Here is a 288,358-nt window from a genome sequence, read left to right on the forward strand (position 1 = left end):
CTATTCAGCAATATCAAGGATTACTATCAAACTTCTCATAGCTGATTGTCAGTTGGCTCAGTGGTAACGCAGTAGGTTTTACAACACCGAGGTCCCGGGTTCGATTCCCACCTCTGCCTATTTTTTTGCAAGGCTGAGAAAAAAATGAAATTTCTGGACTGCAAACTTATTTGGCGCGCGATCTGAGCTGGTCCTTTTCTGGTGGCTGTGTCTGTTACAGGCACACTCCCTCTGCATCCAAACCAGGGTCACGCTCATTACACCTCCCTTAAGGTATCGCCAGAAGGAACCAAAATAATGGGTTTAGTTGAAATTCTTAAACTTCGTATTTTGTTTAAACAAATTATTGTACGTTGCCACTAAACAGATTATATTGACCCCTTTTCTAGAAATACTTTTGACTGTTTATAATCTTAATTTAGTGTGTCAATTGTAAGAGCTTGCCAACTCATTTTCATATCAAAAACCATTAATCAAAAATCCCAATCCCGTTTTTAATTATGAATATTTTTTTTAACATTTTATCCAAATTGACTTAAATTCTCAATTCTCAATCCCATTTTTGGATAATTATAAAATTTCGGCTTTTGCAAAATGTTGACAAAACTATTATAACTTCTAATTATTTTTGGTCTCAAATATACATTATAGACTCATACGAGGAATTTTCTGGCCAGGAGACACAAACAAACGAGCGTAAGTATTTAAAGTCTGCTTAAATGATATCACTGATCATTCTATTCTGTTCATTTTTGAAACCATTTTCATTTTTAGCAATCTATAAGAGGAATGTGAGGTTCTATGGAATTTAAAAGCATTGGTATTATTAGTATCAATAATTATTGTTTATCACACCCGAGTTTGTAACATGTTCGTTTAATTAGACCTAATAATAACTAGCAAGATGTAATGCTTTTCAAATGAGTACACTTGAGGAACACGAGCTTTGTTTAGCATGGGAGCAGAAGGGAGCACACCACTAATTCAGCGTCCCATTGAAACACACGGGAAAACACTCCTTTTCTTTGCGCGATTTTAGGCCTTTTCGGCAACAAATTGACTATAAAATACTACCAATCGATTGCAAATCGATGAAAATTTAATATATGTTTCAATGTACGGGTAGTCTTCCCATTAAATTTCGAGATATGGGCGTTTAAACAGCACCATGACCATTTTCGACCCGTTTTTACCCTGAAACCCCGTTTCTGGCCATTTTCTCAATCCGAGGGCCTACTTTTTTCAAAAATTGGGTAATGCAACTTTTTTGGGATCAAAGTTCATGTATAGGTCTCAAACTTTTATATAAGCTATAACATGCTTTTCTTTTTGATTACAAGTCCACAGAAAGGCCCAGAATACCTCAAAAAATAATTAGGTTTTACCGGAACTCATTAGGGTTACACAAATGGCGCATTGATTTGGAGGTGTGCGCCCAGAACACCGAATCCTTCCGCATTTGGTGTTACCCTTGAGGGCGCACACATCCAAAGCACTCCGCGCGCGATGTAATGTGGACGAGTTCCGGTAAAACCAAAATATTTTTTGAGGTATTTTGGGCCTTTCTGTGGACTTGTAAATAAAACGAAAATCATGTTATAGCCTACATAAAAGCTCGAGACCTACACATGAATTTAGATCCCCCAAAAACGTTGCATAACCCAATTTTTGAAAAAAGTATAGGCCCTCGGATTGAAATAATTGCCAAGAACGGGGTTTCAAAAGCCCATATCTCAAAATTTAATCAGAAGACTACCCGTACATTGAAACATATATTAAATTCTCCTTTCATCAATCGATTGGTGGTATTTTTATATTCAATTTGTTGCCGAAAAGGTGTAAATTCGCGCAAAGAATCGCGTTTTCACGTGTGTTTCAATGGGACATTCTATTGGTAGTGGGTCTCCTTTGGGAGCAAAATTATTGTTTGTTATGATGAAATTAAATGATATGTAATTGATCAATGTTCGGAATATCACACTAGGATCACACTAAAATGCCTCCTAGTGTCACATGGTACATCTTGACCACGTCAAAAAGTAATCCGCGAACGAAATGGTCAGGCGGCATTCGTGCATGCTAAAAAGAAAGATAACGGCCAAAGGGAGGCCAGCGGTTTTTGACAGACCATTTAAAAATTCACCACCCCGGGCGGGGTACTCATAATTATTGCACTACTGTCTATTAAATTAGCTTAGATTCTTGTATTTTTAAGATATTGGAAAAAACAAACATTGTGGTCAAAGTCATCAAAGAAAAGTGTTAGCACAGCCTTAGACCCAACGTGATTTATACTTTTCAAATTCCAAAGTTCAATTTAAAACCCCGTTCCTTTTCAATTTTGCCTCATTTTAGGCAGTTACTTGGATCCACCAAAAGGGTTCGCGACCTTTTCACAAATCGAGTAGGACGGTCCATTCCAAACTTAGGGCATAGACCCTATCCAACTTAGCAAAAATATCTGTCCACCAATCAGTCCTGCTATTTCAATTGATATACCGTTCCGGTTATTGGATAGGGTATGGTCCACTGGTTTTTGTTGCACGAAATTAGGTAAAGCTCCTTGAGGTATGCGCGATTACGTTTTATGCATAACATTATTCTGAGCATTATTTTTTCCTAAACAATGACATTAAAATTACGGATTTCGTTTTTATTTCAACTGGTTTTATCGATATAATGTAAATAGAATTTTGTTTAATACCATCATTCCTTCCCAAGAATATCAGCATTCACTTGAAATTTTCAGATACAGTGACTTTACCAGAATTGTGTTCTGTGTAAACCCAAGTCATTGTTTTAAATAATATTTTCTTGAACAAAAGTTCTTGTTTCCACATGTCCTTCTCATAGAATTGAACAGACAGTAGTCCCTAATCACTTTACAGATGTAAGGATATTAAAAGATCAATTCATTTACGTAATTAAAAGTTCAAAATTTATACCTCCTGTTCTTAGCTTTGCATGTTAATTGTCAAAATTCCGATTGTTCTGATTTCTTACAGATCCATCACCTGGCTGCCCGCCTAGCAGTGGCCTGCACTCCGACGGAGGGAATTATTAAACAAATTAGTAGGGTTACTTTACCATGCGTTATATTCATTTAAACCAATTAAAAGGGTACTTATATTAAGCCAGTAATGTCGCTTTATATCTAGAAAAATCATAACTTAGCTCGTGTAAACGTATTCCTTCAATTAAAATATGGCTTTATTTTTATTATAAAGAGTGTAAGAGCAGATAACCTTTTCTGACTTCATTATCTCTAAAGTTAACGTCCAAAGTATATAAAACTATTATTTGAACAGGAAATAAATTCTATAGTAAATATAAGATTTTTTTAAATTACAGTTTTGGAACAAATCCCTGAAATACACTTTAGATATGGCACGGTTTAGGGGAAAAACCACGGACATGTTTTCAAAAGAAACTCTCAAACCATATAATTATTTCTTAAACACGTAAGAAAGTTCATGCAATCTTATTGGTCCTTAGCCGTGTGGTATGACACGAAAAAACATACTTTAGCGAGTGCGTGTAGACACAATGCTCGTATGCACTATTTGAACCAATCGGAGGTGCATAGCAACAAAGGGACTAATCGATTCTAAGCCCTAGGTAATTCCTTGTAAAATGTAGGATTTAATTTGATTAAAATTTGGTGTAGTTATGATTAATATATTTATTTGAATTGCAGTGCTTAAGAATGAGAATAAAGGTATTGTTTTAGCCGATGTCGAACATTTATCGTCTCACAACCATCATTATTTTTGGCGTAAAACATACTAAAATCATGATGTCGCACGACGTGCCAAAGATATTTGCTCTTCCTTCGTCACGAAGGAAAACAAGGCGGCTGGAACAAAGACTAACATCTCATCTGGTCAAAAGAGGGCGAAACGCTTGAAATGTAGTGGTCTCCGGTTCTCATGTCTATTTCAATACAGCATTGGTGTCAGACCTATTATAATGTTCATTTTAACCGTTATTTGTTAAACTGCAATTTTACTTTTGAAAGTAAATATGGTATGAACTTCGTATTTGCTGTGGAGAATACATGTCACATGTGTATTCAATATTTGTTAACAAAAAATTGTGTCTGTATATCTTGATGCAATATTTTAGGTGAAATGCATTTTTTGATGATTTTGTTCAATTTTGACCAAAAATTTTTTTATTTTACATGGTAAAAAATGGAATTTGTAAAAATATTTGAAATAAAAAGTATACCAATGCATTTGAATAAGCATATCAAAAAAGGCAATCATGACAACTTCCTGAAACCAGAGGTTTTTGACCTATGACCTCTTGAAAATCGAAGGTCAACATAAAATTAACGTTTTTAGCAGTTTTGCCATCAAAATGGACTGAAAATGGCGGGAAATGTGGTTGTTATGTTAACTGATCAACATGTGACTCCTGCAACAATCCTAAAATTGTGATACTAGTTCATATAAATAATATTAATTGTAATAAAAACTTCTGTATAGCAAGCAACCAATAAATATTTTGAAAAAAATGACCATTTTTAGCTAAAAATTGCCATTTTTAGCCAAAAACAAGCATTTTATGATGACCTTTGATTTTCAAGAGGTCATAGGTCAAAAACCTTTGTTTTTAGGAAGTTGCCATGATTCACTTTTTTGATGTACACATTCTTATCAATACATTGGTATACTTTTTATTTCAAATATCTTAAATTTTAATTTTTTTCCATGCTTTACCATGGAAAATTCACCTTTTTTTGGTCAAAATTAAACAAAATCACCGAAAATTCAAATTTTTGGTCTAAATATAAAGATGAAATTTTTTTGTTAACAAATATTGAATATACATGTGACATGTATTCTCTACAGCAAATATGATGTTCATACTTTATTTACTTTCAATGTTATAGCTGTTTTAATAAGTGACATTTTTGGTGGAAAAAAAGGTAAATAGAATCACAAAAACTGAATTTTTCAATTCCAATATCTCAGCCCACGTCACTTTTCAGAAATGCCAGCCGGGTAAAATGAAAAGATCATAGTGTGTAGATACATTTTAACACCATAAGAAGCTTTGTCCAAAAATGTTGGAATAAAAATCACTATGTAAATCTTAAATCATAGGACTTGTTATTGCGGCCTTCCTGCTATTGGCCTATGTATTTAAAAGTATAAAAGTGGAAAAATCCAAAAAATATGTATTTCATGTTGAAATGGCATATGCTTTTCTGGAAGGCATAAGTCCAAAACTATGGGTCACAGAAATAAGTCACTGCCTCATTTCAAATATATAGTTTTAGTTTTGGTTTTGGTTTTGGTCACGTGGTTTCCTATTGTCCTGCCTAACCACTTGAATCATAAGATATCGAACTCATTGTTTCTACCTTTTGTTTAAAACCGAACATTTGTGTCAGTCAGTTTCGGTTTTGGTTTCAGTTTCTTATAAGTGGTGTGGATCGTAAAATTATTTGATTTGAAGTTACCTACTCTAAGTATACAAAAGAAATGTTTAAATTTCGCAGTTTCACGAATTTGCCTAAGCTGATTTCACTGTGAAAATATATAGACCATCGAAATATTTCCACAGACATTACAATAGGCACTTGACAGATTATGACTTCAGTGTTATAAACACTATTATACACAACTCTATTTATGTGCATGTCGCATGACGGAAGATCAATATCATAGAAAGCTGGTTTAAACTAACTTTTATTCAATTTATTTATTGGAGAATAGAGAGAGAGAGATAGAAGAGATCGCCAGGGAAAGAGGGTATGTGTGTGTGAGGGGGAGGGGGTAAGGGTAAGGGAGAAAGAGAAACAGAGGGGAGAGAGCATTGGAACTGGATAGGGAAGGAGGGGGAGAGGGGGGGCTCAAGAGTGGAGTGGAATAATAGGGAAGAGTCGATATCGAGTGTGGGGAGGGGAGGGAGGAGGTTATATATAGGTGGCGGAGGGAACATAGGTAAGAGGTATGGGTTGTGCTTTCCGGGGAATAATCTAATTCATAATCAAATCATCTACATCATCATGCATCGTTTATATTTCAGACAAATAAACAAAACACCCCCACCCCCACCCCCACCCCTCAATATATGCACATGATGTCTATGCATAACTTATCAAACGAATCTCGGAACTCGGGTGTAATTTTATGGTGTCTTGGAAGTGTGCCACATACGGCAGAGAGCATCAAAAGTCGTCCGCGTTGATAGATATCGATAATGAAAATGTTAGCACAATAGGCTATTATATACGTATGGTTATAGGCCATTATACTTTTGATTATATATACCCTCTTGTGTCCTCCCAGCACAATAGTGTTATGAGTGCATACCAGTTCATCTCCACATTTTAATCCCTTGATTTTTGGTTTCTGAACAATAGAGAAACCAAAACTATATATTTGAAATTGTCCACTGTGAACTTTTTCAATTCAAAGATCCAGCTCAATACATTAATATACATTTCTTGTCAAATAAATATATTTTCTCTCCAAAAATAAATAGCGTAACAATGGGCATTTTTCACAGATATAAAATATTCATATGCCCTCATTACTCAGAAATTAAGGTTACAGTTAATTTTCTTTTGAAGTTATGGCTACTTTTAGATTTGACATTTTTGGGTAAAACTTGAAAAGAAAGTCACAAAAAACACATTTTAAACCAAAATATCTCAGTTCACGTCACTTTTCAGAAATGCCAGCCGGGTTAATCAGAAAGATGAGACTCTTCTGCTTAATTTTAACCCGGCTGGCACTTTTGTCCACAAAATGTTGCACGGGACCTTATGTAGCCAGAAAATGGCCTCTCTACTGACAGAAAATCGATAAAAATTGAGGGCGCTGGTCGCTGTGAGCAAATCACCATGGCTTTAAGGGCAGATGTCAGTTTACATTGATGTGCCAATATAATACGGACACAGATTATGTAGACTTTTTCGTAGCCTAAGATCAGTGAAGGTCACAAACTATCAAAAACAAACCGTTTCCTTTATATGGGTACACCATCCTGTTATGCATGGTGACCCACACACACACACACACACCCCAACCAACTTCCTTTTTCAATACATATACAGCACATTTTATTGATGGAAACATGTATCTGACTGAAATTCGCGATCAAGTTCATGATCAGTTCCAGGTAGCGTTTCTGTAATAATTGAACTGATTTAAAGTGATTGCAGTCAGCAGGAAAATACAGGTAGGTAATATGTCTCAATATGAGTAGAAAATATCATAAAAAGCTAATTTTCATAGATGTTCCGATTTCAGTTTAGACACGGAAGTTTAGACGTTGTAAACGAGTGAAAATACACGTGACCCAATATGTTTGAAAACGAATTACAAAAGCTACAGTTGACCGATTTTTGAGTTCCATTTTGCTATAGAGCATACATTTGATACGAAAGGTGCTGGCATGGAAGTTATATAAGAGCAGGCTAACTCCATGAGGCAACTATATGCTTATTGGTAGGCCTATGTAGTTGAATGCAGTGGCGTAGCGTCATAGGGGCACGTGGTCCCCAATCGATTGCAAATTGTAGAAAATTGTAGGAAAATTGCACACAAAAACCGGCTAGTGCCCCCCCAATCTGACCTGCCCCCCCATCATGGTCGGTGCCCCACCCCCACCCCCAATATTATGACCCACGCCACGCCACCGTTATTTGTGTCTCCTAAAGATGCATTAAAATTATGTCCACCTATGTCCCTATATCATAGACGTCATTCAGAGTTTACTCCAAATGTTCGTAAACACAGATGTTGTATACTAAGTTGATTTAAATCAATTGTATTTGACATACAGGGACATTATACACTACAGATATTATTAGGCATTCTGAAATACGACCAAAGATATGGCATCGACCACTACATTGCTTGAAGTTCAAAAAACGGTCTTACTTCTAAACAAAGCTACTGACTATACACCGAAAGAGGTCCGTGAAGCTTTGAGTTTCTTGTACCATGTCTTTTGGACCGACCAAAGCCGAACTGCAAAAGAAGCTACAAAACATGGATTGGGAAACTTATTTGTTAAAATGTCGAAGTTTATGCTTACGCAAAAAAGTGAAGACTTTAGCATGGTGGTAGCCGTCTTTTGGAACTACACCGATGATTGTCCAGAGCTTGGATGCGATCTTGGTAGAAATAGAGCAATTGATTACATCATAAGCTTGTTGGATGGCTCAGCTCCGGAAAAATTTGAAAAGAAATCAACACAAGATTTGTTTGGATTGCTCTCTATTCTCCATAACTCAATCCGACACGACGAGTGCTCAGAGAACCGTCGTATCTATCGTCAAGCAGGAGCTGTGGAGCTGTTGAAGAAATGGGTTCACTCATCGGAAATGGTGTTAAAAGTGGAATCGTTGCTAGTTCTTGCTTATATCACTAACGAGGCAGAAAGCGAGCTTCTCGGGAAAGACGACCAGGCTGTAACGTTCTTGGTGGATATGTTGAAAAAGGCAGTACAATCAAGCGATCACAATGTAGATGTTAAATCTTCGGGCTTCTCGGCAGCAGAAATTCTGAAAGGTCTAAGTCATCTTGTCATAAATGACTCCAACAAGAAGGTTGTGTTTAAGAGTGGAGGTGTGTCGACGATCAACCGGATGCTGAAGTCGGATTTTACGGCGGAGGAGCAATGTTTGGCAGCTGGTACACTATGGAAGTTAGCATTTGACGATACCGTGAAACAAAGTGATGATATCAAAGAAAGCTTGAGAGGTAAGATTGTTATCATAGTCTACGTTTTCTATAGCAAAATGCATTTCAAGAATAACTCTTCAAAAATATTTCTTGAACCTGTGTAAAAATATTATGAGAGTGTAATTATATCGTGCACAAGGTCAAACGAAACAGACCGCAAAAATCTTAAGATCCCAGTTATTTTTAACCCTGTATATCCTCAACAAAGACAGATATGCCATGATAGCTACATCTTTTAGCTTGATTTAAGATCTCATTTGTCAAAAGTTGCAGTTTGCTCCATTGGATGCTCTATTGATTTGAACACAAAGCGTTCTTGAAAAAGAAAACTAGCGCCGTGCTTTCCATCGATTAGAACATTAAAATGCAACTCCTTATTTCGTTCCTTCTTTGGGTTTTAGATCAATGTTTCTTTAATTCACAAACGATTTCAACAAATTAGGTCTTAAATCAGAGCTAAAGGGTACATATATTGGCTGTTGGTGTTAATTTTGACATTATTTGGGGAGGGGAGGAAAAGAGTTTTGATTGATAAATTGTGGAATTATTTTTGACCACCCTGTATGTTAACGCAAGAGAGTAACATAGGGAAAACTGTCTTAATTAGCATTTAATTAGGTCGTTTATTAGTTAAATCTTTTAAAGTTAAAAAGTGAGCTGTTGTAAACTGCTTATCCACAAAAATAGCCTGTTAAGTAAAATTTCTAAGTTTTTTAGGGGCCTGAGCTTTCGATCCTAGCAGGATGATCACTTTGCCTTTGATAAAGATCCTGCTAGGATCGAAAGCTCAGGCCCCTAAAAAACATTGAAAAGTTACATCTTTTGTTACAGTTGATCTACTATAAAGTAGATCATCTATAATCCAGGATGATAATGCAATTTAAGGTCCATGCTAGTTGTACTTTTTAAGATACAAAGGTTTGAAGTTTGCCATATTTTCACAATTTTGTGTACAACCCTATGGGGCTAACCGACCCGGCTGCTCCATTGACACATCTTACAAGTTATAAGTTGTTGTCCAATTGATTTGGGAGTTTTTGTATTTGAAAAAGAACATAATTATCTATTATTGATTCAAATTGCTATTGTATTGTAAGTTTATTGAGCTTGCTTGCTACATGTTTGTAATGTTTTTTAGTAAATATGTTTTGGCTTTGTTTTTTGGTTGTATTTTTTTAAGGTAGTATTTTTCTCAGTTTTGTATAGGGTGTCAACATTTTGTAGGCTTATTGCATTTCGTTGTACCTCCTCCATCTTATTGTATTTTGTTATTTTCTATTTTTGATGGAAATAAAATAACTATGAACTATGAACTATCTACAAAATGACACCAAACTTTCTACAATAGGTATTATACTTTTAGAATAAACCTAATTTGAAGTGTGAAGAAAGCGTTTTCATGTTATACGGCTGCTCTATTTTTGAGTGACCTATTTGTGACATGCGACCTTTTGCTTTTTCCGATGTTTATTTTGTGTATTATAGAAGATGACATTTTGGAGGCAATGGCCAAACATATATTGGCTGTTGGAGTTAATTTTGACATATTTGTCAACTCATATACAGGGGTGAACATAACTGGTGTCTTATATTTTTTGCGGTCTATATTTTAGGAACAATAACAACAGCAAAAACAACAACAAGAACAACAACACAAACTTTATAAAACAATTCCATCATTTACACATGCTAGGTCTGATGCAAACCTAAACAAATAATAATGCATTATTTACTCAAACCCTTCCCATTGTTTGGGGGCATTTTATTAATATCCTTGTATTTGCATTCCTATGAGCGTATAACACGTTGTGATGAATTTTTGGGTTACTACTCGTATTTCTATCTTTGTTATTCCTTAGCATTGAAGCCTTTGACTACTTCTGATAACCACGATCTACGGACAACGAGCAGAAGCGCCATATGGCAAATAACAGCGCAACCATCGGAAGACAAACATACAGGAAAGAAGCAAGAGGGACAGCACATCATGATCAGTTACAACTGGACACATCAGAAGTTAGCCCTAGCACTACGTGATGAACTGGAAAGAGCTGATTACCGAATTTGGATTGATGTAGACAAAATGCGTATGTTTGCTTTCCGATATGTGACCTGCTCCCACGGAATGAGCGTAAAGTCGCAAGTTGGTAGCTTCGAGACCTTTTGGTCGCTGAGTTAATGATCTTTGTTTGACGCACACCTGTACATGTCAGTAGTATGTCTCTGTGAATGGGACAGTTAGCAATGCCCTTTGTGAATGGGGCACAATGGGTATTCAAACGGACATACTACTGGCTTGTACAGGTGCGGATCAAACAACGAACATCATTAATTCAGCGGCCAGAAGGTTTCGAACCTACCAACTTGTACTTTACACTGATTCCGTGGGAGCATTTTCAATATTTAAGGAATGAATTCGAAGAATGTGGCTTTTCGAGGTTATTGTTTTTCATTACTGTTTTTCCGATGTTTATTTTGTTTATTTCAGAAGATTCTGCAGCAGTTCTGATTTGTATGTCACAACAGTATTACGAGAGCCAAAGCTGTCGTTCAGGTAATTGCAGTGAATCTCTCAGACTTGTTCTTCAGAATGAAAGAAATGGAGTGGAGTTGTAGAGAGATGGAGAGGAGAGGAGGGAAAGTGGGGGAGAGAGAGGAGGAGAGAGAGAGATGAGGAGGAGAAGTAGAGAACAGTATTACGACAGCCAAAACTGTCGTTCAGGTAATTTCATTGACTCTCTGGAACATGTTCTTCAGAATGAGGGAGAGAGAGAGGAGGAGGAGGAAGAGGAGGAGAGCAGTTAAGGGACGGGGGAGAGGGGATGCAGACAGACTGGCACAGTGCCGCCGAGAGCCATTACGGGCCCGGGGGCAATGTGAACGCACGGGCCCCTTTGATCAGTGATGACGGTGCAGGACTTCATAAGTGTGTGGGTGTGTGTGGCAGTGGCATAAATTTCTTTGTAACATGGGGGAGGGAGGTTGGTGTAAAATCCTTGAACATATGTTGCAGCGGAGCGAAAGTAGCATGTTTAGCTGCCAATAATCAAATATGAACATTGACGGAGACAAATGCGCGCGAAGCGCGCACAAATTTGCAATTTGAACGGCATTTTGCTCCCAGATTAAGTTTCTCTGAACAACTTCCACGCAAAGTGCAAAAAATTTGCCAATTTAAAGCCAATTTGAAGCTAAAATGATCCAAGTATATGAACCGGTGAATTGGACAAATGCGCCCGAAGCGCGCCAAAATTTGTAATTCGAATTAGCAACTTTTGCTCCCAGATTGGACGTATTGAAACAAACTCCGTGCAAAGCGCGAAAAAATTGCCAATGTTAAGGTAAATGATCAAATAATAAAGTGAAGGGCACAATGCGCGCGAAGCGCGCGAAAATTTGCAATTTGTGTTCCCACGATTAAGGTGCACTCCCCTGATTTCTCGAAAATTCATTATATCGAGGATGATCATTTTGGCAAAAGCAAAGAGTAAATTCAAGTGAAATATTTATTAGAGTGTGTGCTTCAAAGGCTATCTTGTATTTTTTTAAAATGCATGTCTCTTTTCTTTGTTTTTAACGGGCCCGTTACTCTTGTTTGGTTTTTATGGGCCGCAAAAGAGCAAAGAAAACAGACCTTATAATGGACCCGTAAAGGCAAAGAAAAGAGACCGTAGTGGGCCCGTAAAAAGCAAAGAAAAGATACCATAGGCCCGTGTTGAACTAAAGAAAAGAGACCTTAGTGAGTATGTAAAAAAAGCTTAATAAGCAAAGAAAAGATATATACCTTAATGGACCCATAAAAAAGAAAAAAAAGAGACCTCGGAGGGCCCGTAAAAAGCAAAGAAGAGATAGGCCTACCTTAGGGCTAAGAAAAGAGACCTTTGTCGGCCCGTATAGTAAAGCAAAGAAAATAAGCCTTAATTGCAAGGTATCTATTCTGAATTTTTTACGGGCCCCTGAGGGCTGTTTTCTTTGCTTTTACTGCCGCATAGTAAAGTATCTTTTCTTCATTTTTACGGGCCCCTAGGACCCCGGGCCCCGGGGTAATGCCCCGGTTACCCCCCCCTCCCCCCCCCTTGTCGGCGGCACTGGACTCACTGGCAATGTTAAAATAGTGTCGTAGCTTATACATTTTGATAAGTAGAGATCCTTTCGGGGTATAAAGACTACTCCGGAACATGCGGAGTACATTATTCCCCGTAGATTACTGTCCATTTTAATAGCGTTTTACAAACAAGTCAATTAATAACGTTGATTATATTTTGCTACTTTTAGAAGCAACATACGCGTACAAGAAACAGAAGCACGTGATACCATTGCTTATGGAAGATAACTATAAAGCTGAAGGCTGGCTTGATATCCTCATCGGCACAAAGTTGTACTATACTGTATCTTCTGAGTCAAAGATACGGAAAAACATCACTGAGATTAAGAAAGCAATAGGAGGTAGAGGGAAAAGCACTGATGACGTTGATGGTAAGACTGGTTGAACTTTCTGCAACCACTTCTTCTCGTATTCAAGAGGACCCATGATATATGAGAGGGGCAAATGCCGGGGCCAATTGATATGATTGGTAACAAATATAGCCAGTAACAATTTACGAAGGGTAAGAAATTGCTCACTAAAATTAAACCCATAACAGCTGAGTAAACCAAAATAATGCCATTGATCTGGCTTTATGGAGTTGCTTCGTTAAATATATATATAAGCATAGCACAATCGAGGATAAGCAAGCTCGATTAACACAACGGGTTATAAACTGTGTTCTGCTTGCGGTCATGTGTCCTGAACTCGCCACCCTTAGCGTTACATCACAAATATTATGAATTTTTACACCAATCGAGTTTCTAATTAGATCATCTCCACAATTATCAATCCTAAACTAGCAAAAGTATACATTTTTGAAAAGCTGCAGGCATAAGCAATTCAAATATACACATTTCAACTCATTATACAGGGTGACCTTCAAGTTATACAGGGTGGAATAAAAACGATTTTGATACAAAATGGGTTACTTAATGCATTGCTTATTACCAACTTGCAGTAATAAACTGGAAGTAAACAACATTCAATAGGTTAGAGGATAGGGGAGCCCACCGACTTTGGAAGAAACCAAAATCACAGCTGTTTGGTAATCTCGGAATACAGGATGTCCCAAAGTATGTTGGACTTTTTTACAATTCAACATGTTTTGAACTGAAACATTTTGCCCCTAACCCATACAGAAAAAGTAAGTCCAAATATAGATTCCTCATCAAATTTCCCTTCAGAAAATCTATACTTTGACTATGTAATAAGGATAAGTAATTACAATTTTACAGTAACTTTTAGATTTTGAAGCCATCCGCATTACTTACTACAGTGTTTAATATGAAAACGGATAGTTTTGTATGGAAAAGTTTGTATTTTCTAGACTAAACCAATCGTAAATTATTAAAAATTAGTAGAATTGTCTAGCTGTAAGGTCATGAGTCTTTAAGATGCTAACTAGAGTCAAAATCCAATTTACAGCCTTTACAGAAGCAGATTATGCACTAAAGATATCAATCCCATAGAGTTTGTGTGTACCACCCCCCCCCCCCACCTCCACATCCCCCATATCCGCCACCCTGCCCATTCTGAATTCTATGAAGCACAGTGACAGTTTTAAAATGGCTAATGGAATTCTTTTTACATGGTTAAAAGTGCATTTTATTTTGCAATAAAATGAGACCACAAGCATGACAATAACTTCTTGCTTGGCAGAGATAACATCATTTAATTTGAGTCGAATTTGGGAAAATGTAACATCGCGACACCTTTTTTTGGTGGCGAGTTCAAGACGCACGACCTTGCAACCGTCATATAACGATGAGGCTCACGTTTAGAATCTTGCAAAGTTGTCTCATTTGACAGGAAAAGAAGTAAGATATATCGTTATGAATTCGGCAGACGGCCGAATCCAGATTCGGCTTTTGGTCAATTCATTTTACGCATGCATTATTTTTGAATTAGAGAACAAGATATCTATGCTTTACCTATAGAGGGCAGCATATCGATTTTTTAACGGTTATCGTCGTTGACCGCACTGCGATGCACCGTTAGCTAACCCTGTATGTCGCCCTCTTTTGATTACTTATTATGCTGTTATCATCTGATCTCCGTTAACAAATTGATATGCTGCCCTCTATTATGTACATCATTGATCCTTTGTTCTCTAATTCAAATGTTATGCATGCGTAAAATTAATTTACCAAAAGCCGAATCCGGATTCGGCCGTCTGCCGAATTCATAACGAATAATGCACGCGCAATAATTATTGCACCTGCAGAAGTGTGCAAGACTTCACCTTCACATTTTTAAAATCAACCCTTAAAAATAAGTTGTTGTATTTCTTTTCTTCTTTTAGTTTGTTAAATAATTGATTTGTGGTTCTTACTCTATCATAGGGCCGGTGAGTGCACAGAATGCCGAGACCACTGGAGCTGCTGCTCCATCAGCTACAGAGAGTAGTGTAAGTTCTTGGTCTACAGAACGCGTTCAGGTATGGTTTGAAGAAGTCAAGCTCCCTCAGCTCAAGTCCTCATTGGATTTCTTTGAAGGCAAAGATGTTGAATCCCTGTACAGAGATTCATGCAATGACAAGTCCAGCACATATCGTAAAACATGTGAAGAATGCGGTCTGAAAGAAATCGAAATTAGGCGACTGACGGCAGCCCTGAGAAAATTATTCGTGTGAAAAGAAAGTATAGAAAGTAACAATTCTTTACACCAATTTACAAAGTCAAGGTTTTCTTCACATTCTTCTTCCTCAAATGTAAAAATGTATCAAATAAACCAAAATCTGAAGTAAAGATATGTTCACCAGGGATATGCAAGCAAAAGCGAAAGTGTATAAATTAGTGTAAACTGTAAAAGATACATAATTATTAGGAGTTGGGTTCTCTGCCATTGTTGTAACTAGTTCTTTGTATATGTTATTGAAACAAAACAACGGTGGAAAACGGCTTTGCATCCGCCATGCAAAACTGCATTATATATACTTTGATACAATAGATCTTTAATACAGGAAATGAGTCAAAGAAGCCAATAATCGCATTTATATTTCCATAGGTCTGGCGGTTTATGAGTTATAGGCATTATATGAAAACGAAAGTTTTGATACCCCTTATATCTAGCCTTGTGATTTATTTTATAGAACCCATGCCATTCCTCTTGTGTGTCAGGTTTATTTGTCTCAATATTTGTGAATATAGGTCATGCTCTCCTCCGACCCGCCTTAATTCGAAAAAATTAGTTTATCTAATATTTACGACAGACGTTTACTATTTCAGAAAAACTACATTTACAGTTGTTGAACCTAGGTTTATCCGAGATATTTAGTTTTTAACTGATAAAGTTAGTTCAACGGAAAAACTATATCAATCTGAGAAAAACCAAGTTCATCTGAGAGAAGTTTGTCCAATTACTGACCACCTGGTGTTTATCTGCGAATAAACCAGTTTACCTGTATTTAGATGATTTGATTTGAGTTTGATTTGTTAATAAGTTATGTTTGAAAAACTAAGTTTGTCGAATTACCAGAGTGTTTTATATATGAGGAAGACATCTTTATCGACTTCGGGCGTAAATGTTGAAGTACTTTCCACTTTTATTGTACATTTTAAATGTGACGTGTAAATGTATGGTAACAGAGGTCCAATGATGGTAAAATAAAATGTGAATAAAGTAATATTATATAAATAAACAGGACATTTCCCTTAAAAATAAACATCTTGTTTTGATCAAAATAATATCTGAATAACAATGGATGTTTGAAAATATGTTTTTATCCTTGATTTATGACAACAAATTATTAGAACATTGAAAAAAAATCACTTATTTTGGGTATGAAACACCCGGTGAAATGAAACGAGAATATTTGTTTATTATCAAACAATGATTACCAGTAGGATTGGTGTAAATTTTTTGAATTGATGAGTATTTAAAATATTTGAACAATAGAACTAAAGTACTTTAATGTTGCGTGTTAATATAGTATTGCGGAGCATCTCTTTGGTCTTCTTTATCAGTCGTTTATTTTTAAAACTTGCTGCTGACTCATACAGTTATCACTATCATGCTATATTTTAAACTACAGCATCTGCAGGTCCTGTAGTGGTAATAATAATACTTTTAAAAGGTTTTGTAATTGCTTATAGATGTAAGTTTGAAGCAAAATAAAGTATCCACCTTTGGAATAACAAAAAGATATTTCTAGTTGAAAAATATTTATAATGGTGATGCCATAAACATGATAAAGAAGAAAATGGACTTTTTGGAGTCCATGTTGAAAACAATTGTGTTAATTCACTGCAATGGTAAAAGGTTTAGCTGCAAAATATTTATCTGAGGGGAAAAACGAAAGTAAAAGTATCTATGGAAAAACTGTATAAAAAAATTAATCAAAAAAGAAAAACGTAGCTATGGAGTTGTATTAATATTGTATACGATGATTTGTTTTGTATTCCAATGACTGCGCGGGCAGCGCATCAATCATAATTTGGTTTTCAGCGGAATAAAAAAAGGGCACAACAATTCCCGCACACCGACATCGCCTGGCTAATAATTACTTGGTACAGCTGAGATACTAAAATAAATACCCGGGATCGATACACGTGAATGTGCTATGCACGATTTGATATTAGACGATAAATCTTTGGATACCGGGATAGAAAATTATAAATATCTCCCGTAATTTTTTTGTTTTAAAGAAGCCATATTTAGATCCTTGCACTTGAACATGTGTGTTGAAAGGATATCATAGTCATTAGCTTGAGAATTGAGAAAGAAGCGTGCGTCTTGAACTCAAAAACTGGCCTAAATTCTGATTTTATATTGCGTTGGTCCTGTATGGACTATACAGCGTAGCTGCACTCACTCCCGTGGAGGCAAGCTTACTCACACACAAAGAAATCAATTACCGGGCTATTGTCAGTAGCCTTAGTCATGTCCCTCCGGCTCATTATGCGTCTCAAAGGTCGGAACAAAATGGCCATGCGTGGCTGCGGATTCAACCTACCATGGCGATTTCTGCCATGAAGATATCGGGGCGATGACACTGTGTCCCGTGAGAGACACCAGATGCCATGGTGGACCCATCATACCCAGCTCTGGATCGTCGAAATTAAAATTAATTGATCTGCAACCCGCGGACCACGCCGCGAACATGCTTAATACTCAAGATAGTTTTACGAATGTAGTTGATAGTTTTCTTTTGCTGTGGAAGTTATGCAGAGTGTGCAGAGATCACGAATTAGCCTAATTAGAGTTCAACAACTCAAGTTGAAATACAATCATTAATACATATACTCTGTAGTAGACCTACTTCATTCTATATGTATGTACCTTTCTATACCAACATGGTAAATGTTACACTCTTAAATGCACAGTGTCCTCTTATGTGGACGGGAGGGCGCTATAGTATGACACCTCAACTTATTTTTTCACTATTTTCAAGTATTCTCAAATATTTGTCACAATATAGTTGTTTCAATTATGTTCTATAACATCTATAAATACTAATTAAAAAAATGTAGTCACATAACTACGCCCTAAAACAGGTTAGAAATTAGGCTGAATGCAGTGATCATAAATATCCCAATTTTAGAAATGTGTTTGGGAGTCAACAGAACCTGTATACATTTATAAAAGCTCAGAGTGCATGCCGGCCTCTTTTGACATTGTACTGCTACATTGCATATTGATGAGGGAGTGATATTACATTTTTCATGGTGCATTTTATATCTATCCTCATATGAGGACACGGTGAGTGAACCCAGGTAACTGTTGAGGGGAAGCCATGACTTACCCCATATCACACCCCTTAAGCTAAAATCTTATGAACAATATTATCCATTCAGCTGACCTTGGCAGGCTAGGGCAGAGTTTGACCATTATTCCAAAACGATTTATTGTGTGCCAAATTGATATGCATTCGAAGCATAATTGGTTCCTACGCATTATGACACCGCATTTGTTGCAATGGTCCCAATATTTATGTCGCATGCGTACAATTAAATGAACGTAACCATGGTAACCCAAAATTTGAAAGTTGCAGCAAATTCATATTGCATTGTACATGTTGTATTTAGTATCAATTGAAAGAAATATGTTCCTTATGTTTCAGAGCAACAAATGAGGTTTCAAAATTCGCAGTATGAAATGTTGCATTTATCATTTTTATCATTTGAGGTGTAAGGATTTAAAATAAAACATTGGTTTCGCTAGTGTAGCAAACAAAGAAAGAGGCTTACGCATCACACATTGGAACATGGAAACATTCGAACATTGCAAACTAGCGCACGAGATCAAATTAATGATGCTTAATCGTTATTCTTAATATATCAATATACAGGGGAAAGAAGAATTACGCATCGCACACTAACACATTTATATACGAATTTACAAATGGAAACATAACATGCATAGGCAGATATACCAGAGTAAAAACTCCGGACATACCTGCCTGTGCGGGGACTTGAACCCCAGAACTCTCGCTTGTCGGGCCATATCAATTTGTAAGCGCCCTTTTTTAAAAGTTATAGTTCATTGAATTTACAACCGTATGACAAAACAGGCGAAAATAGTTACTTATTGCACAAGATTTGCAATTTAAAGAGAATTGACCATTGCTCATTCTAGTGAGGCTAGTATATGTACAATATGTGTGTGCTTTTTCATTTAATGACATAAACTTTGAAAAATATTATAAGGAACACTTGAGGTTTTGACTTTTAAAACCTACATTTTGGTCAAAAAATGTGCTTGGATAGGTAGTTTTCAACAGATTTTCCACATTCGCCAGGCTATAACATTGAATTGCGTTATCTGTTGACTTAGTGACGAAAAGTGCTTTTAGGGTGAAGTGTTAGTTTTCGTTTGATATAAAACAAATATTATTGGATGAAGGGAACATTTAAGGTTTTGACAAAAACCAATCAAAGAGGCCCATTTTTCAGCTAGAAGCTCCACATCTCTTACATTGCTATGCACTCAACCGTGTAGTGTAATCAAAGACAGTGGTGGAGACATTCACTGCTTGTTGTTCTCTGCTTGGAAGCTCTTGGACGACAATGTGTGATAATGTGTATCGAGGTGGAAACAGTGCCCATGATGGTTTATAAGAGAATCGTTTTTGTATAGAAACCTTTCCATACGGAGCGCTCTACCACGGACCTACACAGACTGTCCATGATAAACATGACTCAAGTCTGGTACTTATGGATATGAGCAGTCAAGGGTAAACAATACAAACAACACATTACATACCAGTGTACGAGATCAGGGTTTTCACAGGCTATTTTACATCATTTGGTATTACAATTTCGAAAACAATTTAGGGTATCCCTATGAGCAAATTGTACATTATAGCGTTAAGGGCTTATGTCAGTTTACATTGATTTCCCCATATAGACACAGATTATGTAGACTGTTTCGTAGTCTATGATCATCACTGAAAAAAAAAACCGTTTCATTTATATGGGTACGCCATCCTGTGGCAACTGTGCAATTGAACTTGTCTATGAACTTATTAGTTATGCATTGTGAGATAACACCCCACGCGCGCACACAAACAAATATTTTATTTAAAACAGTTCTATCAACCAACCCCGGCAACCAACTTTCACTTTCAACTTTCATATTACACCATCTTTGTTCAATATATAGCAGCACATTTTATTGCAGACCCACTTGACGAAAACATAATCTCTAACTGACATTCACAATCAAGTTCATTAGCAGTTCCAGGTACGGGTTCTGGTATATAGCAGTCAGCAGGAAAATTTAGGTAGGTAATATGCCTCAATATGAGTAGACAATTATCATAAAAAGCCGAAAAGGTCGTTTGATAAAAGTGTCCATATTTTTTATTTTGTGAAAAATTATGAACTAGACGTTCCGATTTCAGTTTAGACACGGAAGTTTAGACGCAAATTTGTATACGACGGAAAATACACTATTATGTCCTAACATGTTAGATATCGAATTTTATTTCGCTTTGACGCTTTCGTTAGGGATACTACGAGGGGGTATCAAAAAGTTTTAGAAATCGCCCAGAAGTGAAAGAGCTATATCAATGAAATTTTGTCAGTGCAATCACTGGTCCTTATGTACACTATGGTGCAAAAATGGTCTCATAAGTATGTTTACTTTTTTTACAGGCATTAGATGTCAGTACCTGCCTTTGTAACCACATAACCAGCAAAATGGAGAAAATTGAGGCATGCAGCCTTGATTAAGTTCCATTTTAAGGGTTACAGTGCCCAAAAAATCTGTGATAAAATAAAAATTCCTTTTCCAAAAAGCAACAGTGACATATCACAATCACCACCGAAGATAACTTTCATTTCATCATTGATTTTCTAGGCACAGCAACCCTTCAAAAGCAGGCTCTTAATAACGCTGCTTGCCTCAATTGTCTCAATCTTGCAGTTTATGCGCAGTAACTGGGGCAGCAGGTTATTGGCATCTAGCGCCGCCTGTAAAAAAGTAAACATACTTATGGGACCATATTTGCACCATAGTGTACATAAGGACCAGTGATTGCACTGACAAAATTTCATTTATATAGCTCTTTCACTTCTGGGCGATTTCTAAAACTTTTTGATACCCCCTCGTACATTTGATACGAAGGGTGTTTTCACTAAAGTTAAGGGTAGGGTAAAATTGTAATTTGAATGAAATTAAAATTACGTTAAGTATACCCCGACGGTATATACCTTTTCCGGAAAGGATCGTTGAGAAAAAAATACCATCAATAATTGTTTGGTACGATTGTAATGCTAATTCCGTGATGCATCCCTATCAATATTAGCAAAACTCTGCTTGTTGAATACGACCTACAGTTGAATGTACATGTCGAACGCTTAGGAATGTATAAATGAAACTAACATGTAATTTTTGTCCACATTTGAGTTACGTCCATAATAGACGCCATTTGAGTTTAATACTCTAAATGTTCGTAAACACGGACTTTGTATGCTAAGTTGCTTGAATGCAAGTTCATACGTGCTGGTGATAAACAAAAAACTCTAAAACTTGACTGACAAGTATACATAAGTATAATCAATTGTATTTGACATACAGGGACACAGTATTGGTACTACTGACTTTGTAGGCATTCTGGAATCCACCCAAAGATATGGCGTCGACCTCTACATTGCTTAATGTTCAGAAAACGGTGTTACTTCTAAACAAGACTACTGACTATACAACAGAAGAGGCCAGTGAAGCTTTGAGTTTCTTGTACTCTATCTTTTGGACCGATCATAACCGGATTGCAAAAGAAGCTACAAAACATGGAATAGGAAAATTATTTGTTAAAATTTCGAGGTCCATGCTTACGCGAAAAAGCGAAGACTTCCGCACGCTAGTATCCATCTTTTGGAACTATACTGATGGGTGTCCTGAGCTTGGATGCGATCTTGGTAGGAATGGAGCAATCGGTTACATCATAAGCTTGTTGGATGGATCAGCTCCGGAAAAATTAAAGAACAAATCAACGCGAGTTTTGTTTGGATTGCTCTCTATCCTCCATAACTCAATCCGACACGACGCGTGCGCCGAGAACCGCTCCATTTATCGCCAGGCAGGAGCTGTAGAGCTGTTGAAGAAATGGGTTCACTCATCGGAAATGGTGTTAAAAGTGGAATCGTTGCTAGTTCTTGCGTACATAACCAACGAGGCACAAAGCGAGCTCCTCGGAAAAGACAACGATGCTGTTAAGTTCTTAGTGGACATGTTGCAGAAGGCTGTGAAATCTCGCGATCACAATGTTAGTGTTAGATCATCGACCTTCTCAGCATCAGAAATATTGAAAGGTCTAAGTCACCTTGTTCTAAACGACTCTAACAAGAAGGTTGTGTTTAAGAGTGGAGGTGTAACGACGATCAACCGGATGCTGAAGTCGGATTTTACAGCGGAGGAGCAATGTTTGGCAGCTGGTACACTATGGAAACTAGCATTTGACGATACCGTGAAACAAAGTGATGAAATCAAAGAAAGCTTGAGAGGTAAGATTGTTATCATAATCTACTTTTTCTACATGTACAGACTTAACATTAATATGGAATATTTTTTCGCTAAATTGCAAGACTGTTGGTCTGAAGGGGGTCTGCATAAACCACACGGGCTAAATATTGATTGGTGGGTGTCAGTGGATGGTGCAAAAGAAGAAGAAGAAGAAGAAGAAGAAGAAGAAGAAGAAGAAGAAGAAGAAGAAGAAGAAGAAGAAGAAGAAGAAGAAGAAGAAGAAGAAGAAGAAGAAGAAGAAGAAGAAGAAGAAGAAGAAGAAGAAGAAGAAGAAGAAGAAGAAGAAGAAGAAGAAGAAGAAGAAGAAGAAGAAGAAGAAGAAGAAGAAGAAGAAGAAGAAGAAGAAGAAGAAGAAGAAGAAGAAGAAGAAGAAGAAGAAGAAGAAGAAGAAGAAGAAGAAGAAGAAGAAGAAGTAGTTTGGGTTTGCAATCCTATAAGCCTACAGCATGCTGTAATTTGGGTTGTTATTTATATATTTGTTATACGGTTACTTTAGGACTGAAGCCTTTGACTACTTCAGATAACCACGATCTACGGACAACGAGCAGAAGCGCAATATGGCAAATAACAGCGCAACCCTCGGAAGACAAACATACAGGAAAGAAGCAAGAGGGACAGCACATCATGATCAGTTACAACTGGACACATCAGAAGTTAGCCCTAGCACTACGTGATGAACTGGAAAGAGCTGATTACCGAATTTGGATTGATGTAGACAAAATGCGTATGTTTGCTTTCCGATATGTGACCTGCTCCCACGGAATGAGCGTAAAGTCGCAAGTTGGTAGGTTTGAGACCTTCTGGTCGCTAAGTTGATGATCTTTGTTTGACGCACACCTGTACATACCAGTAGTATGTCTCTGTGAATGAGACAGTATGCCTTTGCGAATGGGGCACAATGGGCATTCAAAAAGGACATACTACTGGCTTATGCAGGTGCGGGGCAAACAAAGAACATCAACTTGATCAGCGACCAGAAGGTCTCGCACCAACCAACTTGCGACTTTATACTCATTTCGTGGTAGTAGGTCACATATGTATTTGTATATGAGATTCAAAGGAATTAATTCGAAGAATACGGTTTTTCGAGGTTATTGTTTTTCATTGTTGTTTTTCCGATGTTTGTTTATAATTGCAGAAGATGACATTTTGGAGGCAATGGCCAAAGCAGTAAACAATTCTGCAGCAGTTCTGATTTGTATGTCACAACAGTATTATGAGAGTCAAAGCTGTCGCTCAGGTAAATGCATTGAATCTCTGAATTTTGTTCTTCAGAATGAAACAACTGGAGAGGAGGGGAGGGAAAAGGGAGAGGGAGAGAGAGAAGGGAGGAGCAGAGGAGGATGAGAGGTAGAGAATAGTTAAGGGACGGATAGAGAGGGGTGCAGACAGACAGACAGACAATTGTAAAATAGTGTCGTAGCTGTTATATTTTGATCCTTAGAGATCCTTTCGCGGAATAAAGACCACTCTGGAACACGTGGAGTACATTATTCCCCGTAGATTACTGTGCATTTTAATATTAATGATTAATTATTGATTAATAATGTTGATTATATTTTGCTACTTTTAGAAGCGACATACGCGTACAAGAAACAAAAGCACGTGATACCATTGCTTATGGAAGACAACTATAAAGCTGAAGGTTGGCTTGACTTTCTCATCGGAACAAAGTTGTATTATAAAATGTGTTCCGAGTCGCAGATACGGAAAAACATCACCGATGTTATAAAAGCAATAGGAGGTAGAGGAAAAGGCACTGATGACGTTGATGGTAAGACTGGTTGAAATTACTGCAACCACTAATAAAGGACCCATGAAATATGCTTGGTATCAAATATAGCCAGTAAACGATTTATATCCCTTACGGCCACAACAAAACACAAAACCCAGCTGAATAAGCCAAAATAATACCATTAATCTGGACTACAGAGTTGCTTCGTTAAATAAAAGCAGAGGACAATCGAATGATAAACAAGCTCGAATTAGGGAACAACATGCAACACAAATGGTATAAACTGTGTTCTGCTTGCAACTCTCTTATAAAATGAGACTCGAGTTCTGTATCTTGTGGTGTTGTCGCGATTGACATGAAGGCAACACGTAACCTTCAAATTTTTGGTGTCTTTTTTTTCTTCTTATTTTGTTAAAATTGATTTGTGGTTCTTTATAGGCCCGGTGAGCGCACAGCATGCCGAGACCACTGAAGCTGCTCCACCAGCTACAGAGAGTAGTGTAAGTTCTTGGTCTACAGAACGCGTTCAGGTATGGTTTGAAGAAATCAAGCTCCCTCAGCTCAAGGCATCATTGGATTTCTTTGAAGGCAAAGATGTTGAATCCCTGTACAAAGATTCATGTAATGACAAGTCCAACGCATATCGTAAAATGTGTGAAGAATGCGGTCTGAAAGAAATCGAAACCAGACGACTGACGACAGCTCTGAGAAAATTATTCGTGTGAAAAGAAAGTATAGAAAGTAACAATTCTTTACACCAATTTACAATGTCAAGGTTTTTCTTTACATTCCTCAAATGTAAAAATGTATCAAATAAACCAAAATCTGAAGTAAAGATATGTTTACCAGGGATATGATATAATCAAGCAAAAGCGAACGTGTATAAATTAGTGTAAACTGTAAAAGATACATATTAGGAGTTGGGTTCTCTGCCATTCTTGTAACTAATTATGTTATTGAAACAAAACAACGGTGAAAAACGACTTTTAACCCGTCATGCTTGCGGTGAGTGGGAGTGATATTTTTCCAGTTTTAACCATCTATATACAAAACTGCATTATACTTTGATCTTTAATACAGGAAATGAGTCAAAGAAGCCAATAATCGCATTTATATTTCCATAGGTCTGGCGGTTTATGAGTTATAGGCATTATATCAATACGATAATTTTGATACCCCTTATATCAAGCCTTGTGATTTCCTTTATAGAACCCATATCATTCCTCTTGTGTGTCAGCTTTATTTGTCTAAATATTTGAGAATATAGGTCCTTTATCCTCTGACCCACCTCGATTCGAAAAAATTAGTTTATCTAATATTTACGACAGACGTTTACTATTTCAGAAAAACTACATTTACAGTTGTTAAACCTAGCTTTATCCGAGATATTTAGTTTTTCTCTGATAAATCTGATTTGTCAACGGAAAAACTATATCAATCTGAGAAAAAACTAAGTTTGTCGAATTACCAGAGTGTTTTATATGAAGACATCTTTATCGACTTTGGGGCGAAAATGTTGAAGTAGTTTCCACTTATATTGTAAATTTTAAATGTAGAGTAACAGAGGTCCAATGATGGTGAAATAAAATGTGAATGAAGTAATATTATATAAATAAACAGGACAATTCCCTGAAAATTAAACATTTTGTTGTGATCAAAATAATATCAGAATAACAATGGATGTTTGAAATTATATTTTTATCCTTGATTTATGACAACAAATTATTAGAACATTGAAAAAAATCACAAATTTTTTGGGTATGAAATACCCGGTGAAATGAAACGAGAATGTTTGTTTATTATCAAACAATAATTGCCAGCCAATAGTATTGGTGTCACTTTTTTGAATTGATGAGTATTTAAAATATTAAACAGTAATTAAGGCAGTAATTAACATTTAGCATGGTTATAGATATATTTTGTACCCAGAGAAAAATAGCATTGAACAATAGAACTCAAGTACTTTAATGTTGCGTGTTAATATAGTCTTGCAGAGCATCTCTTTAGTCTTCTTTATCAGTCGTTTATTTTTAAAACTTGCTGGTGATTCATACAGTTATCACTATCATGCTATATTTTAAACTACAGCATCTGCAGGTTCTGTAGTGGTAATAATAATACTTTTTTTAAAGGTTTTGTAATTGCTTATAGATGTAAGTTTGAAGCAAAATAAAGTATCCACTTTTTTGAATAACAAAAAGATGTTTCTAGTTGAAAACTATTTATAATAGTGATGCCATAAACATGATAAAGAAGAAAAATGGACTTTTTAGAGTCCATGTTGAAAATAATTGTGTCAATTCACTGCAATGGTAAAAGGTTTAGCTGCAAAATATTTATCTGAGGGGAAAAGCGAAAGTAAAAGCATCTATGGAAAAACTGTAAAAAAAATAATTAATCAAAAAAGAAAAACGTAGCTATGGAGTTGTATTAATATTGTATACGATGATTTGTTTTGTATTCCAATGACTGCGTGGGCAGCGCACCAATCATAATTTGGTTTTCAGCGGAATAAAAAAAAGGGCACAACAATTCCCGCACACCGACATCGCCTGGCTAATAATTACTTGGTACAGCTGAAATACCCGGGATCGATACACGTGAATGTGCTATGCATGAGTTTGATATGAGACAAAAATCTTTGGATACCGGGGTAGAAAATGATGAATATCTCCAGTAAATGATTTCGTATAAAGAAACCAGATATGATTCCTTGCACTTGAATATATATTTTGAACAGATATGATAGTCGTTAGCTTGCTTCTTGAGAAAGAAGCTTGCGTCTTGAGTCACAAACTGACAACAATTCTGATTTATATGTGACGAATTATATAGCGCAGTGTATAGGCCAATCGTGGAGGTAGTCTAAAAGCATATGACCTATGGCGTACCATGCTCGACTCACACACAGCGAGGTCAGTCACCGGCCTAATCGGGGCTATTGTCAGTAGCCTTAGTCAGATGTCCTTCGGCTAATTATGCGACTCAAAACTATTTACAGGTCGATACAAAATGGCCATGCGTGGCGGTGGATTCAACCTACCATGGCGATTTCTGCCATGACGATATCGGGGCGATGACACTGTGCACCAGATGCCATGGTGGACCCATCATACCCAGCTCTGGATCGTCGAAATTAAAATGTATTGATCTGCAACCCGCGGACCACGCCGCGAACATGCTTAATACTCAAGATAGTTTTACGAATGTAGTTGATAGTTTTCTGTTGCTGTGGAAGTTACTTTATTTTTTATCCAGTCGCTGGTATATGCTCGAGACCCTAATGTTTAGGGGAGTAATTTGGGACCAGTTTCGATGCAATCGGACCATTTTTAAATTTGACCTCTATGTATGATATTAATTTTTGATGACCCATTCGGCGTTATAATCCCTATATGTCAATTGTATGATTGAAAAGAACAATATTTCAATTGAAAAAAAAGAGAGCAAGGTATACCAACTTGATGTGGGGAAACAAAATACAGACTAGACGGTATGCAGAGGGGGACAAAAACAACAAATGTAGGCATATAAGTAAGTAAAGTTCGATAGCCAAAAATTACCAAATTGCCCATAGAAGTGATAAACCTGCAAAAACAACAGGGATCAATTGGAATACAAAAATGCACTGGAACAAGTGATGAAAATCACTGTGCACATAAGCAGCATGGAGAACCAAACAACCAATGTTATTACAGGCAAAGTTCGATTGCCAAAAATTGTCAATTAGCCCACAGAAGTGTCAGGAAAACAGTACATAAGTGTAAAAGTGATGAAAATCACTGTGCACATATAAGCAGACCAAACAAACAACAATAGTGTATGTAATTGGTGTAAAAATTGCTCAGAATGTGGTAAAAGCATGAAACTTGGCACAAGTACTCGTAACAACATTACAAACATTTTCAGGGGTAGTGCCAATTTGAATTCTGTGTTCCTTAGCAACGGTTGCTAGGCAACATATTTTGCATAGAAACCAACATATACGGTGGTCAGAGACCATATTATATGGCAGATACTCCTGTATTCTTATGCCTAACATATCAATCTGCATGTTTACATGCATTTGGAGCACTTTTAATAGGTTTTTACAGTTACTAGACACTATTTTCCCTAGCAACCATTACAAATTAACATATTTCCCTAGCAACCAGTGCAACAGTATGGTCTCCGATTGTTTTTAATATGTATATTATGTATCTCCATTTATATTGTGATACTAGCATCTGTAGCCATCATATTACACCTCAGAAGGGCAGAGAAAGGTGAAGGACTTGCCTCTTTCTTATAGTGAAATAAAGCCTGCAGGTCTACCTTCAAGAGATGTCTATACGTTCCTCTTACTGCTGATAACATGACCTCATCCTGCGAGAATCTAAGTAATATCCACTGAGTCCAACATATCTTAGGCAGCATATCATGCCAGCCATCTACTAGAACCAAATATCTTGCCTTCTATAAATGCAATGCTGCCCTCTTTGCTGAAGAAGTAAGTTCTCCTTCAATGTTGCGTTACTGCTTTGACATAATTTACGCCGCTGTGCAATATACCAACCCTGGTCAGACTCCAGTGATAACAGTTGACCAATCTCTCTTTGCCAAAATGAAGCAGCTACAATGGTCCATGGACAATCTGTATGGCGAAGACAAGTTTGTACTGCTTTTTGGGGGCTGCATACAGAGATGACCGCCAACAAAGTCTTTGGCCACTGGTTGGAAGGTAGTGGTTGGGTGGAAGCTCTTCAAGAGGCAGAAATTGCAACTCCAGGAATTGCTGAATCGTTCCTGAAAGCCTCCCATGTCACCCGTGCCCGACATGCCCATCAAGTTTAATACTGCTTGTGCATTACATATCCTCATGAGGAAAGCATACGATGTGTTTTTGGATGACCTCCCTAAGGTCCCCCGACAGTTTCAGCTGCTGGTGTGCACGACGGAGGGATAAGCATCCTCAGTTCCTATACTGGTACACAGCACTTGAGTTGATCTGTACGTACACACACTAACCAAGCGGACACCTTGGTTCTTCAGTCTAAACCACACACGCTATGCCCGATGGATGTCTTTTCATGTAAGAGATATGTGTATCCTCGATGCAATCCATCCTGATTTTATTCCGGAATGGCAAGTTCGTTCTGGCCAAGTCTCAGAGAAAATTCTCCTTGACCATGGCCATCAGCAAAATAATGGAGTGATGAAAGATGAAGGTGGAATAATAAAGGATGGAGACGCTCTTTTGCGATGGGCTGTAGCTGGGCCAGAACTCATTCGCATCATTTCTGAGTTTGAAGCATCCATTGTAGCAAAGAGAGAGAATGCCAGTCAAACAAACCACCATGAGCTAACATCTTACTTCACTGGTGGATGTAATCGATGACATGGGAAAGCCATTTGAGGAGGAGAGTTCAGACATTCTCAGACTACACTAAAGGGACATAATGGATAAGGAATCAATTGAGTGACTCACATCCATACAAGAGCAGTATGCAAGCTATGTGGAGGAGCGTTTGAGACAAATAACAAGCCAATAACAGCTCCCATCACCAGATACAAGGTGATATAAGCAAGCACAACGCTCTAATAAGGCAGGTTCAAAGGTCAACCTTCTCCAAAGTGAATCTTCTCTCTTCTCAAGGCAGTATATTGCATGCCAGACAAGAGATGGTGACCTGGACAACTTTTCGGCCACGAGAACCACCCATTTCCATCATCTCTATCTTCTTATGGGCAGCATCGTTTGCCGTTGCAGAAGTCTCACCTTATGCATTGTCTTGAGCAATACGTGGAAACTACATATAATGCAAGGCCAAGAACTGATGTGAGCATAATGGACGGTGCGGTACTCGTCAGCATTCTGAAACCTGTCTGATGCAAGGTATTTGGTGACTACACTGCTAAGGTGTTTGTTCCTTACATCCAGAGGGAACAAAATCAGGCTCAAAGAGTAGACATTGTGTGGAAGCAGTACTTCGGCAACAGTCTAAAATCACAAACCAGAGAAAAGCGTAGAACAGGACCAACTCAAGGAAGATTTTTGGAGTTGTCTAGTCCCGTACCAAGGAACTGGAAACCGTTCATCCACTTGAACGAGAACAAGACAGAGTTGTTCAAACTCTTTAACAGTGAACTTATCACAAGTGCAACTGCAGAAAAGTCTCTCGTTGTTACCAATGGCGACACTGCACTCTGCTCGACCCCTTTCTCGAGACATGACTAACTTAGCTCCTTGCAACCATGAGGAAGCAGATTCCAGAATCATGGTACACGTTGCAGATGCCATCATGCTGGGCTTTCAAAGGACCCTCGTTCGAACAGTAGATACTTACATAGTTGTGCTTGCAGTAGCTGCTCTGCCACAGCTAGGAAGAGCAGAACTTTGCATTGAGCAAATATCTGAAGAGACAGGAGCTTCATTGTAGTATTTCACTATACTTCACTATGACAGGACAGCAATATGCACCTCTATCAATGAAAGTTCGAAAGCTTCTCTTTCCTGTTCACACACAAAGGCCATCAGATGTCATCTCTTCCTCCCACCAGGGCTGCTATACAGCAACATATCAGAAGAGCAGTCTTGCAAGGTGGACATATCTGGGCTAGTATTACGGTACCATATCGTCAAATGCCATCGCCTGCTGACCGGGGTTGTAGTGGACACATTTGCCAGATACTGGAGTGTCTTGACCAGAGTTGCTGAAGTGTGCATGTAGGAGCAGATGTAGAGACTGTAAATGTGTAAGGGCACTCTTAAAATGCACTGTATATTGCACATGCAAGGGATTGTGACAATGCCTAACTGTGGCAAGGTCCGCAAACAGTCTTAAGGTCATATGAACTTGAAAATGACTGGATACTAACTTTGAATGTGCTGATGCCTTCAAGTATCAGCAGAATATGTAATATGAATATAGTAAATTTCACACTATTATTCCAACTAACCAGCTAACTGGCTGAAAGTTATATTATTTTGCTCAATAGTATATATAGTTCCTAGCCAGTTACATAGATTTGCCTTATAATGTAGACTAATATAACTTTAAACAATTGTTGCTAGGTAATTTGTTGCCTAGCAACTGTTGCTAGGGCTTCTTTAGATTTTTAATGACCTTAGAATAGTCTGCTGATAGTTCTGATGTCCTGAAACATTATTATCAACCGATCGAATTCGTTTAAAAGGGACTAAAAAGGTCCAATTAGCTGGTTACTAAGGTAATTCCCTACCCTAGCAACGGTTGCTAAGTGACACTTTGCTATTTTTGGCACTACCCCTAGAAATGATCAGTAGAGCCCAAAGAACAACTGTGCCAAGTTTGGTGCTTTTACCACATTCTGAGCAATTATGGCAATATATTGCACCAATTACATACACTAATACCTTACTCTCTTTCTTTTCAGTTGTTCATATTCAAGGTATCCTCTTGTATCATTTATTGATCCGTGATGTGTTTTGGGTCCTCGTCCGTTGGATTCACCATTACCCACTTTATTTTAATATGTTATAAATAATAATAAATAAATAAATTTCGGAATTTATATAGCGCTTTTTCCAGAGGATTCAAAGCGCTGTAATTTCGCTGCGTGGTGAATCATCACAATCAGATCGCATCAACTAGGCTAGTTGCAGCCGAACCCGGCGTAAACCTATCCACACTTAGATTGTAACATCCACCCATTTTCTGCAGCTCCCCAAATTCCATTGGGTGAAGGAAGTTTTTGATAACGAAACAACTAATCACCGATTTTGAAAGCAGGAGGAAACCGGAGATCCCGGAGAAAACCTGCGAGAGCGAGCATGGATCGGGATAAACCAAGTGCACATGAGTCCTTGGGCCGCGCCGGGGCTTGAACCCGGGACCTCAGTGGTACATTTATTCCACTATGTAGCAAAATAAAACCCCAAACCCGCAACGCCATAAATAGATGATCATGAACCAGTCCAGCAAGGAGAGCCTTGGGAAGTGGAGCTGTACTGTTATGTGCCACGGTTCACGGTTTTTAAACAATAACTGTTTACGTATAAATGCATGATTGTTTGTGTTGAATCACAGTTCGCAGACAGTAATTTATTTCATATATTGAGATTTACTGTGCCACCAAAAAATACGTAACAAAAGCGATCTTAACAAGTGGTGGTCATAAAAATACGGGAAATGTGGTAAATAGCCTATCTAAAAGCTTCTTTGATTTTTTGTTTATGTTACTTCAATACTATATGTAGCCTAATACGATTTTCTTACTCTTGGAATTCTTGTATTGTTGTCCAATTATAACTTATCATATATTTTGTTTACAACCAAAATAAGTTTTCAAAATGCATCCCCGGCCTGTCGGAAGGGCCCCGGCCCTCGGCCTGCCAAATTATTAGTCAGGGGAACTATGTAATCCCGTGTGACGTTAATATTAGAACATACCACCTATATATCTAAATATGAAAATTAGGTACCAAAGTACATGAAAAACCATGTTGGCAATTCTTAAAGTGCTGCATATATAGGACAGCCATCTTGGATTTCAAAATGGCCGCCATTAAAATATTAACTTTGCTATATCTCTGGTTATGAATGTCATATCCCCTCTCCTTTGCACATACCAAATTGTTGATAATACCAAAAAGACTAAAGCAGACCAATCAGTTTTTAACATATCAGAAACCATGTGCCAATTCATTTGTAATCATAAATCAAACGACACCTACCACTAATCACTGTAGTTGATCGTAGCTGGCCTAAACTGGGTTTATATTAGAATACCCTCTATCACTTGTTACTGTAAACTGTACTCTACATGGTACACCTGAGTACACGCCATGGCCATCCCCTAAATCAGGGAAGTACATATTTTATACTTAAACTTTAGCAACGGGCTCATAATGTTTAAAAACCAGAGAAATAAAACCATAGATATAAATTGATGAAATGTTATAGGATATTTTATAGATGGATCTCCTGAATAGATCATAGCACATCTTCTCTGTTCATAGTTATTAAATGGAAATTAGCAAACGGTTCATGGAGGAGGAAGCTTTTTGACCGTATTTAAAAGGTACCACATGAATGGGTACCAACACTCACTTGTCCTCCCCCTTTTGACTTTTCCAAAAAAATCGATTATGAATAGTTGGGACGAATACACAAATACATTTTTTTAATTATCTTTAACATCGATTTTCCTTTCCTTATGCAATATCTTTATCTGTTCTTCTGCCTTTTCTGGCCCTCTACCGTATATTATTTCATGTATAACTTCCTCTCTTTAATTAGACCGTTTCATCTGTGCCCTTCTGTGATAAATGACGCTCTATATTGAACACGTATATCTTAGTCCAATTGATTGGCGTTAGACCCTTTCATTTGTGTACTGCCATTTCTGGCGTTCTAGATTATACACGTATAGCTTCCTCCATTTAATTAGAGTTAGACCGTTGTATTTGAACTTTTCTGCCCTTTCTGGCGCTTTATGCATATAGCTGCCTCCATTTAATTAGACCGTTTCTTTGGTGTTCTTCTCCCACTTCTGACGTTCTAAATACACATAGCTTCCTTTGTTTAGGCCCTTCATTTTCAGATATCCCTGCAAAGGAACAGTAAAAAACTGCTGTCAACCTACATTAAAGTTGTTATGAAGGAAAAAAGACACGGTCAGTGGTGATTATTGTATACTGGCGAAAACAGACAACAGATTTTGTATTACTTGTCAGCTATAGTGTTAGGCCAGCGCTTGGGCAATGTACCTTAATGACCTGGCCCACGTCGTTTTTTCCGGGCTAACCATCAATAGCCAAATGCGGGCCATACACGATCAATTTGATTGATCAATATTGGGTACCCTATAATGCTGGATTGGATACAAAATAATATTTCTCTTCAACTATTATTGAAGAGATCTAATCTAGTTTGATTTTATTGACGGTTGGGCAATAAAATAACTATTGACGTGTACCACTCTTGTATCTAGGGTCTATCAATCAAATTGAACGTGTATAAGCCGCATAACACTGCTTCACTCTGTGATGATGAACCAATGTTGGTTAACTAATCATTTTTATTTTCATTTGGCCCAACGTTGGCTTGCTGATGCCGACAGCTGCCGATGGTGCCGAACATTACCAACGTTGGCCCAACATTGTATTACTGACTGTATAGGACTACAAACCGCAAAGGAATTACGATACCCGTAATCCTTATTGTTCACCACTCTATATCCTAAACAAAGACGATGTCAGTACCCTTTAGCTCTGATTTATGACCTCAATTGTTGTAATTGGTTGATAATTATAGACACGTTGATCTAAAAGAAAGTAACGGAATCAAAAGTTGCATATTTATGTTCTAATCAATGGAAAGCACGGCACTGGTTATCTTGTTCGAGGCCGCTTTGTGTACAAATTGCAATGGAGCAAACTTCAACTTTACATCTTCCTTTGGCTTTTGGGTCATCGAGTCTTTATTTCGTGAACGATCTTAAATCTGGGGTCTTAAATCCGAGCTAAAATATGCAGTTATTGGCTGTGTTTTCTAATTATTATCTGTTTTTGTTTAGGATATGCATGGCAAAAATCACTGGTGTTTTTTTTAGCTGTCTGATTAATTACATACAAACAGAGAGACAAACAGAACGAAGAAAAGATAAACATACGTTAGCATCAGCCTTCATGATTTCAAGCTGTGTCCGTATATCGTGGAAATCGGGCCTTCTCTTGGGATTATCATTCCAGCACTTCAGCATAAAATTGTATCTGAAAGATAAGACCAATAGAAAACTCGTTATTCAAAAAATCGGAATAAAAAACAGGTAATGTACGAAAAAGCTTGACTGCAAATATTAACATCCAAGCACAATGTTTTTACTATTGTATCCCTTTATTGTCGTAAAGTAAGGTAATCCCATTGGTTTGTCAATAAAATGGTAGAAGCTTTGTCTCGCTCTTCCTCCCATTCCCTGGTATCTCTCCCCCTCTTTTCCATGGTTCTCTTTCTCCCGTTCTCTGCCACAAATGGCGTCATATGTAAGACATGTCTTGGCAATAGACGTGTCTTGAACAATAGAAATAAAAGAAAATAGAACCAATAAAAACATAATCTAAGACACAAAGACACGTCTTCCTGCCGGACATGTCTCCCAATTGATGACAAAAGACACGTCTCAGAAACCCGAAGTGTCTTGTGTTTTGCAAAGAGACGTTACATTTGAACATATCTTGTACAGAGACATGACTTTGTGTCTAAATAGATACATGTCTCCGAATTGATGACACATAAAGTGTCTTTTGCCAAGATACCATTTTTACAGTGTATCCTTGTCTCCCACTCTACTGTAGCGTGTGATCTAGATTCCCTCAAACAAGGGGATATACCATATAGTTGAATTCATAGTCACACGCAAATACATGAAATTGAACCGGAGTAGCTTTTGGCGGGAAAAGGTCATCAAACTTTACATTATGATCAAATTTATACAAACTTGCTCAAATTATGATTAAAACCATATTAATGTATTCAAGGATTCATAACATGTATGGTAATATAGCAGTCCCCTCCCCTGAACTCCTAACCCTATGTAGCTCAAATTCTATATACTCACATAGCATCGTTGCAGTGGTCCGGTTTATCCAGACGTTCTCCATCGCATACCATCTTTACCACCTGTTTAGCATTCATTCCTGCGTAAGGATGAGCACCTGTTATGTTGTCAAATGAATAGATAAAGATTGTTGGCTATAGACCAATCCAATTTCACGCATTCCTACACCTCATTGGCAGCAATAGTTGGGTCCCCCTTAGGTCTATCCCACCTAAACTATGAAATGATGTGGCCTTGGCGGGGATATTAAACTGCATTCTATCACCCGTGTTACACGTAGACAAAAGAATGATGAAAGTTTACAATACAATACAATTTAACAACATCAGTTTGGTGCAGACGGGACCCAGTAATGGACGACTGAATTCTGACCATCACTTGGCTCGTCGGATTCGTCTAAAGATCAATCCAAAGTGCCAAGTGATGGTCGGAATTCATTTGGGTGGGATTGGTACCAATGTGTGGAATGCGCGAAATTGAATTCGTCTATAATAGGTGACAAATATTGCACTGCAAAAAATGTGTTTGTAAATATGTTTACAATTTAACAAAATTTCAAACATCATGTGTGTGTTTAATTCCAAAATAAACTTTGCTTATATGTTTTGTGCTACTCCCCCATTGGATGTTGTGTCATATTTTCCCTGTTTTTAATTTTGAAAAAAGGCCATCAATTTTCTAAGCATTATTTGACATAAAATCAATTTAAAAAAATAAAGTGTTTGCAAACTCACCCATAGTTACTATTTCCCATAGAACTATACCGAAGGACCATGACATTGGGTCTTCGATTAAGATGTTTGCAAACTCACCCATAGTAACTAGTTCCCATAGAACTATACCGAAGGACCAGACGTCCGTCTTAATTGAATACTTGTTGTCTTTGATGGATTCAGGAGCTAGCCAACGGACAGGTACTCGACTCTGAAACGAAATTGACCATAACAAAATATCAATGAGTACCTTATCAATATGACCTTACGTGTATGGCAAGCCAAAAGCCCCATTACGTATTGCGACAACGCGTTGCTTTCGAAAGCAACGCGTTGCTAAGCCAGCCAATAGAAATAGAGCTTTTAGCAACGCGTTGCTTTCACAAGCAACGCGTTGCTTTCCCAAAGCAACGCGTTGCTTACATACTCAACTCAGGGGCGCCCAAGCCGAGTTTTTGATTAGCCAATCATATCGGCGCTTTGAAGAGCTGTTGGTTATGTCCTTCCCGCCTTAGTGGTACTAGTTGTTACATGTTTTGTGTTTTGCGTGTATCACACTATAATTGGACACTCAATTGTATGTAGACCTAAATACTCAGTCTGAGAAATTCCTTGAGCAACAATATTAATTTGTTCATATCATAAAACGAAATCCATTTCAGGCGTAAAATTTCACAGATATTATGAGAACAATATATAAGCTTATAAAGAGTTTCTTGCATGCTTGTGTGTATCCTGTAAGAGTCGCTGTGATTGGTTGTCGCCACAAGACGTAAAGAATGACAACAACGTGTTGTTTGCGAAAGCAACGCGTTGCTTTCAGAAGGCGAAAGCAACGCGTTGCTTTGGGGAAAGCAACGTGTTGCTAAAAGCTCTATATCTATTGGCTGGCTTAGCAACGCGTTGCTTTCGAAAGCAACGCGTTGTCGCAATACGTAATGGGCCTTTTAGCTTGCCATACACGTGTACGCTATGATTAAGCTCATCACACATCTTGTATACCCTGATTTGAACAAAATAAGAAGTCGTTTTGAAAATGATCCACCTTTCAAGCTTCATCGGGCATAATGTTGTGATTGCCGGAGACTTTCTTTAAATAACCAATTTCACTTTCAAGTTGGGTTGATTGGATTTAATAACGAGATAATCTGCATCCTAAAGAAGATCGTCTTCATGATGTAGTTGAGGTTTAATATGAGTATTTTGGAATTTACATGTATTTTCTGTTTGAATATATTTTGGAAAGTAATTGTCATTCACACCTCTTTAACTTACATCTACATCCTAAAGAAGATATTTTGGAAAGACTTTGTCATTCACAAATACATCTTTAAACTTACATCGGATTTCATCTCATATTGGTGCTTTGTTTCCATGTCTCTCGCTAACCCAAAATCGCTGAGTTTACACACATTTTCCTTACCAAGTAAAATATTTCTTGTCGCCAAGTCTCGATGAACGCACTTTATGAGCAACAAAAACAAAAGGATATTATTTCAATGTCACATTTTGACATAACTAGGTTACGTTTACATTCGCTATTTCTACAGATTTATTAAGAAATGCATGAAACAACCTTAGGTTTAATTTTAAATTTAATTTCGTCACCTAAAATACTATAACATATAGATGATAATTATCTTGAGAGATAATATATCAAAAGACAATGTAGTATTAAGATTTAAAGTTGTATGCCCTCTGAGCCTTTCGGAAATGGCGCAAATGCCCTTTGTATTGTATTGTATTGTATTGTATTGTATTGTATTGTATTGTATTGTATTGTATCGTCGATGATTAGAAAAATCATAAAATAAAATACTGAATAATGTGTATGGACATTCTTAGCAATAGCTTACATTTTTGGAAGATATATATTCCATTCCTTTAGAAACATCGAAAGCAAATCCTATTATTTCCTTCGGTTGTAGCACCTGTTCCCCCGGTTCCTTTCTTATGGAATGTAGATATTCACGTAAGTTTCCGTTTGGTGCGTACTCTAGCACAAGGTAGTAAGGTTCTGAAAAGAAGAGTGTTGGAGTTCGAAACACGACCTTGGTTGAAGCTCTTTCTTAAACTAAAATTACTTAAACTTATTAGTTGCAAAAGCTGAATAACATTGATAAAACGTTTTTGTAGTTGTGATTTGTTTTAGTTTATGTTGTTACCCTTTATGCTGCATAATGTTTGTCATAATGTTATTCTTGTCACCAACCCAATAAACACACAACTTTTTACAGAAAACGTTTTATTGGCGTTTTAATAACGTTCCAAAAACATTTTTGAAACTTAATGCAAAACATTCTAACATGATATTTAAGACGTTCATGAAAGTTCATCTGTGTTGGTATAAATCATGATTTCGATTTAAACGTTTGATCCAAACACGAAGAAATAATTCCTCACTCGCTGATGAAAGATGGAGTACCATCTGAAAATTCCGAGGTAGAAATTATTTCTTTGTGTTTGGATCAAAAGTTTAAATCAAAATCATGTTATTTAAGAGTTGACAAAATATTTTGCAAAAAATGTTTGCAAAATATAATTACAAAAATATTTAGACAACAATTTTAAATGTTGTTTTATGTTTTTTCATACAAAAACCTTTTAAGAACGTTTTCACGACCTTTATATAACTGTTATTAAAACGATGATTGACTTCTTATTTCAATGATAGGTTGATAACATCTTTGAGAAATATTATTATGAATAAGAGAATAAAGGTAGAATTTACTCCTATTTTTTCTATCACCGGTACTTTGAATAGATCAGTCATGTTATCAATATGTGACCTGCTCTCCCACGAAATGAGTGTAAAATCGTAAGTTGGTAGGTTCAAGACCTTCTGGCCGCTGGGTTGTTCTTTGTTTGACCCGCACCTGTGCAATCCAGTAGTATGTCCTTTTTGTTAATCCCATTTACAAAGGACATACTACTGGTTTGAAGACTGTCCAATTCACAGAGGCACACTACTAGCATGTACAGTTAAGTGTCAAACAAAGATCATCAACTCAGCAGCCAGGAAGTCTCAGAGCTATCAACTTGCGAATTTACGCTCATTCCGTGGGAGCAGGTCACATAATGCAATCCGTTCGAGCAGGAACCAATCAAGTTGCATGAAACCTTGAATACTTACCTTTGTCCGTGCAGCAGCCAATGAAGCCAATGATGTTTGGATGCGGATCTAAGGATTGCAAAAACTTCAATTCTTTCATGAAATCACTGGACTGTTCTTTTGAATCTGAAACAAAACGGTACGCGAAGGTTGAATGCTGAGGTAAATGTGTCAGCAGAATAACTTTTTTCTGTTTTATATTACTATATATTCATTCTTACAAAGCAGATAAATCCAGATTAGACAGTTGTTGGTACCCACAACAAAACATAGTAGCTGTGTGTTATCATAAGGGAACTAGCAACAAACTCTTTGTCGCTGCTAAATATATACACGTTTCATATTAACAGATAATTATGTTAAATTTACATTCGCACAAAATCTTGTGCAAAAGTAGATGTCTGTCTAATCTAGCAATATGATACCAAGTTTACTCTGTATGCCACTAGGGTGTTTTTTTTTCAGCTATCATTATTTATTAGTTTCAGTCACTTAGGCCCTTCGCACTTGATTATTAGTTCCTGTTTACCGCCCGCGTCCAAAATTGAAAATCTCAAAATAATTATTTTATTTTTATTTCTAATTTTCTCCTTTAAAATAACTTTCAACTACTTCTACTTGCCATTTTCTGACTTTAATAATATCAACAATAATGATGAATGAACAAAGAGTACAACTCCACCTTCACTTATTTATAAAAGCAAATATTGTTGTGACATAATTAAATGCCCGCTCTAGTCAAAACGAGTCAATAGTTGCTTGTAATAATTCAAACTAAATAAAGAAATAATTAATAATTAATAATTAAAAGTCACCTCGTCCCTTTTTCAAAATCTTCAACAGGAAACTAATAATCAAGTGCAAAGGGCCTTATCCTATTCAATGAAGACGTATTCTTTACCTTTCAATACTTTGACAGCCACGTGACTCAGTTCCCTATCCCGTCCAATATTACGTGCCGTTGCTAGGTACACCTCACCGAATGCTCCACTACCAATGACTTCGTGTAATCGTATCCGAGACCGTTGAATCTCACACTGTCGGCTTTCTGAGTCCAGTGTTGGTACCTCCTGATGGTACAAGATTATAACACATTGTAATTAATAATTATTATCGATTTTTCAATATCTAAATCAAAATATTATTATTATATTCATTCTACAAATCATACACTTTGAAAACTTGCTTAAAGTCATAATGTACGATCTTATAATATGAATTTGGTTAATTGTTTTCAAACCTGATTTTGTTGCATATTTGTAATGTTTACACATGTCACAACTTGCACCTAAATGGAATCAGCCAAATTTGTGGTGTTTGTAGGTAAACAGAGCAAAGTTCGACATAAAGTCATAATTCAAGAAATTATGACTTTATGTCCGCCCATAGAACTGCGTGTTAAACGGCCAAAATAAGAAGCAGTGTTTCTTTCACGTTACCTCGTTATTTCAGCTCAAAATGGACAGAAACCATTCCCGATCATTATTACTAGTTTTATTTCAGCATTTTGAGTATATAATGACAAATTCAAAATTTGAAGGAAATCGTACATTAAGCCTTTAATTTATTGTTGTTAATAAGTTATGTACGTTTTACAAAAGTGTTGTTGTTTCAGCCCTCTTTGCAACATAACTCAAGAACCACTGGATCTAGAAAGGTATATCTGTGATATTTGAATTCTTCTTCACACTCACTATAAAATGATCAATGCAATTTTTGCTCAAGCTCACTACCATTCGCAAGATGCTGTGAACTACCTAATTGCAACAGTTTAAAATAGTTGCTACTCTTAAACATTGGGCTACTCCAGTTGAAATCCATACACTCCCTATGGAAGACATGACCTTGATCTTCCACGCAGGGAGTGTAGATTTCAAATGGAGTCACCCATTCAGGTAACTCCTTTTGAAATTCACACTCCCTGTGTGGGAGGTTAAGGTCATGTCCTAGATAGGGGTGTATGGATTTCAACTGGAATAGCTCATTGTTACAGAACAAAGCACAACTTTCCTCAAGAAATAGCATCTTCCAATTAGCTTGTGTTTTATGTTTAGCGACGGTTTAAAAACTCGACCGCCGATTGCCTGCCGTGTCCACCCAGTTCCGTCCGGTTGGAGCCGGTTTCTATTGTTCTAAACAATGGAATGATTCAACCGCCATCAACCGTAGGTCAACCGGCGGTCGAGTTTTGAAGCCGCCCCTTACAGGATTCTGTCGCGTTTTGTGCTTGACTTTCTCTCTAAATCCAATCTTCGAATTGTTTTGGAAGTAACAGGCATACCAAGAAACATCCAATAATTGTACTGATTACCGCATCTGACAAGCCCTCGAAAACTATAAAACGCCCCATTGTGTTATATTGACTACAGTACAGAGGGGAGGTTTTAGATTTTGTTTACAGTGCAGAGCCGTTTGCCCTTGATCGGTCGCTACCAGCGCTCGGCGAATCGCACAAGACCACGGGTTATGTGGGCACAGTTTATAGTAGGATGGAATTCAACCGTAAGCAGAGCTCACTACGAATAAGATCCTGACGTGCTTCCTGTTTTCACAATTTTGGTCTAGATTTCTCGAAATTGTTTGCAGGCAACAAAAAGTCGTGAAAACAGCAATCATTATGTGTTTTCATATTTTAAATCAGAGAACCATTACAAGTTTGACGTCCTTCACTTTTTACTCCAAACAGGCACATTACATCACGTCAAGTAGCCTGACAGCTGTTTATCCGAACCTATGTATTAATAATATTAGATTCTACTAGATTCACTTACCCAGAGTTCGAATTGCGGATTACTTTGCCCCATTGGTGTAAGATAATCATTAGTAACTATCCCTTGTTGAGAGATGGTTCGACTTCTTTTGACTGACGCCTTCCTCTTCTTGTAACAACAGAATGCAGCTAAGATGAGGATGACTATGATGACGATACCAACACCGGCGATGATGAGGATATTAGTAGTGCTGAACCAGGTTGCTGTTGTTTGCTCTGAAAGGAATTTGAAATAAAAAGCAATGCCTTAAACAAATAGAGGAACAGAGCTAAAACACACCTACGTGCGCGGACATTCGAAGTGAGGACTTGTGATACACACGTGTGTATTGTGTGTCTGTCCCGGAATTCAAAGCGAGGACAATCTTGAGTTTCGCACCTTCAAAGTGAGGACATTTTATCATCTATCTCTAAGAAAGCCTAGCACATACAAAGAGATGAAATCGCCCATACCTCCCCTACAAAAAGACTGTCATCCAGTGCACCTATTTACAAAGCGATTTTGTGCTCGCTATGCCAAAAAGTCCTCACTTTGAATGTGGAAAATTATATCTTAAAACATTGAAACAGCAATAGTCACTTATAATGTGTGTCTTTAATCCCAAAGAAATTGGTCCCATACAATATTCTAGTCACCAATCAATATCATACCAAATCAAAAACACAACAAAGACACAAAACAAAATTAAATAGAAACCTATTTTTGAATGTTACCTGAGCAATCATCTCCTTGATATCCCTGTGTGCATTCACACACGTATCGTCCATTGTTGTTGCCACATGAAGCCCCATTTTTACACTGAAGCTGCTGGCAAGATCCTATTATCATGGGTTCAGCTGTAATGAAAGATATGCAATTAATGATTCGTTCGTTGCACATTATCATAGATTATCTTGATAATATAATTCAGCAGGAACGATTTATTTGCAAAACCACAGATTCTTTCCAGGATTTTTGGCAAAACAGAAACACAGATTTTTTGTTCTGTAACCCGCCCTTCACGGTGTTTACGATTTTCCATACACCTCAAGAGGCTGTACGTGTTTCCATACGTGACCTGCTACAACGAAATGAGAATAAAGTCGGAAGTTGGTAGTTTCAAGACGCCCTGGCTGCTGCGTTGGTGTTCTTTTTCACATGGCTCAAGGCAATAGTGTATGTCCTTTTTTGAATGGGGGCACAATAGGCCATTCACAAAAGGACATACTACTGGCTTGTACAGGTGCATGACAAACAAAGAACATCATTACAGCAGCCAGGATGTCTCGAAACTACCAACTTCCGACTTTATTCTCATTTCGTTGTAGCAGGTCACATATCTGCAGTCAAAAATCTTACCTGTAGATGTACCTAGAGGTTTTCCTAATGTGCCAAGTTATGAAGTAAGGAATCCTAAGAAGCTGATGAGCTTGCGATTATGTGATATGTTTTAGATAGCATCTTCCAATAAATAGCAGCCTCTCTTGAGCAAAGTGGGGCTGTTGCAAATTGACAAAATTTTCTGATTTATATGCAATGCCTTGTCGAATATTATGAAGCAGTAAAGTGATTTATTTTGATAGAACAAAGAAAATATTTGTGTCAATCATTGCTAATACTAAATAATTCAATATAATAATTTGTTTAATCTATCTCAAATCAAAACGAAAGTAATAAAATGATGAAATTGAAACTCAGCCCCGATACGGAGAGATTGTTCCCATCTTGTCAGAAGGTCGGTCTATCTTCTTTTGTTTAATTACACGAAAGGGCTCACAAATGATAGGCAAATAATATAACGTACTTGTTGGAGGTGGAGATTCGTCGTCAATTATAGTCACAGTAACTGTATTTCTATTTTCATCAATGATTCCATGCCCTCTTGTCAGCTCCAAATTAAGAGAGAACATCTCTGCTCCCTCCGTTATGTTATCATCGTACACTGTTATAATGACTGATAATTTCTCAATATTAGGGAGGAACGTAAATTCTTGGATCGAATTGTCAAAATCAATCATTCCTTGGGCTGTTCCGGTTTGCAATGTTACACCTGTAGACAGAAAAATATGTTAAATGAGATTAGTCATGGATTTGATAATTAAGCAAGCTCAGTATGGTAATCATTAAGACTTGACCACTTAGGGTGATACAAGTAACAAAGGTATTCCACGTCGAAAATGTTTTTTGGAAAATGTTGAAACTTTGTTGGTTTCGTTGGTTAGGTGTGGAGTGGGTGGGTTGTGAATAAATCCAAGATGTGAACAATAGCCACTTCGATTGATATCCTATAAAATGGGCATCTAAAAAAAACTGCAGTGGTTTATAGAGCGATACACACAGACATAAACCCACAAGTTTCAGCACATAATTCGCTGATCACTGTGGCCTAAGACACACCAAATAAACCATTTAGCAACAATCAGAGACTTGCAGCTAATAAGTGCATACCCTATACACACCAAAATTAACAGTCGCAGCCGCGATCAGCTCCCCGATTGAGCTAACGTATACTTATATATAATTTACAACCATACATGTTTTAAAGCCTTAATGTACGATTTCCGTCAAAGTTTAATTTTGTTATTCTTTATTCAAAATGTTGAAATAATATATTAGTAATAACTGCCGGAAAAGGTTGCTGTCCATTTTAAGCTGAAATAACAAGGTAAAGTGAAAGAAACCCCACTGGTTATTTTGGCCATTTAATATGCAGTTCTTTTGGAGGACATAAAGTCATAATTTTTTTATATCGAAATTTTCTCTGTTGACCTACAAATACAACAAATTTGGCCAACTCCATTTAGGTGCAAGTTGGGACATGTGTAAACATTACAAATATGCAGGTTTGAAAAAAATTTAACCAATTTCATATTGTATGATTGTACATTATGTCTTTAATGGCAATTACTTACGCCCAGATACAGTGTCAGCGAGTTCTCCTTGTCTGGTGATGATAATATCTTGAGAGCCATTTGCTTCATCAATAACATATTGTGTAGTTTCAAACCCGAACAAATCTGAGGGGGAAAGCCAGATACAAAGTACTTTTCAAACTTAACACATGTGTATAATGTGTACTATATATTATGTGCTAAATATAGGTTGGTACTTATTTTTAAATTCAAGGATAATCTATCCTACTCATTATTTACGTTATTTAACTCTAACGCCCAGAGGGCTTTTTGTCGACTGGAAGGGAAAGAAGGAAGGAATAAAGAGAGAAAAATAAAATAAAGAAGTTGTTTGTTCTTGGTGGGATTCGAACCCGAAACCCCTCGGATGCCAAACACTAGGTCGGCGACACTTAGCCACGGGTCTTTCGCTGGCCGGGCCAACGAAAGCGTGCCTATATATTACTTAGGGTGATTGCGTCATCGCATCCCGTGGGATGCACGCACGCGCAGAAAAGTTGTATGTAGTATTTTGTAGTACTCAGGGCTGTTAGGATCAATAATTAACTTGTTCGTAAATTTGGTTGTTCCTTGTCGCCAAGCCCAATTGCACGTATTGGGCTGTGATCACCTTTGTTAGAAGACGGTGCAACATTTTACCAAACCAGCCCAATATGTACAACAAATACAACCAAATCTGTTGAGTCTCTGTTATCTAATTAACCTTGTATGTTAATTTCTTTATCAAAGGTTGGTATTCGCCGTAGAAGTAGTGATGTAACATGATTAATTTCCATAGCAATGTCGTCTAGTGCAGAGCAATACATTCAAATTCCATCGCTATGGTAATTAATACTGTTATATCACTACTTCTATGGCCAATTGGCATCAAACACAGCTCGACCCATATCCTGAGCTTTCTGTGAAGTCATGCCCATCCCATTAACATTAAGATGCAACTCCTTCAGTTTATGTTGCAAAACATATCGCTGTAGAAGAAGTTACGCAATTGCCATAACAATGGGTTTGCAATATCTTTGAATGTATCGCCCAGCACTATAAGCAGGATACACTCATCAGATATGTATCTGCTCAATGATAAATTGACGACGATACCACTCTTTTCAAAGGCACTTATCTTACAGGGCTGGTGCGGGTGATCAGCATGATGTGAAAATTCTATAAAATTACGATCAAGGTCTTTATCATGTACGGCGTCGCGTCTAGTGCAGAGCAATACATTCAAAAGTAGAGTAAAACCATTGCTATGGTAATTAATCCTGTTACATCACTACTTTTACGACAAATAAGGTCATCTAAACACAAAAAAGACACATCATCTTTCTACTACCTTACCATCGTCATCCAATAGCGTCACGGTCACCTCTCCATCTACAACTGTCGCTCCTACTGAATTGTACAACTGTAAAGTTATTCGCTCACGTGGCTCGTGCAGGTTATCGTCTGTGAGAATTAAGTTGACGTATTGTAAATACTGTCCTGGGTTGAAATTCAGTTTAGCGTATGGCAAGGAGAAGTCGACGTTGTCTGTCGCTGTGCTTAAATCAGTGTTGATATCTATCAAATAAAGTAAATTTAAGTTCTGCTTTTTAGTTGCTTTCACTTTTAACATTGCACCAATAAGTCTTTTTGAAGTATGGCGGGCACAAAGAAGAGGGCGTACTTTGATTTGGGTAATCTTTTGTCAGTTGGGAAGGCAAAACAAGATTTGGATTAACTAAATAAAAGTACGCCCTCTCCTTCTGTGCCCGCCATACTTATTGGTTTCTACTTCGAAAGCATTTGGAATTGCATTATAGGATTGTCAGATCAGAGATAGTCACAGTCAATTACAAAACGAGTAAGATCCCAAAATATATTATGTACACTGTTCTCTCGAAGCTCAGTATCGAAGCTAGGATGTTGCCGGATTCCACTGGTTTTTTTTTGTTTGTTTGTTTGTTTGTTTTTTGTTTTTGTTTTTGACATGACGTGACGTGATATTTCAATATAACTTACCGGCTGAGCAACAGGATCGAGTATCTCCGTTTCGACTGATTATAACTGATACAACACCTCCTTCCGTTTGTGCCTCATCTGTTTCTGATGATAACGTAGCCTTTAGAGATGGTGTCATTGTATCTACAACTATAAACATGGTCATGTAAAAACGCCCTTAATATGCATAGTGCTACGAGACATTCATCTGAGCTCTGTTGAACCAGACGAGTTTCTTTTGTACATATAGATATATATTTTCAAAGTCCTGAGACCTCATAGTATAATGCACACTCCCTCGATTCCCTGTAACCAGTTGCGTAGACACCGGGCCTAGCCAGGTGGGAGGGGGCAGCGCCCCCAAGTGAGAAGTCTTGCCTCCCCTGTGTGATGCTGGTCGACCTGATATTTTAGGTTTGAATGCTTTTTTTGTACTTTTTAAAACATTTTTTACAATCATTCGTCAACTTTTTCCTTCTTGAAAGTTGTCTCCAATTAGAAAAAGTCCTGACTACGCCATTTCTCGTAACAAGGTGATTTGTATGTCAAAGCCATTTCTTCATGGAGATAACTACATCAAGATACTCATCTAAACTAATGTGTAATGAAGGCTCCGAAGTAAGTAGTGTCATCTTTTACTTTTGAATCTTATCAAATATTTACTGACTTATTTTTTTTTTTTTTTTACCAATAAACTAATAATTGGCATTGAAATTTGCAATGCATTATGGGACAGTTTTTGCAGTTTTGGGACACTTTGCCTTCTGATCTATCGGGAAAAGTGTTTTTGTGCGTACAAAATATTATCTGAAATGTTTTATTAAAATAAAAATTGTTTTTAAAAATATGAATAATTACGTTAATCAATTTTTTAAAATATTGTTAATGACAACATTTTTATAATGATAAATGACTTAATAAAAATTAGAGCAATTATTTCTTTGATATGTCAAAGGTCCAAGTGTCCCAAAACTGCTCTCAACTTAAAACCAGAAGTTACGATGACGATTGGGCTTATAGAACTGCGAGAATAAGACTGGCCCTACCTTCTCTTCCATACACTATGACTTCACACACCACAATTTCTTTCATATTCCCTGCGATACTGATGTAGACATATTGTCCAAACGAGTTTATTGGACACTTTCGTAGCACAGGTTTATTAATAATTGGTTCCTTCTTCGTCACAGCTAGCCCACATTGGTGATTTAGCGCAGTAAAGTCACTGCTACAGGATCCTACGTGTACAATGGCCCCTTCGAACTTATTCGCTGGGGAATATAACAAAAGGAAATTTCTTCAAGCCTTATAACCTTACAAAGCAACTACTGTAAAGTCTATCAAATAAGCCGCCCGACGAATAAGACTCTAAAAAAATCACTTTAATAAGGTGCAGACGTGTATGTAAACTTACGGTTTATATTCCAGACATTACTTTATTAATTTGGCTTCAAATAGACAGAAACCTTTCTTGACCTCCTGACGGTTGTTACTAATATTATTAATTCAGCATTTTGAGAATTAAGAAGAACAAAATTACAATTTGATGGAAATCGTATATTATGGCTTTAATTTTAGTACAACCTTAATGTTACGTATTCAATTATGTTTAGATAATTGTAATTCACTTATACAAGTTGTAATAAATACCTTCAATGGCCAGATACGTCGCCGATGGGACGACTACCTCCACCAAACCAACATCATACACTTTTCTAAGATCAATCCTTAACCACGGGTCGGTCGTCACCCCTGGAAATATGATACAAATTGCATTTAGAGCTGGGTGCATGTCCACAACTGGACTTCCTCTAGTATTTTGAATAATGGCTGCCATTGAGGAGTAGGAATGCGTGAAATTAGATTCGTCTATAGTATTTTGAATTGGATTTACAAACACCGTGAGGAGCAATTAATGATTACTGAATCTGAATATCTATATCTCAGTGTAGCGCTGCTTCATTTCAATTTTGGCAATTTTCAGAAAAGTTTAATGAAGAAGGAATCGGCCTATATCCTTCAACCTAGCAGGGCGTTAGACAATGCGAGACACAAATTAATATATTTAAGGATCGGAAAGAAAAAAAGCGCAGTGATTTATATTGCACTACGCACAGGCACAACGCTTAGACGGTGATCTACAAGCCTCAGCACACTTTACATGTTATCGCTGACCACTACAGCCCCACATCATTCCATAAACCATTTAACAACAATTCAGGGACTTTGCTGCGCACACCCTAGCCATTCCACAACCTTAGCAACCAGGATCAGCTCCCCGAGTTTCTTACGGGATACAACAAGACAATTAGCAGTAAGTTCCTTGTACAGGAGAATTTCAAGCTAACTAACGAGAGCGTACTAGGAACCACTAGGGTTCGAACCCGCAACCTCTCGCACCGTAGTCGAACGCTTTATCGATTGAGCTAACTTGACTGCTATAAACCGATGGAAGTCCGAGAAAATTAAGTTTACAGAATTCTGAACCTTCGATATAATCATAGAATTGTCACAAAAGAAATTAGCAAGTGCCTGCTCAAATCAGGAATCGAACCAGCGACATCCAAACCATTAGACTCACCTGTAAGTAAACAATAATCAAGCTGTGTGTTGTCGGTATTCTCGTCGACAATTATCGATCCATCGGAATTTGGTGCATTACTCACAACAACTTCTCTGTCGACCGATAACTCTTGGAGCGTTTGGTCTGTTACAGGCATACAAAACATAATATTATCAAATATGGATTTGCAATTCAGTGTTTTTACTCTGCACATTATAATGAGAATTCATTTGACGATATCAGATCGACATAAAATAGACAGTGTATTAGTTAACCAAACAACTGTGTCTCACTTCTAGAGAATGTGCTGTCTTTCTTTTAACATGAAACAACCTAATACTGTACCAAGCTTCGTCACTGAGCAAGGCATATCTTTTTACACAGTATTTTCAGTAATAATGTTATCATAATAATGTTGTTACATTTTTTTTTCATATTTATCCCTTGGATTATTCACTGTATTAGTGTTTTAGTCATATCATGGTGTAAAGTGCCTACAGGCATTTGTCATACGCGATTGTTGTTATTATAATTATTATTTCTTGAAGGTTTCGATGGGCAGTGCAATAACTTTGAATATGTAGTTGGCTGCGTTACCAGGCAAATTTCACAAGCCAGATCTGAGGTTTTCCCAGCGTAAGAGGTTCGGATGTGCGTTAATAATTGAAGACCGAATTATAAAGACTTATTTGCGTATGACGTCCTGACAACCAGACCAAAAATGCCGTACTGCGCAGGTCAGTAACCAATCACGTCGCGCCTTTACACTGACGTCAGACGAAAACTAGTGTTTTTAATTCGGTCTTCAAATATACCTACCGTCATTGTTACAGAAGTCCCAAGTGCCAGTGTTCCCTTCTGTTCTTATTCCTACGTATTGTGTATTCTGAAACGCACTAGGAGCAAAAGCTGTTATGAAGGAAAATGGTTCATCATCCAGTCCAACTAATAATTGTCCCGCGGAAAATATTTGAATGTAAAATGGACGGAATTGAGATAAAGACAAGATGTTTGTTTGATGAGCGACGTCTATGATTGTGTTCTCGATTGCACCAAAAGTTGACCAGGTTTTCCTTTTCAGACGAGATCGTTGTCCTGTAATTGTGACATACCCTATCTCTACGAAATAAAATCAGGATACACACAAATCAATTACGGACCGAATTTACAATTGTCAACGCCAATCACAATTCTCTTTGTTACCCTAACCTTAAACCCAATGTTGATAACAACATCGAAATGACTTAATGGTTAATTTTCCTTTAAAATGCAAATCTCGTTAAGGTTTATCATGTTTATGTTTCGAAAATCTCTGGTCGTGCATGCGTAGACTATGAAACTTCAGTCCCCCTCTTAGATTTTGACATTGTTATCCGGCTCTTGCCGAATGACTGAGGGCGCTTTACGGATTATATAGAGGTTGGTTTATACATATACGTTATTCGTCTGTATGCGGTGATGACGTTTGAATTGTTATTCTTACCAACAATGTAAACTTCCCCAGTGTTGTTGACGTCCACGGTATCATAGGCTTCAGACGACACCATAAGATATGCGCTAGATTGGGCTCGAACCCGAAATGAAAACTTGTCGTGGAATGACGGTACGAAGGGTCTTACAAATGTATAACCTGGATCTGATGCAGGAGTTGTCTCAAAGCAACTTTGACAAAGTGCCTCTGTTAGAGTGTTGAAAAAAAATTGATTAAGTGTTTTAAAATCAATATTATCTTTAAAGAGAAGCCCTGCCAGAGCAGTCCTTTTGGGCGAACCAAACCTGCCTGGTTATCAAATTAATCAGTGACAGTGTTATCTCTGAATTAACAGGTGCTAATTGATGCAATAACATTAAAACATCAATTAGCACCGGTCAAATTCAGAGATAACCTTGTCACTGATTAATTTAACAACCAGACAGGTTTGGTTCAGAGCAGAAGAACTGTTCTGGCGGTGCTTCATGCTTAAGACGTGTGCTCGATAATTTAAGCTCTACAGTCAGTATATTCATTTGCCTGTCTCTTTCTCATTCGTACTCTCCACCTCTTAATCTCCCTTCTTTACTGTTCTCCTCAGTGGCGTAGCCAGGGGGCAAGGGGGTGCAGCTGCCCCCTGTGAAAAGTCTTGTTCCCCTCTTGCCCCCCTGTGGGATGGTGGCCGCCCCGACATTTAAGACTTTTTTGTGTTTCTGACCAAATTGACATTATATTTTGCCATTTTAACATAAAAAGTGCCAAACACTTTAATACATTGTGAAAATAAGTTATAACTTTAATTTTAAAAACTGGTACATACATGTAGGCTTATACATGATAAACCAGGTTGCACTATGATTCAAATTTATTATACATGTTGTTACTTGAGTCAAGTTCACGAATGTATATCAATTTCCTTTTTGCCCAGCAGCGTGGCTATATATTATTAATCGTCATTTCAATGCAAAAGGTAAAAATAGTGCAATTTACATTACTTACCATCAGAAATCAGAAGAATTATTGCACATAAAATATAGTGTTTTGATATATTATCCATGTTGCAACGTCTTTAACATTATTTTCTTACTTCCTCATGTATTAGACATAAGGAAGCTTATTACATCATCCCAATGGCATAGTCCAATAACCTCAATTAAACAATCATAGTGCAAAATTTAACCTCAAGTTGCAGAGGATGAGTTTTGTACCCAAATTTTCATAGGTCATTCAATTAATGTACAAATGTATTAGGGTTAAAGAATTGTGTCCTGATAGATGCGCATACTGTGGACCCTGTGTTAGTTGCTCGATTACGAAGCTTTGTCCGATTCAGTTATTGAATGGTTCATTGAGTCTTGTACAAAGAGATTGATTTGTTTTGACTACTTAGTGTAAAGAATGAACTTGACTTGAAGGTTATTTTCAGTACTAAAGAATGAACTTGGTTGAAAGGTTATTTTTAGAACTACTCCTGATTCCAGAAAAATACAGCACTGTTGTTGTTGGGGTTTTTTGGGGTGGTTCTTTGTTTTTATTTTGTTTTTGTTTTGTTTTTTTGTTTTGTTTTGGGGTTTTTTTGGCGTTGTTGTTTTGTTCATTTATTTTTTTTTTTTTTCCTTTTTGTTTTGTTTGTTGTTGTTTTTTGTTTTGTTTTTGTTTTCCTTTTTTGTTTTGTTTGTTGTTGTTTTTTATTGTTTTTTGGTTTTGTTTTCTTTTGTTGTTGTTGTTTGTTTGTTTGTTGTTTTATTACAACAAAAATATTATCTTGTTTTGCCAAATGAAACATAGCTAGATCCTTAGCTAACTGAGAATTAAAGTCGTAATTTTTTTTGGAAATAATGGCCAAAAACATGACGCTGTGACAATCAAGCCTGAAGACTTATACAGTTGTACTTAAACTAATTTCAGGTTATATACTAATTTAATTTGTTTAAAGTACAGTGTTTATTATCTTTTCTAACCAATTAGTTTAATGAAACATAAAATATTAGAATTATGAGCAAACTCATTAGCCTATAGGTACCATTTTGAATGCTTAGACTTATGCTAAGTCGTTGAATTTTGTGATTGCAATTGTTGGAAAACATGCACAATTGAGTGTGTGATTTTAGCAAATTTTCTTTCAAATTGCCAAATTATTAACATTTTAATTGCCTGTTAAGACTAAATAAACACTTTGATTGCCACTTAGAACTAAATAAAGGATTAAAATTTAGCTGTTTCATTGTAAACACGGGATAATTACATTGTTAATCAAGAAGATATCACTGTGTTTTTCTGGAATCGGGAGTAGTGTTCCAGGTCAGTAATAAACCTTCTCTCTTATGGCATGATAAATTATTATCTACAGCCTGTCTCAAAAAAAGTTGTGCAAGTGAAAAGCGCCCTCTGTGGCAATTAGACAATACCTTTGTGACATGATGCTTACATTAACGTCAAGGGAACAATCTTAGCTCTCAAATACCGTTTGTTCTGTTCAATTTGCTTTTTAAATCTTGAGACATATTTAGTTAACGAAAGGGTAAAATCACAATTGTGCCACTTTTACTAGGGAATAGGGCTGTACATGTAAATCAATGATAGCGGATGTTGAAGCGTCTAAAGCACTCCCCCTTCGGGGCTCGTGCATTAGAAGCATCGACATCAGCTCGCGTACATTTCATTAATTTGTCATATTTCATGAACTTGTCTAAGTTCATTAATCTGTAAGTGTGCAATATTTGTTTGTCTTTTAACATGTCTTGAGTGACAAAGAAAACAGTTTTTACTATGATAAAATTATTGACATGCACATGTATTTAACTTTACAGCAGAATGTGAAATACTTTATTTGCGACAGCACACCCGGTCCCCATACCATGCACTCTCTCACCCCCAACACCACCTTTTTAGGGTAGGGCATGAACGATTGGACAGTAATTTCTGCGGGACATATGAACACATCATACATATCGAAGTGCACTCTGAATACGAAGAATGTCCTTCTGATATCAAATAATTTAGATTTTTTGGAGTTTTATGGCAAATGATTAAAAATTTATGTTTTTGATATTTATGCTCGAAGTAAACTTTATGAATCTGATGATATGTACTTAAAGTGTATGTAGCTGGGATGAAAAGCCGACGATCAATTGAAAATTTTGACCTTTCGTATTGAAGATATCGATTTCTTTTTCTAGAACACCATAACAAATTATCTTCAATATGAAAAGTCAAAATGTCGGCTTCCAAAAATCAGATTTTGACCATATAACTTTTATTTTGTAGCCAAGATTTAAGAGTATAATCACGGGTGATTTCAATTTCCTGGCACGTAAGAAAACAGAGAGATTATGATGGAGGTAGAACTTTTTGAATGACCCTCATACAAAACAGGACATTGTAGCACTCATACAAATTTAGAAAACGCCTCGTTTACGATGTTGGTGACGAGCTTTTCATATCCTCGGTACGCAGCCAACAATATCTTACAAGTATAAGTAGTCGTGGGTGTGACAAATCTCAGAACATCTTTACATAATATTGGTCGAAGTTTGCTACTCGTGAGATGATTGGTTGTTTGTGATCTTTTACTCGGCGATTCGTCAATTTAAGAATCCCGCTTCATCTTACACGAATAAGATTCAATCTTACGCCAATAAGATGCAATCTTACACGTGTACAACACCGGCAGGTAGTAGTGCATTGACTACTTAAATTAATTCTGGTTAGCAATTTCCTTTCTTTGAAGGAATTGGACTGTAAGCTTATTAGCTAGCTAGCCCAGATCTATGAATGGCCAAGTGGACCAAAAAACGTGTAAGATTATACGTGTAACCTTACACGTGTAAGATGGCATCTTACACGTGTAAGATTGCATCTTATACGTGTAAGATCGCATCTTATACGTCTTAGAAACTAGCGGGTTGCTTAAATTGACGAATCATAATAAAGAACCCATATTTAAACCCCAAACAACCAATCATCTTACGCGTATTCATCTTTGACCAATGAAATCTCGACATAGCTTTTCTTACACGCGTAAGAATTGCATATTAGGGATGGACAGTATTCAAGTTTGACTAAAACATACGACGAGCGTCAAATAATCTCAGCCACGATATCGATATGTACCACGGTAGAACGTGACCATTTTACTTTGACCTCTTGAAATTAATTGATATTGAGTACAAATTGACTCCAGATATCTGAGAAAAAGTAACCAGAAAGTGAGATAAATTGGGCTGTGACCATGACGGTCCAACAATCGGAACAATTCCCGACAGAGTTTCGGCATACAATAATACAGGACATTGTAGCACTCATACAAACTAAGAAAATGCCTTGTTTACGATGTTCGTGACGAGCTCTATACTTATCCTCGGTACGCCGCCAATAATATCTGATAATATCGCGTATCGTCCATCACTAAATTCAAAATCTTACACGTATAAGAAGTCGTGGTGTTACAAATCTAAAACGTCTTTACATATTATTGGTCGATGTTTGCAACGCGTAAGATGATTGGTAGGTTGTGATCTCTTACTCTGTGATTCGTCAACTTAAAAATCCCGATTCATTCTTACACGTGTAAGATGCAACCTTACACGTATAAGATGCATTCTTACGCGTATAAGATGCAATCTTACACGTGTAACCTTACACGTTTGTCTTACACGTTTTCATACAGATCAACACTATAAACTGTGACAATAATTGTGTTTACATTTTCTTATATATCAAGCAATGGAAAATCCCAAGAATTAATAGCCAAATGTGATCTTGGGAATTCCCAAGCCTTCATTATAACATTAACCTTTCTCATTACATCACTTCCTTAGGGGAATTCCATTACATCATTTTCACTTTACAACCTCAGGGTTTTTTCAAATATTCCAAATTAGATATGATTCAACTAGTTTTGCTCAATTTGAGAGGGGAATTCCCCAAAAATTTCATCACTCATGTAACTTTGTAAACAAAGATAAATCTTCAAATTAAATTACTGAGGGCACATCACAATATATATTAAAATAAAGAAATATTAAAAGGTAAATATATGCTTATACCAATTGTGCTCACATTGCTATTTTTAGACTTTGTCAATTTATTTCGTTCCAATGACCGGTCAGAATGGGAAACTTTGAAAATTCATAATTCGAAAAGTTTTTGACCGATTTTGACCATTTAACCACCAAAATACTTCTGTTGATGAGTTCTTTCCAGACAATAATCTTTTGTAGCAATAGGTGCAACATGAAATTATGATGGTCATCCCTAGTATAACATTGGTTTAGTGTCAGTTATTTGTCAAATTCATGTAATGAATTGACAAAAATACACAATTTATATATCTTTATATTATACAATGCTAAATCGTGGGACAATATAATGTTAGAGCACTTTGATTATCGTCATGTCACTTAACGTAGCGAGGAGATATGACACCGAAAAGGAATGACATTTATTTGTCTTTATACTGTGATAACTTTACATTGTAGAAAGTTGAACTGTTATTGTTCCTACTAATATGCATATATGATTAGCCTTTGAGTTGGAGTAGACTTTTGTCTAACGGAGAAGTTATTCATCATCAACGGGAACAAAGGAAGACTACTCAACAGGAGATCGGAATTAGTATCAAAGTGTCACCATCAAAATAAGTTCAAACTCGCAAATTTCATCAAGGATATTATGTAAGTATTTCTCTCACGTCCGCTATACCCGTCTTATTCCGCCCTCTATGATAGACCAAATTTCCCTCTCACGTCCGCATTAACAGGATAAGCCCTTTGGCAGTGGCGGATTTAAGCTGTCAGCAAGTCAGCAAGTGCTGACAAGGCCCTCTGTTATTTTGGCAAAGCCCCCCCCCCTTGCTTTTTATTGCTTTAATTGTTTTCTGCAAAGTTCAAAGGTCCGGTGGGTAGAATAGTACTGAAATGGTTATACCCGTGCATGCAAGAGGACATTCTATTTATGCCTGCATCTTGAAAAGTTTCATGCGCACGTATCTCATAACATTGGGCCGAACTAATGATCACTATCAAATTTTGTTCTTACTCTCCTCCCGACAAAAATTCAGGTACCTTCCTGATTTCAACTCTTTACCATTGGGCCCCAGGATATTTTGCTGACAAGGCCCTTTTCCTTAAACCCGCCTCTGCCCTTTGGTAAGTTGCTAATAGTCCGCAGTTGTCTGATGATCGCATTAGCGTGAAACAACTTTCGTTCCGCAAGTTCTTCTCGTATTTATTTATTTGTTTATTTTATTGTTTCCATAATCAATTTTGAGGTGGTGGGTTTTGGTAGCTGACGGGTAGAAGGGTGTCTTTTGGAGCTACAAACAGTCAAAATCAATGGTCTTTTTTTGGCCTTCTGGTTGAAATGAGCAATTTAGGGGTCTTTCAGAGCTGAGATTTTCAAAAGTGTCTTTCAGCGCTCTGCTTTGGAAACATTCAGGTGTCTTTCGTAGCTGTACGGTCCAAAAGCAGGGGTCTTTGGGGGGAGCATATCTGTATGGTCATTTATGTTGCATGTAGTTCAAATTTGCAAAAGTATATAAAAAGTCCAAAAATTTAAGAATTTGTTAACGTGACCAGAATTCGGGTACTCAACTGCTATGTCGTCCCTGTATTAATGTATGGAAGTGAAGCATGGTCAATAACAACAGACATTAAAAGGAGATTGGAGAGCTGCGAGATGTGGTTCCTTAGAAGAATGATGAAGATCCCGTGGACTGATAAAGTGTCTAATGACGATGTCCTAAGTAGAGCAAATGTGAACAGGAAGCTGTTACGTGAAATCAGAATTAAGCAGCTCAAATTCCTTTGTCATATCCTCAGAAAGGATGGTTTCGAGAACCTAGTATTGACAGGAAGAATAGAAGGAACAAGGAGCAGAGGCAGGAAGAGAGTGATGTGGTTATCAAATCTGAAAGACTGGCTAAAAGAAAGGGGAGCTGAACATAAAGCGATAGAGCTTCTGGAGATGGCTTATAACAGAGAATTGTGGCATAACATGATCACCAACGTCTTAGGATATGGCACCTAGAGAGAGAGAGATAAAAAGTCCAAAAATTTAAGAATTTGTTAACGTAGCGGTCAAAAAAGGTCTAAATTTGGGAAAGAAAGTCCACTTTTCACAGAATTGCCCCCCCTTTGAAAAGAGACCACTTTTTCAAAATCAGCACCCCCCCCACACACACACACATACCCACACAAATCCTGGCTACGAGCCTGAGGTACCCATTTGAAATGCACACTCCATGTGTAAAAGAATAAAGTCACGTCTTTCAGAGGTTAGAGGTTGTATGGATTTCAGCTGGAATAGCCGAATTTATTGTTGCGACTTATTCAGCGGTGAAAAATCATTTCAAGTAATATTTTGTATAGAAATTTGTATCCATATTAGGTTACGTGATATCACGTCTTGTCATTGCCAAGTTAAGTTATTGTTATTTAGATTAAATGACTTCAATTCTGGTCCTATACATAATATATCTAGGTGCGCATTCAGTGTGAATCGATTCATACCAGTAGGAAATATACCGGATCGACACAACCAGGATTTGGACAAGAAGAACAAACTTGTGGAATCACAGGTATGTGCTTTGATTAGGGATATAATTATACCAAACGGTGTTACAGTTTGTGATTGAAGGCGCAGTGTACTTGAATAGCTAATATTTTTAGTTCATAAGACTTTTAAAATGAATTTTGTTTTTAAACCTGGCATTATTTGTGATGATAACAATTGTCCCAACTTAACCTATTTGGAATCAGCCAGGTTCGTTGTGCTTGTAGGGCAACGGAGGAATTTTGAACTCACTACGTTAAACGGCCAAAATAGTCAGACGGGTTTTTTTATTTATTAATACTTCATTATTTCGGTTTATATGGACAGAAACCTTCCCGACAGTAGTTCATTTGTAGTACTAATATTTTTTCATCATTTTTGGATAACAAATATTTACAGAAATCATGCATTGTGGCTTTGAATTGTACACAATTTGTTGTCAGCCAAGCCCGTAGCCAAGATTTATTGGGGTGGTGCGGTTACGGCTCTGATTCAGGCGAGTATGATGATAGGATCCATATTGTCCAGTTTTAGCCAAATAACTAAAACAATAATTATGCAGTACTTAATACTTACCGGGTACATATATTAATCTTATGAGTCAGGGAAGCCAATAATCGCATTTTTATTTCACAGGTCTTGCATTTCTTGAGTTAAGGTCAATAATATAACAAAACACAAGTTTTGGGCGTTTTCCTCCTCCCATGAAAATTCATGCATATATGGTAGAAATGACACACCTTATATCAAGCCAAGGGATGCCTTGATATCACATTCCTTTTGTGTGTCACCTTTATTTGTCTCAATATTTTAGTGTAAACACCGATAGGTTATGCTACCCTCTGATCCGCCTTGAAACTCCTATTTACTTGAGGGCCGATATAGCAGGTGTCAGGTCGAAATGAAACTAACTAATATTTGGACATTTCCGTGCCGTTTTCCAGTGGTGTAGATTTCTTTTTACCATTGGCTGGATGGTGTGGGAAACTTGTCTTGAAGTGTAGTAAATCCAGCACCCTTTGGCAATAAAATATGTTTATCATAGTGCAGTTATGCTGCACAACAAACATGATTCGACATTTGCAGTACTGAAACCAGGTTAACAGGAAATTACTCCAGCAAAATCAATCGATAAAGTCTAGCCCATCCTCGACATTGAATGGTGGACTGCACTTATGCCCAAATATGGCACTTGCCAATCAATGATCACCCACTTGAAATCCCCTAACTCGCTACACTGACCAAAGTTATGGACAGATATGGGAGATGTGTTTCCTGTTATCTGTCATTTACATATCAGGGAGGTACGAACATTTGCAGATGCCCCACCAACTCAGTTTTTAGCCTACATGTAATGTATACATTATGCTTGATGAACAGCAAGTCCAAAATATCTGTAAAGTGGTTTAGTTTTAATGCCCTTCGGAAGAGAGCGGTCCACAAGTGATTGATAATCGTTAAAAGTTCCATTTGATTTACACAGGGAATTTTGCAGGCCATGCCGTGCCCTTCCTTACTAAAACACCAAAGTGCGAATATTTTCAAACATCTAAATTATTTAAATATTTAGGACATGTTACAAATCTATATTTTCGAGTACAAAAATATTGTCCGGTTATTTTTCACACAGTAACGTTAACTAGGCAATGCCCTAAACCTATAACATACACTGTTTGCAGGGGTCATACGTCAATGGTGAGAGAACTGTGTATTGTGTGTAGACAAATGAACAGTAACTGCAGTATGTGGTATAAATGCGAGCGAAATATGGTACAAAAGTGGAATTAATTCTCGCGAAGTGCGCAAAATTGGCACTTTTTAGGTTGAAATGGTCAAATATGAGGTTAATTTGGTCAGAAACCCACATTAAGACGTCAACATTTTTGGGGGGATGACTGCAATGACCACCACCCCCTATCAGAATGTTGCCCCCCCTACGAGATCTATGCCTATGCTCTCTTCTGTAGTAATCTAGAGCGTTTTTATTTAAAAGGTGCACTAAATGCCCACCTACCAAAAATCTTCCCCCTTTTGGCTTGCCAAAAATCTCTTGTTTCCCCTCCTTTTGATCTGCCGAAAATTCCCCACCTTTTTACTCTGAAAAATATTGCTTGCCCTTTCCCTCTTTATGCCCACCCAGGAAGAACAAATAATTATTGCACAGTCCCTTATAGAACAAACTTAAAGGCCCATTCAGTGATCCCAGCGCAAGTGAATAAAAATTGGTCATTCAAATTGTTATTAATTTTGGTATTTTTGAAATGAAAAAATTGGCAAAAAACGAAGAAAACAGCAGTATTGACGAAGTTGACGCCCCATTCAAATACATGTAGGCCTAGCTAATTTATACACTGTCAGAATATGAATTACAGATTCATGTAAATGTCTTACTTTGTCTTAAATACATGACATTCGGCTGAACCACTAGCAGGCTATGTTAGCACATTATGACAAAGACAAAGGTACCAATCCTTTGAATTTGGATAATTTTTACGATCGTCCGAATGAGCAAATCACTAATAGGCCTTTAAATATCAAGGTCTAGAATATAGGCCTAGATGGAATTTCTATTCAGTCTCATTTAATAATATTTTATTCCATAGAAATTGGAATAGATTCCCGACACAGACGATATAACAATACGCTTGCCTTAGGCATGTTAGGATGAATGTAAACATGATAAATGGCAGCATGGAATACGAAATAAATAGTGAGTTGTGATACCAAGTGGAACCATTGCAGTTCTACCATTATTATTACAAGGCGTCGGAAGCATTACATACTATTCTGTATATTAATGACAACACGTATTTGGAGTAAATCGTGTTTGAAAATCTTTGTGCCGGATTTTGCGTCAAAAATACCCAGTGATACCAGTTTTCAATAGAAAGAAGACAAATGGGAGATCTGTGTATATGTACTCCCAGATGACCAAACTAGTTTGCAGTGAGCAGATGGGATCTTAATAATAATAATAATAATAATAATAATAATAATAATAATAATAATGATAATAATAACTAGGCGGCTACCCGTATTTGACCTCAGATGACCCCTGGTGACCCCGACATGACTTTCCAAAAATTTGGCTCTAAATGTTGACTGTACCCACCTAGTTTCTTGCCTATACAACAGTTTTTAGTAATTTGACCTCAGATAACCCCGGATGTCCCCAAAATGACCTTCAAAAACATTTGTTTTAAATGTTGACTGTACCCACCAAGTTTCATGACCATACGACAGTTTAAGTTATTTGACCTCAGATGAACCCTGGGTGACCCTGGATGACCCCAAAACGACCTTCAAAAAATTTGGTTCTAAATGTTGACTGTACCCACCAAGTTTCATGTCCATACGACAGTTTTAAGTTATTTGACCTCAGATGACCCCAGATGACCCCAAAATGATCTTCAAAAATTTGCCTCTAACTATTGACTGTATTTTAAAACCATACGACAGTTTTTGCTAATTTGACCTCAGATGACCCCTAGATGACCTTGGGTGACCTTGACCCACTAACCAATACAAACTTGTTTTGTATGGGGTCAAGCTGCACCCACCCACCAAGTTTGAGGAACGTGCCACCCCTAGTCTCCGAGAAAATAGGAGGACAGACACACACAGAGACAGATAGACACACAGATAATAATAATAATAGGCACATTCTCCGATAAAGTGTTCAAAATGCCAAATATGTGTCGCCCATAGTTTCAAGTCGTATTCAGACTTGTTTCTTCAGAAAGAAATAACTTTTATTAATCATGTTAATATAACTTATACTTAGGAGTTGCTTTTTAAAATGTGTGAGGCTAGAGGTTGTAACATGCCTAGAAAGTATAAAACAATAAAGCTGATTATGCATGTCCATTGTGTTCCTCCATGTCGCCAGCCAAGGTGTGTTCAGTATAACGTGTCCCTGCTCTCTAAACATGCGCGCACATAATGGATTATAGGTACTTTTCATTAGCTGGTATCATGCCCTAATTATAAAGTATAAATCATCACAACACAGATTATTAAATTTTTCCAACAGGTCTTTCAGACTATGTCGCCAATATTGTTCACAGATACGTTACCATATTTCTAATGGATAACAATCTGTGAAAATAATTGGCTAGATGAATGTTCTCATATATGATGGATCAAGCAGGCTCCATAGTTATATTATATATATGGAACAAAACACAATGGTTTCAAAGTAAAAAAAATCAGGGCTATTAATGGCAAAAAGTCCTGACGTTACGTTCATGCCTTCACAGATACGTTACCTACATTCTACTCTCCTCGGAAAAAACGCTGTTATAAATGAAGCCAAATACCATACCAGACTTTAGTACATTGGGTGATGACTGATCAAGTATTGGTATTAAGTCGGTCAGTTTTTACACTTGCACGATTAAGACAAAGATGGGAAAGGGTTTCACAGATACGTTACCACTGATACGTTACCCCCAATACGTACAAGTAATATTGCTCAAAAATGAAATATTGTTGAAAAATCACCCATGCATTGTTTTGTGTTCTTAAACTATTAAAGTTTACGATTCTGAATGAATTTTATGAATTCTTTGTGGTTGGCATTTTGTCATTCCTGAGACCAAACTTGGACGCTTTAACGAAGAATGGGCCAATAGCACTAATAATAATAATAATAATAATAATAATAATAACAATAATAATAATAATAATAATAATAATAATAATAATAATAATAATAATAATAATAATAATAATAATAATAATAGCACTAAAAATAATAATAATAATAATAATAATAATAATAACAATAACAATAATAATAATAATAATAATAATAATAACAATGCTAATAATAATAATAACAACAACAACAACAACAACAACAACAACAACAACAACAACAACAACAACAACAACAATAATAATAATAATAATAATAATAATAATAATAATAATAGCATTAAGGGGGTACTATCCCCCTGCCCAATTTTGTGCCTATTTTTGCATCTTTCTCAAAAATTATAGCGCATTGGTGACAAATAATAATAATAATAATAATAATAATATTACTCTTTTTTTCTTATGTCTTTCCTATTTTACAGAAAATTCATAGTCGGAATTCTTCGAGACGCCTTTTTATACCCACAATCCTTCACCAATAGCAGAGCGTAGTAAGGATACAAACTAAATAAATAATGGCCACCACGACGACAACGGTAATAACACAGCAACCTGGAGCAGGGCAGACACAGGTGGTTCAGGTATGGCTTAATTACATATCCGTCAGAGAGCCCACGTGATACCAAAAACCCAATAATCTATTAATAGACCATTCTGTCACATTCACTTATTTAAGAAATGGGGAATTTCCAAAACATTAAGGGGGTACTACACCCCTGTGGTAAATTTGTGACTATTTTTGTATTTTTCTCAAAAACTAAAAACACACTGGTTACAAAAGTTCTGTATATTGTTGGGGCAAGGAATTCAATTACTATACTGAAATTTCAGTGACTCAAGACAAGCGGTTCAGTATATATGATAGGAAATGAGGTACATCCTAGCGATACCTCATTTCTTATCATAAATAACGAACTGCTTGTCTTGGGTCACTGAAATTCCAGTGTAGTAATTGGATTCCTTGCCCTATAATATACATAACTTTTGTTACCAGTGTGTTATTAGTTTTGAGAAAAGTGCAAAAATAATCACAAATTTATCGAAGGGTGTAGTACCCCCTGAAGCAATTCATTATCATTTAGCAATATAGGCATTCCCCTATGATATTAATAACTCTGATTGAGTTTGTTTACTGTACCCGAAGGGGTTTTCCCTAAAACATGTCAACACACAAACTCTTGGTTTCCCCCTTTCTCTTATCTCTCATGAAATAGCTTCTACTTGTAAACTAAAATAAATAATTAAATTAAATTACTTAGGGCACATCACAATAATAACTATAAATAAATCAATTAATTTATAATAAATGTATTGTTGTTGATTTTGATAAGTTGTTTTTGACAAGTTCCTTATTTTTACACCATGGCTCAATAAGAAATTTAGAAAAATAAATACATAACGAGGGCTTAGAGGCCAGAAGCAGCTATGTCCATTTGTTTTCTCAATTACATGTTATAAATTACTCCTTTCGGTAACAAATGGACGGGTAATTCTGCCCTCCATAAGAAAATGTAAGTGACTTTGGGGTATACTAACTGTTCAAGTGACCATGCATATACCCCAAAGTCACTTGCATTTATTATGGAGGGCATAATTAACCGTACATTTGTTGCCGAAATGAGTAACATGTAATTGAGAAAACAAATGGACATTGCTTCTGGCCTGTAAGCCCTCGTTATGTATTTATAGCCCTCGATAGTAATTCAGCCCATTTCCTTTTTTTGTAAGACCAATTTCGGTGTCGTGAAAACGAAAAGCATTCTTGTAATGAACAAATTTGCATGTGACTTTGGGGTATTAGACATGGTCGCTTAAACAGTTAATTAGACGCAAGTGACCACACGTAGACCCCAAATTCACTTACATTTATTATGGAGGGCAGAATGAACCGTCCATATGTTGCCAACATGAGTAGCATGTAATTTGCACTTACCCACTTCTGGCACTGAGCAGTCGAAATACGACTTAATCGACGACTGTCACAAAATGTGTTGCCTTGTTTGTTTCATATACGACAGATTACGCAAAATATGAGAGATTGGAATAGCGACTTATGCGGATGCTTTGAAGACATTCCCAGTTGTAAGTAAAACGTTTTTAAAAGGAAGTTGAACATCTACTACTACACCGTCATTGCATTCTTTCAAGTTATGAATTTTAGGATTGATTTTGATCACGTGGTTTCCTATACTGTCCTTTTAGCCAGTGGTGGCACCAGGAATATTTTTCGGGGGGGTATGGGGGCAAAGTGAATTTCAGGAGGGGCAAAATCAACTAAATTTGCCCAAAATTGCCACAAAATTTGTGTAATTTCGGGGTGTTTGACTTGAAAGCGGGGGTGTTTGACTTGATATACTACCAAACAAAAACTGACAAAAAAATCGAATTTTCTTGGGTTAGTAACGTTAAAGAGGGGGTAAAGAGCATGCGCAGATCATGATTTCAGCAGCGGAGCATGCGTATATATGCGTAGTGGAAAAGAAACGGAAATGTATCTATCGTAAGGTGGTGTTCGTACAGGTACAGGTGGTGTGTTTTACTTTGCCCGGAGTGCTCGGCCTTTATTTCGAAACTATTAAATCACAGCGGAACAAAATCGCCATGCCGTGCTGTTGAAAAACTAGTGGATTCGCCCTCCTGTCATGGAAATTTCTGACACGAAGATATAGGGATAATGACGCTGTGTGGCGGAGTCGGTACACTTGTCTTTATTTCTAACTCATTATATACTAGCTATATTCATTTGGTTGACCAAATAAGACAATTATTGTTTATACTAAACGTGCTGAATACTAATTTTCAGTTTCAAGAGTTCAAGTAATAGTGTGTTAGTTGGCAACAGCTGTCCCACAGGGCTATTGTAATTGAAACCCTTACACCTGCACCCCCTATGGAAGACGTGAACTTAATTTCACACACAGGGTGTGTACATTTAAAATGGAGTCACACTTTCAGGTAACCGCATTTGCAATTCACACTCCATGTGTAGAAGACTAAGTTATGTATTCCTTAGGGGTGTATGGAATTCAACTGGATTAGCCCATTAGATAGTGAGTCATTGTTGCAGTAAAGTTAGCTCAATCGACAAAGCGTTCGACTATGGTGCGAAAGGTTGCGGTTTCAAACCCTGACGATGGTTAGTACGCTCTCGTGGAAAAATTTAATTATCTTTGAATTGCCCTGGACAATGACCTGCTAATTGCCTCGTTGTAACACGTACGAAACTCGGGGAGCTGATCCTGGTTGCGAAGGTTATTTGTGGAATGTCTAGGGTGTGCGCTCTTGAAGCAGCAAAGTCCCTGATGTGTTGTTGTTAAATGGTTTATGGAATGATGTGGGCCGTAGTGGTCAGCGACAACCTGTAAAGTGTGCCGAGGCTTTACGTCTAGACGTTGTGCCTGTGCGTAGCGCACTATAAATCACTGCGCTTTTTTGCTTTTCTTTTTTGGAATTGTGTTTATTTCATTGTAATATATATTCCTCTAACATTCTATAAATAATTTCTGTTTCAGGTCTTTTGTCGTTCTTGTGTGGACCTTACTACCAGTGTTATTTGGCGTCAAAGATGGGTGAATTCTGCTGTCTTCCATACTGTGTTCAGGGTGGTCTCATAGCCATGCGAACCAAAATAAGAGCCGACAACCATATCCAAGTAAGTAATGAAGGTCTAAGAGAAGAGTTATATAGTCCCCGTTATTGACTATTATTTTTGTTGTGAAAAGCACATGTTCTGCTGTTGCTGAAGAATCTTTTTGTAGCAGCCAATTTAGCTCAATCGATAAGGCGTTCGACTATGGTTCGAGAGGTTGCCGGTTCGAACCCTGACGATGGTTATTACGCTCTCATCTACTGGATTACATAAACTGGATGGTTAGTACGCTTTCGTGTACAAGATAACATAAAATCTGAGGAAAGACATGGTTATTATTTCAACAGAGACTCCAACCTTTCGACACATTGTGAATCCCTTCGCGGATGATTTCAACTTGGCGACAGGTAGATGCGATAGCCGCCAACGCATTCTAAACAACATCAATTCAACTGTGGACATAATGGACCTTACTTTGAAACCATCGAAGTGCAGATCATTTGTCCATCGTCAGTGGTAGTTTTAAACAGCTTCAATTTAAGATCGGTAATTCGAACATTGCGATGGTGATGGACAGAGATCATAAGTATTCAGGCGGAATAATTACCAAAGATGGAAAACCTGCTGACATCTATAATCGTACCCGTGATCTGTGATCTATGTTGACCTCCCAGATCATCCTTGGCAAACAGTCACGAACATTCCTCAATAAATTCTGCCTTCCCCTCAGCGTCCAGATCTGGTGATGTTTTGGCCAAACATTAGGAAATTCTTATCGCGCTTACGGTTTCTTTTGAGCCCAACATTATTAGCGCCCACATGAGGAAGGTAAACAAGTATGCCGATCTTGTGTCCGACCTGAAAGACAAAGGGCTCACTGTTGATTTCCTTGCTCTGGAAGTTGGAAGTAGATGATATATTTCACCTGAGAATTTGAAGGCGTTGAAACAGCTGGAAATGTCTCATGTAAATGTCTCCTTGCAAAATTGCTCTATGTACTTCTTTTAGCATAATTATTCTGTTCTAAATTTGAGCCCACCTGGCAGGAACCAACTATTTTAAAACTATAATCATGTTTTTGTCTTTTAGATGCTTTTCCACAGCTTCACATTGTATTTTAATCGAGTGCCTGGAGCCCGTGGGCATCGGGTGCGTTTGTGGTTGCGGCACGGAGGGGTGGGGTGCGTTTGTTCCATCTTTACTACTTTCAAGTCTTCCGTGCTCTATCCTCTCAGTCCCAGACGTCTGTGGGCTCCATGTACTAAATATTTGTCTTGCCAAGGATTCGCTGGTCGAGTATCCTTGTGTCTAGGTTATTAACTGCGAGCGTTTATTTTTAATGTTTTAAACTATATTGTGTTTTGTATGTAACATACTTGTTTAGTGTATAGTAAAGCTTGCTGATGAAATTAAAGTAACATACCGTATATCATAAATATCTAACTTATCTCTGTCTTTTCTACATTTTTCTTGTTAAAATTCCAGGGAAGTATCTGCGGTGATTGCTGTATACTAACGTACTGCACGCCGTGTGCTGTGGCACAAATGGCCCGAGAGCTAGACCATGTCCAGGGATAAAGTCTTAAGGGATCTGGAATGAGCGTTTATGGCGTTTCGACAGTATTTTTTGTGGAACATGAGAGCACATCAGACATATCGAATTGCATTCTGAATACGAAGAATGTCTCTCTGATATCAAATAATTTTCATTTTTTGAAAATCACGAAATAATACAAATTTTATGACAAATTTTATAAATTTTGTAAATTTTATAAATTTATGATATATTCTTAAAGTGTATGCAGCTAGGAGGAAAAGCCGACGATCAATGGAAAATTTTGACCTTTCATATTGAAGATATCGATTTTTTCCCAAAAAGACCTAATTTTTTTTGGGTGTTTGGGAAAAAAATCCATATCTTCATCAGATTTATAAAGTTTACTTCGAGTACTGTGAAATATCAAAAATATCAATTTTTAATCATTTGCCATAAAATGTGTATTACATTGCGAATTTCAAAAAATCAAAATTATTTGATATCAGAAGGACATTCTTCGTATTCTGAATGCAATTCGATATGTCTCATGCGCTCTAATGTCCCACAATTAATACTGTCCACACGTTCATACCCCTTCCCTTAAGAAGAATATTACCAGGCCAGAAAGTTATCGCGAATTAAATCTGCGAATTTAATATTAAATGTGTGAATTAAATATTAAATTTGTGAATTCAATATTAAATTTGTGAATTCAATATTAAATTCGCGAATTCAATAGCAAATCTTTGATTTCAATATTAAATTCGTGAATTTGATATAAATCTACGAATTTAACATTTTAATTTGTCACTTTATTATAAGATGCTTGTGGGTAGGGTGTATGTATACAAGGGGTGTATGTGATTTCTTGAGTTGTTTATACCAGAATGAAGAGCGCCTTATGTATTTGGGTTGTGTTATAGCTTGGTTTTTTTAATGTAAATATGTGATACATCGTTAGCTCTGGTTACGGTTATTATAGCTTATAAATCAATATAAATTAGTATAATATAATTTTCTGCACATTATTAAATTAATAAGAATAACTCCGATTGATATTTGTATTTACAAGTTTGTGTAATTCACCCAGGTATAATTTTTTTAATTAATTGGAAATCATATAACAAATCAAACTATTCAACTGGACTCATGAATACATTGTATTGGATAATACGAATTTGGTAAGAGTTAAAAAAAATTCTTGGAGTAACAATTGACGAGAACCTGACATGGAAAAATCATATCGATAACATTGCAAAAAACATGTCTAAGGGTATAGGAATCATTAACAAAATTAAACATTTCGTACCTGAGCATATTCTATATTCATTATATTGTACACTGATACTTCCTTATGTTAATTACGGTATTATAGCATGGGGCAGCACTTGTAAAATATACTTAGATAAACTTTTCAAGCTGCAAAAGAGGGCACTTCGAATTGTATCAAATAGTCATTACCTAAGTCATTCAGCTCCTCTCTTTCAGAACTACAAAGTACTTAATTCAACATTAAGTACTTTTATGTATAAACATTTTACCAATCAACTTCCAGAAGCATTTCAAAAGTATTTTGTAACGCAGAGTGCTCTGCACAAGTACCACACGAGAAACAATGAAGATTACCAAGTTCCTAATCTAAAACGAATTTCGCACATAAAACCTTAAAAACAGCGGGCCCAATTAAGTGGAATTCACTTGAGAAACATATAAAGACTATAAAGACGATCAAGCATTTCAAAACCAAAGTGAAAGATAATATTATTCTTAATTACATTTAGTATTTTATCTAATTTCCTTGTACGGCTTAAAGTAATTTAATTGTGTATCGTATTATCTGTAATAGTTAATGTAGTATTGAATATTTTAAAACTCATAGCTCGACCAATAAATATTGGGCGTAAAGCATCCAATTTTATCATTATTATGTGTTGGATCCAATATTTTCACACACTTGGATTCATCAAAACATAATAATAATAAAAAGTGTGTCCCAGCTGGAATCATAGCAATATGTGACAAGTAATTTCAGAGCACGAACATATGTCACTTCCCTGGTAAAAGAAACCAAACAGAACACAGTTATGGTTGAAAAACGTTAATAAATAATATGAATCTACTAACATGTACGTATTAAAATACAACTAGACATACCAGTTGGGCATATTTTCATTTTTTTATATGATTGTATAAAGCATTTACAAAGCTACATTTTGCAGAAAACCCCATTGAAATTGAACATTTAGTTCAAAAGATATGAACAGTTAAAGTCTTCCCAAAGCAATATACAACCAAATTATATCTGAAATTCAATATATCCGACTTCCGACTGATTTTGCATCACATCACACTTGGTATAACAATGGGTACGTGGACATTTGGTACAGTGAAGGTCCACTTTCAGGTTATCATCGGCAACAGCGGCGCAACACCCAACCACCGGCATTCTAAAATATAGCGGAACTTCATTACGACAACACATGCAGTTTTTAAAGTAAGTATTATGAACATTTGTGGCCGTACACTACGAATGAGCCGTAAAGTTGGCAAATTGTATTCTGAGTTACAGTGTAAAATGTGTCTTATTCATAGGTACCTCAATCTGTTGCGACATGTTTCTCATTTGATAGTGCGAGTCAAACACCGTTTAAACCAATCAATAATCCTATTGCTGAAGAGAATAATAATCTTCTACCTATTTCTATAGAATCCTTAAATAGCTCTAGTCTTTGTTTGCTTTGGCTAAATCCTGTTCAAGTGGTGGGTTACAAAGCATTGTATTTTGTCTAGGTATGTATATATAAAACCAATAATTAACAATGAGAGGACATTCCTGAACCTTGTTGACTTGGGGATGATTTGAAATGACCGCATATTATGACTGTTTAGCTGTTTGATATTTATTATTATATCACTCTTACATAAATTCTAGACAGTTCATTGGTTGATTACCATTTGCCATTTTTACTATCACCCTCTCCGTGTGATAGTCTTTACCATCACAGTGTCTGCCGTAGTGCGCCTGCGCCAAGCCGTGCGCGGACTCTTAGACTCGCCGATTTAGTTATGGGGTGGATCCCAAAATGTGAAGTATATCACGGCAAAACATGGTGTTATGTTGATGAACAAATGTATTTCCTACCTTAAATAGTATTTTAGTAATAGAATTTATGTATGCGTGATATAAAACAAATATTAACTGTCTTAAATTCGTGTAATGGTCGAAATATAATCACTCGGTGAAAGATGTATTGTTCCATTCCACTCGCCGTTCCGGCTCGTGGAATGGAACAATCCATCTTTCACCTCGTGATTATATTTCGACCATCACACTCATAGACAGTTAATATTTGTATACCAGCAATGTGGAAAAGAGACACGTAGAACCGAAAAAGGTTCCATTTTGTTAAAGGAGCAGAGTTCAACAAACCATAACCCCGCTTCTGGATATCGTTTGAAGTCAAATGATATACCATTTTAAAGCTTATGACTTTACGGCTGATTCGTAGTGTAGGCCTACGGTCTAATTTTTGTTTAATCAAGTTGTCAATGTTCTGGTTCCTTCGTTGTCTGTTTCTGCGTTCAGCCTCGATATACGCTTGTATTATTAGTGGGCCTGCTCTTGTGATTTGTTCTTCGGCTTTGGTTTTGGTCGTGGTCCTTTCTTCTTTCTTTGGTTGATTTTCAATGAGTCCTTGGTGTCCTGGGCCCATGCCTGTCGTTGGTTGATTTGCAATGTATCCATGGTGCTCTTGGCCCATGCTTTTCGCTCCAAATACACGTAATTCTCATTGTGGAAATCGCCCATTCTGACATACCCCTGTGCATTAAGAAAAACGTAATATTAAGGTGAGTGAGGTGCAGATATTTAACTAACAAAACTTAATTACATATGGATACATATAGGAAATCAGTCAAGGAAGCCAATAATCGGATATATTTCCATAGGTCTTGTGGTTCTTCACTGTTAGACAAAACGGTTCTAAGTATAACCTAAAATGGTTCTTGAGTTTTCCTGTATGTGGAACAATAAATGGTTCTACAAAGAAGAGAAAAGGGTTCTGGAAAGGTTACAAAGAACCATTTTAGACCTGAAAAGGTTTCTGGAAAGGGCAGAAACAACAATTGTGGGGTTATTTAAATTTTCAAGAATCCTTTTCTCTTGAGGGTTCTACATACAGGACAGCCAAGAACCCTTTTTCTAAAGAGTGTTGAGTTGAGGCCAATAATATTATCGAGACGGAAAGTTTGAGGAAAAAGTTCCAAAGGCTTTTATGTCACGTATATAAAGTAGAACATTTAATAGTTCTACAAAGAACTGAAAATGGTTCTGCAATAACCTGTTAAGCTGTGTGTTTCCAATCGTTAATTCGTTATAGAATTTAATAGGATATTTAGATACTTACGGTATAGACTAGGTATTCTTTACTTTAACAATGGCGGTGGGAAACATTCAAATTTAATTGGGGTCGGGCGAGTATATGTTGTTCTGGTTTTACTGGTACTTTTTGCGCGCAAAAAGGAAGATGCAGGGGGTAAAACTAATTATTGCTTTATGTTTTCTTCTATTATGATTTTAGGTGAGTCGAACCTCACATAAACAATTTTTTTGGGGGGTGTCTAACGCCGCCTATATTCTTTACAATAATCTCTCACCTTAGCATCTGCTAACATGATTTCAAGTTGCTTGCATACGTCATCAAAGTCTGGCCTGTTCTTCGGGTTGTCATCCCAGCATTTCAACATGAATTGGTACCTATATAATGTTAATAAATAAAATCGTTCCAAAAAAAGCTTTAGTTTTCTCTCAACTCTTGCACATTTGTATCATTGTGTGCATTACTAATTCTGTTGAGCAGCTTGACCTGACATGCCACGTCATACTCATGTAAACAGTCGTGATCTTTGCCCGGCAGTATGCATGCTTGGTATCAGGCCCGTACACAGGATTTTATTTGAGGGGTGCTAATTTTGAAAAAGTGGACCTTTTTACAGGGGGGGGGGGGGGCTATTTTGTGAAAGGTGGACAAAAATGTGGACCTTTTTTGTCCAAAAAAGCGTAAAAAACCTACGCTCGCAAATTCCCAGATCTTGGGACTTTTTGTATACTTTTCCAAATGGGGGGGGTGTGCATCATTATGTCACCAGAATCAGCAAGACAGACTCAATACTAACTTTATCATCAATCTATCGTATTACCTGTTCGCTACCTTGAAATCAACGGGGCAGCTAACAGCAAATGCTGCCTCATGCCACAATTCAATCCAACTTAAAAGACAGTGTCATTTAAACAATGGATTGCTACAGGCCATGTTTAAACTGAATGTATACGAAACAACAATAATTATGCTCCTGGTATTGTTCTAACGCGTATGCACCGATTGATTCTCACAATCTAAGAGTGTATGCAGCCATTTCCTTACATGTCATCACTGCAATGCCGAGGTTTCTCCAGGCGTTCTCCATTCTGAAGCATCTTTCTCACCTCTACTCCATTAAGTCCAGCATAAGGGTGGGCACCTGTTTATATTGCGTACAATAATAACAAGAGAAAATGTCGTATAATCATTAATTGCATTCATTAAGCTGTAGTAATTTCTCGTGAATCCTGAAATCGAGTCCTGAACGTTCTCATGACTTGGGCTGTTCCAGTTGAAATCCGCCTTTGGAAAACATAACCTTAACCGTTGACATCGGGAGTGGGACTTTCAGATGGGTTTTCCTGAATGGGTGAATCCATTTACAATTTATATTATACTCCCTGTGTGGAAGATTATGGTCATGTCTTCCATATAGAGGATGTATGGAATTCAACTGAAAGAGTCCATTCTGCCCAACAACAATAACTAATTAAGGTACAACTAATCATATGATGGATACGGACAAACCCTGATTTTGCTAGCCTGCCTATGATTCGATCGGGCATGTACCGTGTGTAAAGGTAATAAATAATACTAAGGTGTTGCATTTAGGTTTGTGGTCTTAATTTATGATGCTTCAGAATATTATATTATGAAAATACCGCGACATGGAGTCATCTAATGTGAAATATATACATTTTTGGTGCGGTATGAATTGTATTTGTCTTTTTGGGCCGGTTTCTCGAATCATGGATATAGTGTTCAGGCTTCCTAAGCCATCAGGATGAAATCCAATTGGTTCTATATACACGTGCTTACAAAGATAAATTAGTAAAATGGATCCATTCATATTGATAGTGAGAGGCTGCTGGCTTAGGAAGCCCCAGCAACACAAAACGTTTTCGACATCTTTCGCAAAAGGTTATAAAAGGTTGTCAGAAAACGTTTAAATGTCGGGTATATTAAAGGGTATATTAAGATTATAAAACGTTTTCATAACCTTAAAAAACATTTTTTGATAATCTACTGCTCAGCAAACCAAACAGAAAACGTTTAAATGTCGGGTTATATAAGGGGTATAAAAACGTTTTAATAACATTCCAAAAACATTCTTGAAAACTTGATACAAAACATTCTAAACAAAATGTTATTTTGGGGTTGAAAAAATATTTTGCGAAAAATGTTTGCCCAAAATATTTTCAATCACGTTTTAAAAACGTTTTAATGACCTTTATATAACCCGACATTTAAATGTTATTGAAAAAAACATTTCAAGAACATTTCTGTGTTTACTGGGTTGAAATATTTTAACATAATGTTATTTAAGTATTGACACAATATAATGTTTGCAAAAACAGTTTACAATAATATTTTTTGAAAACATTTAAAAATATTGTTGTATTCATACAAAACGTTTTAAAACGTTATCATAGCCTTTATATAACCCGACATTTTAATGTTATTAAAACATTTTTACCTAAACCAAAAGCCAAAATATAACTTACTTAAAACGTTTTTAAAACGTTTTTGTGTTTGCTGGGAAGCCTGACCATTAGCCAAGCTTTGAGAAATCGGACCTTATGTCTTAAACACTGTTAGAACACTGGTGTAAAAAATTTAAGGACATTATTTCCCGTAGCATTTTAAATTCTAAACTCACCCATAGTTACTAGTTCCCATAGAACTATTCCAAAGGACCAGACATCTGTCTTGATAGTAAACATATTGTATTCTATCGCCTCCGGAGCCATCCATCGTACTGGGAGCTTAGACTAGAAACAAAATAATTCCAATTTCAAAAGATACATTTACTTACAATTACTAACCCCAAATCACTCGGTTTACTTCACTTGATTTAGAGAAGTATTGGTGGTATTGTTCCATGTCTCTTGCTAACTCAAAATAACTCAGTTTACTAGTCTTGCACTTGATTTTGAGAAGTGTTGGTGATAATTTGTTTCATGTCTCTTACTAACCCAAAATCACTCAGTTTACTTATATGTGACACGATCTGGCCCATGGGGGCCAAAGGCGGCAAATTTGAAACTGAGATAAAGGTCAAAATATGGAGCAAAAACAATCAAATACATAAGGAAATAGACATCAAAAAACTTCATAATTTTAGAACCAAGTAAGCTAGACCTTTGGTGTTTTCAGTAAATGATAGCGCATTGTATGTACATGTATAATGTAATAATTACAGTAACTAAATTTTTAAAAATGCCTCCTTTGGCCCCCATGGATCAGATCATGTCACATATATACTTGATTAAGAGAAGTATTGGTGGTATTGTTCCATGTCTCTTGCTAACCCAAAATCACTTATACTTGATTGAGAAAAATGTGTGGTATTGTTCCATGCCTCTTGCTAACCCGAAATCACTTAGTTATCTTACACTTGATTTAGATAAGTATTGTTGCATGTCTCTTGCTAACCTAAAATATTATATTTTACTTACACTTGATTGAGAGAAGTATTGGTGGTATTGTTCCATGTCTCTTGCTAACCCAAAATCACTCAGTTTACATAATTTGCCTTCCCCGAGCAAGACATTTCTTATCGCTAAGTCTCGATGAACGCACTGTGAAAAAAGAGATACGGTACGCTATTAACATGATCAAAGGCCTCATAGATTAAGAATATGATCGGCGCCATTGCCCTCGTCTTACTATAATATTACGTGTTTAAGGAAAGGGTCCTAACTGCTGGCTTTTAGTTGCATGACTCAAAAAAAATATTTTTCCACGTATCAGTCCAGGCTGGAACATTGATTACCTTTAACTTCCTCGCGGGGCTTGGCGCGGCGTTGCCATAACTCGCCATTGGAACTTGAAGGCTTTATCATTAATCGTCGGTGGGACAATTGTTATGCTATTTTCTTGCCCCAGGTAATATTCTGCCGAGTAGGTTGAGCTGGACAGCCCGATAATACACAAAATATCCAACAACACTGTGAAATCGTACTGATGTCCGACTTCTAATTACTTTACTGGAACACATTTGCTCGAAGCGCGTAATAATATCCAGGTTTAATGCTAAAATGGATAGATATATACTCGAACCTACTGGATATCCAGTTTTTAGTGCTAAAATGGACAGAAATACTCGGACCAACTGGACTGAAGCTTGTCTCATCAGTCGGACAAGGTGGAGTTGACCGGAAAACTATGATACTGAAAAGATATTACCCCCCTCCCCCCATATTTGGACTGTTCAAAAAAGAGACACTATCTCTGGCGCAATCTTGAACAACTTACATTCTTGGATGAGATGAATTCCATTCCTTTCGAAACATCCAGGGCAAATTTGACAAGCTGTGCCGGTTTCAATACCTTGTCATCTCCCTCCTGTCTAACCAAGTGAAGGTATTCTCGCAGGTTTCCTTCTGGTGCGTATTCAAACACTAAATAGAATGGCTCTATAAAACGATAGAAACAAGCTACAACTATGAGTATTTACTGGGGCTAGTCCCCCTCCACCCACCATTTGGGTTTGTGTAGGGTGGCTCTAATATCCTTCAGCCCCCAAATAATTCAGGTAAATAAACTCTGATCATATACCGAGCAAAACTTATGACCGCTTTTACCTATTTTTTGCTAAATATTTTCAGGTTTGCTAAAGTTTTTAGCAAACCTGAAATCTCCCAAAGCCACTGTATGATCATGATTTTGATTAATTTGGTAAGATCATTATGAGCATCGATCCTAGGGGTCAGAGGGGACATGTCTACCCATATTATGGCAAAATAACCCATATTTTATTCTTTTCAGTCACTTTTTTACAATTCATGCCGAATGCTCCCTCCCTGCTGATCAAGACGGATAGCCCCCGGCTACGCTACTGCTCTTACCTTCCAACGTACAGCATCCTATGAATCTGATTATATTCGGGTGTGGATCTAAAGCTTGTAGGAAGCTCAGCTCTTTCATGAACTCAACCGTTTTGACTTCGAAATCTGAAACAAGATATTTGAATATAATGAAAGATTATACATGTATACAAATGGCACGGGCAGGTATAGCGACAAGCAAATGCACGGTTGTTTGATGTGATCATTCATTGATTTTTTAACAAAACATATAATTTTCAATTCTAGACCTGAATAATACCAAAAGCTAATACCAACATCTATTTTGCAGCAACTTTTATCATATATTTTAGTTTCTATATCAGATTATTCATCTTTTTCTCCTTTTTTGTGGTAATTTTTATTCTGTAAATTGTACTTTTGTGTGGAAACTGAGGGCGCTATTTACATACATTTTATATTTAAATTAGCCAAATGATATGAGTTATACGGTACCTTACATTTCATGATAAAAAGTTTTTGAAAATTCTCTTGTCATTTGTTAGTCTATTTGCTGATGTTCTACTACCCTCTTACAAGTGTGTACCCCTTGAAAATATGCAAACAAGATTTAAGATAAATAGCGCCATCATTGCTCAACTTTTCTTTAAAATGACTCAGTTTTATATGCAATCAAACAACCGTTAATGTAATGTATTGTTCATGAAACGACATTAAGAGTTTCAAATGTGTATGGTATACAGTATGAACTATCTGTCGTCTTCATTGCAACTCAAAATTTGCAACCTAAGTCAGACATTATTGGACACTGCTCTCTAGTTTTGTTAACATGTATCCGTCCATCGCATTAAATTGGGATGACTTTTTAAATAGCATTATTTTACATCTCGAAACTATGTCTGAGAGGAAATAATATATATAAATATTGTCGTGACTCCGCAAAGGCTCTAATGATGAATACCGGTAACAGATTACAACAAATCATACCTGCGCTTAATCGGGCTTAACATGGCTTTGAACCAGGGTTAACATGGCTTACACCATGGTTAACATGGCTCAAACCGGGGTTAACATGGATGGCTCAAACTTGCTACGTCGTCGGAACTTCCGCATACTGATGAATATCATAATGCTGATAAACCGTACTTATGTGAATTGCTTGCCCTGCGCTATTCGTTGACCGCTGATGACAGCGACAATGGCAAAAAATAATTCAATTCTGAACCGCAAAGAAGTAGAAATTTATTATATATAGATGGTGTACCTTTCAGAACTTTGACAGCCACTTCAACAGATTGTTGACCTGCTTCAATACCAGTAGCTGTGGCCAAATAGACCTGAGAGAACGCCCCTCTGCCAATTACGTCATGCAAGGTGATACTAGATCTATCTAACTCACACAATGACTTCTCTTCTATCGATACTAACATTGACGGCCTTGGTGGTTCCTAAAAAGAACAGAAAACAAACCATTTGATAGTTGGAGAATAAAGATTTTGTTTTTAGCCGCTGTCGTGCATCGATCGTCTCATATAACAGGGTGACATCATTTCTGAGTAAAACAACGAGACGAAGCCGAGTTGCTTTATGCCAAAATAATGATGCCATGTGTTATATTAGACGATAGATGCACGACAGCGGCTAAAAACAAAACCTTTATTCTCATTCTGAGACACTTCTATTCAAATATATATATTAATCATAAGTATACCAAATGTTAATCAAATTAAATACCACATTTTACAAGGAATTACCTAGGACTTAGAATCGCTATTTTTATTAGGAAAATCTGCTCAGGCGCATGCAACGCATTTTTTTTAAATTTTACTATTATCAAAGGATTTATTAAATTTGTCTACGATCCAGTAAAAGATCATACTTGCCTGTAGTTCTAGGTCTTGGTTTTCTATGTCACCCGTTTGGTGATAGTCATTGTTATTTACGATGTAAGCAGCAGATGACGATCGGTGGTTTTGTTTAATCTTGCGTCTCTTATAAATACAACCAATAAGAACTATGAGAATGATGACACCGGCTACACTAGCACTAACGATGATGATGATGGTGGTGGTCATATCCAGACTTTCATGATATTCATTATCTGCTATCAAAAATAAATAAAACAACGTTAAATGAGTCTATATAAAAATATAGAAATACTTAAGGAAGAGGTTCCGCCATGAACAGAGATGAAGGACAGTATCAACTTTCTCACTTTCTGCTTTACGATGAGTTTCTGCAACAGTATCAAGAAAATTACAAGAAGAAAAACCCAAATGGCAAATCTAGATGTATGTATTAGTGGCAGTTGCCAGTGTCAAATTGCACTAGGTAACTGCAAGTACTGGTACAAATAAAAACATAAATATTGTTTACTGAGTTTACTGTACCGATCTTGATGCGTTTATTCAACCAAAAATAACACTGAAGTATTTAAGCATTATAAGAATGTAAACACCTACCAAGTAATTACCCCCTTCAGGAATTACCATCATTCCAAAACGGTTAATCGTATACCAAATTTGGGATATGCATTCGAAGCAGAATTATTATATACCTCGTTTGCTGCAATGTTCCCGATATTGATGCCGCAGCATACATTTGAATGAACGTAACCCAAGATTTGAAGGTTGCAGTAAAATCATATTGCCTTGTATTCAGTATCCATTGAAGGAAATCAGTTCAGCTCTAATTGCATGTATCCTTTTTTGTGTCATAATGCGCAGAAATAATTCTGCTTCGAATGCATGTCCCAAATTTGGCATACAATCAACTGTTTTCGAATAATGGTCTTTTATAATGGGGTGGGGGTTGATTACTTATTGGTAGGTGTTTATTTTAAGATATGTACATACCATGGCAGTTGTCATCGTCTCCATTGCAAATCGTAGCATTTGTGGACTCAGATGTGGTAGCTATGGTAACAGTTGTCGGAAATTGTGCTATCACAAAAGAAATGTAATTATTTAAAACGAAATGGTCTGTCTGAAATTTGCCGGTCAAACAATTGTATTATGACATAGTATAGTTACAATAATATTTTTTCAAACAAGAGCCATGAGTTCTTTTCCTTCTCTTCCTCTCTTTTTGCCTATAGAGAGGTCTCCAATCCTTTATTAGGGGCATGCACGGTGGAGCAGTTGGACGGGCTCCGACTCATAATCGGCGGATTGCGAGTTCGAACCCCGGCGGTGCCATCGTGGTGGGCACTTGAGCAAGGCGCTTTACATCATTTGCCTCCACGTCACCCAGGTGTAATGGGAAGCTGCTAAGGGATTATTACAATCAACGTGCTGAGAGGTGCTGCACTCCAATTGTGCCCTTGTAGAAACAAAATTATTCTGGTATATGTTTCAGTGGCAGCATAATAAATTGTTGTAAAGTGCTTGGAACAAGTTGGAAAGGTGCTATACAGCCTGTCTCAAAAAAAAATTGTGCAAGTAAAATGCGCCCTCTATGGCAATTAGAAAATACCGTTGTGAAATGATCCTTACATCAACGTCAAGGGCGTAGTCTTAGCTATCAAATACCGTTTGTTTGATTCAATTTACTTGTTTTAATCTCGAGATATGTTTAGTTAACAACGAAAGGGTAAAATCACAATTGTGCCACTTTTACTAGGCATACTGTACATGTAAATCAACGATAGCATCAAGTTGATCAAGAGTTAGTTACTTCGTGAAATCAAAAGAACGCATCAATTATACAACAATAAAATAGTTTTTACTGTTTTTACTGTTTTATCATCATATCATGATACAGATATTATATGATTATCCTTTTCCACTTAAAACAGATTAAAAGAGAAATAGATATTTCACATTCTGCTGTAAAGTTAAATGCATGTGCATGCCAATGATTTTATCATGGTAAATACTATATTCTTTGTCACTCAAGACATGTTAAACGACAAACAAATGTTGCAATCTTATATAGGTTAATGAACGCGTGTTATTTGTTGGGAGTGACATTAGACAAAATAATGCATGCGGGTTGATGTTGATGCGTCTTATGCACTAGCCACGAAGGTTGAGTGCATTAGACGCATCAACATCAGCTATCATTGATTTACATGTGCAGCCCTCATCCCTAGTAAAAGTGGCACAAATGTCATTTTACCCTTTCGTGGTTAACTAAACATATCTCGAGATTAAAACAAGCAAATTGAACAGGACAAACGGCATTAGAGAACTAAGACTGCGCCCTTGACGTTGATTTAAGCATCATGTCACAACGGCATTTGCTAATTGCAATAGAGGGCGCTTTTTACTTGCACAATTTTTTTTGAGACAGGCTGTAAAATGCCGACAAATTATTATTATTTACTTGTGCTACAAAATGGAATCTGTACATACTTATGTATTCGTCATCTCTAACTCTAACAGTTGCGTATCTCCTGCCATCATCAATGGTTCCAGTATCTGTTGGCGCAGTTAGGGTTAGTTTAAAGGTCTCCGTCCCTTCTGCTATACCATCATCAATAAGGGCAAACATCACAGAAGCGCGCCCACTTAGCGGTTGGAAATTATACTCTGGGAATGTATTTGTGTATTGAAAATCTGAGCCACCTTTCGCTGTTTCATCTTCCACAATTAAAACTGAAATGATTATGAATGCTTAGAAATTAATCATTATTACACTCTTAGAAAAAATGGTCCTTGAGCTCTTCTGTATGTGGAACCTTAAATACTTACAAAGAACTGAAAAGGGTTCTGGAAAGAAAGAAATCTTCAGACCTGGAAAAGTTTCTGGAAATGCCATTTTGGGGTTCTTTCATTTTTCAAGAACATTTTCTCATTTGCGGGGTTTACATACAGGACAGCCAAGAACCCGTTTTTCTAAGAGTTTACACTTAATAATAACGTGGTAAAAATTGACCACTTAGAAGTTAACTATGCATCTTACCCATAAATTGTGGTCAAATGTTGACCCTTTTTGTGGTTAAAATTGGGCAACAATTTAAGGGTAAGGTGCAAAGTTGACTACTACGTGTGTTTTAAGAGTGTATGATGATGACGACGACGATGGCAACAATGACGACGATGACGTAAATTTAAATTTTAGACAGTGGGAAGGGGATAGGGCTTACAAATTTGACGAAAAGGACATTTTAAATATCACAGCGGCCAGTCTTCCTCAGGGGCAAGATGTATATATAGTACTTACGACCTTTAGCACTCTTCGTCAGTTCTCCTTCTCTCGTAATGAACACTTCACCAACGCCAGACTTCTCGTTGAACTCATATTCAGTTTTCTCAAAACCGTATAACTCTGTAACCAATAAGAAAACAACAACTTTGTGACGTAAAGTTTTAAAATAGGAACTTAACTTCGGGAATAAGCATATTTTAATTATGAAAGTCCGCTCATTTATGCGTCCCTAGATCGAGAATATGCATACAATTTGTGCATCATGAAAAAAGACAAATCTCTGAATCTGTATGTTCACCTTTGATGTCAATAAAGTATTAATTTTTTTTTCAGACCTTATGGTCCTAAACAACACAAGAAAACTTCTGCGAAGTTTATTTCTATTGAGGGTCTTTATGAAATGCTGCCGATGTCGCTTCCATCAGCATTTTCATCTTACCTACATTAGCATTTCAGCACTAAATTGTGATTTCCAATCACTCCTGGGACAAATTGGGACATGTAATGTACATGTGTGGTTCTCTGTACAAGGGACCGACAGCTTAACGTCCTCTCCGAAGGACGGAGAACTTTTATGGTTCAAGGGGGGGGGGGCATTTATCCAATTCTAAATGTTCAACGGGGACAGTGGTGAATTCGGAGTTTAATCTATAGACATATAATGCTATAAATTAAATTTAAACTCAGATTTTTCCCACAATCGGTCAATACCTCATGGCGCAAGCGGGTCTTACCAGGAATTGAACCGGGGCCCTCATGTACCAGAGTCGAGTAGGACTACCCTAACCACTTTGCCACGCTCTCCACTAATTAATTTGGCGTTATTAAAATGCTTCCACTGTAGCAATGCACTCTAAGAAATAAAGGTTCTAAATAGAACCTTTTTGTCCTCTCAGGAGAACCCTCCCTCTTGAACCTCTAAAAAAGCTAAGGTTCTTTAATTTTGGAGAACCCCTTAAAGGTTCTCTTAAAGGTTCTCTAAAGAACCGAAAACGTTGCTGTCACATTTTGGGCCATTTTCGATGGTTTGGGACCATTTTTGGTTCTAGAGAACCTCCAAGGGTTCTCCTGAGAGGACAACTTTACAACCTTTTTAGAACCTTTATTTCGTAGTGAGGGGTGCATACCATCATTATCTTTAATCGTCACCATAGCGGTACCACTTGTTATAGTGGCTCCAATCGGATTAACTAGCTGAATAGTAAACTCCTCCCTCTGCTCATGACGGTTATCATCCAATAACCTCACAACTACTTGTGTACCAGTACTTGAACCTGACGCAAAACTGATTTGATTCGATGAAATAGTAAAGTCCTCGAATTCCACAGCCGTGTTTTCGACAGTTTGAATTTCTGTAAAATGAAGATAATATTGTGATTTATGATATACGGTATATTTTCTTCTTCAAGTCCGCACTTACTGGAATGATTATGATGTTAACACAATTAATAAAAAAAAAAGTCAATACAAATTATATGAACGTTGGGGGCCTACGCCCTGGAGGGGGAGGGAACATCAATTTCTTGGTGGTTAGGGCTATGGTCCGCCGGAAATGCTACGTTGAAATATGCTGATTTTACCTCATGTCGAAGTTCATGCAACGCGCCCAATTTTCAGGACGATAAAGTCTCATTTTGAAAGTAAAGTCATGATGTATGGATGTAATGATCCTTAATCTACCAAAATATATGTTTTTGGGCAACTATAGTATTTGGGGAGCACAAAAATACTATTAAGTTTAAGCAGCATGTTAACCTTGGTTTTTAGTCAAAATCAAAAGCGTGCTGTTTGAATTAGGCAGAGGCTCGGTAGCCTGAGCTCACCATTATTTTATCAATCACTATGCCCTCTATTGACCTAGATCAGATATTATAGTAGCTATAGTCTTTGTTCCAGGCGCCGTGTTCTCCTTCGTGACGAATGAGCACAATCAAGTTTGGAACCGAGACTAGCAATATTTAATACCGTATTAACGTACGTAAAAACGGTCCACGTGCTGCGTATGGAACATCGCAATCTCTCTAATAACAATTATTATTACGCTAGTATATCGTGTTATAGCCGCCGCTTCCTTTTTCTGAACCTCAACACGCACAAAAAGTATTTTAAAATAGAAGTTGCATTAGGCTATAGAGCCTACATTGGATATTATACAAAAAATATTAAATGTTTTTGCCTAATCATCGTAATATCTCGGCCCACAAATCATGGTAATATCTCGACCAATAATACGTACCAACACTGCTGGTAAATTGCACATCACCGGTACGTGCAATATCTAGTACAAGTTGGCCACCTTCAACTCCTGTTATCTGTGTTGACGAAAATCCCAGCATTGGCACTGCTGCTGCAACTTTATGCAAGAAAAATTACTTGATAAACAAAAATAGAAGAGTGGCAACAAAGTTATAGGCCTATGCAGTGGACTTGTATAACATCTTGGCTAACAGAAAACCAAACTGCAGTTACTGTCCGTTTTCCTATACACAATACACAGTGCTCTCACCATTGACGCGTGACCTCTACAAATGATGTATGTTGGAAGAATGGGCACTTGACTAGTTAACATCACTGTGTGAAAAATAACCAGCCAATATTTTAACTATTCTCCAAACTTCTAGCAAATATATTTCTCTAACATGACCTAAAATTACAGCTAGGTTAGATGTTCAGAAGGGGTCGCACTTTCGTAGAATATGAGTGAGGGCAAAGCTCATAGCTAGCCAACTCCCCGTGTTTATTGAATGGAGATTTGACCGAAAATATTGAGCTATATTGGTAACGGACCGCTCCGTTCTGAAGGATGCCACAAAAACGGTACAAGCTACATTTAAACTATTCTATGAAATTCTAGAAAATATAGTTTTGTAACATGTCCTAAATTTTAGCTAATTTAGGTGCTTGGAGAGGGTCGCACTTTTGTGTTTTAGGAAGGATATGTAAACGACAGATAACACCAAAAATATGAAGAAATTATTTCCAAACCGTGTTAAGTCAACAATCATTATGTTGCTCATTTTCAAGAATGCTGGTTAACAAAAAGCAGGTCATTGTCTCATTTCGTGAACAAAGCTCCACATACCATTGTTTCCTTCCGTTTCCTTTATAATCGGCTACCCAACTGAAGCTATAATACCAGCTTTATTGCGATGTCGCACATGTAAAACAGACACTTGTGCACAACCAGAGAAGATCCGATTTAATCAGTTGAGCTGTTTCAATGAGTGTTATCTTGGTTTAATAGCTTTCAATGGGGTTTAAGTCCTGCAAAGGTCGAGATGAATTCTACTGTAGACATGACTGCATCATGCCTTTACTTGGTTTCTTTACTAGTTTGGGCTCAAACGCCATAAAACGTCCAGAAAACATTTATTATAAATTAGCTTGCATTGCGTAAAATTGATGCAGTAGAATCAGAAGGCTTTAACTTGGTTTATTTCCATGTAGAGGTTCAAACGCTATGCCCTATTTTAATTAATCACCCGAGTTGGGTCACTTTTTGACATGTTCGCACGTATCAAACGAATTTTCATGTTTACCGTCAGATATTTCAAAACAAAAGCAAAGGTTTTTATGTTTTTCTTTCACTTAATTGACATTAGTAAATAAATAATACGATATTTATTTCAAATTTGTAAATTAAAATACCATTTCAAATGTTCCATTGTTGAAAATTAACCATCTTAAGAGCACCGACCAGATGGTTCATAATTCAACTCAACATTCAGTTCTCAATTCAGTCACAAAGACACGAAAGTGACCCATCTGTTTTAGGACCACTTTACGCAATTGGCCATGTCATCGCTGGCGCTCGTAGACCACCGATTTTATTGAAACAAAGTAGCTTGAAAACTTACATTGACGATCTGTGCGTTAGGTGCGCTTCAGACTCCTTATTGTACGTGCAATATTGTATGTACAATATTTTTCGTGACGTCAAAAAGTATTGCACGTCCAATAAATATACGTGCCACGACGAGTTGAATCAGATTAAATAACGCGCTATAACCCTGACGGTTCATTGTTTGCTAAATCCAAGCGAGGTCACCCGAAAATCTATGCAAGAGAAATTTCTACTGCTGCTGATGAAAAATCCTAGAGTGCGTTTGGGTTTTTTCTGCACTTTACCAGTAGGCCTAATAAATTCATTAACAAATAAACATAAAATAAACATTTAGAGGGAATGTTTTTACTCACTGCTCATCTGATCCACTTTCTCAGGAAACTAAATACCGATACTCCTTAGTTTTATCCCTGACTTTCCAGACATAATTATGAGTAAACATCAAATTTAATGTTTACAAAACAATCAAATATATATACATTCGTTTGCATTTTGTACATTAATATTAATATTAATAATGTACAAACATTAAAAAAGGGGCCTAAGAGTATGTCTATTTTTAATCATATACTAATTCCGCCATGCCCAAACATATTTTATATATGAAATCGTGTAAAAACAGACCACTTGTAAATCTATGGAACCCCAAATTCCAATCAAAAATAAAAACAACTTTGTTATCAAATACACTAGGCCTATATGATTACAGGATTTTAATAAATAAATAGATTAACACGGATAACGGACGAGAAATATTTGGCAATACCATGAATACCGCCGGATTTACCACAGAGCCAGTGGATAAAGAAATTAATTAAAATTAAAACAAATTAAATGAGAAAATGAAAGCAAGGACATTTGGTGAAGTATTGTTTTAGAATGCGAAGGAGTCCTAAATGTTACCCAGGCCCAGGACATTGATTAATGTAAATTCGACCCATAGTTATTTTGTCTACTTTTGCCAGCATTCAACCTGTTCAATGTAATTTATGCCTATTTTCAATAAAATTCCGAAATCTGACATACGGTAGGCCTATCAACGTTGTATCGTGCACAAATTATGATTCGAGACTATTTCATTTGACACGCTTGTATGGATTTCAAAAGATCGGTCCTATAATAGATATCGAATAGAGAATAACAGCAGGAGGCTTTGAGGATGCCGTAATCCTCTTGACAATCAACCAATCAGAGAGACATTTTCAGAAATATGTTCGTATAGCTGAAACTCTTTCAACTCTGAAATATATATTTCAAGTAATCTCGTTTCACATTAGCAGCAATTTGGCTTGCAATAAAGCCACGAAGGGACGGTAATGCTAATATACGATTTCAGTCAAATATTGGTACAAATATACGATTTCGGTCAACTATTTGGCTATTCTTTGCCCAAAATTATGAAATATTTATTAGTAACAACTCTTAGGAGGGTTTTCGAGTACTTTTAACGAAATAATGAGGTAAAATAAAAGAAAACCCACTTACAATTCGGACGCTTAACTGTGGTGTTCTAGGGAATTAAGATATCACAATTAACATGTTTAATTCAAAATCGTTGTCCTACAAGCACATGTTAAATGGCTCGATTCACATTATGTATAAGTTGGGACATTGTCAGATTGTGTGAACATTACAAATACAAACAATAAGGTTGAAAAAAAAGCCATTTAAAAATGATTTTAAAAGATCGTCTATTTTGTAGCTTACACTGATTAGACCAAATATCTGCCTCTGACGAAAAAAAATGTTTTCCATGCTGATTTGTTTTTTGTAACGAGTATATCATTTCAAAAAGAAGGAAATAAAGGCGGATATTACTTTTTAAGATCTCACGCATTACTATTAATAGGCCTATAATTAATGAAAAAGTATAGAAGGCGTTGCATCCGGGTCTGATGAGGGGGGGGGGAAACAAGCCGTTTTTGGCAGTTTTCCTATGGATTTTATGAGATTCAGAGCAAGTGGGGGGGCTCCCGTGCCCCTATAAAGCTACGGTTACTGCATTAACACGTTTATGGATGTATTGTGATGATCATAGGTAGGCCTATAACATACACCATCATAACATGCCTCACCGATATCAACATGTAAAAAGGTGTTGCAAACTCATAACACAACGTGTTATAATGTAACAAATGCTATGCCAAAACTTAAAAAAATAATAAAAATATCAATATCAATAAAATCAAAACCAGAATAAATACATAGGTCTACAAATAATACTTAAGAAACTGACTAAATCAATATATGACTAAATATATATGAATCTCTAAATCAATTAATCAATCAGTAATCAATCAATCAATCAATAAATAAATACATAAACAAATAGGCCTAAATAAATAAATCTATAAATAAATAAATAAATGAATAAGAACTGAATGTGCCATTTATATTATCATTGCAATTTTAATATTTTTTTAAATATTAATATCAGTATTAATATTATTAACTTTAAAGGTGCCCATTGATTATGTAATAATTCAAGTACAGTTGAATACAAGAAGACATAAAAAAACTGTTCATCATTCCGTGCACGAACACTGCACTAAATTTACCACTCTTAGAAATTTGGCAACTCCGTATCAATTAAGCAACCAATGATTGTGGCAAAATATATATTTTCCCGGTACATACTTTTTATTGTACGTGCAATACTTTCTGACGTCACGAAAAATATTGTACATACAATATTGCACGTACAATACGGAGTCTGAAGCGCACCTTATACCGACCTGTGCGTTATAACCACCAAGTACCGGCGGTGTTTGCACAGTATAAAGCAGAAGCAGAAACACAATCAATAAGTGATATAGAATTGCAGATTCATACGTAGTGGTAATAATAATGAAAAGTATTAATTTAAACTTCAAAACTTCAATAAGTGACATGTTTGTCTACTACTATTTTCTATTTATCAAGCATTTTCTCAAATATATCAAGTCCCGGGATCAAGTCAACCCCTCAGTCTCCCATCGCAGTGTTAAATCTTGTTTATTTGAAACTATACCAATGCATTATGTTTATCAAGGTCTGTTCATTCCAAAGTTGACAAATTTCTTCCTTTTGCTTAAGTATAAGCGGTACTGGTAAACGCATAATTTTGCGCAACAAAAATAATTATTTAGACACAAGTACCCAGATATTAAGGTACATACTTAACATGGAAAACCTCTTTGCTATATTTGATTTGATTTTATTCGGTATCTCCATATTGCACATATAACAATACAAGGTAAATAAATTTAGATATAAAATGCATTAAGGTAAATAACATATAATACATATAAAAAAAACAATGCAAGGAGATATCACAGGATAGCCCTTTAAGCCCAAAGGCTTATTTCCGAAGGGGTCCTTTATACATAGAAGAGCAAAAGGAATGTTTACCGAAATGTTTACTGCACAGAATTGTATGTTGCGAGCATATCAAAGTGCTATTCTACAATGATCTCAAGATATCTTTTATTGAAGACATGAAACTGAGCCAATAAATAATAATTAAATTGAACTATACTTACTTTTAAGAGTAAAAACTGCAAATATAAAAATAAGAGCCGGCACACTGGAACAGGTCTTAGTTGCGGCAGCCATTATTGATGTCACCTCCGTGTGTTACCCACGGCTCAATAAGCACGCATACTTCCTTGTGTATTTTGCACAGGGCAGCCATTACGAAGTAAACAAAACAACAAGTATTATAAGATTAAATTTAGGCCTATGTCATAAAAATGCAAATTGATAACTAGGTCCAAAATATCCATTTTCTGCTACCCTCCCCTCCCTCAATCAAAAATGGTAGAAAATGAAAATGGCAAAAGGTCCTCTTTTGGTGATATTAGTGATCAAAACGTCCGAAAAGGGGCACTTTAGGGGTGGGGTATTCCACTTTTTACAAAAACGAAGCTGCACAAGCGCACTTTTTATTTCAAATGTCCACATTTTGAAAGTCCTGCACCCGGGGTATGGCTTATATTAGCTTGTCAGATGAACTGAAAATATATGTCTTTGATCGCTGTAGAATCTTGAAATTACGAAAGGGAGAAAATACTGTGAATATGTTTTAAACAGTGGAATCTAGTAGGGTAAGGAACACTGGTCAACTTACCTTTTTTTTTCAAAGCAGACAATATCACTAAGTCAAAAAAAGCTGCCACGAATAATTATTTTGTTTGTCCGCCCCAATGATTGCAATTACGACAAATGTAAAGTAGGCCTAATATATACGATTTACTGTACAATGAGTAAACTTGCGAGGTGACAGTGATATGGGTCACCAGTCATAACATTGAACATGAACAACTTAACTTACCACTAGGCAAACACAAAATACAGAAAATACTTGAATGTATATAATATGTAAAAGTATACATTTTTGGAAATGAAATGAATCAAGGAATCTAACTATAAACACGAATTTGGTGTAAACACACTAATTTTGGGGGAAAATCAATAAAAAACATTTTGTGATTTAATTTTTTGTAAACAAGAAAAAGGACAAATTTAAAATTTGATTTTGTGTGGTGTTTGTAATATGGACACGGCATTCCTGGAAGGCTTTTTGAAATTCTGGGATATTACTAATATTATTTCAGCATTATCATGATTATGGAATAAGAATAACCAAATCAAAATTTGACGGAAATTAATGCACATGATACGAATATACCAAAAGGGAAGTTCACTAAGTTATTTGTCACCCGAAGTAACCTGTCATTGTAGTATTATTCAATTTGTTATTGTCGTCGATTTGTTACCAGTTATGTAAATACAGAAATTGAATGGGATAGAGAGCGGAATGTCCTTTATTCTGATTCCACATCACAAATTAGGAAAAAGAATCACTACAACTGTCAAAGATTTGTCGGCTGTCTAGTTTTAATACTCATATTCAGCAATAATTGTTTCATAATTGATTTACATATTTTGCAATTATATGATTTTACCCCTCTTTCACCATTATACAATGTTATAACATACTCTCTTAGTAATATGCGTATTTAAACCCAGCGAAATGCCATGCAACTTCAGTCGCAATGCCCTTGCTTTGGTATTTATAAAAAATAATGTACATTTTATACACCTACACATTACTTTTAAATCAGGAAATTATTGTAAAACTCTTAATTAGCGGCATTTTACTTCGATAAATTTGGTAAGATGATTTAAGTTTGTCAAAAAATAGACGAGTTGGGGTCTATATTTAAAAAAATAAAGATATCGTTGCATTTTGTATATACATGTATAATACACTATAGAATATATATAACATATGATTACATTACAAAGTGCTGACTGAATACATGAATAATTTCAATTTAGGTGATCATATAAATACATTATACCTGAATATTTCAGTGATTTAGGAAGATTGTCAACATGGGGGTGACAAAATGAACATTTGTTGATGACCCATTCTAGAGGGTGGATGAGGGGTGGGTTCTCAATTTGGAGTTAGAAAATCCGGCAAAAACATATGTCACAAATACCCATTTTTCCTGGTTAATGACTAATATTCTTTCACTTTTCCTGGAATTATGGGAGGGGGGTTGAAAGGTATTCGAGCCCACGCACCAAAATTATTGAGGGGACTGAGACCCCAGCCCACGGTTCCCAAGCCTATGTGTTTCTTTAACATTAACACAATCATTGAGCTTCACATTCAGTTATTCCCGTTGAAATCCAAACACACATAAGACATTATAATCTCCCACACAGGGAGTGTATATTTCAAATGGAATAACCTATACAGGTAGCCCTATTTGACATTCACACTCCCTGTGCAAAGTTCAAAGAGTAAGGACTTGCCTTCCATAGGGGGTCCATGGATATCGGATTTAACTATACTATAGCACATTTAAAAAATCGTTTCGCGTCCATCTCCTTCCTCACTTTCTGGCATCAGTCCATCTTTTTCTTCTTCTTCTTTTGAATTTTCAAATTATTTTCAAGTTTTTAATTTTCAAATTATTTTCAAGTTTTTAATTTTCAAATTATTTTCAAATTTTTAATACATAAAACTGTAAAACGTTAATTCTAATAAAAAAAGTTTATTGGTCAGCATTAATCACTTGCAAGTGTTTTTTTTTTGTTATTTTAACGGGTGTAACCCCTCAAAGAGCCTTGTCGTGTTCCTGGCAGATGCTTAAAACAGCCAGCAATGTCAGTTCTATGTGCAAACTGTATGCTGTAGGTCCTATTTGATCAACTATAGCAAAAATCAAAACCAAAACCACCTCCCTCCCTCCTTACTTTTCCAAAAAGATGGGGACGTGAAACGAATTTTTATTTTATGCGCCCTTTATCATTCTATACCTACTGGTTAAAAAATAACTTAATATACCGTATGCATTCTAATAATAGAGAGTTTGCGGAAAGAAGTTACTTTAACTGGAACGGCAACTTCAGAAATATCGATTGGATTTCTTGCTCAAATTTACTCCAACGCGAACGTATGGTTGGTTACTGCAACAACAGCGTCTTGTCGAGCTTTGTCGCTTAAACTCGGGACATGTGTATCAATGTGCGTTCAAAAGAAGAGCATGTGTAAGAGCTTGTAACCGAATACATCCAAATGTCTCTCTTTTGTTTAGTCAAGTGGTTATTAGTCCCACTTCAAGACAAAAGACTCTACCTTAAGAGCTTCGTTTGAGTAAACATGAATGAACTCGCGATACCACTCAACATGGATTATGTCGGGACCCAGCGTTAATCTCCTTATCATATTATTTTGAAACTAGCTAGGCCCTATACGTTTCAATTAATATTCTTACGATAGTTATAGGCCTATATATATACATGTATAATATTATTTAATAAAGGCTCGTCAGCTTTGTCAATTTCATATTCCAATTTACTTCGCAAAGCCTAATGAAATACATATTCTTTATTTCTTTCCCCTCCTGAATCTCTCTCCCCCTTCCCCTCCTGCTTCCCCTTCCCTACATTCTCCTTATTTTCCCCTCCTTCTCCCCTCTATCTGTACTCGCTCTCTCAAACTTGACCCCTATAATTACCCACTGCACTCCTGTTTCCCCTCCACAGTGATTTTGTCAGGGTTTTTCTGTTAGGAGGGCGTGGGCCGATTCTCAAAGGGAAACGTTTTTACAAAAATGGGCTTAAAATGGCAGAAAAGGACCTAAAAGCGTAAAATATCACGGCGGTCAGCATCCAAAAGGGAAGGGTCAAGAAGACAAGACAAGATGTCCCACGGGGGGGCCCCCCCCCCCCAGCAAAGCACTTCCCTGTCCACTTCCAATGCCCTCACTCTCCTCCTCCCTACCCCCTCTCTTACCAGGCACAACCTAGCTCAATCCGAGTAAGTGCAAGGTGATGCAGGTTTGTTTCATGAGGGAACCACCTGTCCCTCCTAGTCTTCACATTGCTGGGATTGAGCTTGAGGTGGTGTCTGAGACTAAGCTCCTGGGACTGACTGTCCGGTCCAATCTTGGCTGGCAGTCTCAGGTTAACAATATGTGACCGTACAGCACGAATGAGCCGTAAATGTCCTCAATTGTATTCTGAGTTACAGTGTAAAATGGGCATGAAGGTCGTATTCATAGGTACCTCAATTGGGTGCTACGTGTACCTCATTTAATGAGATACACGTAGCACCAAATTGAAATACCTATGGATATGACCTTCATGCCCATTTTACACTGTAACTCAGATATGGTATCAAAAAGCAGTCGAAGGTTGTACATGCTCTCACGTCTCAAACGCTTTGGTGTTCCAACTGGTGACCTAGTCTCTGTTTATATTGGTTATGTTCGCCCAACATGTGAATATGCAGCCCCTGTCTGGCATGGTAGTATTACCAACGACCAGGCACATCAATTAGAGCGCATCCAAAAGAGGGCTTGCCGCATTATCCTTGGTGCTAATTACTCATCCTACACAGATTCCCTTGACCAGTTGGAACTCCAAACCTTGAATGATAGAAGACTACATCTCTGTACACAGTTTGCTCAAAAATGTGTCGAATCTGATAGGTACTCAGAATGGTTTCCACACAATATGAGGACCCACAATATGACCCTTAGACAGTGCAATAAGTATCAGGTCCCCAGAACCAAAACAAAAAGATATGGGAACAGCTCAATACCCTATCTCACTCATCTACTTAATTAGTGCATCTCATTATGTTCATATTCAGCTGGTGTGTTTTAATGATTTTATGACAGCATTTTTATCTTGATGTATTCAATTTGTTCCTTATAATTTGGCTGGTCCAGTTTAAATATGTGCAATATTTTGTTATGTTATTTATTAAATACTGCTTTATAAAATTAAATTCTATAGAGCATCTGCGGTGTGTGTGGGTGTGTGTATATGGAGGGCTGATGGGGTGGGTGTGGGTGTATGTAAAGTGTGTGTGGCGATATAGGGGTGTGTGAGCTGTATGGGGGTGTGTGTGAGATTTTGCCTCAACAAGTGCAATTAATTTCTTTGAGTAATTTTTGGTGTTTTTATGTATATTTTATATGTGTTTTTTATGTCTTTTAATGTAAACAATGCAAATGTAATATTTCATGTAATTTGGCCTACGGGCCACGAATTTGAAATAAATTTAATCTGAATCTGAATCTGAATCTGAATCTGAAAATGACATGTTTATATAAAAATGTTATGCACCTGCTTTACTCTTCCAGAAGTATCGTATACTGCTGGCTCAAGTAAAACCAGACCATTTTACGGGAACTTAATCCCCTTGGCGTTGAAGTCAAGCTAAAAACTTGGTTCCGCAAGCTGATTTGGTGTACGCCATGAGCACACACAAAATTATATATCAAGTGTGACGTTTGGAACAAAAATTATTTTGATCTAATTCAATCAATAATTTTCAGCAACATGTCGCATGTTTTTTACCCAACCAAATTAGATTTCCAATAATTGGTCTATTAACTGGATAATACATAAGTGGTAATTATGTAGTCTATGGGGAAATAGACAAACTATTGTTCTAAATTATGACGTATTTCATCATAATTTACGGCACACTATAGATTCTCGCGTTAACTTTAACTTCAAGCGGCTTTAATGGCAGAGTGGTTTTGAATACATAATCCTCTATAATCCTCTAGACGTTAAAGTTAAAGTTAAAGTAACTTCATTCCGCAAGGTCTCTAATAATTTACAAGTATAAACTTAAACCGTATGACTTTGTTTGCTATGGAATGAAGATTTTACTGGTATCAACATAGTAGTCAGGCCTGGGTGGTGGTGGCCGATGATTATGACGATGACGATGACGATGACGACGCTGATGAACCTAAAACAAACACACACACAAACAAAACAAAAGTATCAGGTAATTTTTGGTCATTTTAATCATTATAAAGTAACGTATATCGGTAATTCTGTTCCTTTCGGTTATGGCTTTTCCAGATCACTTGAGGACGAGAAAATAAAGAGTGCAAAAGCAGACAGCGCGAAAAACGAGGCAAGACACAAGGCAGAGTTCACTTTTTCTGTTTAAACTATCCCGAAATTTAACCAATATTATGTCATAGTGGCGATGTGCGTCGCATCGACGATGACGTATTCTCGGTCAAATTGGCAAAGGATTTCGGGAATCACCAAATTGGTATCATGTGCGTTTATGGGGGGACGCGAGGCCACCGGGGTAAAAGCAGAGGTCGGCAAAATGGAAGGGCGGCAGAAGAAGAGACGATAACACCTTTATTCTCATTCTTAAACACTTCAATTCAAACATAAAATGTCCTAAAATACCCATTTTGTATCCAATTAAATCATTTTACAAGGAATTACCAATGGCTTAGAATCGATCAGTCCAGTCATTGTTATGCGCCTCCGATTGGTTCAAACAGCGAGTACGGGAATTACGTTGACGCGCATGTGCTGAAACGTATTAACATACGGCTTAGAACTAATAAGATTGCAGAAACTTTCTGGGAACTTTCTCAAGTGTTTAAGAATCCATTTTTCATGCTGATTCTAAATATGGTATTGGTAATGCAAATTTGCAGTTACGAAATTTGTGAACTTGGAGAAGATTAACTAAATGTCCAAAGACTTACCACTACAACTTGTTCTTGTTGTGGGAAGCAATCGCATCCACTCCGACGCATTGCAAAGATCCAACCACACGTAGCTACGATGATCTCAACACCCGCTATCACTGCAGCGGCTATGTGCATGAATTCAGCAAGCCTCTGAAACAGAGTGAGAAAAAAACAAAATATATATAAAATACATTGCTATAAAGAAATATTAAACAAAACGATTATGAAAAAGACTATCACAAAAGACACAAAAGCTGGCTCCAAGACTTATTAATCGTAAGAGAGATAAGAATGTTATATGATCATTCACGTATCACCGATATTTCTAATGGCACTTTAACATCTGCAAGTAAAAGCCATGTTAAGGCTATGTTAGTAAAAAGTGCGTTATTAATATGTTGAAGATGCTTTAATATTTATTTTCATCTAGTTTAGCCTATTACAGAGATCAGGCCTTCAAGCCCGCCTTCAAGCTGCAGGTTAATAATCTTGACATGAGTACTAAATTTTTGCGCCACAATTAGCTAATGTCTATGTAACGTTTTGACGCAAATAATGTTCATACATCTCAACAAAATTACATTATCCTAATTCTATCACTTTTTCATCACGTACGGTGCTAATATAGGCCTAAGGAAATTGTTCAGCATCAAACTTTAATCTATTTCAATCGGTGTTGTGCCACAAAAAGTAAAAATAGCAAAGGTAATACCAATCTACGAAAAAGAAGATTCTGAAGTATTTTTTAATTACCGCCCGATTTCGGTACTACCTTGTTTTTCGAAGATACTTGAAAGACTAGTGTTTAACTGATGTATTGCGTATATAGATAGTAACAAAATACTTAATGATAAGCAGTTTGGTTTTCGAAACAACTATTCTACATACATGGCAATAACACAACTAGTTGATAAAATTAATTATGCCGTTGAAAGAAATGAAACCACAATCGGAATATTTTTAGACCTCTCCAAAGCCTTTGACACTATTAACCATTATTAACTCATAAATTGGAACACTATGATTTTCGCGGTATCGTACTTGAGTGGTTGTACACCTAATTATACTAGCCGTCGTTTTATCTTTTCAGTTTCTGTTTCCGTATCCGTAATAGTTTTTGTAAGTCATTGTTATTCTGAAGTGGTAGTCTCCCAGGTATGACCAATCTTTTATTCTAGCCTTTTGTTAGTTACTGAAAATTTGAAGCTCGTGAATTTCAGTTTTCGTTTTGGTAAGTTATATTGATTTTTACATAAAACCTTGAGATGTGCGGTTGGGTGCCAATCTAGACAAAAGAAGAGTCTAAATTTTACGGTCCTAAATTCGCGGTAAATTGTACGGCTTCAATTGACTTGTGTTTGGTGTATATGCACTTACGCCTAGACGTAAGTGGCTCGTAAAAAAAGTCTTGCATTGAAATATATACTAACCATGTTGCCAAGTTATAAGCAAAAGTCTTTCATATTGGCGATGAAACGAGCGTCTAAAATCTCCCAATGAGGCGCGTACAAGTGGTGATTTGGTAATCATATTTTATATTGAAATGCAATACAAAAGAATTTGCATTGGAGCAAAGATAATGTATTCTATTCATGGCAAGCTAATCTGATAATTTGTTGGGCCTATATGCAAGACTGGGGTTTATTTTAAATGTTTATTTTTGCAGAGCTTATTTTCAGTCATGGATCATACTGATAAATTTCGAGAGGGGGTGGGAGGGAGGGAGGGAGATACTTAAGTTGAGACTGAACAAGCGAGAGTGGGAGGGGTGAGGAAGAAAGAGAGAGGGAGAGACGGAAAGACTAGTAAGAGAAGAACTCGAGAGGAGAGAGTAGGGACGGGGGACGGGGAGGGAGTGGGGAGACTGATCAGGGGGGGGGGGCAGGAGGAAGCAAAATAGGAGATAGACATTGATACGAGGGAAGGGCGACACTGTGGCCCTGCACAAGTGCATTGGGGTGCGATATGCTCATAAGCGGGCCTTTTGTGATTTTAGAGCTTATTTTCAACGTTTTTACAGAAAAAAGTGGACTTTGTCATTCGGATTGGCATGCATCAAAGACGAGAGGGCGCTAGGCCATTAAAAACAGCGGTGTTATCTCTCCCGCTTTTATTGACATAAGCAACTGCCTCTTTTGAAATAAGCTGATTGGTACTTCAAAGTTAACAATGAACTCATGTTACAGTAAACTTACTAAATCCCTTGCGTTTTCGTATCTGAACAATAGACTTACGGAAACTGAAAAGATACAACGAGCCTAGGTACACTTACATCAAAGCAATCCCACGAGCTTCCATCATAGGGATAGCTACAGGTTTCATACTCATCTTGATGGTAAGACGCTGCTATGCTCTCCCATACGATCTGAACTACTGCTAGTATGCAAGCCAGAATGCACATTATCATGTACGTCGTGATCTGCATGACAAAAGACAAACGGTAACGTAGTAGATAGATTCGTGATATTGCTGTCCAAAGACAACGTTTAATAATATCCATTAAGGTAATATCCAGAGCTATACACATTGGCAATGGATTAGGTGGTAAGACCACATCGGTTGGCAGAGCTATATCCGATGGTATTCCTAGAAGTGGTAAAACTATAATACTAGTAATGTGAGAAGTGGTAAAACTACATTGTTTGGCAGAGTTATATAAAATGGCATTGCATGAAGTGGTAAAACTACATTGTTTGGCAGAGTTATATCAAGTGGTATTGCAAGAAGTGGTAAAACTACATTGTTTGGCAGAGTTATATACGATGGCATTGCAAGAAGTGGTAAAACTACATTGTTTGGCAGAGTTATATATAATGGCATTGCAAGAAGTGGTAAAACTACATTGTTTGGCAGAGTTATATATAATGGCATTGCAAGAAGTGGTAAAACTACATTGTTTGGCAGACTTATTATACAATGGTATTGCAAGAAGTGGTAAAACTACATTGTTTGGCAGAGTTATATCAAGTGGTATTGCACGAAGTTGTAAAACTACATTGTTTGACAGAGTTATATATAATGGCATTGCAAGAAGTGGTAAAACTACATTGTTTGGCAGAGTTATATAATGGTATTTCAGGAAGTGTTAAACTGCATTGTTTGGCAGCGTTATATACAATGGCATTGCAAGAAGTGGTAAAATTACATTGTTTGACAGAGTTATATACAATGGTATTGCAAGAAGTGGTAAAACTAGATTGTTTGGCAGAGTTATATATAATGGCATTGCAAGAAGTGGTAAAACTACATTGTTTGACAGAGTTGTATACAATGGCATTGCAAGAAGTGGTAAAACTACATTGTTTGACAGAGTTATATATATACAATGGCATTGCAGGACGTGGTAAAACTAGATTGTTTGGCAGAGTTATATATAATGGCATTGCAAGAAGTGGTAAAACTACATTGTTTGACAGAGTTGTATACAATGGCATTGCCAGAAGTGGTAAAACTACATTGTTTGACAGAGTTATATATAATGGCATTGCAAGAAGTGGTAAAACTACATTGTTTGGCAGAGTTATATACAATGGCATTGCAGGAAGTGGTAAAACCACATTGTTTGGCAGAATTATATACAATGGCATTGCAAGAAGTGGTAAAACTACATTGTGTGGCAGAGTTATATAAAATGGCATTGCAAGAAGTGGTAAAACTACATTGTTTGACAGAGTTATATACAATGGCATTGCAAGAAGTGGTAAAACTACATTGTTTGACAGAGTTATATAATACAATGGCATTGCAGGAAGTGGTAAAACTACATTGTTTGGCAGAGTTATATACAACAGTATTGCAAGAAGTGGTAAAACGACATTGTTTGGCAGAGTTATATGTAATAATATTGCAAGAAGTGGCAAAACTACATTGTTTGGCAGAGTTATATATAATTGATGTTGTGAAGCGTCATCTGAAGACAGCTGACATGGATGTTGATACATGGGAGGCGAAAGCTAGTGACCGGGTCAATTGGAGGAAGAAGATCCACGATGCTGGGAAAACAGTGGAGCGGAAGCGAAAGGAGAAGTACCTTGAAGGATGGAGAAAGAGACACCCATCAGCTTCGACAACTGTGCCTTCATCGAACTCGATGGGCAGCCGATGATGATGATGATATAATGGCATTGCAAGAAGTGGTAAAACTACATTGTTTGGCAGAGTTATATACAACGGCTTTGCAAGAAGTAGTAAAACTACATTGTTTGACAGAGTTATATATAATGGCATTGCAAGAAGTAATAAAACTACATTGTTTGGCAGAGTTATATACAACGGCTTTGCAAGAAGTAGTAAAACTACATTGTTTGGCAGAGTTATATATAATGGCATTGCAAGAAGTGGTAAAACTACATTGTTTGGCAGAGTTATATACAACGGCTTTGCAAGAAGTAGTAAAACTACATTGTTTGACAGAGTTATATATAATGGCATTACAAGAAGTAATAAAACTACATTGTTTGGCAGAGTTATATATAATGGCATTGCAAGAAGTGGTAAAACTACATTGTTTGGCAGAGTTATATATGGCATTGCAAGAAGTGGCAAAACTACATTGTTTGGCAGAGTTATATACAATGGTATTGCAAGAAGTGGTAAAACTACATTGCTTGACAGAGTTATATACAACGGTATTGCAAAAAAAGTGGTAAAATGACATTGTTTGGCAGAGTTATATATGGCATTGCAAGAAGTGGCAAAACTACATTGTTTGGCAGAGTTATATACAATGGTATTGCAAGAAGTGGTAAAACTACATTGCTTGACAGAGTTATATACAACGGTATTGCAAGAAGTGGTAAAACTACATTGTTTGACAGAGTTATATATAATGGTATTGCAAGAAGTGGTAAAACTACATTGTTTGGCAGAGTGATATACAATGGCATTGCAAGAAGTGGTAAAACTACATTGTTTGACAGAGTTATATAATGGCATTGCAAGAAGTGGTAAAACTACATTGTTTGACAGAGTTATATATAATGGCATTGCAAGAAGTGGTAAAACTACATTGTTTGGCAGAGTTATATACAATGGTATTGCAAGAAGTGGTAAAACTACATAGTTTGGCAGAGTTATATGTAATAATATTGCAAGAAGTGGTAAAACTACATTGTTTGATAGAGTTATATATAATGGTATTGATAAAACTACATTGTTTGGCAGAGTATTATACAATGGTATTGCAAGAAGTGGTAAAACTACATTGTTTGGCAGAGTTGTATGTAATAATATTGCAAGAAGTGGCAAAACTACATTGTTTGACAGAGTTATATTTAATGGTATTGCAAGAAGTGGTAAAACTACATTGTTTGGCAGAGTTATATACAATGGTATTGCAAGAAGTGGTAAAACTACATTGTTTGGCAGAGTTATATATAATGGCATAGCAAGAAGTGGTAAAACTACATTGTTTGGCAGAGTTATATATAATTGATGTTGTGAAGCGTCATCTGAAGACAGCTGACATGGATGTTGATACATGGGAGACGAAAGCTAGTGACCGGGTCAATTGGAGGAAGAAGATCCACGATGCTGGGAAAACAGTGGAGCGGAAGCGAAAGGAGAAGTACCTTGAAGGATGGAGAAAGAGACACCCATCAGCTTCGACAACTGTGCCTTCATCGAACTCGATGGGCAGCCGATGATGATGATGATATAATGGCATTGCAAGAAGTGGTAAAACTATATTGTTTGGCAGAGTTATATACAATGGTATTGCAGGAAGTGGTAAAACTACATAGTTTGGCATATGTAATAATATTGCAAGAAGTGGTAAAACTACATTGTTTGACAGAGTTATATATAATGGTATTGCAAGAAGTGGTAAAACTACATTGTTTGACAGAGTTATATAATGGTATTGCAAGAAGTGGTAAAACTACATTGTTTGGCAGAGTTATATACAATGGTATTGCAAGAAGTGGTAAAACTACATTGTTTGACAGAGTTATATACAATGGTATTGTAAGATGTGGTAAAACTACATTGTTTGACAGAGTTATATACAATGGTATTGCAAGAAGTGGTAAAACTACATTCCCTCATTTCAAATCTTTAGTTTTGGTTTCTCTTTTGTTCAGAAACCAAAAATCAAGGGATTAAAAACTAGAGCAGATCTGGTCTGCAATCATAACACTATTATGCTGGGAAGACACGGTATAGGGTATATAACCAGAAGTTTTAGAAACAATAATGCTACAATACGTACCATTGCTCGTTTTCGGATACATAAGTTTGCTAGTCCTACTAAACCAGTCAACAGGAACTGGAAGACAAAAAACACATGATGACAGGTTAAAAAATGCCTCTTTATTATAAAAAAGAAATAATACGGTTAATTTCTTGAAAAAATCAAATGAACTCGAATAGCCTCTAATTAACTATGCAGATTAAAATTAGCAAAATGCTTAACGTAATATACTTCTATTTTACTTGTACTACATAAAGTACCATGTCTCAGCTACATAGTCCTTATAGATACTTAGCAAATTAACTTTGCATAATTGGGAGTATGTAATTACATCTTTGGCCTCGCTTTCAGTTTTTTGCTCGGCCTAATTGTAGTTAGCAGAGACACGCCGCCAACGGCAACGAAGTGGTCAATTACGAAAAAGGTGTATAGGAGCCAAAATATGACAATTGGGTTTTTGTTTAAAAATCTTTTGCCCCTGCGGTTTTTTTGGGTTTTTTAACTATAATAAAACTCTTCTATATGGTTGCCAAACTGCTCTACAGTATCTTGCTTAAATTGTCAAAAAGTTGCTGAAGAAAAAAATAAAAAATGGGTCATTTAGCCCAAAAGTGTGTGTGCGTGTGAGGAGGCATATCGTGCCCCCTAGGATTGACGCCCGCGCTTATGGGTACACCATCGCTTACTTTTACATTTAAAATGCTTGAGCAGTATACCAAAAATATAGATATGTGTTGCTGTTGTTCTTCTTTTGTTTGTTTGTTGTTGTTTTCTTTGTGTGTTCGGGTTTTTTTTCATTGGGTTATTTGTTGGTTGTTGTTGTTGTTTTTTTGTTTATTTGTTGTTCTTAATGCAACTTACCATAGCACCAGCCCATATGGGCATCCCGATAGGTGACTTATCCGTGCCATACTCCTCTAATACTACAACAGTACCGAATATAATAGACACGATGCCAATGATGACTTGTAATGCACCTGTTGTACCGATAAAGCAATTCCACGTATGACATAAGGGATCCCTCGATGATGAGTGGTATGTCGTCCTTCTGTCTTCGTAATGCATCTTGAAAACGCTTATTAATTGATCTATTGATTATAGATTAGTTCTGAAATGCAATCAAAACAAACATAAATTTGACGTTCAAGATTGTCCCGAAATGCAAAAGATTGCAAAAGAGGGCAAATTTATCCCGTTCATAAAGTGCCTACACGCAGTGGCGTAGCTGCCGGGGGAGGGGGGGCAAAATTTGCCTATTTGGGCCCCCGCCCCCTAGTGCAAGGAAAAAAGAGAAAAAAGGAGGGCGAAAGAGGAAAAAGAGAGAGAGAGAGAGGGAAGAGGGGGAGGAGGGGAGAGATGGGGAATCCATGCGATATGCAATACCACACGATTATTATCAAGAAGCCTGGCAAAAATTGTCTATTTGGGCCCCCGCCCCCTCTCCCCCCCCCCCAAGTGCAGGGAAATTTGGTGGATTTGGGGCCCCGCCCCATACAGACTTGCCCCCCGAAAAAATCCCAGCTACGCCGCTGCCTACACGTTGAGTGTGCAAAATGATAACAACACGCAAGCTATATGAATGCAATTTTTATACTCTAGTTATTCAGGCAAATAAATCTTCTTTTTTTTTGTATGCTTCAATGGGGCAATATTTTTAGAAATGATCGTCTTTGAAATATTAAATATTAGAGGATTAAAGTGTAAATTACTACTGTCCAGACTCCAGTTGCGTACCGAAAAAAAAGTTGTAGGCCTAATAGGCCTACATATGAATGAGCATCCATGAAAAAACCTGAAGAGTTTGAAAAGCCAGAAAAAGCGCGTGAAATTAGGCTAAAAAGGTCAAAACCGGGCTGAAATTAAAACAAAGTGCGGAAATTTGGACCCACTAAAGACCCAGGCTTAAACCTGAAAATTCTCATGCCTTGTATTAATCTTGTTCAGCGCTTTTGGGTGTATTGTGCATTTTTAAACAAATTAAATTGATAAAACGCCTTATTTTAAAAAATAAGGCGTTTTATCAATTTAATTTGTTTATCATTATTAGCCCGGTTCATGTCCTAATTGTCTTAACTTTGACCCATTATAGCATTAAATTTACTCTGAAAACCGCGAAAACGAATAGTACAATTATACAGCATTACATACGTACGTTCAATTGTTTTGATATAGGCCTACTTTGTTTGGAAACACCCTATAAAGTTGAGCGTAGCTAACCAATAAATGTAATGGGTCACTGCTTTATCTATAGTATAGGCCCGTTCTCTACCAACAATATTTGCTTAATCTTGGGTTTTAAGGGAAATCCCAAGTAATTTATACAACTAACTTAAAAAAAAAAGTTTTGTATACAAATCTACAAACACGTAACCCCCAACAAACACCTTACATCAGTTCAGTTCAGTTAAGTTTACGTCGATTATAGTTAATCATATTTATTTTTAAAGATATGTGTTTTAAATACAGTGCAATATAAGCACACACCGTGAAAAAGTAATTTTCTGAATGAACATCTAGCATAATTTTCAAGGGCATGTAAAGAAACCAACAGTGCGTGTTAGTGTGTCAAATTTAATTGCTGTAGCTCATGGCATTAAAGTTAAAGCCAAATTACACACATTTATGAGATAAATATTAATATTAAATATTAATATTGATATATTCTTACCTTGATTGGTGATGAGTTTTATTATTCTTTGAATAAATTATGTGACTGATTCAAGTAGCAATAGTTCAATAATATCCATAATTGAAAATGAGAAGTCCACTGAATTATGAAGCAGTCAGTAAACAGGCGTAGTATTATTATTAAATGGACTATTCCAGTTGAAATTCATACGCCCTATGGAAGACATGACCTTAATCTTCCACAGTGAGGTAGATATCAAATGGAGTCATCATTCAGGTAACCCTATTTGCAATCTATACTCCCTAGTTGTGGGAGATTAAGGTCATGTGTTCCATAGGGCGTATGGATTTCAACTGGAATAGCCCTTGTACCACACAGTCACTGAGGTTATCTCAGCAAATCAAAAAGTTGTCCAAGAACACCATATCTGTAATAGCTGCCAGGTGTCATATGTTTAAATGCATACAAGTATAGAATCCAATAATTGCCAAATGTCTATAGGGCAGCTATTGCCGATATGGTGTATTTCCAGTATTCCTTCAACAAGACAATAGACACCCACTAGGATCCACAACATGTGCATCTATCAGAGCACAGTTCTTTAACCCAAATACATTTGCACATTCATTGAATGACCTTTGACAATTTGGGTACACAAACTCATACTCTGCAACGTGAGGTCAAATTTTGCTCTGTGATTGTTAAATTAAAGTTATTGAACTATGTCATTGGGATGAGGGCATTGTGGTCCATAGACACTAGACAATAGCCATGGTAAGTGATCCAGAAAAATTCACCCAGTATAAATAGTTACAACAAACTTGACCGCACACGAAAGAAGTGTCACAGCACGAATCTGTGGTCTGTACATGCCTTGGTAGTATATGGGTGTTTGTATCTATATAATTCACATGGTACTATTTTCTCAACAGTATATGATACCTCATTATGTCCGTGACTTGTTTCTGAAAGTATGAAATGGACAGATCCAGGATTTTAGAAGAGGGGGTCAGAGCGAGTGTCTACATTGGGAAGGGGGAAGAGTAGCTGATATAATCCCCAAACAGGGTGAATTGGCATGATATAGCTGTCAGGAGGGTATCAGGGCCCCCATCAGCCCCCTCAGGATCCGCCTATAAGAGAGTCGATCAATATAAGACAATAGCCTGTGATTACAACAACTGAGAACTGAATGTATCATATCATTTCAAATATAGCCGATTAAAATGTATTTCAGCATAGGGCAGTGAGCAGAATGACCCTGTTTAAACCCAAAATATTAATTTATTAAACATGCCTTGAAGAGCATTTGGTAGGAGACTGGTTCATTCAGGCCATGCACAAGGCCTTACCCTCAGTGGTGTGCGCAGCACATTGAAAGTGGGGGGGGGGGGGGTTGTTAAGTTCCCCCGAATGGAGTCTGATTAGGGGCAAATTTTGATGTTTTTAACGTTTTTCCCCTGAATCACCAACAAAAGTGGGGGGCCACCCCCCCTTTGCGCACGCCACTGCTTACCCTACTGGTCGAATAGAATCGTGATCGTAACTTACAAACCAAACCATACCTCTAACCCTAACACAAAAACAAACATTTTATTCAGCAAAGAATCTGCTTTTGTTTGTAAACCAGTATAACATGATCAATGACATTCTTCCACATCAGCCATTTCTACTCACACACAGAAAACACAATTTGAGTCAAGATTTTATGTATAAAATATCTTCAATATATTTCAGTTCTTTTCTTTAAATAATACATACAGCAGGTTGTTTTAGTGAGAGGTTTAACTGCAAAAAAAACCTACCCACAATAGCTGCCAGAAATTGTCAAATTTCTATAAGGCAGCTATTGGGCAATTCCAATTAAAATCCACACACCCCCTGTGGAAGATTTCAGTGCCATCATAATTCCAGTTGCACCTTCTGGTCAATCCAGCTGGGAATTTGGGCTAGTTTTAAATGAAATTACAGCTGTAAATTGTTGAAATTTATCAAATTCAGTTGAATTTAGCACAATTTGATATGAAATTTTGCGTGGAATTCCAAGATCTTCCACACCTTGTCCACTTTTTATGGATGAAAATAGTTGAATAATTTAAACCATTGAATTTGGATGGAATTCCAAAATCTTCTACAGTGGGGTGTAGTTTTCAAGTGGAACAGCCCAATTTGCAGATAAGGCTTTCTTGCATCACCCCTCATTATATGACACAATGGGCTATTCCAGTTGAAATCCATACACCCCTTATGGAAAATATGACCTTAATTTACTACACAGGGAGTATGAATTTCAAATGGAGTCACCCATTCAGCTAGGTACCACATTTGAAATTCACACTCCCTATGTGGAAGATTAAGGTCATGTCTTCCATAGGGGGTGTACGGATTTCAAGTGGAATAGCCCAATAATTCAACAAGCTATATTTCTCCATGCTACTTTTAATGTCAAAATGACTTTCATGAAAGAACCACACTAAAAGAAATACTACTTTTAGAAAGTAAACAAAAAATAAACTTTTTCAGACCAAACACAAGTTAAAGAAGCTCTTAAAGGGGCATGTTGTGATCCACAGCCTCATCTCCCACTTTTCTCAAAAAAGTTCAGATTTTTATACCACAGGATAGCTCTGGCTACATTATGTTTATGTACAAAAAAGATAAATTTGTTTAGCAAAAATATCATAATTACCAGAACGAAATTACACACAGTGGCCTGTGGAGCAGTGTAATACACATAATCATGCTTTGCTCGCAAACGCAAAATTTGGAATCAACTGAAAATTTGGAAATAAGTTTCTTTTGTGAATAGCTGGATGGCTAATTGGGCAATTCCAGTTGAAATCCATACACCCCTATGGAAGTCATGACCTATATCACAAACAGGTGGTGTGAATTTCATATGGTGTACCTGAATAGAGGCCTTGCATGTGACGCATCATCCCGTAAATATGGCAGACTACTCAAATGCATTCAACAAAAGCATGATTGCAATCTACCGTGACAGATCGTCTCACACACATAACCCTGCACTACGATCAAATAGGTCGATGACAACATTTGATTGAATGGACTGCACTCCGCCATAACTACGGTGAAGGACACCGGCTCAAATCCTTTGTTTGGAGCCAATCGATAATTTCATGCAGGGCCTCTATAGGTAACACCATTTGAAATCTACACTGTCTGAGTGGGATATTAAGATCATGTCTTCAATAGGGGATGTATGGATTTCAACTAGAGTATCTAAGACCCCTGGGCCTGGAGACAAAGTACTTGTGTTTGGCCAAACTTAAGTACCAACATTTTCTATAATGAAAAAAAAATCAACTTAACCAAAGTTTATGAATACTCTAAAAAGCAACTTATACAACACCACATATTTTATATGTAGAAACCAAAGTGTTCCATTTTCCTAAGTATTTTAATAAAAAATGGAATTCCATGTTCGGGTTTCCAGAAATGTTCATCCTTAAATTAATATGAAGACTTTGGCAAGGTATTTATAGGTAAATTAAGTAATTCTTGGCTAAGTTTGAACATACCTGTTGTGTCCATGTTGCATACCAAGCATGTATGCAATGTAAGGCACATGCATGCTTTCTTCTGTACCGTGCTATGTGCACGTGTTTATCGCGGAGCCATTGGCGTTCCAAGAATTACCTGATTTACCTTCCTTTTTTTGGTCTGATTGGATCAGATCATGTCGCATATCAAACTTATTGACAAGGGTGAAAATATGCAGGTTACAGGTCTTGTTTCAAACCCATTAATTAGTTGCCTATTGTAGCCCACTGAGATCAAAAATCACAACACCAGGCTACACTTTTCGACCTGAACCATCGCCCATCATCGGACTTCTCATGAGGTGACTATAAGACTATTGAACTGTGCCATTGGATGTAAGACCATTTTGACTTAAATTATCTGCCTGTTACTGAAACAAAAGTGAGTCCAGTTTAGACTAAAACTGAGTCCTGGTCCCAACCAAATTCCGGTGAACCAGGACTTAATTTTTTACCAAACTGAGACCTGGTAGAAAAGCTCTTATTTTCACCCTTGCTTATTGATAATGGAATAAAGTACATACACATGTTGCACTGTTACTATAATGAATACATTGTATAACCTGCAATCAATAATGACCTTTACCTCTGATTATGAGGTTCCTTTAGAAAAGTTGACTGGGGAAAGTAATATCGTACTGGACAAATTGTGCCAGCCAATGAAGCTAACAATGCCAAGAGATGTCATGCGCAATCCACCACAACCAAACACCGTTTTAACATGTACATTATAATATTACATGGGACTGTTTGCAATTTAATCCTTGAAATGTCATGCTTTAGGCATGTGCGACGGAAACAAAAAATCCTGTTCAACAGATGACAGAGTTGCCAAGTAGGGTCCGTCAGTTGGGACATTTGTTTAAATTAATCAACTTCGTAGAACAGTTTGTTTTTATTTTGTCGCCTTATATAGACACTTTGATTGATCTATTCTTAAATGCTCCTGCTGTATTACTGTTCAGAGCAGAGCATTTCAGGGTAAAATAAGTGAAAGAAATCTCTAAAACCAATAACTTTAAGGATAATGTAGGTCAGATATTAGCAATATTGCTCAAATTTGTCACATTGCTATAGCTACTGTACATTCTACATGCTATCTAATACAGGATACAGACAAATGCTTTACAGAGAAAAGAACATTATACACTAGGCAGGGCCTTACTAAATATGTTTCTGCCAATGTAATTACCACTCTCTTTCCCCTCCTTTCACCCCTCCCTCAAAACTTACAAACCTATTCAGTGATTTGCTCATTCGGAAGACTAGGCCTACATGTAAAACAGGGACCGCCTTTTGAGGAGAGCCAGAGCAATCACTCTCTACTCTCCTTAAATCTGATGTGGGAGAGTGATTTTAAGCTCTCCTTAGTTGACCATTCTCTCCTTACATTCTATTGTAAATGCTCTAAACAGCTCTCCTTGAAGGATCTAGAAGAGCTTTTTAATGCTCTCCTGCAAATTCCAAGGCAGTCCCTGCTACCAAAATCATAAAAATTCAGATTTTAGCACCTTTGTTAGTGTCATATAAAGCTGTGTATTAAGGACAAAATGAGACATTTTACATGAATCTGTAATTTCGCTATAAGTGTAGAAATTAGCTACATGTATTTCCTCTTTTTTGCCAAATTTTTCATTTCAAAAATACATGATGACAAGTTTAATGACTTATCCTTCACTTTTAGGCAATTTATACTTTGTTTAATTTTTTTTTTACACTTTTATTGGATCACTGAACAGAATTTTAACTGGGTGATTTTTCAAACATCCTTCATGCACAAACACTTTTCATCAAAATTTGTCTTTCATACAAGGTCAGGGACAACATTTTGACAGAAAATCCTTCGATTTGTTATTTTTAACAACCGTTAGGGAGGATATTGTCTCGCTAGGGAGAGCGTGGCGCAATGGTTAGAGTACTTGCCTTTAGTGCATGAGGTCCCGGGTTCGATTCACGGCGGTGGCGATTTGCTGGGATATTGACTTGGAAAAAAAAAAGTCTGAAATTAATTGGCAACATCTGTAGATTAAATTCAGACTTCCGCTCTCCCCATGGTTCATTTAGAATTGGGTAAATGAATCATGAAAGTACTCCGTCCTTTTACGTTAAGCCGTCGGTCCCGTGTGCAGAGAGTCATACCTGTACATGTATCTCGCAGCCAGTTTCAAATGGACCCCAATGGAAATAAGTTTCAATAGAGGCTTTCTTGGGTTATCCAGGGTTGTCAAAACCCAAACAAATCAAATCAAAAAAACAAGCGAACTCGGTAATATTACATCCTCAGTGGCATTACATACTATGATATGAATTGAAATCGAACAGCTATGTCTACGGAACTGAACCCTTTACAGTTTTCATAGAATTCCTTTAAAAAATTAACTTCCTATATCTTTATTTCACTGACATGCTGGCATGTCATGTATTCTCTAATCAGGCATCAGATCAGAAAAAACAGGAACTGACCCAAAAAACCCTGAAACAATGTGTGGAATAAAGTAAAAACACCCCAAAATGGCCTGAACAAAAATAATAAGCATGTGTAAATTTTAGCAAAAAACCTGAATTCAGGTTTAAACCTTAAAATTCTCAAATTGACAAAAGCGGATTATCAGTTTTCACATATGAACTCAATATACACTATAAGTATAGTTGGAGGGTGTGGCTTTTTTCTTTAATATGTTGGTCAGAGCTAGACCCTGTGAAAGCGTATATCAACAAAGCACCTGCAGACTATTCCGCAACCCTTAAATTATAATATTAGCAAGTTAGTACTTTTGTATGTAGACTTAAGTATATAATATAGCTGCTTTTTACTATGTACATAACTTGAAAGAATATCGGTAAGCCAGCATATAAGTATTTGGCTATTCCAGTTGAAATCCATACACCCCCTATGGAAGACATAACCTTAATCTCCCACACAGAGGGTGTGAATTTCAAATGGGATTACCTGAATGGTTTATTCCATTTGAAATCTACACCCCTTTTATGTGAAATTTTATGCTCATATCTTCCATTGGGTGTATGGATTTTAACTGGATTAGCCCATTGTTGGCAACACTAAGAAATACAAGGAATGGTAACATTTAGGAGTTGTATTTTGATGTTTAAGTGTTACTAATCAAAAATATACATAATCTTTTTATTACAAAATCAATTGTACAGTTAGGCCTGGGTGCTCAATCTCGCCGATTAACTCTTCGGCGTGCCCGGAACCTAAGCCGCAGACCCACGCCGATGCACATATGCTGAGAAATAAAATACTGTTGCGATATGCACTAACAAAATGTGTGTCTGCTCGATGAAAAACCATGTTCAGTCACCCGTTCATCAGCTTGATCGGCCCAACTCCTGCATTTCTCGCAACCGGCTTATAACACTTGACAACAATAGCCTTACAAATTAGTGTCCTTGAGTGCGTTGATTCTTTGCCGGATTATATCGACTGATCCGCAAACTGCTTACGTGGAGTAAACTCAAGTAGGTACTACAATAAACATTAATATAAAGGTTTCGAATAATGAATGACAAACCGCAGAACAAGAAGATGGCAAGATGTTGCGAACTCGATGCCCATAACTGCTCGCGATTTCGCAACCAGGGATATAGCTACACTATATTAATTTGTCGGCGTACTGCATCTTGAAACTGCAAGCCGCAGGAGAGCCATCGAAATGCTCTGAGACGACGCAGAGTTAATCGGCGAGATTGAGCACCGGGGCCTTATTATCTTCCACACCACCAGGGCATAATAACCGGTAACGCATCGTATTTGCTACACAATCTAGCCAAATTGCTATGCAATCACACAAACATATGTCATCGGTATACATAATTATTGCTATATAAATAAAACTTTGTCACAATTTTGCTATGCAAAATTCTGACACTAAATTATACCCTGCACACCACTAGTGGGGATTTGCAAAATAAAATTCCTAGATATTAGTCCAGACATAATGACTGCAATACATATGTGACATGATCAAAGGGAATGAGTCACATGTCGGTCCTGGTCGAAAATGAGCTGTACACACGTTTCTAAAGAGGATATTTAGAGCTTTCAGAAACTGAAAACCCCATGTTGATACGACTTTTCTTTGTGAAGTTACGTCAATTTATCAATCGCTGAAAACAATACAAAACAAAAGAATTTTAACACTTTCTTTGCCAATATTTCAAAATCAATATTAGCGACATCCAACTCATTTCCCTTGATCGTGCACATATTAGAATTTGCATGTTCAATTTGCACATATTTTCCTTAGAAAATCACTGAGCACCACAAATAGTATGCATGGCTTGCAGATGAAAACATTCAGAAACACTGAGTGCATTAAAAATGATGCGACGGCACTGGTGGTGTGGAATCATTCTGAAGTTGTGATTGACAATGACACTGCACCTAACGTACACACAAAAGAGATTTACCCAGAATTTAAGACATGCTGTCAAATGATCGAGTTGTATTCATTGTATTCTTTGAAGTCATCAATACAAAACAAACCCAAACAACGCAAGTTGTGGTTTAGAGTGTGGTATGTGCTAATCACATAGGCCTCTACACACTTTATAGATTGTCAATGACTGTGGCCCAAAATCACTCCATAAAAATTGGGTGCAGCACCAAGACTTATTGGGTGACTGGAGTATTGATGCAATGATTGGAACTTCATTGACACACACACTGACAAAAACAATGTTCACCTATATCGGAAGCTGAATTAATATTAAGATAATCTATTGGTGTTTGGGAAGTTTTTGGATCATAATTTTATTCTTTCCTGATGACTGGGGTGGTGAATGGCATAAGATGTCACTCACTGGCAGTTTTTCCATCTTTCAGCAGCTTTCACCCGCTGAGACAAATTCTTTATAAGCAGCCCACAATAAAGAATAATTCTTGATTACTATAAACCACACCTATTTAGGGCCTATACCTAAATACCAATGTACAGCTTTCCTTTACTGCCAATGTACACTACGCAAAAAAAGTTTCTTTATGGTTAGGAAATTTACCCACTATTAAAATCTATCGATTAATTTTGTACGTTTGCTAAATAATCGCATGCGGGTGATTGTCCTACGCATTTTGCACCTCAAACACTACTCTACGACACTCCTGAGAAAAGATATGAATGTTTAAGTAACACGAGGTCGAAAAATGAAAATTGCAAATAGGCCTATTCAAGTTTTCAGCATAAAAGAACACAAAAAAACAACAAACATGCCGATAACATTTTTTGTTTAATTGCTGAGTACATTTCTGGCATCATACTGCCGCTTGCAACTTCACTTGAGATTAATCTCTTTCTTTACCAGTCTTTCAATACTTTGTGTGTCCACCGTTGGCTTCCCTTGCAGCAGCCACGCGGCGTCTCATGCTCCTAATGAGGCGTTGAATGTTACCTTGCTCAACCCCGTTCCACTCGTTGATAACGATGCGATGCAATCCCACCAGAGTTGTATCTGCCTTTATCTTCTTGTTGACTCGTCTCTTGTGCTGATCCCAAAGGTTCTCCAAGGAGTTAAGATCAGAGCTTCTGGAGTGTCTCTATTCCTTCTGCTTCCAGGTATGCAGCTGTAATCATGACCTGTTTTGAATCTCTTTTCCAAATCCATCTCTCAAAACGTAAATGTTTTAGTACCCACTCACCTTTGTCTTTGATCATTCATATGCACAATAAGCAAAGGATTATCCAACATGCATCAATTAAAATGCTTTAAATTGAAATTGAAAAGGCAGGAATAATGTAACCGTCTTGGATCAGTGAATCAGCTCTAAAACCATTGAATAGGCTTCTTTGCAATTTCATTTTTCGACCTCATGTTACTTAAACATTTATATCTTTTCTCAGGAGTGTCGTATGGTAGTGATTGAGGTGTCAAAATGCGCAGGACAATCTCCCGCATGTGATTATTTAGCAAACGTACAAAATTGGTCGCTATATTTTAATAGTGGGTAAATTTCCTAACCATAAAGAAACTTTTTTTGCGTAGTTTATTTGTTTCTAAAAAGACACCCAAAGAATTAGAAATATGTTTTGGCTGTCATGCAATGCATGATGGCCAAAACACATTTCCAAATCATGCAAGACGTTTTTGACGCAGTAAACTTTGCAGAATAAACAAGTTTGCTTTTATTACAGGAGTAAAAAACAACCTTAATTGTTTACAAAAGAAACATCAACCTTAAGGCAGTGTTTTGACTGCAAACTAAACATTGTTCAAAAGCAAAGAAATCCATCAAAATGATGCTGCCCTGATATTCAGTATTATGCTTAGAGCTCTGGAATCCAGGAAACTAATAGACATTTTGGCATTTGAAGGGAAACTTTGTAATTTTAATAGAAATTATGCATAAAGCCCCCAGCATACTTTTCAACCAATGACAAGTCTTTATTGTGTCAGTTTGTCTGCAATGCGCGTGCGCCACGCCGCTCAGCGGCAAGCGGCAGGGTAGTATGAAACCAGAAATTTTGTTTCCCTATGTAAGAAATTATGCATAAGAAATTGTTGGAAGTTTGTTAGCCTTGGCTCATCTGGGGAAATACAAATATTTTGCAGTTCTGTAAATATATTACATTTATTCCAGAATATAAAAATAATAAATCTCTAACCCCATGAGCACTACCAGCCAAATTATTGGCATCTAAGAGCTATATTGATTGGTTACAAAGAGGGCTACATCATGTATTGAGCCAATCAGAGATATGGTAAGAAGGGTTGAAGAGGATTAAGTTAAATTGGTAAGATATGAGCTCTATTTTGATTGGTTACTCAGATGTGTATATCATGTAATTAACCAATCAGAGACATTGTAAGGAAGGCAGTAGTGCCCATGGGGCAAAGAATCCCTTAAATAATAACTATCAACCAATCACCATCAAGGCCCTGGGTATGGCGGTGGCGGCTCATCCACACTCTGTCCACCATCCTGAGGTGCCACTTCTGCATAGGGAGGTGGTGCCCCTGTAGTGATCACTGAAGGCACTGTAGAAGAGTCTGTCGGTAACAATGGAGCTGGCTCTGCAGAGAGCAGCGGTGCATCGTCACGTTCATGTTGGGCTGGTATAGCAATACCTTGATGTACCCGCGGTGCCAGGAACTGGATTGGGTTGCGTGGTAGCCCAGGGAAGCCTCGTAATCTTTGTTGTGGCGGTACTGGAACAAAAAATATGTCAACATGGATAAAATCATGAGATCTTTGGATTTGAATTGGGAGTAGATGTCAGTAGCCCAAAGTCAAGGCAACATTTGGTGTTTACCAAGCTAAAAAGAAGATTCCCAGGGCAATATGGTTGATTTCAGCCTGGTAGAGGGAGCTGGCCAGCCCGGTAAGACCCAGCCCGCCTTATTCGCACATTCTGGTGTACAAAAATGTACCCAAGCTCAATATTGTTCACTACTGATTTGGAGCCAGTGGTCATAATCAATACTTACAGTGGGAAGTCCAATTGAATGAACGCAGCCTTCAATAGCATGACAATTTTGTGCATACATTGCGCGATGTACGCCAGCGTGTGCGACTGTGCGTGAATAACGTGGAAGTGAAGCCAACCATGGCAATGCACTCTTGATTCATTAGCATTGTATCCAAGGTCGTGCGTTTGTGTGGTAGTTTGAAATACGCAATATTATGATCGTGATTGGAGCGAGTACAGCTGTTGAAAGCTGTGTTCATTCAACTGGAATTCCTACTATAAGTGCCTGTAACTAAAAGTGGTATTTTCTTTCATCATTTTCTTTCTCACCAAAAGGCCAACCTCTGTAAATGATAATCCTAGGAACACTTATATACCAATCGCTACAACCAACTACATCCTGCAGCTTATATGCCATGCAGCTTATTCACTAGATATTACAGTATATGCTTACCTTGTACTGTGCGTACCACTACCACACGCCTCCTTCTTCTCTGCTTCACCACATAGAGCAGCATACCAAACATCATACCTAACACTATAATACCAATGGCTACAGACATAGCCACCAACATAGTACAGCTATGCTATGCAGCTTATACTCTACACATTACAGTATATGCTTACCTTGTACTGTGCGTACCACTACCACACGTCTCCTTCTTCTCTGCTTCACCACATAAAGCAGCATACCAAACATCATACCTAACACTATGACACCAATGGCTACAGGCATACCCACCCAAATAGTACAGCTATGCTATGCAGCTTATACTCCAGACATTACAGTATATGCTTACCTTGTACTGTGCGTACCACTACCACACGCCTCCTTCTTCTCTGCTTCACCACATAAAGCAGCATACCAAACATCATACCTAACACTATAATACCAATGGCTACAGACATAGCCAACCACATAGTACAGCTATGCTATGCAGCTTATACTCCACACATTACAGTATATGCTTACCTTGTACTGTGCGTACCACTACCACACGTCTCCTTCTTCTCTGCTTCACCACGTAAAGCAGCATACCAAACATCATACCTAACAGTATGACACCAATGGCTACAGACATAGCCACCCACATAGTACAGCTATGCTATGCAGCTTATACTCCAGACATTACAGTATATGCTTACCTTGTACTGTGCGTACCACTACCACACGTCTCCTTGTTCTCTGCTTCACCACATAAAGCAGCATACCAAACATCATACCTAACACTATGACACCAATGGCTACAGACATTGCCACCCATATAGTACAGCTATGCCATGCAGCTTATACTCCACACATTACAGTATATGCTTACCTTGTACTGTGCGTACCACTACCACACGTCTCCTTCTTCTCTGCTTCACCACATAAAGCAGCATACCAAACATCATACCTAACACTATGACACCAATGGCTACAGACATTGCCACCCACATAGTACAGCTATGCTATGCAGCTTATACTCCAGACATTACAGTATATGCTTACCTTGTACTGTGCGTACCACTACTACACGTCTCCTTCTTCTCTGCTTCACCACATAGAGCAGCATACCAAACATCATACCTAACACTATGACACCAATGGCTACAGACATTGCCACCCACATAGTGCCTGCATCCTCTACAAACTCTTGTGGTCCTACGTTGTCATTGTCAACATCCACCTGCCAGTTGTGGTCATCAAAATTATCAAAGATTGGTGGTAAAGTTGGAATTGGCCATGCATCAAAATTCACTGCAATAAATTCAAAAGTAGTCTTAGGTATGGAAACACAAATAGGCTGCACCAGGCCCGCGACACTCTGGAGCTAGTTTGAGGACATTACACATAACCATAACCAATCACAAAACAGATATATTTGTACAGATGGAAACGAACCAATATATACATCCTGTAGCGAGTCACATGGAAATATAAAAATCAGGCTGGTTTGCACGATAATTTATTAATTTATATAAGAATCACATCCATATTACATATGGTATGTGTACTGTCATAATGGTTCTGCATGACCATCATGTCATGGATAATTTTATTCAAGACTCACATTTTTGCTCAAGCTGTTTTTGCTGTCCTCAACTTTGGTGTATATTGCATGCATGGTACGTATAGGCCGTTTGTACTGAGTGTCTTATCTCATAGTATAAGATCTCTGGCTGCGCTCTCAAGGCCTTAGCCAGCCATACGTCTGCCCGTCTTTAAGACGGGCTTATCTAATTTTAGACTGGTAGATTTAATTTTATAGATATGACAGCTCTAAAACAGATGATTTTAAGGGCATATGAACTTGTAAGGAAGGCAGTAGTGCCCGTGGGTGACATGTAAAGGCCAAATTAGGTCATTATTTGAACCCAGTGACCCTTCCATGGGTATAGACACGCTGTATTATTTTTGAGGTTCAAATTTTGGTACATAGATTGGACAAGTGGTTTCTGATTTCTGGCTAAGACTCTTTTTAATTCTGGGTGCACTGTCTGGCTGTGATATTTCCCCGCTTGGCTACAACATGGGTGGATAAGCCTTTTGTGCCATAGATCAGAGAAGATGTAATGCATTACACCCAATTCACTGGGTCTTGGATATGGATCTCAAGATATGTGGTTACAACACACTATAAAAGCACAGCCAAATGCACATGTAATGAAAGACAGAGATAAAAAAAACTTTATCACCTTGGAGATCATCGGTCAATCAAACTTGATTGATCGGCACCAGATAAGTTGGCCTTCCTTTTATGCGCTATTAACCAATCAAGGATCGTAATCGACAGGGACGTCAGACGCGATAAAGTCTTTTTATCTCTGTCTTTCATTATAGTAGAGCTAACCTTGAGTTGGCCTTGCCTGGCTCCACTCATAAGAGCGCATCCAGAGCTGGGCGGCCCAGCTGGAGTGCACCCAAAAGAGGTAGTCTTTGTGATGTCAACGCCTCCATCTTGTGGGTACGGAGTGCCTTGTTGCTAAGACCACCGTGTTGACTGAAGATGTGTGTCACGCGCTGCTAATTTTGCATAATCGGGGGCGTAATGTCTAACGCATGACATGCAGAACGGCAGTACCCACAAGATGGCAGATCCCGGGGAAAAGGTTGACGGCCTCTATTTGTGCTCTTGCCTCATCAACTTAGATACCTAAAGAATATTGCCTAAATGTAGGCTAGCTACATAGTTCACTGGGTTGGATGGCACGTGCCCACCAATCTATCCCATAGGAAAATTGCCAACAGCTTGTGCCCCACCAATCAATGTGCCCCACCAATCGCATAGATCTGTGGTTTGAAAGACAAAGGTACAGTCTTTATGCGATCTAAAAGAAATTCCATCCAAACATATATGGGGTCAAAGGTCAACTTTCATTACACACTGACCAACCCTCGAATTTTGGAAAATTGAGTTACGATAATTATTACCTACAAACATATCATATACTGAAAACACAAGCATATATTATTTGGTTCCAAAGTTGTGTGATATGTATTCTCTTATTTTAGTGTTTTTTACTGCTGTGTATGTATTTCAGCTGGAATAACATAAAACCTCGTTTACAAGCAAATAGAGTTCTTCTGATGAAAGCTAAATGATTCCAGGCGACATTATGGAGTTTGAGCAAATAAATTACAGATCCAAGCATATACAAACAAGTATTATTGTATGACCAACCTATTGTATAAATTGCACTTGCTTCGTATTAACTACTCCCTATTTCAGAAAAATACAGACAACAAATTTTGTGGAATAAAAAAATATGATCTTGTTTTGCCAAATGAAACATAGCTAAATCCTAATCCTTAAATAGTTAGTCCTAACTGGTGATAAACGAAATATTTCACTTTTTTTACCAATTTCTTGAAAAATGAGCCAAAAACATGCATTTTGGCATGTTTTCTGACAATCAAGTCACAAAAATCACAGACTAGGAACAAGTCTAAGCATTCAAAATCTTGAGTAGATACCGAAATTTTGCTCTAATTTTCACTTTTTTTGTTACTATATAATTAAATGGTTGGTTATATGAATGAAGCATGTCTTTTCCAAAAATTAGAATGCATAAACTGAAATTAGGCTTAGTACAAGTCTTTGGGCTTGATTGTCACAGCATACGAAAAACACCTTAAAAACGCATGTTTTGGCCCTTATTTCCAAAAATTGGCCAAATATTAAAATTTGACTTTTATTGCTAGTTAGGACTAACTAAAGGATTAGGAATCAGCTATGTTTCATTTGGCAAAACAGGATAATATTTTTTTAATCCCAAAAAATTAGTTTCACTATAATGCTTGTTGACGATGTTTTACGGTAGCCCAATAATAACTTACAGTCAGTGTCACACCTGAGGCCTACGTAACCGTTGGTACAAGTACAAAATGGTGTACCTAAAAGATATTCACATGTGGCACCATTATAGCAGTATCCTTCACAGGTCAATTCTGTATGCATGGAAAGAAGATTAAGTAGATTAGTAAACTGACTCACACACTATACACCAGGCCCTCTCAACTGGCGCATGCGCCAAGTCAGTCAAAGTGCATGGCACACGGTAGTTTTAATAATTTTTTCACATAAATCTTGAACCCAGGGATGAAAGTGGCCTGAAGTGACTTGGCAGGAAAAGCCTGAAAAAGCGCGTAAATTTAGGCTATAAAGCCTCAAAACGGGCTGAACATAAATAAAAGTGCGGAAATTTAGAGTAGCAAAAGGCCTGATATCAGGCAAGTGCCTGAAAACTGACATCCCTGTGAACCAAAAAGGAGTGAAAAATACCCAATCTTGGCCTTTAAAAAACCTTAAAATACAGGAGCTTTGTTTGTCTGCTAAACGTTTTGCTTATTACCGAATTTTGGTAACATGCATTTAAGACACATTGAAAATAATAGAGAGGCGTGGTTTTATTATGCAGAGTAAGTTTCTGGTTATTTCTTGGGCAACCTAATTTTTACCTCAATGTTATTTTAGAAACATGTCTTCAGTAACTTTTGGTGATAAAAAAAACACCCTGTTCTACATACTTGCTTGGTGGTTGTCATTTTGTTTTCTGCTACAGGCTAAATGACTTTAAAAATCAGACCAAAATCTGAACATTTTTTTTAAATTGTTTGCAAATACATTTTGAAAACTTTCTGAATTTTTTTCAAAATATTTCCACTTGAGCCAAAAAACAACTGTCTTTAATTTCTTACTGCTTTAAAAAAATCCACAAACCCCAACCAAAAATCTAGGTCAGTTGGGCCCATAAACACAGGTTTTATTCTTTGTGGCCTTATTCATTCATTTTCATTTATTTGTTTTTTGGTGGTTTATTTTTTTCACTTTTCAAATAGCAAAAGACATAGAATACATACAAAATCATAATACAAGCAAGAGTGAAGGAATCACAGGAAAGGCCAAAAAGAGGCCTGATGAAGTCTGTGATCCCTTGATTGGTTTTAACTCTCTGCACGCGGGTGTCGACTGCAGACGACAAGTTTCAAAAAAAATTTAAAAATTCAAAAATTTCAGAAATGTAAATTTTCATGACCATATTTGGAATCAGCATGAAAAATGCATGAAAATGAGTACAAACAAGCCTAGTATTGATTCAGTAGTTCTTAAGATAGCTCTTGATATTTTGAGAAAATATTTCAAAACTTGGAACTTTTTCCATTGAAGGGCATGGCTAGCACACAGAGCATTAAATTCATCATTACGTACCTTTACATTCTCCATAGTATGCAACAGATACAATCTTTTGCAGTTGGCAGCTGAAACTTCTCAGCTCGCATAGATTGATGTGTGTGTTACCCTCTGTGTCACATATAGGGTCCAGGGTAATGGGACACCCTGTGTCACATTCACACCGGGGTCCCCTGAGATAGTCATCTACACATTCTGCTCCATACTGACATTCATGTCCCATTGTGGCACATGTTTCTGTTTGGGGTAAATAACAATGTATGTTTTAGTTAAAGGCATCACTTAGAAAAATAGATGTGAAAGGGAGAGTGTTAGTAACCAGTTGTAGTCCTTGGGAAAATAGCATGATTAGCAATGGGTTCACATCGGGTTCCCCCATTATAGAAAGCTACACATACTTCTCCATGCGGACATTTATCACTCATCCTGTCACATGTAATTATTTCTGTTTGGGGTAAATAACAATGTATGTTTTAGTTAAAGGCATCACTTAGAAAAATAGATGTGGAAGTAAGAGTGTTACTAACCAGTTGCAGTCCTTGGGGAAATGATGAATTTCATGGAAATGTGCATAAAAAGGATCATTTAGGCAGTACAAACAAATTAGTTCGATCTTTCAATCGACCATATATGCTTGGTCAATCCTTATTATTTATGAAATCAATTTTGATCCTTATTATTTATGAAATCAATAAATTTACTATATTGTTAATTGTGATTACATATGAATCTATTTAAAATGTAATTGATCAATTTATCAGTAATTCTGATTAATTAGTTGATAGTTCATTAATTACAAGCATCGTAGCAGCATCGATGGTCGATCCAAAGATCAAACAAATTTGGATCTGTTGCCTTACATTGTGATCATTCATAAAACCCTGATCATGATTGAACAGATAGGTTATTTATTCTTACTCCATACACCCCCAATGGAAGACATGACCATACTCTCTAAAACATAAGGTGAGGACTCCACATGGGGTCACCTATTTAGGTAACTCCGTTTGAAATTCACACTGATGTGTGTGGGAGATTTAAGTGATGTTTTCTATAGGGGGTGTATGAATTTCAAATAGAATAGCCCAATGAGCTATTCCACTTGAAAACCACACCCCCTTTGAGGAATATTTGGAATTCCAACAGTTTTAGCCATTCCAGATCCAATCATTTTTATCCATTAACAGCTTGGTACAGAGATGCAGAGTCGGGTAAAACATCAAGCGTATGGATCAGATTCCAAATGAAACAATCTACAATCTGACCAACACCACCCCAATGGTTGCCAGAGTCAAGATATTCCCACCAACTCAAATTTCTTGTAATATCAGGCATAAGAATGATCATCCATGAAAAAACCTGAAAAGCAGTGCTGTACGGTGCTAAAACTGATTGACAAGCCAATGGCTCCTAACTTTATAAATTTAGGCGCCCAAATTTTGCTCCCAAGTAAGAGGCGCCAACTGCTCGAAGTCATTCTGCCACAATGGTTTAAATCTATGTTCAAGTTACTTCCATTTCCAGTTCCATGACCTTACATAACACCATTAGTACTAATCATTAATAGTATCAATAGCTGTTGGATTCCCTGATTTTATTGTTTCATCCTCCTTCTCCTTGTTCCGAAAAAGTTCATCAAATTCAAAGTTCTTTTTGATTATGACGCCATCTTGAGTACTTTTAAAAAAAACAATCAAAACCTTTGACCGATGATATACTATTTGCTGGCAATTAAAAGCTTAAATATAGTTGGTCGCCATTGGCGCCAGGGATTGAAGGTTTAGTCGCATCAGAAAAAATCTAGTCACCAATGCGACTAAAATGATCGCAGCATACAGCACTGCTGAAAAGATTGAAAAAGCGCATGAAATTAGTGAGAAAAAAAGAAATTTCCTCATGCCTGTATTTCATACATCTTCTAACAGAGCTTGTGAAAAAATGCCCTTTATATTCCACCACCAGTGCTGTACGGTGCAAAAACTGATTGAGGAGCCAATGGCTCCTAACTTTATAAATTTAGGCGCCCAAATTTTGCTCCCAGGTAAAAAATCTGAGGTGCCAATGTAAACTGAACAGCCACGTGTGTTCAATGTTCATAGCTGCTGTACTCTGATCTTCATATTCCCATTGAACGCTACATACTTCATACGCAGCATGTACAGTGTAGGCCTATATGTTTTCCATGAAGTCCCCATTGAGACATGATGATAAATGCATATTCATAGCATACATTCGTACTCTTGAATACTACGATTAAAAGCTTCAGCAGTTGGTCGCCATTGGCGCCAGGGATTAAATATTTAGTCGCCATTAGCAAAAATCTAGTCGCCAATGCGCCTAAAATGGTCGCACCGTACAGCACTGTCCACCACAAGGGAATATGAAACCCATGACCATGCATGCACACTGTACTTGCAGTATGTATAACACCTCCTGCAGCCAAACAAAATTGCTTCCCTAGCCCAAGATTACAGCAGTTGAAAAAAGCTTGTAGTCACCTGCTCCACAGCAAACTGATGGTGATTATCATCACCCATAAACAAGGGGAAATGTGTGGTAGATATCAAATTGAACAGCTTAATTTACCTCTGTGGTGAAGCCAATCTTCAAATGGATTTCTTGTTGTTGTTGCTCCATACGTCAGAGGAATTAAAACTGCAATAAAAATTTGCATCAAAAATGGGTCAAAAATTGCATAATTTTCAGGAAACTTGAAGGCATTGTATCATATCTTGGATCATCATAGGTATCAGAAAACAGCACAGAGCCTGTGCTAACTCGAGGTAGGTATAGACTATAGGCAGTGTTCGAAATAAGTGCTTATATCCTCTTGTCCAAAAATCACTGGGGACAACCATATTGAGCTATATACTTATCCCCTGGACAACCACTATTTGGATTCTTTGCACTCAAAAACATGACATTTATATTTTGGGGGCAACCAAAATATTTTGAGGACAAGCAGAAATGAATTCATGCTTTAGTTTAGTTTAGTTTATCTCTATGTAATCACTCACCTAATATTAGCACTGGTAAACGGCACATGTTATTCATGGTGTCCTGTATAAATAACAACATGCAGAGAAACAGATTTAACATTAATAGCAATGTTAAGGGTAGACGAGGTATTGTTGGTCGAAGCAACCTAAAAATCTATTTTTTTCTAATTTATTACTAACTGCATGCACGCTCTTGCATCGACATTTCTTAATATTTTTAAGTGATGTTTCGTTAGTATACTCCCTAGCATCGAGCCAGGAGTCTACAAATTTATGCCCCTACATATTTAATAGGGCATTATACAAACAGTTCATGTTTGTAAAGAAAGTCATTTTTATCATGACAAAATAATCTCAATTCAAAACATTTTGAAGACAGATTTTCTCTGATCCTCATTTCGCCTAACATGTTCAAGACAAGCACGTATAGGCCTAATTGGTGAGTCATCAGCATGACAATTCAATCTCAATTCAAAACAATTTTGAAAAGAGATGGCTTTAAATACACATAACGCTCAACATGTTTAACACATCCACATATAATAATCATGTTATGCTTTTTCTAAGCGTTATTTATAGGCATAAGGATGAAATATAAATGATACCATTCATAGAGCTTACTCATGATGATATCAGATCTCCTTCTTAACTCCTGGTCAGGGATATTTCTCTTTGATTTAATATTCACCATATGGTAAATATTTTTCATCGTTTTATCTTCTCTGTAAGAGCATTCCTTACAGAACGGGCCATATTTTATTAATATTAATTAGCCCTCCTAAGGGATTTAAAAGTATCCCTCCACTAAACCAATTAGCAGGTTTTTTCAAATTAGTTACTCACATCAGACAAAATGAAGAAGTTTTGCAACTTTTTCCTCTCTTCGCTCCATTATGTGTTGAAAGGACCATACATAGGGCTTTTAGCACTTTTGAAAGAGCGACGTGATATTATACCGTAATACAAGGAATTACATAGGGTTTTACAAAAGGTTGAATTATAGGTATATGAACACCAAAATAATTCTCCCTGTAAACCCCCCTCTTTTTATGAGACACTGAAACTGAATAAAACTATTCCACAAGCATGCTCTTTTTTCAGTCCATATTCGAGAAATCGAAAATAGACTTTTCCCTTTTACAGGGTTTTTATTTTATTATTATATTTTTTATCTTTCCATAAGGCTAGATTAAAGGTGTGAAAATACCACAATCAACCTGTCTACCTGTCGTCCATCTTTTTCTGAGAAAATGAAGAAGGAGATGTAACCTTTGCTTTCTTGCCCTGCGAAGTGGCGCTTTTTATATTGGAACTCACTTGGAGTGTTTAGTCGTCAGATAGAGTCGCTGGCCTCGGCCTGCCGCCCTGCTGGCCTTGCTGGACATCAGAACGTTGTCAACGGTTTTTTAGAAATTGGAGGGTTTTGCTTTTTGCATGCCCTATTTCTGGTCCAAATTTGAGATATCGAAAACGGACCTTTCCCTTTTATAGGAATTTCTTGTTTTTGCAAAAGGTTTATTTTTATTTTTACCTTACCAAAAGGTAGATACAAAGGTATGCAAATACCACAATTAACCCCTACGCCAGGCGCCCCTCTTTTTCTGGGATATTGAAAAAGACAATTGGATAGGCCTATTCACACTTTTACCCATATTCGAGAAATCGAAAAGGGACCTTCCCTTTCACAGGGATCTTTTTAATCTTCCAAAAGGTTAATTTTATCTTTTCACCTTTCCAAAAGGTGAATACAAAGATATTTTAATACCATAATTAACCTACACGCCTACCCCCCTTCTTTTTCTGAGAAATTGAAAAAGAAAACCCGATAGGCCTACCCTCGTGGTATCCAAATTCGAGAAATCGAAAAAGAACTTCCCCTTTTATAGGGAATTTTTTTATCCTTCCAAAGGGTTAATTTCATTTGTATTTTTCCAAAAGATGAATACAAAGGTATGTTCATACCTAAATAAACCTCACTACCAGTCCCCCCTCCTTTTCGGAGAAATTGAAAAAGACATCGTATCCGGCATATCCTACATTTAGTCCAAATTCGAGAAATCTGAAAGGGACTTTTCAAAAAATTCATTTGAATTTTTCCAAAAGGTTTATTCTTTTTTTATATCTATCAAGAGATAGATATAAAGGTATTTTTACACCACAGTAAACCTGAATACCTGCTCCCCCCCTCTTTTTCTGAGAATTTGAAAAAGACTTCTCCATTGGCTCATCTTTTTCCTAGTCCAACTTCGAGAAATTGAAAATGGACCTTTCCCTTTTAAAGGGATTTTTTTCATCTCTTTTTCTGAGAAATTGAAAAAGATAACTCAATAGGCCTTCCCTTCATTTTGTCCAAATTCGAGAAATCGGAAATGGAATTTTCCCTTTTATAGGAACTTTATTCATCTTGTTGAAAATGAACTTCTTTTCCCTCTTTGTAAGGGAAACTCTCTTCACATTTCCTAAGACAGAATAAAGTTTTAAAATGTTTTTATTCCAGGACGGAATAAAACGGATTCCACTGTGGAATAAAGTTGGTACTAAAGGTGGAGTGTACCCTATCTATTTTTCCTACACCAGAATATATTTCACGGAATAAATGCATTTTTATTCCCCATAAGAAAAAGCATTATGTATAAAGGCAGCCGATAGGGCTACCTTTAAAACCCCCTAAGAAGGTATGAAAATACCAAAAGACTTTTCCTCTGGATCTTTTAGCAGGTTCTGTTCATTCCCGTCCTTTCTTTTCAAAAATTAACACCTTGATGTTTTGCAAAAGTTAGTTCTACAAATCGTATACTTTGCAAACTTGCTTTTATTGTTGTTAATGAGTTATGTACGTTTTACAATTTAAAGTGTTGTTGTTTCAGCCCTCTTTACAACGTAACTCAAGAACCGCAGCACCTATAAAAGTATATATCTGTGATATTTTCATTCTTCTACAGGCTCGCTATGAATTTAGCAATGCAGTTTTTGCCAAAGCTCACTACCATTCGTAAGATGAGCACTGTGAACTACTAAATCACAACAGTTAAATAATTAATACCGTAACCTTTAACAAGTACATGTTACAAATTTGTTTGTATGTAGCCCAACAAGGCCCAAGGAAGCAATATTGAGAATTCAAGGGTGCAGTGTGCACACGGGTACCGCTAGTCCGACACCCTTCTAGTACATGACACGCCGCTAGTCCGACACGCCGCTAGTCCAACAACACAAATTCCCTATACCCGGTAGCGGTAAGACAAATTCCAGAAAATGAAAGGCATATACCCAAGACCTTGGTTTAACATTACTTTTGCTTCTAAGTTCTATTGAACTGCTAGCAACCCAATAATGCAATTACTTTACTTACTGTTCAATTAGCTGCCTTAGATTCATAATTTAAGATACCGGTATTTGAGAAAATAAAAAATTGGCGTCAAAGTCATCAAAGAAAATGTGAGTGACAATGCTACGCAGCCAAAACCAAATAGACCAGCTTGAGAAGATCCAAGGAAGGGCTATCCGATTCATATCCGGCAACTATCAAAGGGAGGCTAGCGTTACTGCAATGCAACAAGAACTTGGCATACCTACACTTGAAGAAATAAGGAGAAACGCTCACCTCACCATGTTCTACAAAGTCACAAATCAACTCATATAGCCATACCCATGCCAAACTATTTCAGAACCAGAACTACTCGTAGCTGCAGTCAGCATCATCGCTTCACACGACTCGGCTCATCATCAGACACATACAAGCACAGTTTTTTTCCGAGGACACTACGGGACATGGGATGCGCTTCCGCAAATCACCATTGAACTGCCCACTGTGGAGCAGTTCAAGGAAGCCATCGAAGCCAACTAAATCCATGTTTTTACTTGCACCAAATGAACTTGCACCTGTAGAAGAGGCTGAGCACAGAGCACATTCATCCATTGCTAGAAGCACCACACCGCAGTCCCTCATCCAGTTGCTGAACAGGCTTTTGATGAGAATATGCACAGAAGTAGAAGTAGAAGCCAGCCCTCGAATTAAGGATCTGAAGGGGCACGGCAACTTTTTTAGGGCAAGTTGATAATTGCCTTGGATTTTCACTGAAAAGGCAAGGCAGAGAGGCAGCACAGCCGTTTGTAATATTTCAAGAGGGCATCATGCATGGCAACTGTTAAAAATTTGAGAAGGGCACCAAGGCAATTTTTCAAAAGTGAAGAAAACACATCCAAACATAGATGGATGATTTTATAATGAAGGGGCAGGGCTGGGCACCGACGGCAACTTCATTACAGGGCACAGCAAGTGACTGCCTTCTTCTTCTTCTTCTTCCTTATAAGTGCCTCCCTCATATGTATGAGTATTGTCGCACTGCGCATACAGACAAGCTGTACTTATTTTTACTCTGGAACCTAGAGTAGATGAGTGTATTTTGAAGTACAGTCAACATGACCGGGATGATCCCCTGCTCTTTTCGAATAGCCTGTGGCGTTCTTTAACGCGTGCACTACATTAATGTGAGAAAATATGCATGTACACGGACCGACAGCTTAAAGTGCCCTCCGAAGCACTAAGCAAGTAGAGTGAAGTGTCTTGCTCAAGGACACAAAGTCAGCCGGACCTGGGATTCGAACCCTTGACCCTTGGGTTGGGTAAAGGAAATATTTTGAGGGCATTACGGCAGTGGGGATGGGCACCCACGGCAAAATGCCGCCCATGGGTGTCGTGGGTTAATTCGAGGGCTGGTAGAAGCTATAAATCAAATGAAGTATTTCTTGGCCAAACTGGAACATTGTGAACGCTTGTGGCTCCGCGATAATCACATGCGAATATAGCGCAGTACAGAAGAAAGTATACACGCGCCTTGCACTGCGTACACGCTTAGTACACTACATGGACGCAACACGCATGTTCCACTTTGGCCAAGAAATACTTCATTTGATTTATAGCTCAACCAGCTAATGAGGCGATGCTGATGTGATCATGATGACATGAATTCAATTAGCCAATCAGAACCCCACTTTCGTATGTACGCCATAAACTGCGCCAAATTCTGTGTGTACGCTCGTCTACGCTTGGCGCACAGCTTGGACCACGAAAGTAATAAAAAATAAACTTTATAATGAAGTTAAGCTTATACCACCCACCCTAGTTCACCACGTAAACTTATGGCTCAAAATTCGGACCGCTCGCCAATAAGTTTACTGCTTTCTATGTTTTGAAATTTGTTGACGTTTTAACGATCCCCGATTGCTTATTTTAGCCGTGTCACGTCACATGCATGACGCTGGTGGGTACCAACCAAACTTCAGAAAAAAAAAACCTCGATCGCCGATAACGATGTGATATGGGACTTACATAGGATTACACAGAGATATTTCTTGCCAAAATTTGACCATTTCTAGGCAAGTTGGCCCTACTTTGTCTGCGTTATATGAAAAAGGACAGTCTTAGACTTAAGTAAGTATAAGTGCAACGCTTTTGATGTTTTGATGTTTTGGGAGACTGGGAGGGTTCAAAAAAAAAAAATGATGGAGCCTATTCTTGACTGTGTAATATTCCTTCAACCAGTTGCCGTGCGGTAACAGTCTTATACGATGGACAGATAGTATCAGTTTGTGAATGAGGACATCGTATAAGTTCCTTACCACCCACCCCACATGACATGCATGCATGCCCAACCACGATCATTTTAATTTTTATAAAATTGACTAGTCCGAATAATCAGACCCAGAACAAAATATTAATTTCTGACATGATCGTGTACTGGGTCTGAACTGTTTCCATATGAAATCTTGATGGCAAATTGGACAATAGAAGCACATGGTTCTACGTGACAGCTTTTTAATCCCTATTCAGGTTACGTGAATCACGCTATTGTGGACCGTCCTTCTGATACTTCAGTGTTTGGACACGCGGAACGGTTTTTTGTCTACCTCTCTGTTTGTAAACAAACCAGGAGGTCGAAATCGTCCTCCTCGCCGAATACGAAAGTCAGCGTAATAGTACGGCACTAAAAATTGACCACGATCAGCTCAGTGACGATTGTACCAATAAAGTACTGAATAAAACAGTTAAACTTACCAGAATCACTTCTGATTTTGACACACAACTGTTCTTGAAATATTACTTTATTAGTTGGTTTTGAGTTTCGGACCAAATATTACATATTTTTGCGCTATAAAATAAACAATGTTTAGTAAACTGTATCATCACAAGATCACTTTCATCATGCATTTGTCATGTTTTCTTCTCGTATCCGGAAATCCAGAGGCACGCATGCGTATTGAATATCACAGTCTCTTCCCAAATACTACACAAACGCCTAACAGTTCATAAGTAGCTGGATCGTTAGGTACCGTAACAGAGACTGCCCACGTAAAAAGACTTCCGGGAAAACCCCAATCCATAAAGTTTATTTGTTTTCTACCTCCATGGTTTCCCGGCATTGTTTACAAGCTTTTACACATGGAAATAGGCCTATAATATATAGTATTAAAATAGTAAATCTACTATTTCCATGGTTTTAAATACCTAAACAAATGAAAATGAGTGAGACTTTTCTCATCTTCTCTGGAGAGACATGCTGATCAGATTTGTTTTAATTTTTACAACTCATGATGCAGTTGTCTACAGTAGAATTCACCACGACCTTTGCAGGACTTAAACCCCATTAAAAGCTATTAAACCAAGATAACACTCATTGCAAACAGCTCAACTGATTAAATCAGATCTTCTCTGGTTGTACACATGAGCTCACATGTTTCTGTTATCTGTGCGGTATCGCAATGAGCTGGTATTAGGCCCCCTATACCGGGTAGTTTCAGTTGGGTAACCGATTATAAAGGAAACGCAAGCCTGGTATGTGGGCCTTTGTTCACGAAATGAGACAATACTCTGTTTATTGTTAACCAGCATTCTTGAAAATGAGCAACATAATGATTGTTGACTATAAACACGGTTTGGAAATAATTTCTTCATATTTTTTGGTGTTATCTGTCGTTTCCTAAAACACAAAAGTGCGAATAGGCCTACTTGCACCTAACTTATAGCTAAAAATTTAGGACATGTTGCAAAACTGTATTTTCTAGAATTTCAGAGAATACTTTAAATGTAGCTTGTACCGGTTTTTTTTGTGGCATCCTTCAGAAGTGCGGTCCGTTACCAATATTTTCGGTCAAATCTGCATTCAATTAACACGGGGAGTTGGCTAGCTATGCCTTGCCCTCACTCATATTTTACCGAAGTGTGACTATTTCTGAACATCTAACCTAGCTGTACTGATTTTAGGTCATGTTAGAGAAAACTATTTGCTAGAAGTTTGGAGAATACTTTCATGATGCAGTCATGTCTAGTAGAATTCACCTCGACCTTTGCAGGACTTAAACCCCATTAAAAGCTATTAAACCAAGATAACACTCATTGAAACAGCTCAACTGATTAAATCGGATCTTCTCTGGTTGTGCACATGTGTCTGTTTTATATGTGCGGTATCGCAATGAGCTGGTATAACAGCTTCAGTTGGGTAACCGATTATAAAGGAAACGCAAGGAAACAATGGTATGTGGACCTTTGTTCACGAAATGAGACAATGGTCTGCTTTTTTTGTTAACCCGCATTCTTGAAAATGAGCAACATAATGATTGTTGACTTAAGGATGCACACAGGATCACTGAAGTGTTACATGGCCAAAATTGAGTTTTCATCACTAATGTCATCTTCAAACCGTATTTTATCTTGTCATTAATAGATTTTAAAGAAATCTTAAAATTTGAACCATAAGAAAAGCTATTTTAAAGACCCTTTTTCATTAAAAAATCGTCTAAATGCAAAAGCAAATAAATCATTGTTTTCCCGCAATAGATCGCGTTCTCGTAACGCGTACAGCTAGCAAAGACACGCACACATGGTAAACTGGATGGGCGAGGTGATTACTGATTGAGCCGCTGGAGTCGCCAATCGCGATCACTACCGTATTTTATCGTATTGATCTCTTCCAAGGTAGGTATTTTGCACCATTGCATTGCGAAACTACGGGCCGACAGACCACCACCGTCCCCGTCCCCGTCCAAGAATCAGTAGGCCTACTCGATAAATTTCGCCAAAAAAGTGCTGATATAGGCCTAGTGGTATAAATTATAGGTTTTTTTCTATGAACATAATAGTGAATTTTTTATTTTGTTTTTGTTTTGATTTTGTTTTGTTTTTCAAGTTTCATTCTGAAATTGAAAAGATGAAATTTATCTGTAAGAAGTAGTTACCCGTAAGAAGCCCTGTAATGATGACGCAATCTGGTAGATACGATAGAAAACGTAGGCCCTAAATATTTTGCTAGTAGGCTAGACTTAGCCCGTATAGTACATCATTAGGTTTATTATTTTATGTTAACAAATTTGTTTTATTTCATTCATTCATTCATTCATTCATTCATTTCATTGTTATTATTTGATTTACCAAGTTGGTGTAGTTGGACAAGAATATAGGCCTATTATATTAGCTTATATATTATGCAGTCCCAGCCTTGGTTCGGGAGCCTCTGCGGTCGTTCAGTCTCGTCTTAATTTTGAAGACCATAAAAAATAGGCAAGTAGTTACTACCGGTAGGCCTATATTATATACTTAAGGCCCTGAATAATGCTTCAAAGTGTTATTAAAACACGGATTTAAGATTCGTTTGCAAACGTTCTCTACTTCTGTTTGACCATTAACGCAATGTCAAAAACGTTGACATTTCAATACATCATATCGACCATCTTATAGGCCTACAACTCTATGTCAAAAATGTCGATATTTGAAATCGGCATAGCGAGCACGCGTTTATGAAAGCATTTTCATGAATGTTTTAATGCTAAATAATAATTTCAAACGAGAAATATAATCGAAAACGCAAGTTCGTGCTTTTTAAAACCCATTTTAACTACATTTCTAGGCCTATTAGGTCTACCATAAACTATGATTGCGATAAAAGCTTTTGGTTTTACAACACCTTTTGCGAATGTTTTGGCCGAATGCCTTTTTATTTGCAATGTTTGTCTGGCTTTCAACTTTCACGTTTATGTTTTCTGCATATACTTTAAAAGGTAAAGTGCTTTAAAGCATTTTTTGTGAATGTTTTCAAGCAGTGTTTTAAAACGCTCTTTATAGCATGATGCCTATATACGGTAGGCCTACTGCATAAACCACAATCTAATTTAAAGCCATAAGTGTTCCGTTTTCTACTTTTGAAATTCGGTTTTGTTAGGCTATGTAAATTTCCGTGTTTTTCAGTTTTCATGTGACCTCTCCGTGTTTTGCCCGTTTAACATATCTATAGGCCTACTTTTTGTCCGTTTTACAAGAAGTTTATTCAAGACATATTACAACTTTTACCCCACTTTTTACAAGTTTATTTGAAAACAACAACAAACACACTTTTTTAAATTTTGTTGTTGTATTTTATTCACTTTTTATGCGGTACAAAATATTTTACAACTTAATTGTGACTTTAGGCCTATAATAGGCCTATGACTTTTGTACGTGTTTGATATTCCGTAAAAAGTAAAAAATTAAATATGATAACAAAAAACAATTGCAATAACAAAAACGGAATATTGAGTAATGCGACACATCAGAATCTTTTAAAATTTTACTTGGGATTCCTGTGGTGTAGGCCTAGCTATAACGGGCGTTAAATGCCTATCTTTGGCGCGGACGGGCCGCTGTGGTGCCTCTCAAGCACCAACTAAAAAGAAAAAGCAACGAGTAGTAACAACATCATATTTGCGGTTCAGAAAAGGACAATGAACATTAAAAATGCAATATTTGTCAACACCAAAAAAAAAAAAAAATGAAAAAATCACCAAAAACGATAAATTAAAAACATTGCATTTTTAAAGCAAAATTATGAAAATTAGTACAAAACAGAAATCGCAATTATCATGATTTATGTCTCAATTTATTCTTCATTTCATAAAACTTCCTGATTATCTGCTAAAATAATTGCTTGTCAGTTATTCTATGCTAATTTTAATTTTAATACAGAGCATGATCTTTTTTTTTTACGGAACAGGACAAAATTGTGCTTAAATAATCATGGTTTCGTTCGCGGCAACCTGTCTGTCTGTCCGCGCGCCCTGTCGCTCCTCAAACGCCGACGCGACGTCGCGGCCTTGCCGGAAGCTCTGCTGCACCATGGAAACAAGACTGCAGTAAATAAAATGGCCACACCATGTGGATAAACATCTGCAGAATGTGCACGGATAATTTTGTCATATTGCATATTTTACCTTCTCATTTTCTAACTTGACCAAACGTCACAAGTCACCGGATTATATATTCATGGAGTAATCTTCAAAAATGGACCTAAAATCCGCTGTATTTGTCTAAATCGCGATTTTCGGCAAGTTCACTTTTGTCCGCTTTTAACCATTTTTGGTCCGCCATAGCGTCTAAATGAAGCATCACTGAGGTAAGTTTTTAAGTCAAACGTTTAGATATGGCCAAAATCTAGATAGTGTTTTTCATTTTTTTAAATTAGGGCCTAGAACTTTTTTATCACCCATGATTCAAAAATTTGAACACGGGTCACACGGTTTTACTGATTTTTTGCCTATACTTTAAAAACTAAGCAAAATTTCGAAAAAATAAAAAAAACACTTTCTAGATTTATTTGTCTAAATTAATAAAATTCATGTTTTACAGTTTTTGATTTTGAAATAATTTTTTTATGGCGGACCAAAAATTTTTGGTCAAAAAAGCCGTTTTTTGTGATTTTCTCGAAAATTGTACTTTTTGACCCAAAACTGACATTTTAAATGGATTTATGAGCTCATTTCCGTTCAAAAAATGCATACTTTTATATACTTTACATAAATAGTTTTCGAGTTATGAGGTGAATAATAATGGATTATTAGTGATCCTGTGTGCCTCCTTAACACGGTTTGGAAATAATTTCTTCATATTTTTGGTGTTATCTGTCGTTTACATATCCTTCCTAAAACACCGTAAAGTGCGACTATTTCCAAACACCTAAATGTGACCATCCATCTCAAACCACTCGTAAAGTCGGGAAATTGTATTTCGAGTTACAGTCCAAAATGTTGAGCTTGTACCCAATAACTGTCCTACAAGTTTCTCATTTCAGTCCAGTCCGCACATCAATCTTTAATGCTATTGTTAAAGAGGATAATAAGCTTTATATACTTATAGTAAATAGCTTTAGTCATGACTTTTGTACTTTTTATTGATGTTACATGAACAATGTTGTGGTGGTGTGGCAAACGTCTTCGTATGTATGCATCGGTGTTTTAATATCTACATGTGTCTACAAATCTACACATATTTTATGTGGTGCGCCTGATAAAAGGCGGGATATCCAACCAACCAACCAACCAACCAACCATGGCTAAATCCTGTTCAAGTGGTGGGTTAACCAACAATTAACAATGAGAGGACATTCCCGAACCTCGTTGACTTGGTGATGATTTGAAGTGACCGCCAATTATCACAATTTAATATTTAATACCAGCGATGTAGAAAAAGAGAAATATTGTAGCACCAAAATAATGTACCCTTTTACCGAAGGAACAAAGTTGAACAAGCCATAACTCCGCTTCTGGATATCGTTTGAAGTCAAATGATATATCATTGTAAAGCTTATGATATATATTTTCTAAACACGGAAGAAAACAAAATTGACCAGGGGCCGACTTTACGAGCGTTTCGATGTGGATAGTCACAAATTAGCTAAAAATTTAGGACATGTTGCAAAACTATATTTTCTAGAATTTCATAGAATAGGCCTACTTTAAATGTAGCTTGTACCGGTTTTTTTTGTGGCATCCTTCAGAACTGAGCGGTCCGTTACCAATATAGCTCAATATTTTCGGTCAAATCTCCATTCAATTAATACGGGGAGTTGGCTAGCTATATGCCTTATCTGGGTTTGACTGCGATATGCTATATAGGCCCTACACATGCGAAACTCGCAAACGAATATCGGAATCAACTGAAATTTTCTGAATAAGCTTTTTTCAAGTTCGCGGATAGGGGGGCCTATATACTGAAAAAAGGTCATAACTCCGGGGTCATAACAGGAGGGTGATAGGATCGCGAAATACTCCTTTAATACAACGTTAAATCAAAATACTGCAGCATGTGGTAGGCCATGGGTCAAGTTTCCTTGATCTTGGGTATTGCCGGATCTGCAAGACTCAAGAACTGAAGCTGAGACCATGAAATGAATTTCATCAGAAAGTCAGCCGATCAAGACCGGCATAGCAATAATAAAAATTCCCTTTAAAAGGGAAGGCCAGCCTCAATGCAGAAGAGGTCTTGTAAATAGTTTGGGTCACCGTGAAAGGCATTTTCGCCAGCCCATAGGGCTGGTATCTAATTCTGAGATGGGATTTGTGTACACTAAAGATTAGCTAAGATTATAGCCTTCTTCTATTGGTATGAATTATTTTTTTTTACTTCTTGTGGTGGAAATGTTTTTGATATCTGCTAATTTGATTTGCAAGGAAAAGAAAGTATGTTTTGCCGTTTCAACGAACGAAAACGATTGAGTATTGCCAAAGTTATGTTTGAATTAATTATGACTTTAAAAGTTTAGGTTAGGCCTACACATATAAACATAAACTTGTTCAGCAATCAGCATATCAAAAAAAATGACATGGTCAACAATTAGTAATTAGCAGGTATCAGTGGACTACTGAGCATAGCATGATGTTTGGTTGCCTGTGAGTGCATAATTGATATGTTGATAACAGATCTAATAATGTTGTAGAATCAAAATCTTCATTATATGGACCACATTGAAGTCAAAGTAATTCTGTATCGTTTTATGGATAAAATTGACTCAAAATGTTATTGATGATATTATTGCTATCTTTAACATCAGTTTTGTCTTTTCAACGGGAAAAATCCGATGGAAAATAAAGTTTTTAGGGGCTAGCTATAATATTGAACAATATATCCCATATTTTGACATGCACTTATAGAAAATAAATAAATTATTGTCTTACTTTATAAATTATAAATACTGTAAAATGACACATAACTAGAATTGAAATTTCATAACTTGAATTGAAATTTCATCTTGAGTGTAGACTACCCCGTAGTCCACTTGCCCATTGTGCATTCTCTGGATATTTATTTAAGCTTAAAACTCTGCGGATTTAATTAATGTGTGCACAATTGATAGATTTTCACATCTGACCTGTTCAGTCACCCTACTCCCTCTGTTTGTTAGCTTCCTAAGTGTCTTGAGTGTTGATACTGCAGTTTGTCCGTTTTCATACACAATACACAGTGTTCTCACCATTGACGCGCGACCTTTACAAATAGTATTGTTAGAAGTAGCTAGAAGTATAGGTATTTGCCTAGTTAACATCACTGCGTGAAAAATAACCGGCCAATATTTACAAACTGCAGTTACTGTCCGTTTTCCTATGCACAATACACAGTGCTCTCACCATTGACGCGTGACCTCTACAAATAGTGTATGTTAGAAGTACTATTGCATTTGCCTAGTTAACATCACTGTGTGAAAAATAACCGGCCAATATTTAAAGTGTAACCCACCCTCCAAGTCGGGTTATAATAACTATTTGTGGTCTGAGAACCTGTGTTAGAAACCTTTGCTAATGTTGTCTTTCTTTGTTTAATTAACTATTTGGGATTTAACTTTGTCTTAATTAATGTCGTAGCTCTGTTTATCAATGACTTCTAATTTACATGCTGATCCATCACCAGCCATGTTAATTCCAGCATTAGTCAGGTAAATTGGATTTGAGGATTCAGATGTCTTTTAAGTATATTCAGGTGAAAAAACCACACCCTCTTAAGTAGGCATTGGCTTCCAATTTTAACATGTTTAAAGAGCTACTTAAGATTCATCTATGCATGTAGGTTTAAGATTAGACATGTTTGATACTCAAGTTGAAGTGACATTTCCAAGTAGATTAGTTGTACTTGGAAATCTGTTAAGTTTGGTTTATTGATTCTAAATAATAGGGTTTGATGAGTTTTAAGTGTTTTGTAATTTTGTAGGACTGAATCATGCAATTAGTAAGTCTCGGATAGAGTAATTGATAAGGGGTGGAATTAAATAAGTTTAGGCCTCTGTATCACTTGTGTTTTCCATTAAAGTATATGATTATAATTAACTGTAAAGTGTAAGTTTAAAGTTGGTTAAAGAGATGGTCAGTGATAGCTGATCTGATTATTAAAATATTTTGGGTTCTAAAGCACTTCCATCATAGCTTCCATCAAGGCAACATCTATCGTATCCATCTAGCTGATATCCATCCAAAGGACCAGTATATATAATAATTATCTGCATTTATATCGTGTGTTTACTGTTTTGCGTCATATTTCTTTACTTGGACTTCGCCAGAATAACGCCCCTACGACCAATTGTTGAATTTTATTTTTAAAACTTTAACTTAACCAACCAACCAGTATCACTTAAAGTGATCAGAAGTTAGAGTTTGTTACATTGGCGCCCAACCGGTGGGGCTAAGTGAGTTGTCACTTGGCGAACTGAGATATCAACATTTTGGTCAGGGCACCTACGACCCGTATTTTGGATATCCATCATGCCTGATTTACACGCACGGCTAGGACAGTTGGAGAGAGAAGTTAGATATCTTCGTCAACAGATCAACAGCAACCATTTCAACCGTCCTCGACAGCGGTCATCTATTCCACAGCAACGTGATGTTATTGCCTATCGTGTTACTGGTCACGTAAAGTGGTTTAATGTAAGGCAAGGATATGGTTTCATTACTCGCGATGATACTTGTGAAGATGTTTTTGTGTACAAACGAGGTATCGCAAAGAACAATCCAGCTAAATTGTTTCCCAGTGTTGGAGATGGTGAGGTTGTTGAGTTTGATATAATATTTGTACCTGGACGTACTCCGGAAGCAGACAATGTTACTGGACCTAATGGTGCTTGTGTGTTGGGAAGTGAACACTCCCCCAATATTGTTGCTTATGAAGATAATATCCCATCAGACTCCACTGCATTAAGTAACAGTTGCAGTAATGATGGAGACAAGAACAATGATTGTGAAGAACTGACTGACAATAACACTGGTGAAAACGGTAAGACTACTGCTGATAATCTTCATGATCAGTGTGATCACAAAAGTGTATGCGATGTTGAACCTGAAATTTGCAAGGAGAATCATAGTGAACATGATGAATGTGTAGCACCTCAAGAAAGCAGTGCAGAACTTAATGTGGTATCATGTCAGCAGTTAAACATTCATGTGGATGAACATTTAAAAAGATTAAAACTTGAAGCTGAAAACATCTCTTCAGCGCCTCACCAGTTACTCGAGAAATTTATGTTAGAATTCTTGCAATTTCAGCAAAAATATCTGCAATTTTATAGTACTATGCATGTTCATCTTGATTCTTGTGATATACCAACTTCATCAAATATGTCTAAGTCACCATGTCCACCTGAAGCTGAAGACATCTCTGCAGCGACTCGCCAGTTAGTCCAGAAATTATCAGGCGAATTCATGCAATTTTCAGAAAAATGCCTGCCATTTTATTTTTCTATGAAGGTTCATCTTGATGCATCTGACGCTGATTAGTGGCCCCATTTGAAGGTATTGTTTCAGGTACGATGATGGGAAACTTTGACAACATTGATCACATCAAGAGCTGAAGTGACTGTATGACTTTAAATTGACATGATAATGGACTATGGACTTATTGTGTGAATAAATTAAATGTCTTTAATTCAAGCATGGATTCTGAAATTGTTAAGCTATTATGATGAAGTATATTGTGGCGTTTTCATGAAGACAGTCAGTGTTTAGATTTTTTGTTTCCAATTTAACAAATACATGAGTTGGTAAGTAATTGGCATTGTTTGTTATGAAGTTGACCAAATTTATGCACAATTGGGAAAGAGTTTGATTTCTGATGTTCCTTTGATTATTATGGTAAACGTGTCTCATTATTTGTGTGATATAATCTTTTGGTATTCATTAGCGGTTATCGCATGTTGAAAATTGTAGGCCATAAGATAAAGTGAGTTTCATGTGATGTGGCACACTGTGTTAAGAGTCTTGAAATTTAGTGATTTGTGAGATATTTCACTCAGCCATATTGGTAGACATGCATCATGTTTGTCCATGTAGTGCACGACAGGACAAAACTTAGTAGATTCATGATGTTTGGTTGTGTTTTTCAAATTTTTCCTTTGATGCCATCGGAAAATATGACTGGCAGTGTTTTAGAGTTGAACTTAATTAACTTGAAGCTATTTTGTTAAATCATGTACCTGTGTGTTTAGCTAAAATCACAGTATAGAGCTTGATTTATATACATGTAGTTTGCCACATTTACTGAATGTTGTAGTTGTATAAATTGTACTCTCGAAGGAGTAGTCAATTTCGAAGCACAAAATGAGTTTGGGTTGAAATTAAAACTGTTTACAACTGCACAATTCACATTAATTTGATCAAAATAAGCATGAGTTCTTTTTAGACCGAAGCAGATGATATATGTGCATGAACTAGCTATCAGTTCATGAGATATTGATTCAAACTTTCTGCAGTAGTTGTAAATTTTGTGTGTAGTTAATTGGTGTGTTTAATTGAGAAGATTTGTTTAAAAAAAATCAATCCAGTCAAGTTTGATGTTATGATTTTTTTCTTTAAAAGAGGGGAGAATGTAACCCACCCTCCAAGTCGGGTTATAATAACTATTTGTGGTCTGAGAACCTGTGTTAGAAACCTTTGCTAATGTTGTCTTTCTTTGTTTAATTAACTATTTGGGATTTAACTTTGTCTTAATTAATGTCGTAGCTCTGTTTATCAATGACTTCTAATTTACATGCTGATCCATCACCAGCCATGATTCCAGCATTAGTCAGGTAAATTGGATTTGAGGATTCAGATGTCTTTTAAGTATATTCAGGTGAAAAAACCACACCCTCTTAAGTAGGCATTGGCTTCCAATTTTAACATGTTTAAAGAGCTACTTAAGATTCATCTATGCATGTAGGTTTAAGATTAGACATGTTTGATACTCAAGTTGAAGTGACATTTCCAAGTAGATTAGTTGTACTTGGAAATCTGTTAAGTTTGGTTTATTGATTCTAAATAATAGGGTTTGATGAGTTTTAAGTGTTTTGTAATTTGTAGGACTGAATCATGCAATTAGTAAGTCTCGGATAGAGTAATTGATAAGGGGTGGAATTAAATAAGTTTAGGCCTCTGTATCACTTGTGTTTTCCATTAAAGTATATGATTATAATTAACTGTAAAGTGTAAGTTTAAAGTTGGTTAAAGAGATGGTCAGTGAAAGCTGATCTGATTATTAAAATATTTTGGGTTCTAAAGCACTTCCATCATAGCTTCCATCAAGGCAACATCTATCGTATCCATCTAGCTGATATCCATCATAAATTAAAGGACCAGTATATATAATAATTATCTGCATTTATATCGTGTGTTTACTGTTTTGCGTCATATTTCTTTAGAATAACGCCCCTACGACCAATTGTTGAATTTTATTTTTAAAACTTTAACTTAACCAACAAACCAGTATCACTTAAAGTGATCAGAAGTTAGGCCCTTCACAATTGATTCTTAGTTTCCTGTTTCATGGTTGAAAACAAGGGATGAGGCGACTTTTAATTATTAATTATCTATTATTTTCTTTATTTTTAAGCAAGTGGTCGGAACCTACATCAACCCGTTTTCACAAGGAACATGCATTTAATTATTTTACAACTATGTTTGATTTTATACATAAGCAGGGTTCGAATTCGTTTAAAAATTTGCGTAGCAGTTTTTGGCTAATTCATCATAATCAGGATACTTCTATATATATAAAGCACTATGAAAAGTGCTATACAAATGCAAAATTGGGTAGCAGTTACTTCAAAATGTGGAGCAAACTGCTATGCGATACAGCCGAATTCGAACCCTGTACATAAGTAATGGTACAGTTATGTTCTTTGTTTATCCATCATTATAGTTGATATGATCAATAGAAGTCATTTTTAAAAGTTATTTTAAAAGAGAACATCCAAAATAAAAATAAAATAATTAAATATTTTGTAATTCTCTACTTTGGACGCGGGCGGGAAACAGGAAACTAAGAATTAATTGTAAAGGGCCTTAGAGTTTGTTACAAAAGTATTCTCCAAACTTCTAGCAAATATATTTCTCTAACATGACCTAAAATTACAGCTAGGTTAGATGTTCAGAAAGAGTCGCACTTTCGTAAAATATGAGTGAGGGCAAGGCATAGCTAGCTCATATACCACAGATAATGCGCCGTGAACCCAGATAAAGCAGACTAAACCCCAAATAAGGCGCCTTAAGGGGGGTCGATCTTTTGTGCGTAATTATAGAGGGCCAGGGGATTCACTCTATCATTAAAAAATATATTTGAAGAAGTCAAAGAGCCCTAGGAATAAAAACTGTAGTGTAATTCACGCCAGATACAATTTCTTTATACGACAAAATTAATTTTTGTAATCGATCAAAAAACAAACGTTTTATATCAATTTTAAATTTAGCCTGAATCCGTAAATATGGTACCTCTCGCCCTTTTTTAGGTCAAGGCTATTTTTACCATTATGCGGCGAACCATTGTTGAAGCTATTTCACATACATGTACAGAACATTCTGGAGAAAGAATGAGGACATATAGTATTGAAATATCTTTTGTTGATTTCGAATGATAATGTCATGAATTCGTAAATTTTAAGGTGAAATTCCTAAAACCAAAACAAAACATTGCGACGCAGATAATTCCCGACTTACGCAATTTCATCATCACATCAGTGTCTTTATTATTTGTTTGAAACCTTTCCCAAACGTTCGTGCTATTTATGCATAAAAACGGCTAATCTATCTTTACAAAACGCGTCTTTTTTAGTAAACAAAAGCCTAAAGATGGCATTATGAGATTCATCTTTTATCATTACACTCCTCTGCTCAACTGTCACGGTGGCCGAGGGGTAAAGCGCTAGACGCGTAATCGAAGGAAGTTGAGAATCGCTGGTTCGAATCCCAACGAAGCCTGTGGAAACTTTTTTTTCTTCAAAATTCATGATCGTATTCCGAAATGAGTCACTTGTCGGTAAATCATATCGTATCCTTAACCCTAAATAAGGAACATAAACCCCAAAAAAGGCATTAAACCCCCACCCCAGGTGCCTTAACTCTAGATAAGGGTTGTTAACCCCAGATAAGGGTCGTAAACTTCAGATAAGGCATCGAAACCCAAGATAAGGCGCCTTAACCCCAGATAAGAGACGTAAACTCAGATATGGCAGTCTAAACCCCAGATAAGGCGCCGTCGGGGGTTTACTTCTCTTATTTTAGGTTTATGTTCCTTATTTAGGGTTAAGGCGCCTTATTTGGGGTTGGGACTGGTTTATAGATTGCCATATCTGAGTTTACGTCTCTTATCTGGGGTTAAGGCGCCTTATCTTGGGTTTAGATGTCTTATCTGTTTACGACCCTTATCTGGGGTTAACGACCCTTATCTAGAGTTAAGGCACCTTATGTGGTGTTTAGATGCCTTATATCTTTGGTTTATGTTCCTCATTTAGGGTTAAAGCGCCTTATTTGGGGTTTGGACTGCTTTATCGGTGGTCTACGTCCCTTATCTGGGGTTACGGCGCACTATCTGGGGTTTAGATGCCTTATCTGGGTTTAGACTGCGATATGCTAAGGTTAAGGCATCTTAGCCACAGGTAAGGAACGTAAACCCAGGATAAGGCCTTCTAAACCACAGGTAAGGCGCCTTATCCCTAGATAAGGGATGTAAACTCAAGATAAGGCAGTTTAAACCCCATATATGGGACATGAACCCCAGATAAGGCGGAAATGACACTTATGCTTCTGCTCTCATTCAAAAATCACATTTAGGCCTACGCTCTACCAAATAGGGGCCATCTTGGATTTCTGGGCAAAAATTATGTTATAACGTCAAATTAATGTCAGATTCGGATTTCTTGGGGTCGACTTACCGGAAAAAGTGTCTTTGTACACGATTTTTTAGGTAATCTGGCTCAAAACTTATTTTTTTCAAGATGGCACCGGCAGCCACCATCTTGGATTTCTGGGTAAATATGACTTCGTGTAATGTCAAAGTAATGTCAAATTTGAAATCCTTGTGGTCCTCTTGTTCAAAACTAAATTTTTCAAGAAGGTGCCGGGCCACCATCTTGGATTTCTGGGTGAAAATGATGCCGTAATGTCAAACTAATGTCAGAATCGGAATCCTTGTACTCGACATATCCGAAAAAGTGTCTTTGTACATGATTATAGGTGCTCTGGTTCAAAACTTAAATTTTCAAAATGGTGGCGGCGGCCATTTTCGATTTTGGCCTCTAGCGAAAAATGCCGGGATTTTCGCGAGGGACATGGTGGCTATTTTTTTTCTAAATGGTCCATAGAAGTCGAATCAATCGTCAAACCTTACTAGCCAGAGAACTAATTTCATGGTTTTAGCAAAAATACAGAACAGAAGGAGCTAGAAGGAAAACGGTCGTGGGCAGCGGGGGATGATGGGCGTCAATCCCGGAGGGGGTGCGTCCCCCTGATTTTGGGAGGGGGGGTGCGGACACAATATCAAATGCCCCCCCACACACACACGTTTTGGCAAATACTGATCTTGTCTAAGTAGATTTATTGTAAAAATACAGGCAATATTATTCGCTTTTAATACCTTATACACCCTGCTTCGTCGCGGGGCAGATTTTATAAAACTTGAGTCCCCCACTATTCGGATTGACGCCATTGGTGGGCAGTATACAATAATATTACAAATAGGTCAAAACTGACGACAGGTGGTGTATGACGTGCAGTCCCTAAATTCAGTAAATTTTCATCGTCAACCGTGTAATTGAATGGGATTATTTTGAAATTTTAAAACGCTTGAAATATCACAAAAAAATAGGCCTATGTTGATAAATAATATAATTACAAGCTAAAACCGTTGGGGTTCGATAATAAACCCCACAAAACTACCTAGGCCTACATGGAAAATGCCATACGGCCGGGCGGTTTCACGAGTTGCCGGCTCGATCATGTCATCCGCCGCCTGACTGACGAGTAAGTTTCAAGAGGGTAACCTCCCCCTCTTCAACGCTTTTTGGTATGCTTTGGTGGGCGGCAGGGAGAGGCTTTGCCAGGGCGGCAAAATCTCTACACAGCAAAAACACTGTTTAAAATGTCGCTGTTTAAAACGATGTTGTTCAAACTTTGAACATAACAACATTGTTTAAAAGACAGTCCTTGAATTTTAAACAGTGTGTGTTTAATTCATGAATAATACCAAAAAAGGAACTTTTAAACAACGTTGTTTAAAAAGATCGAATTTTGCAAAAGAGGGGTTTCCTTCCTTGAAATCAGGGTCAGATTCATCATGGCGGATGATTATGTGATTGACTTGCTCCAAAAGTGGGAAATGCCCCCTGACCTAATTGATACATTCAGAGGTAAGTGTTTGGTTTAAATATTGTTTGATGTGATAGAGTATTTTATGAACACACAGTTGTGTGCTGTAGGCCTACATGCTAAATGATGCAAGCTGTGCAGTAGTAGGCCTATGCAGCCGTGACAAGTAGCCTACAGTGTGAGTGTAAGCTTAACCACATCAAACCGTAATATTTAAACCAAACACTTGCCTCTGAATGTATCACATTCACACTGCTCATGCACAGATGCATGGGGCTGATGTGCATGTCTTACAGTCAGTTCTTCTTGCCCATTCTCCCAAGTAAATTGATTTCAACAAACAAAAAATGTTTAAAACTTTTAAACAACAAGTTTAAACAACTAGGCCTATGTATGTTTAAACAATTGTTTTAAACAACAGCCATAAACAGCTTTAAACAACTGTTTGTTTTAAACATTTGTTGTTTAAAATACTTTAAACAATTGTGTAGGCCTACATTTAAACAACTAAAGTTAAACAACCCAGATGTTTAAAAACTGTTGTTTAAAATTTTTTTAAATTTTAAACAATTGGATGTTTAAAGTTTAAACAACCCAAGGTTGTTTAAACTTTAAACAGAAGTTGTTAGAGTTACCGGCGTAAACAGCGTTGTTTAAAATATTTTTTACTGTGTAGAGGAACGGCCCTGCCGATTGGACACAAATTTAACAATTAACCATGTTAACTGTAGTTCATAAAGTAGGGGAGAGCGGGGAGTGTTCGCCCTATTTTTTCTGACCAGCCTAGCGATTTCAATTTTAAGGTTAGGGATGACCTGATTAGCCCATGTGAAAGCCCTATGTCTTAGCTATTTACGACCACAATCCCAGAACTATAGACCTTACAATAGCAACAGGATAGACCAAACAAAAAAGTTTTGCAAAGTGGCGAACATTCGTAGGTTCGCCGATATGGTGGGGTAAGTTCACCCTAATCACAAAAAAGGTTTAAACATTGTATAACAATAACATATTTTAATACGTTTTATACAATGTTTAAATGCAAACATTTAGCAAGAGTACGGTATAGGGGAAGGTGGGGCATAACGGAACACTTAACTTTGAGGATGCTCTGTGACGTCACCATAAGTAATATGACTGTAAAAAGTATATGTTCAGTTGAAGTTTGTATTTACCTTTAATATACCAGTAACCAATATAACTTGAATCTTACAATTTTTTATAAAAATGAAGAAATATTTTCAAAAAAAAAATTCCGTTTTGCCCCACTATCGGGGCAAAACGGAACCCCCCTATGGGGCAAAACGGCACCCTGGGTGCAAACTTATATCAGTTGTTCCATCGGTAGACCCTAGGCCTAGTTATATGTAGGCCTATATTCAGTTACAATATTAAGTGGGCCTACCATCTCTGTGGAGTGAGTGGTTAACTTCTTATAGGCCTAGTAGGCCTATAATATGTATGACCAATATTTGATTAGAAAGAAATATTCAGTAGGCCTACCATCTCTGTGGAGTAAGTTATATGTCTATGTTTCAGCGAAGTGTTTACCATGTTCGAGTAGGCCCCTGATAACGCCTACATTTCCTTGAGTGAAGACAACTTATGTCCCATTGGGGCAAAACGGAACCCATCTGTGGGACAAAACGCCCGGGGCAAAACGGAACCCTGTTCCGTTATGCCCCACACCTAGGGTTCCGTTTTGCCCCATACCCGATTTTTTAGAAATAGGTTGCATGCCTAATACATCGTAGCATATAGGCCATGCACTCATGGCTAGTACCTTCGTGTTTACAATATACACAATTATTTGGGAATCTGATATTAATGAAGTAAAATTTCAGCGCATTAAACATCTACATATCTTACACCAGACGGGTAGTAATTTTTTGACTCGATCTTGCTCGAATGTCAGTGGATTGTTTCAGATAAAATTTTTGTTGTAAATCCTCATAGCCATACTTGTGTTCCTCAATATAATTTGCATAGGCGGCAGTATTGCCAAGGCCTATTTTTCCAGGTGGTTCCGTTTTGCCCCGGGGGTCCGTTATGCCCCACCTTCCCCTACAGGGCATTCATTTTTTTCTGGGGAGTCATGAATTCTTTTTAGTGCCCAGTGTTAGTGACGGTGATTTTTGAAGCAAAACGTCGGTAGATAATACTGTTTCGACAATTCCAAGATTCTGAACAAACTTTTTTTTTTTTTTTTTAGCTTTCTTTCTTTCTTTTTATAGGCCTATGTTGGTTGTATGAATACATTCATGAGCAATCAAGTTCTGTACCTGTCTGGACGCCTGAAAATTTATTGTTAGACTGCCCTCTAGAGATAAAAAGGCAGTTTATTATTCATTATTAATTATCGGAAATATTCGGAAAATCTGCGTGTGTGGTGTATTTCTGCCTTTTTCATGTGATATGTCCGAATTTTTGGGACGGATTGCTTAAGTTACATTTACCAATTTGTTTTGCTGTATGTCTAGCGAAGGTAAGTTGATATGAAAGAGTAAATTTTGTCTTCTAATTAATTCTCGGCAATCTCCGGAGGGTGATAAAACATAGTTGCGTTTGCAAAAATTTTAATATTCAAAATGGCCGACGCAATTGCAAAGGATCTGGAAGAAAAGCAAGGTATGGCTAGTTTTACATATTCATATTTTTAATTTTAGCATAATTTATATTCATTTTATTGGCTAGAAATATAGATTTTATATTTGATGGACGAAGTAAACATTATTCATGATGTATCCCCTTAAAAAACATGGGAAAAACTGCTACATTTTGCGAAATGCTTGGGGGAGTTTATTGTTTGATTTGCTTTGGCGTGGGCAAGCGAATCGAGGGGACCTGCTCGATCGGCTGTATACGGTATTTGCCTGGTCAACAATGACCGCACGTACCTGTAACGCCAAGTGAAGGTGATTTCTGAAGATATTTCACCTGTCCTTTAATATTCTGCATCTAATCAAAACGTGTTTCCAAAAAATCATGATTTGCACCAGCTGCTGAAACGAATTTGCAACAAATTTGTGAACTTTTGTGTCCCATTTCCTATCATGTATCAATCAACATCAGACATGATGAATGTTTTCTTGAGTTGCCGATATCATAATTCATATTGTGCATACAGTGTACTGGACAGTGCAGTGCTGCACTGCCAATGCCATGACTGCAGCGATCATGATGAGTGTCAGTGTGTAAATCTGCTGCTGGTGTGTCACGCCAGTCCTGCTCTTGCATGCTTGTGATCAACTTTAAAGAAGTTATTTTGAAATTAAAAAAAGCTAATTTATGTCATTTTTTTTAAACACCATTACAAGCAGGAGAAAGTTGTTGTTTTTTAATGTGGAATCATGGATTCAATTTTTTTTAACATGTTTAAAGGGGTATTTTGTGATCCACAGGCACAGCCTTTTAAATGCTCTCATACTCGCATGCTCGAGAACTCTAGTCTATGGCTAGACTTCTCGAGCAAGCCCTCATCCACCCACTTTTCTAAAAAGTTGAGATAACTGGCAATGACAGTCTGATCATGGCATTGGTAACCTCAGGCTAATACGGTACTTGTAATGGTAATTAATATAATAACTCGTCAATGACAGTGTACCGGTACTTTTTTTTTGGTTTATTTATGGTACCGTATAAATGTATACATTTTTATGTAGAATTTTAATAATAAAAAAGTAGTAATTTATAAACTCGATGTTTTGAAAGTCTCTGTTATTTAATTGTATCCTGTTGTACTTTACTGTCTTCCATGTGGTTTGTTACAAATATACATACTAACTACTAGGCTCTAAAAACATGTTAAATTTAAATTTTATCTTGCCAATTGATTATTTGAAGACCCCCCAAAAAAAAAAAAACCCAAAAAAAAAACCAACAACACTATATGTGACCCGGCAGCACAAATGAGCCGTTAATTCCCTAAATTGTATTCTGAGTTATGGTGTAAAATGTGTACGAAGGTCGTATTCATCGGTAACTTAAGCTGGCCGGACATCTGAACCATTTTGATAGGCAAAAACTATTATCAATAATCCTATTGTTGAAGTGGATAATAAGCTTCTACATGTACCTTAGTTGGCTATAGAACTTTTAATAGCTCTGGTCTATGTTTGCTTTTGCTAAATCCTGTTCAAGTGGTGGGTTACCAGGCATTGTATTTTGTACAGGTATAACCAACAATTAACAATGAGAGAACTTTCTTAAACCTTGTTGACTTGGGGATGATTTGAAATGACCGCCAATTATGACTGTTTGATATTTATTGCCAGCAATGTGGAAAAAGAGACACATGTAAAAACGTAAAAAGCTATAATTTTGTTGAAGGAGCAAAGTTTAACAAACCATAACCCCGCTTCTGGATATCGTTTGAAGTCAAATGATATACCATTTTTAAGTTTATGATGTTTATTTTTTAAACACGAAATAAAACAAAATTGACCGGGGAGGAATTTACGGCTCATTCGCCGTGGACGGTCACATATGTGATGTTTCATGTCAAAAGGAGACACTTTTGGACAGGTTATCAATTTTGAGGTTTTTACATATCTTAAATATAGAGATATTTTGCTCCACAACGCCTTTTTCCCCAATGAAATTGGACTTGGCGGATTTCTTTTAGAATACCCTACCACTGTAGATTTTCAATGGGGGTCTTTTATGAACGACCCATACACATACACTGTGAATGTCAAAAATGGTAGGGTATTCTAAAAGATAGCCGATATTTAGTTCATATTAAGAGCCAATCTACCCATCTGTGATACAAAAAAAAATAGAATTTTCTCTAAAAAATAATTTTGGTACATATTAGCACCAACAACTCACATGTAAAATATGAGCGTGCACAGCGCCTCGTTCAGCTTAAAAAATTCTTGAAATTTCAGCCTCTCTGAGCCTTAGTTGCAAATGGTAAACTTTGGAGGTGCATAACATCGTATGCGCCATCATCATCCCAACCTGCATTTTGCATTTTTTAAAGTACCAAATGGTTACATTACAAAAACCAAGAAAAAAAAATTGGGATCTTGATGGCGCACAAAATCAGCAAATCCAATGATTTGATGAAAAGCGCCCTCGTGCAAACTTCAAAGCATCATAACGGGCTGCGCCATCAAGATCCCAAGTCCGAACAAGTTTGAAATTAAAGACCTCCATGGCAAGTTTCATTTTTCAGCAAAAATTTTGGGATTTCGTTGGCACCCGAGTTAACAGAGGTCAAAGGTCAAAATTTCCTATTTTCGCACATATTTGCACGCCTGTATTATTGCGCGCCAACGTCACCCGACTCTCCGAATAGCATTTCATCAAAGAAGAAGTAATTCTCTGCAAGAACTGAAAAAAATTAGCTTGGGATCTCTTGATCTTCATATTTTTCTGATTTTTTGAAAATGAACTTAGCCTCATTTTGGAGGTCAATTTGACCTCTTTTTCCCACTCGCTGCACAATGTGGGCTTTTTACTGCATCACAAAAAGATGCGCCAACAAGATCCCAATTTTATTAGTCATCATCTAGCTTCTTTGGCGACCAGTAGATAAAACACAAGCAACAGCTAATTGGGATCATGTGGGCGCACTAATATAAAAGAGGTCAAAGGTCAAGCTTTGTGCCAAAGTGATGCATATTTGCCTATGTGCAGCACGAAAGTGGAACTTTGACCCGCAATAAAAATGTAAGCCAACAAGATCCCATCTTACTTTTTGGATGATTGGATAAAGGGGCTTATGTATAACTGATAACAAGTAAAAAAAAGTGGGATCACGTGGGCGCACTAATTCAATAGAGGTCAAAGTTCATACTTTGTGCCGAATTGGCATTATTTTGCCTATGTGCAGCACAAAAGTGGAACTTTGACCATAATAAAATGTATGCGCTAACAAGATCCCATCTTACTTTTTGGATGATTGGATAAAGGGGCTTATGTATAACTAATAACAAGTAAAAAAAAGTGGGATCATGTGGGCACTAATTCAATAGAGGTCAAAGTTCATACTTTGTGCCAATTTTTTTTTCAATGGGGATCACCAGACATGTCTCATAGAAACTTGTGTGAGTGCATTTCAGATGATGCTGAGTCCATCATGGTAGTTGGTGAGAGTAAAAAAAATTTTTGTCAAAATACTTAGTCATATTTTGCAAAATTTGAGTGAAAGGTTGCTGAATTTGGCAACTTTAGGCTAAAAATCGTTTAATTTTGTATGAAGTATGAACTTTGACCTCTATTGAATTAGTGCGCCCACATGATCCCACTTTTTTTTTACTTGTTTTCAGTTATACATAAACCCCTTTATCCAATCATCCAAAAAGTAAGATGGGATTTTTGCTGAAAAATGAAACTTGCCATGGAGGTCTTTAATTTCAAACTTGTTCGGACTTGGGATCTTGATGGCGCAGCCCGTTATGATGCTTTGAAGTTTGCACGAGGGCGCTTTTCATCAAATCATTGGATTTGCTGATTTTGTGCGCCATCAAGATCCCAATTTTTTTTTCTTGGTTTTTGTAATGTAACCATTTGGTACTTTAAAAAAAATGCAAAATGCAGGTTGGGATGATGATGGCGCACAATGTTATGCACCACCAAAGTTTACCATTTGCAAGTAAGGCTCAGAGAGGCTGAAATTTCAAGAATTTTTTCAAGCTGAATGAGGGCGCTGTGCACGCTCATATTTTACATGTGAGTTGTTGGTGCTAATATGTACCAAAATTATTTTTTAGAGAAAATTCTATTTTTTTTTTTATCACAACCCCCTGATTTGGGTACATAATAAGGGAGACTGGCTCTTAAGTTATGGTATTATAAAATTGGAAATTGATCGGTCTTTAAAAACAATATTGACAATGTTGAGAGTAGGAAATACCTTGAAAAATGTCTCAAAAATACAAGATGCCAATTACATTCTGGTCTGAAACTATCAGACAATATTTGTAACATTAATAACATCACAAATTCGCAACAAAGCCAAATTGTGAAAAAATCACCCGGCAGATTTTTGGCTACATGTATTTCTCCATTTACGATCCTGCCCAAAAGTGTCTCCTTTTGATATGACAGTAATGACGCGTCACATTTTTAAACAATTTTTTTCAAAATGCTCTTCACTTTTTTCAAACCCATAAAAAAAATGGGTCAAACTAACTTTTCTGACTGGTGATGAAGGGGGCGACAAAATTTACCTTTTTTTGGAGCTCCCTACTTAGGGGAGAAGCGGCCACAGCCACAGTACATGACTGTCCGCCCCCAGGGGTAGCGTCAACCCCCGATCGGGGGTGAATGACCCCCTAAATTTAAAATATATTAATTTTTCACCCTCCATATATTGGGAATGTGCAAGCTCGGGGGTGAACTCTGACCCTCTACTTTTGGACCTTACTCCTACCCCTGACTACATTTAATTTTCACCCAATGTATTTCGATTTTCTGCAAGCTCGGAAGTGAAAAACACGGGAAAACAACCCCAACTTTCGGGCCTTAATGCTACCCCTGCCCCCCCCCCTTTGATGAAGGGGTGACAAAATGTATACCTTGTTGCAGCCCCCTACTAGGGGAGAAGCGGCCTCAGTACACCACTGCCCAGTCCCCCCTCCCCTGTGTAGTGTTCAGATGTTTGAAACATTGCTTCTGGGTTACACATCGCCAGAGAAGATGAGAAAAGAGGAGATCGCTCGAACATAATAATCCGATTACCCACAGTTAACCTCCATTCACTTTTCTTTGTTTGGGGTACTTAAAACACCACTTGAAACTTCCTTTGTGGTAATCTGTTCATCCGCCACACGCTCGTCTGATTTGGTAGTTCTCTCTAGTGGAGAAAATATTCCACACACGGAAGTACATCGTTAAAGTCCCAATTTTGCAGTCAAATCATGCTTTTTTCTTTAAAAAAAAATTATACTAACCAGGGTGACCATGATTTTTAAACGAGTGAAAAAGCATTATATATATCATAACTCCCATTAAAAAAATCAAAAAATTGTTAAGTTATGGAAAGTCAAGCATAATTAATTTTCCAATCAAATTAATATAAGGTCAAAGGAAAAGAAATTTAAATGATAACTATTTGAATATTTATGGCAGTTTACGGAAACTTAAAACCAGTGTAATCAGTAATTCAAACTCGTGTCAGTTTCTCCATATACTCCCGTTTTGTGTCCAAACGTGTCCAAAAATGCTATTTGGATCCAAAATGCGGGTCTTTTTCACAGGGATCTCGGGTCAAATTTAGCAGCCAGTCATGCCAAACAATACAGAAATTATATTTCGCGGTCAACTGACGTAACAAATTGATATCCGGGCATGCGCCGTTTAGAGCTAGACAGTCGTGACTCATAAAGCCACTTATCGTATTAGTTGATCAATCGGATTAGATCATTGTTTCCATCAATAGGCGGATGCACACATTATTTATTTGATGTGGGCAGCGAGCGACCTCCTCTTTTATCATCTTCTCTGCACATCGCATACCATTGAAGAAGAGATTTTCTGGTTTTAGGAAAGAATTCTTGTGTACACTAGGAATATTGCAGACAAGCATGAAGGTCTGCACAAATTCTGCAGGTGTTAAACTACAGGACTTGGTCCAAGTCTACAAATCACCTGTAATATAATGATATTCACATCTTGTACTTTTAACAAGACCTTGCTCATGAATGCATGCAATCCTGTATTGTGTGGGCCCAGCCAGGCAAGGGGTCATTTACATAATGGTTTATTCTGGTACAGCAGTATAATAGAGAGAGCCTTATCTTGTTTGTATAGTGTGCATAGGGCTATGGCTATGCATGCATTCCTTGCATGTAATGCATATTGTATTAAGCTGTGCTATGGTTCCCCCTAGAGGCCACCTGTACAGCGCTGCATAGTGGAATTAATGAATATCAGCGGCTGCCAGCCAATGATGAATATCCATGGAGAAAAACCTGAGATGAAATTCATGAGATAACTTTTTGTTTTGTTATTTTATATAAAGTTTAAAAGTTGCTTGTTGGATTTTGAGTTGGGAGACCCAAGAGGTTTTAACTGGTTAAATCCGATGCACATTGATTCCGAGTATTGAGAAAAAATGCGCACAACTTACAGAGAAACTTACCTGTTGTATATAAATTTGTGTTATTGAACTTTTTGACATCTAGAATTCTAGATCGATCATTGAATACTGATGTGTGCATAAAAACTGGACTAAGATTTGTAATTTTAAATTTAATTCTTTCAGTTGGTAAGTTAGTTTCTGTGCACAAACAGTGAAACAAGCTATAAATCTCATCTGCTATTAAGGGAACTGGAATGAGCGTTTTGAGCGTTTCGACAGCATTTTTTGTGGGACATGGGAGCACATCAGACCTATCAAATTGCATTCTGAATACGAAGAATGTCTTTCTGATATCAAATAATTTTCATTTTATGAAATTCACGATATAATACAAATTTTATGACAAAATTTTCAATTGATCGTCGGCTTTTCATCCCACCTACATACACTTTAGGTAGAAATCATCAGATTTATTAAGTTTACTTCGAGTACTGTTAAATATCAAAAATATCAATTTTTAATGATTTGCCATAAAATGTGTATTACATTGCGAATTTCAAAATTTGATATCAGAAGGCCATTCTTCGTATTTAGAATGCAATTCGATATGTCTGATGTGCTCTAATGTCCCATAATAAATACTGTCCAAACGTTCATACCCCTTCCCTTAATATGAGATGAGAAATTCACTTCTGGGTTTAGAGCCCCTAACATTGTTAAATTCAAAACTTGTTGCACTAGTTGTTTGCATTTTGGATTTGAGCAAATCAATATTAAATATGCAAAAGAGTGCACTTTAGAATGATATTCTTTTCTTACCTCCAGAAAAGCTTTGGCGACATTCTTTTCAAGCAGAGTCGCTCAGTCGGGATGGGTTTTTTTTTCTGGAGCCTAAAATCATCCTAAAAATCTGGCAAATTTTGATGAATTTTGCAAGCACTTTTTGAAAATGTTCTCCAATTTTTTTTCAAACTTTACCTGTCCTGTTGTATACAGTACGACGGCAACTTCGTGACCTCTTTTGTTCGATAGAAATTTTTTACGGGTTGGTGAACACGGGTTACGTAACTAAATGTTGAAAATTTGACCGGCAAACATGTTTTAGCGAAAAAGCTCCACAAATGGGAGACACGGGTCGTTTTTTGCTTAAATTTCGTACCGTGATCACGGATAAGATACCAAACATTTGTGCAAAGAACAAAAAACGAGTAAAAGTTGAATAATATTGAAAATAAAGAAGCTTGAACATGTCCAAAGTGGCCGGAAAATGAGAAAAATTGCATGTCACGATCACCAAAATGCTTATATCTACAACAGTGAGTAAACGCCGGTCGTATGCTTTTCTCTAATGATAGATATTAACTAACGTTAGCTTGTATTAAATTTTCAGCGAAAATGATTGGTGGAATAATCGAGTCGTAGGTTGGAAAGTTACTCTCAAAACAGCCCGTGTCGCAATCTTGCGTGACCCGTTAGTGACAAGTGTCACTAGCAAAATAGCAACCGGCCTTGTCATTATATCGAATAATAATCGTCAGAATCGTCCAGTTGACTCCAGTGATATTTATTTATTCAAGCAAAATACTGCATTGACTTACAAAATATTGAAGTCAATATAAAAAGTAGTATCAGGGCCATTCTTCGGTCACGTGTGTGACATAACTAGGGGTATTTCACACTTATGCTCCTGTGCCTGCTTTATAAATAAAACAGATAACACCATATCTTTTGCATGATAGTTACACTAATGTCTATACTTTTCAATAATATTTTAATTTTTTTTTTACGTTGTGTTATTTTCGTGTCAGGGGTCAACAAAGGGTCGGTCACGTGTGTGACATCAGACGGATGCAAGTTTTTGGATTTTAAAATTCATTTCTAAATTTCTGTGAATGTTAAAGGACCTACATATTCATACCCAATGTAGTAAAGCATTGATATCTTGCAATTACAATGACACCAACATTGACAAGAAACATTCATGCCTAGCTGTGTTAATTGAGGGTTTGATACTAAGCGTTTGGTAACGTGTGTGACATTTGGTTTTGTTCGTCTGAATGTCACACACGTTACCAAACTTTTGGATGAACAATTAAAGTATTTTATAAAAGCAAATTTGTATCCAAATTTATTTATTATATGCCCTATAACCAACTAAATGTATTGTTTAAGAAAAACCAGTGGTGTGATGTCAACAATCACATCATACAAACCTTCCATTAAAACTGAAATAACCGGATGGTGACACAGAAATCCATATTCTTAGGGGTAGGGGTAAAACATGGGTCAGTTTTTGCTCTTTTAAGAATATTTCAGGTGATGTTGAGCTAAACCTTTGTGTTTAGGTTCATTTTGTGATTTACTTTTATATGGCAACTACAAATCAGGTAAAAATTACATGTTTAGATTTTTTTTCTTCCATGAAGTCCATTTTTAGCCTATTTCTGTGTACAATCAAGGTTTTATCACATTTGTGAGGACACAACCACAAAATGATACCATAGCAGCAAGGTATCAAGAATGTTGGTACTTATTTTGGTGTCAGTGGATAGATGAGACCCATAGCTATACATTGATACCTAAATTCAACATCATAGGGTGCTCTTAATTTAATTCCATGGCGGAGTTTGTACGTCACACACGTTACCAAACTTGTCACACACGTGACCTCGGTCACGTGTGTGACTTGTTAATTATCATGAATTACGTAAAAACTAAGAAGAAAAATTTCCATTTCGGAAGCTGGAATGGAGGGTATAATCAGTCTACCTTTTGACATAAAATATGAAGTTCAGTTAATAAAATCTTTTCTGATGGTAAAAACAATTGCATGTTTTTGGTCACGTGTGTGACATACAAAACCAATTAATTTGTTTCGTTAATTACGGGATAGTCGTGGTTTGAAAACATTTTCAACAGTTCTGATTTGTTTTAGTGGCGTCATAACAGCATATTTTTCAGGGAATTAAAAAAACACAATTATAAAAAGTTAAAATTGCAGTAAGTGTTAAAATGGCCCAAAAAACCTTACTTTTAGACCCAAAACTAACAATTATGTTAATTTATGCAAATTAGGGTGTTCGGCGATTAATTTTTCATGAAAATTACAGTTCTTAAAACTTTGAACTGTACTTGTCACAAAAAAGTTTAAAAATAAATGATACCTACAATTTGATTTTTTTCAAATTAGTTTCATTTTCTGAAGAATGGCCCATCACCTCATTTGACTGAACTGAAAGCAGTTTTAAAAATATTATTGTTGATCGAGTCCCTGAATGAGAAATAAGATTGTAAAAGATACGAGTATGGTGTAGCAGGTTGTGATGGTCTAGTGGTTGACGCCGTGGTTTGAAGTGCGAGAGGTTGAAGGTTCGAATCCTACAGCATTTCGATTTTTTTCTCTCTTGTTCTGTTAGGCCAATGGTGTATGTGTGTAGGCCCGTCAGTCAGTATTTATATGATCATTTGAAAATATTTCTATGCAACACGTTTGCAATGTTTTTCTTTATGTGTAGGCCTACATATTAAAAAATGAGATAGCGTCAGCCATAATTTACTTAATTTCAAACCTGATTAATATTTTGGCATAATATTATTTGTAATTTTTACACCGTTCTTACACCCTACCCAGACATACACAAAATTGGAATCAGCGTTTAGTTGTCTAGAGTAACTTTAATTATAGAACACCACACGGCGGTCAAGATAAAAAAATGCTTTCTTTCATTTTACCTCATTATTTCTGCTTCAAATGATCAGAAACCATTCCTGAAAGTTGTTTACTAATATCATAAATATTTTTAAAAAATAAAAAAACACGCTATGGTAGGGTTCGAACTTCCAACCTCTCGCACTCCAGGCACGGCCTTAGCCACTAGACCATCACAACCTGCTAACTTATTCACGTACCTTTTGCAATGTTATTTCTAATTCAGTGTCTCGTTCAACAAAAATCTTTTATAAACTGTTTGTAAGTTCAGTCAAATGGCTTGAAATTACGTTTGATATTGACTTCGATATTTTGTAAGACAGGGCAGTATTTTGTATGAATAAATAAATATCACTGTAGTCAACTGGACGATCCTGACAATTATTAATCGATATATGGACAAGGCCGGCTGTTAATTTTCCTGGTGACACTGGTCACTAATGGTCACGCATACGATTATGAGGAGAAGCCCTTTTGAAAGCAACTTTCCAACCTACGACTAGATTATTCCACCAATCATTTTCGCTGAAAATTTAATACAAGCTCAAGTTAGTTAATATCTATCATTACAGAAAAGCATATAACCGGCGTTGGTTCATAGTTGCAGATATAACCATTTTGGTGATCGTGACATGCATTTTTTCTCATTTTTAGGCTACTTGCGCACAATAAACATTCATTTTCTCCACAATAATTGGACTTTTACACGTTACTGTTTGCTTTATACTCATGTTTCATATCTTATCTATGGGCTCAATGTGGAAATGAAGGAGAAAGCGACTTGTGTATTCCATTTTTGGATGTTTTCTGAAAAACTGTATTTGCCACCTGATTTTCAACATTACGTTACGTAACAGCAGAGGTCACGCCGGTAAAAATTACCGGAAGTGAGCTAAGTTGCTGTCGTACTGATAAATTTGTGGTTCATCATTTTGCAAACATAAGCAGTTTGCAGTACCAGTATTTAGAAAACAGAAAAATAAGCCCCAAAAGACCAAAATCCAAATGGTTTCACCTGTACTTGCAGTGGTGAGGTGGGGAAATTTCCCCCTGTCAGATCTCTTGTCACCTGCCCTCCTCAGATACCATTGAAAACTTTGTGTGACAATTTTGCACAAAATATGTTGATTTTTGAAAATCAATTCACTTTTCCCCCTGCCCCCTCCCAAATAAAATGCTACCCACCACTGGGTGATAGTAAAATGAGTAAATGAAGTTTACAAAACTTTATTCCCATTACTTTGAAATTGAATTGTGCATTTTTAATGTACATCAGCAGCAAGTGAAATCTACAAATCTATATCAGATGTACGCATTAATTCCACGCACTGTCTAGCTTTGCATAATGCATTGCATACTGCACTGGATGATGGATAGCTAATAAATATTCAAATTAATTCAAATCAAATTGGCTTGGTGCATCTGTGCCTCTGAAGAAAGATTTTAATATGCGCATGCATAACAAGCATGAATATTGGTTGGCGCAAGATCTCGTTGGAACCCATGGTAGAAAATTTAAAACTTTTGATCATTTGTTATAAAGCAACCGTTTAAAAATGAAAGAAAGCAGGATTTGCAAATGAAAAATACAAATCTGTCAACATATTTTAATGCTGTAGCTTACTTTTAAAGGATGACATTTGGAAATGTAGAAATTTATTTATTAATTCTTGTAGTGATTAAGGTGGTACTACACCCCTTGATAAATTTGTGACTATTTTTGCATTTTTCTCAAACAATAATAACACTGGTACCGTACCGGGTAACAAAAGTTATATAAATATAAGGGCAAGGAATCCAGTTATTAATACTACACTGTAGGCCTACTGGAATTTCAGTGACTCAAGACAAGCGGTACGTTATTTATGATAAGGAAAGAAGTACTGCTAGAATGTACCTCATTTCTTAAAACTTATAATGAACCACTTGTCTTGAATCACTGAAATTTCAGTGAAGTAATTGGATTCGAATTCCTGAAATGTTTCCGACCATAAGAAGTTGTTTTTTTTGTGTCAAAACGGAGCAAACAAAAAAGGTGGGAAAATTGACTGTTTTTGCTGATTATTTGTCAGAAACTCAATGGTTCACTGATTGAAAGTGTCAGCAAAATCAGTTTTTATTTTTTATTTTTTTGCTTGATTTACCCAAATTTATTCAAAATCATACTTTGCATATTTCTGATAAATTTCTCCTGCAAATAATCTATTAGATGCATACAACCAGATAGTGACTGGTCTACTTCATTGTGAATTATCATGGGTTACTTGAATGGGTGAACCCATAAATGTCTTCCAGGGGGTGTATGGATTTCAAATAGAAGCCCTTTTCTTAACCAGGGGTTTCGTTTTCCTTACAAAGAATGAAGTACATAATACAAACATACATTGACCCAAATTAGTGACTGTTGGCCACTAGCTCTGTTACTTTCTTCGAAGTTCAAACATAATTTTGGAGATTTTAAAGAAATTTAAGTCAATTATGCCTTTGATAAAGATCCTGCTTGGATCGAAAGCTCAGTTCATTATCCAAATTTGAAGTACTTTTATCATTAAAATATTTAGTAGTGCATCCCATCGTTATCAGTTGGACCTTATGACAATGCACCTACACAATATGTCACAGATTTACAAACCCAAATATGGCGCAAGGTAATTGTGAAATTGGAACTCTAATGGTTTTGCATTACGTCTCGGACATATGTAGTATAGCAACATGAAAAAACTGAGATAAATGTGCGCTTGCCACTAGCCATGTATAGCATGCATGGCAGTAGAGTTGTCCCTTCCCATGTTGCATAACCCAGCTACAAGATGTCATTTTGCCAAATTATGATACATTTTTTTGACCATGAGGTTTGATGAGTACCGGTAGTTATTTTATGGACAAAAAAATCATATTATTATGTGTAGAATGCCTCTAGACTGATGTTAGACTTTGTACAAGTCTTTACGATTGATTGTCACAATGCAAAAATACCATAAAAATAAAATGATATGTTTTTGGCCCTCATTTCGAATGAATTGCTAAATATTAGAATTTGACTTTTTTGCCAGTGTTGCAACTAAAATAGGATTGGGCTATGTTTCATTTGGCAAAACCGGATTTTTTTTTAATCGCCAAAAAATAAGTGCTGCATTTGATATAAAATTGGATCGGTTGAGCCCATATTTATTTAATTGAGCTATATGAGTTTTAAAATATTGGGCGCGACTACGTCCCGTCCAATATTTTAAAACTCATAGCGAGACCAATAAATATTGGGCGTAAAGCATCCAATGTTATCATTATTATGTTTTGGATCCAATATTATCACAACTTGGATCCATCAAAACATAATAATGTCTGAAATCGGACGTAGCGAGGCATAGCTGTGATCTAGCTGATGAAATTCCCACAATGAAGAAATGCATGATGGGAAGACATGATTATCCAAGTGTTTTACATCAACTCATGCAGCCAGTGAGAGAGAGAGAGAGAGAGAGCGTCTGAGCAAGCAGGAGAATCCGGCCACCTCTACATTTGTCAAGTCCCTTGGCATATATAATGTATGCAATTCGGCCGATGGTTAATGCATAGGAGATCACGGCCGCTGACCGGTGTTGCATGTTGAGTCTTGTCCCGGCCACCGCCGTCGGAAATTAACTTTCGGTTTTGGGGGATGGAGTACGAGTTAGAATAAGAATAAGAATAAAAAAAGTGTATTAGATTGTTTGAAATGTTAGATAGCGGCGGGCTGGCACAGATGATGCTATCTCTATGTTTGTGTTGCTATGGCGCAGGGAACTGGAGAGAGGTAAACCTAATAATGAGTTGCTAGCTCTGTACGGAGATGAGGCTGAAGAGGGGGTTATATGGTCATCATGTTTGGCAATGAGGAAATCAGATCCTTATGGATCATGGATTAGCCTAGATAATGATAGATAGATTGATCAATCGGATTTTATCATACTATAGGCCGGGACTATACTTTAGGTAGGGGGGAGTCCTTTCCAGACAAATTTTGTGAAATAAATAATAAATAAATAAATAAATACTCATTGGGAATTATTTCAATAACTTGGCATATGGTGGATTGCGATGCCCCGATTGCGAGCGTGGCATTGAGCGTGAGACCGTTACGTGTGATGAGCGGTGGAGTTACAAGTTGGATTGTCATCATGGTCTTGAAAATGGTATCGTACTGGTACATCTACATGTCCGGGGGCACTCAACTTTAGAAGTGACAGGTATGTGCCTTTGCCCCCAGGTGCATTGTAATACCAAAGCAAAGTTTAGATCTTTGACAACAGTTCTAATGATCACACATTAATAAAGGAGCAATCACTATTTATGCCAGGGTGGAGGGCAGATGATTTTCATATATTTTCGCACAAACATTTTGCATCCCCCCTCATATTGGAGGAAAAATTTCATGTCCCCCTTGAATCCTCCATTCCTTGTATATAATTTCAGGTCCCCCCTCCAATATTAAATTTCATGTCCCCCAACCATCACCCCTAAAATCCTCCACCTCCCCCCCTGTGGCCCCCATGCCCCCCCCTGTGTAACTCCCTTAGACAAGTTTACTGCCACCACAAGAGATTAAGACTAAGAGTCCAGATTTGAGGTTTAAAGATTATGTACCGGTACCCAAAGAGTAGGCCTACCAACTCCCCCTGTGTGTAATGCTACATATATGGTTTATTCCTCATGGAGGGCAAATAGTGTACTTAGGGCGTTTTCCAGTAAGAGCCCCAAGTCGATTGATAATTTGAATCACAAGCTCAAGTGTTGCACTATTTGCCCTTCAAGAGTGACACACAAACATGGTGGAGTTCGTACTCTTTGGTTCTACCTCATTAGGAGGTGTGTACACTATTTGCCCTTCAAGAGTGACACACAAACATGGTGGAGTTCGTACTCTTTGGTTCTACCTCATTAGGAGGTGTGTACACTATTTGCCCTTCAAGAGTGACACACAAACATGGTGGAGTTGGTACTCTTTGGTTCTACCTCATTAGGAGTTCTACCTCATTAGGAGGTGTGTACACTATTTGCCCTTCAAGAGTGCCACACAAACATGGTGGAGTTGGTACTCTTTGGTTCTAGTACTCATTAGGAGTTCTACCTCATTAGGAGGTGTGTACACTATTTGCCCTTCAAGAGTGACACACAAACATGGTGGAGTTGGTACTCTTTGGTTCTACCTCATTAGGAGTTCTACCTCATTAGGAGGTGTGTACACTATTTGTCCTTCAAGAGTGACACACAGACATGGTGGAGTTGGTACTCTTTGGTTCTACCTCATAAGGAGTTCTACCTCATTAGGAGGTGTGTACACTATTTGTCCTTCAAGAGTGACACACAAACATGGTGGAGTTGGTACTCTTTGGTTCTACCTCATTAGGAGGTGTGTACACTATTTGTCCTTTAAGAGTGACACACAAACATGGTGGTGTTGGTACTCTTTGGTTCTAGTACTCATTAGGAGTTCTACCTCATTAGGAGGTGTGTACACTATTTGCCCTTCAAGAGTGACACACAAACATGGTGGAGTTGGTACTCTTTGGTTCTACCTCATTAGGAGTTCTACCTCATTAGGAGGTGTGTACACTATTTGTCCTTCAAGAGTGACACACAAACATGGTGGTGTTGGTACTCTTTGGTTCTACCTCATTAGGAGTTCTACCTCATTAGGAGGTGTGTACACTATTTGCCCTTCAAGAGTGACACACAAACATGGTGGAGTTGGTACTCTTTGGTTCTACCTCATTGGGAGGTGTGTACACTATTTGTCCTTCAAGAGTGACACACAAACATGGTGGAGTTGGTACTCTTTGGTTCTACCTCATTAGGAGGTGTGTACACTATTTGTCCTTTAAGAGTGACACACAAACATGGTGGTGTTGGTACTCTTTGGTTCTAGTACTCATTAGGAGTTCTACCTCATTAGGAGGTGTGTACACTATTTGCCCTTCAAGAGTGACACACAAACATGGTGGAGTTGGTACTCTTTGGTTCTACCTCATTAGGAGTTCTACCTCATTAGGAGGTGTGTACACTATTTGTCCTTCAAGAGTGACACACAAACATGGTGGTGTTGGTACTCTTTGGTTCTACCTCATTAGGAGTTCTACCTCATTAGGAGGTGTGTACACTATTTGCCCTTCAAGAGTGACACACAAACATGGTGGAGTTGGTACTCTTTGGTTCTACCTCATTACTCTACGTCATTAGGAGGTACACTATTTGCCCTTCAAGAGTGACACACAAACATGGTGGAGTCGGTACTCTTTGGTTCTACCTCATTGGGTTACGATTTGAATAGAGTTAAGATCAAAAGATTATGAGCTTTTAGATTATATTTTTTTTGTGGTGGCGACTGTAAAAGTTGAATTATGCAATGAACATGCGCATGCATGCTTCCATATCATCAACAATTACAAACTGTGCAATTAATTTGAGTCTATTCCCGTTTCTGAGGAGTACATGTACACCACGCATGGGAATGTTTTGCTACCATGCTAGTATTGACTCTATTCTTGCTAGCGAGCTCCATATACACACACTCTACCTCATCCCATGGGCTACCGCTAGCAAATGTGATATTGGCATAAGGTTGAAACGTACTTCCCCCTCCCTCAAGAGAGATGGACACATGTCTGGACAAACACAGTAACAAGGTTTGTAAGACATGAAATATGTGACATAGTAACAGACAAAGATAACAGAATCCACTGAATATCTCCAATCAATTTGGTCTTGACTGTACGGTAAATCTTAAAAAAAAAAAAAAAAAGGAAGGTTTTATTTCAAACTCTAATGGTGACCCGCAGGTCAAATTGCTAAAATTGTACATAAAACACACCTAAACAGACACAATGCAATTTGCAGGCCTGCAGCAGCTTAATCAGTGCCAATATTGCAACATTGAAACAAACAACTATACAAACATCCAATCCAACCCAACCCATCCCCAGTAGGCAATGAATAGAATAGATGTTGAGGGCAATCAGGTGTATAGTATCCATATCAAACTGATACACTTGTCAGCTGCGACATGCGCTCTTTTTACGTAATAGCTTGGAATAAATACCAGACTCTTGGAGGTTCAAATCCTCCCCAAGGGGGGTGGGGAAGTGAATTTCAGGGCGGGGGCAGAATCGACAAATTTTGTGCAAAATTGCTGCAAAAAGTGGAAATTTACATAATGTTGAGTGGTTTGCCTCAAAAAGGGGGGAAAGAAAATATTTGGGGGAAATGCCCCTTGCCCCCCCCCCCCACCCCACCCCCCATAATGTCACCACTGAGTCACATGGTTTATGAATTCATACAGGGAACATTCCTAAAACATGTGTCTGTTTTCCGTATCACAGAAGGGGGGAGCAGAATCGACAAATTTTGTGCAAAATTGCCGCAAAAAGTGGAAATTTACATAATTCCCCTTTGCCCCCCCCATAATGTCACCACTGAGTCACATGGTTTAGGAATTCATACAGAGAACATTCCTAAAACATGTGTCTGTTTTCCGTATCACAGAAAAGTTATGGTGATTTATTGAAAATCTAATAAGTATCAGGTTTTTGTGCATTGTGTAACCATTGAATTTGTTAAGTCTTGACCAGTATACAGTATAAACCACATCAAACATACATGTCTACTGGCCTCAGTCCCCAGCTGAACATGCTAAATTGAAATATCACTAATTAATGAGTGAGTGTGACCATTTCATTCATTCATGCATGGTTTACATACGAGTGCTAATTATAAATTCATAAACTTGGACGAGGACCAGGGTAGTAGAAACCGTTTGTACACTATGATGGATTTCTTACGGTGTGCAACCAGGATCAGTATTTCGGCAAGAATCCAAGAATTGATTCTCACTAAGATTCTCGTTCAAACAGATTTGTGTGAATCCTAGTTGATTCTTGTGAACTTTTGTAGTTTACACAGAAGTTTTGCAAGAATCAAATGATTCCGGCAAATTTATTCTGCAAGAATCAAGATTGATTCTTGCACTGCAAAACAAAATTCAAACCCTGTGCAACCAGATCAACAGCCTCATCAAAACTGAATGCGGTGATCTGAAGGTCCAAGATTGAAATCCTTGATGGTCAGTGAATTTTTTTTATTTCTCCATCTCAAATGTGTGACACGGTCCATGGATGTCAAGGCGACAAATTTGAAATCGAGATATAGGCAAACATATCAAGTAAAAAACAACAAAATGCATAAGAAAATAGACATCACAAAACGTCATTGCTACATGTATGAAGTTTTGTGATGTCTATTTTCTTGCATTTTGTTGGAAATTATTCCGAAGTCATATATCTTCGGAATAATTTCCATAACCTCTTCTAAGCTTCTTGGATGAAAAGATGATAGAGGACGGGTTTTGAACTGAAGGCCTAAATGATAGTCGGATATATAATAAAATCACTGCACTCTTTCCTAAATCTCACTCATTCAGCTCAGTTGGTAGAGCATCGGTCTGGTGAGTGGGAAGTCCCAGGTACAAATCCTGGATGGTCAGTGAATTTTCACTGGCTGGCATTTTAAAAGTACATGTGGAGACTTTAAAAGTGTTGAATTTACCCATACAGCCACAAAAATATTTTGTCACAATAATAATGACAAACTTTGTTCATGTTGGCAGTAAGAACGGTTCAGTACAGTACAGTAATGGTCATTTCTTGAAACAAGTATTTTTATAGGTTTTTATGAAAATCGGGACAATTGCATATTTGTCAAACGAAATGTAAAACGCAATTTGACTTTAAAATGGTCTTTAGAAATTGAAGAGCCATGAGCTCATTCCTAAGAAGTTTTCAGTAAATTTGAAAAAGAGACTCATGCCTTTTTGAGGCCTGGGTGAAGTCAACATTCTTAACAACCTATTCCCCCTTTATATTTGAAAGCAAATACCAGTATTGAGATGATGAAGAGCAGTTCTTGTTTTGTCTCCTTGAATTACCATGCAAATTACTTTTATGTAAATTAACAGCCAGACTGCTAAAGGGTACTTTATCCACGCAGCTTTGTTTTTTATTCCTAATGCATAGCAATTGATTAGATTGGGTGTTCTATTGAAAATACACAATCCCCCTGTGTAAGATTTTGGAAATATTGTTCACAGGGGGAGTATGAATTTCACTTGAAATGAATATTAAGCAGCTCCATTTGAGGTTTATACACCCTCTGAGAAAGATTCAACATGAATCTTCCAAAGAGGGAGGGTGAGTTTCAAATAGAGTTGACTAATGTGCATTCAATGTAAGATTTATACCCCCACTGTGGAAGATATTTCTAAAATCTTCCACAGGGGGAGGGTGGACTTTAATCGGAATAGCCCATTAAGCTTGCTTTTGTCCGGCCAGTCTGCGAGATTTAATTTCTCAACCACTAAATCCCTTTTTTTGTTAAAGATAAATTTTCTAATGTGAATTATTCCTGTTTATATGTTGCCCCCAAATCCACCATGAATCCTGTCTTTGCAATCAAACAATCGGATTAACACTTTATATTTCCGACGCGTGAAATGTTCAAATTTGTAATGATTAATTTTGCAGTCTGGGTTTTTGTAAAAATTATTAAGCATGCGGAGAGAAGTGGCTAACAGTGAGCTTGGACTTGTCTGTGAGTCGTTTTTTTATTGGCTATGTATATGCATGACACCGGTGCATATATGCATGCAATTTATACGGTACAGCCCTGCGGCTAACATGGGCAAGAAAAGGGGGCCATGCTCTGTTCGGTCTACTTTGATAGATGGATGAGGGAAAAACAGGGGAATCACTTTAGAAATCGTTTGATCATTTGAATGTTCTGCCTTGCTCAATGAAGAAATGGGTGCAACGGAGCAGAACAGGAGAGTTTAGATGCTATCTTTTGTTTTTGTAGAGCTTATGCATATGGTTTGATTTTTTTTTTCTATGTTCTTGGAGGAAATCATTACTCAGGCCAAACCAAAAAAAAGCTGTGTCTCAAAGCCGCCACACGCCTTCGTTTTTCTTCTAGCTGAAATGGCAAATTCATTTTTTTCTTCTTTTTTTTGCCATAAAATCATGAAATTCTGAGATGTATTTGGAAGAAAATGTACTTAATTTGATACTAGCAGCATTGTTTAGGTTTTAAAACAATTGATATTTATACTAAAATGCGTAAATCAACCACAATTTTATGCTGTGTACTTTTGAACACTCAAAAATGACATTCAAAATTTAAGTTTAAAAAAAAATCTATAAAAAACTTTAAAAAACGCATTCTGCATTCGCTTGTGAACCTGCCATGGGCTTTGAGACATAAGTTTTTTTGTTTACTTCATGAATGTACCACTGTCCTTTTTCAGGGAACAAATCATAAGATTAATGAAGTCCTCTCAATGTATTAGTAACTATTCATGAGAAACCCGCTCTCAACTAAATTGACATTAAGGGCGTTGGCTCTAAAGTTGGCTCTAAAGCTCTAAAAATGTTAGACCTTGTTATGTAAATAAGACAATTCCACGCTCCATGACTTTCACGCTGGATCTCGGAGCTTGTTCCTTTGTTATGATAAATCCGTATCCTATTTTCTGTGCCCAAGGTCCTTCCTACCTGTAAATGCACATGAAAAGAGTGAATCGGAAGAGTATAACGTGCGATGTAAATATCGCGATAGTTCAGTTTTAAAGAAATGTAATGTTTTGTACAATACATGTACCTAGCCCCCTCCCTCAGGTGTGAGTGGGTCAAAATAAAATTGATATTTTGGAAAAAGGAAATAATCAACAATGCCCTTCCTCCCTTCATAACAAAGCTAGTTTTGTTCACAGTATCAGGTCAATAATTAATGCTTCTGAAGTTCAACATCTTTGTGTAGATAATTTTAGTTTAAAACATGTTATTTTGAAATTAAATTTAATACTGGAACTGAAATGTTGCAAGTTCTCACTTTGTTATGTTGCATCGCAATCCAGCAGACTTCATCAGTTATCGGACTTCATCTGGCATCACACCATAACATTTCCCTAAAAAACTATCATATTAAAATACTTCTGGTATTGATTTTAATATCTAGAACTATTCAAGCAATAACAGTGAATATTGATAACGACCACTGCCCACACAGTCTTGGAGGAGATCTAGAGTAAGGGAGGGAGAAAGTAGAGCAATTTTGCAATATCTAGGACATGCTGCATTTCCATGTATGATGTATTGTGTTTCAAAATGTCAAAGCAATGGTCAAGTGGCTGGAATGAGTGCTCATTTTCCTCTCAAAAAAAAAATTGAGAAAGAGATTTCCATACTGATATTTTGCACAGAATTCAATGCATGTAATTGACATTAGGCCTATAGAAAGGACCGTCTCCAACTGCTTTAATCAGATTTGTTATCATCCTAGGACATTACGCATTCAACAGATGATCAGTCGAATAACGGATGGCACTACATTACCGCGCTACACCCATGTTTTCGATTTTTGCGGACAAATTATTCCACAAGCATAGTGTCCAGCATGCATGGCTATTCAGATGAGAAATAAATGGAACACAGACTTGGGGAGTTGTCATGGCAACAAGTTTTCCCCTCATCCATTATGCATGAGCATGGTATTTTACGCTTGTTGCTTGCATGTAAATGCATAAATAGGAGAAAAGTTTGGCAAGTTGTATCAAGGCACTTCAAGTGGGCAGTGAGGCCAAAAAAAAAAAAGTTGTTTGCTTGCCCTCAACCGACCGACCCTAATTTTTGAAATCAGAAAAAAAGTTTTTTTTTTCTATTTACTGTACAAAAGAATACCGACCCTATTTTTGGAAATTCCTGAAAAAGTTTTTTTTTCTTTTCAAATTTTTGCATTCTGAAGATGTAAAAAAAAATGTATTTTAGAGCTTGTGTTCAACATTTTAGTTGTTTTCTAATATTAGTTGATACATTTTGACACTAAAATTGTCTGATTTTTCATATTTTGAGCCTTAATTAATACAAACATTAGAGTTTCCTAGTAATTAAAAAAAAAAAAAAAGAAAAAAAAAAAAAAAGAAATCCCGACCGACCGACCCAATTGTTAAAATTCAATTGAGGGCAAGCAAACAATTTTTTTTTCTTGGCCTGATCAAGGTTGTACATGTAGGATGAAAAAAAATGTGAAAGTACTTGCACACTAGATGAGGATTTTGAAAAACACAATAAATGGATGGTTTTGAGCGTTTTCATTGTTTGGTACAATTGTTCCATGGTTGAATTTTGGACCTTATAAAAAAATTTGGCAAGTGGACCGTTGTGGATTTTTTTAGGGTGCTGTTTGTTGCTGCCCCCTCCCAACCTCTGCCGCGTACGGGCCTGAAGGTTGTTCTGTGACAAAAGACGAATACACCCTACATTACATTCTGTCGTAGTGGGCAATCTTATCCACTGACAGTTATCATGGTTAGTTAGGCCAATTAACACACAGGCATTTAATTAGCATATTTATTAGTTGAGTAGTGTCCACAAGAAATCCATCTTTATAAATTATACTCAATTGATCTATTCCGTTTGAAATCTTCACTCCCCCTGTGGAAGATGCAGCTTTCTCATAAAGCCTTCAATAGTGGGAGAATGTATACGGTGTGTTTCAAATGGAATCAATTGGCTTGGGTTCATTATTTTGAAACCCATACTCCCCCTGTATAATTTAGCCTTATCTTCCACAACTATTTCGAATCAAAGTTACCCATTGCTAAATTCTACTTGGGAGCGATTGCCGAATAGGGTGCAACTCGACTAGTCTTATTACAAGACTGCCCTACCCCAAACCCTAACCCTAAACTCCGTAAACGAGAACTGGACTCAAGTCTAGCAAGTTGCACCCTATTCGGTAATTGTACCTCTACGGAGCTTGAAACCCATACTCCCTCTGTTTTAAGACTTAGCTAAATCTTCCACAGAGGGAGTATGGACTTTAAATCTAATACCTCGTTATACATGATGGTGGTAGTTAATGAGACCGTTGTTGTATAATTGTATTTGATGGACTTATGAATTATGCAAATAACCAGTAACTTTTTAATGGCACTGCAGCCAAGGCATCAGCTAAGTTTGGCTCATTAAGTATGCATTATACGATGAATATTAATGAGGCTATCCATACAGCAGCTGGTTTATTCAGAGGAGGCTTCAGTCCTATTAGCCATGCATGATAAATATGATTAGAACATTATAATTCATGCATTAATTTCCCACTCTTATGTTATGTAAAAATATTGTGATAAATTGCATGTCCACATAAGTGGTAATTTGGTATACATCTACAGCCAAGCAAAACATAGGTTGATTTTAAGTCTTTTTGCATCAACATTCAACAAATAATTAGCTGTAAATGTTAAAATGCGGATTGGGTTGGGTACTTGGATAGGTTGGCACTTGATCGGTTATTTCAACCATTTGCGCCATTTTCAAATGTACATTATTTATCACTTGTCCCAGGGAGTAAAGGTGGACTCAATTATATTCCTTTGAAGCCCAGTTTTAGATACAGAAGGAAATCAGAGTACCCCGGGGAAACCTGTAAGAAAAAAAATTGTATGGAATGGAAAATGATCAAATGAATACAAAATTGTCTTGAAATGAACTGGGTTCGAACCTAGGACCTCAATGATGTGGACATAAATGCTTGCTGAAGACTAGACATAATAAAATTAAACTAAAATTAGAAATTACTTTACATGCATTATAAGTATGCAAAACAGGGATACTCCTAGTTTTTAATGACTATACTTTGTTTCGGCCGAAAGTTAGGTGTCAAGTTACACATATTTTACTTAATCATGTCTGTAACGTCCAAAAGATTTTTTTGACTTTTGATGGTGTCCTTCACTTCTTTCCCGATTTGTTTATTTGCGACTGGTAAAAAAGACTTGTTGGAAAATGGCAGCCTCCTGCAAAGTTGTGTACACGATAACGTTCTTACAAAATTGCTTATTTTAGCTGATTAAAGATCATTGTTGCAAAAAGAACCTGAAATTCGTGTAACGTAGTGAGTATAGTAATGAGTCGTGAATAAGCTAATGTTATGACATGTTGTGGATACCAGATATGGAGCGTTTTCCAACCCGGCCTTGCCATAAAATTGAACTAAGATCCCTGTGAATCTTACAATGTCAAATGAATATTCATGAATAAGTTGGAGATGTTGAGACAAACAAAAATAAACCACATATTTCAAAACCACAGACATTTTCACATAGAAGCAGTGGCGGTGCCACAGGAGGGGGAGGCAACCCCCCATTCAGAACTCTTGCTCCCTGTTTCCTCCAGTAAAAACCCAAAATTGCGACAAATGTCCACTTTTTGCAGCAATTTTGCACAAAATTGGTTTATTCCCCGAAATTCACTTTGCCTCCCCTGACAAAATTCCTGGCACCACCACTGCATGGAAGAGACATTTTGAAGGTTTTTAAGTGAATGAAGCAGTTTGACACCAAAAGACCCGTGAGCAGAAAATGTCATTTCAGTATGCGATAAATCATCTCATCACCTGCAGTCAGTCACACCAAATACAACAGTCTTCCCTTACCAATTATTATGCATGAAGTAATGAATATTGATAAGCTGGTTTGCATATTGGTTTGGAAATTCAGTATTTCGATCCACTCTGGCGTATGCATGCATAATTCAAGTGCATAATTTGTGTTGTGCTGCATTTATGGCTTGCATAAGATATTTTGCAAATTTTCTTAAGAATTGGATGAGAAGGGAGATTTTTTTGTCAGGATTTTATGAAATTTAGCAGCATACCTCTATACCACTTTGGTAAGCCAAATTTTAAACCTAAAATTGTCTAATAAATCATGTGGTGCGAGCAGAAAATTGTGTTTGAACACTTATAGTGTTGATACAAAAGGTGCCTCAAAAAATCTGTGCCAAAAAAACACTTGGCCCCCTTTTGACTATTAAAATACTTTGCCCCTTTTGAGTCTTGCCAAAAAAGTTTGGTACCCCCCCCTGTAGTTTTACCAGCCCTGGCAGGTACACATAATTGCTGCACCCCTTGGAAAAACTGTTTTTAAAAAAAGCCAATTATTCATCAATTAGATTCAATGACATGGTATGTCAGATTTGTGGTTACTTGAAAGAAAAAAATTATAATACCAACTCATGATACTAATTCAGTCAGATCAGCTAGTAAACAGAATCATTTTACCTACATTTTGACCAGTTGCAAGTAACGCCATATTGACGTCTGATTTACAAATAGCCAACAATTGACACTTGCGAGTGACATATATGCTAACTGTCCCTCTAATACATACATTTGATTCAAGAAATGTGAAATCTTGTCCCAAATAGATCAAGTATTCCACTCCAAGGGATGCATGCCATCCACCCAGCTATCAACATCATCATATTATACAGCTCTCTATCTCTCTCTCTCTACATGGGTGTAAATTTTTTGCTCCAATTATTTCTAATTCCCTGTGAATCTCTATACGGCCACAAGCTCTTAAATATTTAGTTTTCAAGTAGGGAAAGTCGAGTGAGGGATGAGAATGAAGTTAACGAGGGAGGGAGTTGAGTTCATATCCATGGGTACTAAGAAGAAGATAGTGATGCTAATGGGTTACTGTAAAACTACCCAATTGGGCTGCACGCAGTTGACTTGCTCCTTTGTTTAAAGTGTGAGTGATGAGATTGAAATTAACGAGGGAGGGAGATAGAGAGGGGAGTTCATATCCATAGGTGAGGAGAAGACGATGATATTCACCCTTTGCACGGATCCGCCATCTTGCTACCAAAACGAGGTTCTCCTTGCAAACGCATGCGCAAAATGTGCATTTTTGTTTATCGTGCTTTTCTAGCAACGCGCCAGAAGACTTTCGCAACGCACACGTGGTAATCAAAGCGTGCGTTTGACAGGCGAACGGCACGCACACAGAGCATGCACTTTGCGAGTAAAAGCTCATTTTAAGATGACCATGCGATCAGCGAATAATGCTGTACCGTACTCAAGCTACCCAATTGGGGTACTTGAAGATTGCTTGCCACACCCTTGCCTAAAATTGGGTTGCTTTTACAAGTTGAAGGCAAGTGCATTGGTGCATTTTTGTGAAATTTTCACAGTGAAATTCTCTTTTTAAAAGAGTCAAGAATATTTAGCTTGTTTCTTTGTGCGTGGAGCTCCTGATGAATCTAAAAATTACCAGTGTATTTTATGTCCACTTCCTAAAATGGCCAATTATATATGGGACGGACTTGGATTCATGTTGCCATCAACTTGTTTTCGCACACAATCGGGTGATTTCCGTGGTGGTTTCATTGAAAATGGTACATTTTGATAATTTTTGGGTGCTTTGTAGGTGTATTTGCTGCACCATGGTACTAACAAGTTTTGGGAACACTATACAGGAGAATAAAAGCAGTATAGAGGCAAAGGTGTGCTAAAATTCAGCTGATGCATATTTCGAGGGTTTAGTACCAGAAGGCCCTATCTGCAATAGCTGTCATGAATGTATCACATATTTAGATTCATACATAAACTGAGCTCAAAAAGAAACTTATAATTTTTTATAACTTGTGAATCACAAGGTCATATCTTAAAATACTGTCTATCAAAATGAACCAAAATTACACAAAGGATTACTTTAATACTCTACTCAAAACACATGTCAGTAACCAAGCAGTTGTCCAACTGACACAACAGCAAAATGCACTGTCATGGGACAGCTTCCTGGACTTCCTCCACTTTCACAGCCCAACATTTGGCACACAGCACACCAAATCTGTGAGAATGCACACAAGATCCTTGCTCTGATGATAAAACGGTGCTGCATTCTGCTTTTCATACACTTTTTTCATGAAACACGGCTGGGCTGTGAATGTGGTCCAGGAAGCTGTTCCATGTCAGTGCATTTTGCTGTTGTGTCAGTTGGATAACTGTTTGGTTACGGTACTGACATGTGTTAAGAGTAGAGCATTGAAGTAAACCTGTGTGTAATTTTGGTAGAATTTGATAGACCGGATTTAAAGATATGACGTTGTGAAAAATTATAAGTTTCTTTTTAAGCTCAGTTACAATATGTGACAGTACAGCATAATGAGCCGTAAATGTCCTCAATTGTATTCTGAGTTACAGTGTAAAATGGGTATGAAGGTCGTATTCATAGGTACCTCAATTGGGTGCTACGTGTACCTCATTTAATGAGATACACGTAGCACCAAATTGAAATACCTATGTATATGACCTTCATGCCCATTTTACACTGTAACTCAGAATACAATTGAGGACATTTACGGCTCATTCGTGCTGCTACGGTCACATATGGAGTTTGCAGAAATGGCCAAAATGTCTATAGGGTAGCTATTGCAGACAGGTCTTTCTTGCCCGTAAACCTTAGTATTCACTCCATGCATATTTATGAGGTAGCGTAATGAGGAAAACACCAACATCAGGAAAAGTTTATTGATGATAAAGTTGATGTGATGTTCCAAAGCCGAGATGGACTCTATGATGAGAGGGGAGATCCTGTTTCATTTTAAATAGTTTCTCTAGATGAAGTATGGTGCTAGATGCAGTTGTAGAAAAGATTGTGATAAAATAGGGTGGAGAGCTGGGTCTGTACCTCAGGAGACACTATGAGCCAATAGTCTCATCTCCCATTGCAACGTTCAGGTCATGGTTAATGTACTTTACTGACATTGAGGATTTTTGAGATCCTAGAGGATGGGGTTGTGATGAGATGGATGCGCCTATGCATGATTAAATGGGCTATGCCAGTTGAAATCCATACACCCCCTATGGAAGACATGATCTGACTTTAATCTCCCACACAGGGAGTGTGAATTTCAAATGGGGTTACCTGAATGCATGACTCCATTTAAAATCCACACCCCCTGTGTTGGGAAGAATTTGGTCATGTCTTCCATAGAGGGTGTATGTATTTCAGCTGGCATAGCCCAATGAAGGTGTTGGGAGGGAGTCATATTTGGTGTGGTATTGATTTCAAGAGCCTATGCTCAGGAGTGAGTGGGATTATAAGGAGTCTACTCATGGGATAACTATCACTTTTATGATTCATGTGAACAGGTTTTATTGGCAGGTTGTCGTGATCTATTGACTTATTTCCGTACAAAACGAAAAAATGATGCGTTGTTTATTGTTTTCTCATGAATAGTGATTTTATGTATACAGTGTGGATGCAGTATAATATGCTCAGCATTTCACTCATAAATGTTTAGTATTCGACATGTTTTCAAAAACAAATGCATACATATACAAGAGATTAGTGTAAGTATATCACAGGGGGTTAAACTATTTAAATAACCTGTACTTGCAGGGTAAAGTAAGTGTTTTGCTACTTGTGTGACCAGATTGACACCCCTTTCCTGACTTTCTAAGGTGAACATAAACTTGGTAATTTTAAAGTAGTAACCATCACCAGCGGAACTTGAAGTGTTTCTTTTCTATGGGACATTGTTATGTTTTTGTTTGAAGTTCTATATGTTCTCACTTGTAGTAACTTTTACACATGGGTACATAATTATTATTTGACTGGCTCACTGACTCCATCCACACTATACAGGTAGGAAGAGAACAATAAAATTCTTTATTTCGGACAATGGTTGTCTAGGTCCAATGCTCTAATTTTAACATTTTTTCAATGCTCCAATGTAATATGGACTCTTATAATATCAAAACCGCTGGAGCAATATCACTCGATATTTTAATGATCGCCCACCTTTAAGAATTCAGAAGATGATAACTTTAAAATACATGTACAAAGTTGTTATTATAAAAGAGAAAGTATTCTATTTCCAAATTACATTAAATTATTTTGTGCAGGTGGAAAATAACCAAACTACTTTTTTTTTAGGAGAAAGTATTCTTTTTTCAAACATTTACATTAAATTATTTTCTGCAGAAGGTGGAAGATTTAACGAAACAACTTTTCTTTTTGCCTTTATAATTATATTGCTAGCTTGGGAGTAAGGTTTGATTTTGGGTGGGGGAATTTTATCAATTTTGAATTGGTCTGTCAGTAAGATTGAATAAGATCTGAATTGCAGGTGAATTATAACATCCTATGATTTTAAGTCATACCTGCCTAGATAATACATGTTTCTCACTCAGGCTGTAATAGTTTAACATATTGGCCAGCCTTTAAGTGAATTGTCCATCCCTAGCTTGAGAAAGAGAAATCTTATCTTACAGTGTGAATCGGGCTGTTAACAAGTCCAGGCTGTTGCTTCAACAACTCAATTTTCCTCTTTTTTTTCCATATCATTCATCATTCCCTGCCCCATCGCATGCATGCTAGCTTAAGTCCTGCATACATATTTATAGATGCAAGCAGTGTGTATTGGGACCTGCTCTTTCCCTATGCATAGTCAGTTCCCTATGGTGCCAATATTGGCTGCTGAATGCATAATGAATATTCATGAGGCTTGTTTGGCTCGCTTTCAATGCTTCATGCATGTATCAATTGTCCCCTTGGGCCGTGTGGTCAATCCTGCTGCCCGACACTAGACTTGGATAATATCCATCGTATGTAAAGTGGTTTGACAGTTGCCGGCCCGGTAGCCGTCCTCGTCGTCATCACAGAGTTTGTTACTGTATATTTTCTTATTAATGCATCATAATGCTACACGGCGCTGCAGTGCTTCTGTAAATTGAATATATCTTTGTTGCGCGGGATTAAACGAGAGCAGGGGAATATACATGAAGTAGTTTAACTAGTTTGACATGGGAGGACTAGCTATATGAGAGGAGGAAAACTTAGTTGATGCTTTGATTTGAATACATCAGCTGGTAGCCACCAAACATTGCCTGTTTAGCACAGCTTTTAGTGAGTGGCATGCGTGCGGAAATGTGCAACAATCGGTTGTTAGCGCGTCAGTGAATCCCTGGTGAGACTTATCTACGGGGGAATTAAGGCGTGCAATGGAAATTCATGACGAGGGGATCGCGCATTGTTACTAGATCAATTGAATAAAAAGGGGTTGCTTACATTGGTTTGTTTCATCGCAGCAGGATCTATACCATTTACATCTCTCTAACTGCACTTTAATGTTCTTCAGTTGTGCACAGCTTATTGTGACACAGAAAGTGCAACTTTAGATGAAACTTAGTTGGTGGTTCGTATGAAGTGGAGCGGTCCTGTTGCATATTTACAACCTGCACTCAAGTGATAATTAATAATTCTACTTGTTACCAATCAATGACTGATAAACTTGTGCAGCATTACATTGTACAGTGAAACATTGACTGAATTGAATAGAAACTTTGACAGTATTGTTGTGGTGAAGCAATTTGTGTGAACTGAAAGAATTCTTCAAGGATAATTTGATCTTTGGATTGTTTGTTGTTTCTGGATTGTGACAACAAGTCAAAAATGGCCGTAAGTTGGTATTACCGTATTTATAAATGTTGTATCCAAATATGTTTATGATTATTAAATGCAGGAACATAGTTGTAAAAAAAACTTGAAAAATCTATAAATGTTGGTTTTGATGATGTAGAAAAGTTGATTGGTGTTGGTTGGTGTTACTGTAATAAATAATTAGAATCAATTTAGAGGGAAAAAAGAAGTATTGTTGGGTGCTGACTTCCATTAGAAAAGTTGAGTTTTGGTTGGTGTAACTGTGATAAATAATAAACTTTAGAATCAATTTAGAGAAAAAAAAAAGCATTGTTGGGTGCTGACTTCCATGAATTAAAATATTAGAAAAGTTGAGTTTTGGTTGGTGTTACTGTAATAAATAATAAGTAGAATCAATTTAGAGGAAAAAAAGAAGTATTGTTGGGTGCTGACTTCCATTAGAAAAGTTGAGTTTTGGTTGGTGTAACTGTGATAAATAATAAACTTTAGAATCAATTTAGAGAAAAAAAAAAGCATTGTTGGGTGCTGACTTCCATGAATTAAAATATTAGAAAAGTTGAGTTTTGGTTGGTGTTACTGTGATAAATAATAAGTAGAATCAATTTAGAGAAAAAAAAAGTATTGTTGGGTGCTGACTTCCATGAATTATTTTTGGTTTGGTCAAATCTGATTGTAGGACAATTGGAATGACAGTAGCCATATTTGTCCAATTTTAGCCATAAAAGTGAAAACTTAGTAAATTTCTTTTAAAATTAATGATCTCATCAAGGAAGCTAATATTAATAATCACATTATTTTTCCATTGCTCTCGCGGTTCTTGAGGTAAGGTGTTTTCCCCCTCCAAAGAAATGTTGTGCACATGGGGCGGACTGACATTACTTAAATCAAGCCTTTGGATCTCTGTTAAAAAGTTCCTCATATCATATCAGGCTGCAAAATAAGGCAATTTTGAAAGGGCACATCTATTTTACATAAAAATAATAGCAGTAATTAATAGGGAATCAAGGCAACTGGTAGGGGCATCGAAGGCAATTGTATTTTATTTATCTGAATATTTGAGTGCAAAATGCTTTTAGGATCTAAAATGAGCGTTTATTGCGTTTCGACAGTATTTTTGTGGGACATGACTCACATGAGAGCACCTCAGACCTATCGAATTGCATTCTGAATACGGAGCATGTCTTTCTGATATCAAATAATTTTCATTTTTTGAAAATCACAATATAATACAAATTTTATGACAAATTATAAAATTTGATATTTTTCAAATTTTGATATTAGAGTCCTCAAGTAAATTATAAGTCTAATGATATATTCTTAAAGTGTATGTAGCATGGAGGAAAAGCCGACGGTCAACTGAAATTTTGACCTTTCATATTGAAGATATGGATTTTTTCCCAAAAAGACCTAATTTTTTTTGTGTTTTGGGAAAAAAAATCCATATCTTCAATACTGAAAGGTCAAAATTTTCAATTGATCGTCGGCTTTTCATCCCACCTACATACACTTTAAGTATAAATCATCAGATTTATAAAGTTTATTTCAAGTACTGTTAAATATCAAAAATATCAATTTTTAATGATTTGCCATAAAATGTGTATTTTAAAACTGCGAATTTCAAAAATCAAAATTATTTGATATCAGAATGACATTCTTCAGTATTCAGAATGCAATTCGATATGTCTGATGTGCTCTAATGTCCCAAAATAAATACTGTCCAAACGTTCATACCCCATGCCTAATTGAAAACTTGCTTGATTTATTGTTGATAATGAGTTATGTGTGTTTTACAAAGCATTGTTTCTGAAGCCCTCTTTACAACATAACTCAAGAACCACAGGACCTACAATAAGTATATCTGTGATATTTGAATTCTTTTACACACTCGCTATGAAATGATCAATACAAATTTTGCCAAAAGCTCACTACCATTCGCAAGATGCTGTGAACTACCAAATCGCAACAGTTTAAAATAGTTGCTACCTTTAAAAGTAATCTTGTTTCCCTTTTTTTTTGTATTGTTTTATTTATTTATTTATTCAGGAAAGTTGATTTATTTTATTTCATACTTGTTATTTGTCCATTTATTTATTTTGTTCGTTCGTTCGTTCATTTATTTATTTATTCATATTTACTTCTACATGAATTAACTTGACATTATACTGAATAAAAAACAATAATCAAGGGCTATAATTGTTGTCATTTCATACACTCTTAGATACGTATACCGCGAACCAATCAGAGAAATCTTTAGAAAAATCCAAACCATGCATTGATTGTGTATATTGTGCACTCCGCGTACTACGCGCAGTGCTTGCACACGTGTTCGTGTCGTGTAGGTTGATTCATTTTTTGGGCGAGTTGATGCATTTATATTTGGTTCTGTTTTCCAATATTTTTAGTGATAATTTTGTTTTAAAAAAAAAGCAAAAATCATAAGTTTTTTCTTCTCATGTATGAAATAGGTTTTAAAATGAACATGTATTACTAGTTGCTCGAGAAATTAGACAAAGTAATGCACTTGCGCTGATGTTGATCGTCTAATGCACTCCCCCTTCGGGCTCGTAATAAGAAACATCAATATCAGCAAAAGTGCATTATTTTGTCTAATTTATCTCCCAACAAGTAATACGTGTTCATTAAAACCATTAAGTGTGTGGAGTAAGTTTTTGGGTGAAAATCAACTTCATTCTGTGTAGTGCTCACAGCAATCAAATAGTTTGTAATTCATCTTGAAAAGTTTTTGTATCCATAAAGCATGGTTTAATGTTTAATTTCTGTGTATGTGTGTGTGTATGTGACAAATTTGGTTAAAGTTTTGGTTAAAGTTTGCTTTCCGCCTATTTTCTCGGAGACTATGAGTCGCACGTTCCTCAAACTTGGTGGGTGGGTGCATCTTGACCCGAGACAGAACCGGTTTGTATTGGTTAGTGGGTCAAGGTCACTGAGGTCATCTAGGGGTCATCTGAGGTCAAATTAGTAAAAACTGTCATATGTCCATGACACTTGGTGGGTCCATTCAACATTTAAAGCCAAATTTTTGGAAGGTCATTTCGAGGTCACCAGAGGTCATCTGAGGTCAAATTAGTAAAAACTGTCGTATGGGCATGAAACTTGGTGGGTACAGTCAACATTTAAAGCCAAATTTTGGAAGGTCATTTCGAGGTCACCAGGGTCATCTGAGGTCAAATTAGTAAAAAGTGTTGGATGGGCATGAAAATTGGTGGGTACAGTCAACATTTAAAGCCACATTTTTGGAAGGTCATTTCAAGGTCACCAGGGGTCATCTGAGGTCAAATTAGTAAAAACTGTTGGATGGGCATGAAACTTGGTGGGTACAGTCAACATTTAAAGCCAAATTTTGGAAGGTCATTTCGAGGTCACCAGGGGTCATTTGAGGTCAAATTAGTAAAAACAGTCGTATGGGCATGAAACTAGGTGGGTACAGTCAACATTTTAAGCCTAATTTTTGGAAGGTCATTTCGAGGTCACCAGGGGTCATCTGAGGTCAAATTAGTAAAACTGTTGCATGGGCATGACACTTGGTGGGTACAGTCACCATCAGCCAGATAATCGTGCCCAGCCGATAACCGCCAAATTCATTTACCTCTACCAAAAGTAATTGAAAAAGCAGGTGGTCGCAAAAGCAGGCGAGACTCGTGGTTCGAGAACCGCCTTGTTTGCATAATATAATTATGTAAGCATTTAATAAATGATGTGCTTGTTGTTTGTGTTGACAGGAGCCGAGGTGTTTACTATGAGTGTGGAGGGTGGTACGGCACCAGTTCAACAACAAGTGATTATCAATAAAGACGGCACAATGGTTATCAGGCCAAGTAAGTATTTGTGTTGGGGGGTGTACTCATTTTCTCTGTTCAACCAGGGACATGAATGAGACTTATTTTAGGGTAAATGGCCAAGTAAGTATTTGTGTTGGGGGGGGTGTACTCATTTTCTCTGTTCAACCAGGGACATGAATGAGACTTATTTTAGGGTAAATGGCCAAGTAAGTATTTGTGTTGGGGGGGGGTACTCATTTTCTCTGTTCAACCAGGGACATCTATTCGACCAACGATTTGATGCACAATCGGCCAATTAGATTATCGGTCTGTTGAGCTATGATTGTCAGACGATTGATTCAGCCAATCAGAACCCTCTTCCGTGTTTACGCTCTGCACACTCTCAAAAGGTAAACAAGTGCCGTTCTTCTCTAACAAAAACTGTAGGTTAGTAACTATCTAGCTGACATTATTGCGGTCATTTATTCCATTATCTAAATGATGTCTGAAGATGAGCGGTTCCTGTTTTAGTAATTTTGGACAATTTCCTGAAGACAGTAACATGAGATCCAGTGTTGCCTCCCACAACAAATCAATCACTACAGTTCAGGTTAATGTGTCGTCGCGACACGTGCGCATTTACTGACGAGCAAAATGAGTTTCTGTTATCTAGGGCACAATCAATTCCTGAATGTTATATTGTCATGTTGTATAGGAGGGACGAGTTTGCATAGCTTCAACAGGTAGAGGCATAAACACATTAAAATCTATGACATATGTATAGTATTTAAATTGGGAATTTGTTGGTTTTCTAAATGGATGTTCTGTATAGTAACACACTTGCATTCATATAATGTGACCCAACTACAGCCTGTCTCAAAAAAAATTGTGCAAGTGAAAAGCGCCCTCTTTGGCAATTAGAAAATACTGTTGTGACATAGTGCTTACATCAATGTCACGGGCGAGTCTTAGCTCTCAAATGCCGTTTGTTCTGTTCAATTTATGTGTTCCAATTTCGAGATATGTTTATTTAACAACGAAAGGGTAAAATCACAATTGTGCCACTTTTACTAGGGAAGAGAGCTGTACATGTAAATCAATGATAGCTGATGCTGATGCGTCTAATGCACTCCCCCTTTCGGGGCGCACGCATTAGACGCATGAACATCAGCACGCGTGCATTATTTTGTCTAATATCTCTCCCAACAAGTAATATGCGTTCATTAACCTATAACATGTATAAGTGCGCAATATTTGCTTGTCTTTTTTAAGTAACTAAGAGAACAGTATTTACCATGATAAAATAATTGACATGCACATGCAAAACAGCAGAATGTGAAATCCATTTTTACAACAGAATGTGAAATATTTATTTATCTTTCAATCTCTTTTAAGTGGAAAAAGAGAATCATCATTCCTGCATCATAATAAAACAGTAAAAACAGTCAAAAACCTTTTGTATTGTGTATTCTTTTGATTTCATGAAGGAACTCTTGATAAACTTGATGCTATCACTGTTACATGTAAAGCCCTCTTCCATAGTAAAAGTGGCACAATTGTGATTTTACCCTTTCGTCTTTAACTAAACATATCTCGAGATTAAAACAAGCAAATTGAACAGAACAAAAGGCATTTGAGAGCTAAGACTACACCATTGACGTTGATGTAAGCATTATTTCACAACGGTATTTTCTAATTGCCAGAGAGGGCGCTTTTCACTTGCACAATTTTTTTTGAGACAGGCTGTAGACATCTTTATACCCAAGCCAATGTTATAGACTGGCTGACCATCATATTGAAAAAAGAATATTTTAAATTAGAGTTATTATTGTGCAGTCCAAATCGTGTGTGCAGTCTTGAAAATAGTTACCATTTAAATTTTGTTACCAATATCAGATCTGATCGGATATCGGCCGATATTCGGATCGGATCGGATATCGGCTGATATTATATAGATATTGGATGAGTAGACAATCGGTTGAGCCCTATTTTAAAGTTTTATGACTTCAAAATCGTATATTATTTGCCGACTGACGGACTGTCGCCATTTGATGCCCTGGACATATCTGGACACCATTTTTTAAGGGGGCACTAACTAATGTGAGTAACTATAAATAATTATGTGATTGATGACTATTTCACAATGTAAAGAATAAGCGCCCAGCGCCCACCCAAAATGACTTCGTTAAGAAATGAATACGGCACTAGTTATCCATTCAATGATCCATTTGTTGTTATTATTAATTTGATCTCAGTCAGTGCGCTAATAAACAGTAACCCTATAATTTTGTACACTGTTTGATTAAATTCATACTTGGATCATCTGCACATTAAATGAATATTGATGAGTACATTAATGATACATGAATACATACTGAATAGCTGAGTACATGGATGGGTATAAATGAATACAAATGAATATTGATAAGTACATGGATGCGTATAAATGAATACAAATGAATATTGATAAGTACATGAATGGGTATAAATGAATACAAATGAATATTGATAAGTACATGAATGGGTATAAATGAATACAAATGAATATTGATAAGTACATGAATGAGTATAAATGAATACAAATGAATATTGATAAGTACATGAATGAGTATAAATGAATACAAATGAATATTGATAAGTACATGAATGAGTATAAATGAATACAAATGAATATTGATAAGTACATGAATGAGTATAAATGAATACAAATGAATATTGATAAGTACATGAATGAGTATAAATGAATACAAATGAATATTGATAAGTACATGAATGAGTATAAATGAATACAAATGAATATTGATAAGTACATGAATGAGTATAAATTAATACAAATGAATATTGATAAGTACATGAATGCGTATAAATGAATACAAATGAATATTGATAAGTACATGAATGAGTATAAATGAATACAAATGAATATTGATAAGTACATGAATGGGTATAAATGAATACAAATGAATATTGATAAGTACATGAATGAGTATAAATGAATACAAATGAATATTGATAAGTACATGAATGGGTATAAATGAATACAAATGAATATTGATAAGTACATGAATGCGTATAAATGAATACAAATGAATATTGATAAGTACATGAATGGGTATAAATGAATACAAATGAATATTGATAAGTACATGAATGAGTATAAATGAATACAAATGAATATTGATAAGTACATGAATGCGTATAAATGAATACAAATGAATATTGATAAGTACATGAATGCGTATAAATGAATATATTAATTGATGAGTACATTTATGAGTATTAATGAATACACTTAATGAATAGGAGTGCATTTGATGAGCAAATAATCCACAAGTTCAACTTACAACTATTTTAATTCAATGATGAAACTTCTACCCTTTGGGTGGTTACTGATGGCAAGTAGTTAAGGCGACTGGAAAAAAACCCTGTTTTACGGGTGGATCGGGACTTTTCAAGTAGGGTCGTCAGTCGATTTTTGTTTCTGGCGGCTAAAATGACCCTAAAATATCAATGAAAGCTTGAAAATTTGATGATTTTTTTTGGAAACATATTTTGAAAGACGGCTGTGATTTTACATGATTTTAGCAAAAAGTAAAAAACCAATTCTCTCAAAAGCTTGTATTGGTCGGTTAGGCCTGGAAAACTTTTTTTCCCTTCGCTTTAAAAGTGGAAATTTTTGTAAAACATTAAATTTCGCGTTCAACACAGCAGTAGCGAAAAATAAAAAACATATGAAATATGTTCTCTTTTTACAAAATCTCAAAATTACGAATTACAGAACAGACAAAGCAGCTCCAAGTCGGCAAAGCGCGTACAATTACACTCTTGAAAATTACCAAGTTTAGTATAGTGCTGTGTAGTAGCATCAAGCTGCATTCATGAATATTGATGAGGTGATTTGCATACTTTATCTGTAGATGAATAATCCTAGTCTATACCACTCAGTTCAATTCAAATTGCAAGTATGAATGTATTTATGAGGTTTGGGTCTGAACATGAATAAAGAAATCTTCTAAAGAACAGATGAAATTGTCAGATCGATGCGCTTGTACGACGTCCAAGCACTAGGATCCACAACATGCTCATCAGTCAAGGCACAGTTCTGTAACCCCAATACATTTGCACATTCATTGAATGACCTCTGAAAATTTGGGTACAAAAACTCATACTCTGAAACTTGAGGTCAAATTTTGCACTATGACTGTTTACTTGAAGTGATTGAACTATGTCATGGGGATGAGGCCTTAGTGGTGCATAGTGAGGGGCCCATTTCACAAAGCAGTACGATCTGCAAATACAGGTCTTTCAAAAAATATGTGGACATGATGCACAAAGAGTCATACCCAGTGCAGACACAGTGTATTTGATTTATTGTTATTGCAGGAGCACGATTGGTCAGTTCTTCAAAAGTTCCAGCTGCCTTGTACTTGTGTGTGTTGCTGCCAAGAAGGTGCAAGGTGTATGCATACAAGTCTAGAGTTCCATGATGGCACAAATTCAAAGACCTGCAATTAGTTGAAATTTCGGCCCCAGATGACTTTTTATTGGGGTGAATGCAGGCCCTGAATAGTTTACCACCATGACCTTCAATTGCCTTTTGGGTTGGGGCTTTTTACACTTACGGATGGTGGGTTTCTGTTTCTTCGGCAGAGAGCACTTGGGAGATGATGAGGCTACAGGTGGACTAAGAGGCCCAACATCATCTTCAGAAACATTACTCAAACTTGAGAAACTATTTGATGTTTCAAGAGTCCATTGTGAGAAAAGTGAGGTGGAAAAATTGGGGAGGCCACAATTACAACAGGTCCAGGAGATGCTGCAATTTCCTAACACTTCGTAATTGAGTGTGTTCATTCCCATACAACTTGAGTGGTACCAACCCTCGCATTCATCACATTGAATAGCCCTTTGTTCCCAGGTACATGGTAAATTACAAACAACACATGGAAACTTTGAGCAGGAGTCATCAAAGGGCCCTGGGTTTAACTCACAATCTCCTGCTTGCATAAGCAAGAGAATGGCCAAATACATAATGCCTGATCTGCTCAAATTTTCAACAAGAGGTTTACTACGTCTAGTTATGAACAATTGTGTAGGTAGGTGATTAAATTTAAACACTGTGTGCATGTTCGGTTTCAGACCAACTCCTTGAATCCAGTTTAACAGTAAAATACTCCAGTGTGTATGCTTAAGATTCAGATCATTTAACCATATTGATTTACAACTGTATGCCTGTTCAAGCAGGAGAAAGCTCATGTATGTATAATTTACATTACTACTATCTACACAAGGCTCGTGTGAGATAAACACATCCACTGATGAAGTATGGTGTACTGATTGAGTCTTACCCATGCAGGTCGATCCCACTCCATGGAATTCGCTGCTAAATTTACACGCAGATTGAGGCTCAATGATAAATAAAATTATCGCAATACTCACGAAGATCCTTGGTAACATGGTGAATGAATAACAGGGCACGCGGCCATAGGGGAAGACACTCGGGAAATACCAGCGCTAATCCTACTCACAACACGACCCGTGGAGGCAACTTAGCACGCCATATTGGAATCCATTACCATTGCGCAATTACGCTGCAGTCAGTGTGATGACGTGTGAATCAAGATGGCCGACTCACGCTGGACCAGGATGATTTATGAAGTCCAAATTTCACCGTCTAAAGCAATAAATATCGCAAAACTAATGTTCCCAGTATGATCCTGGATGTTAAAAGCTTCAGAATGTCAGTTTTTGGATGGATATGTGACAAAAAGCCTGACTTTGAGCGGTACAATTTCGGAGCGATGTTGAGGTCCGACCGTACCACTTCAAGGGCGCACACCACAGCCCAGGACAACCAGACTTTGATGCCTGGCAACCAGAAAGCAGAAACACTTGACTTGCCCGGTTTTGGCCTGGATAAGAGGAAACATGTTGATGGTGATTGAGTCTTCGTTGCAGAGTTCCTTGTAGTCAAAGTCACAAGTCCACGTCCACAATATTAACAAATGATCTTTCATTTTTGCCACACAGGTGAAGTAACTACAGTTACTACATCGAGCGCAGCTCAACCCAAAGTGGCATCAACACAGGTGCCATCTGCAGTGCAGCCAGGAGCCACTGTACAGACACAGGTAAGTGTCAATCAATTAGTCACTCCTCAACCCAAAGTGGCATCAACACAGGTGCCATCTGCAGTGCAGCCAGGAGCCACTGTACAGACACAGGTAAGTGTCAATCAATTAGTCACTCCTCAACCCAAAGTGGCATCAACACAGGTGCCATCTGCAGTGCAGCCAGGAGCCACTGTACAGACACAGGTAAGTGTCAATCAATTAGTCACTCACTCAAACCAAAGTGGCATCAACACAGGTGCCATCTGCAGTGCAGCCAGGAGCCACTGTACAGACACAGGTAAGTGTCAACCAATTAGTCACTCACTCAACCCAAAGTGGCATCAACACAGGTGCCATCTGCAGTGCAGCCAGGAGCCACTGTACAGACACAGGTAAGTGTCAATCAGTTAGTCACTCACTCAACCCAAAGTGGCATCACTCAGTTCTAGTCAGGACTTCAGGACAGAATCAATATAATCAATCCAGGAGCTAGTACTGTACAGAGTTACATATCATCAAATGATTCAATCAATAAATCAATCAAACAATCAATACATTCAGGAGATCCTATCATGACTATCATCTTGCAGTGCCAGTTTTGAATCGCAAGCGCTAATCTGATCCTGTGGAGCGTTTACACCTGTGTAGAAGGACTACCTGTCTGCATGCTGGCAACGCAACTGAGTAAACGCACTAACAGCACTCTTAACTTGAAACAAGACGCATGCTTATGTGAGGTCAGGTACTGGTATCTGCGAGTGAGTTCATATTTTGTGCACCCATCTCTGTAATTCTATGTTGACTTTATTTCCAGGGCACATCAATTCCACAGACCTTAACCATCCAGTCACCCATGTCAGCATCAGTGGCACAGCAGTTGGGATTCCAGACTTATGCAGGTGCTCAACCAACACAATTATTTGTCAATGTAAGTTTTTTTTTTTGTTATGCTATCATAGTTGCAAATAGTTCATTGTGAAAGTTTGAATGTAGTAGAGTGTGGTGTGGAAATTAAAACATTCTGAAGAGTGGACTCTGTTACTAACTGAATTTTGTTGTGACACAATGCGCTATTCCAGTTGAAATTCATATACTCGCTATGGAGGACGTGACCTTAATCTCCCACGCAGGGAGAGTGACTTTCAAATGGGATTACCTAAATGGGTGACTCCAATTTGAAACCTATACTCCCTGTGTGAGAGATTAAGGTCATGTCTTCCATAGGGGGTGTATGGATTTCAAGTGGATTAGCCCAATCTGATCCAGCCAGACCAAAGGTAGCAATTGTGAAATGGATATCAAACAATTGGCATAATCAGAGTATATAACCAAAGACATGGATGTATCTTGGCCTCTTGGGCACTACTCTCTTTCTTACAGTGCCATCGATTGGTCAATTACATGATATAATCATCTGAATAACCTAAAATAGGGCTTTTGTATATATCTTTAGCAATTTCAAACTTAATTCCTTTCAGCTCAATTTAACTGACTATTCTTACCATATCTTTAATTGGCTTATGTCATGATGTACATGTAGCCCTATTTGTAACCAATCAAGATAGTTCTTAGAGGCCAATCATTTGTCCAGTAGTGCCCATTGGGGTAGGATTTTAGCAGTATGGTTACTGGGCAAGTTGATGATGTAATAGTCAAATTTCAAAGATTACTCATTTGGCTGATTGGATGAGATTATGTCACAATATAACACATATACTCAACCCCATCACCTTAAAAGCCCATTCTTGCAAATTGCCACATATGCATTCTCATCATATTCAGCTGCATCTATCGCTAAAGCTGCAGTTTTGAAATGCACAAGTTGAGATTAAATGCTGTGTCTTTTTACTCATTTTAAACATTATTGCTTTGAAGCAACAGATTGTACAAGTTTGAGCTTCCTTTGTTTGACATTATCAACATATTTAGGCAGCCTGGTGTCTCCTGTATGCCTAGGTTTTGCTCCCCACCCGTGATAAATCAGATGACCACCAACCCTGCCCTGCCCAGTATCATATCTAAGTCCCGCTGAACACACACCTCCATGCGAGTGTGCCCCCATATTTGTGCCAGGTATGTCCAGGCATGGGAGTGAAGCCACTCAACCTCTAATCTCTCATATGTGATGCGATCAAGCAAAATCAGTCGGAACTCGGAAATATTGATTTTGAGATATAGCCAAACAAAGGAAATATTTCCTTTTGATTCCTCTTGTTTTGCAAAGTCTTTAATTGCTCATATCTTTGAATCTGGTTGTTCAATTTCAATGGGGTTTTCTGCAAAATGCAGCTTTGTAAATATTTTTTACTATCCTATAAGAAACTGAAAATTAATTTTTTCCGAGTTCCGACTGATTTTGCTTGATCGCATCACATATTGGCTTGGATAACACAAAACACTACAAGTAGGCTGGGTGCCTCCTGTTCAGCAGGTTTGGCAGGCAATGAGGGTACTCCAATAAAACCCAGATAAAAACAAAGAAAAATTACTCTAGAAGACGAGCCCACTGTAATGAGAACTACCTGTATGTCTTGCTCGCGGAATCGCCGGCCAGCCCAACCCTTGGGGCATTAGGTCGGTGATCGTGTGCATGCCACCTGAGGAGTCCCAGGATCGATTCCTGGGGGTGCCAAGTGAAATCTTTGTTCATCGTCTCTCCTTTTTCCTTCCTTCTCTGCCTCCCGATAGCAAAAAATCAGGGTCTGTGTTAGGTTAATGATTTCGATAACCAACTGTTCACAATTATTTTGACCCTTCTAAATCCAAGACAACACTTAGCATTTTTGCTCAAATTTCAAAATGTCATAATAGTAATTTATCAGATGACATCAGAATCAGAGTTGTCACTACGCTGCTCGGCGTCGGTCAGCAGTATCCACCACTAGCAGTTCCTGACTGGCATAAAATTGAGCAAATATTATATGATTATGTTCAGAATTTAGTAATATCAAATATCTAGGCCAAAATCTACAATTTTTCACATCCGCATGCTTATAAAACTGCAATTTGAAGGAACATACACTGCCGCCGTAACAGTCACTCAATCGTTCATGACGACCGTTTTCATGTTTAAGTAAATTAGCCGGCACTTGGGCTAGTGACAACCCTTATCAGAATGCATGCACTATGGATCACAATGGCCTCATCCCAATGGCATCAACCTCAATTAAACAATTATAGTTCAAAATTTGACCTCAAGTTGCAGAGTATGAGTTTTTGTACTCAGAATTTTCAAAGGTCATTCAATGAATGTGCAGTTGTATTGGGGTTACAGAACTGTGCCTTGATAGATGAGCATGTTGTGGATCCTAGTGATGTCATCTACCTTGCAGGTAAAAGGAGAAAGAAAATGCATGTATACCCCAGAAGATAAACTGAGAGTGGTGAGATACTAATGACCTTGTAAAGTTTTAATGTGTTTTCTTAAATCAATCTACTAGTCATTTTTCTAATGCAATATTTATAAAGTTATATGAAAGAGTGCATAATTAATTTAATGTTTTTTAACATGTTATTGTATCACTCATGTGTCTTTAGATTTCTCATTACTATTCAAGTCTTTAAGTTATCAGAACCGGTTGACAGCCTCTGCAACCCATTTGGTGCATTATTACCCAAACTCAAATGGCTCAGGCCATGATGTCTTGTAGTTCTGCAATTAAAATGGCTTAATATAATGTGGACAATTTCAAATTATGGCTGCCATTTTGGCCGGCAGACTTCTCAAATCAGGAACATGAGAACACGCAGGCGTGTTGGAAAACAAATTAGTAATTTGGGAACTGTGACTATTCAGTATTCATTGCACTACTTTTGAAAACATAACAAAGCTCACTATGATTCACAAGATGCTGTGAACTACCTAATCGTAACAGTTCAAAATAGTTGTTAACCTTAAGGGAGTACTACACCCCTGCCCAATTTTGGGCCTATTTTGGCATTTTTCTCAAAAATTATAGCGCATTGGTAACAAGTAAGATGTGTATATCATAGGGGCAAGGACTACGACTACTACACTGGAAATTTTATTTCAGCACAGACAACAGTTGTGGAGTTACAGTCAAAAATGAGGGAAAACCAATATTTGATCGATCAATAAATCAATAACTACTTGCCTTGAGTTGCTGAATTTTCAGTGCAGTAGTTGTAGTCCTTGCCCCTATACATATCTTACTTGTTACCAATGCACTATAATTTTTGAGAAAAATGTCAAAATAGGCCCAAAATTGGCCAGGGGTGTAGTACCCACTTCAGGTTAGCAACTATTTTGAACTGTTACGATTAGGTAGTTCACAGCATCTTGTGCATCATAGTAAGCTTTGGCAAAAATTGCATTGATCATTTCACAACAAGCGTATATAGAATTCAAATATATACTTTTGTAGGTTCTGTGGTTCTTGAGTTATGTTGTAAATTGGGCTTTAACAACAAACTTTTGTAAAACATACATAACTCATTAACACCAATTAATCAAGTTTTCAAATATGGTCATTTTCACAGTAAAGGGTGTAACTTTTGATTTTTAGGGTCAAAATTTCAAACCACTTAAATATGTTTCTGTTTACTGAAATCATGCATAGAAGCAACTTAAATTCCAGTAAAATAATGTTTCAAGGCTTAAACCTTTTGATTTCTAATAAAAATTTGACATTTTCATAACATTTTGCTTAAAATCTAAGAAAAATGTATTTTACATAAGCTCAGAAAATTATGACATGAAAGCTGGAATACATGTGAAATCCCATTCCAAAGTAAGTCAACAGATATAAGTTACATTTTATACCATGTTTTGCTATGTTTATAATTGCAGTTTTGAAATTTTTTTACATAAAGTGTCATTTACAATGGAAATTTCCCAACCTTAAACATATTTTTTAAGTTTTAATTGGGTTCCTAAAATAATTTGAATGTCTAACTTCATGTACAAATACTACTTGATAAAAGGAACCTCCCAGCCAAGTTTCACAGAAATTGGAGTTATTTTTTAGAATTGGCAATTCAAGCGATTTGTGTTTCGGAGGCTTCAGTTAACAACACAGGTGATCATAAAAGTAAAATATTTGGCTAACTACTGCAAGTTGACATGAAAAAATAGGTAAAAAAGATCACAATTACCAATTTTCATGCTTTGCTTCTAAGTATTGAATTTCAGTTGTGACAAAAATTAAATTATCACAGCAAGTCATTTTTGGTTTCGGAGGCTTCATGTTAACAATGGTTAAACATTGCAGAAGTAGTTTTTTTGAAAACAACACTGTTGGGATCATCTAAGCTGTTATTTTCTTGTGTGTATTGAATCAATGATTCTATGCGGCAGATATTGTAGATTTATAACATGTTAACTTTTTACCCATTTGTTAAGTATGGTGTTTTTTGCATGTGAAGCCTCCGAAACAGGCTTTCTTGGATATCAGTAAATTTGTCAAACATTAACCATAATATCAACACTTTTTTTTTTTTTATGACATTCTGCACATATCAAGTAACAATTACAATGCAGATATCAATATGAAACACCAATTTAGATATGCATATATGATAATTAATCTTATTGTTGTTTCGGAGGCTTCATTTGTTTCGGAGGCTTCAATTGTTAACGGAAAGTTTGTATTGGGTCCCATTTTCAAACGGCGATATATATCTCCACGATTTAAAAACATGTGACTTGAGGATCTACTTTGCTACATTTTGATAAATAGATTGGATGAGCTCTTTTATTTATATTTGCACAAGCTTGCTGAACAGTTTGTTTCGAGGCTTCAAAAAGTTAACGGAAAAACGGCTCTTTGAAGTCAAGATTTTATAAAAATTTTAAAAGCTTGCAAATCGACTAATTTTTGTTACCCATTTCAAGTTAAGATAACAACTGCTATGAATCAAGAAGAAGTGAAGAAATAACCAAGAATTATGAACCAAAGATACACCCACAAAGTTTGTTAACAATTGTTAACGGAAAATGAAGCCTCCGAAACGACAAATATCAAAGTCCGGTTCTCAAAAATACAGGGCTGTTCACAATTAAATCTAATGTGGCAGTGTTTACTGAACATATGACTGTACTTTCAGGATAAGAAACATTATCCATGAACTAACTGAAAAAAACACAGGGTTTTACAAAAATGTTACTGTTTTTTATAGTTTTTCAAAATGGCAATATTAGGTACATTTAAGCCTGCTAAAACTGAACGCAGTAACTCCCAAAGCTGATTATGCTACCCAAGGTAGCTGCTAACTAGATGACTTATGTGGCCAAAAATCATGTAATTCTGTGGCTTTATTAGAATACTACGGATTAAAATGTTAAAAATTCAAAGTTACACCCTTTACCGTGAAAATGACCATATATGATTAGATGAAATTTTGCAAAACGTCAAAGTGTTATTTTTCAATAATATATTGATTTAAATAATGAAAATTGATTTTTTTTGGGCTGCTTCGACCAACAATACCTTGTCTACCCTTAAAACATTTTGAATCAGTCATTTATTTACTTAAAAAATTGTTGCATTATTTCAAAGTGACTGATTTATGTACCCCATGTGAAAACATTTGTAACATTTTCTAACTAGGACAATAACCATTTTCTATTTAACTGCACAGACAGACACCTTTTCCCCTCTGCCCATCCGTCCGTCTCTGGGCAACTTAGGCAATTTTTATTCATGTAATCCTGCACCACGCATACAGAATGAAATTCGCTTCTATCTCATTGGAGAAATAGACGCCTGATTTATCGTATTCAGCACGCCTTAAATGTGATTATTGATGACCACAGTATTCCGGCCGACGGCTGAGCGTCCAGCTCGCCGGCCGGTAGCGTGCATTAGGAAATTACAGAGGACCAAGAGATGTAGAAATATGAGTTGTCACATAGGCTAGTAATGTATTGGGCTATTCCAGGTGAAATCCATACACCCCTGATCTTCCACACAGGTAATGTGAATATCAAATTGGGTTACCTGAATGGGTGGCTCCATTTAAAAGCTACACCCCCTGTGTGGGATATTAAGGTCATGTCTTCCATAGGGGGTGCATTTCAACTGGAATAGCCTAAATATTGAAGCACCTAGGGTTGTAATGTATTGGGCTATTCCAGTTGAAATCTATATACCCCCTATTAAAGACATGACTTTTTATCATCCGTGCACAACAATGGGGTTACCTGAATGGGTGACTCCATCTACACCCTCTGTATGGGATGCTAACATAATATCTTCAAGGGGTGTATGAATTTCAATTCTTAGTCAGTGGGAGTGGTCTAGTTCGTAGACACATTTCTGATTGGACAATCGCATGATTTCGGTGCCGCCTATCAGGTCGTGACGCGACCCCACGCCATCGCATGCGTCTTGATAATGCGTAACACGCATGTAGAGGTGCGCGTATGTATCGCGCTGGTGCGTAGACTAGTGCGGAATACGCGAACGCGCTAGCAATACGCGCAACAGAATACGTGAAGTTGTAAACAAGTTTCTTTCATTTTATAATGAGGGAGTTTTTATGACGGTAGCTTAGTTTTTGCTTAAAAAATTTGTTTACAGTTATTAAAATAATATTTAACTGATAAGAATGAGAATAAGCGATAGGAATTTTTATTTTGCCTATCCTCTACCTATGATGAGCGACAGGCAGGTCCAATATTTTTATCGTAGTGGATACCGCTGCGCCGGCATCCACTACTCAAAATATTGGACCTGCCTGTCGCCTATCACACGGTAGAGGATAGGCAAAATAAAAATTCCTATCGCTTATTCTCTAAGTGGAATAGCCTATTGAAGCACTCATGTTTATTACTGGGCTGTGCCATGTCCATCCGTCCATCTACACCCCGTGTGTGGGATATCTCCAAAGGGTGTATGAATTTTAACTGGAATAGCCTATTGAAGCACTCATGATTATTACTGGGCTGTGCCATGTCCATCCGTCCATCTACACCCCGTGTGTGGGATATCTCCAAAGGGTGTATGAATTTTAACTGGAATAGCCTATTGAAGCACTCATGTTTATTACTGGGCTGTGCCATGTCCGTCCGTCCATCTACACCCCGTGTGTGGGATATCTCCAAAGGGTGTATGAATTTTAACTGGAATAGCCTATTGAAGCACTCATGTTTATTACTGGGCTGTGCCATGTCCGTCCATCCATCTACACCCCGTGTGTGGGATATCTCCAAAGGGTGTATGAATTTTAACTGGAATAGCCTATTGAAGCACTCATGTTTATTACTGGGCTGTGCCATGTCCGTCCGTCCATCTGTCCACTGTGTATTATGTGCATCTAATATTAATGTCTGCACTCGTCTCTATCCAGTATTCCCATTCTCCAATTCCCTTTTATATCCAGCTCAGATGTACTGTGACGTACATCTCGCAGATCTATGCAAAGACTAAATTGTCAAAGAAGATGCGTTTTTATGAACTGCCGGCTGTTCTTGGACAGCACATATTTGTCCACTTATATGCGACCATTAATGTTTGGAATATTGCTATGCAGTATTTGATGGCGCGTAAATTATCCAAGAAAACATAGCTCTCTAGATTATCAGAGCAACTAATTTGTTTTTCACACTTTTTAAAGCAAAATCTTGATTATAGTATCAGATTCATGTTTATAATACTTTGTTTGTTTGTTCCTTTTGTCTACATGTATGTCAATAATTAAGAATGTCTGTACACAATATATTCAGATGTGTTTTCATATGACTTCTTCAGCTACTGTGTTTTGACCTAATTTGCACCCATTTTGGTGTGTGTGTGACTTGTTTTTAAAAACAAAATGAAGTTAAAAATTTGGAATTTCCTCACATGTATAACATAAAAAGACAGCTAACATTTATCTGAAGTCATCCAAAGATGTATGTATATGATATTTATTTAGCTATAGATGATGAATTGTAAACTACATTGAAAAGGGACGCTTTATAACATTTGCTAAGGAGGACACCCTCAATATTTTTTAAAGTTCTGATATTTACATGATTGTAATGTTTTTGAATACACTAGATACCCTGCAAAAATCAAGGCTTTTGGTGTTGTGTTGGAATATCTGACATTTTAAAATAAAACAATGAGTCAAAATATTAGACGAACACGTATGTGATGTTCATAACGCTGTACGTTCATAGTGTACGAGATGGACATAACACATCAAAGGAGACCTTGGTCATGATAGACGGACCGACGCGCATTGGCGATATAGACTTGGGGCGACGATGGTAATGCCCTATCACCACCAGCACATCGTATATATGAGAAGGGTTTCGTTGACAGTAAACATGTACAAACAACAAGGCCTAGACTTTGTGCCAGTTTGTGAGAATCAAAAACCATCCGAGTCGCTTCACTTACTGTATGATTCAATGAAAGAAATTGATTCTGGCAACAAATGTTACGAGAATCAGATACTAGAATCGATTCAGTGATTCTTGTCTTATCTGAGGCCTTGAAACGGCATATTTTTTGACAAAATTGTAACAGCGGCAACTTGGTCCATTTTTGTGGCCAATTTTGTTTCTGCAGCCCTCTGTTGCCCTCTGCCATTCCACTGGGGGCGCTTTTCACCCTGATGTGGCAATGACGTCAGTGCGCATTTCATTGGGAGCAACTTCAAATTGCTAGTGTTCATACGCACATTAGAAATAGCTGCCTCATCGCGTTAACGTCACTACCACATCTTGGCGAAAAATGCAATTACCGTACATGTAGGGTGAATATGGGTCATGCCCATCTCGAAATCATCACAGCTATCAGTGTTTTAGAGTGTTTCTTTAAATGCATGTTAAACATGGAATACAAATTGACTTCTGATATCTCAAGCCACTCATGTTTACACTAAATGACCCATTATAATCGAATTCCCAGAGGCATAGTCTATGATCCTCATTAAACAAGCAATGCTCATATTTTGACCTGGAGTTGTTGAACATGAGATTTTATACCCAACATAATATCCAAAGGTTGTTCTTTGATTGTGAAGCATATTCACTAGGATCCACAACATGCGTATCTATCAGGGCACAGTTTTTAACCCCAATACATTTGTACATTCATTGAATGACCTTTGAAAATTTGGGTACAAAAACTCATACTCTGCAACTTGGGGGTCAAATTTTGCACTATGATTGTTTAATATAGGTTATTGAACTATGCCATTGGGATGAGGCCATTGTGGTCCATAGTGATTGGGATTAAGGAACTGTGTTGTAGAGATTGTCATGTTTGCTATTTCATTCCGTCCATCTGACCACTTTGTATATTATGTGGTACGGTAATAAAAATGGAGTCTTGCACATTCTTTAAATCCATTTACCTCTGAAAATAATAACATAAAAAAAAACCAGAATGAAAAAAAACCTATACTCTTTCTTTTTCAAACTGTTTCATGGGAAATGGAGATGATAGGTTAACCCCATGAGAACTATCTGCCGATAGGCCAAAAAGAATTTGTAATTATCAATTGAACCAATCAGCAACATTGGTAGAATAATTTCACCAAACAAAAATATTGGGGTGAATTTGCAAAGCTCCATTCTGATTGGTGATTAAAGTGAAGATATCATTTAATTGACCAATCAGAGGCAATGTTAGATCGGCAAGTAGTGCTCAGGGAGTTAAAAGGTACATTGTCTGGAGGGAAAAGCTCTTTTTCAATTGCAATTTACAAATGAATCACTGCAGGGAGATGTAATTAATTTGTGCTTGGACATCCTCTCCGTCCCTATCTGGTACTAGTGAAGCTAATGTAATCCACAATTCTGTCAAGTTATCGTCGTTCCCTCAATTTTGATGAAATCTCTCAGTCTTAAAACAAACAAGCAGCTTGTAACAATTGAAACATGAAATAAAGTCACGGCAAGTACAGTTACTTTCAGAGAAGAAATCTTACCCTTCCCAGAATCCTTTGCAAGCAAAGTCTCAAGTATAGTCACTTTCAGAGAAGTAATCTTACCCTTCCCAGAATCATTTGCAAGCAGCTGTAACATAACATAAAGTCACAGCAAGTACAGTCACTAGATGAAATCCTACCCTGCCCAGAATCCTTTGCAACATGATATTGCCTCATTGCATCATACTCCCATAACTTTGTGGAAATGTTTTCTTTTTAAATTCTGTTACTAATTTACATTATCTTGTTGGTGTTATTGCCTCCTTGTCTATTCTATTGACTGACCGTATCCATCCATCCAGCCTGCATCTGCCCAGGCCAGCGCATTGCAGGGTCTACAGGCTGCAGGAAAGCTAGGCACACCAACACAACTATACTTAAATGTGAGTGATGAATATGTATGAATGCATGCATGCATGTGTTATACCGTCTGCTGGTCTGTCAATAGCTTGTATGTGATGTTTGATTTCCTCACAGAAAACAGCCTCATCTGTATTCAAATGATTACATGGGCTATTCCAGTTGAAACCCATACACCCCTGTGGACAACATGACCTCAATCTCCCTCATAGGGAGTGTAGATTTCAAATAGAGACACTCATTCGGGTATCCCCATTTGCAATTCACACTCCCTGTGTGGGAGATTAAGATCATGTCTTCCATAGGAGGTGTGTGGATTACAACTGGAATAGCTAGCCCAATGGTCACACACTGAGTTCTGATTGTACAGGGCTCAACGTTAATGGTACACTCTAAACCTCATGTGACCATCAGAGGGATGTGACCAGATGGATTAGCTCATATTTTCTCATAATTCCAGAGAACATTTAAGCCTGAAATATGATCCGTCTAAATGTTTTGAGTGAAAAAGTGGTAGTGTCATCTTCCATGGTGATTTCTACAGGTCATTGTAAAACATTTTTTTGCTTTTAATATCAAAACTTCTAGTGCAATTGAACTCAAAATCAGATTATTTTGAGACAGGCCTCAAGATCCAATCTGAGGTATAAAACAGTCTGAAAAAATCTGACCACCCACTTTTGATTAAGGAGGTATTTTTGATTTGTGAGGTTCCAAAAATCATGTAAGTTTTTGACGACAGCGGCGATGCACACCCTATGTACATCCTGTAGACCTGCATGACAATGTCCAGACTTCTTTGTCCCTTTTTGTCTTGTGTTTCTGGTGAAATTTACACCATCTCTCATTCTTAGGCCTTGGGGATGATTTTGTGCATTTCTTTCCAGTTTCCCATTTGCGCAAGTTGTACAGGTTTTATGCATCTCAGATTTCCCTACATTTCTTACGAGTTCCTTTTTCCAAAATTTCTTACAAATTAGGTATAATTTTCCTGTCCCTCCAACATATAACTTTTTTTTTTATCAACCTCATTAGCAGCATAGGTTCTCCTGTCGGTTCTTTTTTCCCTCTTTCTATTCTTTCTTTTTAACTATTTCCCACCACTGCTGTCTCTTTTACTCCCCAAGAAAATAAACAAATATTGTCTGTGTTCACATGCCAGCAGTTGTTTTAAGTGTGTCATATATTCCGTTGATTCAATGGGCTATTCCAGTTGAAATCAATACACCCTCTGTGGGAGACATGATCTTAATATCCCACACAGGGAGTGTAGATTTCAAATGGAGTCACCCGTTCTGCACCCTATTTGAAATACACACCCTGTTTGAAAGATTAAGATCATGTCTTCCATAGGGGGTGTAAGGATTTCAACCAGAATATCCCATTCTTTGATTCAATTGATTTGCTGCAGTGATGGCCCCTTATCAACTCTACCCTGTTCTATATACCTGTGTAGCGTTATCTCTATGGCCCCTTATCAACTCTACCCTGTTCTATATACCTGTGTAGCGTTATCTCTATGGCCCCTTATCAACTCTACCCTGTTCTATATACCTGTGTAGCGTTATCTCTATGGCCCCTTATCAACTCTACCCTGTTCTATATACCTGTGTAGCGTTATCTCTATGGCCCCCTATCAACCCTACCCTGTTCTATATACCTGTGTAGCGTTATCTCTATGGCCCCTTATCAACTCTACCCTGTTCTATATACCTGTGTAGCGTTATCTCTACAATATTCCTTCAAGCAGGGACAATCAATGGGGTTATTCAAGTTACACTATGAATTGATGTAAGCATAAAGGACATGATGAAAGGACATGATGATGTAAATGTTTGAAGTTGAGACTGAATATTGAAGAACATCATGATAAGAACAGCATTTGACCCATTGGACAATATGAGGCAAAATGATTGAAATACTTAGAATAGCACTGCTGAATTGCTCTTCTAGATGAGAAGAGTGATGAATTGTTCTCCTAGGTGATAAGCTACATGAACAACAACTCTTCCTCTACCTTTGGCAGGAATTTTACCAGTAGCGATATACGAATGCAAGTAAACGGCAATGCATTACGCGTAAAATTTTGTTATGGCTGGAACTTGTGTGTTTACATGTTGAATTCAGTTGCATGTAGCGGCTAAACATTGCCGCTTAATTCTGTTGTTTTATTGCTGATATCAACAGAGAAATCGCCAATCTTCTTGTAAGGTTGAATGGCATGGCACTCAGACTAAACTGACATTCCTCATATGAATTAGATGATCTTTAGCTTGTTTTTGTTGTTGAAAGGGATTCAATCATGTTTCACTGTTGTTCATCACCATTTAACAAACTCACGTCCAGTGCATCTGCACACAGATGATGTGGTCACATTGTTAAACAGTGATGAACAATGGTGAAACATGATTGAATCCCTAATTACGCTGATAGAAAACAAGAGTGATGAATTGCTCTCATAAAAGAATCTAGTAAAGGGATAAATTGTTCTCCTCTCAACAGGTAGAATGATACGAAATTATAATTTAATCAAATAAACACCGAAACATTAGGAAAACCAGGTTATGTGCATTAGGTGCGTATGCAGTGCAATAAAGCATTTTCGAGCGCTCTTATTAGGTCCGTTCATACTATGCCGCAATTGCTTTGTGATGCGGTACATTGCCGATTTATCGATTACTTTTTGCAGCAACTCGTCGCATTTCCAAGTTAAAATGTATTTAACTTTATTGCGATATCGCAATGCAGTATTTTTCAGTACAATGCAATGCAGCATCGCAACGCAATTTCGGCGTAGTATGAACTCTGACATGCGTAAATTCGCAAACGCAAATAGCGTTATTGACCCGGAATATTATAATAAACTGGGTCATCATTAACAAACAGCAGCTGTCTTTGGAAACTTTGATTAAAAATGTCCTTAATTTCATATATAAGGTTCCATGTATGATTTAGCACAATTTCACAAAATGCATCATGGGAAGACATGCTTTCATGTTGTGCATTGTCACATCAGCTATTGTGATTTGCTTTAGTTTAGCATCTAATAATTGCAAAATGTGGAAACTGCATGCACATAAATTGTTGGGAATGATCATCTCACCCACTTAACACTTGACTTCAAATAACTTAGTAGTATTTGATGAAACAGATATGACATATAGTCCTAGCAAAGTAACAGGTGGCATATTGCTATTAGTCCATAATACAGCGTGTTTATACTGGACACCTCGCATCGCCTTCACCCGCATTTTAAATCCCCTCACCATCATTGGGTCGTTTCTACTGCACTGTAAATGCAGAGTAACAATTCACTTCCCACTCATTTATTGGGGAGAGCGGAAGTCCAGTTTTTGTGACCTTCAAGGTCAGATTTTGAATGTTTGCGCTGTATACATATAGGCCAACTTCTGTGTCACCTGCAAAATCATCACCTGTGCTGTTTCTACTGTGAACATAACCGCGTATTCTGTGCTATTTAAAACAACCTCAAAAGGTGGTTGACAGGTGACAGTGATGTTCATTCGCATCACCGTGCATTCACATTCATCCAATCTTTTTCTACTGGGGCCGTTACCACGTATTCCTCGAATCACCCCCATCACCCCCATTCAGCGTCAACCGTTTGCTCAGTAGAAACACGCTCATAGAAATAATTTTTTGCCACTTCTCAAGATTTATTGGGAACTGTGTTCCCACCTTTTTCTCTTCCATGATTGCTATCCCTAACACCACATTCAACATCAAGCTAAAGTTTTCCTTGTATAGTGCTATACGGAGTAAGGCAGTGACTCAAGCCGGATATTCGGTACCCGCCCGCTTTTTCCCTACCCGGATACAAATTCCATTTACGGATTACCCGAATTAAAAAAAAAAATAAAAAATTGTAAATTTCTTTTTCAAAGTTTTTTTTCGGTTTTGCAGTGTCTCTGGACCTAGACCTAAATGCTAGGATCATGGTTGACCTAAAAAAAAAAAAAAAAAAAAAAATTGAATTTTGCACATTGTTTTGTAATTTTAATATGAAAATTGATACATAGTTTTCATGTCATACTCTATTAATGATATCAAAATGCATTCAAATTCAATTTTTTTTAGGTCAACCATGATCCTAGCATTAGGTTAGGTCTAGGTCCAGAGACACTACAAAACCGAAAAAAACTTTTTTTGTAATTTTGGGTACCCGTTACCCGCCCGAAATTTACCTTGGGTACCCGAATACGTCATTACCCGATAGGTCACAGCCTTAATACGGAGTGCTATTCAAGTCACGGATCACAATGTATTTAGTATAGCGAGATGCGTACTAGACAAAATGACGTTAGAGGTTATCTCTAGCATACGATTGTGCTAGTTTACAGGGCAAACTATCTGAATAGCATTCCTAATAGAAACACAGAAAACTTAACCTCAAGAATAAGTTAATTTGTGCATGATGTGTTTATTCAACCCTAAAATCTCAATTTTCAGTAACCATTCCCATCATTTTTCATATGATTTTTATATTAATTTGATACCATTTTCACCATTTCTTTTTAATTGTTCACTTCCACTATACCATCCTATAGCACCACTTATTATAACCTGTGTTGTAACTATTTAATTTGGTTGGTATCCTCCTTCTTTTAGCCTGCTACTTCTCAGGCTAGCCAAGTGCTCCAAGGAGGACTGTCAACGCAGGGAGTCACTCAGCTCCTCTTCAATGTGAGTTGTTGCCTGCCGTTGCTATGACTACCGACCCATCCCATGATGGTTGAGCCATCTATGATGGTCATTGCTATAAAAAGTATTTCATTTTTAAGGGCATGTATTGTAAAATTGAGCTATACCAGTCAAAAAATGTTAACTTAATGCCAGTAGCGTTGTGAACCAATTGGATGTATCAATTTAAATACCGTATATATGCATTTTAAAATAAACTTTTTACCAAATATTTACAGCAACTTAATTTCATACCTGATGTTGAATTATAAAATTAAACTGCTGAGTACAAAGTTGCAAGAAATTATTTGGATCTCTTCCATGCCACCATAAATTAGTTTTCCCAAGTTTTAAACTTTGAAATCATTGTATGCTTTTGCATAATGATAGCATAATATTAGACTTGGACAATCTTCATTTTGGGTTAATTTGAATGCAATCTTCACATATTTCCCCCATCCTTTTATTATTTTACTATAAATGTTTCTTTAATTTTCCATGTATTGTTCCCAGTTCTTTTAAAGGTGTGTGACCACATTGAAACCCATCACCCAAATATTCCTATCCCAAGTTTTGAATAACATTGCAGTGATTTGATTCTAGAAGTAAATATGTATGGCCCATAGAACAGTAAATGGGTCCCGGGGGGGATTGGGGGGGGGGGGTCTACGCCTTGACATGTTGTTGGTCATACCATCTAAAGTGGGTCCAGGGGGATGAGGCTGTTAATCTGGTCAAGCACCTTCTATTCATTCATCAATTTTCTCAATTATTCTATCATGTAGTCAGTTTTTAGTCTCTTTTACTAACAACAAAATGCACAACAGTTTGATTACCTACTACAAGTTTTTGTTACAAATAAAACCCAATGTAAATGTGGTTCTGACTATACAATGTTTTTCATCTAAAACAGGTTTGTTCATCTAGAATGCACTTAATGCTACTGTCTTTAACGGTTTCATCTTGTTTCATGAAAATTTCTGTTGATTATGATGGTTTTGTTTGCTAAGATGGACCATCATTTGCTAAAATAAATTTTCATTTAAAACAAGCACAGGCAGGATAGGTCAAATTTCATGACTTAAAGATGTACCTACTACCCGATTCCAGAAAAACGCAGCAGTTTTTAAAAAAAGCCCTGTTCGGCTATATGAAAGAAAGCTATAAAATAGTGAAAGCTACATATTTTTGTATACATCCTAATCCTTTTAATCAAATTTAGATATTTTACAAAAATGTTAATAGACATTATTTTTGAGTGCCATATCTTTTTAAAGTTGATCTAATCTAGTATTTTCTATGTTATATTTGCCATCCTTACAGCCAGCTACAAATCAGATCACCCAGGTAGGACTACAGGGTCTCCAGGCAGCTGCTGCACAGAAAATTGCACAACCAACACAGCTATTAGTCAATGTAAGTCGGGAAAGGACAGGGGCAGGCCCGTACACAAGATTTCATTTGGAGGTGCTGATTTTGAAAAAGTGGACTTTTTTTCCGGGGAGGGGGGGTGATTTTGTGAAAAGTGGACCAAATTTGGACCTTTTGGTCCAAAAAAGCGTAAAAAACCTGAAATTTGGGGACTTTTAGTATTAATTTTTTTTAATTGGGGGAGGTGCGTCGCACCCCACCTCCGGCATACAGGCCTAGACTGGGGTATATTAAAGCTTACTGTTAGACAGTGATTTTTGGACAAGAGGATAAGCAAACTGAATCTGATATGACGGTCAAAATCAAAATTCAGTTATCAATCCCTTTACCTGAGCAAATGAGCATTGAGCTTCATAAAAGCAAAGTATCTATGATGTGACAGAGCTCTATGTTTACAAAGGCAAGACACTATTGACAGTGTTCGAAATAAGCATTTATGCTTTTGTCCAAAAATCACTGAGGACAACCATATTGAGATATGTACTTATCCTCTGGACAAGCACTATATTTTACCTCTTAAATATAACACATTTTGGGGAAAAATAAAATGTTTTGAGGACAAGCAGAATTTATGCTTTAGTTGTCCTCGGGACAACCTCCATATTTTCCTTATTTCGGATAATACTTCCAGCTTACGACCAATTCACTTTTCAAATTCAATAGCACTTTGCCCTTTTTCACACAAGTTTTAAAAGCTCAACAATTGTACAGGCAAAGAATAATGACACTACAGTAAGCAACAGAATTAAGGTACCAGTTGTGTTCACCCCTGTATATCCTAAGTAAAGACAAATATTTCAAAATTAAAACAAGCAGCCAATGCCTGTACACTTTAGCTCTGATTTAAGATCTTATTTGTTGAAATTGGTTGAGAATTAAAGAAACGGTGATCTAAAACCTAATGAAGAAACGAAATCAAAAGTTGCACTTTTGAGTTCTAATCGGTGATAAACATGCTAATCAATGGAAGCACAGCGCTAGTTCTCTTGTTCACAAACGCTTTGTGTATGTAACACATCAATAGGGCATGCAATGGAGCAAACTGCAACTTTTAAATTGGCATCTTCCTTGGATTTTTAAATCTTTGTGTCTTTTTTTCTTAAACAATTTCAACAAATGAGGTGTTAAATTCCAGCTAAAAGATCCATCTATTGGCAGCTGGTTCCAATTCTGACATATGTGTTTTTGGTTAGGATATACAAGGGGTGAACATAACTGGTAGCTTAAGTTTTTGGCTTACTGTATATAAATGGCATCACATGTCAGGTCTCAATCAAGGCTACATGTGTGATTCAGTGCAAATTCACCAATGCATCATGGGAATGCATGATTTTGTGCTATTTTTGAGCCCTCAAACCCATTAGCTTATATCAATGTTGTTGTTGTGTTCCCAAGCAGGCAGCTCAACCACAGGTGCTATTACAGGGAGTGCCAATGACGGCTGCAGCTGCTGCGGCTGCTATACAGAAAGCCCAACTACAGCAGGTAGCAGTGTCCAGTGCAGCATCATCAGGACTTACTACAATACAAATAGATGGCAGTAAAGCTACAGATACTACTACAACACAGGTAAGCATGGCGCAATGCATGTATGGTAAGGGTACATGGAGGTCTGCTGCTGGCTGCATGAATACCAGGGGTCCATTTCACTAAACTTTGCGAATCTTTGTAAGTCTTGTCGTAAGTTCCATTTCACTTAACTTACTTACGAACGGTACCCTTAGGAAGTAATTTGCTGTCGTAGTGCACGTTAGAATATGACCATTAGCATTACTAGGTCAACTGGATCACGCTTTCTTTGTTACGAACCACTGATTGAAATCATCACAACACAAAGCCTATGGCATATCAAAATTTGGAACAGGTGTAGGAGCCCAGGCTTAGAGCAGTAACCAATGGTTACTAACGTGCACTACGACAGAGAATAGGGATTTACTACAGGGACCCTTTGTAAAGTTAGTCAAGTAAATTGGGTATTCGAATTCGGAAGTTAACGAACGGTTACGGAGGGTTAGAAGTTTCGTGAAATGGACCCCTGGGTTCAATCACTGTTGGTAGCAACTTGGTGGATGTAATATAATGACATAGGGAGGGGAAGACTGAATTTAATTCATAGCATCTATAGTGCAGAGGTTATGAATATCTCGGGCCAGCTTCAGCATGGTGGTTTTAAAGCTATCTGGAAGAATACTGTCAGCAGTCTATACAAGATGATAGTTGTATGCTTCTTTGTTTTGACTATACTTCATCTTGGGTTGGGTGTAATTTGTCAATCTTTAAAAGAGAAACTAGAAATGCTTCTCATTCATTCACAATGACCAGAAACAAATTGTGTGTTTTGTAAACCATAGATTTCTTCTCTTGTCCTCATCTTCAGGCTACTACAACTACCACCCAAGCAGCCCAAGCCCTGCAGCAGTCTGCCGCAATACAGCAAGCCATGCAGGCCCTACAAGCCCAGGCTCAACAGCAAGCCCAGCTACAGACGGTGACACAAGCCGTGCCACAGCCCCAAGTCCTGACGCAGGCTTTGACACCACAACAATTACAGTTACTTACACAGCAGACAGGTCAACAAATACAGCTGGTAAGTAGAGTGATCAAAGAGGGCGCTTTCCAAGACATGTGATGTGTATGGCAAATGATTACTGGTATTAGCAGCTTTGTGTGTTGCTCTATGATTACAAACTACACACTGTCGGCACATTTTAGTAGTACTTGTCAGGGACTGCCTTTTGAGGAGAGCGAGAGCAGTCCCTTTCTACTGCTCTCCTTAAATCTGAGAGATTATAGGAGAGTGATTTGTAGCTCTCCTTAGTTTACCATTCTCTGCTTACCTTTTATTGTAAATGCTCTAAATAGCTCTCCTTGGAGGCTCCAGAAGAGCTATTTAATGCTCTCCTGCAAATTCCAAAAGACAGTCCCTGACTTGTATTTTCCAGCTCCCGTGACACCTCATGCATTTTGTCCTGAGTAGGATATTTTCATCGGAGGGGCATGTGTTGACATTATGAGTGCATAGGACTACACATGCACAGTAAAATGCTAATACCTATCCATCCATAGGTCCAAGGAAATTACATGAGGTGCCACTGGAGCTGGAATAGATAATAGCTTTCCCTCTTGTTTTTTATGCGTAAATGTCCTGCTGTAGTATATAGTAAGAGCACAAATTCACTTTATTGATGCTTTCTACTGGATGAATTTTATGAGCGTATAGATATGCAAGGATGTGACTATTATTGAAGTTTCAGCAAGTTTTGGAAATACTGATGCTTTCAATGTGAAAAAGAAACCACCTCATTTTAAAGCTCCCCTGAACAATGGCAGATTATCATTGTTATCCTGGCAATACGAGTAGCAAAACAAGGAACAAAACAAGTACTTATTCCACCCAAAGTAGCAAAACAAGGAACAAAACAAGTACTTATTCCACCCAACGTAGCAATACAAGGAACAAACCAAGTACTTATTCCACCCAAAGTAGCAAACAAGGTACAAGACAAGTACTTATTCCACCCAAAGTAGCAAAACAAGGTACAAAACAAGTACTTATTCCACCCAAAGTAGCAAAACAAGGTACAAAATGAATGCTTATTCCACCCAGTGTTAAGTATTTTACCACCTAGTATTTTACAAATCAATAATCAAAGCAATGCTCCATACAAACAGTGACTAAAGATCTTGAATATTAGTACTTGTATTATAGAAAAATTATCAAATTTGTGGACATCGTGGAACATTCAACTACGCTTGTTACTCCGCGACTAATCATGCTAACTACACGCTGCATACAACGCTACTCTGCTGGCGTCCATATTAGCGAGGCTATCTGCGTAAACTGCTTACTACGCACAGCCACGCAAAGAGTATGTTCCACGATGTCCACGAATTTGATAATTTTTCTATAGTACTCGTTTTGAAGTGGAATGTCAAGAGCTGGTCTTGAATTGCTACTGGTCTTGAAGGTGATTGTATAACTAATACAAAGGGGAGACAAAAGATAATTCCTCGTTGTTACAGGGAACTAAAAATGAGGTAGTTTGTCCAATATGAGGTACTTTTTTTTATCACAGTATTTCCTGTATTTGTATATTGGAATGTGCCTTGTGCAATAGCAGGATTATGAGGCATACTCATAACATTCTTATCATTAAACATACCTGCCATGCGCACATCCTGACTGATTGCAACTATTTCAGAATCCTTAAACGTCCTTGGCAAAAGTTTTATAACCCAAATGATTATAACTTAAATCAAGTTATTTATTGTGATTTGAAAAAAGAACAAGGCATTTTTGACTTTTGACCAGTGAGTATCTATGGACATAATACATAACTGCTAATCTCTGGTCCTGAGTATGTAGGGCTATTCCAGTTGAAAATTGGGGGGGGGGGGAGGAGAGAAGCGAGAGCAATGCTTCTCTACAGGACAGCTCATCTCAAGTTGCATTTGCAATCTTGAGTGAAATTATAGCTGTCGCTAATGGAGGGTAGAACCTAAGAGTACCGACTCCACAATGTTTGTCTCGTTCATGGAGGGTAGAACCAAAGAGTACCGACTCCACAATGTTTGTGTGTCACTCATGGAGGGCAAAATAGTGTACCTTCGGATTATTTTGCTATGTAACCTGTAAGCTCCATGTGTGGAAACACACAGGCCATTTATGAGTTGATACTCTTTGGGTATAATCTCTTCATCAGCACATAGATGCTGGTTCCAAAAATGCAACAATTTTGATGACTTAAGGCAAATCACTGCTAATCCTGTAGACAATCTCAATTGAATCTAATGCAATGATAACTCATCCATATGCATCTTGCTTGCTTGCTTGCTTCCCTCTTAATACGGCATGCCGCTGTCAATCCGTCTGTCAATCCGTCTGTCCGTTCGCTTGATTGATCCTTCCACCACCACCAACCCATTCTCACTGTAGCAGCCATATGCAGCTGCAGGCACACAGGCTGTCGTTACCAAGGATAACAAGATGTGGGTGCAGCAGCAACAACAGGCTCAATTGCAACATTACCAGCCGCAGAATCAGGTGTTATATCGCTTTGTGTCACTAGTATTGTCACTTTGTATTTATATTTTGTGCAACTTGTGTGAGCAGCGGCAGCATGGAAGGAATTTTCCTCCCAAACTTGAGATCCCCCCTTCCAAGCCTTGAAATAAGCAGGCACCAGGAAAAAATTTGCCCTCATAAAGCCATCAATTGCTCCTGGTCCTTGAAAAATTCACATGAACCAGGAGCAATTTTCTAAAACAAATTACTCCTGGTTCCACTTTTGAACTTGATGCAGTAGTATTGGTATGCTGTATTGTACATGCAGAAAAGGATTTACTATTTGAAAATTGCTCCTGCTTCTTCAGAAATTGCTCCTTGTTCTTGTTAAATCCCAATGAACCAGGAGCAATATTCAAGAACAAATTGCACCTGGTTCCAGTTTGCTTATTTCAAGGCATGCCCCCTTCCCAATTTGCCCTCCAGTCAGGACAAAGTAAAGGGCAGAAAAGTCCACTATTTTGGCCATATTCAGTTCTTTGCTCCCCTCAAAAGTTTCACTTGGGACCCCCATCTCCCCCTGAAATATTCCATGCTGTCGCTACTGCTTGTGTTCTTTATTATACTGCACTTTAATTACCAGTACCCCTTATATTTATATATGCATTCATTTCATTTGTGTAATTCATATAATTGTAGCATAATGCTGCTAACATGGTGAGTTTGTGGTTGGTTGGTACATTTATCATTGGGCTATTCCAGTTGAAATCCATACACCTCTTGGAAGACATTAACCTTAAATCTCCTACACAGGAGTGTATATTTCAAATGGAATCATCCATTAAGGTAATCCCATTTGAATTCACACTCCCTGTGTGGATATTTAAGTTCATGTCTTCCATAGGGGGTAGGGATTTCAACTGGAATAACACACTTTCTTCACATCTTCATCAAAGCCAAGTCTCTGTGTAGCACTCATTCCTGAACTCACAACTTTCTTAACTAATGATTTAAATCATTTATTTATTTAGTAATGGACCATATTAATGTGCTCATTTAGTAAGCACGTGCAATTCAACCATACTTCACACTGTCCCATTCTCATGCATGCTGTACATAATGTTAACCATAGTAAATTTATGATGGTATCATTTAACCTTAGCTTTGTTCTAACACACATATCCCTAACAATATACTGTCTAATAGACCACTTGACATCATTGTTTATCAACAACGATGAGGGACTGGTCTATCAATATGCTTGAACGAACCGCTACACTGTTCAATGGCTCTCTTGTACTACATGAAATGTGGTGGGCGATTTAACATGCACATGCCCTGAGCAAACTACGATGCGTACGCACACTGCAGGGCAAAGAACAATGGAAATTGCCGTAATTTGCGCGCATACTGCCGGGCAATGACATCACTTGTCAAGTGGTGTATACTCAAATGAAGTATTTCTTGGCCAAACTGGAACACTGTGAACGCTAGTGGCTCCGCGATAAACACACGCAAATATAGTGCGGTACAGAAGAAAGTATACACACGCCTTACACTGCGTACACTTAGTACACTACATGGACGCAACGCGCATGTTCCAGTTTGGCCAAGAAATACTTAATTTGATTATAATTGTATTTTGTGCCTTAAGTGGAATGATAGGAGTCATATTTTTCCAGTTTAAGTCATTAAAACTGAAACATTTTAGTGTACTCATAGGAAATGAGCCAAGAAAGCCAATGATCGCATTGGTATTTCCATGTAGGTCTTGCAGTTTGGCCAATAATATATTAAACTGAAAGTTTTTGGTTTTTCCATCCTCCCGAGAAAAATCATGCACATGGGGTGGAAATTACACCCTTTAAGTCAAAAATTGAACTCTTCTTTAACCCATACCATTCGTCTTGTGTGTCGGCTTTTTATCTCTCAATATTTAAGTACAAACACCGCTAGGTCATGCTCGACTCTGATCCGCTTTAATTGTTTATGTGTGGTATTCATTGTGTGTTTGCACGATGACCTAGAATTCTAGCTTGAGCACTGCACTAATTTTCCTTTACACTTTATAACCTTACTGTTACCTTCACAGGTTGTTGATGTGGTTATTCTATGTCATAGATTTTATATGCACATTCATAATATTATAATTTATATACTTATTTAGTACTCATTTTATCCGAAGTTTACCGCTTTCTAAAATCCATTTTCCGTGTTGTAATCCGTGTTGTAAAATTTGTAAATCTGTGTCATGAATAATGCTTAAAATGTATAAACAATGATATTAAGGTAGTATGAACGGCTAATCAAGCTTGCAGCAAAATAGCCACAATAGCAAATTGGAATTATGTATTAATTTAAAACTTAGAACAAACTAAAGATAAGTCTTCACTCCACCTATTTTTAGAGTTTCATAAAAATTCTACCATTTCTTATGTATTTCTTAATTTTTTGAAAATTACCTAAATTTTTCCACATAATAATTTTTTTTGCCTACATGGAGTATGCTATGGTTTCCAAACTTTCAGGGATGGTGTATAAGCTTAATATCTAAATTCTCTCGCCAGCTTTTTTTGGATAAAGTGTTTAATTTTTTAGAAAATTAATTTTTAAATTTTTGATTTTAGGGAATTTTAGAAACACCTATAACTTAAAATAGAAACACTTAATTAAAAAAAGCTGGCGAGAGAATTTTCTAAATTTGATTTCCTTTCATATGACACCTTGTTTGTTGAAATTGGACCTATAGTTAGCTCTAAAAAAATTCTAGAATTTAGGTAATTTAGTGTTTCTAGAAAAAGTCAAGAAAATTGAAAAAAGTACTAACATTACCATTATCTATGCCCGTGGAACGGTGGCATAGATATTGTATTTGTTGTGTTTAGTCTTCGGCTTCTCCTTCTCCTCCTCCTTCTTCTTAAGACCACTTCTTTGCACTCCTCTAGCTCAAGAACCAAAGAAGCCTCGGGGCCCATACTTGGTACAATGATGGCCCATGACCCCTAGATACATCCTAGGGTACCCCGACCCCAAAGGTCAAAGGTCATGGGCTACAGGGGGCAATATGTGTAAAATTTCAAACAGCTCTAACTCAAAAACTATAGCGCCTCAGGGTTCATACTTGGTACAATGATGGCTTATGACCCTAGAAGTATGCTATGCTAGCCACAACCCCAGAGGTCAAAGTTCATATGCTTTAAAAAGCAAAATAGGTACGACCGGTTAACACAGTGTATCGCAATAGATAGAATTTTGGTAGCTACCTGTATTTGCAATGATGAAGGCTTCAAATATATGTCACGACGTACAATGGTGTTAAGAGCTTAACCGCTTAAAGGGAAAAAAATGTTTTGGGATTAAAGGGGTATTCTCCAGTCTGGTGGTGTTTCAGAGAGAATGAGGGTCTGATGGAGTATAAGAGAGAGTGATGGCTTGGTGGGGTATTAGAGAGAGTATGGGGCCAGCCTGGTGGAGTTTTAGAGCGAGTGAGTGTCTGGTGGAGTATAAGAGAGAGTGGGGGTCTGCTGGGGTATAAGAGAGAGTGAAGGTTTGGTAGGGTATTAGAGAGAGTGTGGGCCAGTCTGGTGGTGTTTTAGAGAGAGTGAGTGTATAGTGGGGTATAAGAGAGAGTGAAGGCTTGGTGGGGTATTAGAGAGAGTGTGGGCCAGTCTGGTGGTGTTTTAGAGAGAGTGAGTGTATAGTGGGGTATAAGAGAGAGTGAAGGCTTGGTGGGGTATTAGAGAGAGTATGGTCCAGTCTGGTGGTGTTTTAGAGAGTGACTGTATAGTGGGGTATAAGAGAGAGTGAAGGCTTGGTGGGGTATTAGAGAGAGTGTGGGCCAGTCTGGTGGTGTTTTAGAGAGAGTGAGTGTATAGTGGTGTATAAGAGAGAGTGAAGGCTTGGTGGGGTATTAGAGAGAGTAGGTCCAGCCTGGTGGTGTTTTAGAGCGAATGAGTGTCTGGTGGAGTATAAGAGAGAATGAGGGTCTGGTGGGGTATTAGAGAGAGTATGGTCCAGTCTGGTGGTGTTTTAGAGCGAGTGAGTGTCTGGTGGATTATAAGAGAGAGTGAGGTTCTGGTGAGGTATTAGAGAGAGTGTGCGCCAGTCTGGTGGTGTTTTAGAGCTAGTGAGTGTCTGGTGGAGTATAAGAGAGAGTGAGGGTCTGGTGGGGTATTAGAGAGAGTGTGGTCCAGTCTGGTGGTGTTTTAGAGCTAGTGAGTGTCTGGTGGAGTATAAGAGAGAGTGATGGCTGGGTGGGGTATTAGAGAGAGTATGGGTCAGCCTGTTGGTGTTTTAGAGCTAGTGAGTGTCTGGTGGAGTATAAGAGAGAGTGAAGGCTTGGTGGGGTATTAGAGAGAGTATGGGGCAGCCTGTTGGTGTTTTAGAGCGAGTGAGTGTCTGGTGGAGTATAAGAGAGAGTGAAGGCTTGGTGGAGTATTAGAGAGAGTATGGGTCAGCCTGTTGGTGTTTTAGAGCGAGTGAGTGTCTGGTGGAGTATAAGAGAGAGTGAAGGCTTGGTGGGGTATTAGAGAGAGTATGGGTCAGCCTGTTGGTGTTTTAGAGCGAGTGAGTGTCTAGTGGAGTATAAGAGAGAGTGAGGGTCTGGTGGGGTATTAGAGAGAGTTTGGATCAGCCTGGTGGTGTTTTAGAGCGAGTGAGTGTCTGGTGGAGTATAAGAGAGAGTGAGGGTCTGGTGGGGTATTAGAGAGAGTGAGGTCCAGTCTGGTGGCGTTTTAGAGAGAGTGATGGTCTGGTGGAGTTTAAGAGAGAGTAAGGGTCGGATGGGGTATTAGAGAGAGTGTGGGCCAGTCTGGTGGTGTTTTAGAGCGAGTGAGTGTCTGGTGGAGTATAAGAGAGCGTGAGGGTCTGGTGGGGTATTAGAGAGAGTGTGGTCCAGTCTGGTGGTGTTTTAGAGAGATTGATGGTCTGATGGGATATAAGAGAGTGAAGGCTTGGTAGGGTATAAGAGAGAGTATGTGCCAGTCTGGTGGTGTTTTAGAGAGAGTGAGTGTATAGTGGAGTATAAGAGAGAGTGAAGGCTTGGTGGGGTATTAGAGAGAGTATGGTCAGCCTGGTGGTGTTTTAGAGCGAGTGAGTTTCTGGTGGAGTATAAGAGAGAGTGAGGGTCTGGTGGGGTATCAGAGAGAGTGTGGTCCAGTCTGGTGGTGTTTTAGAGAGAGTGAGGGTCTGGTGGGGTATAAATGAGAGTGAAGGCTTGGTAGGGTATTAGAGAGAGTATGGGCCAGTCTAGTGTTATGAGCATTACATGTATATCAAAATGAAAGTTTAAAACAAGGGGTTTCACATGGTGCTCACCAAGTTTTTGTTTGTGAATAGGGGAAGGGGGTTAGGTGTGGTCATCACGGGCATAGATATTCGTGTTTGGTCAAACACAACTGTGGTTTCTAGTTTTATATCTCCTTTGTTAAGGCCAATATCTTGGAAAAAATTGCTGTCCTTTATTAAGTAGCATTTTTGCAATAAAATAAATTAAAAAACAGATTTATGCATTGGGTATAAAGGAGAGAAAATCACATTTAAACAAATTACTTGTTTTCAAAAATTAAGCTGATTTGAAGAACTTGGCAACATGCCAAAAACATGCCGTGTGCAAAGTCTATGGAGTTTTCCAATCACAAAAAATTACATAAGTCAAAAACGCTCTTTTGGAAAAAATTACAAATTGGCAGGTGAGTTTTTCTCACCAATCTCCACATTCTGTATCATTTTCAAGCAAATCTGAGCATGACACCGTAGCCGTTCATACTACCTTAATGTCACAATAAAGTGTTCAATACCGCGATCAATATGCGCTGATTGGAATATTCTCACGATAATAGGCCGACTATTTTGATGTTCGGAGGGATATAGGGGGTTCATGCCTTGGTAATATTCCTTTATTTCGTAATTATTAAAACAGTATTTTTATCAAAAAAATTGACATACACAGTTCATGATTGTTTTTGACATTTACTTCTCTTATCTTTTAACAATTTTTGTCACATAAGTTGATTGTTTTTCTTTGATAATATCAATGATATGATCATGCAAAAAGTTCATATAAATTAACTTCAAGATTGGTGGGGATTTTGATTGTGAAATGGCATGAAAAATGGAAAACAAATCAAACAGTCATATAGAAGTCCCATGGTTCAAATTTGTATTGTCAAATAAGTATGGTCTCTAATATTGGACACTCACAACAAATTTTCAAACTTTTGACTGAATGTGGTTAACATGTAAACCGACAACCAGAAGTTAAAATGGGCTATTCCAGTTGAAATCCATACACCCTATGGAAGACAAGACCTTAATCTCCCACACAGGGGGTGTGAATTACAAATGGGGTTACCTGATTCCATTTGAAATCTACACCCCCTTTGTAGGAGATTTTAAAAAAAGCGCAGTGATTTATATATAGTGCGCTACGCACAGGCACAACGCCTAAACGTTGATCCACAAGCCTCATCACACTTTACAGGTTGTCGCTGACCACTACGGCCCCACACCATTCCACAAACCATTAAACAACAAATCAGGGACTTTGCTGCTTCAAGAGCGCACACCCTATATATTCCACAAATAGCCATCGCAACCAGGATCAGCTCCCCGAGTTTCGTACGGGTTACAACGAGACAAATTAGCAGTGAGTTCCTTGTCCAGGGAATTTCAAGCTAACTCAATTTTTTTCACGTGAGCGTACTAGGCACCGCCAGGGTTCGAACCCGCAACCTCTCGTACCACAGTCGAACGCCTTATCGATTGAGCTAACTTGACTGCTAACATAAGACAATATCTTCCATAGGGGTGTGTGGAATATATCCCAATGTAATGTCAACGTCTTCATCAAAGTTTCAATATCGGTCTGCGAAAGCGTTTTTAACCCGCAAGAAAAATGAAAGTGTCCAAAAGCACTGCGCGTTCTACGCGGAGTGCGTGCCAGTGCAATTGTACAACATTTATGCACGCCTCATATTTTAATAAAATTTGCTCGGATTGGTTCTCACTATCTAGGAGTGTACGTATGAATTGATATTAAATCAAATTTTATTATCATAGTTTTTGACTGAATGAGAAAATGAAGGAATAATGATAATAATGGTGAATACTTAAAATTCAATAATATATTATAAATTATGAGCAGATTCAAGTATTCTTCAATGTCAACTAAAACTACTCAAAATTAATAAACATTTTACTTTCTTAATTGATTTATGCAAAACATTAATCTGAGTAGAAATGTAGTAAGTGAAGTTCAAAGTGATTATTCATGGAATCGGCATTTAAAAAAAATTACCATAAAATGTAGACTTGAAGGCCTCTAATGGAGCTATTCCAGTTGAAATCCATACACCCCCAATGGAAGACATGACCTGGACTAGGTATTGTTGGTTGAAGCAACCAAAAAAATTGAGTTTCATTATCTAAATCAATGTATTATTGAAAAATAATACTTTGATGTTTTGCAAAAGTTCATTCTACAAACCGTATACTTTGAAAACTTGCTTGATTTATTGTTGTTAATGAGTTGAGTAAGTTTTACAAAAGTTGTTTCAGCCCGCTTTACAACATAACTCAAGAACCACAGGACCTACAAAAGTATATCTGTGATATTTGAATTCTTCTACACACTCGGTATGAAATGATCAATGCAATTTTTGCCAAAGCTCACTACCATTTGCAAGATGCTGTGAACTACCAAATTGCAACAGTTTAAAATAGTTGCTAACCCTAATGGAAGACATGGCCTTAATTTCTCACACAGAAGTGTACATATATATATACCAAATGCAGTCGCTCAATCAGGTAAACCCATTTGAAATTTACACTCCCGCTGTGGGAGATTAAGATAACCTATTCCGTATGGGATGTATGGATTTTAACTAGAACAGCCCAGGCTTTGCAATGACTATAATTCATTAGCAAGCTGACGATGCTAATTGCCTGTATGTTAAGAAAATGGTAATTTAAACAACTTTTAGATGGTCTATTTTGTCCATATATGAATGTATAAGGAGTAGCATTACCCAAGCACAGCCATCCACAGATAAGAGTTGTTTAAAACTCATATTTTATCATTGTTGAAGTGGTTTGAAAAGAACTAGGTGTTTAATGTGTTTGCATTGGCCATAGTAGAAAGTGGTTTGTCAATAGGCATTGCTGGTTACGCCAGCCACATTGAGTAGTCAGGCTACTTATAGTGTGTTCATTGTAACTTGGATACGGTCTCTCTCTCACACTTGAAGGTTATTCATAGCCTGTGATACTTCACGGTACTTTACAACCAAAATTGAACTTGGTATAATAAGCAGCATCTAAATCAACAGATTATATCCAACTAAATCCTCAATTATTCAACAAAGTTGAGTGCGATCTGGCCCACTCAGGACAAAGTTGGCACCATGAAAAAAGGTAAAATAAAAATGTGAAAAACAGTGGCTTTTTGTGATGGGAATAAGCAAATTATGGTGCAATTTTATCAGTTTCACCGTCGAGTAATGATTAAGGGAGGAAATAGGAAAAGTGATCCCGCCTGGGAATTGAACCCAGGACCTCTGGTTTACAAGACCAGCGGTTTTTGGGTTAAGTGACTGCATATAGGTTGAATTCCCAGTCTGCCTAATCATGAAGCTGCCAAGTCATGAAGCTCCCGTGACCAAGTGGTTGAGGCGCTGGTCTCGTAAACCAGAGGTCCTGGGTTTGATTCTCGGGCGGGATCACTTTTCCTATTTCCTCCTTTAACCGTAGCTCGACGACGAAACTGATAAAATTGCATCATAAAATAAAAATGAATTTGGCCTATCAGTGTAACATTTGTTTATTACAAAAGCAAGCTTTGCGGGTATGTGTTCCACTAATATTTCTATCGTAATAATAAAATGACAGTTCCTGCGTTTTATTCAAAATCTCGGATTTTGACAAAACTACAGTACCATACCATTTTTGCAGGGTATGTTAGTTTAATAAAGTACAATATAATCGTGTAAAAGAAGAATTTTGACAAATATTGAGGGCGTCTGCATCAGGAAATGTTATACAGGGATGTGAGAGTTCCTCTTTTCAGCTGATTTCCTCTTTTTTTGTTGCCAAAATTTACGCGTTTTCTTTTATTTTCAGCCCATATTTGGCGTTTTACCCTGATTTTACGCTGTTTTTAGTGATTTTCCTCGTTTTTGGTCTGTGGCCTCTCACACCCCTGGTTATAATATGGCTTTACCTGGGCTTGCGTGTTGATCAAAGCAGGACAGGTCCATTGTTCTCTGGAAGCTTGTGTGTTTTGAGAGAGAGGTGTGTGTAGAATTTTGTCATACCGTTATATTGTTACAGCAAGTTTGGACTCTGTACTGTGTTTTAAATGGTCTATTATATGAAAGCTGTACATCTCCCTATGGAAGACATCCCACACAGGGGTGTAGATTTCAAATGGAGTCACCCATTCAGAAATTCCCACTGCCTGTATGGGAGGGGGATATATGGATTTTAAATGGATTTTCCCACTGCCTGTATGGGAGGGGATATATGGATTTTAAATGGATTTTCCCACTGCCTGTATGGGAGGGGGATATATGGATTTTAAATGGATTTTCCCACTGCCTGTATGGGAGGGGGATATATGGATTTCATATGGATTTTCCCACTGCCTGTATGGGAGGGGGATATATGGATTTCATATGGATTTTCCCACTGCCTGTATGGGAGGGGGATATATGGATTTCATATGGATTTTCCCACTGCCTGTATGGGAGGGGGATATATGGATTTCATATGGATTTTCCCACTGCCTGTATGGGAGGGGGATATATGGATTTCAAATGGATTTTCCCACTGCCTGTATGGGAGGGGGATATATGGAGTTCATATGGATTTTCCCACTGCCTGTAAAATGGGAGGGGGATATATGGATTTCATATGGATTTTCCCACTGCCTGTAAAATGGGAGGGGGATATATGGATTTCATATGGATTTTCCCACTGCCTGTATGGGAGGGGGATATATGGATTTCAAATGGATTTTCCCACGGCCTGTATGGGAGGGGGATGTATGGATTTTCCCACTGCCTGTATGGGAGGGGGATGTATGGATTTCATATGGATTTTCCCACTGCCTGTATGGGAGGGGGATGTATGGATTTTCCCACTGCCTGTATGGGAGGGGGATGTATGGATTTCATATGGATTTTCCCACTGCCTGTATGGGAGGGGGATATATGGATTTTCCCACTGCCTGTATGGGAGGGGGATATATGGATTTTCCCACTGCCTGTATGGGAGGGGGATATATGGATTTCCCACTGCCTGTATGGGAGGGGGAATAATGAATTGCAACTGAAATACCTTCATACACTCCTATATCAAAGCAGCCAATCAGAAAAGCTGTTAGAAAAGTACGAAACATGCATTGATTGTGTATATTTTGCACTCCGCGTACTACGCGCAGTGTTTCGCACGCATTTGTGTCGCGTTGGATTGATTCATTTTTCGGTGGGTTGATGCATTTATATTTGGTTCTGTTTTCCAACATTTTTAGTGATAATTTGTTATAAAAAGAAATTACAAATCATGTGTTTTTTTCTTCTCGTGTATGAAATAGATTAATAAACTTGTATTACTTATTGGGAGAGAAATTAGACAAAATAATGCACGCGCGCTGATGTTGATGCGTCTAATGCACAAGCCCCAAACTAATTTCTCTCCCAATAAGTAATACGCGTTCATTTTACCTATAAACAATTCACTTTCACTGGCGATTGCACACAAAAAATATCTTGTCTGTTAACCATAAGAACAATGTATATCTATTGACCAAATCTTATGAAACACTACGCTTAATTATTTACTGAGAGTTGATGATACAAATTGTACGCGATTCTTTGTGCACTTGAGTTTGTTTGCATACGCATACTAATGGCGTGATTTCCAATTCAATGAATCACTTGATAAGTTAACTTGCTCAATAATGCATCAACCATGTCAGATTTATGCAAAGTTCACCGGACATAACGAACACTTAAAAATTCACTCAAAAGTTGATTTATTGTATCAATTTAGTTGTCTTTGGACAATAATCACTTATAAATTCACATTTATTGACAGCATGCAGTCATTTGCCTTTCGTATGGCAAAATTAAGTGATTATTATTCAATCACTGTTGACTTATTATTCTCAAGACTTCTTTATTTATTTCTTTAATGGACAAAACAATCACTTCAAATTTACATAAAAGTTTATGTAAATATAGCATTTGTTGGTGGTCAGAATGAAAGGTTGATTAATAAAATTCATATTTACATAATACTCGCATTTTTTTTTAAATATTCCGTCAGTCAACAGAAAAAGTACTTAATTTTCACTGGCAGATTTGAAGTATGCTTTCTGATTACTCCAAAGTTTCAATATTTAACTAATTCAAAGGCTCTAGACTCTATCTCCCCAGTCACAGCATGGAAACCATTATTGGAGTGTTACTTCTGGTAATCAAAAAATTGTACTTAGAGTTTTGGTAAAAACTGAAATTAACTAAACCAAAGACCAGGAAAGCCCGGACTCAATCGCTCTATGCCCTACATGTAGAGTATGGGAACTTAACCATATTGGAGTGTTATGGTGACCAAAAGTATACTCTCAACATTTTTGGCCAAAATGAAGATTTGATGAAAATAGTCATTGTGATGAAATAGAGGTAGTCATTGTGACATCAACACTGCCATCTTGTGGGTATGAAAGTGCCTTGTTGCTAAGATCACCGCGTTAACGCTTGACTGAAGAGGTGCCGCTTAATCGGGGGCGTAATGTCTAACGCATGACATGCAGAACGGCATACCCACAAGATGGCGGATCCCGCGGAAAAGGCTGACAGCCTCTTATTGTGAAACAGACCAGCTTCAAAAAGAAGGTTATCAGCTATCTAGGCACCAACCCATCAGCTTTATCATAATGATAACAGCTGTTAATGCCTTGATTTTTCTTGACATAAAAAAAATCATTTAAATGTATAACTCGCAGCCGGTACTTACATTTTCCAATTATCTCATCCCATCTTCAGATCACAGCAGGTGGTCAGCAATTCCTAGCAGCTGCTCCAAGTGGTCAGCTACAGCAGATTGCAGCTACAGATCAGGCACAGTTACAGCAGCTTATACAGCAGCAGACAGCAGGCAACTTACAGCAGCAGTATGTGTTTCTACAAGCAGGCCAAGTAAGTGTTTGCTGAAACTTAAATTTAGCAGCAAAGGTAGAATCCTTATTGCCTTATTGGTAGCACTGGGGAATCTTAACTTATTGGATTGTCAATTATGGGAGCCAAAATAGTTTACGCTCAGATTGGTTGCAAGCAGGCCTAGTATGCCTGGACCAGGAGCTAAAATGAGCTCCTGGTCCCAAAGATGGCTCCTGGTCCTATAGTTTGTAAGGTGTAAAATATTGGATACACCAGGAGCCAAAACTGAGCAACCATGGGGTAAAAAAGCCTGGGTGTCTGGTTGGTATAAGCCTTGGTTGCAAAATTGTTTGAAATTGAATGAGAATCATAATTTCTTAATTTTATAGAATACTCAGTGTTATTTTCAGTTTGGCCTTTTTGAGTAAATTTAGTACTTTTAAAGAATTTTGTCCTGGTAGGCCTCTGTGTAATGGTCTGTGTTAGAAATGGATAGGAGTCTTTGTTGTCACTGCAGGAAAGCCAATTATTTTCTGAAAAATTTGGCAAAAACTGGAAATACAGTCATGTTGCGGAAAGCTTTCGACATATGTAATACATATTATGTATGCCTGCAGTGAACTTAGTACAGGATTATCATAGCAAAGGGGGAGCTTGGGGTAACATTTTGGTAAATTCAAAGGACTTGTTCAAAAACAGTACTGTACAATGTGCATGCATAATGACATTAATGTGTGTGTTGGATGTTTGAATGCATATCTTTAGTGCATTGTTGTTGCGTACATAAAGGTTGGGTGTGTGCAGTATGCATGCATGTTTGACTGCATGCTTGTCTACTCACTAGTGGAAGCATACTACACCATTTTTCACCATGTGGCAGTGACGTCATTACTTGTGGTGGAGCTTTAAATCACCAGTGTTTGCCCGAAGTACTGGCGTACACAGCAGCTGAAAGGAGTATCCCACCATGCATTGCAGTATATCTGCATGCCCCATAGCAAATGCATACAAAATATAAACAAGAGCCGCTTAGATTTTGAGAGCTATGGATAGTTTCACAATACTTCAGGGATCATATTTTTGCAAACAAAAGTCTAAACTTCCCTGATTTAAGTGAGTTATTGAAAGTTGAAGTGTGGGATTTTGTGTACATTTTCTATGACAAATTCAGTTCTATTATGGTACCGCAAAGCATAATGGGATACTCCCTTCAGCTGCTGTGACTGGCGTATACACACATGTGCATAAAGACACTGCATTGATGTATGCTCAAAGCAGCTGAAACGTGTTGATGTGACTGCCACATCAAGGTGAAAAATAGTATGGTTACTCATATTATAACACACTTCTTTGCATCTTATTGGCTGATATAGGGTTTGTTCACATACCGTAATTGGGAGGCAGGTAAAAAAAATCTGTACACCCCCTATGGAAGACATGACCTTAATGTTCCACACAGGGAGTGTGAATTTCAAATGGGGTTACCTGAGTGGGTGACTCCATTTGAAATCTACACACCCTTTGTGAGAGATTAAGGTGTCTTCCATAGGGAGTGTATATGGATTTCAATTGGAATATCCTTGTTTTTCATGAAAAGCTCAGTTTGACTTCCTAACACAGTTTACAATAAGCACACCATTCAAGTTCCTTACTCTGCATGTGTGTGGCTTATGCAGCAGAGATGCCAACCCTCCCTATTTTAGAGGGGAGGCTCCCTATTTTTGGAAACATTTTTGTCCATTTTGACACCCAAGTTTGGCAACCTCCCTATTTCTGACAAGATGTTCCATTGAAGTTGCATGTAATTTTGAAAACCTCCCTGTTTTGTGTTTGAATCCTCCCTATTTTCTGGATGTTAATGTTGGCATCTCTGATGCAGTCAAATAGTTACTTGGGACATAAATAATGCATTCTCCTTATTTAAACTCCTTGCCAATCTAGAAATACTAATAGACCATATCACGCTTAGTGAGTGATGCTGTATATATTTGCCATAGTATACACCCAGGCAGGAGATACTAGTAACTTGGACAATACATATTTACTTAACCATGCTGTATCATTCATATGACTCTCTCCCATGTAACATGGTCAAGTGTATTGATTTATACTAGTCCATAGTTCACCCCCACTGTTATGATATCATGACTATGGAAGCCTATATGGGACATGTATGCGAGATGTTAACCACCAAGTTGCAGCAACCTGATCTGCACATTTTTTGAGAAAATGGGCTATTCAAGTTGAAATGCATACACCTCATGGAAGACATGACCTTAATCTCCCACATAGGGAGTGTAGATTTCAATGGGGCTACCTGAATGTGTAACCCCATTTGAAATCTACACCCCATGTGTGGGAGATCAAGTCATGTGTTCCATAGGGGTTGTCTGAATTTCAAATGAATTAGTCCAGTTACTGAATACAGTTGAATGCTAGACTGGGCGCAGTGACAATGGCACAAAGACAAAATGATAAAGTTGTTTATAGTTATCCAAGATATGCAATATTTATACCAATTATGTTTCCACACATATTTCATGTAAATGACTGGTCGAGATAATGCTCGTTGTGAATATTAATAACACATAATCATAAATCTGCACAGTATGTGACACCTTAAATGTTTTTTAATAGTACAAATTTAAATTTGTGTGTTTTAGGATTGGCTGCTTGTAAGTGTTCTCGTAAACCTCAATCCTTGTATTTATTTGTACCCATACGGTATCACAATGGGCTCTTCCGGGTGAAAATGATTCACCACTATGGAAGCCATTGCCTTAATCTGTCACAGGGGGTGTGAATTATGAATGGGGTTACCTAAGTGGGTGACTCCATTTGAAATCTACACCCCTTGTGTGGGCGGTTAAGGTCATGTCTTCCATAGGGGGTGTATTGATATCAACTGAAATAGCCCGATGTATGACTTTCAAATTTGCGGTATCAGTGATTCAAATGTTGCATGTCTTAACTGAAAGTTAGTCAAAATAACTCAACCAACTTATGTATACATACCATATTCGTTCCATTTACCGCCCATGACCCTGTGAGTGCCCTCCCAGCGCCTTTACTACCCATGACCCTGTGAGTGCCCTCCCAGCGCCTTTACTACCCATGATCCTCCATCATTCTATGCATGATCCAACTACACAGTGATCTTCCATCATTGTGTGCAGGATCCAATCTACACGGACATGTATCAAACATGGAACCATCTACACATAAAATCTATATTTTAGGACATTTTTACATGTGCAGTGATAAAATGTAAACATTTATCAATATAAGATATAAATGCTCAAGCAAAATGACTTTGTTGAGCACCCTGAGCGCACCTTTGTTTCCAATGGACATTTTATTGTGAAATTTCATTGTACAAGGAATACATAAAAAAACATTCCACATAGCCCCCGAATGAAAAGTATTTAATTATCTTTGTAGTTTGTAATCACTCAAAAAGCATTTTGTGTGAATTTTACATCCTAACTAGAGGCTATTAAATTTTTACGAGCCTTTTATTTTACATGTAAAGCCTATGGGGATGACGATTAGAAATGGACAGCAATATTGAAAAACCCTCATTTTGGGCCATTTTAGACACTAAAATGCCCATAAAAAAGAATAGCCTCTAGTCCGGATGTAAAATTCACACACAATGCTACCTGAGTGAGTACAAACATAATTAAATACATTTCATTCGGGGGGCTATAGCAAAAACAAAAAATGTCCTATACCTTCATGGTTATGAAACAAAGGTGAGCAGTTCATGGAACAAGTATGATACATTTAATACATATACTTGCATGCCTAAATGATATCAGTTAATGTCTTGACCATATTGAAGTAATCCTGTCACTGATTTGCTATGCATTGTGGTATACCGTTCTATAATTTTGCTTGTAACCCATAATTGTGATGTGTTATTGCTCCTAATTTGATGTACAGCAGGTGGCTCCCAACATGCAACAGCAGCTTTTCTTACAGCAACAGCCAACAGCAGCTACCCAACAGAATCCGACCAGCATGTTTCAGCAAGTGCCTCAAAATGTACGCAAACAATTTGAGGGTTATAGTGCAAAAAAGGCCCTGTCTGCAATAGCTGCCAGGTGGTGTGTGTACACCATTGAATACAGAAATTGCACTATTGAATACAGAAATTGTCAAATTTTCTATTGCAGATATTGCAGAAAGGACATTCTTGCACTTATCCCTCAAATTTCGTTGCTGGGCAGGAAAAACCTCCTATGTGCTTTTGGCCCCTGAACATGTTTAAAACAAAACTGCCAACAGGTTACATAGGTTTTGCTTTTTGTTCAGGGGCTAATGATACATAGGAGATTTTTCCTGCCCAACGACGATAAGCACTTTGTTAGTAGGTGCTCTGGCTGGCTCGCTTGCGGGCACCTATTTAATAGATTAACTTTGCATGTTCCCATACCAAGCATTTCAAAGTGTTGCCGTTAAAACAAGACCAAGATAAGTTTTTTTTTGTTTTTGCATGAAAAAAAAAAAATTGAAATGCATCAGGTCTTTTTTTCTGCTGTTTAATTTTTGTGTATGCAAGCTAAATTGCGTATGTTTGGTGCAATTAATTACAGGTTAAATTGTTTATTCCTTTTTGAAAGAGAGTTAATTGAAAGAGAAGGAATATTTCATTTGAAATCCATACACCCCTGATTACAGATAATACTTCACCTTAATCTTCCACACAGGAAGTGTGAATTTCAAATGGGGTTACCTGAATGGGTGACTCCATTTGAAATCTACACTCCTGTGTGGGAGATTAAGGTCATGATGTCTTCCATAGGTGGGTGTATGGATTTCAACTGAATAACCATTTGTGACAGTACAGCACGAATGAGCCGTAAATGTCCTCAATTGTATTCTGAGTTACAGTGTAAAATGGGCATGAAGGTCATATTCATAGGTATTTCAATTTGGTGCTACGTGTATCTCATTAAATGAGGTACACATAGCACCAAATTGAGGTACCTATGAATACGACCTTCATGCCCATTTTACACTGTAACTCAGAATACAATTGAGGACATTTACGGCTCATTCGTGCTGTACGGTCACATTTTCAGATCATGTGTGGGATTTATCAACTTTCCTTGGGGTGGGAGGACTTGACATTGCTTGCATTATTAACATGTAAACTTCATCACTCCACAAATATTGAGGTGGTTATGTATACATTCAGCACACACAAACTTGGAAATGCTTGGTGCGGGTAGCACTAATTTAGTTTGTAAATAGCTTTATTAAGAACACTACTAGGCACATACTAGGTCCATCCATGATAATAGTAATAAAACCCTAGCACATGATTGGAAAAATTACCTATTGTACAAAACTAGTTGCTCACACACCTTCACAATTGTGTATTGACTATAGTATAAGCTACTACCCTTGCTGCACAATATTAACATTAAGTTTTTGCATAATGTTAAACTGTCTGTTAGTTAATGGTAGTATATGGTCATTTTCACAGTAAAGGGTGTAACTTTTGATTTTTAGGGTCAAAATTTCAAACCACTTAAATATGTTTCTGTTTACTGTAATCATGCATAGAAGCAACTTAAATTCCAGTAAAATAATGTTTCAAGGCTTAAACCTTTTGATTTCTGATAAAAAAATTGACATTTCCATAACATTTTGGTTAAAATCTAAGAAAAAATGTATTTTACATAAGCTCAGAAAATTATGACATGAAAGCTGGAATACATGTGAAATCCAAAGTAAGTCAACAGATATAAGTTAAATTTTATACCATGTTTTGCTATGTTTGTAATTGCAATTTTGAAAATTTTTAACATCAAGGGTCATTTGCAATGGAAATTTCCCAACCTTAAACATATTTTTAAAGTTTTAATTGGGTTCCTAAAATAATTTGAATGTCTAACTTCATGTACAAATACTACTTGTTGAAAGGAACCTCCCAGCCAAGTTTCACAGAAATTGGAGTTATTTTTTAGAATTGGCAATTCAAGCGATTTGTGTTTCGGAGGCTTCAGTTAACAACACAGGTGATCATAAAAGTAAAATATTTGGCTAACTACTACAAGTTGACATGAAAAAATAGTTAAAAAATATCACAATTACCAATTTTCATGCTTTGCTTCTAAGTATTGAATTTCAGTTGTGACAAAAATTAAATTATCACAGCAAGTCATTTTTTTTTGTTTCGGAGCTTCATGTTAACAATGGTTAAACATTGCAGAAGTAGTTTTTTTGAAAACAACACTGTTGGGATCATCTAAGCTGGTATTTTCTTGTGTGTATTGAATCAATGATTCTATGCGGCAGATATTGTAGATTTATAACATGGTAATTTTTTCACCCATTTGTTAAGTATGGTGTTATTTGCATATGAAGCCTCCGAAACGGGCTTTCTTAGGTATCAGTATATTTTTCAAACATTAACCATAATATCAAATTTTTTTTTAATTTATGACATTCTGCACATATCATGTAACAATTACAATGCAGATATCAATATGTAACACACCAATTTAGATATGCATAGATGATAATTAACCTATTTGTTGTTTCGGAGGCTTCATTTGTTTCGGAGGCTTCAATTGTTTACGGAAAGTTTGTATTGGGTCCCATTTTCAAACGGTGATATATATCTCCACGATTTAAAAACAAGTGACTTGAGGATCTACTTTGCTACATTTTGATAAATAGATTGGATGAGCTCTTTTATTTATATTTGCCCAAGCTTGCTGAACAGTTTGTTTCGGAGGCTTCAAAAAAGTTAACGGAAAATCGGCTCTTTGAAGTCAAGATTTTATAAAAATTTTAAAAGCTTGCAAATCGACTAATTTTTGTTACCTATTTCAAGTTAAGATATCAACTGTTATGAATCAAGAAGAAATGAAGAAATAACCAAGAATTATGAACCAAAGCTATACCCACAAAGTTTGTTAACAATTGTTAACGGAAAATGAAGCCTCCGAAACGACAAATGTCGAAGTCCGGTTCTCAACAATACAGGGCTGTTCACAATTAATCTAATGTGGTAGTGTTTACTGAACATATGACTGTACTTTCAGGATAAGAAAGATTATCCATGAACTAATTGAAGAAAACACAGGGTTTCACAAAAATGTTACTATTTTTTATAGTTTTTCAAAATGGCAATATTAGGTACATTTAAGCCTGCTAAAACTGAACGCAGTAACTCCGAAGATGATTATGCTACCCAAGGTAGCTGCTAACTAGATGACTTATGTGGCCAAAAATCATGGAATTCTGTGGCTTTATTAGAACACAACGGATCAAAATGTTAAAAATCCAAAGTTACACCCTTTACCGTGAAAATGACCATATACCACTTGCTTCTTTCCGTAACAGAAGGTACAAAGACTTCCCTAGCCGGTGCATTAAATCAGCGCAATTTATATATATTGTAGCAACATTTACTTATAGAAATTCCATTGTGCAGCGCGGTGTTGTATAGAGAATTCTGTGATATTTAATTCAGGGGGTGTATGGATTTCAAATGGAATAGCCCTTATATACATCCAGATGTTTTAGGAATACACCCAAATGTATTAGGAATACACCCAAATGTATGAGGAATACACCCAAATGTATGAGGAATATACCCAAATGTATTAGGAATACACCCAAATGTATTAGGAATACACCCAAATGTATTAGGAATACACCCAAATGTATGAGGAATACACCCAAAGGTAGTAGGTATACACCCAAAAGTATTAAGAACACACCCAAATGTATTAGGAATACACCCAAATGTATTAGGAATACACCCAAATGTATTAGGAATGAAATAGTTTTCTTTCTTTCGCACTCTTTATTTCAAACACTGCCTTTAAAAAATCAATTAATATCGCCATTTATTTTGAATAAGTGGTTGTTGCCCACTCTTGAGACAATATGCAAATGAGACTTAATAGCTTGGTCCTGCATTAATGCATAATTGAATACATAATTGGTTTTTACCTTGATTTAAAAGAGCAAAGCAAATCTCTTAATTTATTGAATTATGCAAAGTAAGGTGTTTAAAATCTCTTTTGAAAGTCACAAGTACCTGGTCAAATAACGGCATATCAATCATCTAATGGCAAAGTTAAACACCTTTCTTTTCTTCTTATCAAAATTAATCATTTAAATACAATATACATCTACCCCATACTGTAACTACTCACTTTTTTTTTATAGATGGGTGACTTGATCGACAGCATCGTTCACCCACTTTTTCCTATCAAAATTGAGATTTTGGCATCGGAAGCAAGCTCATTATTTTTTTTTCATAATCCTGGTGAAATTTTAGGCCTAAAATATATTCCGATTAGATGTTGTTATGAAAGAGTGACAGCCTCATCCCCAATTGTGGTATACCGTTCTATGGGCTGTTGCAAAACACATTTTTTACTTCTAATATCAAACGACTAGTGTAATTTACCTCAAAACTTTCTAACCCATTTTGGTACAGGCCTCAATGTGAGGTACAAAACACAATACGGAACAACCTTTAAGTCCCCATTGTTTGTCAATGCCAATTTTTTTAGGCCTAATAAAACCTCCATTTCTATTCACAGAGCCTTCCCTTACAACAAGCTATCATCAACACAGCAGCAGGACAGCAGCTTCTCTCTCAGGCAGTTGCTGCTGCTAGCGCTACCACCACTCAGACATCTACAACCACTACAACCCCAACACAACAGGCGACCGCGCCCACCCTGGTGGCAGCAAGTCCTAGCATCATCACAGCCCAACAACAGCTGCATCTACAACAGACACATAAGATACCGATTCAGCCTACGGAGGAGCCAACGGATCTAGAGGAGTTGGAGCAGTTTGCAAGAAGCTTTAAGCAGAGGAGAATAAAACTAGGCTTCACACAGGTAACTAATGATGTTATATTATCAGGTCTGGGGCTCCATTTTCACAAACATTTGCAGTTGGACCGGATTTACCTTTTGCTGGCCCCCAGCCTCTGCAACGTATTTAGCCCCTGGCTCTTCGGATGGTATATATGCGCACAAAGTGTGGGAAAGATTTCCCCATATTGAAGCTAAAATGATCAAATTTGGTTCAAAGTTGAACAAATTTGTACCAAGTGTGCACAAATGGGCACTTTTGAAGCTAAAATGGTCAATATGATAATAATTTGGTCAAAATCACACACAAACAGGAGTCAGTTTTTGCCATCTATATCGTGGCCCTGTTTGTAACTTTACTTCGTCTTAACCCTTATTACATGCATGTGTGCCAACCAAATTTTCTTTAGAAATTGAAAATGATCAGAACTGTACATTTTCATCACCATAATTGTGGCCTGCTCCCATAAGATAATTGTAAGTGTGAATGAATGTGCACTAATTTAGATGTTATTTGTTGTTGTTTAATTACAGGGTGATGTTGGTCTAGCTATGGGTAAGCTTTATGGTAATGACTTTAGCCAAACAACGATATCCCGGTTTGAAGCCCTTAATCTCAGTTTTAAGAACATGTGCAAGTTGAAACCGTTGTTACAAAGATGGCTGGATGATGCGGACATCACGGTAACCAATCCCATCATCCTAGGACCAGCTATGAGTCCAGATGGTTTATCGAGGCGGCGGAAGAAACGTACCAGTATTGAGACCAACGTGAGAATAGCCATGGAGAAGGCGTTCTTGGCTAATAGTAAACCTACTTCAGAAGAAATCTCACTTCTTGCAGAGCAAATGGGAATGGAAAAAGAAGTCGTACGGGTTTGGTTCTGTAATAGACGGCAGAAAGAGAAGAGAATCAATCCGCCGTCGTTCAATTACGGCTCTTACCACGGGTCCCTATTGAGTCCTGGTTTATCACCCACTTTGCCCGCTGCATTCCAGTCGCCAGCAGTCAACACACATTCAGGGGTATTAAACTTAGCCACGCAATCACCAGTCAATTCAGGGGTATTAAACTTAGCCACGCAGTCACCCACTTCCAACTCGGGGGCGCTTAATTTGGCCACCGTGGTGACTACACCAAGTGTGGTGACCGCTAGCCCAGGAGTGGTGTCGACCGGCGGTAATCAGATGATTTACACAGCAACGCCTGTCAAAGGTGGCGACAACAACGGAATAGCAGCTAGCTCACCGGCGACAGTTTCGTTGAATTCAGCAATCGTTCAAGCCGTTAATAACATGGCGTACGCCGTGAGCGTCGCTAATAGTAACACTACTACAAGCATACAAAGTGCCAACACAAACGGAATCGCAACGATAACTGTAAATAGCTCGAGTAAATCGGCGGCTAACGCACTCTCTCAAGCGGCGGCGGAAGCAGCTGGAAACATACCTCTTAAATTAACTACTACACCTCACAAGTCAATGGCCGATGATAGGTTATTGGCAATGGCAACACCTCAGAAATCCATGGCAGATGATAGGTTATTGTCAACGGCAACGTCTGTAGGTACACCGGTGCCGGGAGCACCTGTAGGGACACCGGTGACTGACACTGCCGGACCTGTACCAACTGGCATTGTAGTACTTAGTGAACATCTCGCTGATAACAATAATTGATACACATGTTTTGTATAATTAATAGGCTCTTCCAGTTGAAATCTATACAACCCCTATGGGAGACTCTCTGTGTGGAAGATAAGTCATGTCATCCATAGGGGGAGTATGGATTTCAACTGGAATAGCCCAATAAGACGTTGTAGCCTTCTCCACATCCACTTCGCTTCTCACACAAACTGCCTGGCAATATTAAAGTATGAAGCTGTCCCTGACTAGATATACCACGAGTAAGATCCGTCAAGGAATTTGAAGTTCTTTACAGCAAACTACAAAATATCATGTATAGGGAAGGCTCTGTGGTATATAATCACTCCATGTGACATTGGTCACAATTCATGAATATGTGTAGCTAGCCAAATAAGGTATTCGCCATAGAACTAGTGATGTAACAGGATTAATTACCATAGCGATAGGTGACAACTTTTTTTTCAATGTATTGCCCTGCACTAGTTGTATGCTGTAACTCTTCATCGCATTACTGATTATCAAAGAATATCCATAAGACCTGGATTGTAATTCTATGGAATTTTCACATTATGCAGAGTCCATTTACATTTCACTCGCACCTGTATTAGTCTCTTTGTATTCAAAACAATTATTGCACACATACACAGATATGACAGGTGATGAGTGCAGCCTGTTTATAGTGCATGGCAATACACTCAAAAATTGTTTCCACCTATCGCTATGGTAATTAATCCTGTTACATCACTACTTCTATGGCGAATTGAAAGACTATGTTTTAAGTAGTGCTTGATGATGTCGTGGGCTTGTTCGTTATCATTGGTAGACGGTTTGTGTGCAGTAAGCGAACTCAACTGGCGGTGGAGGAGACTAGAAAAGTTGATTGTGAATACCAAATGAAACACTTAATTGTGATGACAAAAAGGCAAATATTTTAGTTTTATTGTAAATTTTGTAGTTTGTAAATATACAAGGTACTATTATGAATAGACTGGGAAACTAACCTATTGGGCTATTCCAGTTGAAATCCATACACCCCTTTTGGAAGACAGGCATGCCCTTAATCTCCCATACAGGGGGGTGTAGATATCAAATGGGTTTGCCAGAATGGGTGACCCCATTTGAAATCTATACACCTGTAAATGGTGTTGAGGCTTGTGGATCAACGTCTAGGCGTTCTGCCTGTATAAATCACTGCACATTTTTTATGTGGGAGATTAAGGTCATGTCTTTCATAGGGAGTGCATGGATTTTAGATAGAATAGCACATTCCAAAAGTTTTGGATGTGTGTGGTGTTCAGGTGTTTATGTTAAATGTACAACTGTGACCATAATACCATTCTTCTTTGTCATTTTCGTTTTTGTTTTTGGTTTTTTTAGTTCTTTTTTTAAAATTTGTTCTTTGTTTTGGAAATTCATAATTATGTGTTGTGACATTTGTATCTAAGCAAACTAGTATGTTCTGTACTATTATTGCTCTTTTTTATTTGAATATGATTTTCTTATTATTAATATTTATTTATGACTTTAGTAAATTCAGACCAATATTGACATGAATAAAGTGTGTTTGGTATTATCAAGTCAAAATGAACGTCAAGTTTGTGTGTTCAATGTCACTTTGGAATTCATTAAAAGATAGTGAGTGGCATGTTAATTTATTTTGAAATTAACTCAATTCAATTTATTGCGCTATTACAGTTGAAATCTATACACCCCCTATGGAACACATGATTTTAATCTTCCATACAAGTGGTGTAGATTTTCAATGGAGTCACCCATTCAGGTAACCCCATTTGAAATCTACACCCCCTGTGTTGGAGGCTAATGCTGGTTTCATACTTCCATGCCGCTTGCTGCTGAGCGGCATGACACATGTGCAGTGCAGCCTATTGGACACAATCAAGGCTTATGATTGGCCGATACATTATGCCACTTGCCACAGCAGCAAGCGGCATGCAAGTATGACAGGGGCATAAGGTCATGTCTTACATAGGGGGTGTATGGATTTCAACTGGAATAGCCCATTGGATGTCTGTAGAATTTGTTAGACACAATTTGATCCCTCACTTTCAGAATTTACTCATTTAATGAAAATTTGTGCAATTTCAACAGTCGCTACGTTTATTAACACATAAAAGGATATGTGACATGATCAAGGGGAATGAGTCACATGTCAGCAATTTCAATTTGAAGTTTTTTACATCATTTTCTGGCAGTTTACAAATGCTACATTTTGATGCAAACCCCATCAATATAAAACAAAAGAATTTGAACACTGTTTTTGCCAATATCTCAGAAACGATATTAGCGACATCCGACTCATTCCCCTTGATCATGTCACATATGCTTTCTAGGTATTGGCTATGCACTCATTTGAAAAGACTTACAGACTGCAATGAGTGTGGATTTTTACCGATCGATGACACACACTTCAGCCTACTGCAACATCCAAGGCTTGGCAATTTTACACCAAATATTCATTTTGCAACTTTTCAAATCGCACCAATTGTCGTAAAATCTTTTGATCTGTCAAAAATTGGTGCAATTTCAATAGTTGCAATGTCTGTTTACTGTGTAAAAGGATACTTTAGAGTTATCGGCAAAACAATGCTGTATAATTTGAAATGAATGCAGTTGGTGTGGAATTTTACAGATCGATGGCACACATCAGAGAAGATTTATAAGCAGTCCCATGATACAACTGAAACATCCGGGTGCTTGAGAACCAGTCTACTAGAAATTTCAATTGAATGAATACAGCTGTCAAAAGCTTGATGATTCTCTGCGTACACTGTGTGATGAACGCCCGTATTTGCGTAACGCGGAAGTGAATCCAACCTTGCCATCTCACTCATGATTGGTTAGTATTTTCATTATTGTATCCATGGTCGTATGCGCTTAGCGTTGTACTTTGAAATACGCGACATACGAAATCGGTCGCATCGCGTACAGCTGTTGGCAGTGTCCATTAAATTGAAATTTTTACTTTTAGTATACCGATTTCTTGTACTTTCAGACTTCTATTCCTCATTCAAATGTGGGTCGATAGTAAAAAAAAAGAGCAAATTTGAACAGGGTATCGATGTTCTTTTCAGGGATCATCTCAAAACGCTTATCGACCCAAGTTTTGGACATATTTTGAGTGTTTGAAAATAGCTTCTTTGGCACGGGAATCAACAGTGAGCAATTGTGTGAAACTCTGTGATTACTAGACTGGTTCTCAAGTACCCGGATGTTTCAGTTGTATCATGGGACTGCTTATAAATCTTCTCTGGGCACACATTATCCTCTGTTTACTTCAGCCTAGCGCAACATCTGGGGCTTGGCAGATTTATACTGCATTTTGCAACTTTACCAATTGTCATGAACTTGAGAAGATTTCAAATTCTTTGCTGAGGTATCAATGTGTAGCTAACAAAATTCTCCACACATTTCTATCAATATTGCAGTGTTTCATGACCCCTCAAAGTAAATTTGTCCGGTGTTTATGATGACACATTTTGCTGATGGTGCGTCTTGATGTGAAGCTGATATAAATCTACACCTTTTTAGGCTATTGCAGTTGAAATCCATACACCCAAATTAAAGACATGACCATAATCTTCCACACTAGGAGTGAATCTCAAATTGGGTCACCCATTCAGGGTTATTCTAGTTGAAAATCCATGTAACCCCATGGAAGGCGAGTTAGCGCAGCGGTAGTTCCCTCGCTTTGCACCACTGAGGTCCCGGGTTCAAGCCCGGCGCGCCCAAGGACTCATGTGCACTTGGTTTATCCCGATTCCATGCTCGCTCTCTCAGGTTTTCTCCGGGATCTCCGGTTTCCCCCTGTATCGCAAAAATTGGTGATTAGTTGTTTGGTTATCAAAAACTTCCTTCACCCAATGGAATTTGGGGAGCTGCACAGATAATTGGTGGATGTTACAATCTAAATGCGGATAGGTGTGCGCCGTTCGGCAGCAACCTAGTTGATGCGATCTGATTGTGATGATTCACCATTGCAGCGAAATTACAGCGCTTTGAGTCCTCTAAGATCTGGAGAAAGGCGCTTTATAAATCCAAATTTTTATTTTTATTTAGTAAGACATGATCTTAATATGTGAAGGCCATGACTTTCGTATATGGATTTCAACTGGAATAGCCTTTGTATCCCTACGTATTGGGTCAATAACTTTTTTACTTTGTTGTCAATGTTTAATTTTGTTATATACATGTAATTGATAAAGTCACATGCCATCTGTGAATCATTTTCAAGCAAGCTTTTTAATCAACAATACATTACCACTTTTTTCAGTCATGTCTTTGAGTCAATTTTGTCTTACAGTTGAGGCAGGGTTGCCAAAAGATTTCAGCCCGAATCGCAGGTCAAATAATCGAAAAGTCGCCCAATTTTTCTCTTTAACATTGGTTTCTATGGGGCATGAAACTATCGGAAATCGCGGGAACCAATGTTGAAAAGTCGCCCAAAATTATTTCTTAACCATTGGTTTCTATGGGATAGGAAATTGTCAAAAATCGTGGGAAAAATCTTTAAAAGTCGCCCAATTGGGCTACCAAATCGCGGGTTTGGCAACCCTGAGTTGAGGTTCTTGTACCAGAAATAACAGGGCTGCTACCAAGTGTCAAAAAGTCAGTCCGAACTTGGGTTGCCAGTTGTGATGGCAGATTAGACTATTTATGAGGTCTACCGACACAGATGAACTCTGCTGCTTGCTAGAAGAAGGTTCATGTAAATTTGTATACAAATATATCTTCATTCAGGTGCTCTGTACATGTATGTGTTTGTAAGAAGGAATTTGTGATTTCCGATTCAAAAAGTAAGATTTTTAGATTAGTGTGATTCAACGTAACATTTTCCCATAGATGTGAAAAGTTGCAAAGGAGATTTGCAATATGTCCCGAGTTGCAGATAGCTGATATATATGGTATATTGCTGATCGAGATCGATGGGCAAACATGATGCATGCTAGGAATGAAAAGGGCTCAAAAGCTATGAAATTTGTCACCTGAAATCACAAATTTGATCCCTTGTCCTTCCCAGCATGCATTACGTTTCAAGGCATTAGCCAGAGGGTGTCCAGGTGTCATTTGGACGCCCTGTTTTCAATTTGGACACCCTGACATTCTTATTTTTATAATGGAGTGAATAGGAAGTGGACACCCTGATTTTGTAGAATAAGGTATTTTGGACACCCTAAAGACACCCCTCTAGCTAATGCCTTGTTACCTTCGCCCATGATCTCAGTCAGCAATATACCTTATCACCATTGCATGGTGGTGCACTTGGTATCACAACATTTTGGATCAAAACAATGAGACACCGTGGACCTAGTTGTGTCAAATTTCCAGCTAAGACGCAACTTGCAGAGGTGTACAGTATATTTTTTTATTTTTCCAAATTATGTGCATATACAGGCGTAAACTCAGAAATGATAAATGGAGACGTTGCCTCTGGTCCGCGTTCGATGATACAACCCTCCTCAGAAGACATTTACCCAAATATGATGGTCTAGAGTCTCAGATGTAACTACTTTGTTTATTTCATGCACATATGTGACCATCCACCACAAAGTGGTAGTAAAGTCAGCTCTAGATCATTTTCTGTTTGTTGCAGATTTTGAAAGAATTTACTTTCAGCTTCAAAATGACACCTCAACCAGCTTCATCGGACATCTGGAAGTGAAGTTATAGTTCATCAAAGGTCAAATTCCTAGTATATTCAACATAGAAATCCAATTTCTGTTTTTGATTGTATCTCCGAAAATGGAAAATGCCGACTTTACGACCAGTTTGTGGTGGATGGGCACATCTTTATTTTTTTGGTTTGTGACTGTATGTACCTGTTGAAGAAGTGTCAAGTGGACTATTCCATTTGAAATTCATACACCCCCTGGAAGACATGACCTTCATCATCCAGACATCCAAACACAGTGTACAGTGTGTAGATTTCAAATGGGGTTACCGGTACCTGAATGGATGACTCCAAATCTACACCCTATGTGGGCAATTAAGCTCCTGTCTTCCATATGGGGTGTATGGATTTCAACTGGAATAGCCTCATATCAATACCAGAGCAGCTGTTACATGCACAAAGAATATTGTTGGTTTGTTTTTGTATAAATGTCCATAATGATATATTATCAAAACTTTATTAGAAACAATGAGTTTGTTTTCTTTGCGTCTACCTTTTATACGTGACCAGTTCCCTTTAGAATGGCTTCTAAGGCCAAAAGAGGCTTGTCTCAAAGTTTGCAAAGAAAAAGAGAAAAATTAAATTGGCCAAATTCTCACCTGTAGACAAATGGGAACTGCAAAACTAAAATTTTTTATTTTTTTTTTAATTTTATTTATTTATTTTTTTACATATCCGGGATTGGATGATGATAATTCGTCATAAAAAGAGCAACCTATTACCCGGACAAGCCCCGTGCACTTCCGGAAATTTGGTGAGGTGCTCGCCTTTGGCTCGCATGTTTTTCAGGGAGTGGATCGTTACCTCGCTTACAGCTCTGATATTTATTTTGGGGCCTTTAATAACATTTGTTTACAAACAGAGGATACCACTAACGCAGCGTTATGAGAGACAAATCTGGTCACATAAAAGTATTTCAACTTGCATACAATAGTGAATCAATGTATACCCTAAACACTTTTATAATTAGGGATTCAATCATGTTTCACCGTTGTTTATCACCGATTAACAACGATGCGTCCGCATCGTCTGAGTGGTTTACTTCGCGAGGGCAGCTTTAGCTGTCCGAGCGAAGTAAACCACTCAGATGACGCGGACGCATCGTTGTTAATCGGTGATGAACAACAGTGAAACATGATTGACTCCCTTTCAACAATGAAACAAGCTAAAGATGTCTAATTGACATGATTCTTTCATTCGGAATATCCGTTTGTCATTGCCACTCAACCTTACAAAAAGATTGCGGTATTTCTCTGTTGATATCAGCAATAAAACTAAAGAATAAAGCGGTAATGTTTAGCTGCTACCTCCAACATAATAAGAGAGAGTTCTTGTTTACGCATATGTTCCAGGCATGACAAATTTTACGCGCTCATGCGTAACACGTAACCTTGCGTTCGCGTATACGCTACTGAACTGTGGATTCATCACAGATTAACAACGGTTGGCTCCTATACAAATGTGCTAACATAGCCTGTTAGAAGTTAAAGCCGAAAGATGTAAAGATGTTTATTGAAGATAAAATAAATTAATGACAGTTTACATGAATATGTAATTTCTCTACTTAAGGGTAGATGCGGTATTGTTGGTCGAAGCAGCCAAAAAAATTGATTTTTAATATTTAAATCAATATATTATTTAAAAATAATACTTAAATAGAAGTTTTGCAAAATCATGTACTTTGAAAACTTATTTAATTTATTGTTGTTAATGAGTTATGTACGTTTTACAAAAGCCCTCTTTACAACAAGAACCACAGGCCTGCAAAAGTACATCTGTGATATTTGAATTCTCCTACACACTCGTTATGAAATGATCAGTGCAATTTTCGCCAAAGTTCACTACCATTCGCAAGATGCTGTGAACTACCAAATCGCAACAGTTTGAAATACTTGCAACAGTTTAAAATAGTTGCTTACTTAAGTTGAGAAATTAGCTTCGTGTATTTGAATGGGGTTTGAACTAGTCAATACTGCTGTTTTCATTGATTTTAGTCAAATTTTCATTTCACCTTCACTGGGATCACTGAATGGGCCTTGAACTTAAGAAGATAGATTTTGCCTCTGTTGTTAGTTTTGTGTATAAAGTGCTGGTTAAAATAAATCTTATAGTTCTAAAACAATTTTTTTAAAGACAGTCCTACCCCCATTAAAAATGTTTAATGTCAAGCACTGACAGCTTGGTCTGGTCACATTATAGAATACAATGAAGTGTGTTGTGTTTTGTGTTTATTGCTATGTATTCATTCATGTACAGAAATATACCTCAAATTTATATGAAATACGGTAGGGAAATGTTGCTGTTACAATAGTAGGCATTTATGCGTCAGTAATTAAGTTGAAAATTTTATAAATTACAAAACTGAAGTGGCAGTATACAAAACTTACTTTTATCGATTCTATGATTTTGGAATTTTGAGGAAATGTTATAAGCTAAGAGCATTGCATCTTGACCATTGTCTGAAATAGGAAACAGAATTATAAATAATTCCTGCACATATAGGTTACCATTTCATGATACTTTTGTTATTTAACCCTAACACCATTGCTGCTTTTTGGAGAGGGGAAAGGAAAGAAGAAGAGAAAACATTTTTTCTCAGGTGCGGATTTGAACCACTGACCCTCGGGTGCCAGATATGTGCACGGGCCTACCGTGCGGGGGGGGTCGAGCTTGCCCCAGCCAAGGTTTCATGACCATATAATCTGTTCACATCACGTATGATACCTGCCTGTGCCTATGTTTTGTGAACTGTGGTTTTGTATTGTTTAGTACGGTTAGGGTTAATTTGTTCTTATTTCAATTATCAATGCCCTTTAACCTTTTCCCAACTCTTCAATATAATATGGAGTCAATGAAGGCTCAATTAAGTTGAGTAGAAGTTTATTATTGAATCTGATGTGAGACCACTAACCAATGAAGCTGCTCTTAACCCCATGAGAACTACCTGCCTATTGGTCAAAAAGAAGTTTTCATTATCAATTAGACCAATTAGCAACATTGTTAAAATAATTTCACCACGCAAAAAAATTAGGGTGAATTATTTGCAAAGCTCCATTCTGATTGGTGATTAAAATGAAGATATCATGTAATTGACCTATCAGTGGCAATGTTAGATCAGCAGGTAATGCTCAGGGGGTTAAAGCTGGAGTGATGTGGTGCGACTTTTCTGGTTGCTGTACTCACGAACACGTCACAATACATTATGATATACTTCCAATATTAAATTCCATAGAGTTGACATTTTGTTTGGAGGACAGCTTCCTTTAATTGCCATAAACATCTAAAAACTTGATAACAGTTTTAAAATGCATAAATGCTTTGCTTGATTTAAGCATGTTTCTCTACCATAATAGCTATGGCTGATCAATATGTACACATAGTGTGAAAGTTACTGGCATATTTATAACGGCCAAGTTACATTGGTGAGATTTACATAGTGCAATGTTTCATCCATTTCTACTAGATTTCGATAGCAAGAACTCCAGCCTTGAATGTGAAGCTATCAGTGAAAAGGCTAGCCAAAGTAACTTTAGATGGAAATATATTTTGCAATATACTTGGTTCATGATACCATGTTGGTATTGATCAGCCATGGGTTTGTACTATATTCTTTTTATAATTGATTTTGTACATAACTGTACATTCAACTTGACTTTGTATCACTAATGACAACAAGGATTTCTCTCGTATAGATGCCATCGGGCTATTCCAGTTGAAATCCATACACCCCTTATGGAACACATGACCTTATCCTTCAATACAAGGAGTTTGAATTTCAAATGCGGTTATCTGAATGGATGACTTCATTTGAAATGTACAGCCCCTGTGTGGGAGATTAAGGTCATGTCTTACATAGGGTTTATGGATTTCATCTGCAATAACCCATTGCAAACACCCACTCCCTTGATAAAAGGACCGTTCACAAGTTCCTCTTCAGACTTTTTGAAATGAATCTGCAAGTTTTTTACAAAATGATAAAATTTATTGGCAGCTTATTTAGTTTTTACATACTCTGTCCAATTTACAATGCCACACATTGTTACATTCGATCATAATGGCTTATTACGTTTGGAAAGTGTCACTTTTGTCTATTCTACTGACTGTTACAAAGCATGCAGAATGTAACCATGAATAGGTCAGGGTTATCAAATACTACCATCTACAATCTGACAGAGACAGCACCACTTCTTGAGAAAGCTAGGACTCGTCAACTAAAATTTCTAGGGCATATACTCCGCTTGCCTGATGATGAACCAGTAAAATTGGAGGTATATATGTCCCAACTCATGGCAAGAGGAAACCTGGATGGACCTTGTTCTGGAAATACATCCAGTGTCTTTTGGGGGATATGGACAGCATGCTGAGTCAAGGTCAACTATCAGCAATGGCTCAAGACCGATGTAGCTGGAGGGAGCTTGTAGTCGCCTGCTCCGCAGCCGAAGGATGATGATGTTTGAGAGTTAGATGGTGCAAAGTGCAACTTTCAAAAATGCATCTTTTCTTACACAATGAGCCATTGTGACCCAGTGACCCAATGCAACGATATGTGACAGTGTAAATTTGACCAGTTGTGTCAAACACAATGTGCTACCAATAATTTTTATAATTTTGTAAAAATCTTTTTGTTTGATTGATTTTGAAAAGTTGTAGGGGGAAAGTTGTGGGTCCTTTATATAGGGATGTTATTATAATACTGAAATGCAATGCAATAGTACTATGACCTGTCAACAAACTTGAAAAGTAATATGATGGTGTTATATTGTATGTAACAGGGTTGTGAATACTGACAGCTGAAGATGGTAAAGTATAACAACCACTGGGCTATTCCAGTTGAAATCCATACACCCCCTATGGAAGACATGACCTTAATCTTCCCCCAAGAGTGAATTTCAAATGGGTTTACCTGAATGGGTGACTCCATTTGAAATCTACACCTGTGTGGGAGATTAAGGGCATGTCTTCCATAGGGGATATGAATTTCAACTGGAATTGCCCATTGTGAGAGTGTCGCATGAGTTTTATATTTCATTGCACTTGCAATGTTCTTGTATTATTCGGAAAATGGAAATGTTTTTTGAAACTTGCGGAAGATTTTGTTACGTCCAACCAACAAAGATTTGAGAGTGCCTAGTATTGGTCTATTCCAGTTGATATCCATACACCCCCTGTAGAAGACACAACCTTATCTCCCACACAGGGGGTGTTAATTTCAAATGCAGTTACCTAAGTGGGTGACTCCATTTGAAAAATACCCATCCCTTGTGTGGAAGATCAAGGTCATGTCTTCCATAGGGGGTGTATGGATTTTAACTTGAATAGCCCATTTATTGGCATCTATTTGAGAGAAAATGTTGTTGTAAACTCGCAGATTTGATGTATATTTGGATATTTTGATACAGTGACGTCTATAATAGACTGTAGTGTGCACACAGTGTAGATTCTGGTTACAGACCATATGTAATGTAGTCTATTGAATGTGTAAATAAAATCATAATAATGTGCTTTATAAGAAAGTTTTGATTTGTAAATGATTCTATATTAAAGATTTATGTATTTCACAGGTCAGTTAACACAAACCTAATGTTGATATGTTTCAAACCCATAATGTCCAAGACTTGCATATTTGACCACCTCCCACCCATTCCCACCCCATCCCACCCCACCCCACCCTTTGAATCACATCATGCCCTAGTATAGTATTTATCATCAAAGCATTGTAACAATCCATGCGTTTTGAATTAACAATTAATAAACCGGGGCAACAAGGGCTTGTCGCGGGCAAGTAAGCTTCACTGCATAGAATAATTGCAACTATGTGATCATTTTGATTTGCAACTTTTGAAAATGCACCAAATTTCATATACCGGTACAGGTATCAATTTTAAGCTTTTGGTGGCAAATGTGATATCAAAATGGAGTTGGCTATGGCACACACTGGTTCAGAGGTCAGTGGTGTGTGCAAATAGGGACATTGGCCACCCCCTGCACCCCCCCCCCCCACTCACACACACACACTTTGGTCTGCAAGTCGGGGGTTTGCTGCACACAGGTGGATTAATATTTGTTTGTTTAAGGACCGTTCAATATTGCTGGTGAGGAGTGGGAGTTTCAAGTGGATACTTTGTATCTGTATTTTTTGGAGGGGTGTGTGTGTGTGTTGGGGGGGGGCAGGGAAGACCTTAAAATTCCTGTGGCAAGCCAGCATCCCATAAGTGAGCAAGATGTTGCTCCCGCATCCCTTCCTCCACGTAGCTACGCTACTGAGTCGAGGTATCAGTCAGTGGATTCTACACCACTTTGACATCCACACATCCTACCAGAGGTCCCTTGTTTTAATCTTGGTCAACAATAATTTTTACCAACGTAAATTATGTCCTTGATAGAAGTGCACATGCCAATCAACTTTGTATTTTGTATGTAACTGTGTACACTGTATGAACTGTATGTCTTGTCTAGACTAAAGCTAATATACCTCAATTACGAGTCGTGTACATATTTTTTTTTCTTTTTTGACAAGATCGGAATAAAAAGAACTTCAAATTACATTTGCATATTTGTAATTTTCTTGATTTGTCTTATCTTAGCGTATAGGATTATAACACAGATGTCAATCCATTCTGAAAAGTGGGGGGGGGAGGCACAATGGCAGATCTAAAGGAGTCAGGGCGAGAGGCAACTTGAGAAAAATGTAAGAAATGGCTGCCATTCAATTGCATCATGTTTTGCGCAACACGGGTTGGGTGTCTGAAAGGGATTTGCCCCCCTCAGAAATGTGAAACTTATGCACAATGAAGGCCCAATTGAAGCCATGTGGTGGACCATTTTGGCATTTCAACTTGTACGATAATGTAGTTTGAAAAGGCCAAAATTGGTCAAATGAAAGCCCAATTGAACTTCGTGGACAGGTCTTCATTATTGTTCTCTCTTAGCAGTTGCACAATTTTGCAAAATGCAGGAAGGCCCAATTGAAGTCATTTGGTGTACTGTTTGACACAAAATAAAGGAAGGCCCAATTGAAGTCATTTGGTGTACGGTTTGACACAAAATGAAGGAAGGCTCAATTGAAGTCATTTGGTGTATGGTTTGACACAAAATGAAGGAAGGCCCAATTGAAGTCATTTGGTGTATGGTTTGATACAAAATGAAGGAAGGCCCAATTGAAGTCATTTGGTGTACGGTTTGACACAAAATAAAGGAAGGCCCTATTGAAATCATTTGGTGTACGGGTTGACACAAAATGAAGGAAGGCCCAATTGAAGTCATTTGGTGTACTATTTGACACAAAATGAAGGAAGGCCCAATTAAAATCATTTGGTGTACGGTTTGACACAAAATGAAGAAAGGCCCAATTAAAATCATTTGGTGTACGGTTTAACAGAAAGGAAGGCCCAATTGAAATCACTTGATACAAAAGGAAGGCCCAATTGAAGTCATTTGGTGTATGGTTCGACATAAAATGAAGGAAGGCCCAACTGAAGTCATTTGGTGTATAGTTTGACACAAAATGAAGGAAGGCCCAATTGAAGTCATTTGGTGTACAGTTTGACACAAAATAAAGGAAGGCCCAACTGAGGTCATTTGGTGTACTGTTTAACACAAAATAAAGGATGGCCCAATTGAAATCATTTGGTGTACGGTTTGACACAAAATAAAGGAAAGCCCAATTGAAGTAATTTGGTGTACAGTTTGACACAAAATAAAGGAAGGCCCAATTGAAGTCATTTGGTGTACTATTTGACACAAAATGAAGGAAGGCCCAATTGAAGTCATTTGGTGTACGGTTTGACACAAAATAAAGGAAGGCCCAAATGAAGTCATTTGGTGTACTATTTGACACAAAATGAAGGAAGGCCCAATTGAAATCATTTGGTGTACGGTTTGACACAAAATGAAGGAAGGCCCAATTGAAATCACTTGAAGTACACAAAATAAAGGAAGGCCCAATTGAAGTAATTTGGTGTACTATTTGACACAAAATGAAGGAAGGCCCAATTAAAATCATTTGGTGTACGGTTTGACACAAAATGAAGAAAGGCCCAATTAAAATCATTTGGTGTACGGTTTGACAGAAAGGAAGGCCCAATTGAAATCACTTGGTGTACGGTTTGACACTAATGAAGGAAGGCCCAATTGAAGTCATTTGGTGTACTATTTGACACAAAATGAAGGAAGACCCAATTAAAGTCATTTGGTGTACTGTTTGACACAAAATGAAGGAAGGCCCAATTGAAATCATTTGGTGTATGGTTGACACAAAATGAAGGAGGGCCCAATTGAAGTCATTTGGTGTACGGTTTGACACAAAATGAAGGAAGGCCCAATTGAAGTCATTTGGTGTATGGTTGACACAAAATGAAGGAGGGCCCAATTGAAGTCATTTGGTGTACGGTTTGACACAAAATGAAGGAAGGCCCAATTGAAGTCATTTGGTGTACTGTTTGACACAAAATAAAGGAAGGCCCAATTGAAGTCATTTGGTGTACTATTTGACACAAAATGAATGAAGACCCAATTAAAGTCATTTGGTGTACTGTTTGACACAAAATGAAGGAAGGCCCAATTGAAATCATTTGGTGTATGGTTGACACAAAATGAAGGAGGGCCCAATTGAAGTCATTTGGTGTACGGTTTGACACAAAATGAAGGAAGGCCCAATTGAAGTCATTTGGTGTACTGTTTGACACAAAATAAAGGAAGGCCCAATTGAAGTCATTTGGTGTACGGTTTGACACAAAATGAAGGAAGGCCCAATTGAAGTCATTTGGTGTACAGTTTGACACAAAATAAAGGAAGGCCCAACTGAGGTCATTTGGTGTACTGTTTAACACAAAATAAAGGATGGCCCAATTGAAATCATTTGGTGTACGGTTTGACACAAAATAAAGGAAAGCCCAAATGAAGTAATTTGGTGTACAGTTTGACACAAAATAAAGGAAGGCCCAATTGAAGTCATTTGGTGTACTATTTGACACAAAATGAAGGAAGGCCCAATTGAAGTCATTTGGTGTACGGTTTGACACAAAATAAAGGAAGGCCCAAATGAAGTCATTTGGTGTACTGTTTGATACAAAATGAAGGAAGGCCCAATTGAAATCATTTGGTGTACGGTTTGACACAAAATGAAGGAAGGCCCAATTGAAATCACTTGGTGTACGGGTTGACACAAAATAAAGGAAGGCCCAATTGAAGTAATTTGGTGTACTATTTGACACAAAATGAAGGAAGGCCCAATTAAAATCATTTGGTGTACGGTTTGACACAAAATGAAGAATGGCCCAATTAAAATCATTTGGTGTACGGTTTGACAGAAAGGAAGGCCCAATTGAAATCACTTGGTGTACGGTTTGACACTAATGAAGGAAGGCCCAATTGAAGTCATTTGGTGTACTATTTGACACAAAATGAATGAAGACCCAATTAAAGTCATTTGGTGTACGGTTTGACACAAAATGAAGGAAGGCCCAATTGAAGTCATTTGGTGTACTGTTTGACACAAAATAAAGGAAGGCCCAATTGAAGTCATTTGGTGTACGGTTTGACACAAAATGAAGGAAGGCCCAATTGAAGTCATTTGGTGTACAGTTTGACACAAAATAAAGGAAGGCCCAACTGAGGTCATTTGGTGTACTGTTTAACACAAAATAAAGGATGGCCCAATTGAAATCATTTGGTGTACGGTTTGACACAAAATAAAGGAAAGCCCAATTGAAGTAATTTGGTGTACAGTTTGACACAAAATAAAGGAAGGCCCAATTGAAGTCATTTGGTGTACTATTTGACACAAAATGAAGGAAGGCCCAATTGAAGTCATTTGGTGTACTGTTTGACACAAAATAAAGGAAGGCCCAATTGAAGTCATTTGGTGTACGGTTTGACACAAAATGAAGGAAGGCCCAATTGAAGTCATTTGGTGTACGGTTTGACAGAAAGGAAGGCCCAATTGAAATCAGTTGATACAAAATGAAGGAAGGCCCAATTGAAGTCATTTGGTGTATGGTTTGACACAAAATGAAGGAAGGTCCAATTGAAGTCATTTGTTGTATGGTTTGATACAAAATGAAGGAAGGCCCAACTGAAGTCATTTGGTGTATAGTTTGACACAAATGAAGGAAGGCCCAATTGAAGTCATTTAGTGTACAGTTGACACAAAATAAAGGAAGGCCCAACTGAAGTCATTTGGTGTACTGTTTAACACAAAATAAAGGATGGCCCAATTGAAATCATTAGGTGCACGGTTTGACACAAAATAAAGGAAGGCCCAATTGAAATCACTTGGCGTACGGTTTGACACTAATGAAGGAAGGCCCAATTGAAGTCATTTGGTGTACTATTTGACACAAAATGAATGAAGACCCAATTAAAGTCATTTGGTGTACTGTTTGACACAAAATGAAGGAAGGCCCAATTGAAATCATTTGGTGTATGGTTGACACAAAATGAAGGAGGGCCCAATTGAAGTCATTTGGTGTACGGTTTGACACAAAATGAAGGAAGGCCCAATTGAAGTCATTTGGTGTACTGTTTGACACAAAATAAAGGAAGGCCCAATTGAAGTCATTTGGTGTACGGTTTGACACAAAATGAAGGAAGGCCCAATTAAAGTCATTTGGTGTATGGTTTGACACAAAATAAAGGAAGGCCCAATTGAAGTCATTTGGTGTACGGTTTGACACAAAATAAAGGAAGGCCTTATTGAAATCATTTGGTGTACGGGTTGACACAAAATAAAGGAAGGCCCTATTGAAATCACTTGGTGTACAGGTTGACACAAAATAAAGGAAGGCCCAATTGAAGTCATTTGGTGTACTATTTGACACAAAATGAAGGAAGGCCCAACTGAAATCATTTGGTGTACGGTTTGACACAAAATGAAGAAAGGCCCAATTAAAATCATTTGGTGTACGGTTTGACAGAAAGGAAGGCCCAATTGAAATCAGTTGGTGTACGGTTTGACACTAATGAAGGAAGGCCCAATTGAAGTCATTTGGTGTACTATTTGACACAAAATGAATGAAGACCCAATTGAAGTCACTTGGTGTAGGGCCTACTGTTTGACACTAATGAAGGAAGGCCCAATTGAAGTCATTTGGTGTACTATTTGACACAAAATGAATGAAGACCCAATTGAAGTCATTTGGTGTACGGTTTGACACAAAATAACGGAAGGCCCAATTGAAGTCATTTGGTGTACTATTTGACACAAAATGAAGGAAGGCCCAATTGAAGTCATTTGGTGTACTATTTGACACAAAATAAAGGAAGGCCCAATTGAAGTCATTTGGTGTACTATTTGACACAAAATAAAGGAAGGCCCAAATGAAGTCATTTGGTGTACAGTTTGATACAAAATGAAGGAAGGCCCAAATGAAGTCATTTGGTGTACTATTTGACACAAAATGAAGGAAGGCCCAATTGAAGTCATTTGGTGTACGGTTTGATACAAAATGAAGGAAGGCCCAATTGAAGTCATTTGGTGTACAGTTTTCGGACACAAAATAAAGGAAGGCCCAAATGAAGTCATTTGGTGTACAGTTTGATACAAAATGAAGGAAGGCCCAAATGAAGTCATTTGGTGTACAGTTTGATACAAAATAAAGGAAGGCCCAAATGAAGTCATTTGGTGTACAGTTTGATACAAAATGAAGAAAGGCCCAAATGAAATCATTTGGTGTACAGTTTGATACAAAATGAAGGAAGGCCCAAATGAAGTCATTTGGTGTACAGTTTGATACAAAATGAAGGAAGGCCCAAATGAAGTCATTTGGTGTACTATTTGACACAAAATGAAGGAAGGCCCAATTGAAGTCATTTGGTGTACGGTTTGATACAAAATGAAGGAAGGCCCAATTGAAGTCATTTGGTGTACGGTTTGACACAAAATGAAGGAAGGCCCAATTGAAATCACTTGGTGTACGGGTTGACACAAAATAAAGGAAGGCCCAAATGAAGTCATTTGGTGTACTATTTGACACAAAATGAAGGAAGGCCCAATTGAAATCATTTGGTGTACGGTTTGACACAAAATGAAGGAAGGCCCAATTGAAATCACTTGCCACAAAATAAAGGAAGGCCCAATTGAAGTAATTTGGTGTACTATTTGACACAAAATGAAGGAAGGCCCAATTAAAATCATTTGGTGTACGGTTTGACACAAAATGAAGAAAGGCCCAATTAAAATCATTTGGTGTACGGTTTGACAGAAAGGAAGGCCCAATTGAAGTCATTTGGTGTACGGTTTGACACTAATGAAGGAAGGCCCAATTGAAGTCATTTGGTGTACTATTTGACACAAAATGAATGAAGATCCAATTAAAGTCATTTGGTGTACTGTTTGACACAAAATGAAGGAAGGCCCAATTGAAATCATTTGGTGTATGGTTGACACAAAATGAAGGAAGGCCCAATTGAAGTCATTTGGTGTACGGTTTGACACAAAATGAAGGAAGGCCCAATTGAAGTCATTTGGTGTACTATTTGACACAAAATGAATGAAGATCCAATTAAAGTCATTTGGTGTACTGTTTGACACAAAATGAAGGAAGGCCCAATTGAAATCATTTGGTGTATGGTTGACACAAAATGAAGGAGGGCCCAATTGAAGTCATTTGGTGTACGGTTTGACACAAAATGAAGGAAGGCCCAATTGAAGTCATTTGGTGTACTGTTTGACACAAAATAAAGGAAGGCCCAATTGAAGTCATTTGGTGTACGGTTTGACACAAAATGAAGGAAGGCCCAATTGAAGTCATTTGGTGTACAGTTTGACACAAAATAAAGGAAGGCCCAACTGAGGTCATTTGGTGTACTGTTTAACACAAAATAAAGGATGGCCCAATTGAAATCATTTGGTGTACGGTTTGACACAAAATAAAGGAAAGCCCAATTGAAGTAATTTGGTGTACAGTTTGACACAAAATAAAGGAAGGCCCAATTGAAGTCATTTGGTGTACTATTTGACACAAAATGAAGGAAGGCCCAATTGAAGTCATTTGGTGTACGGTTTGACACAAAATAAAGGAAGGCCCAAATGAAGTCATTTGGTGTATTGTTTGATACAAAATGAAGGAAGTCCCAATTGAAATCATTTGGTGTACGGTTTGACACAAAATGAAGGAAGGCCCAATTGAAATCACTTGGTGTACAGGTTGACACAAAATAAAGGAAGGCCCAATTGAAGTAATTTGGTGTACTATTTGACACAAAATGAAGGAAGGCCCAATTAAAATCATTTGGTGTACGGTTTGACACAAAATGAAGAAAGGCCCAATTAAAATCACTTGGTGTACGGGTTGACACAAAATAAAGGAAGGCCCAATTGAAGTCATTTGGTGTACTATTTGACACAAAATGAAGGAAGGCCCAATTAAAATCATTTGGTGTACGGTTTGACACAAAATGAAGAAAGGCCCAATTAAAATCATTTGGTGTACGGTTTGACAGAAAGGAAGGCCCAATTGAAATCAGTTGATACAAAATGAAGGAAGGCCCAATTGAAGTCATTTGGTGTATGGTTTGACACAAAATGAAGGAAGGTCCAATTGAAGTCATTTGTTGTATGGTTTGATACAAAATGAAGGAAGGCCCAACTGAAGTCATTTGGTGTATAGTTTGACACAAAATGAAGGAAGGCCCAATTGAAGTCATTTAGTGTACAGTTGACACAAAATAAAGGAAGGCCCAACTGAAGTTATTTGGTGTACTGTTTAACACAAAATAAAGGATGGCCCAATTGAAATCATTAGGTGCACTTTTTGACACAAAATAAAGGAAGGCCCAATTGAAATCACTTGGCGTACGGTTTGACACTAATGAAGGAAGGCCCAATTGAAGTCATTTGGTGTACTATTTGACACAAAATGAATGAAGATCCAATTAAAGTCATTTGGTGTACTGTTTGACACAAAATGAAGGAAGGCCTAATTGAAATCATTTGGTGTATGGTTGACACAAAATGAAGGAGGGCCCAATTGAAGTCATTTGGTGTACGGTTTGACACAAAATGAAGGAAGGCCCAATTGAAGTCATTTGGTGTACTGTTTGACACAAAATAAAGGAAGGCCCAATTGAAATCATTTGGTGTACGGTTTGACACAAAATGAAGGAAGGCCCAATTGAAGTCATTTGGTGTACAGTTTGACACAAAATAAAGGAAGGCCCAACTGAGGTCATTTGGTGTACTGTTTAACACAAAATAAAGGATGGCCCAATTGAAATCATTTGGTGTACGGTTTGACACAAAATAAAGGAAAACCCAATTGAAGTAATTTGGTGTACAGTTTGACACAAAATAAAGGAAGGCCCAATTGAAGTCATTTGGTGTACTATTTGACACAAAATGAAGGAAGGCCCAATTGAAGTCATTTGGTGTACGGTTTGACACAAAATAAAGGAAGGCCCAAATGAAGTCATTTGGTGTATTGTTTGATACAAAATGAAGGAAGTCCCAATTGAAATCATTTGGTGTACGGTTTGACACAAAATGAAGGAAGGCCCAATTGAAATCACTTGGTGTACGGGCTGACACAAAATAAAGGAAGGCCCAATTGAAGTAATTTGGTGTACTATTTGACACAAAATGAAGGAAGGCCCAATTAAAATCATTTGGTGTACGGTTTGACACAAAATGAAGAAAGGCCCAATTAAAATCACTTGGTGTACGGTTTGACACAAAATAAAGGAAGGCCCAATTGAAGTCATTTGGTGTACTATTTGACACAAAATGAAGGAAGGCCCAATTGAAATCATTTGGTGTACGGTTTGACACAAAATAAAGGAAGGCCCTATTGAAATCACTTGGTGTACGGGTTGACATAAAATAAAGGAAGGCCCAATTGAAGTCATTTGGTGTACTATTTGACACAAAATGAAGGAAGGCCCAATTAAAATCATTTGGTGTACGGTTTGACACAAAATGAAGAAAGGCCCAATTAAAATCATTTGGTGTACGGTTTGACAGAAAGGAAGGCCCAATTGAAATCAGTTGATACAAAATGAAGGAAGGCCCAATTGAAGTCATTTGGTGTATGGTTTGACACAAAATGAAGGAAGGTCCAATTGAAGTCATTTGTTGTATGGTTTGATACAAAATGAAGGAAGGCCCAACTGAAGTCATTTGGTGTATAGTTTGACACAAAATGAAGGAAGGCCCAATTGAAGTCATTTAGTGTACAGTTGACACAAAATAAAGGAAGGCCCAACTGAAGTTATTTGGTGTACTGTTTAACACAAAATAAAGGATGGCCCAATTGAAATCATTAGGTGCACGGTTTGACACAAAATAAAGGAAGGCCCAATTGAAATCACTTGGCGTACGGTTTGACACTAATGAAGGAAGGCCCAATTGAAGTCATTTGGTGTACTATTTGACACAAAATGAATGAAGACCCAATTAAAGTCATTTGGTGTACTGTTTGACACAAAATGAAGGAAGGCCCAATTGAAATCATTTGGTGTATGGTTGACACAAAATGAAGGAGGGCCCAATTGAAGTCATTTGGTGTACGGTTTGACACAAAATGAAGGAAGGCCCAATTGAAGTCATTTGGTGTACTGTTTGACACAAAATAAAGGAAGGCCCAATTGAAGTCATTTGGTGTACGGTTTGACACAAAATGAAGGAAGGCCCAATTGAAGTCATTTGGTGTATGGTTTGACACAAAATAAAGGAAGGCCCAATTGAAGTCATTTGGTGTACGGTTTGACACAAAATAAAGGAAGGCCTTATTGAAATCATTTGGTGTACGGGTTGACACAAAATAAAGGAAGGCCCTATTGAAATCAATTGGTGTACGGGTTGACACAAAATAAAGGAAGGCCCAATTGAAGTCATTTGGTGTACTATTTGACACAAAATGAAGGAAGGCCCAACTGAAATCATTTGGTGTACGGTTTGACACAAAATGAAGAAAGGAACAATTAAAATCATTTGGTGTACGGTTTGACAGAAAGGAAGGCCCAATTGAAATCAGTTGATACAAAATAAAGGAAGGCCCAATTGAAGTCATTTGGTGTACGGTTTGACACTAATGAAGGAAGGCCCAATTGAAGTCATTTGGTGTACTATTTGACACAAAATGAATGAAGACCCAATTGAAGTCACTTGGTGTAGGGCCTACTGTTTGACACTAATGAAGGAAGGCCCAATTGAAGTCATTTGGTGTACTATTTGACACAAAATGAATGAAGACCCAATTGAAGTCATTTGGTGTACGGTTTGACACAAAATAAAGGAAGGCCCAATTGAAGTCATTTGGTGTACTATTTGACACAAAATGAAGGAAGGCCCAATTGAAGTCATTTGGTGTACGGTTTGACACAAAATAAAGGAAGGCCCAAATGAAGTCATTTGGTGTACTATTTGACACAAAATGAAGGAAGGCCCAATTGAAGTCATTTGGTGTATGGTTTGACACAAAATGAAGGAAGGCCCAATTAAAATCACTTGGTGTACGGGTTGACACAAAATAAAGGAAGGCCCAATTGAAGTAATTTGGTGTACTATTTGACACAAAATGAAGGAAGGCCCAATTAAAATCATTTGGTGTACGGTTTGACACAAAATGAAGAAAGGCCCAATTAAAATCATTTGGTGTACGGTTTGACAGAAAAGGAAGGCCCAATTGAAATCACTTGGTGTACTATTTGACACAAAATGAATGAAGACCCAATTAAAGTCATTTGGTGTACTGTTTGACACAAAATGAAGGAAGGCCCAATTGAAATCATTTGGTGTATGGTTGACACAAAATGAAGGAGGGCCCAATTGAAGTCATTTGGTGTACGGTTTGACACAAAATGAAGGAAGGCCCAATTGAAGTCATTTGGTGTACAGTTTGACACAAAATAAAGGAAGGCCCAACTGAGGTCATTTGGTGTACTGTTTAACACAAAATAAAGGATGGCCCAATTGAAATCATTTGGTGTACGGTTTGACACAAAATAAAGGAAAGCCCAATTGAAGTAATTTGGTGTACGGTTTGACACAAAATAAAGGAAGGCCCAATTGAAGTCATTTGGTGTACTATTTGACACAAAATGAAGGAAGGCCCAATTGAAGTCATTTGGTGTACGGTTTGACACAAAATAAAGGAAGGCCAAAATGAAGTCATTTGGTGTACTGTTTGATACAAAATGAAGGAAGGCCCAATTGAAATCATTTGGTGTACGGTTTGAAACAAAATGAAGGAAGGCCCAATTGAAGTCATTTGGTGTACGGTTTGACACAAAATAAAGGAAGGCCCAATTGAAGTAATTTGGTGTACTATTTGACACAAAATGAAGGAAGGCCCAATTAAAATCATTTGGTGTACGGTTTGACACAAAATGAAGAAAGTCCCAATTAAAATCACTTGGTGTACGGGTTGACACAAAATAAAGGAAGGCCCAATTGAAGTAATTTGGTGTACTATTTGACACAAAATGAAGGAAGGCCCAATTGAAGTCATTTGGTGTACGGTTTGACACAAAATAAAGGAAGGCCCAATTGAAGTCATTTGGTGTACTATTTGACACAAAATGAAGGAAGGCCCAATTGAAGTCATTTGGTGTACGGTTTGACACAAAATAAAGGAAGGCCAAAATGAAGTCATTTGGTGTACTGTTTGATACAAAATGAAGGAAGGCCCAATTGAAATCATTTGGTGTACGGTTTGAAACAAAATGAAGGAAGGCCCAATTGAAATCACTTGGTGTACGGGTTGACACAAAATAAAGGAAGGCCCAATTGAAGTAATTTGGTGTACTATTTGACACAAAATGAAGGAAGGCCCAATTTAAATCATTTGGTGTACGGTTTGACACAAAATGAAGAAAGGCCCAATTAAAATCATTTGGTGTACGGTTTGACAGAAAGGAAGGCCCAATTGAAATCACTTGGTGTACTATTTGACACAAAATGAAGGAAGGCCCAATTGAAGTCATTTGGTGTACGGTTTGACACAAAATAAAGGAAGGCCAAAATGAAGTCATTTGGTGTACTGTTTGATACAAAATGAAGGAAGGCCCAATTGAAATCATTTGGTGTACGGTTTGACACTAATGAAGGAAGGCCCAATTGAAGTCATTTGGTGTACTATTTGACACAAAATGAATGAAGACCCAATTAAAGTCATTTGGTGTACTGTTTGACACAAAATGAAGGAAGGCCCAATTGAAATCATTTGGTGTATGGTTGACACAAAATGAAGGAGGGCCCAATTGAAGTCATTTGGTGTACGGTTTGACACAAAATGAAGGAAGGCCCAATTGAAGTCATTTGGTGTACTGTTTGACACAAAATAAAGGAAGGCCCAATTGAAGTCATTTGGTGTACTATTTGACACAAAATGAAGGAAGGCCCAATTGAAGTCATTTGGTGTACGGTTTGACACAAAATAAAGGAAGGCCCAAATGAAGTCATTTGGTGTACTGTTTGATACAAAATGAAGGAAGGCCCAATTGAAATCATTTGGTGTACGGTTTGACACAAAATGAAGGAAGGCCCAATTGAAATCACTTGGTGTACGGGTTGACACAAAATAAAGGAAGGCCCAATTGAAGTAATTTGGTGTACTATTTGACACAAAATGAAGGAAGGCCCAATTAAAATCACTTGGTGTACGGTTTGACACAAAATGAAGAAAGGCCCAATTAAAATCACTTGGTGTACGGGTTGACACAAAATAAAGGAAGGCCCAATTGAAGTCATTTGGTGTACTATTTGACACAAAATGAAGGAAGGCCCAATTGAAATCATTTGGTGTACGGTTTGACACAAAATAAAGGAAGGCCCTATTGAAATCACTTGGTGTACAGGTTGACACAAAATAAAGGAAGGCCCAATTGAAGTCATTTGGTGTACTATTTGACACAAAATGAAGGAAGGCCCAATTAAAATCATTTGGTGTACGGTTTGACACAAAATGAAGAAAGGCCCAATTAAAATCATTTGGTGTACGGTTTGACAGAAAGGAAGGCCCAATTGAAATCAGTTGATACAAAATGAAGGAAGGCCCAATTGAAGTCATTTGGTGTATGGTTTGACACAAAATGAAGGAAGGTCCAATTGAAGTCATTTGTTGTATGGTTTGATACAAAATGAAGGAAGGCCCAACTGAAGTCATTTGGTGTATAGTTTGACACAAAATGAAGGAAGGCCCAATTGAAGTCATTTAGTGTACAGTTGACACAAAATAAAGGAAGGCCCAACTGAAGTCATTTGGTGTACTGTTTAACACAAAATAAATGATGGCCCAATTGAAATCATTTGGTGCACGGTTTGACACAAAGTAAAGGAAGGCCCAATTGAAATCACTTGGACACTAATGAAGGAAGGCCCAATTGAAGTCATTTGGTGTACTATTTGACACAAAATGAATGAAGACCCAATTAAAGTCATTTGGTGTACTGTTTGACACAAAATGAAGGAAGGCCCAATTGAAATCATTTGGTGTATGGTTGACACAAAATGAAGGAGGGCCCAATTGATGTCATTTGGTGTACGGTTTGACACAAAATGAAGGAAGGCCCAATTGAAGTCATTTGGTGTACTGTTTGACACAAAATAAAGGAAGGCCCAATTGAAGTCATTTGGTGTACGGTTTGACACAAAATGAAGGAAGGCCCAATTGAAGTCATTTGGTGTATGGTTTGACACAAAATAAAGGAAGGCCCAATTGAAGTCATTTGGTGTACGGTTTGACACAAAATAAAGGAAGGCCTTATTGAAATCATTTGGTGTACGGGTTGACACAAAATAAAGGAAGGCCCAATTGAAATCACTTGGTGTACAGGTTGACACAAAATAAAGGAAGGCCCAATTGAAGTCATTTGGTGTACTATTTGACACAAAATGAAGGAAGGCCCAACTGAAATCATTTGGTGTACGGTTTGACACAAAATGAAGAAAGGCCCAATTAAAATCATTTGGTGTACGGTTTGACAGAAAGGAAGGCCCAATTGAAATCATTTGGTGTACGGTTTGACACTAATGAAGGAAGGCCCAATTGAAGTCATTTGGTGTACTATTTGACACAAAATGAATGAAGACCAATTGAAGTCACTTGGTGTAGGGCCTACTGTTTGACACTAATGAAGGAAGGCCCAATTGAAGTCATTTGGTGTACTATTTGACACAAAATGAATGAAGACCCAATTGAAGTCATTTGGTGTACGGTTTGACACAAAATAAAGGAAGGCCCAATTGAAGTCATTTGGTGTACTATTTGACACAAAATGAAGGAAGGCCCAATTGAAGTCATTTGGTGTACTATTTGACACAAAATGAAGGAAGGCCCAAATGAAGTCATTGGTGTACTATTTGACACAAAATGAAGGAAGGCCCAATTGAAGTCATTTGGTGTACGGTTTGACACAAAATGAAGGAAGGCCCAAATGAAATCATTTGGTGTACAGTTTGACACAAAATAAAGGAAGGCCCAAATGAAGTCATTTGGTGTACTATTTGATACAAAATGAAGGAAGGCCCAATTGAAGTCATTTGGTGTACGGTTTGACACAAAATAAAGGAAGGCCCAATTGAAGTCATTTGGTGTACTATTTGACACAAAATAAAGGAAGGCCCAAATGAAGTCATTTGGTGTACAGTTTGACACAAAATGAAGGAAGGCCCAATTGAAGTCATTTGGTGTACGGTTTGACACAAAATGAAGGAAGGCCCAATTGAAGTCATTTGGTGTACAGTTTGATACAAAATGAAGGAAGGCCCAATTGAAATCATTTGGTGTACGGTTTGATACAAAATGAAGGAAGGCCCAAATGAAGTCATTTGGTGTACGGTTTGACACAAAATAAAGGAAGGCCCAATTGAAGTCATTTGGTGTATGGTTTGATACAAAATGAAGGAAGGCCCAATTGAAGTCATTTGGTGTACTATTTGACACAAAATAAAGGAAGGCCCAATTGAAGTCATTTGGTGTACGGTTTGACACAAAATAAAGGAAGGCCCAATTGAAGTCATTTGGTGTATGGTTTGATACAAAATGAAGGAAGGCCCAATTGAAGTCATTTGGTGTACTATTTGACACAAAATAAAGGAAGGCCCAAATGAAGTCATTTGGTGTACAGTTTGATACAAAATGAAGGAAGGCCCAATTGAAGTCATTTGGTGTACAGTTTGATACAAAATGAAGGAAGGCCCAATTGAAGTCATTTGGTGTACTATTTGACACAAAATGAAGGAAGGCCCAATTGAAATCATTTGGTGTACAGTTTGATACAAAATGAAGGAAGGCCCAAATGAAGTCATTTGGTGTACGTTTGACACAAAATAAAGGAAGGCCCAATTGAAATCATTTGGTGTACGGTTTGATACAAAATGAAGGAAGGCCCAAATGAAGTCATTTGGTGTACAGTTTGATACAAAATGAAGGAAGGCCCAATTGAAATCATTTGGTGTACGGTTTGATACAAAATGAAGGAAGGCCCAATTGAAGTCATTTGGTGTACAGTTTGATACAAAATGAAGGAAGGCCCAATTGAAGTCATTTGGTGTACAGTTTGACACAAAATAAAGGAAGGCCCAAATGAAGTCATTTGGTGTACAGTTTGATACAAAATGAAGGAAGGCCCAATTGAAATCATTTGGTGTACGGTTTGATACAAAATGAAGGAAGGCCCAATTGAAGTCATTTGCTGTACAGTTTGATATAAAATGAAGGAAGGCCCAATTGAAGTCATTTGGTGTACAGTTTGATACAAAATAAAGGAAGGCCCAAATGAAGTCATTTGGTGTACAGTTTGATACAAAATGAAGGAAGGCCCAAATGAAGTCATTTGGTGTACGGTTTGATACAAAATAAAGGAAGGCCCAATTGAAGTCATTTGGTGTACGGTTTGACACAAAATAAAGGAAGGCCCAATTGAAGTCATTTGGTGTACAGTTTGATAAAAAAGGAAGGCCCAAATGAAGTCATTTGGTGTACAGTTTGATACAAAATAAAGGAAGGCCCAAATGAAGTCATTTGGTGTACAGTTTGATACAAAATGAAGGAAGGCCCAATTGAAGTCATTTGGTGTACGGTTTGATACAAAATGAAGGAAGGCCCAAATGAAGTCATTTGGTGTACAGTTTGATACAAAATGAAGGAAGGCCCAATTGAAGTCATTTGGTGTACTGGTTGATACAAAATAAAGGAAGGCCCAAATGAAGTCATTTGGTGTACGGTTTGATACAAATTGAAGGAGGGCCCAAATGAAGTCATTTGGTGTACGGTTTGACACAAAATAAAGGAAGGCCCAATTGAAGTCATTTGGTGTACTATTTGACACAAAATGAAGGAAGGCCCAATTGAAGTCATTTGGTGTACTATTTGACACAAAATGAAGGAAGGCCCAATTGAAATCATTTGGTGTACGGTTTGACACAAAATAAAGGAAGGCCCAATTGAAGTCATTTGGTGTACTGTTTGACACAAAATGAAGGAAGGCCCAAATGAAGTCATTTGGTGTACAGTTTGACACAAAATAAAGGAAGGCCCAATTGAAGTCATTTGGTGTACGGTTTAACACAAAATAAAGGAAGGCCCAAATGAAGTCATTTGGTGTACAGTTTGATACAAAATGAAGGAAGGCCCAAATGAAGTCATTTGGTGTACAGTTTGACACAAAATGAAGGAAGGCCCAATTGAAGTCATTTGGTGTACGGTTTGACACAAAATGAAGGAAGGCCCAATTGAAGTCATTTGGTGTACTATTTGACACAAAATAAAGGAAGGCCCAAATGAAGTCATTTGGTGTACAGTTTGATACAAAATGAAGGAAGGCCCAAATGAAGTCATTTGTTGTACGATTTGACACAAAATAAAGGAAGGCCCAAATGAAGTCATTTGGTGTACGGTTTGACACAAAATGAAGGAAGGCCCAATTGAAGTCATTTGGTGTACGGTTTGACACAAAATGAAGGAAGGCCCAATTGAAGTCATTTGGTGTACGGTTTGACACAAAATGAAGGAAGGCCCAATTGAAGTCATTTGGTGTACTATTTGACACAAAATGAAGGAAGGCCCAATTGAAGTCATTTGGTGTACTATTTGATACAAAATGAAGGAAGGCCCAATTGAAGTCATTTGGTGTACGGTTTGACACAAAATGAAGGAAGGCCCAAATGAAGTCATTTGGTGTACGGTTTGACACAAAATAAAGGAAGGCCCAATTGAAGTCATTTGGTGTACTATTTGACACAAAATGAAGGAAGGCCCAATTAAAATCATTTGGTGTACGGTTTGACACAAAATGAAGAAAGGCCCAATTAAAATCATTTGGTGTACGGTTTGACAGAAAGGAAGGCCCAATTGAAATCAGTTGATACAAAATGAAGGAAGGCCCAATTGAAGTCATTTGGTGTATGGTTTGACACAAAATGAAGGAAGGTCCAATTGAAGTCATTTGTTGTATGGTTTGATACAAAATGAAGGAAGGCCCAACTGAAGTCATTTGGTGTATAGTTTGACACAAAATGAAGGAAGGCCCAATTGAAGTCATTTAGTGTACAGTTGACACAAAATAAAGGAAGGCCCAACTGAAGTTTTTGGTGTACTGTTTAACACAAAATAAAGGATGGCCCAATTGAAATCATTAGGTGCACGGTTTGACACAAAATAAAGGAAGGCCCAATTGAAATCACTTGGTGTACGGTTTGACACAAATGAAGGAAGGCCCAATTGAAGTCATTTGGTGTACTATTTGACACAAAATGAATGAAGATCCAATTAAAGTCATTTGGTGTACTGTTTGACACAAAATGAAGGAAGGCCCAATTGAAATCATTTGGTGTATGGTTGACAAAAAATGAAGGAGGGCCCAATTGAAGTCATTTGGTGTACGGTTTGACACAAAATGAAGGAAGGCCCAATTGAAGTCATTTGGTGTACTGTTTGACACAAAATAAAGGAAGGCCCAATTGAAATCATTTGGTGTACGGTTTGACACAAAATGAAGGAAGGCCCAATTGAAGTCATTTGGTGTACAGTTTGACACAAAATAAAGGAAGGCCCAACTGAGGTCATTTGGTGTACTGTTTAACACAAAATAAAGGATGGCCCAATTGAAATCATTTGGTGTACGGTTTGACACAAAATAAAGGAAGGCCCAATTGAAGTAATTTGGTGTACAGTTTGACACAAAATAAAGGAAGGCCCAATTGAAGTCATTTGGTGTACTATTTGACACAAAATGAAGGAAGGCCCAATTGAAGTCATTTGGTGTACGGTTTGACACAAAATAAAGGAAGGCCCAAATGAAGTCATTTGGTGTATTGTTTGATACAAAATGAAGGAAGTCCCAATTGAAATCATTTGGTGTACGGTTTGACACAAAATGAAGGAAGGCCCAATTGAAATCACTTGGTGTACGGTTTGACACAAAATAAAGGAAGGCCCAATTGAAGTAATTTGGTGTACTATTTGACACAAAATGAAGGAAGGCCCAATTAAAATCATTTGGTGTACGGTTTGACACAAAATGAAGAAAGGCCCAATTAAAATCACTTGGTGTACGGGTTGACACAAAATAAAGGAAGGCCCAATTGAAGTCATTTGGTGTACTATTTGACACAAAATGAAGGAAGGCCCAATTGAAATCATTTGGTGTACGGTTTGACACAAAATAAAGGAAGGCCCTATTGAAATCACTTGGTGTACGGGTTGACACAAAATAAAGGAAGGCCCAATTGAAGTCATTTGGTGTACTATTTGACACAAAATGAAGGAAGGCCCAATTAAAATCATTTGGTGTACGGTTTGACACAAAATGAAGAAAGGCCCAATTAAAATCATTTGGTGTACGGTTTGACAGAAAGGAAGGCCCAATTGAAATCAGTTGATACAAAATGAAGGAAGGCCCAATTGAAGTCATTTGGTGTATGGTTTGACACAAAATGAAGGAAGGTCCAATTGAAGTCATTTGTTGTATGGTTTGATACAAAATGAAGGAAGGCCCAACTGAAGTCATTTGGTGTATAGTTTGACACAAAATGAAGGAAGGCCCAATTGAAGTCATTTAGTGTACAGTTGACACAAAATAAAGGAAGGCCCAACTGAAGTCATTTGGTGTACTGTTTAACACAAAATAAAGGATGGCTAAATTGAAATCATTTGGTGCACGGTTTGACACAAAATAAAGGAAGGCCCAATTGAAATCAGTTGATACACACTAATGAAGGAAGGCCCAATTGAAGTCATTTGGTGTACTATTTGACACAAAATGAATGAAGACCCAATTAAAGTCATTTGGTGTACTGTTTGACACAAAATGAAGGAAGGCCCAATTGAAATCATTTGGTGTATGGTTGACACAAAATGAAGGAAGGCCCAATTGAAGTCATTTGGTGTACGGTTTGACACAAAATGAAGGAAGGCCCAATTGAAGTCATTTGGTGTACTGTTTGACACAAAATAAAGGAAGGCCCAATTGAAGTCATTTGGTGTACGGTTTGACACAAAATAAAGGAAGGCCTTATTGAAATCATTTGGTGTACGGGTTGACACAAAATAAAGGAAGGCCCTATTGAAATCAATTGGTGTACGGGTTGACACAAAATAAAGGAAGGCCCAATTGAAGTCATTTGGTGTACTATTTGACACAAAATGAAGGAAGGCCCAACTGAAATCATTTGGTGTACGGTTTGACACAAAATGAAGAAAGGAACAATTAAAATCATTTGGTGTACGGTTTGACAGAAAGGAAGGCCCAATTGAAATCAGTTGATACAAAATAAAGGAAGGCCCAATTGAAGTCATTTGGTGTACGGTTTGACACTAATGAAGGAAGGCCCAATTGAAGTCATTTGGTGTACTATTTGACACAAAATGAATGAAGACCCAATTGAAGTCACTTGGTGTAGGGCCTACTGTTTGACACTAATGAAGGAAGGCCCAATTGAAGTCATTTGGTGTACTATTTGACACAAAATGAATGAAGACCCAATTGAAGTCATTTGGTGTACGGTTTGACACAAAATAAAGGAAGGCCCAATTGAAGTCATTTGGTGTACTATTTGACACAAAATGAAGGAAGGCCCAATTGAAGTCATTTGGTGTACGGTTTGACACAAAATAAAGGAAGGCCCAAATGAAGTCATTTGGTGTACTATTTGACACAAAATGAAGGAAGGCCCAATTGAAGTCATTTGGTGTACGGTTTGACACAAAATGAAGGAAGGCCCAATTAAAATCACTTGGTGTACGGGTTGACACAAAATAAAGGAAGGCCCAATTGAAGTAATTTGGTGTACTATTTGACACAAAATGAAGGAAGGCCCAATTAAAATCATTTGGTGTACGGTTTGACACAAAATGAAGAAAGGCCCAATTAAAATCATTTGGTGTACGGTTTGACAGAAAGGAAGGCCCAATTGAAATCACTTGGTGTACTATTTGACACAAAATGAATGAAGACCCAATTAAAGTCATTTGGTGTACTGTTTGACACAAAATGAAGGAAGGCCCAATTGAAATCATTTGGTGTATGGTTGACACAAAATGAAGGAGGGCCCAATTGAAGTCATTTGGTGTACGGTTTGACACAAAATGAAGGAAGGCCCAATTGAAGTCATTTGGTGTACAGTTTGACACAAAATAAAGGAAGGCCCAACTGAGGTCATTTGGTGTACTGTTTAACACAAAATAAAGGATGGCCCAATTGAAATCATTTGGTGTACGGTTTGACACAAAATAAAGGAAAGCCCAATTGAAGTAATTTGGTGTACGGTTTGACACAAAATAAAGGAAGGCCCAATTGAAGTCATTTGGTGTACTATTTGACACAAAATGAAGGAAGGCCCAATTGAAGTCATTTGGTGTACGGTTTGACACAAAATAAAGGAAGGCCAAAATGAAGTCATTTGGTGTACTGTTTGATACAAAATGAAGGAAGGCCCAATTGAAATCATTTGGTGTACGGTTTGAAACAAAATGAAGGAAGGCCCAATTGAAATCACTTGGTGTACGGGTTGACACAAAATAAAGGAAGGCCCAATTGAAGTAATTTGGTGTACTATTTGACACAAAATGAAGGAAGGCCCAATTAAAATCATTTGGTGTACGGTTTGACACAAAATGAAGAAAGTCCCAATTAAAATCACTTGGTGTACGGGTTGACACAAAATAAAGGAAGGCCCAATTGAAGTAATTTGGTGTACTATTTGACACAAAATGAAGGAAGGCCCAATTGAAGTCATTTGGTGTACGGTTTGACACAAAATAAAGGAAGGCCCAATTGAAGTCATTTGGTGTACTATTTGACACAAAATGAAGGAAGGCCCAATTGAAGTCATTTGGTGTACGGTTTGACACAAAATAAAGGAAGGCCAAAATGAAGTCATTTGGTGTACTGTTTGATACAAAATGAAGGAAGGCCCAATTGAAATCATTTGGTGTACGGTTTGAAACAAAATGAAGGAAGGCCCAATTGAAGTCATTTGGTGTACGGTTGACACAAAATAAAGGAAGGCCCAATTGAAGTAATTTGGTGTACTATTTGACACAAAATGAAGGAAGGCCCAATTTAAATCATTTGGTGTACGGTTTGACACAAAATGAAGAAAGGCCCAATTAAAATCATTTGGTGTACGGTTTGACAGAAAGGAAGGCCCAATTGAAATCACTTGGTGTACTATTTGACACAAAATGAAGGAAGGCCCAATTGAAGTCATTTGGTGTACGGTTTGACACAAAATAAAGGAAGGCCAAAATGAAGTCATTTGGTGTACTGTTTGATACAAAATGAAGGAAGGCCCAATTGAAATCATTTGGTGTACGGTTTGACACTAATGAAGGAAGGAAGGCCCAATTGAAGTCATTTGGTGTACTATTTGACACAAAATGAATGAAGACCCAATTAAAGTCATTTGGTGTACTGTTTGACACAAAATGAAGGAAGGCCCAATTGAAATCATTTGGTGTATGGTTGACACAAAATGAAGGAGGGCCCAATTGAAGTCATTTGGTGTACGGTTTGACACAAAATGAAGGAAGGCCCAATTGAAGTCATTTGGTGTACTGTTTGACACAAAATAAAGGAAGGCCCAATTGAAGTCATTTGGTGTACTATTTGACACAAAATGAAGGAAGGCCCAATTGAAGTCATTTGGTGTACGGTTTGACACAAAATAAAGGAAGGCCCAAATGAAGTCATTTGGTGTACTGTTTGATACAAAATGAAGGAAGGCCCAATTGAAATCATTTGGTGTACGGTTTGACACAAAATGAAGGAAGGCCCAATTGAAGTCACTTGGTGTACGGGTTGACACAAAATAAAGGAAGGCCCAATTGAAGTAATTTGGTGTACTATTTGACACAAAATGAAGGAAGGCCCAATTAAAATCACTTGGTGTACGGTTTGACACAAAATGAAGAAGGCCCAATTAAAATCACTTGGTGTACGGGTTGACACAAAATAAAGGAAGGCCCAATTGAAGTCATTTGGTGTACTATTTGACACAAAATGAAGGAAGGCCCAATTGAAATCATTTGGTGTACGGTTTGACACAAAATAAAGGAAGGCCCTATTGAAATCACTTGGTGTACAGGTTTGACACAAAATAAAGGAAGGCCCAATTGAAGTCATTTGGTGTACTATTTGACACAAAATGAAGGAAGGCCCAATTAAAATCATTTGGTGTACGGTTTGACACAAAATGAAGAAAGGCCCAATTAAAATCATTTGGTGTACGGTTTGACAGAAAGGAAGGCCCAATTGAAATCAGTTGATACAAAATGAAGGAAGGCCCAATTGAAGTCATTTGGTGTATGGTTTGACACAAAATGAAGGAAGGTCCAATTGAAGTCATTTGTTGTATGGTTTGATACAAAATGAAGGAAGGCCCAACTGAAGTCATTTGGTGTATAGTTTGACACAAAATGAAGGAAGGCCCAATTGAAGTCATTTAGTGTACAGTTGACACAAAATAAAGGAAGGCCCAACTGAAGTCATTTGGTGTACTGTTTAACACAAAATAAATGATGGCCCAATTGAAATCATTTGGTGCACGGTTTGACACAAAGTAAAGGAAGGCCCAATTGAAATCACTTGGCGTACGGTTTGACACTAATGAAGGAAGGCCCAATTGAAGTCATTTGGTGTACTATTTGACACAAAATGAATGAAGACCCAATTAAAGTCATTTGGTGTACTGTTTGACACAAAATGAAGGAAGGCCCAATTGAAATCATTTGGTGTATGGTTGACACAAAATGAAGGAGGGCCCAATTGATGTCATTTGGTGTACGGTTTGACACAAAATGAAGGAAGGCCCAATTGAAGTCATTTGGTGTACTGTTTGACACAAAATAAAGGAAGGCCCAATTGAAGTCATTTGGTGTACGGTTTGACACAAAATGAAGGAAGGCCCAATTGAAGTCATTTGGTGTATGGTTTGACACAAAATAAAGGAAGGCCCAATTGAAGTCATTTGGTGTACGGTTTGACACAAAATAAAGGAAGGCCTTATTGAAATCATTTGGTGTACGGGTTGACACAAAATAAAGGAAGGCCCAATTGAAATCACTTGGTGTACGGGTTGACACAAAATAAAGGAAGGCCCAATTGAAGTCATTTGGTGTACTATTTGACACAAAATGAAGGAAGGCCCAACTGAAATCATTTGGTGTACGGTTTGACACAAAATGAAGAAAGGCCCAATTAAAATCATTTGGTGTACGGTTTGACAGAAAGGAAGGCCCAATTGAAATCATTTGGTGTACGGTTTGACACTAATGAAGGAAGGCCCAATTGAAGTCATTTGGTGTACTATTTGACACAAAATGAATGAAGACCCAATTGAAGTCACTTGGTGTAGGGCCTACTGTTTGACACTAATGAAGGAAGGCCCAATTGAAGTCATTTGGTGTACTATTTGACACAAAATGAATGAAGACCCAATTGAAGTCATTTGGTGTACGGTTTGACACAAAATAAAGGAAGGCCCAATTGAAGTCATTTGGTGTACTATTTGACACAAAATGAAGGAAGGCCCAATTGAAGTCATTTGGTGTACTATTTGACACAAAATGAAGGAAGGCCCAAATGAAGTCATTTGGTGTACTATTTGACACAAAATGAAGGAAGGCCCAATTGAAGTCATTTGGTGTACGGTTTGACACAAAATGAAGGAAGGCCCAAATGAAATCATTTGGTGTACAGTTTGACACAAAATAAAGGAAGGCCCAAATGAAGTCATTTGGTGTACTATTTGATACAAAATGAAGGAAGGCCCAATTGAAGTCATTTGGTGTACGGTTTGACACAAAATAAAGGAAGGCCCAATTGAAGTCATTTGGTGTACTATTTGACACAAAATAAAGGAAGGCCCAAATGAAGTCATTTGGTGTACAGTTTGATACAAAATGAAGGAAGGCCCAAATGAAGTCATTTGGTGTACGGTTTGACACAAAATGAAGGAAGGCCCAATTGAAGTCATTTGCTGTACAGTTTGATACAAAATGAAGGAAGGCCCAATTGAAATCATTTGGTGTACGGTTTGATACAAAATGAAGGAAGGCCCAAATGAAGTCATTTGGTGTACGGTTTGACACAAAATAAAGGAAGGCCCAATTGAAGTCATTTGGTGTATGGTTTGATACAAAATGAAGGAAGGCCCAATTGAAGTCATTTGGTGTACTATTTGACACAAAATAAAGGAAGGCCCAATTGAAGTCATTTGGTGTACGGTTTGACACAAAATAAAGGAAGGCCCAATTGAAGTCATTTGGTGTATGGTTTGATACAAAATGAAGGAAGGCCCAATTGAAGTCATTTGGTGTACTATTTGACACAAAATATAAAGAAGGCCCAAATGAAGTCATTTGGTGTACAGTTTGATACAAAATGAAGGAAGGCCCAAATGAAGTCATTTGGTGTACAGTTTGATACAAAATGAAGGAAGGCCCAATTGAAGTCATTTGGTGTACTATTTGATACAAAATGAAGGAAGGCCCAATTGAAATCATTTGGTGTACAGTTTGATACAAAATGAAGGAAGGCCCAAATGAAGTCATTTGGTGTACGGTTTGACACAAAATAAAGGAAGGCCCAATTGAAATCATTTGGTGTACGGTTTGATACAAAATGAAGGAAGGCCCAAATGAAGTCATTTGGTGTACAGTTTGATACAAAATGAAGGAAGGCCCAATTGAAATCATTTGGTGTACGGTTTGATACAAAATGAAGGAAGGCCCAATTGAAGTCATTTGGTGTACAGTTTGATACAAAATGAAGGAAGGCCCAATTGAAGTCATTTGGTGTACAGTTTGATACAAAATAAAGGAAGGCCCAAATGAAGTCATTTGGTGTACAGTTTGATACAAAATGAAGGAAGGCCCAATTGAAATCATTTGGTGTACAGTTTGATACAAAATGAAGGAAGGCCCAATTGAAGTCATTTGCTGTACAGTTTGATATAAAATGAAGGAAGGCCCAATTGAAGTCATTTGGTGTACAGTTTGATACAAAATAAAGGAAGGCCCAAATGAAGTCATTTGGTGTACAGTTTGATACAAAATGAAGGAAGGCCCAAATGAAGTCATTTGGTGTACAGTTTGATACAAAATAAAGGAAGGCCCAATTGAAGTCATTTGGTGTACGGTTTGACACAAAATAAAGGAAGGCCCAAATGAAGTCATTTGGTGTACAGTTTGATACAAAATGAAGGAAGGCCCAAATGAAGTCATTTGGTGTACAGTTTGATACAAAATAAAGGAAGGCCCAAATGAAGTCATTTGGTGTACAGTTTGATACAAAATGAAGGAAGGCCCAATTGAAGTCATTTGGTGTACGGTTTGATACAAAATGAAGGAAGGCCCAAATGAAGTCATTTGGTGTACAGTTTGATACAAAATGAAGGAAGGCCCAATTGAAGTCATTTGGTGTATAGTTTGATACAAAATAAAGGAAGGCCCAAATGAAGTCATTTGGTGTACGGTTTGATACAAATTGAAGGAGGGCCCAAATGAAGTCATTTGGTGTACGGTTTGACACAAAATAAAGGAAGGCCCAATAGAAGTCATTTGGTGTACTATTTGACACAAAATGAAGGAAGGCCCAATTGAAGTCATTTGGTGTACTATTTGACACAAAATGAAGGAAGGCCCAATTGAAATCATTTGGTGTACGGTTTGACACAAAATAAAGGAAGGCCCAATTGAAGTCATTTGGTGTACTGTTTGACACAAAATGAAGGAGGGCCCAAATGAAGTCATTTGGTGTACAGTTTGACACAAAATAAAGGAAGGCCCAATTGAAGTCATTTGGTGTACGGTTTAACAAAAATAAAGGAAGGCCCAAATGAAGTCATTTGGTGTACAGTTTGATACAAAATGAAGGAAGGCCCAAATGAAGTCATTTGGTGTACGGTTTGAAACAAAATGAAGGAAGGCCCAATTGAAGTCATTTGGTGTACGGTTTGACACAAAATGAAGGAAGGCCCAATTGAAGTCATTTGGTGTACTATTTGACACAAAATAAAGGAAGGCCCAAATGAAGTCATTTGGTGTACAGTTTGATACAAAATGAAGGAAGGCCCAAATGAAGTCATTTGGTGTACTATTTGACACAAAATAAAGGAAGGCCCAAATGAAGTCATTTGGTGTACGGTTTGACACAAAATGAAGGAAGGCCCAATTGAAGTCATTTGGTGTACGGTTTGACACAAAATGAAGGAAGGCCCAATTGAAGTCATTTGGTGTACGGTTTGACACAAAATGAAGGAAGGCCCAATTGAAGTCATTTGGTGTACTATTTGACACAAAATGAAGGAAGGCCCAATTGAAGTCATTTGGTGTACTATTTGATACAAAATGAAGGAAGGCCCAAATGAAGTCATTTGGTGTACGGTTTGATACAAAATGAAGGAAGGCCCAAATGAAGTCATTTGGTGTACGGTTTGACACAAAATAAAGGAAGGCCCAATTGAAGTCATTTGGTGTACTATTTGACACAAAATGAAGGAAGGCCCAAATGAAGTCATTTGGTGTACGGTTTGACACAAAATGAAGGAAGGCCCAATTGAAGTCATTTGGTGTAAGGTTTGATACAAATTGAAGGAAGGCCCAAATGAAGTCATTTGGTGTACGGTTTGACACAAAATAAAGGAAGGCCCAATTGAAGTCATTTGGTGTACGGTTTGACACAAAATGAAGGAAGGCCCAATTGAAGTCATTTGGTGTACGGTTTGACACAAAATAAAGGAAGGCCCAATTGAAGTAATTTGGTGTACGGTTTGACACAAAATGAAGGAAGGCCCAATTGAAGTCATTTGGTGTACGGTTTGACACAAAATGAAGGAAGGCCCAATTGAAGTCATTTGTTGTATGGTTTGATACAAAATGAAGGAAGGCCCAAATGAAGTCATTTGGTGTACTATTTGACACAAAATGAAGGAAGGCCCAAATGAAGTCATTTGGTGTACTATTTGACACAAAATAAAGGAAGGCCCAATTGAAGTCATTTGGTGTACGGTTTGACACAAAATGAAGGAAGGCCCAATTGAAGTCATTTGGTGTACGGTTTGACACAAAATGAAGGAAGGCCCAATTGAAGTCATTTGGTGTACGGTTTGACACAAAATGAAGGAAGGCCCAATTGAAGTCATTTGGTGTACGGTTTGACACAAAATAAAGGAAGGCCCAAATAAAGTCATTTGGTGTACTATTTGACACAAAATGAAGGAAGGCCCAATTGAAGTCATTTGGTGTACTATTTGACACAAAATGAAGGAAGGCCCAATTGAAGTCATTTGGTGTACTATTTGACACAAAATGAAGGAAGGCCCAATTGAAATCATTTGGTGTACGGTTTGACACAAAATGAAGGAAGGCCCAATTGAAGTCATTTGGTGTACTGTTTGACACAAAATCAAGGAAGGCCCAATTGAAATCATTTGGTGTACGGTTTGACACAAAATGAAGGAAGGCCCAATTGAAATCATTTGGTGTACGGGTTGACACAAAATAAAGGAAGGCCCAATTGAAGTCATTTGGTGTACTGTTTGACACAAAATCAAGGAAGGCCCAATTGAAATCATTTGGTGTACGGTTTGACACAAAATGAAGAAAGGCCCAATTGAAATCACTTGGTGTACGGGTTGACACAAAATAAAGGAAGGCCCAATTGAAGTCATTTGGTGTACTATTTGACACAAAATGAAGGAAGGCCCAATTAAAATCATTTGGTGTACGGTTTGACACAAAATGAAGAAAGGTCCAATTAAAATCATTTGGTGTACGGTTTGACAGAAAGGAAGGCCCAATTGAAATCACTTGGTGTACGGTTTGACACTAATGAAGGAAGGCCCAATTGAAGTCATTTGGTGTACTATTTGACACAAAATGAATGAAGACCCAATTGAAGTCACTTGGTGTAGGGCCTACTGTTTGACACTAATGAAGGAAGGCCCAATTGAAGTCATTTGGTGTACTATTTGACACAAAATGAATGAAGACCCAATTGAAGTCATTTGGTGTACTGTTTGACACAAAATGAAGGAAGGCCCAATTGAAATCATTTGGTGTATGGTTGACACAAAATGAAGGAAGGCCCAATTGAAGTCATTTGGTGTACGGTTTGACACAAAATGAAGGAAGGCCCAATTGAAGTCATTTGGTGTACTGTTTGACACAAAATAAAGGAAGGCCCAATTGAAGTCATTTGGTGTACGGTTTGACACAAAATGAAGGAAGGCCCAATGGAAGTCATTTGGTGTACGGTTTGACACAAAATAAAGGAAGGCCCTATTGAAATCATTTGGTGTACGGGTTGACACAAAATAAAGGAAGGCCCTATTGAAATCACTTGGTGTACGGGTTGACACAAAATAAAGGAAGGCCCAATTGAAGTCATTTGGTGTACTATTTGACACAAAATGAAGGAAGGCCCAATTGAAATCATTTGGTGTACGGTTTGACACAAAATAAAGGAAGGCCCAATTGAAATCACTTGGTGTACGGGTTGACACAAAATAAAGGAAGGCCCAATTGAAGTCATTTGGTGTACTATTTGACACAAAATGAAGGAAGGCCCAATTGAAGTCATTTGGTGTACTATTTGACACAAAATGAAGGAAGGCCCAAATGAAGTCATTTGGTGTACTATTTGACACAAAATGAAGGAAGGCCCAATTGAAGTCATTTGGTGTACGGTTTGACACAAAATGAAGGAAGGCCCAATTGAAGTCATTTGGTGTACGGTTTGACACAAAATAAAGAAAGGCCCAATTGAAATCATTTGGTGTACGGTTTGACACAAAATGAAGGAAGGCCCAAATGAAGTCATTTGGTGTACAGTTTGACACAAAATAAAGGAAGGCCCAAATGAAGTCATTTGGTGTACTATTTGATACAAAATGAAGGAAGGCCCAATTGAAGTCATTTGGTGTACGGTTTGACACAAAATAAAGGAAGGCCCAATTGAAGTCATTTGGTGTACTATTTGACACAAAATAAAGGAAGGCCCAAATGAAGTCATTTGGTGTACAGTTTGATACAAAATGAAGGAAGGCCCAAATGAAGTCATTTGGTGTACGGTTTGACACAAAATGAAGGAAGGCCCAATTGAAGTCATTTGCTGTACGGTTTGATACAAAATGAAGGAAGGCCCAATTGAAATCATTTGGTGTACGGTTTGATACAAAATGAAGGAAGGCCCAAATGAAGTCATTTGGTGTACGGTTTGACACAAAATAAAGGAAGGCCCAATTGAAGTCATTTGGTGTATGGTTTGATACAAAATGAAGGAAGGCCCAATTGAAGTCATTTGGTGTACTATTTGACACAAAATAAAGGAAGGCCCAAATGAAGTCATTTGGTGTACAGTTTGATACAAAATGAAGACAGGCCCAAATGAAGTCATTTGGTGTACAGTTTGATACAAAATGAAGGAAGGCCCAATTGAAGTCATTTGGTGTACTATTTGATACAAAATGAAGGAAGGCCCAATTGAAATCATTTGGTGTACAGTTTGATACAAAATGAAGGAAGGCCCAAATGAAGTCATTTGGTGTACGGTTTGACACAAAATAAAGGAAGGCCCAATTGAAATCATTTGGTGTACGGTTTGATACAAAATGAAGGAAGGCCCAAATGAAGTCATTTGGTGTACAGTTTGATACAAAATGAAGGAAGGCCCAATTGAAATCATTTGGTGTACGGTTTGATACAAAATGAAGGAAGGCCCAATTGAAGTCATTTGGTGTACAGTTTGATACAAAATGAAGGAAGGCCCAATTGAAGTCATTTGGTGTACAGTTTGATACAAAATAAAGGAAGGCCCAAATGAAGTCATTTGGTGTACAGTTTGATACAAAATGAAGGAAGGCCCAATTGAAATCATTTGGTGTACGGTTTGATACAAAATGAAGGAAGGCCCAATTGAAGTCATTTGCTGTACAGTTTGATACAAAATGAAGGAAGGCCCAATTGAAGTCATTTGGTGTACAGTTTGATACAAAATAAAGGAAGGCCCAAATGAAGTCATTTGGTGTACAGTTTGATACAAAATGAAGGAAGGCCCAAATGAAGTCATTTGGTGTACAGTTTGATACAAAATAAAGGAAGGCCCAATTGAAGTCATTTGGTGCACGGTTTGACACAAAATAAAGGAAGGCCCAAATGAAGTCATTTGGTGTACGTTTGATACAAAATGAAGGAAGGCCCAAATGAAGTCATTTGGTGTACAGTTTGATACAAAATGAAGGAAGGCCCAAATGAAGTCATTTGGTGTACAGTTTGATACAAAATAAAGGAAGGCCCAAATGAAGTCATTTGGTGTACAGTTTGATACAAAATGAAGGAAGGCCCAATTGAAGTCATTTGGTGTACGGTTTGATACAAAATGAAGGAAGGCCCAAATGAAGTCATTTGGTGTACAGTTTGATACAAAATGAAGGAAGGCCCAATTGAAGTCATTTGGTGTATAGTTTGATACAAAATAAAGGAAGGCCCAAATGAAGTCATTTGGTGTACGGTTTGATACAAATTGAAGGAGGGCCCAAATGAAGTCATTTGGTGTACGGTTTGACACAAAATAAAGGAAGGCCCAATAGAAGTCATTTGGTGTACTATTTGACACAAAATGAAGGAAGGCCCAATTGAAGTCATTTGGTGTACTATTTGACACAAAATGAAGGAAGGCCCAATTGAAATCATTTGGTGTACGGTTTGACACAAAATAAAGGAAGGCCCAATTGAAGTCATTTGGTGTACTGTTTGACACAAAATGAAGGAGGGCCCAAATGAAGTCATTTGGTGTACAGTTTGACACAAAATAAAGGAAGGCCCAATTGAAGTCATTTGGTGTACGGTTTAACACAAAATAAAGGAAGGCCCAAATGAAGTCATTTGGTGTACAGTTTGATACAAAATGAAGGAAGGCCCAAATGAAGTCATTTGGTGTACGGTTTGACACAAAATGAAGGAAGGCCCAATTGAAGTCATTTGGTGTACGGTTTGACACAAAATGAAGGAAGGCCCAAATTGAAGTCATTTGGTGTACTATTTGACACAAAATAAAGGAAGGCCCAAATGAAGTCATTTGGTGTACAGTTTGATACAAAATGAAGGAAGGCCCAAATGAAGTCATTTGGTGTACTATTTGACACAAAATAAAGGAAGGCCCAAATGAAGTCATTTGGTGTACGGTTTGACACAAAATGAAGGAAGGCCCAATTGAAGTCATTTGGTGTACGGTTTGACACAAAATGAAGGAAGGCCCAATTGAAGTCATTTGGTGTACGGTTTGACACAAAATGAAGGAAGGCCCAATTGAAGTCATTTGGTGTACTATTTGACACAAAATGAAGGAAGGCCCAATTGAAGTCATTTGGTGTACTATTTGATACAAAATGAAGGAAGGCCCAAATGAAGTCATTTGGTGTACGGTTTGACACAAAATGAAGGAAGGCCCAATTGAAGTCATTTGGTGTACGGTTTGACACAAAATGAAGGAAGGCCCAATTGAAGTCATTTGGTGTACGGTTTGACACAAAATGAAGGAAGGCCCAATTGAAGTCATTTGGTGTACTATTTGACACAAAATGAAGGAAGGCCCAATTGAAGTCATTTGGTGTACTATTTGATACAAAATGAAGGAAGGCCCAATTGAAGTCATTTGGTGTACGGTTTGACACAAAATGAAGGAAGGCCCAATTGAAGTCATTTGGTGTACGGTTTGACACAAAATGAAGGAAGGCCCAATTGAAGTCATTTGGTGTACTATTTGACACAAAATGAAGGAAGGCCCAATTGAAGTCATTTGGTGTACTATTTGATACAAAATGAAGGAAGGCCCAAATGAAGTCATTTGGTGTACGGTTTGATACAAAATGAAGGAAGGCCCAAATGAAGTTATTTGGTGTACGGTTTGACACAAAATAAAGGAAGGCCCAATTGAAGTCATTTGGTGTACTATTTGACACAAAATGAAGGAAGGCCCAAATGAAGTCATTTGGTGTACGGTTTGACACAAAATGAAGGAAGGCCCAATTGAAGTCATTTGGTGTAAGGTTTGATACAAATTGAAGGAGGGCCCAAATGAAGTCATTTGGTGTACGGTTTGACACAAAATAAAGGAAGGCCCAATTGAAGTCATTTGGTGTACGGTTTGACACAAAATGAAGGAAGGCCCAATTGAAGTCATTTGGTGTACGGTTTGACACAAAATGAAGGAAGGCCCAATTGAAGTCATTTGGTGTACGGTTTGACACAAAATGAAGGAAGGCCCAATTGAAGTCATTTGGTGTACGGTTTGACACAAAATGAAGGAAGGCCCAATTGAAGTCATTTGTTGTATGGTTTGATACAAAATGAAGGAAGGCCCAATTGAAGTCATTTGGTGTACTATTTGACACAAAATGAAGGAAGGCCCAATTGAAGTCATTTGGTGTACTATTTGATACAAAATGAAGGAAGGCCCAATTGAAGTCATTTGGTGTACGGTTTGACACAAAATGAAGGAAGGCCCAATTGAAGTCATTTGGTGTACGGTTTGACACAAAATGAAGGAAGGCCCAATTGAAGTCATTTGGTGTACGGTTTGACACAAAATGAAGGAAGGCCCAATTGAAGTCATTTGGTGTACTATTTGACACAAAATGAAGGAAGGCCCAATTGAAGTCATTTGGTGTACTATTTGATACAAAATGAAGGAAGGCCCAATTGAAGTCATTTGGTGTACGGTTTGACACAAAATGAAGGAAGGCCCAATTGAAGTCATTTGGTGTACGGTTTGACACAAAATGAAGGAAGGCCCAATTGAAGTCATTTGGTGTACTATTTGACACAAAATGAAGGAAGGCCCAATTGAAGTCATTTGGTGTACTATTTGATACAAAATGAAGGAAGGCCCAAATGAAGTCATTTGGTGTACGGTTTGATACAAAATGAAGGAAGGCCCAAATGAAGTTATTTGGTGTACGGTTTGACACAAAATAAAGGAAGGCCCAATTGAAGTCATTTGGTGTACTATTTGACACAAAATGAAGGAAGGCCCAAATGAAGTCATTTGGTGTACGGTTTGACACAAAATGAAGGAAGGCCCAATTGAAGTCATTTGGTGTAAGGTTTGATACAAATTGAAGGAGGGCCCAAATGAAGTCATTTGGTGTACGGTTTGACACAAAATAAAGGAAGGCCCAATTGAAGTCATTTGGTGTACGGTTTGACACAAAATGAAGGAAGGCCCAATTGAAGTCATTTGGTGTACGGTTTGACACAAAATGAAGGAAGGCCCAATTGAAGTCATTTGGTGTACGGTTTGACACAAAATGAAGGAAGGCCCAATTGAAGTCATTTGGTGTACGGTTTGACACAAAATGAAGGAAGGCCCAATTGAAGTCATTTGTTGTATGGTTTGATACAAAATGAAGGAAGGCCCAAATGAAGTCATTTGGTGTACTATTTGACACAAAATGAAGGAAGGCCCAAATGAAGTCATTTGGTGTACTATTTGACACAAAATAAAGGAAGGCCCAATTGAAGTCATTTGGTGTACGGTTTGACACAAAATGAAGGAAGGCCCACTTGAAGTCATTTGGTGTACGGTTTGACACAAAATGAAGGAAGGCCCAATTGAAGTCATTTGGTGTACGGTTTGACACAAAATGAAGGAAGGCCCAATTGAAGTCATTTGGTGTACGGTTTGACACAAAATAAAGGAAGGCCCAAATAAAGTCATTTGGTGTACTATTTGACACAAAATGAAGGAAGGCCCAATTGAAGTCATTTGGTGTACTATTTGACACAAAATGAAGGAAGTGTAGGGGTTTTACCAAAACTTCGCCCTGACGAACGAACTCTTGGCCTATTTGAGACAGATCGATCCCTACTTTGCAGAATGTAACCTGGGATTCGTTGAACATACGCACCAAACACAGTTTTCACTTACAAACCAATTCTTTAATATCTCTTTAATACTCGTTGATAATTCACAATACTGTTAGATATCTATTTAGTCTGATTTTAGTGATTTAGTGCATTCAGTGGTAGAACAAATTGTAATTACCACGGGTAACTTTCCGCCATTTTGTCTGTCTGATTGTTTACACGACTTCTGCGCAAGTCCAGAGATGAGCTAAATTTAGATCGCTTACTTGAATTAAGGGCGCACCTCACATACAAATGCTTAAAAGCCTAAATTGGCACCAACATTCCGGCCCCTAATTGAACGCTGCGCTTTCAATTACTCCTAAATTGACTGACAACAATTGAGTGCCCAATTTATAAACGGACACCTTGTAAATTCACTCCCAAAAAATCAAACAATGTGAAACGAAGTGACCAAAACTATAAATGCGATTTGGCGGATTGCATATATATAACGCAAACATATTTTGACAACACTTCATGTAAATAGCAAACATCTGAATGCAGGTGAATGCTCAATAAAGAAACCTTATCATGAAGATTAACTCTGCTATGTGTCAAGTTGTCCTTCTTTCATAGACTGTTCTGGTTCTTTAAAGACCAGTGAGTAGCATTGCTACTTTGAAAGCTGCATTGTAAGCAGTTATACTATATAGTGTCCTTTCACAGTTCATATGACGATGATGATATCATCCAACTCTATATAACTTGGTCCTTTGAGCAGGTTTAAATTTAAAACTGAACAATTGAAAAATACCTTAAGGCTAAATATAGCCAAACCTCAAAAGCACAATATTTTGTGCAAATTATTGACTTTACTTATTTGTAAACAAAGCACTTCACCATGTGATCTGGTAAATACTCAAAAACAATGACCAAAAATAAGAACAGTGCCAAATGCACTGAGCAATTGGGATGAAACAATTGGCAGGGCAAACAAGAGCCCAGCAAATATACCAAGTCACATGGAGAAGCTACATGTAAATATACCTGTAAATTAAACTTTACTCAAGCCTCAAGTGCACATGGGAAATGTTATAAAACCTATTAAAGAGGCACTTCTAAACTAATGAGGCAATAACAAGCATTACCAACATGATTTGTTAATTATAATCATGCTAATCCAATAAATGATGAATAAATGATCTAGTTCAAAGACCGGAGTAAACCAGAATATGAAGCTAGATTTCTAAAATCCTGATTGTTCTGATAAAGATACTTCATGGTGTGATTCAGTAAACTTTCCACAGAAAATGAATGAAACATTTCCCAAACAAAACAGTGCAAAATGCACAGAAGATTTGACAATTAATTTTGCCTGAAATGAAACCCAAATGTTTACTATATCACACTGTGAAGCTCAATTTAAACCAAAAAGGTTTAGTTTAGTTGAACTCTGATAGAATTGTCCAAATTTGGACTAATTTAAACTCAACCAATTTCTCAATCATAAATGTCAGTAGGCTGAAATTTAAAGTTGCATTTATACAACTTATTTTCAGATTTCTAAGGTCCATCCAAGTGTTCAATACATGTAAACAGTTCAATCTGGTGACTGGAGTACTGTGTGAATTTTACTACACGTGCTGACTTGTGATGTGTGGCAATTTTTGCAAGTAGCAGGCTCAATCCAATGAGCTATAAAAACCAAATTTCACAAAAACTATGCTGGTTCTAAGATGATGCATTTACTGTCTCTCATTTCCAAAGTTTGTAACCAGCCATTCAAGCAAATGTCCAAGTTGATTAGTGGCTATGTACATGTTATTATGTACCTGTAGTTCACACCAAGCTGCTGAAATTGTCCACAATCCCAAATTTAAGTGACTTATTGCAAAGTAAAATGAAATATGATATGCTATGCCATGGGCAAATGAAATATGACAAAAAGGCCTAACTCAGAACAAAACAATCCCTTTTGACATCCTAAGGAAACCCAACAAGGGCGGCTGCATATCAGAGTTTCACTTTATCTGGCAAATTATCATTTTACCACATTTGTCAGCATTTTCACAGTGCAAATCATAGGTGCTGGAAACTTCCTCAGTGGTTATAAATAAAGTTTGAAGTTCACTTTGCTTGTCACAACAGTCAACATGGTAGACTGCTGTCTGCAGACCTTCATGGTTCTCGTAGTTCACACTGGTAGGTTCACACTCACCCCACATTGGTAGGTTCCCCCTGGTAGGTTCACACTGGTAGGTACACACTCACCCCACACTGGTAGGTTCCTGGTACAGGTAGTGTCTGCATGCTCTCACACTGGTATCTTATCACAATAATGACTGGATGGCTGGATGGGCTCAAGGCCCTTAAAGTCAGTGTTGTTTTCGTCTGACTTGGGGTTTCCAGTACCCCCATCAACTAAAAGTAAACTTCCAGTTGGTGTCCCAGATTAGGCGCCGGGGGGCTCGCCGTGTCTTTTTAGTTCATGTCCTAGGGCCCTTGCACTGGGCTATCTTGCTCAAGCAATACACAAAGTTTTGTGACTGGTCTCACAAGTTCTGTGGTTTGTGTCTTGATCTTGGTGCTGCGCACATGTCCATTCTTGTCTGGAGGTATTTCTTGAACGCAGCCTGGGGTCCATGATTTGCGTAGTGCCTGGTTGTCTACCATTAACACCGCATCTCCTGGTTGTAAATTTCTTTGGGGACACAACCACTTCTGAGGACTCTGTGTGACAGCTCCGGTTTGAATCATTGGATGCTTCACGTGATCTGGTATAGGAGCGTTGCGGTGTCTTCCGCCAACTCGTAGTATCCCATCATGTATCATAGGATCCAGGTTGTCTAAGGAACCTACTTTCTGTCTCTTCTTACACATGATCTTCTGATCTGGTGTAGCTTTCAGAGCGCTGATCTCCTTAGCAAATGCTTCTTGCTGGATGTAGCGAACGATTGCTTCCTCTGCTTCCTGGAGATTCTCCGCTGACAGGTGGGACTCTGGAGTGGGTTCCAAGTATTGTCTAGGTTGGGTTTCTTCTTTGTCACATTTGGCAGCTGCATTGGTTTTCTTTTTAGCTTTTTGCAGCAGTATTCTTTTAAGTCTCAGTAGGTATGCGACCGCTCTCTTCAAGGAATTCCACTTGGAATAATGTCGCAGTAGTTTGACAATAGGATCTTTGTGGTCCTCTACTTGAATGGCGTTAATGGATGCCTCATATTTTGGATCGTTATCCAGTTGTTTCTCATCACTGTTACATGGTTTACTTGGCTGCTCAGTCTTCTTCTGCCATAGAAATTCAGGATCTCTAGGCCATCTACTGTTGCTGAGACAATTTTTTACTGTTTGACCCCGCAACGAGCATTCATCAGCCGGGTTCCGTGCCATATCAACATGTTGCCATTGTGAGGGTGAAGAACCTTCTCTTATGGCTCTGTTATATTCTTCGCCGACCTGTGGTTTTCTTTGGGATTTTCTCTTCAGGTGTGAGATCCTGCTTTCTGCCATTGGCTTGTTGCTTGGGACTGTCACTTCCTGGTTACTAAGTGGCAGCTTCATCTGACAGTCACCGTCCTTTGAATGAATCGACTTTACCACCATGTTGTCACCTATTGACTTTTGCGGTCCGTCTTCTATCGTCCGCTCATTAGTATCATGGTTGTACGGGTTGGCCAACTCATTATGCAAGTCCTCCACAGAGATTCTATGTACAGAAGCCATACTTGTTGTTGTTGATGTAGCTCTTGACTTTGTAAGCCCATGTATCTCCCAGCCTAATGCTGATCTACATGCGTATGGACCGTTGTGTTGACTCTGGATGACTTCTAGCGGTTCCAATGCTCTTGGGACATTATTCCCAATGAGCAGGTCGACTCTTTGCCCTTTCCGCAACTCAGGTACTGATATTTCTTGCAAATATGGCCATGGGGTCAGATCTTCTTTGGAGACCATATCTTCCACCTTGACTGGTATAGAGTCCTGGGTATAAACGTTGGGTAACTCAATGTTGACTTTACCATCTGCATCTGTTACCTCCAAACCTGCTAACTTGTATGTGTCAACATCTTTGTCTCCATTGATGGTTCGGACCTTGATCTTTGTCTTTGTTCCTTTCATAGCCAATTTACTCTTAAGATTCTTAGAGCAAAATACAGCTGTACTCTTGCTGTCCAGCAGAGCATATGTCTTGACTTCTTTGCCTGTGTCTCTTGATAGTACGGTTACCGGCACCACCGATAACACCGATGCCATGCATCCTGCCCCAGTTAAACCACATGTGGTTGATACCTCTACTTCTGACTTCGGGGGGTCTCTTTCGCCTCGTTCACGGTGCAAAACGGTTGGATGCCTGCCTTTGCAGGTGATGCATTTGACTCTTTTTGTACAGTCTCTGACAAAGTGAGATCCTTTCTTGACACAGCCAAAACACACGCCCAGTTTCCGCAGAGTAGCCACCCTTTCATCGTATGGTTTCTTCTGGACCACCCTGCATACTTCCAGTGTATGTGTTGAAGTATCACAGTGAAGACACTGTTTCTGAGGCGATTTCTCTTCACTATGGGTACCGGTGACAAAACTTGAAGTTCTTGGCTTCGGCTTGTTGTTATATTGTTGACTTCTGCTATTACTCTTGGTGTCGCTGCTAATCGTACCAAAGGCTGGATTTGCGACGATCTGTGCGTGGCGACCCACAAAGTCAACTAAGTCTTTGAAACCAACGGTTCTCAGTTTTCTTCCTGAATATCATACACCTTGGCTCTCCACAAGTTCTTAAGCCTATATGGCAGTTTACCAACCAACAGCTGCAGACTACTTGTGTTGTCCAGTTCTTTCAAGGGACTGTTAGCTTGCATCATATTGTGGCATTCTAGCAGGAATAATGAAAATTCATTAAGGCAACTAGCCTGTTCCTTGACATCTGGCCATTCTTTCGCTTTCTTCAAAACAGCTTGTGCAATCTTATGACTGTCTCCAAACCGTTTGGTAAGTAGCTGCTTCGCTTTGATATATCCTTCATTGGCGTCTGTGTAATACAAGCAGCTGTTCACCAGGCTCTTGGGTTCACCTGCCGTGTATTGCCATAAATAGTTAATTCTGTCTCTGCCATCTAAAATTTTGTCCTCTACTCCGTATTCAAAGGCTTTCATGAATGTGGTAAACTTTAATGGATCACCGCTAAATACTTGGATCTTCTGTGCTGGCAGTTGTGCTCGAACTTGTTGTGTGATGAGCAATTGCGTTAACTTGCCAAGATCACTATTGGCTGGATCCTTTGTTGTAAACTCTCATTGTTTACATTCTGTGTTGCCATGGTAGGCACTGTCATACTCGTAGGTTGACCCATGCTTGCATTCATGAATACGGATGAATTTGTTGGCTGTTGTTGCATGTCATTGTCATGACGTGTCTTGAATTGTCCAGCTGGAGTTTTAATCTCTTTTGACTGATCTCTGTCTGTATTCACCGGTGCTGCTACGGCTGACAATTGACCTATGTCATTTTGTGGTGGTATACTGATTAGCAATGGGCTACTAATTGACAACTTTCCCACATCCACCGGCACTGTTGTTGACGGCAATTGACTGACGTCATTTTGTGGTGTGATGCTGGTTTGTACTTGACTACTAGTTGACAATATTCCCATATCCACCGGCGCTGGTGTAGACAACAATTGACTGGTGTCATTTTGTGGTAGCGTGCCGATTTGCACTGGACTAATAGTTAACCACTTTCCCATAATCACTGGCGTTGCTGTTGACGGTAATTGACCGGCGACATTTTGAGGTGAGGTGTCAATTTGCACTGGACTACTGGTAGACAACTGTTTCTTTGGTTGATGTGCATCACAGTGCGACTCAGAGATCATGTCAATTTGCTTGTTTACAATTTCCTGTTTTGTTGTATTGTCACTGGGACTTTCCCATGGATTTGGGCCTGTAGCGCCCTGAATTTCTTTGGTATCTTCTAACCAACGACTCACAGAAACTTTATCGTCAATTAAAATTTGTGGAAGCCCTTCTGATAACGACCTGCTTCGTCTGCTCTTTGATTCGTCATCGTATTTCTCTAATGTAGCTATTTTTGCTTCCTCAACATTTATTTCTGTCTCCATGGCTAGCAGCTCCCTCTTTTGTTGCAAATCTTTTGCTCTAGTCTGTAACTCAAACTCTTCTTTTTCCAGAGCTTGCTTTAGGTATCTTGCTTTAGCCTGCAACTCAAACTCTTCTTTTTCCAGAGACTGTTTTAATTTGAGTGCCTCGGCGCGGCATTGCAGCTCTGCTTTTCGGGTGGCTGCCTCAAGAAGGGCATACTCTGTGCTTTTCGATAGTGAAATTCTGGATGACCTTTTGCTACTCCTGTGAGCAGAAGAACTTGTACTTTTATTGCTCATTTTATTACTCTCCTTTGTGCCTCAACTTTATATCAATCTATTTGTTGGATGAAGGGAGCCCTCAGTCGTAGCTTTGAGACACTTGCGATACGCGTGGCTTATTATGCAATGTTTGTTTACACACAATTTCGACACAAATTTATTTTCGCTAAAGCACGCTATTATTTTTGCCGAAAAGCCTTGATTTATTCTGAAATCAAGAAAGAGTATGTCATGCATGTATATTGACCTTGATTCGAGTTCGCCCTTAAATCAAGAAAGGGGTAAGTATTGCATGTAAGTATGCCTTGATTCGAATATCGCCCTTAAATCAAGAAAGGGGTATAACTATTGCATGCACCCTAAATTCAAGTATATATTTTGTATGCGTGTATGTATGCCTTGATTCGTTACCGCCCTAAAATCAAGAAAGGGACGCGTCTTATTGTTACGCGCAAATTTGCGGCGTGCTATGCAGATGCAATATAATAAAGCACCGAAACTTAATTTTGCTTAAATAAGCTCCTCAATTGTAGCTTTGACACACATGCAATGGCGTAGCTTATAATGCCATGTTTGTTTACACATGATTTTATGCGATTTATTGTTCAGTCTGTACCGAATCCTACCGATGTAGGCCTATTTTCGCCAAAGCACACAAATATTTTTAGCCGAAAAGCCTTGATTTATGCTCGAAATCAAGAAAGCGTCTGTCGTGCGTGTATATTTGCCTTAAAATCCTACAATCAATAGGAGTATGTCTGCATGTATGTATGCGTTGTTACGCGCAAATTTGCAGCGTGCTATACAGATGCGATATGCAAGATGCACACCGAATCTTAATTTTTGCTTGAATAAGCTTGCTCGAATAATTATTTGCTGTACAGAGTTTACGCACACAAAACACTGTAGAGCCTCAATATGCTTGCTGAACAGACACAAGATGCACTGTAGAGCTTCGATTTTCATTTAAATATGCTTGCCGAACAGACATGAGAAACACGGTCACATGACTGTTTCAGCCCTGATTTATTTATTT

The 288,358-nt window shown here is 37.5% G+C and overlaps 12 protein-coding genes across 14 annotated transcripts; 6 read left to right on the forward strand and 6 right to left on the reverse strand.

Annotated features, from left to right (window-relative positions):
• Nucleotides 1-7,044: 7,044 nt before the first annotated feature.
• Nucleotides 7,045-10,887, forward strand: LOC140144211 (uncharacterized). Its single transcript, XM_072166027.1, has 3 exons — nucleotides 7,045-7,197; nucleotides 7,804-8,726; nucleotides 10,568-10,887. The coding sequence occupies exons 2-3, from the start codon at nucleotides 7,856-7,858 to the stop codon at nucleotides 10,885-10,887; spliced, it is 1,191 nt and encodes a 396-aa protein (XP_072022128.1). The 5' UTR covers nucleotides 7,045-7,197; nucleotides 7,804-7,855.
• Nucleotides 10,888-11,202: 315 nt separating this feature from the next.
• LOC140144222 (uncharacterized) lies at nucleotides 11,203-15,491 on the forward strand. Its single transcript, XM_072166040.1, has 3 exons — nucleotides 11,203-11,262; nucleotides 12,984-13,184; nucleotides 15,138-15,491. Exons 1-3 carry the CDS (start codon nucleotides 11,223-11,225, stop codon nucleotides 15,425-15,427), a joined length of 531 nt encoding a protein of 176 aa, XP_072022141.1. The 5' UTR covers nucleotides 11,203-11,222; the 3' UTR covers nucleotides 15,428-15,491.
• A 6,380-nt stretch (nucleotides 15,492-21,871) lies between these two features.
• On the forward strand, nucleotides 21,872-25,221 carry LOC140144212 (uncharacterized). Its single transcript, XM_072166028.1, has 5 exons — nucleotides 21,872-22,742; nucleotides 23,258-23,485; nucleotides 23,900-24,001; nucleotides 24,335-24,535; nucleotides 24,935-25,221. The coding sequence occupies exons 1-5, from the start codon at nucleotides 21,872-21,874 to the stop codon at nucleotides 25,219-25,221; spliced, it is 1,689 nt and encodes a 562-aa protein (XP_072022129.1).
• Nucleotides 25,222-32,679: 7,458 nt separating this feature from the next.
• LOC140144228 (uncharacterized) lies at nucleotides 32,680-47,754 on the reverse strand. Its single transcript, XM_072166045.1, has 14 exons — nucleotides 47,562-47,754; nucleotides 46,899-47,120; nucleotides 45,564-45,668; nucleotides 44,456-44,701; nucleotides 43,386-43,508; nucleotides 42,673-42,887; nucleotides 40,803-40,971; nucleotides 39,923-40,027; nucleotides 38,646-38,806; nucleotides 38,130-38,252; nucleotides 36,889-37,000; nucleotides 36,077-36,173; nucleotides 35,132-35,231; nucleotides 32,680-34,066 (listed from the first exon to the last, which is right to left on the reverse strand). Exons 1-14 carry the CDS (start codon nucleotides 47,704-47,706, stop codon nucleotides 33,977-33,979), a joined length of 2,013 nt encoding a protein of 670 aa, XP_072022146.1. The 5' UTR covers nucleotides 47,707-47,754; the 3' UTR covers nucleotides 32,680-33,976.
• Nucleotides 47,755-48,554: 800 nt separating this feature from the next.
• Nucleotides 48,555-52,639, reverse strand: LOC140144219 (uncharacterized). The gene is made up of 6 exons (XM_072166036.1): nucleotides 52,574-52,639; nucleotides 51,587-51,781; nucleotides 50,923-51,222; nucleotides 50,122-50,247; nucleotides 49,191-49,292; nucleotides 48,555-48,811 (listed from the first exon to the last, which is right to left on the reverse strand). Exons 1-6 carry the CDS (start codon nucleotides 52,629-52,631, stop codon nucleotides 48,555-48,557), a joined length of 1,038 nt encoding a protein of 345 aa, XP_072022137.1. The 5' UTR covers nucleotides 52,632-52,639.
• A 6,380-nt stretch (nucleotides 52,640-59,019) lies between these two features.
• Nucleotides 59,020-69,060, forward strand: LOC140144227 (cornifelin homolog A-like). Its single transcript, XM_072166044.1, has 5 exons — nucleotides 59,020-59,153; nucleotides 64,210-64,368; nucleotides 65,806-65,869; nucleotides 67,300-67,439; nucleotides 68,862-69,060. Exons 2-5 carry the CDS (start codon nucleotides 64,303-64,305, stop codon nucleotides 68,952-68,954), a joined length of 363 nt encoding a protein of 120 aa, XP_072022145.1. The 5' UTR covers nucleotides 59,020-59,153; nucleotides 64,210-64,302; the 3' UTR covers nucleotides 68,955-69,060.
• Nucleotides 69,061-69,825: 765 nt separating this feature from the next.
• On the reverse strand, nucleotides 69,826-90,827 carry LOC140144220 (uncharacterized). 2 transcript variants are annotated; one of them, XM_072166038.1, is made up of 15 exons: nucleotides 90,599-90,827; nucleotides 85,470-85,586; nucleotides 84,361-84,585; nucleotides 83,249-83,353; nucleotides 82,438-82,680; nucleotides 80,938-81,024; nucleotides 79,966-80,183; nucleotides 79,347-79,530; nucleotides 78,125-78,229; nucleotides 77,532-77,692; nucleotides 76,733-76,855; nucleotides 75,934-76,045; nucleotides 74,337-74,433; nucleotides 73,570-73,669; nucleotides 69,826-72,733 (listed from the first exon to the last, which is right to left on the reverse strand). In XM_072166038.1, the coding sequence occupies exons 1-15, from the start codon at nucleotides 90,669-90,671 to the stop codon at nucleotides 72,521-72,523; spliced, it is 2,163 nt and encodes a 720-aa protein (XP_072022139.1). In that variant the 5' UTR covers nucleotides 90,672-90,827; the 3' UTR covers nucleotides 69,826-72,520. The 2 variants fall into 2 exon arrangements, with proteins under 2 accessions (XP_072022139.1, XP_072022138.1); XM_072166037.1 differs by having other exon boundaries at nucleotides 79,966-80,186.
• Nucleotides 90,828-93,168: 2,341 nt separating this feature from the next.
• On the reverse strand, nucleotides 93,169-106,083 carry LOC140144225 (uncharacterized). Its single transcript, XM_072166042.1, has 7 exons — nucleotides 105,961-106,083; nucleotides 104,154-104,400; nucleotides 103,311-103,367; nucleotides 99,375-99,521; nucleotides 97,118-97,252; nucleotides 96,204-96,348; nucleotides 93,169-93,434 (listed from the first exon to the last, which is right to left on the reverse strand). The coding sequence occupies exons 2-6, from the start codon at nucleotides 104,355-104,357 to the stop codon at nucleotides 96,247-96,249; spliced, it is 645 nt and encodes a 214-aa protein (XP_072022143.1). The 5' UTR covers nucleotides 104,358-104,400; nucleotides 105,961-106,083; the 3' UTR covers nucleotides 93,169-93,434; nucleotides 96,204-96,246.
• A 9,822-nt stretch (nucleotides 106,084-115,905) lies between these two features.
• Nucleotides 115,906-118,021, reverse strand: LOC140144207 (uncharacterized). Of its 2 annotated transcripts, none has more exons than XM_072166021.1 (2): nucleotides 117,536-118,021; nucleotides 115,906-116,648 (listed from the first exon to the last, which is right to left on the reverse strand). In XM_072166021.1, exons 1-2 carry the CDS (start codon nucleotides 117,642-117,644, stop codon nucleotides 116,371-116,373), a joined length of 387 nt encoding a protein of 128 aa, XP_072022122.1. In that variant the 5' UTR covers nucleotides 117,645-118,021; the 3' UTR covers nucleotides 115,906-116,370. The 2 variants fall into 2 exon arrangements, with proteins under 2 accessions (XP_072022122.1, XP_072022121.1); XM_072166020.1 differs by lacking the exon at nucleotides 117,536-118,021 and adding an exon at nucleotides 117,363-117,521 and having other exon boundaries at nucleotides 115,914-116,648.
• A 144-nt stretch (nucleotides 118,022-118,165) lies between these two features.
• Nucleotides 118,166-131,808, reverse strand: LOC140144208 (uncharacterized). Its single transcript, XM_072166024.1, has 6 exons — nucleotides 131,641-131,808; nucleotides 125,601-125,643; nucleotides 125,170-125,238; nucleotides 122,602-122,820; nucleotides 121,230-121,340; nucleotides 118,166-118,649 (listed from the first exon to the last, which is right to left on the reverse strand). Exons 2-6 carry the CDS (start codon nucleotides 125,635-125,637, stop codon nucleotides 118,384-118,386), a joined length of 702 nt encoding a protein of 233 aa, XP_072022125.1. The 5' UTR covers nucleotides 125,638-125,643; nucleotides 131,641-131,808; the 3' UTR covers nucleotides 118,166-118,383.
• Nucleotides 131,809-139,135: 7,327 nt separating this feature from the next.
• Nucleotides 139,136-143,504, forward strand: LOC140144229 (uncharacterized). The gene has a single exon (XM_072166046.1). It carries the CDS (start codon nucleotides 140,136-140,138, stop codon nucleotides 141,144-141,146), a length of 1,011 nt encoding a protein of 336 aa, XP_072022147.1. The 5' UTR covers nucleotides 139,136-140,135; the 3' UTR covers nucleotides 141,147-143,504.
• Nucleotides 143,505-149,350: 5,846 nt separating this feature from the next.
• LOC140144217 (uncharacterized) lies at nucleotides 149,351-235,590 on the forward strand. The gene is made up of 14 exons (XM_072166033.1): nucleotides 149,351-149,469; nucleotides 183,782-183,877; nucleotides 189,851-189,951; nucleotides 190,748-190,861; nucleotides 201,120-201,200; nucleotides 205,807-205,881; nucleotides 207,202-207,294; nucleotides 208,708-208,878; nucleotides 209,687-209,896; nucleotides 212,246-212,353; nucleotides 224,359-224,511; nucleotides 228,418-228,519; nucleotides 233,049-233,354; nucleotides 233,865-235,590. The coding sequence occupies exons 1-14, from the start codon at nucleotides 149,457-149,459 to the stop codon at nucleotides 235,005-235,007; spliced, it is 2,766 nt and encodes a 921-aa protein (XP_072022134.1). The 5' UTR covers nucleotides 149,351-149,456; the 3' UTR covers nucleotides 235,008-235,590.
• The last annotated feature ends 52,768 nt before the right edge of the window (nucleotides 235,591-288,358 follow it).

Source organism: Amphiura filiformis, unplaced genomic scaffold (genome assembly GCF_039555335.1).
Source record: "Amphiura filiformis unplaced genomic scaffold, Afil_fr2py scaffold_45, whole genome shotgun sequence".
In the NCBI taxonomy this organism is placed as follows: domain Eukaryota; kingdom Metazoa; phylum Echinodermata; class Ophiuroidea; order Amphilepidida; family Amphiuridae; genus Amphiura; species Amphiura filiformis.

Bases quoted from the DNA above. Each gene is read 5' to 3' on its own strand.
- LOC140144212 (XM_072166028.1), top strand. From the start codon at position 21,872: ATGGCGTCGACCTCTACATTGCTTAATGTTCAGAAAACGGTGTTACTT. The intron at 22,743-23,257 runs GTAAGATTGTTA...CGGTTACTTTAG, and splicing joins AATCAAAGAAAGCTTGAGAG to GACTGAAGCCTTTGACTACT. The intron at 23,486-23,899 runs GTATGTTTGCTT...TTATAATTGCAG, and splicing joins GATTGATGTAGACAAAATGC to AAGATGACATTTTGGAGGCA.
- LOC140144219 (XM_072166036.1), bottom strand. From the start codon at position 52,631: ATGGATAATATATCAAAACACTATATTTTATGTGCAATAATTCTTCTG. The intron at 50,248-50,922 runs GTAGGTATATTT...TGCCTGTAACAG, and splicing joins GGACTTCTGTAACAATGACG to ACCAAACGCTCCAAGAGTTA. The intron at 49,293-50,121 runs GTGAGTCTAATG...TCATATTTCCAG, and splicing joins TGATTATTGTTTACTTACAG to GGGTGACGACCGACCCGTGG.
- LOC140144228 (XM_072166045.1), bottom strand. From the start codon at position 47,706: ATGACCATGTTTATAGTTGTAGATACAATGACACCATCTCTAAAGGCT. The intron at 44,702-45,563 runs GTAAGTAATTGC...TTCTGTCTACAG, and splicing joins CGCTGACACTGTATCTGGGC to GTGTAACATTGCAAACCGGA. The intron at 38,807-39,922 runs GTAAGTATTCAA...TCTTCTTTTCAG, and splicing joins TGGCTGCTGCACGGACAAAG to AACCTTACTACCTTGTGCTA.
- LOC140144229 (XM_072166046.1), top strand. From the start codon at position 140,136: ATGCCTGATTTACACGCACGGCTAGGACAGTTGGAGAGAGAAGTTAGA.
- LOC140144227 (XM_072166044.1), top strand. From the start codon at position 64,303: ATGGCCACCACGACGACAACGGTAATAACACAGCAACCTGGAGCAGGG. The intron at 64,369-65,805 runs GTATGGCTTAAT...CATATACGACAG, and splicing joins GGCAGACACAGGTGGTTCAG to ATTACGCAAAATATGAGAGA. The intron at 65,870-67,299 runs GTAAGTAAAACG...TTTCTGTTTCAG, and splicing joins CTTTGAAGACATTCCCAGTT to GTCTTTTGTCGTTCTTGTGT.
- LOC140144222 (XM_072166040.1), top strand. From the start codon at position 11,223: ATGTCACAACAGTATTACGAGAGCCAAAGCTGTCGTTCAG. The intron at 11,263-12,983 runs GTAATTGCAGTG...TGCTACTTTTAG, and splicing joins GAGCCAAAGCTGTCGTTCAG to AAGCAACATACGCGTACAAG. The intron at 13,185-15,137 runs GTAAGACTGGTT...ACTCTATCATAG, and splicing joins AAGCACTGATGACGTTGATG to GGCCGGTGAGTGCACAGAAT.
- LOC140144220 (XM_072166037.1), bottom strand. From the start codon at position 90,671: ATGGCTGCCGCAACTAAGACCTGTTCCAGTGTGCCGGCTCTTATTTTT. The intron at 83,354-84,360 runs GTATGCACCCCT...TATTGGTTACAG, and splicing joins GACGATTAAAGATAATGATG to AGTTATACGGTTTTGAGAAA. The intron at 80,187-80,937 runs GTATGTACATAT...TATTTTTGATAG, and splicing joins AGACGATGACAACTGCCATG to CAGATAATGAATATCATGAA.
- LOC140144211 (XM_072166027.1), top strand. From the start codon at position 7,856: ATGGCATCGACCACTACATTGCTTGAAGTTCAAAAAACGGTCTTACTT. The intron at 8,727-10,567 runs GTAAGATTGTTA...GTTATTCCTTAG, and splicing joins TATCAAAGAAAGCTTGAGAG to CATTGAAGCCTTTGACTACT.
- LOC140144225 (XM_072166042.1), bottom strand. From the start codon at position 104,357: ATGCATTACGAAGACAGAAGGACGACATACCACTCATCATCGAGGGAT. The intron at 99,522-103,310 runs GTACGTATTGTA...TTTGTCATGCAG, and splicing joins GTATCCGAAAACGAGCAATG to ATCACGACGTACATGATAAT. The intron at 97,253-99,374 runs GTAAGTGTACCT...ACTCTGTTTCAG, and splicing joins GCTCGTGGGATTGCTTTGAT to AGGCTTGCTGAATTCATGCA.
- LOC140144208 (XM_072166024.1), bottom strand. From the start codon at position 125,637: ATGAATAACATGTGCCGTTTACCAGTGCTAATATTAG. The intron at 125,239-125,600 runs GTGAGTGATTAC...TTTTTATTGCAG, and splicing joins TTTACCAGTGCTAATATTAG to TTTTAATTCCTCTGACGTAT. The intron at 121,341-122,601 runs GTACGTAATGAT...CCATGCATACAG, and splicing joins ATACTATGGAGAATGTAAAG to AATTGACCTGTGAAGGATAC.
- LOC140144207 (XM_072166020.1), bottom strand. From the start codon at position 117,483: ATGTTGGTGGCTATGTCTGTAGCCATTGGTATTATAGTGTTAGGTATG. The intron at 116,649-117,362 runs GTAAGCATATAC...TTTTTGTTCCAG, and splicing joins AGTGGTACGCACAGTACAAG to TACCGCCACAACAAAGATTA.
- LOC140144217 (XM_072166033.1), top strand. The intron at 183,878-189,850 runs GTAAGTATTTGT...TTTGCCACACAG, and splicing joins CACAATGGTTATCAGGCCAA to GTGAAGTAACTACAGTTACT. The intron at 209,897-212,245 runs GTAAGTAGAGTG...TTCTCACTGTAG, and splicing joins CAGGTCAACAAATACAGCTG to CAGCCATATGCAGCTGCAGG.